At 48.5% G+C, this 286,926-nt stretch overlaps 8 protein-coding genes and 1 long non-coding RNA gene across 10 annotated transcripts; 8 read left to right on the plus strand and 1 right to left on the minus strand.

Moving 5' to 3' along the window:
• The first annotated feature begins 5,339 nt into the window (after positions 1-5,339).
• Positions 5,340-8,240, plus strand: LOC147099719 (ferritin heavy chain, oocyte isoform-like). Its single transcript, XM_085969124.1, has 4 exons — positions 5,340-5,582; positions 6,909-7,055; positions 7,439-7,564; positions 7,911-8,240. Exons 1-4 carry the CDS (start codon positions 5,481-5,483, stop codon positions 8,061-8,063), a joined length of 528 nt encoding a protein of 175 aa, XP_085825250.1. The 5' UTR covers positions 5,340-5,480; the 3' UTR covers positions 8,064-8,240.
• Positions 8,241-28,508: 20,268 nt separating this feature from the next.
• Positions 28,509-209,387, plus strand: LOC147099720 (ferritin heavy chain-like). The gene is made up of 2 exons (XM_085969121.1): positions 28,509-28,617; positions 208,937-209,387. The coding sequence occupies exons 1-2, from the start codon at positions 28,517-28,519 to the stop codon at positions 209,079-209,081; spliced, it is 246 nt and encodes an 81-aa protein (XP_085825247.1). The 5' UTR covers positions 28,509-28,516; the 3' UTR covers positions 209,082-209,387.
• On the plus strand, positions 33,800-35,162 carry LOC147099721 (ferritin heavy chain B-like). The gene is made up of 3 exons (XM_085969148.1): positions 33,800-33,856; positions 34,618-34,764; positions 35,008-35,162. The coding sequence occupies exons 1-3, from the start codon at positions 33,800-33,802 to the stop codon at positions 35,143-35,145; spliced, it is 342 nt and encodes a 113-aa protein (XP_085825274.1). The 3' UTR covers positions 35,146-35,162.
• LOC147099722 (ferritin heavy chain, oocyte isoform-like) lies at positions 198,974-202,684 on the plus strand. Its single transcript, XM_085969149.1, has 4 exons — positions 198,974-198,982; positions 200,511-200,657; positions 201,478-201,603; positions 202,393-202,684. Exons 1-4 carry the CDS (start codon positions 198,974-198,976, stop codon positions 202,537-202,539), a joined length of 429 nt encoding a protein of 142 aa, XP_085825275.1. The 3' UTR covers positions 202,540-202,684.
• An 8,103-nt stretch (positions 209,388-217,490) lies between the features above and the next one.
• On the plus strand, positions 217,491-222,949 carry LOC147099723 (ferritin heavy chain, oocyte isoform-like). Of its 2 annotated transcripts, XM_085969119.1 has the most exons (5): positions 217,491-217,673; positions 218,800-218,946; positions 219,791-219,916; positions 220,674-220,744; positions 222,263-222,345. In XM_085969119.1, the coding sequence occupies exons 1-4, from the start codon at positions 217,572-217,574 to the stop codon at positions 220,698-220,700; spliced, it is 402 nt and encodes a 133-aa protein (XP_085825245.1). In that variant the 5' UTR covers positions 217,491-217,571; the 3' UTR covers positions 220,701-220,744; positions 222,263-222,345. The 2 variants fall into 2 exon arrangements, with proteins under 2 accessions (XP_085825245.1, XP_085825243.1); XM_085969117.1 differs by lacking the exon at positions 220,674-220,744 and having other exon boundaries at positions 217,499-217,673; positions 222,263-222,949.
• An 18,236-nt stretch (positions 222,950-241,185) lies between these two features.
• LOC147099724 (ferritin heavy chain B-like) lies at positions 241,186-244,591 on the plus strand. Its single transcript, XM_085969353.1, has 4 exons — positions 241,186-241,331; positions 242,063-242,209; positions 243,173-243,298; positions 243,625-244,591. Exons 1-4 carry the CDS (start codon positions 241,230-241,232, stop codon positions 243,775-243,777), a joined length of 528 nt encoding a protein of 175 aa, XP_085825479.1. The 5' UTR covers positions 241,186-241,229; the 3' UTR covers positions 243,778-244,591.
• Positions 244,592-252,329: 7,738 nt separating this feature from the next.
• LOC147099725 (ferritin heavy chain B-like) lies at positions 252,330-255,001 on the plus strand. Its single transcript, XM_085969224.1, has 4 exons — positions 252,330-252,341; positions 253,329-253,475; positions 254,198-254,323; positions 254,618-255,001. The coding sequence occupies exons 1-4, from the start codon at positions 252,330-252,332 to the stop codon at positions 254,768-254,770; spliced, it is 438 nt and encodes a 145-aa protein (XP_085825350.1). The 3' UTR covers positions 254,771-255,001.
• Positions 255,002-257,420: 2,419 nt separating this feature from the next.
• Positions 257,421-269,343, plus strand: LOC147099726 (uncharacterized). Its single transcript, XR_015073903.1, has 3 exons — positions 257,421-257,666; positions 265,942-266,039; positions 269,216-269,343. It is a non-coding gene; the product is annotated as an uncharacterized LOC147099726 (long non-coding RNA).
• Positions 269,344-272,664: 3,321 nt separating this feature from the next.
• Positions 272,665-283,819, minus strand: LOC147099727 (charged multivesicular body protein 2a). Its single transcript, XM_085969106.1, has 4 exons — positions 283,618-283,819; positions 281,565-281,695; positions 278,840-278,901; positions 272,665-275,657 (listed from the first exon to the last, which is right to left on the minus strand). Exons 1-4 carry the CDS (start codon positions 283,780-283,782, stop codon positions 275,539-275,541), a joined length of 477 nt encoding a protein of 158 aa, XP_085825232.1. The 5' UTR covers positions 283,783-283,819; the 3' UTR covers positions 272,665-275,538.
• Between the last annotated feature and the right edge of the window lie 3,107 nt (positions 283,820-286,926).

Here is a 286,926-nt window from a genome sequence, read left to right on the forward strand (position 1 = left end):
GAACTGCCATGTGTTTGGAACTACGTCGCTTCCAGGCGGAGCTCTCCCCCGTCAGGAGCGGCGGCTCTCCTTCGGGAGCCGTTGCTCAGGAATCTGCACCTCCGCGACCGTGGGTTGGGGTGGCTGGCGGAGCGCAGGGCTGTGCCTGGCAAGGTGACCAGAGTCGGGGATCTGCTTGATGGCGGAGGAGCGGGCTGGATGGCGCCTGTCCTGGGCCAATGTCCGGCTCGCGGTCAAAGCCATCGAGTCGGTGAAAATGGCACTGGGCCCCAGGTCCACTAGGTGTAGCGAGGCGGCTTAAACACGTGGGGCGATCCCGTCCGAGCTTACCCCCGTTCAGATGGAGTTCCGAATCGGCGCCAGGCCCCGAAACTCCCCTCGTGAACCGGCTCCTCACAACTTGCGCCGTCTCACGGAAAGGCCCTCCATGCCTTTTCATTCCGCGCGGAGGAGTTTCCTGTACGGGCTGCTCCTGCGCACACTCCACTTTGCCGTCTGTGTCTGCCGTCCGGTCACGCCTTGGCGTGGTGTCTTGCTGACCGGCGGTGGCGGAGGTCCCCAATGGAGGGCTCTCGACGCGGGAGTCCTCCCTTGTTCCATCGGGGACTTAGCCTGGAGGTTGTTGCACGGAGTGGTCCCGTGCAATATGGTTTTAAATAGTTTCACGGACTCCCAGGCCGCCTGCATTTTTTGCGGCCTGGAGGAGTCCGTGTTTCACGTTTACATAGAATGTGAGAGGTTGCAGCTCCTCTTTCATTACGCGAAGGGGCTGCTCTTTTTGGTTGCACTTCAGTCCCACGCTCCTGATCTACGGTCACCCGGTGCGGAGGGGAGCGGGCAGGTTGGAGGACCTCCTTGTTGGCCTGGGTCTGGCTAAAAAAGCCATCAATTGGTCCGGGGGGTCGTTCAGGCGGATTGCCTGCCTCTCTTCCGCGGCCATGTTCGCGCCCAGGTGGCCCTGGAGATGGAGCACGCGGTGTCCGCCGGCACGCTTGAGTATTTCCGCGACCGGTGGGCGCCGCGGGGACTGGAGTGCATCGTCAACCCGGAAAACCAAATTTTAATTTGATTTGTTAAGTTTTAGTTGAACTTTTGTTAATTTACAGTCAAATTTGTTGTTGGTCCAAACTAAGAGTACACTGGGCTGTGTTTACACAGAATGTGAGGTGGCAGTTCTCCTTTCATTATGTGAAAGGAGCTGCTCAATTTTTTGGGTTGTATTTCAGCCCCACGCTCCTGATCTTCGGACACCCAGTGTGGAGGGAGCAGGCAGATGAGAGGACCTTCTCATAGGACTACTCCTGGGCCTTCCCAAAAAGGCCATTAACTGGTCCAAGCAGCGGGCGGTTGAGTGTTGTTCGGCCCGATTGCCTGCCTGTCTTCCGTGGCCATGTTTGCGCCTGGTTCTCCCTGGAGATGGAGCACGCGGTGTCGGCCAGCATGCTCGAGCCCTTCTGTGACGGGTAGGCTCCGCAGCGACTGGAATGCATCATCGACCCCAGCAACCAAATTTTAAGTTTCATTTGATGTTTTAAGTTGCAGACAATTTGTTTAAACACCCAATCTAGTCTAGTAGAATTGTCCTAATTCAAATCTGGGAGTTCCAACTGGCCTTTATGGGATTCTTTTCTTGGTGAAGATCATTTCTGTTGGGGAGGGGGTGAAGAACAATACTCTCTTCATGGAGTCCCATTGGCTTAGAACCACACTGCACTAGGTTCCTACGGCTAAAGCTGCCACTTCTAAGCCTAATGGAGAGTTGGAGAATAGAGCAAGGTAACTATAGGATAAACAATTAGAGACGTGGTCACAGTGTTAGAGCTTTATCTGAGTTTTGACCTTGGGTGAAAATCTGAGGTTATTCTCAACATACCTGTATCACATGAACACGTGTGTCAGTCCACTAGTCCCCCTTTTCCTTACTTCATCTTTCATTCAATAGTGTTAGACCTTTGATGTGCTTTCTTAGCCTGTTCCTTCCTGTTGATCCCACAGTGTTGTGGTCCAAACAGGAACACAAGGTATCCATGGAACCCCAGCACCGTCCTTCCCTGACCAGATTGAGGGAAACCTCAGTAACTCTCATCTCAGAATGATTTACTGGACTTCCTGTTCCACCAGAGAAGATTCACCAGTCTCCTCGCCTCTTTCCATTTGTACTTTCCTTCTCGACAGTCAAACATCAAGAGAGATTAATCACTAAAACAAGTCTATAACAGATAGTCTCTTCACATCAGTGGGACAAAGTCTACACAACCAACACTACACACAGTGATTGCCAGCAACTGGGTCCAGGCAGCAGAGGGTCGTTCGGCCGACTGACTGCCGCTCTTCCGTGGCCACGTTCGTGCCCGGGTGTCCTTGGAGATGGAGCACGCGGTGAACCCGGCACGCTCGAGGCCTCCTGCGACCGGTGGGCCCCGTGGGGACTGGAGTGATTCATCACCCAGCAACCAAATTTCAACTTAATTTGTTAAGTTTCACTTAATGTTTTGAGTTTAGTTAGTCTCTTTGTTTATGGGTTGCTCAAAAAGAGTACACACAGTGATTGCCTCTCTCTTCCTGCAATCCCCCCAATCCCGTCAGCTTAACTCAAACATCCTTTCCCCGGCGGATAGACCAGACTTACCCCAGTACATGTCAAATACATGGAATGTACTCGTGCAAAAGGTAATATTTAAAACATTACAAAAACACACATACACAGTTAACCATCATTTAAAGCTGGCATGAATCTAATAATGGGGGTGAGGCGGACCTACAAAAAGAAAGGGATTGGGATAGGTGGGTGGAAAATGGCATTTAATGTGGGAAAATACAAAAGAATGAGATTAGGGAAAAGAAAGACTTGCATTTCTATAGCGCCTTTTACGACCACCGGACGTCTCAAAGCACTTTACAGCCAATGAAGTACTTTTTGAAGTGTAGTCACTGTGGTAATGTAGGAAACATAGCAGCCAATTTGCACACAGCAAGCTCCCACAAACAACAATGTGATAATGACCGGATCATCTGTTTTTGTTATGTTGGTTGAGGGATTAATATTTAAAAGAAAGCACAATTTACACTTCATCTAGAGCCATCCTTTGTTTCTTAACCTGTCCCATTACCATCTCCCTTTGCCTTGAATATCTCTCAATGTCTCTTAATCTCTCCTGCCGTCCATCCTATCACAGACCGTCCCTTTTGTTCTTTCCTCCCCTCCCCCCTTTCCCAACCTCTTCACTTGCTTAAGAATCTGTTCCATTTCCGGCTTTTTTCCAGTTCTGACGAAAGGTCATCGACCTGAAACGCTGACTCTGTTTCTCTCTTCACAGACGCTGCCTGACCTGCCGAGTGTCTCCGGCATTTTCTGTTTTTATTTGAGGGATAAATAGGACAACCCAGCCTATCCAATCTTTCCTCATAGCTAAAATTCCCCAGCCCAGGCAACATCCTCGTAAATCTCCTCTGTACCCTCTCCAGTGCAATCACATCCTTCCTGTAATGTGGTGACCAGGACTGCACGCAGTACTCTAGCTGCGGCCTAACCAGTGTTTTATACATTTCAAGCATAACCTCCCTGCTCTTACATTCTATGCCTCAGCTAATAAAGGCAAGTATCCCGTGTGCCTTCTTAACCACCTTATCTACCTGTCCAGCTAACTTCAGAGATCTGTGGACATGCACTCCAAGGTCCCTCTGATCTTCTGCACTTCTCAGTGTCCTACCATTTAACCCTTGCCTTGTTAGCCCTCCACAAATGCATGACCTCACACTTCTCCAGATTGAATTCCTTTTGCCACTGTTCTGCCCACCTGACCAGTCCATTGATATCTTCCTGCAGTCTTCAGCTTTCTTCATTATCAACCACACAGCCAATTTTTGTATCATCTGCAAACTTCTTAATCATACTTCCTACATTCAAGTCTAAATCATTGATATATACCACAAAAAGCAAAGGACCCATTACTGAGCCCTGCGGAACCCCACTGGAAACAGCCTTCCAGTCACAAAAACACCCTTCGACCATTACCCTTTGTTTCCTGCCTCTGAGCCAATTCTGGATCCAACTTGCCCCTTTGCCTTGGATCCCATGGGCTTTAACTTTCGTGACCAGTCTGCCTTGCAGGACATTATCAAAAACCTTGCTAAAATCCATTTACATTGCATCAAATGCACTACCCTCATTCACCCTCCTGGTTACCTCCTCAAAAAATTCAATCAAGTTAGTCAGACACGACCTTCCCTTAACAAATCCATGCTGACTGTCACTGATTAATCCGTGTCTTTCTAAATGAAGATTTATCCTGTCGCTCAGAAATGTTTCCAATAATTTTCCCACCACTGAGGTTAGGCTGACTGGCCTGTAATTATTCGGCCTATCCCTTTCTCCCTTTTTAAACAACGGTACCACATTAGCAGTCCTCCAGTCCTCTGGCACCACACCTGAAGCCAGAGAAGATTGGAAAATGATGGTCAGAGCCTCTGCTATTTCCTCTCTTACTTCTGAGCACTTGTGTTTGTCACATTCATCACACGCACTTTCCATTCTCCTGACCCGCTTTGCAGACTCACTGATCAGTTTGGATGTTCCCTCAAACCCGCAGATACCTGAAAATGACCAACCCACTGAACCACGCAGAACTATTCAAAAGACACTGACTCGCAAACAACGGAGGATTCAATTAACCTGGGCAAGGTGGCCCTCAACTGGTCCAGGCCGAGCGCGGTCAATGCGGGGGGGGTGTTCGCTCCGGCTGCCCACCTCTCTTCCGTGGCTACAACCAATGCCTGGGTGTCCCTGAAGAGGGAGCACGCAGTGTCTGACGGTTCCCTTTGAGGATTTCCCTAACCGGTGGGCACCAGAGGGACTGGAGTGCGGAGTGGATCCAGGGAACTCAATTATAATTTTTAAAGTTTTTATGTCAGTTTTGTCATAATTTGGAACTTATTGTTTGTGCCCCTTTAAAAAGGGGGGCACTTATGGTTTAAATGTTTCTGATTGATGATTTAATCGTCCCAATTGATTAGCCTAAAGATAAGCCTGTGATTCCAGATATTCGAACTGTGTTTGAGGAAAGTCAGGGCGATTGGGATCCTTATTTTTTTTTCTATAAATTTAAATTCCCCAACAGCCGTGGATGGATTTGAACTCAGATCATCAGTCAAATCCTCCGGATTAATTAGTTCACTAAATTTACCACTACGCTAGTGTCCCCTTCCTTTGGGATCCTTATTGCCTTGTCAGCCAATGACACTCATTTTTCAAAGTCATGATTGGCTCTGGGTGTCATCTCCCCCTCCTCCCTTTACTTGATTGGTGCTCTGAGAGAGAGGCTGCCACTTCTGATTGGGTATTGAGGAATGTCACTCATCACCTAGGCGGTCACGCCCTGGATTATCCAGCAGTATAAATACTAGGAGTTTGGGGGGTTGGTTAAATCCCAGCTTCTTACTTCAACAAAGTTTAGATTTAGCAATAAATAATAACAATTAGGATGGCTTCTCAAGTGCGTCAGAACTACCACAAGGACTGTGAGGATGCTGTCAACAAGCAGATCAACATGGAGCTCTATTCCTCCTATGTTTATCTCTCCATGGTGAGTCTTGTATTTCTGACCACTTCATAGTGGAGTCTATGTAATGTTACTTTACTAAATTCTGTGCTGTATCTAGCCCACCCCTCAATCTATGCACAGTAAATTCATTTTTAGAGCTAAAATTGCATTATATTAATTAATCATCTTGTGCATTAATTAAAAAACTGCCTCTCTGGTCCTTGCAGTAACTGAACCACATTCTGAGTATGTTAATGATTCTCTTTCCTGGGCTCTTGTGAGTGCGGTGTTGAAGTTTATATTTGGAATACACTCTGCATTCAAAGTGTGTAAATCAGAATTGTTATCCTCACTTCTAAATCACTCCATGGCCTTTCCCTACTTTTGCTTTTGCAATGAGGGGATGTAATCTTAAAATTTAGAAGTAGCCCATTTAGGAGGGAAGTCAGGAGGTACTTTTTCACAAGGGTGGTGGAAATCTGGAACACTTTCTTTACCTGCTTTCTCCTCCCGCCCCCTAGCTGTGGATGCTGGGACAATTGGAGCTTTCAAGACAGATGGTTTTGTTGGGTAAGGGTCTCGAGGGGGATGGAGTAAAGCTACAGGTCAGCTATGATCAAATTGAATGGTGGAGCTGGCTTGAGTGGCTGAATGGCCAACTCCTGTTCCTAATATTCTTAATCTCCTAGTTTTAAGTATCCGTTTGTGCCCTTCTGTCTTTTCTCTAACTCCCTTTGCTTTAATGGTGGTAAAGCCTTCAGCCACTTTGACCCTACTCGGGAACTCTCCCTTAACTCCTCTGCTTTCCTACTTCTTGACCTTGACCAAGCACTTCAAATTCTGAAGGTTTATGAACCTTTATTCCTTGGTATCTGGTTCTCCTCTGAAATACCTTGATTAGTGTTGAAGGTGCCAAATTAATGCTGCTTGTGGTAATTTTAGTTCCATGGGATGAATGTAGCCAGTAAGACTCAGACCAGTGTCTCCTCTTTGATGTACTACATGAACTGTGCACTGTGACTAGACTTTAATGGGTTTGCTTCTAATGCCCCTTGGCAATAGCTCTGGGCCAATAATTGTAAGTTACTATTTAATCTGCTCCCACCACCCTTTCAGGCAGTTCATGCACTTGAGTTTGCTCATGTTGCCTCTTTTTTTTGCCATTTCCATTGGCCAGTTTCCCTATTGCTAGGGGTCAGACTGTCCACTCTACCAGGTTAGTGAAGTAAGTAGGCCTGTGCTAATGTACAACAAGTTCAGTGAGACTTGAACCCTTTGAAAGAAAGCGAAATCCAGGTTGGCTTTATGTACAATACCCATGATGGGTCTGCTATGAGATCCACAACGACTTTTCTGATCTCTCCATAGTCCTATTACTTTGACCGGGATGATGTTGCCCTGCGTCACTTTGCCGAGTTCTTCAAGGAGCAGTCACGCGAGGAACGGGAGCACGCGGAGAAACTGATGAAATTCCAGAATCGGCGTGGAGGCCGAATCATCTTGGCGGACATCAAGGTTTGGCTCAATAAACGAGTGACCTTCTGTCTGGAACCCCTTAGACTGATTGTTTCAAATACTTTCCAAAGCAATTGGTTCCAATTTATAACACGGGCCAAGTGGGTCCATGACAGAGTTTATACTCCACGAACCAGTTCCCACCGTGTGTCATCTAACCCTATCTGCATATTCTTTTATACACCTCTCCCTAGTACATATCTAGCTTCCCCTTCAATACATCTGTTATTTGACTCCGGGAGTTGTGTTGGCTTAATGCAGTAGTTCTATTTTCTGTTAACACATTGATTCATGGTAACAGTAGACGTTTGCACCCCTAATTTCCTTCAATACTTGTTTGTTTAATCCATTGTACAGTGAACTGTCTGTATTTCCCTTTCCAGAAACCAGAGCAGGATGAGTGGAGCAATGGTCTGGAGGCGCTGCAGAGAGCTCTGCAGCTGGAGAAGAATGTCAACCAGAGTCTGCTGGATCTGCACAAAATCTCCACTGAGAGGACTGACCCTCATGTAAGTTCTTGATGCTGTAATGTGGGCATTTTGTTAAGTTGGAGGTGGTGGAACCTTGAGCCTATTCAAAAGATCTCTATGCCCAATAGCTTTGTGTTAGTGCTTTTTAGGTTTTTGATTGGTGGGAGCTTGGCCTACTGTGGACATTGACGAGTAAATGTGTCCCAGTGATTCTAGGATCTATGCCCCTATTGTGCAGGAAGTTTAATCTAATGATGCAGTAATTCCATTAATCTCAATTGCACCACTAGACTATCCTGCAGTCCAAGAGGATTAAACTCTCTGGGAAGCTAGGATGTTCCTTGAAATCTGCTGCTGGACATAACTAGTTTCCCTCTTTTTCCAGTTGTGTGACTTCCTGGAGACCCACTACTTGGATGAGCAAGTGAAGATGATCAAGAAGCTTGGCGATCACATCACCAACTTGAAGAGACTGGGAGCCCCTGAGAATGGCATGGGAGAGTACCTGTTTGATAAGCACACCCTAGGGGAAGAGTGACCTGAAGTGACTGCAGGGATGAAGCCTATTGTGTTTAGTACTTGTATTTATAATTGTGTGTGAGACTCCTGTCCTGTAGGGAATGATGGCTTGTGACTTTGTACAAGAGCTGAGAGACCTGGGCTCTTAATGTGAAATGTCACTAACTGTAAATAAACTGTTCAATATTGGACTGGATTTTGACTCTTTGTAAATTTTAGTAGTTTTTGTTCCAGTTAGCATAACTTGGTGACATTTCCCGTATTACACTAGGCTGTGCAGCAGTGTTGTCATGGGATTCGGTCATAGAATGGTTATAGCACAGGAGGCCATTCGGCCCGTCGAGCCCGTACCGGCTCTCTGCAGGGGCATTTCAGCTCATCCCACTCCCCCACCATTTCTTCCTGTAGTCCTGCAATTTTTTTATTTCTGGTATTTTCTAGTTCCCTTTTGAAAGCCACGATTGAATCAGCCTCCACCACCTGCGGGTAGTGCATTCTAGATCCTAACCACTCCCTGCATAAAAATGTTTTTCCTCAGGTTGCCTTTGGGCCTCCTGCCAATCACCTTCAATTGGTGGCCTCTGGTTCTTGAACCTTCTGCCAATGGGAACAGTCATATGAATTTTTTTTTTGCTGCTGTAATTTTACAATATTTAACTTGGATATTCAGACACCGGTTGAAAGATCTCCATTCAATTGTATGTATTTCTTGCAAATACTTCAATCTTGTGTTGCAGACGAAGGGCAATGATTCAGCATCCACAGTGCTCTGGGGTAGAGAATTCCAAAGATATCTTACTAGGAAAGTGTGAATACCCTATTGGGCTTTGTTCTGGGACCCCTCTCCTCCCTCTCCCGATACCATGAGTGTTGACCAGCCTGCCAACATTCATGGTCTTGGGTAAGGTATTGAAGGATGAGGAATCCATGTGGAACTGTATTCCCACAAAATATAATCCTTCTGGAAGGAGTAAATGTATTTCATTAAATGAACAAAGTACAACCCCCCAAGTTAAATAGATACTTCTCCTGAAACTCTTTTCCCCCCTCCCTGCCTGTTCCATCAATGTATAAACCCACTACCAGCAGCTCCTACATAAATGTATTGATTGGTATTCAGGCCCATTGTGCAGTTCGCACCAAATAGCAATCATCCTTTCCAAATCCTACTGCATCTCCATTTGTGTCCTTCACCCCCAGGAATGGATTCAACCGTTGATGCTGAAGCTGCAACACGCCAGTGTTTACACGCTAATTTAGGAACTTAGCTGAGAACTGCAGCGGGTGCAATGAAATTGCCATCTTCAGCCATTCCACGTTGATGTCTTTGCATCTCTCGGAGGCATTTCTGGGGTATCTGAGTCCCCACATTTCACACGACGATGAGCCGCAATTCTACGAGTCGGGATGGGTTTGCGTGCTGACGGGTTTGATGGCTTCATGTTTCAGACAAAACAAAGTCTTCAGCTCACTCGTTGTGAAAAACTTTACAGGCGCCCGTGTTTTAAGAATTACATCAAATTTACAGCACAGAAACTGGCCATTCGGCCCGACTGCTCCGTGCCAGGGTTTATACTCCACACGAGCCTCCTCCCGCCCTTCTTCATCTAATCCGATCAGCATATTCTTCTATTCCTTTCTTACCAAACTTCACCTTAAATGCATCTCTGCTCTTCGCCTCAACTACTCCTATGTGGTAGCGAGTTCCACATTCTCACCACTGAAGAAGTTGCTCCTGAATCCTCTGTTAGATTTATTAGTGACTATCTTATACTTATGGCCCTGAGTTCTGGACTCCCCCACAAGCGAAAGCATTGCCTGCCTCCGTTCCGCGGCTATGTTCGCGCCCGGGTGGCCCTGGAGATGGAGCACGCGGTGTCCGCCGGCACGCTCGAGGCCTTCCGAGACCGGTGGGCGCCGCGGGGACTGGAGTGCATCGTCACCCCGGCCGGTGTCATTCTAATCTAAGTTGATAAGCCTTATTCGACGTTTTCCTTAAATTTGCAGATAAATTGTACAACCAAAAGGAGGGATAACTGATCCCTGGCTGATGTTACTTTAATTTATGTTGATAAACTTTATTTGACATTTTCTTAAGCTGCAGATAAATTGTGCAACCACAAAAGACCACAAGTGAAAGCATTTTCTCTCCATCTACCTTATCAAAACACCTTCATCATTTTAAAGACCTCTATTAGGTCACCCTTCAGCCTTCTTATTTCTAGAGAAAAGAGCCCCAGCCTGTTCAGTCATTCCTGATCGATATAACCTCTCAGTTCTGCTGTCATTCTTGTAAATCAAATTTCCACCTCCTCCAGTGCCTCTATATCCTTTTTGTAATATTCTCCTTAGAGCAGAGAAGGCTAAGGGGAGATTTGATACAGGTGTTTAAAATCATGAAGGGTTTCGATAGAGTAAATAAAGAGAAACTGTTTCCAATGGCTGAAGGGTCGCTAACCAGAGGACACAGATTTAAGATGATTCGCAAAAGAACCAGAGGCGACAGGAGGAAAAAGGTTGTTACACAAGGAGTGGTTAGGATTGGGAATGAGCTGCTTGATGGGGCGGTGGATACAGATTCAACAGTGGCCTTCAAAAGGGAATTGGATAAATACTTGAAGTAGAAAAAATTCCAGGTTCCTGGGGAAAGAGCGGGGGAGTGGGACTAACTGGATTGCTCTTTGAACGAGCCGGGACAGACTCGATGGGCCGAATGGCCTCCTTCTGTGCTGCACTATTCTATGAATCTATGGAGACCAGAACCGTGCACCGTACTCCAAGTGTAGTCTAACCGAGGTTCTATACCAATTTAACATGTTGAACTCGGGTGCGGTTCGGCTGCAAGCACTCCCCGCACTGAGGTCAGAACGGCACTAATGGTAACTGTTTGCATCTCACAAAATCTATGAGGTCGATGTTCACCCCGCTCCGTGCCGATACATTTCCTTCAGTCTGACGACAAAGAAGTACAGCCCTGGTAGCAGCTCCCCGAGTGACGGGCTAGAAAATACACCCCTGTTTTTCTGTGAGAAATTCCTGTCTTTACATCCGAAGGGATTGTGTGATGGGGAGAAATATTTAATGGAAAGTCAAGCCTCATGGGTCCCGGTTCTACAGAATCTGAAAATGTGAATGAATAATACTCTGGTGTAGGTTCCATAACACACAAAGGTGTTTCCAATCAATTTATTCCATTTTTTGAATATTAATTCATGGGATGTGGGCGTCGCTGTCAACGGCCAGAATTTCTTGCCCGGCGCGAGTCTCCCTGGAGAAGGTGGTGGTGAGCCGCCTTCTTGAACCGCTGCAGTCCGAGCGGTGAAGGTACTCCCACAATGCTGTTAGGGAGGGAGTTCCAGGATTTTGACCCAGCGACGACGAAGGAACAATTGTAGGAAAATACATCGATAGCGAAGGATGATTCTCAGCACCTTGAGCTTTTCGAAAGCAGCAAATTGTCATTTAATTCAAATGAGAGCATCAAACAACGAGAGACTTTCCGATTTGAAGAAGGTCAAGGACCCCAAAAGCAGTGACATCACCGAGACTGATCTCCCAAACCTGCCGGTTTTCCATAGCTCTGATTGGCCCTGGGTCTCACCCTCCTCCCCCACACCCCCTCTCCTTTGTTAATTGGTGCCTGGATTCAGGAACGATTCCTGATTGGCTCTCAGCGATTGTCAATCATCATTGGTGATGTCATTCCTTGTTTGAATGCAGGCTGCCCCACTAGTATAAATACAAGAGCTTGGGTTAAAAAGAGTCAGTTCTTGAATTGTCTAGGTGATAGTGAGCAGTAATAGTATAACAGATAATAGTGAAGATGGCCTCCCAAGTGTGTCAGAACTACCACAAGGACTGTGAGGATGCTGTCAACAAGCAGATCAACATGGAGCTCTATTCCTCCTATGTTTATCTCTCCATGGTGGGTCTTGTATGCCTTGTTGCTGTATTGTGAAAAGTTGGAAATTCTGCAGTTCCATGAACTGGTTTTAAACTATATTTCTCTTGACTTCCTTACCTGGGGAAGCAATCTTTGAGCAGTGAGTACTTCAGGGTGAGCTTGTTGTGTTGATGGCTTGCTCCTTGTAGCAGCTGCACTCTGTTGACCAGGTTTAATATATGGAACTAGCTCAGCTGCTGCCTGAGTTTGTAACAGAAGAACACAAACCTAGTCAAGTGACTGTTGGTGCTTGTTGATATGAAACAAAGTTCAGTTTCAGTGGGGTGACTGTAGTGAGTGACATGTTGGCAGGTCCTCACTAGCTTTCTCTTTAACTGGAAGTGAAGTCCTGGGAATCCTGGTGTTGACGCCTTGTTCACTGAGCCTAGATCTTTTGCACTACATTGTAGTGTAAAACTACTGGAATTGAGGAAGTTTCTCCTTCCATGCCCAATGTTAGTTTAGATTTGGAAAAATAAGCATTTATATAGTGCCTTTTGACTACCTCCCAAAGTGCTTTGTAGCCACCTGTTATGTGGGAAATGGAGCAGCCAATTTGTGCACAGTAAGCTCCCACAAACAATGAGAATGATCAGATCATCTGTTTTAGTGGTGTTGGTTGAGGGATAAATATTGTCCTGGGAAACTGGAGAGAACTCCCCTGTTCTCTGAAGTAGTGCCTTGAGATCTTTCACATCCACCTGAGGACAGACAGGGCCTCTGTTTAACATCTCATCTGAATGACAGGAAGTAGAGGAGGTGCTACTTACCCAGCAGTAGAGTTTAGTTTGACTGGACATGAAATATAATCCTCAACATTAGTTTATAGTTTTGTGTTTTTTGCTAGTTGAATCTTTCATCCTGATTTTTTTATTGGGAGGAGAAGCTGTCCAACATGTTCAGATTAGTGAAGTGAATTGTATTTTGCTAGTTAACCAATGGCATCTTGAGGCTTAAGGGATATGGGGAGAAAGCAGGGACAGGGTACTGAATTTGGATGATCAGCCATGATCTCATTAAATGGCGGAACATGCTTGAGGGGCCGAATGGCCTACTACTGCTCCTATCTTTTTTTATATCTCTTTTTGCAAGATTAAGAACTCTCTAACTAGATAAGCATAATAATCTTGCATTGTATTTGAAGATCTAGGTCTGATGAAGCTGTTTAAAATTCTCTCCACAGTCCTATTACTTTGACCGGGATGATGTTGCCCTGCGTCACTTTGCCGAGTTCCTCAAGGAGCAGTCACATGAGAAACACGAGGATGCTGAGAAATTGATGAAATTCCAGAATCGGCGTGGAGGCCGAATCATCTTGGAGGACATCAAGGTTGGATTCAATAAATGAGTGGCCTTCTGTTGGGATCCCCTTGTTTCTAAAGCAATTGGTTCCAATTTGATTCCATGGTTCTGGTGGCTTAATGCAGTAATTCTATATTCCTGTGACACATTGGTTCATGGTAACATGGAATTCTGGCTGCATTTCACCCCTGTTTTCCTTGTGCTGTCTTGTGTATTTTTGTTTAATTCATTGTAAGTGAACTGTGACTTTCCCCTTCAGAAACCAGAGCAGGATGAGTGGAGCAATGGTCTGGAGGCGATGCAGAGAGCTCTACAGATGGAGAAGAATGTCAACCAGAGTCTGCTGGATCTGCACAAACTCTCCACTGGGCACACCGACCCTCATGTAAGTTCTTAATGTGGGTTGTTGGGTGTGTTGGAGGTGGTGGAACCTTGCTGTCCTTGAGCCTATTCAATATTCCCCATGCCCAATCGTTTTGTGTTGGTGTCTCTCCTGGGTCCTTAAGTGGGTTGGGGAGTGGACTGGACAGTTGGCCTAATGTGGACATTGAGAATAAAGCTGTTGGTGTTCTTAGCATCTATTGTACAGGAATTACTGGTTCATTGGAGCAAATTTACATCATCTCAATTACACCACTTGACTATCCTCCAGTCCAAGAGGATTAAAATCCCAACTCTAGGGTGGGGGGAGTGGTTGGGGGGGAGATCATGTTCCTTGATATCTGCTACTGGCCATAACTAGTTTCACCTTTTTTGTTTCTTTTCTTTCAGTTGTGTGACTTCCTGGAGACCCACTACTTGGATGAGCAAGTGAAGATGATCAAGAAGCTTGGAGATCACATCACCAACTTGAAGAGACTGGGAGCCCCTGAGAATGGCATGGGAGAGTACCTGTTTGACAAGCACAGCCTGGGGGAGAGTGACTGAAGCTTATTGTGTTCAGTACTTGTGTTTATATAATTGTGGGGGAGACCCTGTCCTTCAGGGATGGGTTGTGTGACTTTGTACAAAGAGCTGTGAGACTGTCACTAACTATAAATAAACTGTTCAACATTGGACTGGATTTTGTGTCCTTGTAAATTTGAGTGGTTGCTTATTTTCTGATTAACATTTGGTTGTCTTCAGACAAGAGCTACACTGGGCTGTGTTTACACAGAATGCGAGAGGTTGCAGCCCCTCTTTCATTATTTGAAGGGGCTGCTCAATTTTTGGCTGCACTTCAGTCCCACGCTCTTGATCTTCGGTCACCTGGTGCGGAGGGAGCAGGCAGATTGGAGCACCTCCTCGTAGGACTGTTCCTGGGCCTTCCCAAAAAGGCCATTAACTGGTCCAAGCAGCGGGCGGTCGAGGGAGTTCTTCGGCTCACCTGCCTTCCTCTCTTCTGTGGCCATGTTTGTGCCCGGTTCTCCCTGGAGATGGAGCACGCGGTGTCTGCCAGCGCGCTCGAGCCCTTCCATGACCAGTAGGGACTGGAGTGCATCATCACGCCCAACAACCAAATTTTAATTAAGTTTCATTTGATGTTTTAAGTTGCAGACAATTTGTTTAAACACCCAATCTAGTCTAGCGGCATTGTCCTAATTCAAATCGGAGTTCCAACTGGCCTTTATGCGATTCCTTTCTTGAAGAAAATTTGTGGGGGTGGCGGGGGGAGATGAATACTCTCTCTTCATGGAGTCCCATTGGCCTAGAACCACACTGGACTATGTTCCAACTGCCAAAGCTGCCACTTCTAAGCCTAATGGAGAGTTGGAGAATAGAGCAAGGTAACTACAGGATAACCAATTAGAGACTTGGTCACAGTGTTAGAGCTTTGAGTTTTGACCTACCTTGGGTGAAAATCCAAGGTTATTCTCAACATGCCTGTATCACATGAACACGTGTCAGTCCACTAGTCCCACTTTTCCTTACTTCATCTTTAATTCAATAGTATTCCACCTTTGATGCACTTTCTTAGCCTGTTCTTTGCTGTTGATCCCACAGTGTTTTGATCCTAGCGGGAGCACGAGGTATCCACGGAATCCCAGCACTGTCCTTCCCTCGCCAGATTTAGGGAAACGCCAGTAACTCTCATCTCAATGATTTACTGGACTTCCTGTTCCACCAGAGAAGATTCAACAGTCTCCTCGCCTCTTTGCATTTGTACTTTCCTCCTGGACAGTCAAACATCGAGAGATTAATCACTGAAACAAGTCTATACCAGATAGTCTCTTCTCACAAGTGGGACAATATCTACACAACCAGCACTACACACAGTGATTGCCAGCAACTGGGTCCAGACAGCAGGGGGTCGTTCGGCCCGACTGCCTGTCTCTTGTTCGTGCCCGGGTGGCCCTGGAGATGGAGCACGTAGTGTCCCCGGCACGCTTGAGGCCTCCCGCAACCAGTGGGCGCCGCGGGGACTGGAGTGCATCGTCACCCCCCGGCAACCAAATTTCAATTTAATTTGTTAAGTTTCACTTATTGTTTTGAGTTTAGTTACAGTCTGTTTGTTTATGGGTTGCTCAAAAAGAGTACACCCAGTGATTGCCTCTCTCTTCCTGCAATCCCCCCAATCCCGTCAGATTAACTCAAACATCCTTTCCCTGGCGGATAGACCAGACTTACCCCAGTACATGTCAAATACATGGAATGTACTCGTGCAAAAGGTAATATTTAAAACATTACAAAAACACACATACGCAGTTAACCATCATTTAAAGCTGGCATGAATCTAATAATGGGGGTGAGGCGGACCTACAAATACAAAGGGATCGGGATAGGTGGGTGGAAAATGGCATATAATGTGGGAAAATACAAAAGAATGAGACTCGGGGAAAAGAAAGACTTGCATTTCTATAGCGCCTTTTACGACCACCGGATGTCTCAAAGCACTTTACAGCCCATGAAGTACTTTTTGAAGTGTAGTCACTGTTGTAATGTAGGAAGCATAGCAGCCAAATTGCACACAGCAAGCTCCCACAAACAACAATGTGATAATGACCAGATCATCTGTTTTTGTTATTGTGGTAAACCACTGTCATACCTGTCTGTGTCTGTATGTGTATTCCACTAGGTACAGGTCTGGACATGCCTCGGCTGACTCCTCCCACTATTCCAGGTATATAAGTGACTACCTCCCAGTCCCTTAGTATTCTGGACGGGTCGACCACTCGAGACAAGACCTTCATTCTTTAGTTAATAAAAGCCTGATTGTTACTCGCTCAACTTCAGTCTTTTGAGTAATTGATGGCGCATCAGTTATGTTGGTTGAGGGATTAATATTAAAAGAAAGCACAATTTACACTTCATCTAGAGCCATCCTTTGTTTCTTAACCTGTCCCATTACCATCTCCCTTTGCCTTGAATATCTCTCAATGTCTCTTAATCTCTCCTGCCGTCCATCCTATCACAGACCGTCCCTTTTGTTCTTTCCTCCCCTCCCCCCATTCCCAGCCTCTTCACTTGCTTAAGAATCTGTTCCATTTCCGGCTTTTTTCCAGTTCTGACGAAAGGTCATCGACCTGAAACGTTGACTCTGTTTCTCTCTTCACAGACGCTGCCTGACCTGCCGAGTGTCTCCGGCATTTTCTGTTTTTATTTGAGGGATAAATAGGACAACCCAGCCTATCCAATCTTTCCTCATAGCTAAAATTCTTCAGCCCAGGCAACATCCTCGTAAATCTCCTCTGTACCCTCTCCAGTGCAATCACATCCTTCCTGTAATGTGGTGACCAGGACTGCACGCAGTACTCTAGCTGCGGCCTAACCAGTGTTTTATACATTTCAAGCATAACCTCCCTGCTCTTATATTCTATGCCTCGGCTAATAAAACAAGTATCCCGTATGCCTTCTTAACCACCACGAACCGAGGATGACTTGCTTCCACATTAAAAACGAGTTCTCAGGTGACTGATGAGTCCAATGCGGGACCTACAGTCTCTGTCACAGGTGGGGCAGACGGTGGTCGAAGGGGCGGGTGGGTGGGGTGCTTGGGTTGACGTGCGCTCCTTGCGCTGCCTGCGCTTGGCTTCCACTTGTTCCCGGCGAAGAGACTCGATGTGTTCGGCGCCTTCCCGGATTCTTCGACTCCACTTTGTGCGGTCTTGGGCCAGGGATTCCCAGGTGTCGGTGGGGATGTGACACTTTTTCGAGGAGGCTTTGAGGGTGTCCTTGAAGCCTTTCCTCTGCCCACCTGGGGCTCTCTTGCCGTGCCGGAGCTTCGAGTAGAGCGCTTGTTTTGGGAGTCTCGTATCGGGCATGCGGACAATGTGACCAGTCCATCGGAGCTCATCGAGCGTGGTCAAAGCTTCGATGCTGGGGATGTTGGCCTGAGCGAGATCATTGACGTTGGTGCGCCTCTCCTGCCAATGGATTTGCAGGATCTTGCAGAGGCAGCGTTGGTGGTACCTCTCCCGTGCTTTGAGGTGACTGCTGTACATGGTCCCTTTTCAAACATCGGTACCACGTTAGCAGTCCTCCAGTCCTCTGCCAGAGAAAATTGGAAAATGATGGTCAGAGCCTCTGCTATTTCCTCTCTTACTTCTGAGCGCTTGTGTTTGTCACATTCATCACACGCTCTTTCAATTCTCCTGACCCGCTTTGCAGACTCACTGATCTGGTTGGATGTTGCCTCAAACCCGCAGATACCTGAAAATGACCAACCCACTGAACCACGCAGAACTATTAAAAAGACACTGACTCGCAAACAACGGAGGATTCAATTAACCCGGGCAAGGTGGCCCTCAACTGGTCCAGGCAGAGTGCGGTCGATGGGGGGGGTGTTCGCTCCAGCTGCCCGCCTCCCTTCCGCGGCTACAACCAATGCCTGGGTGTCCCTGAAGAGGGAGCACGCGGTGTCTGACGGTTCCCTTTGAGGCTTTCCATAACCGGTGGGCACCAGAGGGACTGGAGTGCAGAGTGGATCCAGGGAACTCAATTATAATTTTAAAGGTTTTTATGTTGGTTTTGTCATAATTTGGAACTTAATGTTTGTGCCCCTTTAAAAAGGGGCCACTTATGGTTTAAGTGTTTCTGATTGATGATTTAATCGTCCCAATCGATTAGCCTAAAGATAAGCCTGTGATTCCAGATATTCAAACTGTGTTTGAGAAAAGTCAGGGCGATTGGGATCCTTCTTTTTTTTCTATAAATTTAAATTCCCCAGCTGCTGTGGGAATTTAAACCCAGGTCTTGCAGATCATTAGTTCAAGGCCTCTGGATGACTAGTTCAGTAACTTAACCACTAGGCTACCATCCCCTGCCCTTGGGGTCCTTATTGCCTTGTCAGCCAATGACACTCATTTTTTCAAAGTTCTGATCCTCTTTTTTTTTGAACCCATAAATTTAGACAATAAAAACTGTAAATAAACTATAAAACTGTAAATAAACCAATAAAAACTCCAAATAAACCTTAATAATCAAATTAAAATTTGGTTCTCCAGCCCAATTATGCACTCCAGTCCCCGCGGCGCCCACCGGTCACGAAAGTGATCGAGCGTGCCGGCGGACACCGCGTGCTCCAGCTCCAGGGCCACCCGGGCGCGAACATGGCCACGGAAGAGAGGGAGGCAATCCGGCCGGACGACCCCCTCGACCGACCGCTGCCTGGACCAATTAATGCCTTTCTTGGCCAGGCCCAGGAGCAGACCCACGAGGAGGTCCTCCAGCCTGCCCGCTCCCCTCCGCACCGGGTGACCGAAGACCAAGAGCGTGGGACTGAAGTGCAACCAAATCTTGAGGAGCAGCCCCTTCAAATAATGGAAGAGGGGCTGCAACCTCTCACATTCGACATAAATATGAAAAACGGACTCCTCCAGACCGCAGAACAAACATGCGGTCTGGGAGTCCGTGAACCTACTTAAGTACCTATTGCACGGGACCGCCCTGTGCAACACCCTCCAGGCCAAGTCCCCAATAGAACAAGGGAGGACTCCCGCATAGAGAGCCCCCCATTGGGGACCTCCGCCCCCGTCGGAAGGTAAAACGGCACGCCACGGCGTGTCCGAACGGCAGGCGAAGATGGCAAAGTGGAAGGTGTGCTGGAGCAGCCCGTACAGGAAACCCCTCCGTGCGGAATGAAAAGGCACGGAGGGCATTTCCTCGAGACGGCTCAAGTTGTGAGGCGCCGGCTCCCGAGGGGGGGGTCGGGGCTGGGCGCCGACAAGGAATTCCGTCCGAACGGGGGAAAGCTCAGACGGGATCGCCCCACACGCCTGAGCCGCCTCGATACACCTAGTGGTGCCGGGGCGCACTTTCGCCTTTATCGACTCGATGGCATCGGCCGCGGGCTGGACGTTGACCCAGGACATGCGCCTCGCCAACTCCTCCGGCGCCATCCAGCCCGCTCCTCCGCCATCGAGCAGGTCCCCGACTCGAGTCACCTTGCCAGCCACAGCTCTGCGCTCCGCCAGCCACCCGAAACTGCGGACGTGGAGGTGCGGATTCCTGAACAGTGGCTCCCGAAGGACAGCCACCATTCCTGTCGGGGGAGAGCTGCGCCTGGAAGCGACCTGGTTCCAAACCCATAGCAGTTCCTGGTAAAAGACAGGCAGCTCTCGCAGGCTGGCACGCGTGCCACCCACTTTCACAAACAGGAGCTGCGTGTCATAATTGAGGCCGCGCAGCTGGCGGTAAAAATACATCGCCAGCGCACACCATCTTGGAGGATTCTCAACGTACAGGTATCTCTGCAGCGTCTGAAGATGGAAAGTCGCAGCCTGGGTGCGAAGGCACACCAGCGCCTGACCGCCCTCCCTAAGCGGGAGACACAGAACCGCGGCAGCGACCCAGTGCATCCTGTTGTTCCAGAAGAAATCGACGAGCTTCTTCTGTATCTTGGCGACAAACGCAGGGGGAGGGATCAGAGTAACCAACCGGTACCACAACATGGCGGCCACCAGTTGGTTTATGACCAACGCCCGGCCCCTGTAGGACAACACTCGGAGCAATCCTGTCCAGCGTCCTAAGCGAGTGACGAATTTGGCCTCCAACTCGTGCCAGTTCGCCGGCCAGGCGTCCTTGGCCGGGCAGAGGTAGACTCCCAAGTAGAGGAGGTGCGTAGTGCTCCAGGCGAAGGGCCTGAACTCCTCCGGCAGGGAGTCCACCTGCCACTGACCCACCAGGAGTCCAGAACATTTCCCCCAGTTGATCCTGGCGGAGGATGCGTCCGAGTAAATCTGCTGGCATTCCCGCATCCTCCGCAAGTCAACGGGATCCGTGACCATAAGGAGCACGTCATCGGCGTAAGCTGAGAGGACCACCTCCATGCCCGGCCCTTGCAGAGCCAGTCCCGTCAACCTCTTCCGCAAGAGGCGCAGGAAAGGCTCCACGCAAATGGCATATAATTGGCCGGACATGGGGCATCCCTGACGCACCCCCCTCCCGAAGCGAAGGGGCGCCGTCAAGGACCCGTTAACTTTAATCAGACACTCCGCGGCAGCGTACAGAAGTCGGATCCGGGCGACAAAATGCGTCCCGAACCCGAATGCGCGCAGAGTCCCGAAAAGATACTCGTGATCCACCCTGTCGAACGCCTTCTCCTGATCCAGGGAAAGGAAGGCGACCGACAGACCAGCCCTCTGGGAATGGTGGACCAGGTCCCGGACCAGATGGATGTTATCATGGATAGATCGGCCCGGGACCATGTAGGACTGGTCGGGGTGGATCATGTGGGCAAGCACGGCGCCAAGGCGAGCAGACATGGCCCTGGCAAAAATTTTATAATCCGTGCTGAGGAGGGAGACCGGGCGCCAGTTCTTAAGAAGGCGGAGATCACCCCTCTTAGGCAGCAGGACAATCACCGCCCTGCGCCAAGAGAGGGGCATCTCGCCGGTCGCCAAACTTTCCCCCAGGACCCGCGCGTAGTCGCCCCCCAGGACGTCCCAGAACGCCCTGTGGAACTCCACGGTCAGCCCGTCCAGCCCCGGGGACTTCCCCCTACAGAGCTGGCGGAGGGCGCCGGTCAGCTCCTCCAGACACAGAGGAGCATCCAATTTTTCGGCGCCCTCCAGGCCGACCTTCGGCAGGTCCACCCACAAAACTCTGCGCGCATCCTCGCTGGACGGATCGGGAGAGAACAGAGCCCCGTAATAGGCGCGGGTCTCCGCGCGGATTCCCTCCGGATCCGAGACCAGAGATCCGTCGTCGGCCAGCAGCTCCAGGAGCTGCTTACGGACCCCCCGTCTTTTTTCCAGCGAGTAGAAGAAGGGGGAGCCGCGGTCCAGGTCCCGCAGGAACTGGATCCGCGACCTCACGAATGCGCCTCGGGACCCGGCGAGCTGCAGGTCCTTCAGCGCGCCCTTCTTCTCTTCGTACACCAACCGCAGGGCCGGGTCCTCGACGACTTGACCGAGACGGGACTCCAGGTCGAGCACCTCCTTCTCCAACCGCCCGACCCTGGCTTCCCGCCTCTTGTTCGACCCCCTCGCATGCTCCTGACAGAAGAGATGGACGTGAGCCTTGCCCACGTCCCACCATAGCCTCAAGGAGGGGAAGCCCCCCTGCTTCCTTCTCCAGCCGGCCCAGAACCGACGAAATGAATCCTGGAACCACGCGTCCTCCAGCAGCAGGTTGTTAAAGTGCCAGTACGCGGACCCCCCCCGCGCGCGCAGCGGAACGAGCTCCGCCCACACCAGGTGGTGGTCCGCGCACGGCACCGGCCGCATGGAAGCCGCCGGAACGCAGGAAACGTATGCCCGGGAAATGTAGAGGCGGTCGATTCTGGACGCTCCTCTCCCAGGCCTCACGCAAGTGAAAGCGCTGGAGTCGGGATGGAGATTTCGCCAGACGTCCACCAAGTTGAGGGACCCGACCAGGTCCCTCAACTTCTCCATCGCCGCCGGGCTTCGCAGGCGGCCGGTGCGGTCCCTTGCCTCGAGGGTGCAGTTAAAATCCCCCCCGAGGACGACACACTCGCCCGCGTCGATGGAGCCCAGAAGAGTGGAAACTTCTTCAAAGAAGCGCGCTTGCTGCGCACGGGCCCCAGGGGCGTACACGTTCACTTAATGGAGCGGCACGCCCCCCAGGCGAACAGTGACCTGGAGCAAGCGGCCCGGCACGAGCTCCTTGACCCCCAAGATCTCCGGCTGAAAATGCGGGGCCAGCAAAATAGCCACCCCACTGGAAACACTGGAGAGGTGACTCATGCTGACCCCTCCTTGCCACTCCAGGAGCCACGTGGCCTCGTCTCCCGGAACGGTGTGGGTTTCTTGCAGGAAGCACACCGCATACTTCCCGTCCCGAAGGACCGAAAAGTTATTAAATCTGCGGCTAGCTTCCCTGCCGCCGTTGATGTTGAGGCTGGCTATGGTTATCTTCATTTCAGAAGCATAATCCAACCCCTACTTATCACTAACGGGGGAAGGGAGGGCGGCCGCTAGTCGACCGCCACTCCCTTTGCAGCCCAGTGAGGAAGGACCGGAACTGACGCAGCTCGGGCGGGTCCATGCCCGCGTCCGCAACCATGGTCTTGAAGGCGATGCGGGCCGACCCGACGAGCAGCGCCAGCCCCGACCATCTATCGAGGGCCAGCCGGGTCTTTTGACAACCCTGGCACGTGGCCACAAAGTCACGGAGATCCTCAATGGGAATGAGGGGGGTCCCGGCGAGGGGCGCGAGGTCCTCCATCTCCTCATCAGCGATGGAGTCGCATTCCTCCGCCGCCCCCACCACCGAGTCCCCGTCCTCCTCCGGGGGGTCGCCACCGGCGGCCGACCCGTCCGCCACGCGGCGCGCAGCGAGCGGCTCGGCCGTGACGGCCGGCCCCGCCTCCGCCCGGATCCCACCCCCAGGATCGGTAGCGGAGGATTCCTCCCTGGGCTCCTCTAGGGGCGCCGGGCCAGAAGACGGCGACGGTTCAGAGCCCCCCTCCGCCCCAGGTGCCAGAACGACCGGAGAGATCGGAGAGTACGTAAAGACGAACTCCTCCATGTCGCCCGGCGCCGGAGACAGAGACAGAGGGCCCTCCTCTTCCGCGCCACCGGCCTCCGACCCAGCGGATGGGGTAATTTCAGTTAACCTCTCGACGAGGTCGAGCAGCACCTGGGAGACGACCGGGTCACTTTGGCCGAGCTCATTATCCGAGGACTCGCCCGACCCGGACCCCAGGCCGCCCGACCCGTCGAGGGGTAACGGTACTGATAAGGGGTCAACTTCTGCCGCGGGTTGCTCCTCGACCCCCCCCACGGGCAGGGTCTCGTCCCCATCCCTGGGAGGCACGAGCTGGGCAGACACCTCTGCCTCAGCCCCCCTAGGGACAGGCGACCCCTGCCGTTCGCCCGTGATGATATTAGCGGTGGGGTGGGGCGCAGTACCCGCGGCGGGCGACGACTCCCCCTGACCGGAGGGACCTTCCTCCTCCCGGTCCTCCTCCTCATCCAGGGGGTCGCGCCTTCTTTTAAGTGCGGAGGGGTAGAGGGAGACCTCCATTTCCGCAGAGGCCTCCCCTGCTCCCTCCGGTGGAGCGAGTTCTTCGGGTCCCCTGGGCCCGAGCCGAGCCGCAGGTTCCGGCGCTACCGCCTCGGCGGTCGTGGCCACAGGCTCGGGCACGAGGGCCCCCACCCCTCCGCACTCCGCGATTAACGCGGCGACGCTCTCTGGCGTCAGGGGCTCCATATTATGGGGCACGCCCTCCTCGGGGGGACTTGCCCTCCGGTATTTACTTTTCCCCCGCGCCTTCTTCCCGACCGGACAACCCTCCTCCCCCCCGCCGGAGGCCAGGATGGCATCGACCTCCGACGACGACCGCACCCCGGTGGTATTTGTTTGAGGGGGGGCACGGCTAGACCCGGGGGGAGGAGCGGCGGCGGCGCCAGCTACGGCCACGCCAGACGATCTGGCGGCCTTGGAGGCGGGGCAGTTCTTACAGATATGCCCCACCTCCTTGCAGGCGTGGCACCGCACGCCGTCCGTCATATAGAAGACGCAGTACGGGGTCCCCTCATGGAGGACGGAAAAGGCCCCGTCCGTCTCCCCCTCCCGCGCCAGCTGGATAAAGGCCTGGCGCCGGAAGGAGAAGACATGGCGAAGGCTGGGTTCCCGGAATCCGAGCGGGATCGGCGTAATCCCCGACCTCACCTCCCCAAGTTGGTGCAAGTGGGGGAGGAGGAGCTCACCGGAGATGAAGGGCGGGACATTAGACAACACGACCCTCTGCGCGGTGGCCTCAAGAGGGTCCACCGGCAGGAAGGTCCCGCCCACGGTGAGCCCCTGGGCGATGGCCAGGGCCACCGCCCGCTCGGACTCCAGGAAGAACACAGCCTTCCCATACATCCTCGAGGCAGCGAGGATGGCTGAAGGGCCGACAACCCCAGCCATCGCCTTCACACATTCCTCGATAGTCATGTTGGGGTGAGTGTAGCTCTTCACCCCGAGCTTCTTCGTAATAAGTCGGAACGGTGACAGGGCAGCGGAAGGAGCGGGAGCAGCCGCGGCTTTGGCCGTCACCGCCGCATACGTTCTCGCTGGCCCCGTCACCGCCGAAGACGTCGAAGCCATACTGGGGTGGTTTTTTGGGAGCCACACACACCCCAAGTCACAGGCCCTGTGGTGTTGAGTGGCCTCAGGAAAAAAGTAAGGTCTGCCACCGAGCAGAGGGAGTTTAAAGCCAATGGCCCGCCTCTCCCCTTGATGGAATGATTGGGAGAGGGGCCTCCTCCTCTCTGCTCAAAGTGACTCTTAGTGATTTTAAGGGAGGTGCCCTTTGAGAGAGACAAAAGAGAGGGATAAAGAGAGAGAGAGAGGGGGTGGGTGGGAAGGAGGGGGGGGGCCGCAAAGACAGGGTCACCACTCAAGGTGGTTATTGGTGGGTGGGTGTCAGCAGGGGTGCACTCCCCGATGGAAACAAAAGTCTATGAAGATGATCTTCAGGCAGGGGGAGAAGATGTCTTCGCCTGGGTAGGCTGGAAAAAGCCCAGGCTCAGCCCCACACCAGGTCTTCTCGATGTAGGTAAGTGAGTAAGAGGCTTCACCTGGGCAGCTCCAGCCGACCCAGGCCAGGCTTTCCGGCCCGTCTTCTTTCCTCCCCCCGCCTAGAATACACAGTCTTTTGGGGAATGCACAAAAAGACACCGACCTGCAGATGTTTGATGTAACGATGCAGCTCCTCCCCTCCTTCCAAGTAGAAGTTGGCTGGTGTTCCTCTCCCCTCTCACCCTCTCCTGAGATGGAGGCCTTTCCTCTCCTCCTCTCCCTCCAGGCACCTCAGTTGTAGATGGTCTGGCTGGTGGTGGTCCGGTGCTTCTCCTTCTTGCCAGGTCAGGAGGCCACCACGCTCTTCTTTCCTCCTGCAGCTCAGAGCAAGCCAGAGACAACCAGCAGCACTCAGAGCAAGGCAGAGACAACCTGCAGCACTCAGAGCAAGCCAGAGAATGATTCCAGTCCTCTGGATTACTAGTTCAGTAAATTTACCACTAGGCTACTGTCCCCTTCCCTTGGGGTCCTTATTGCCTTGTCAGCCAATAACACTCATTTTTCAAAGTTCTGATTGGCTCTGGGAGTCATCTCCCCTCCTCCCTTTGCTTGATTGGTGCTCAGAGAGGCTGCTACTTCTGATCCTCTTTTTGTGAACCCATAAATTTAGACAAATAAAAACTGTAAATAAACTATAAAACTATAAATAAACCAATAAAACTCCAAATAAACCTTAATAATCAAATTAAAATTTGGTTCTCCAGCCCAATTATGCACTCCAGTCCCCGCGGCGCCCACCGGTCACGAAAGTGATCGAGCGCGCCGGCGGACACCGCGTGCTCCAGCTCCAGGGCCACCCGGGCGCGAACATGGCCACGGAAGAGAGGGAGGCAATCCGGCCGGACGGCCCCCTCGACCGCCCGCTGCCTGGACCAATTAATGGCTTTCTTGACCAGGCCCAGGAGCAGACCCACGAGGAGGTCCTCCAGCCCGCCCGCTCCCCTCCGCACCGGGTGACCGTAGATCAAGAGCGTGGGACTGAAGTGCAAACAAAACTTGAGGAGCAGCCCCTTCAAATAATGGAAGAGGGGCTGCAACCTCTCACATTCGATATAAATATGAAATACGGACTCCTCCAGACCGCAGAACAAACATGCGGTCTGGGAGTCCGTGACTGCCACTTCTGATCGGGTATTGAGGAATGTCACTCATCATCTAGGTGGCCACACCCTGGATTATCCAGCAGTATAAATACTAGGAGTTTGGGAGGTTGGTTAAATCCCAGCTTCTTACTTCAACAAAGTTTAGATTTAGCGAAAAATAATAATTAGGATGGCGTCTCAAGTGCGTCAGAACTACCACAAGGACTGTGAGGATGCTGTCAACAAGCAGATCAACATGGAGCTCTATTCCTCCTATGTTTATCTTTCCATGGTGAGTCTTGTATTTCTGACCACTTCGCAATGGAGACTATGTAATGTTACTTTACTAAATTCTGTGCTGTATCTAACCCACCCCTCAATCTATGCACAGTAAATTCATTTTTTAAAGCGATAATATAATGCAATTTATCATCTTGTGTGTCCATTAACAAACTGCCTCTCTGGTCCTTGCAGTAACTGAACCATATTCTGAGTATCTTAATGACTCTCTTTCCTGGGCTCTTGAGTGTGTTGTTGAAGTTTATATTTGGAATACAGTCTGCATTCAATGTGTGGAAATCAGAATTCTTATCCTCACTTCTAAATCACTCCATGGCCTTTCCCTACTTTTGCTTTTGCAGTAAGGGGATGTAATCTTTAAAATTAGAAATAGCCCATTTAGGAGGGAAGTCAGGAGGCACTTTTTAACAAGGGTGGTGGAAATCTGGAACAGTTTCTTTACCTGCTTTCCCACTCCCCTCCCCTCTTAGCTGTGGATGCTGAGACAATTGGAGCTCTCAAAACAGATGTTTTTTTTGGGTAAGGGTCTCCCAGGGGGATGGAGTAAAGCTACAGGTCAGCCATGATCAAATTGAATGGTGGAGCAAGCTTGAGTGGCTGAATGGCCTACTCCTGTTCCTAATATTCTTAACCTCCTAGTTTTAAGTACCAGTTTGTGCCCTTCTGTCTTTTCTCTAACTCCCTTTGCTTTAATGGTGGTAAAGCCTTCAGCCACTTTGACCCTACTCGGGAACTCTCCCTTAACTCCTCTGCTTTCCTACTTCTTGACCTTGACCAAGCACTTCAAAATTGTAAAGGTTTATGAACCTTTATTCCTTGGTATCTGGTTCTCCTCTGAAATGCCTTGATTAGTGTTGAAGGTGCCAAATTAATGCTGCTTGTGGTAATTTTAGTTCCATGGGAGGAATGTAGCCAGTAAGACTCAGACCAGTTTCTCCTCTTTGATGTACCACATGAATTGTGCACTGTGACTAGACTCTACTTTAATGGGTTTGTTTCTAGTGCCCCTTGGCAATAGATCTGGGCCAATCATTGCAAGTTACTATTTAATCTGCTCCCACCACCCTTTCAGGCAGTGCATGCACTTGAGTTTCCTCCTGTTGCCTCTTTTTTTGCCATTTCCATTGGCCAGTTTCCCTATTGCTAGGGGTCAGATTGTCTACTTGCTACCAGGTTAGTGCAGTAAGTAGGCCTGTGCTAGTTTCCACGTACAACAAGTTCAGTGAGATGTCAAACCTTTGAAAGAAAGCAAAATCCAGGTTGGCTTTATGTACAATACCCATGATAAATCTGCCATGGGATACACAATGACTTTTCTGATCTCTCCACAGTCCTTCTACTTTGACCGGGATGATGTTGCCCTGCGTCACTTTGCTGAGTTCTTCAAGGAGCAGTCACGTGAGGAACGGGAGCACGCGGAGAAACTGATGAAATTCCAGAATCGGCGTGGAGGCCAAATCATCTTGGCGGACATCAAGGTTTGGCTCAATAAACAAGTGACCTTTGGTCTGGGTCCCCGTAGACTGATTGTTTCAAATACTTTCTAAAGCAATTTGTTCCAATTTATAACAAACAGGCCATTTGGCCAAGTGGGTCCATGACGGAGTGTATCCTGCACGAACCACCTCCCACCGTGCTTCATCTAACCCTATCTGCATATCCTTCTATACACCTCTCCCTAGTACTTATCTAGCTTCCCCTTCAATACATCTGTTATTTGACTCCAGTAGTTGTGTTGGCTTAATGCCGTAGCTCTCTTTTCTTCTAACACATTGGTTCATGGTAACATTAGATATTTGCACGCCTAATTTCCTTCAATACTTGTTTGTTTATTCCATTGTACAGTGAACTGTCTGAATTTCCCTTTCCAGAAACCAGAGCAGGATGAGTGGCGCAATGGTCTGGAGGCGATGCAGAGAGCTCTGCAGCTGGAGAAGAATGTCAACCAGAGTCTGCTGGATCTGCACAAACTCTCCACTGAGAGGACCGACCCTCATGTAAGTTCTTGATGCTGTAATGTGGGCATATGTTAAGTTGGAGGTGGTGGAACCTTGAGCCTAATCAAAAGATCTTCACACCCAATAGCTGTGTTGGTGCCTTTTTTAGGTTTTTAAGTGGTGGGAGGTTGGCCTACTGTGGACATTGACTAGTAAATGTGTCCCAGTGATTCTAGGATCTATGCCCCTATTGTGCAGGAAGTTTAATCTAATGATGCAGTAATTCCATTAATCTCAATGGCACCACTAGAACATCCTGCAGTCCAAGTGGATTAAACTCTCTAGGGGGAAGCTAGGATGTTCCTTGAAATCTGCTGCTGGACATAACTAGTTTCCCTCTTTCCAGTTGTGTGACTTCCTGGAGACCCACTACTTGGATGAGCAAGTGAAGATGATCAAGAAGCTTGGAGATCACATCGCCAACCTGAAGAGGCTGGGAGCCCCTGAGAATGGCATGGGAGAGTACCTGTTTGACAAGCGCACCCTGGGGGAAGAGTGACTGCAGGGATGAAGCCTATTGTGTTTAGTACTTGTATTTATAATTGTGTGCGAGACTCCTGTCCTGTAGGGAATGATGGCTTGTGACTTTGTGCAAGAGCTGAGACCTGGGCTCTTAATGTGAAATGTCACTAACTGTAAATAAACTGTTCTATATTGGACTGGATTTTGTCTGCTTGTAAATTTTAGTGGTTTTTGTTCCAGTTAGCATAACTTGGTTACATTTTCCAGTATTACACTGGGCTGTGCAGCAGTGTTGTCATGGGATTTGGTCATAGAATGGTTACAGCACAGGAGGCCATTCGGCCCGTTGAGCCCATGCCGGCTCTCTGCAGGAGCACTTCGGCTAGTACCACACCCTGCCCTTTCTGTGGAGCCTTGCCATTTTTTCCTTCAGGTACTTGTCTAGTTCCCTTTTGGAAACAGATTGAGCCTACCTCCACCACCCTCTCAGGCAGTGCATTCCAGATCCTAACCACTCGCTGCGTTCAGTTTTTCCTCCTGCCGCCTTTGGGCCTCCTGCCAATCACCTTAAATCTGTGTCCTCTGGTTCTCGACCCTTCCACCAATGGCAACAGTTCTATGATTTTTTTTTTTGCCGGGGTAATTTTAATTTTTTTAACTTGGATATTCTATGTATTTCTTGGAACTGTAATACAACAGCTAAATGTACAAAGGTGTGTTCAGCCAAATGAGCTAATGGGACCAGGGACCCCTGAAGCTTTGTCAGAAGTAGGTTTTTAGAGTCTTACAGGAGGAAGAGGTGTTTAGGGAGGGAATTCCAGAGCTTTGGGTCTAGGCAGTTAAATAGAAGTATTTGTTGCCATGCCGATGAATATTCCCTCTGCCCTTGAGAGCTTGAAGAGTTATTATTTAGTCACTACAATGAAATACAAGTTATAATAAACACAAGGAAGTTTTCCTGTGACTGTGTTCTGTCATTTCAGTCCAATGAAGAGAAAGCTCTGGTTTAGCATTCTCTAAGAATTATATTTTCCCTGGGGAAGAGCAGTTCGTATTCAGTAAACTGCTACAGATCCCCATCAGTCATTAGTGGGGGTAACTCCGTTAACAAACTCACCACTGCCGCTATAGCTTTTCTGATCAGCTTTGTGGGCAGAGAAACAAATAACTGCTGCGCAGACCAGCAATGTTGGAGCTCACTGAACTCATAAGGGGACTACAATTGGTGAGGTGGTGGTGGAGGAGAATCAACAATTGCCATATCAGCTTGCATGCGCATAACATAATTAGAAGTAGGCCATAGGGCCCCTTGAGCCTGCTCTGCCATTCAATAAAATCATAGCTGATCTTCAATCTCCCTTCCACTTCCTAGCCTGATCTCCATATCCCTTGATCCCACTAGAATCCAAAAATCTATTTTATCCTGAATATAGGTAATGATTCAGCATCCACAGCCCTTTGGGGTAGAGAATTCCAAAGATGACTTACTGGGAAAGTGTGAATACCCCATTGGGCTTTGTTCTGGGACCCCTCTCCTCCCCCCTCCCCCACCATGGTTGACTAACCTGCCAATACTCATGGTCTTGGGTAAGGTATTGAAGGATGAGGAATCCGTGTGGAACTGTATTCCCACAAAATATAATCCTTCTGGACGGAGTAAATGTATTTCATTAAATGCACAAAGTAAAACCCCCAAGGTAAATAGATATTTCTCTTGAAACTCTTTCCCCCTCCCTGCCTGTTCAATCAATGTATAAACCCAGCAGCTCCTCCATAAATGTATTGATTGGTATTCAGGCCCATTGTGCAGTTCATACCAAATAGCAATCATCCTTTCCAAATCCTACTGCATCTCCATTTGTGTCCTTCACCCCCAGGAATAGATTCATCCGTTGATGATGCTGCAGCTGCAACACGCCAGTGTTTACACGCTAATTTAGGAACTTAGCTGAGAACTGCAGCGGGTGCAATGAAATTGCCATCTTCAGCCATTCCACGTTGATGTCTTTGCATCTCTCAGAGGCATTTCTGGGGTATCTGAGTCCCCACATTTCACACGACGATGAGCCGCAATTCTACGAGTCGGGATGGGTTTGCGTGCTGACGGGTTGGATGGCTTCATGTTTCAGACAAAACAAAGTCTTCAGCTCACTCGATGTGAAAAACTTTACAGGCGCCCAAGTTTTAAGAATTACATCGAATTTACAGCACACAAACAGGCCACTCGGCCCGACTGCTCCGTGCCAGGGTTTATGCTCCACACGAGCCTCGGCCCGCCCTTCTTCATCTAATCCAATCAGCATATCCTTCTATTCCTTTCTTACCAAACTTCCCCTTAAATTCATCTCTGCTCTTCGCCTCAACTACTCCATGTGGTAGCGAGTTCCACATTCTCACCACTGAAGAAGTTGCTCCTGAATCCCCTGTTAGATTTATTAGTGACTATCTTATATTTATGGCCCTGAGTTCGGGACTCCCCCACAAGTGAAAGCATTGCCTGCCTCTGTTCCGCGGCTATGTTTGTGCCCGGGTGGACCTGGAGATGGAGCACGAGGTGTCCGCTGGCACGCTCGAGGCCTTCCAAGACTGTTGGGCGCCGCGGGGACTGGAGTGCATCATCACCCCGGCCGATGTTACTTTAATTTAAGTTGATAAACTTTATTTGACATTTTCTTAAGTTGCAGATAAATTGTGCAACCACAAAAGACCACAAGTGAAAGCATTTTCTTTCCATCTACCTTATCAAAACACCTTCATCATTTTAAAGACCTCTATTAGGTCACCCTTCAGCCTTCTTATTTCTAGAGAAAAGCGCCCCAGCCTGTTCAGTCATTCCTGATCGATATAACCTCTCAGTTCTGCTATCATCCTTGTAAATCAAATGTGCACCTTCTCCAGTGCCTCTATATCCTTTTTGTAATATTCTCCTTAGAGCAGGGAAGGCTAAGAGAAGATTTGATAGAGGTGTTTAAAATCATGAAGGGTTTCGATAGAGTAAATAAAGTGAAACTGTTTCCAATGGCTGAAGGGTCGATAACCAGAGGACGCAGATTTAAGATGATTAGCAAAAGAACCAGAGGCGACAGGAGGAAAAACGTTGTTACACAAGGAGTGGTTAGGATTGGGAATGAGCTGCTTGATGGGGCGGCGGATACAGATTCAACAGTGGCCTTCAAAAGGCAATTGGATAAATACTTGAAGTAGAAAAAATTCCAGGTTCCTGGGGAAAGAGCGGGGGAGTGGGACTAACTGGATTGCTCTTTGAACGAGCCGGGACAGACTCGATGGGCCGAATGGCCTCCTTCTGTGCTGCACTATTCTATGATTCTATGGAGACCAGAACCGTGCACCGTACTCCAAGTGTAGTCTAACCGAGGTTCTATAACAATTTAACACGTTGAACTCGGGTGCGGTTCGGCTGCAAGCACTCCCCGCACTGAGGTCAGAACGGCACTAATGGTAACTGTTTGCATCTCACAAAATCTATGAGGTCGACGTTCACCCCGCTCCGTGCCGATACATTTCCTACAGTCTGACTACAAAGAAGCACAGCCCTGGTAGCAGCTCCCCGAGTGACGGGCTAGAAAATACACCCCTGTTTTTTCTGGAAGAGAAATTTCTGTCTTTACATCTGAAGGGATTGTGTGGTGGGGAGAAATATTTAATGGAAAGTCAAGCCTCATGGGTCCCGGTTCTACAGAATCTGAAAATGGGAATGAATAATACTCTGGTGTCGGTTCCATGACACACAAAGATGTTTCCAATCAATTTATTCCATTTTTTCGAACATTAATTCATGGGATGTGCGCGTCGCTGTCAACGGCCAGAATTTATTGCCCATCCCGAGTCACCCTGGAGAAGGTGGTGGTGAGCCGCCTTCTTGAACCGCTGCAGTCCATGTGGTGAAGGTACTCCCACAATGCTGTTAGGGAGGGAGTGCCAGGATTTTGACCCAGCGACGATGAAGGAACAATTGTAGGAAAATTCATCGATAGCGAAGGATGATTCTCAGCACTTTGAGCTTTTCGAAAGCAGCAAATTGTCATTTAATTCAAATGAGAGCATCAAACAACGAGAGACTTTCCGATTTGAAGAAGGCCAAGGAACCCAAAAGCAGTGACATCACCGAGACTGATCTCCCAAACCTGCTGGTTTTCCATAGCTCTGATTGGCTCTGGGTCTCCCCCCCTCCTCCCCCACACCCCCTCTCCTTTGTTAATTGGTGCCTGGATTCAGGAAAGATTCCTGATTGGCTCTCAGGGATTGTCAATCATCGTTGTTCATGTCATTCCTTGTTTCAATGCAGGCTGTCCCAGTAGTATAAATACAAGAGCTTGGGGGGGGGGGGGGGTTAGAAAGGATTAGTTCTTGAACTTTCTAGGTGATAGTGAGCAGTAATAGTAGAACAGAAAATAGTGAAGATGGCCTCCCAAGTGTGTCAGAACTACCACAAGGACTGTGAGGATGCTGTCAACAAGCAGATCAACATGGAGCTCTATTCCTCCTATGTTTATCTCTCCATGGTGAGTCTTGTATGCCTTGTTGCTGTATTCTGAAAAGTTGGAAATTCTGCAGTTCCATGAACTGGTTTTAAACTATATTTCTCTTGACTTCCTTACCTGGGGAAGCAATCTTTGGGCAGTGAGTACTTCAGGGTGATCTTGTTGTGTTGATGGCCTGCTCCTTGTAACAGCTGCATTCTGTTGACCAGGTTTAATATATGGAACGAGCTCAGCTGCTGCCTGAGTTTGTAACAGAAGAGCACAAACCTGGTCAAGTGACTGTTGGTGCTTGTTGACATGAGACAAAGTTCAGTTTCAGTGGGGTGACTGTAGTGAGTGACATGTTGGCAGGTCCTCACTGGCTTTCTCTATAACTGGAAGTGAAGTCCTGGGAATCCTGGTGTTGAAGCCTTGTTCACTGAGCCTAGATCTCTTGCACTACATTGTGGTGTAAAACTACTGGAATTGAGGAATTTTCTCATTCCATGCCCAACTTCATTTTAGAATGGACAGAATAAGCATTTATATAGTTCCTTTGACTACCTCCCAAAGTACTTTGTAGCCAATGAATTCACATGTTATGTGGGAAATGCAGCAGCCAATTTGTGCACAGTAAGCTCCCACAAACAATGAGAATGATCAGATCATCTGTTTTAGTGGTGTTGGTTGAGGGATAAATATTGTCCTGGGAAACTGGAGAGAACTCCCCTGTTCTCTGAAGTAGTGCCTTGAGATCTTTCACATCCACCTGAGGACAGACAGGGCCTCTGTTTAACATCTCATCTGAATGACGGGAGGTAGAGGAGGTGCTACTTACCCAGCAGTAGAGTTTAGTTTGACTGGACATGAAATATAATCCTTAACATTAGTGTTTTTTTGCTGGTTGAGTCTTTCATCCTGGTTTTTTTTCTTGGGAGGAGAAGCTGGTCAACATGTTGATTAGTCAAGTGAATTATATTTTGCTTGTTTAACCAAAGGTATCTATTTTTGCAAGATTAATAACTCACTCTGAAGCTGTTTAAAATTCTCTCCACAGTCCTATTACTTTGACCGGGATGATGTTGCCCTGCGTCACTTTGCCGAGTTCCTCAAGGAGCAGTCACATGAGAAACACGAGGATGCGGAGAAACTGATGAAATTCCAGAATCGGCGTGGAGGCCGGATCATCTTGGAGGACATCAAGGTTGGATTCAATAAATGAGTGGCTCTCTGTTGGGATCCCATTGTTTCCAATACTTTCTAAAGCAATTAGTTCCAATTTGATTCCATGGTTCTGGTGGCTTAATGCAGTAATTCTATATTCCTGTGACACATTGGTTCATGGTAACATGGACTTCTGGCTGCCTTTCACCCCTGTTTTCCTTGTCCTGTGTCGTGTATTTTTTTGTGTAATTCATTGTAAGTGAACTGTGACTTTCCCCTTCAGAAACCAGAGCAGGATGAGTGGAGCAATGGTCTGGAGGTGATGCAGAGAGCTCTGCAGCTGGAGAAGAATGTCAACCAGAGTCTGCTGGATCTGCACAAACTCTCCACTGGCAGCACCGACCCTCATGTAGGTTCCTAATGTGGGCTTTTTGGGTATGTTGGAGGTGGTGGACCCTTGCTGTCCTTGAGCCGATCAAATATCTCCAAGCCCAATTGCATTGTGTTGGGGTGTCTCCTGGGTCCTTCAGGGGGTTGGGGAGAACATGGGGGGTTGGCCAAATGTAGACATTGAGAATAAATGTCAGTGTATCCAAGATCTAAGCATCTATTATACATGAATTACTGGATCATTTGAGCAAATTTACATCATCTCGATTGCACCACTTGACTATCCTCCAGTCCAAGAGGATTTAAAATCCCAACTCTAGATGGAGGTGAGGGGGAGCTCCAGATGTTCCTTGATATCTGCTACGAGCCATAACTAGTTTTGCTTTTTGGTTTCAGTTGTGTGACTTCCTGGAGACCCACTACTTGGATGAGCAAGTGAAGATGATCAAGAAGCTTGGAGATCACATCACCAACTTGAAGAGACTGGGAGCCCCTGAGAATGGCATGGGAGAGTACCTGTTTGACAAGCACAGCCTGAGTTGAATGGGATTCTTGAACCATTAGTTCTATACAGGTTGCAAATGAAGTGTGACCAACTTCTGGTGGTGAATACTTTGGTTGTCATTATTTCCCAGTTTTCTCATCTAACTGTCACAGTACATGGAAATAAAGGTTATTCATCATTGAACTGGTTTGTCTTTGTTTAATTAAGTAGCTGATCTGGTTAAGATCCCACTGCACAATACACAGCTGTGTAATATGATCCAAGTTAAAAATACAGAAGTCACTCCCAGGATGGCTGTGCCCACATCTTCAAATCATCACTGGAGAGGATTCTAATGGTTTTCGGAGCTCTCGGTAACAGTTCCTGCTGAAAAGGGTTTTTTATAACATCTGCCAGCAAACAGTCATTAAGCTGTGGTGGTTTAAAACAAAGAAATGGGGAAGGGTGAAGGGGGTTGAATTAGTGCTGACAGTAGTGACTCTTCAGTCAGGAGAAGGGAGAGTACATGCCTGGTGTCTTGCTTCAGACTTTTACCTGTAAAGGTGGGGGAATGATCTGCTATTGAGCTGTCTTTACATTTGACTGATGGCACAAGTCACGCACTAGATTGCCAAAGCTGTGTGACATGTGTACACAGTACAGCGTTGGCCATCTTAGAAACTTCCATTTGGGCAGGATCATTTCTGTTTATCATTCTCTTTCTTTCCCAGGTTACTTTCTTTTTCTAGCCCCACCGACGGCAATACTTGATGTCTGGGATTAAGTAAAGCACTAGTCTGAATCGAGCAGTAGTGTGTCCTACGGGGAGTTTGTTGGTGTTGGGTAAAGTGAAGCTAAATCAGTAATCATGTAGGAGTCACTGGAAATAGAGTGCGAGACTTTCATAGCAGCAAAGAAAAACACGTGTTAGCTTTAACTCTCCGCATGGACTGAGGGACTCGGCCTCGTCGCAGGGCTATGACATCGACACACAATCGACGACTCTTAAAGGGACCCTGCTCCGATAACCCAACCAAGTTCCGTACATAACGTGGAGCGATAACATTGCCTATACATAGTGAATTGTGTTACTGTCCCTATGTGGTCTCTGCCACAATCATATCAATCCTATTCAAGCCAATGATTTTTCTACCAAAAACTAACTTACTTTCTATTGCAGCAGCATTGTTGTAGGTGTAACATTTGCATACTGAATTATCATTGGCCCGCAGGCATCGAAGCAATACCTATTGTATTCACGTGATCACATGTTGCGTTGTCATTGGCCTGCAGGCATCTGTAAGGACTGCTATTGTTTAGAAGACCCAGGAGTCCGAACTCCATCTTGTCCACACGGTGCTGTACTGATTGAGAAAGCTTACAGACTTGATGCTTCATTAAAAGAGTTTAAATTGTAATAATCCGTTGTCCTGCAATTTATTATTTTTGTACAAAGTGTGCAAAACAAGACAGTAGGGATCCACTAGCTAATTCTGATCAAATAGTAGCTAGATTATTTTCGCTAATTCATTCGGTATATCGCTAATGGCCACAACTGTTCCAAAAGACTGCCCTTAACCCACAAAGTGTGCGGGGATTTCTGAGTGTTCCTGAAGAATCCACAAATTAAACATCCATTAAAGCTGTTCAAAAATAGTTCATCTAAAGGGAATGAATGAACTCCATTTGAAAATACCAAGCCACAAGGGCCCTTTAAATATTCTCTCCAGCACTGAGCGAGTATACATGGATAGACTGATTCATAATAAAATGTTGGCTGGACTGTTTTTAGGAGTTAAACTGGAAAATACATTGGTTTTCCACACCACAAGGGAAATGAAAGCTCTTTGGACATTTGTAATGGCTCAGCCGATTGATGCGTCACGTGTCTTGCACACCCATGATTGTTCTGACACTCTGGGGAGACCACCTTCACTTTTACTGCTGGTGGGAGCCAAGTTCAAACACCACTGTAGTTACAACTGAACCTCTCTCCAATGATGTACCTAAACGAGATTAGATGCCATGGTATAGGAACAGGGCAGCCACATGGGATTAGGACCACTGCTTGTGTAGAGAATAAACATGAGCTGGATAGGAACAGGAGGCGGCCATTGAGCCCCTCGAACATGTTCCTCCATTCATTGAGATCATGGCTGATCTGTGACCTCACTCCATATACCCGCCTTTGCCCCATATCCCTTAATACCTTTGGTTAACAAAAATCTATTAATCTCAGATTTAAAATTAACACTTGACCGAGCATCAACTGCTGTTTGCGGAAGAGAGTTGGGCCAAACATCCTATTTCTGTGTTGTATGGTTTATGTAATTCACTCTTCTCTGTTCTGGAGGTTTTTGTAATGATCAGTAACCTGTCATTCTGGAATGGTACTCTAGGTGGTGCTGTCTGTATATAAGAGTGGGCAACCCACGATGCACTAGGCTATCCACAAGGCAGCAGTCAAGATGGAGGCCTCTACAGATACTGTACCTAGTCTACATGTGCTCAATAAAGTGTCTAGCAAAAGCTAGCTGTTCTTAATAAAAACGACTAGTTATTAATGAACATAACATGGTACCAGGATTGGTAAGATCTGCTGAATATTGTGCAACACGACATGGGGAACTTGAAGCCACCAGAGCGTTTGAAACTCACAGGAAATGTCGACTACAATTGGCAGACTTTTAAACAACAATTCGAAATCTACATTGCTGCCATCGGGTACGGTACGAAGCCAGGCACAAGGAAAATAGCGTTGCTGCTCACGGTTGCAGGCCCACAGGCAATAGATGTATTTAATACATTTGTATTTAATCCAGAGTTGAAAAGAGAAAAATTAGACGAAGTGCTAAATAAGTTTGATACACATTGTTCTCCCAAAAAGAATGAAACCTACGAGAGGTACATCTTCCGTTCTCGGACACAGCAGCAAAATGAGACTTTTGATAGCTTTTTGACTGATCTGAAACTGAAAGCACAGACATGTAATTTCTCTGAGCTGAAAGCATCCATGATTCGTGACCAGATTGTGTTTGGTATTCATGATAAAAAAAAGTCAGGGAACGTCTGTTGAGAGAAACCAAACTGACATTGGAAATTGCTGTGAAAATATGCCAAGCTAGCGAGCTAGCTCAAAAGCATGCCAAGACTTTCAGTGAAATCAATGATGATGCGATTGCAGTAAGTGCTGCTGTCGGTGCTGTGTCCTACAAGGGGGAGAAACATGGGCAGAACAGAAGTGAAAAGCAATCGGAGGAAGGAATTTTTAATTGTAAACGCTGTGGTTACAAACACCAGTTAAAACAATGTGCAGCGTTTGGGAAAATGTGCACAAAATGTCATGGAAAGAATCACTTTGCCAAACAATGCTTTTCAAAAGTAAAAACAAAGAAAGGGCAACAAGTCCGAGTTAATGTGATTGAGGACACTGATTTAAGTGAGACATTTTTTGTAGGAATGGTGTCATGTGACAATATAGAAGAGGATACAGAAAATGTGCAGCCCTCAGGAATAAACAATGCTGAACATAACGTCAATGCAGTAAAAGAGGACAAATGGAAGATCCCACTGCAGGTAAATGGAGCATTAGTTACATTGAAACTAGACACTGGGGCAAAAGCAAACTTAATCAGTATGAGTGACATTAACATTAACAAAGATAAGCCCAAAATACAGAAAAAGTCAGTACTACTGAAGGACTATAATGGACAGAAAATAGATAGCTTAGGTGTATGCAGACTTAAAGTGACAGTCAAAGACAAAGTGCATCATCTCATGTTTTCGGTTGTGGCTGAAGGACTTGATTCACTACTGGGTGACAAAGCTTGTGAGGACTTAGAACTGGTCAAGAGAGTCTACCGTATAAACTGTGCCATAAGCAGACCAGATGACTCGGTGGATTCTGTAGTGAATAATTTCCAGGATGTGTTTAAAGGATTTGGAGTTCTACCATTCACTTACAAGATCCAGCTAAAGGAGGATGCTCAGCCAGTGGTACATGCTCCACGAAGAGTTCCAGCACCCCTGCATGACCGGCTCAAGAATGAACTGGACAGAATGACCACACTAGGAGCCATGAGGAAAGTCGAAGAGCCAACAGACTGGGTTAACTCCATGGCATGTGTCAAGAAAAAGAACAATGATCTAAGAATATGCATGGATCCAAAGGACTTAAATGCAAACATAAAACGTGAACACTACCAGATTCCCAAGCGAGAAGAAATCACCAGTGAAATGTCAGGTGCCAGATACTTTACAAAGCTCGATGCCTCACAAGGATTTTGGCAACTAAAACTGGATGAAGAGAGCACCAAATACTGTACCTTCAACGCACCATTTGGCAGGTATTGTTTCCTCAGAATGCCTTTCGGGATAATATCTGCATCTGAAATCTTTCATAGAGCGATGGAACACATAATTGAAGGTCTGGAAGGAGTTCGGGTCTATGTTGATGACATCATCATCTGGGGCTCCACACTGAAAGAACACAATGAGAGACTGACTAAAGTGCTACAGAGCATATGCCGGAATGGACTGAAGCTCAACAAAGCCAAGTGTCAGTTTGGCGTCCAGGAAGTCACTTTCCTAGGAGATAATCTATCTGGTAAAGGAATAGAGCCAGATATGGAAAAAGTAAACGCCGTACTCAAAATGCACTGACCCACTGACAAAAAAGGAGTGCTACGCATCATGGGGATGATAAACTTCATTGGAAAGTTCATTCCTAACTTGTCAGCCAAGACAGCCTGTCTGCGAGACCTGCTACGTAAAACAAATGAGTTCGCATGGACAGAAAGACATGAACAAGAGTGGATCAACCTCAGAACAGTGCTGACAACCACACCTGTACTCACCTTCTTTGACCCAACAAAAAGAATCAAAGTGTCAACAGATGCATCAAAAGATGGCCTAGGTGCGGTCTTGCTACAAGCAGAGGGTGAAGATTGGAAGCCTGTTGCCTTTGCCTCCAGGTCTATGACTGATACTGAGTGTCGATACGCCCAGATTGAAAAGGAATGTCTAGGCTTGCTAGTTGGACTAGAAAAGTTTCATGGCTACATATATGGACTTCCCACCTTCACAGTTGAGACAGACCACAGCCCACTGGTTGCCGTCATGAAAAAGAACCTGAATGAGATGTCTCCAAGGATTCAACGACTCATGATGAAGCTGCAAAGATATGACTTTGAACTGATCTGCACACCAGGCAAATACATAGTGTTAGCAGATGCACTATCCCGAGCACCCACAATGAGTCATGTGAGCTCTACTGAAGAAGACGTGGATGTTCATGTGAGTATGGTCACTGCTGCGCTGCCCGTGTCAGACACAAAATCAAAGCAAATAGCAGAAGAAACAGTAAAAGATACAGTATTACAAACAGTAATAGAGAACATTCATTATGGTTGGCCAAAAGGTTCCTGTCCAAAATATTTTCACATAAGGTCAGAATTGAGTGTCGCAAGTGGACTATTACTAAAACAGAACAGAATAGTCATTCCACAGGCTCTACGTCAAGACGTGCTCAAAAGGATTCATGAGGGACACCTCGGAATTGAAAAATGCAAAAGGAGAGCAAGAGACACTGTTTATTGGCCTGGTATAAATAAGGACATTGAGAACATGATAGGCAAATGTGAGACATGTCAGAAACACCAAAACAAACAAGCAAAGGAACCAATGATAGTAGCTGACATACCAACAGCACCATGGCAAAAGGTTGGTATGGACCTTTTTCATTTAAATGGTAAAGACTATCTAATAGTGATTGACTACTATTCTAACTATCCTGAGATGGCGCTGCTCTCAAGCACCACAGCAAGCAGTGTCATAATGCATGTGAAATCCATCTTCGCCAGACATGGAATTCCCAGGATTGCCATTAGCGACAATGGTCCGTGCTTCAACTGTAAGGAGTGGCAACAGTTTGCAGCACATTATGACTTTCAACACATCACATCCAGTCCTTTGTACGCTCAGTCGAATGGTAAGGCAGAGAAAGGTGTTCAAGTTCTCGAGCAGCTACTGAAGAAAGCGACAGAAAGCAAGTCTGATCCTTATCTCGCCCTGCTGAGCTACCGAGCCTCGCCTTTAGACTCTGGTTCTTCGCCTGCTGAACTCCTAATGGGTCGCAAGTTGCGTACCACGCTACCCTGCTGTGCAAAAGAAAAGCAGAGTAAGAAACTGAGACAGAGACTTCAACTGTTAAAGCTGAAACAGAAATCATACTATGACAAGTCATCCAAAACTCTGAAACCATTGACAAGGGATGATGTTGTCAGGATTGAGGATCCAGATGCATGGAACAGGAAAGCTACAGTTCTTGAGGAAGTAGGACCAAGGTCATACACTGTTAGAACTGAGGAAGGACACATTCTCAGGAGGAACCGCCGTTCCCTCCTAAAAACACAAGAGACTATCGAAGAGCAAATCGATGACAATGCCGCAACTGAATCTTGTCACTCACCACCAGAACAATCTAACACAAATACACATACAGGCTCTCATGAAAAAACATCAGACTTACCTGTGCTGAGAAGATCCACACGTGAAGTGAAAAAGCCTGATAGACTTAATCTTTGAGTACAAAGAAAACTACATTGAAAATGTATTGACTGTTGAAGATGTTTATGTTGTTATTGATTGATATTGATTGATACTGATTTTGTTTAACCTCAAAGAAAGGGGGATGTAATGATCAGTAACCTGTCATTCTGGAATGATACACTAGGTGGTGCTGTATGCATATAAGAGTGGGCTACCCACAATGCACTAGGCCACCCACAAGGCAGCAGTCAAGATGGAGGCCTCTACAGATACTGTACCTAGTCCACATGTGCTCAATAAAGTGTCTAGCAAAAGCTACCTGTTCTTAATACAAACGACTAGTTATTATGAACATAACAGTGTTGTGGTCCTATTAAATGCCTGGTAGTTGGACCAGAGTTACAACAGGATAGGAACACAAACCGAAATACTGCAGATACTGAGGCATACCAAAGCAACAGCAGAGGAGAGAGGTAAAAAGTAATCAGAGTGTGACGTCACCAGGGAGCAGGTAAGTGATTGGTTGGTGAGTATTTCTTTTCAATACAAGCTTGACTTCTGTGGTGTTAAATTTCTAGGGTCTCTGGTGTAGTGGGGACAGTTGGTAAATAAAGCGCCCTAGAGTATACCTGTAACTGGGGTATTGAATAATTTTTTAGATTAATTAAAGGAGTAAGTCTTGGCAGGAGAGTTCAGACCGGTGTTCTGCTCCTCTTGCTCCATGTGGGAAATCAGGGACGCTGCCAGTGTCCCTGACGACCATGTGTGCGGGAAATGCATCCAGCTGCAGCTACTTGTAGACCGCATTGCGGCGCTCGAGCTGCGGGTGGATGAATTTTGGAGCATGCGTGATGCTGAGAGGGTCATGGATAGCACAATTAGCGAGTTGTTCACGCCTCAGGGTAGGGCTGCACAGCGGGTGACCATCAGGCGGAGCAACAGAGGCAGGCAAGAAGTGCAGGGAACCCCTGCGGACATCCCCCTTTCAAACAAGTATACCAAGTTGGACACTGTTGAGGGGGTGACTCACCAGGGGAAGGCAGCAGCAGCCAGCTTCCTGGCACCAGGGACGCTTCTGCTGCTCAGAAAGGGAGGAAAAAGAGTGGGAGAGCAATAGTGGTAGGGGATTCTATCGTTAGGGGAACAGATAGGCATTTCTGTGGCCGCAAACGTGACTCCAGGATGGTTTGTTGCCTCCCTGGGGCCAGGGTCTGGGATGTCACTGAGCGGCTACAGGGCATTCTTAAGGGGGAGGGTGAGCAGGCAGAGGTCGTGGTCCACATTGGGACCAACGACATAGGAAGGAAGGGGGAGGAGGTCCTGCATCAAGAATTTAGGGAGCTAGGTAACAGATTAAAGAGCAGGACCTCGAAGGTTGTAATCTCTGGATTACTCCCAGTGCCACGTGCTAGTAAGTATAGGAATGGGAGGGTAGAGCAGATGAATGCGTGGCTAAAGAGTTGGTGTAGGGGCGAGGGTTTTACTTTCCTGGATCACTGGGCCTGCTTCTGGGAAAGGTGGGACTTGTACAAGTCGGACGGGTTGCACCTGAACCGCAGCGGGACAAATATCCTTGCGGGGAGGTTTGCTAGCACTGTTGGGGGGGGTTTAAACTAACTTGGCAGTGAGATGGGATACAGAGGGGAGCTGAAATAGGGGGTGATGTGCTGCCAATTATAGAGAAAAAAACAAGTCAGCTTGGTAGACAGGGCAAATATATGAGGGCAAGGCTGGATGGCATCTATTTTAATGCAAGGAGTCTTGCAAATAAGGTGGATGAACTGAAGGTGTTGATAAACACATGGGAGTATGATATTGTTGCTATCACGGAGACATGGTTGAGGGAGGGGCAAGACTGGCAGCTCAATATTCCGGGGTACAGAATCTTCAGGCGAGACAGAGGGGGAGGTATAAGAGGAGGGGGTGTCGCAATATTAATTAAGGAGTCAATTACTGCAGTAAAGAGGGATGATATATTAGCAGGTTCCTCTAATGAGGCCATATGGGTGGAGCTTAAAAACAAAAAGGGGGCAAGCACTTTGCTGGGAGTGTACTATAGGCCTCCAAACAGTCAGGGGGAGATAGAGGAACAGATATGTAGGCAAATCTCAGAGAAATGTGCAAATAATAGGGTAATAATAATGGGGGATTTCAACTTCCCCATTATTAACTGGGATAGTCAGAATGTGAAAGGCTCAGAGGGTGTAGAATTCTTAAAGTGCATCCAGGAGAGCTTTTTGAGCCAGCATGTAGAAAGTCCTACAAGAGAGGGCGCGGTACTGGATCTAATTCTAGGGAATGTGGCCGGCCAAGTGGAAAACGTGCTAGTAGGTGAGCACTTTGGTGATAGTGACCATAATATGGTAAGATTTAAGGTGGTCATGGAAAAGGACAGGGATGGGCCGGAAATAAAGGTTCTAAATTGGGGGAAGGCCGATTTTAATAGGATAAGGCAGGATCTGGCCAAAATGGACTGGGATCAGCTACTTGTAGGAAAATCCGCATCGGAGCAATGGGAGGCTTTCAGAAGGGAGATTGAGATCATACAATGGCAACATGTTCCCGTAAAGGTCAAGAGTGGTTCCAAAAACCACAGGGAACCTTGGATGTCCGGGGATATACGAGAATGGATTAGGAAAAAAAGGAGGGCTTTTGGTAGATACAAAAGGCTAAAGACGGAGGAAGCCCAAGAGGAGTGCAAAAAGTGCAGGGGGATACTTAAAAAAGAAATTAGGAGATCAAGGAGGGGCCATGAAATAACACTGGCGAGCAAAATAAAGGAAAATCCTAAGATGTTTTATAAGTATATTAAGGGTAAGAGGATAACTAGGGAAAAAATAGGGCCCATTAGGGACAAAAGTGGCAATCTGTGTGTGGAGCCGGAAGATGTAGGAGGGGTTCTAAATGAATTTTTGCATCTGTTTTCACGATGGAGAAGGACGATGTAGACATAGAAATAGGGCGGGGGGACTGTGATATGCTCGAACATATTAACATCGAGAGGGAGGAGGTATTGGCGGTTTTAGCTGGCCTAAAAATGGATAAATCCCCAGGCCCGAATGAAATGTATCCCAGGCTGCTGGGTGAGGCAAAGGAAGAGATTGCGGGGGCTCTAACACATATATTCAGGACCTCTCTGGCCACAGGGGATGTGCCAGAGGACTGGAGAACCGCTAATGTAGTACCATTATTCAAGAAGGGTAGTAGGGAAAAACCGGGGAACTACAGGCCAGTGAGCCTAACATCAGTGGTAGGAAAATTATTGGAAAAAATTCTGAGGGACAAAATTTGTCTCCACTTGGAGAGGCAAGGATTAATCAGGGATAGTCAACATGGCTTTGTCAAGGGAAGATCATGTCTGACTAATTTGATTGAATTTTTTGAGGAGGTGACTAGGTGTGTGGATGAGGGTAACGCAGTGGATGTGGTATAGATGGATTTCAGTAAGGCCTTCGATAAAGTCCCGCACAGGAGACTGGTCAAGAAGGTAAGAGCCCATGGAATCCAGGGTGCCTTGGCACATTGGATACAAAACTGGCTTAGTGGCAGAAGGCAGAGGGTGATGGTCGAAGGTTGTTTTTGTGACTGGAAGCCTGTGGCCAGTGGGGTACCACAGGGATCGGTGCTGGGTCCCTTGCTGTTTGTGGTCTACATTAATGACTTGGATATGAATGTAAAGGGTATGATCAGTAAGTTCGCGGATGATACAAAAATTGGTAGGGTGGTAAATAGCGAGGAGGGTAGCCTCGGTCTGCAGGACGATATAGATGGGTTGGTCAGATGGGCGGAACAGTGGCAAATGGAATTTAACCCGGAAAAGTGCGAGGTGATGCACTTTGCGGGGACTAACAAGGCAAGGGAATACACAATGAATGGAAAGACCCTAGGCAAGACGGAGGGTCAGAGGGATCTGGGTGTGCAAGTACACAGATCCCTGAAGGCGGCGGAACAGGTGGATAAGGTGGTAAAAAAGGCATATGGGATACTTGCCTTCATTAGCCGAGGCATTGAATATAAGAGCAAGGAGGTTATGATGGAGCTGTATAAAACACTGGTTAGGCCACAGCTGGAATACTGTGTGCAGTTCTGGTCGCCACACTACAGGAAGGATGTGATCGCGTTAGAGAGGGTGCAGAGGAGGTTCACCAGGATGTTACCAGGGCTGGAGCGCTTCAGCTATGAAGAGAGACTGGGCAGATTGGGTTTGTTTTCCTTGGAGCAGAGGAGGCTGAGGGGGGACATGATTGAGGTGTACAAAATGATGAGGGGCATAGATAGGATGGATGCTGAGGAGCTTTTTCCCTTAGTAGAGGGGTCAATAACTAGGGGGCATAGATTCAAGGTAAAGGGCGGGAGGTTTAGAGGGGATTTGAGAAAGAACTTTTTCACCCAGAGGGTGGTTGGAGTCTGGAACTCACTGCCTGAAAGGGTTGTGGAGGCAGAAACCCTCACAACATTTAAGAAGCATTTGGATGAGCACTTGAAATGCCATAGCATACAAGGCTACGGAACAAATGCTGGAATATGGGATTAGATTAGACAGGGCTTGATGGCCGGCGCGGACACGATGGGCCGAGGGCCTCTATCCGTGCTGTATTACTCTATGACTCTATGATACTGGAAATCTCAAAGAAAAACAGAAAACGCTGGAGACACTCAGCAGGTCAGGCAGCATCGGTCGAGAAAACACGAGACACTTGACCTTTCTGGTATAAAACCATTCCTCAAAACAGACCCGGGGTTTGCAGGAGATGAGGAAACAGTGCAAACTAACCACAGGACTTTACAGCTCTTAAATTTCATGGGGATAAAAGTCCACATCGCACTTTACAGTGACGGAGCAACAGATTCTGTCTGAAGCTCCCCACTGATCCACTTTCCATTTCCCCAACTCGTTGTGGGCTGCTTTGCAGATCCACTGCAGACTGACTGGTGTAGGTCAGTCTCTTTCAATCTATTGTGGTCAACATTGTGAACCTTGGTATCACGGACTCATTCTGGAGCCACCGAGATGCCCATCAATTCTCCGAGAGACGGGTTAACTTAGAGCCGGCTGTGCTCGACACCATCTGTAGGGTGGAATTTCATCGAGCTCTTTGAGATATGTTGTGAAACTCTGATTCTGAGAACAGAGACGCTTTCAAATTCAGTTTGAGGAAAGTCAAAGAAACCAACAGCAATGACATCACAGAATAATCATCCAAACCTCTGTATTCCAAAGCTCTGATTGGCTCTGGGTATCACACACCGCCCCCTCTCCTTTGTTAATTGGTGCCTGGATTGATGGAAGATCCTGACTGGCTCACAGGGATTGTCAATCATCATTGATCATGCCAGACCCTGTTGAAATGCAGGAGCTTGTGAGGGTAGAGGTTAGGTTGTTACTACAGTGGAGTTTGAGCTCAGTGCTTTGCAACAGGAAGAGTTAAGATGGCCTCCCAAGTGCGTCAGAACTATCACAAGGACTGTGAGGATGCTGTCAACAAGCAGATCAACATGGAGCTCTATTCCTCCTATGTTTATCTCTCCATGGTGAGTTTTGTATTTTTGGGGTCCTATTTCAAAATTAAGGCTGTTATTTTATTCTAAGCAGGTAGAATTTCTCTAGGTCAATGAATGGGCTTTAGAGGGTCTCTCTATAGCCCTCCCCAGTCTTAATCCAGTGAATGCTCTTAAGACAGTGATCTTGCAGAAGGACTCTTTCCTGCTCTGTCCTATTCTGATGTGTTTATATTTGAAACTAACTCCAGGGTTTCATCAAGTTTGTAATGGAGGGTTCATCTTGAAGATTCACTAAAACTAGTCAACTTCCAACTTGGATGGCAACAATTAGATTGAATTGGGTGACTAGTTAGTGAAACATTGGCTGGTTCTGGCCAGTTTTTATCCCCCTCTAATTGAGTGAATCCTGTTAGTCTTTCTCACCTGAGGATGGTGTTAAACTATTTAATTTTAAAGATTTGGCTCTTTTCCTTCTCTGCTTTTAGACTTTCATCTGGGAACAAAAGAAGATACCACAGATATTTTGACCAAGTGTAGTTGAGAGCTTTATTCCAAAAAGCATTAAAGCTCGCTAATATTTTCTAGTAACATAACCTCCTATTCTGTTGAGCTACTTCAATGAGGAGCTTCCAACATATTCAAAAAGGATTTGGAAAGTATTGGTGTTGCTACCATTTGAGTTGGCCATGGATCAGATCTAGATTTCAATTGTCTCTTTTCCATTTTTCTCTCTACCTGCAGTCGTATTACTTTGACCGGGATGATGTTGCCCTGCGTCACTTTGCCGAGTTCTTCAAGGAGCAGTCGCATGAGGAACGTGAGCATGCTGAGAAACTGCTGAAATTCCAGAATATGCGTGGGGGGCGTGTTGTCCTGGAGGATGTCAAGGTTAGATTCAGCAAACTTTGAAGAATTGCCATGGTTTTGTGAAAAGTAGGCTAGTTACCTCATACTAGATTATCTGAGTCATGGAAGTTGTTCCAAGAGGAGGCTCAATGATTGTTGTATGCATGGATTTTCAGAAGGCAGGAGATTGCTGGCAGAAATTGGAAGTGCATTATGTTAAGTCTGTGGGTGGTATTATAAATAATCACAGACTCCACTGTTAACAAAATAAAACACGTCTTTACTATTCAGAGGCTCGGGCGATTCTGCCCTAGTTAACGTATCACAACCCTTATATACTGGTGTGGTCACTATCGGTATTACAGTATACATGAGCCAATAGATAGTGCCACCCTAAAGTAGTGCTCTTAAAGGCGAACGGTTACATTCTGTAGTTCCCTTAAAGGTAAACGGTTACATACACAACACTCCTCCCTTCCTAGCTTATTACTTACAGAATCCTGTTAAACATACAATCTTCAACTTTATATAAACAGTTTGCAGATATACTCTCGATGGAGTCAACGTCATATAACAATTTACAGATATACTCTCAATGGAGTCAACGTCATATAACAGTTTACAAACATACTCTCAGTGGAATCAGTTTACAGGTTCAGTCTCTGTGGGAACAGTTCATAAATTCAGTCTCTGGTATTAATTCGTTCCAGACAGCATCCTCCATAGCCTTTGTTTTTAACAGCTTGTACTTTCGTCCTGTTGAACCAGCAGTGCGGACTTATACAACCCACTGGCTGTCTTGATAATGTCCCTGGATTTTTTTTACAAATTTAGCACATTTCGTAGTGTTCGGACGGAGGTAGTAGAAGTAATAATATTTTAAACAGTTATTATTTTCTGCTTCTTCTTTTTCTTTTCTGCCTTTTTGAAACTCTGAGCTCTTTTCCCGGCTGCCATCTGTAGCGCCACCAACTCTCTATGTTCCTTAGACCTTAAGTGCTTCCTCAGGATTTCAGCACTTTGGGAGTTCCCATCACAATTTGGGCAGACCACATCCTCATAACATTCGGTGTCACTCAACAGGTCAAAACCCTTCTTCAAGCAATCATATTCATCCTGCTCTTCCTCAGATGTCTGCCCTTCCTTCCCTCCTGGCCTCATTTGTGCGTTCAATCCTTTCCCTTCCTTCAGGGATTTCGTTATCAGGCTATTTAATCCTTCTACTGAAGTAGCTGTTTCCCCATTCTCCTGTTCCCCTGGACGTAATTCAGCGTACTCCTCCATTTCATCCATCATTTTCTCCAATGCTTTCATCTTCTCTTCCTCTTGTACTTTGGCTTCCAGTGCTTGGAGAAGTTGCGCCTCGATGCTCTCTAGCTCATGTTCAGGGCCCATTCCCAGTTGAAACTGTTCTTCAAGTCGGTCAACCTCGGTAATTGCCGCCTCATATTTGTCTTGGGCTTCCTTCCATATTTTTATGAGTTCTGCCATGTCTTTCACCTCTACATCCTCATCTATGTATGGAACTTCTACCGATGAGTCTGTCTTGGCCCTGAGCTCCTCAAGAATTTCCTGCAGCCTTTGGACTTCTTGCTCATGTTCAACCTTTAGTTGCTCATATACTTCCAACGAAACTAGCTTTTCGGAGGTTGCTGAGTTAACCCCCTCCAGAATTGTAGTCTGGGCCTGTTCATACTGTTTTTTCAACTTCTCGCACTCTGCTTGTAAGGAGTCGTAGAGAAGAACTGGAATAAAATCCTGGCTTCCTGAAGATTCCTCTTCATTTGTTTCTTTCGCAATTTCCTGTTGGAGTTCAGCCAAGGCTGCTATGCTATCTGCCTCTCGAAGTCTCACTGCCATCAACTCTTCTTTATTCTTGCAGTCCATCTCAGCCATTTCCCGTTTACTTTCATTTAACTGAGTGAGTAGTCCCTTATTTTGGGCTGAGAGATATTGCACCTTCTCATGTAGACCCTTGCACTCCTTCTCTGCTTGACATAGCTGATTACCGCTGATTTGGTTCTGCGTTTCAAGTTCCAACATCCTTTGCTTAGCTTCTTTCAGTTTCGCCCCTATAAGCTCCTCTTGCAACATGGCCACATTATTCTCATCAGGTAAAGAAGCGTTTCTCTTTTCCATGTCCAAGATTTGTTTCTGCATCTCCTTAAGAGCACCCTGTGATTCAACTTCTCTTAACTTTGCCTGCACTAGCTCCGTCTCTAATTGCAGAACAAAATCCTCAGTGCAGCGTGATTTGCCCTTCTGCTGTATCTCTAGATCATGCAAATATTCTAACCCCTGAACATCATCAGGGAGATGTGATCGGTAATTGGTCACGATGGCTCTATGGTCGCTCTCTGCTTGAGCCAGTAGGTTCTGTTGTCTTTCCAGACTCTCCCATTCGGTGTCATAGAACTTTTTCATTGTTTTCATCTCTTGTACGAGGCGGTAACTTAATTGTTCTAATTGTTGTTGTACTTTGAAATAGCGTTGAGTTCGAGCCCGGTGTTCCTCCGTAATGCATATGTCTGTAGCTTGAACAGACTCAGAATTCTCTGTCTTTATGCACGCCATCGATTTTCCAACCTTAGTCTGTGAGTTAATGTTAACCTTGTTTTTCATACATAAGCTGGACTTATCGTCTTCCGGCTCAGAGTCTGAGCTGCTTGTCTGCACCGAGTCCTCACTCGTCATTGCTTGTCGGTAGTGCCATTCCATGTCTATTTTCTTGATCCACTCCCGTCCTAGAAGTGGTGGTCCTCCCTCAGGTAGTACGTACAAATTCATTCTTGGGTGTACTTTACCTCTATCTCTCACCTTGACTCTTATTTTCCCCATGGGGTATACGCGATGCCCCGTGTATGTCTGTAATACGAACTTGGTATTTCTTAAGGGTATGTGAGAGAATAGTCGGTGGTAGTCCTTTTGGTTGATGACTGATACAGCTGATCCCGTGTCCAGCTCCATTCGTACTTGGACTCCAGCTATTTTTAGTGTGACCCAGATCGTCTGTAGATCAGTTACTTTACCCACATTGTGGATTCTCAGACTATCCAACTCCTGGCTGTTTGGGTCTGAGTCTGAATTTTGTTTGTCTGAACTCTTTTCAGCCACCTGATGCACCTTGTTGTACTTTTCTTGTGGTGGTGGCTTCCTTTGTTTGTTGGTCTTCTTTCTGGACCTGCATACCTTCGCGATGTGACCCAGTTTGCCACATTTCCTGCACTCTTGATTCTTAAACCAGCACTGATTCTGGTCGTGCGTTGTCTTTCCACAACGGTAGCATTTGGAAATGCTTGCAGTAATTTGATCCTTCAGCACTGCTACGATCTCTTCGAAGGTCTGGTCCACTGGTTCAACTGGTGCTATTAGATGTTTCAAGAGCCCGTATGTTTTTGCTCCCATCGAATTTAACAAAGTTATTGCCTTGGCGTATATGGCTACGCAATATATTCCTATGCGTTCCCCATACGTGGCCCTGTCTTCTATTTCAGCATTAAAATCATTAATATTTCCTCGCTAAGGCATCTTCTTCTCTTTCCGAGGACAGCAAAGTATTTCTTTACTTATTATTAATTTTCTTCTCTTCTTGAGAACACCACAAGTATTGCTTTACTTATTTCTTGTTTCTGAAAATTCTAATTAATTTTCTTCTCCTTGAGAACACCACAAGTATTGCTGTACTTATACTTATTTTCCCTCTTCTTGAGAACACACCAGCCTTTCTGAAAAATCTTATTACTTTCCTGAAATTCTTAATAATTTCCAAGATGGCGGTTTCCCGCTTCTTCCTTCTTCTCCAGCGGTTTCCCTGCGAAAAATGGCGGCTTTCCCGCGCTTCTCGCTCTCCCCGCCCACTTCGATGGCGGTTTTCCCGCGCTTCTCGGCGCTCTCCGCCCACTTCAATGGCGGTTATCACCCGTTCCCCGACGCTGACTTTCAGGCCGAGTGCGGGCCTTATCAGCGGATGCGATCGATGGCCCGGCTGCGCCTCGCACTTGAAAGCGGCCCCCGGCCTCTGGCTCACCCGCTCGCGCGGCTCTTGCTCGCTCCCTCCCGGGCTCTGGCTTACCCGCTCGCGCGTTTCACCGCGGCTCTTATCAGGGATTGCGATCGCCCTGTCTTTGCAGCCAACGCTGCGGCTTACCCACGAGGTTATGGAGGCTTCAGGGTCCTAATGCCTGTCGCTTCCAGCCTGTCGGTTCCAGACTGGTGAGGATTGAAACCTCTCTTCAACGTCCTGTCTTCGGACGAAGCCGCCGTGGAACAACTGCCGCAGGGTTCGAATCCTGACTCGTCGCCAATGTTAAGTCTGTGGGTTGTATTATAAATAATCACAGACTCCACTGTTAACAAAATAAAACACGTCTTTACTATTCAGAGGCTCGGGCGATTCTGCCCTAGTTAACGTATCACAACCCTTATATACTGGTGTGGTCACTATCGGTATTACAGTATACATGAGCCAATAGATAGTGCCACCCTAAAGTAGTGCTCTTAAAGGCGAACGGTTACATTCTATAGTTCCCTTAAAGGTAAACGGTTACATACACAACACATTAGAAGCAACCTTGTGACCCCAATAAAACTGGGTGGAGTAGGAGGCAGTTGGTATAAAATAGACCACTGGATGGTGACTAGTGCATATGATCTAAATGTGCAAATAGTGATCTGCTGAGCTAGGGTCTATAGTGAGCTCCAGGGCAAAATTGGAGACTGGCTAGGGGGTTGACTGGAAGGAAGTGGTTGATGTTCACATCAGATGTAAGAGTGTAGGGATTTGGGGTGTGTCCCAGTACAGATGTCATTTAGAAGCTAGCTTGCAGAGACAAAAGGCTGATTGAAAGGTGGGCTTCATGTTCTGGCATAGAATAGAAAGCAAGGAAGTGTTACTGCAATTACTGCTAGATAGACCTCATTTGGAATATTGTGCTCCATTTTAGGTGATCTCACTTTAGAGCCTATATTGCTGTGATTTCAAGTCAAATAACTCATTCCAAAGAGAATTCTTGATGAACTGTCTGGTTAAAATCCTGGCTTAGAATATCAAGAATGACATTGAGTTGTGATCTGACTAACTCCTGAAATGTTCAAGTCTGTTAACTAATTTCTTCCAATGTTACTCTATACCCCACCCCTACAAACTCTCAGAAACCAGAGCAGGATGAGTGGAGCAATGGCCTAGTGGTGATGCAGAGAGCTCTGCAGCTGGAGAAGGATGTCAACCAGAGTCTGTTGGATCTACACCAACTCTCCACTGGGAACACTGACCCTCATGTAAGTTCCTAATGTCTCATTTAAAGAAAGATTTGCATATCTACAGTGCCTTCCTTGTCGTCGGTGTCCAAAAACACTACAGCCAATTCAGTACTTCTTGAAGTGTCATTATTGTAATGTTTGCAACATGGCAGTCAATCTGCACACCAAGATCCTGCTGCAGAAATGAGAGAAATCACCAGATAGTCTGTTTTATTAAGTTGGTTAGTGATAAATATTGGCCAGGACACTGACATTCCAGTTTGTTTTCTTTGAAATAGTACCATGTGGGCAGACAAGACCTTGTGTACTGTTTTATCCAAAAGACAATACCTCTGACATTGCAGCTCTCCCTCAGTACTGCAGTGAAGTGTTGGTTTTCACTCAATTCTCTGAAATGGGACAACCGAGGGCCTTCTGACTGGCAGTGGTACCAGTAAGCCATGGCTGACACTTGCCATGTTTTGGGTGAGTTGAAGGCTATCTGGGGAGCTTAATCTGATCACTGATCTTTAGCAATATCTCCATGCCCAATAGGTTTCTGATGATCTTTCACAAAAGACTTCAACATCAGGATCTCACTGAGATGAGGCCAGTGCATAAAGCAGATTGAAATTGGGACACCAAAGGAGAAGTTGTAACTGAAGGGGGTTCTGCTTTCCAATTTTAAATTGGTAAATGCATTACTCCTGGAGTAAATCTAATCTGACGTCCAATCCACCTATTTCTCTGCAGCACTTGTACCAGTTACCCCATCCAGTAGAAGATAAAGGACCATCTCCATGGGCGGTGAAGCTCAGAAGGCCTTTGATGATGTCTCCTCTGAGCTAATTGTGCTTTGTTTTTCACTTTCAGTTGTGTGACTTCCTGGAGACCCACTACTTGGATGAGCAAGTGAAGATGATCAAGAAGCTTGGAGATCACATCACCAACTTGAAGAGACTGGGAGCCCCTGAGAATGGCATGGGAGAGTACCTGTTTGACAAGCACAGCCTGAGTTGAATGGGATTCTTGAACCATTAGTTCTATACAGGTTGGAAATGAAGTGTGACCAACTTCTGGTGGTGAATACTTTGGTTGTCATTATTTCCCAGTTTTCTCATCTAACTGTCACAGTACATGGAAATAAAGGTTATTCATCATTGAACTGGTTTGTCTTTGTTTAATTAAATAGCTGATCTGGTTAAGATCCCACTGCACAATACACAGCTGTGTAATATGATCCAAGTTCAAAATACAGAAGTCACTCCCAGGATGGCTGTGCCCACATCTTCAAATCATCACTGGAGAGGATTCTAATGGTTTTCTGAGCTCTCGGTAACAGTTCCTGCTGAAAAGGGTTTTTTATAACATCTGCCAGCAAACAGTCATTAAGCTGTGGTGGTTTAAAACAAAGAAATGGGGAAGGGTGAAGGGGGTTGAATTAGTGCTGACAGTAGTGACTCTTCAGTCAGGAGAAGGGAGAGTACATGCCTGGTGTCTTGCTTCAGACTTTTACCTGTAAAGGTGGGGGAATGATCTGCTATTGAGCTGTCTTTACATTTGACTGATGGCACAAGTCACGCACTAGATTGCCAAAGCTGTGTGACATGTGTACACAGTACAGCGTTGGCCATCTTAGAAACTTTCATTTGGGCAGGATCATTTCTGGTTATCATTCTCTTTCTTTCCCAGGTTACTTTCTTTTTCTAGCCCCACCGACGGCAATACTTGATGTCTGGGATTAAGTAAAGCACTAGTCTGAATCGAGCAGTAGTGTGTCCTACGGGGAGTTTGTTGGTGTTGGGTAAAGTGAAGCTAAATCAGTAATCATGTAGGAGTCACTGGAAATAGAGTGCGAGACTTTCATAGCAGCAAAGAAAAACACGTGTTAGCTTTAACTCTCCGCATGGACTGAGGGACTCGGCCTCGTCGCAGGGCTATGACATCGACACACAATCGACGACTCTTAAAGGGACCCTGCTCCGATAACCCAACCAAGTTCCGTACATAACGTGGAGCGATAACATTGCCTATACATAGTGAATTGTGTTACTGTCCTTATGTGCTCTCTGCCACAATCATTTCAATCCTATTCAAGCCAATGATTTTTCTACCAAAAACTAACTTACTTTCTAATATACCTATCAATTCGTCCAATGAAAAGCGACGAGTTAGGAAAGTAACTATAGGTTTTTATTGACTAAATAACAGAGCCCACCCTCATGGGTGATCGGATCCAACAAGGAGGAATACCAGCCAGTCGACTACCTTTATACCTGGGCAGGTAGGTGGAGCCATGGGCGGAGTCAGTGATGGTCAGCCCAGGTATAACAGCGTGACAAGAGGCGACCTCGTATAGTGATACAACAGTGATAACAGTGATAACTATAGTGTAACGATAGTGAACGATAAAAGTGGTTTACCACATTCACTCCTTCTTTAGATTTGAGTCCGGCGGGGTGAAGTGTACTACCAGTTCTGGTATGTCAGTCTGTCCGGAGGCCTCGTAAGCCTCTCCGATCGTCGCAGCGGCGGTGTTGCATTATCCGGTGTTAATGCTGGTGTCTGCGTGGTCGGCGAAGGCTCGTGGGGTTCCGGCATGCCGTCTGCCTGGGCTGGGATTGGGGGGGGGTAAAGGTGGTGCCTCCGGAGTGCCCGAGGGTGCGAGGTCTCGTAAGGAGACAGTATCCTCCCGCCCGTCTGGGTAGGCCACGTAGGCGTACTGGGGGTTGGCGTGCAGGAGGTTCACCCTCTCTACCAGGGGGTCCGTTTTATGGGCCCTCACGTGCTTTCGCAGCAAGACGGGCGCCGGAGAGGTCAGCCAGGTTGGTAGAGTGGTTCCCGTAGTCGACTTCCTGGGGAAAACAAACATTCGTTCATGGGGGGTGGCGTTAACGGCAGTGCAAAGTAGTGACCGGATGGAATGCAGCGCTGTCGGGAGGACTTCCTGCCAGCGGGAGGTTGGGAGGCCCTTAGACTTTAGGGCTAAGAGGACGGCCTTCCATACCGTCGCGTTCTCTCTTTCCACCTGGCCGTTCCCTCGGGGGTTGTAGCTGGTGGTCCTGCTTGCAGCAATACCTCTCGCTAGTAGGAACTGATGGAGTTCCTCGCTCATGAAGGAGGAGCCCCGGTCACTATGTATATAGTTTGGGAACCCGAACAAGGCGAAGAGGTCGTTCAGGCATTTAATGACCGTGGTGCTGGTCATGTCTGGGCAGGGGAAGGCAAAGGGGAAACGGGTGTACTCATCAACGATGTTGAGGAAGTACACATTACGGTCAGAGGACGGGAGGGGCCCCTTAAAGTCGATGTTCAGGCGCTCGAAGGGGCGGGTGGCCTTGATCAGGCTTGCTCTGTCCGGCCTAAAGAAGTGCGGTTTGCACTCGGCACAGGTCTGGCAGTTCCTGGTCATGGTCCTGACCTCCTCGATGGAGTATGGCAGGTTGCGGGCCTTAATGAAGTGGTAAAGTCTGGTGACCCCGGGGTGGCAGAGGTCGTTGTGGAGGGTCTGAAGTCTATCACTTTGCGCGCTGGCGCGTGTAATTCGTGACAGAGCATCAGGGGGATCGTTCAGCTTACCCGGCCGGTACAAGATCTCATAATCATAGGTGGATAGTTCGATTCTCCACCTCAATATCTTGTCATTCTTGATTTTGCCCCTCAGCTTGTTATTAAACATAAAAGCGACCGAACGCTGGTCGGTGAGGAGGGTAAATCGTTTGCCTGCCAGGTAATGCCTCCAGCGTCGTACCGCCTCCACAATCGCTTGGGCCTCCTTCTCGACCGACGAGTGTCGGATCTCAGGGCCCTGTAGGGTCCTTGAGAAGAAGGCCACTGGTCTCCCCTCCTGGTTAAGGGTAGCGGCTAGGGCGAAGTCGGATGCATCGCTCTCCACTTGGAAGGGGATGGACTCGTCCACTGCGTGCATTGTGGCCTTGGCGATGTCTCCCTTAATGAGGGAGAAGGCTGCGCACGCTTCCTCCGTAAGGGGGAAGGATGTGGACTTCATGAGGGGTCTGGCTTTGTCTGCATAATTGGGCACCCATTGGGCATAGTAGGCGAAGAGCCCCAGGGTTCTCTTCAGAGCCTTTGGACAGTGGGGGAGGGGTAGCTCCATGAGGGGACGCATTCTTTCGGGGTCGGGGCCGATGACTCCGTTCTCTACTACACAGCCGAGGATGGCAAGGCGCGAGGTGTTAAACACACATTTCTCCTTATTGTAGGTGAGGTTCAGCCGTTGGGCCGTACGGAGGAATCTCTCCAGATTAACGTCATGGTCCTGCCGGTCGCGGCCGCAGATGGTGACGTTATCTAGGTAGGGGAACGTGGCATGCAGCCCGTTCTGGTCAACCATCCGGTCCATCTCCCTTTGGAAGACCGAAACCCCGTTGGTGACGCCGAAGGGAACCCTAAGGAAGTGGTAGAGGCGGCCGTTCACCTCGAAGGCTGTATACTGGCGGTCCTCAGGGCGGATAGGGAGTTGGTGGTAGGCCGACTTAAGGTCGATGGTCGAGAATACTCGGTATTGTGCAATCTGATTGACCATGTCAGATATGCGGGGGAGGGGGTATGCGTCCAGCTGGGTGTACCTGTTTATGGTCTGGCTGTAGTCGATGACCAGGCGATTTTTATCGCCGGTCTTAACGACCATGACCTGGGCACGCCAGGGGCTGCTGCTCCCCTAGATAATGCCCTCTTTCAGGAGGCGCTGCACCTCATAGCTAATGAAGGCTCTGTCCCCGGCGCTGTACCGCCTGCTCTTGGTAGCGACGGGTTTGCAGTCGGGGGTTAGGTTAGCGAACAGGGAAGGTGGCGGGACCTTGAGGGTGGATAGGCTGCAGGTGTTACGTGGTGGGCGTTTTAACATTCGCTCGTTGTCGACTGTGAGTGGGGGGAGGGGTCCACCGTATGCTAGGGTGACACTTTGGAGGTGGGATTGGAAGTCCAGCCCTAGTAGGACGGCAGCGCAGAGCTGGGGGAGGACGAGGAGTTTAAAGTTTTTATACTCCGTACCCTTAACCGACAGGGTCACAGCACAGTAGCCGCTGATGTCCGTGGCGTGGGACCTCGATGCCATCGAGATTCGGTTGCGCATTGGCAGGACAGGGAGGGAGTAGTGGCTCACCGTGTCTGGGTGGATGAAGCTCTCCGTGCTTCCGCTGTCGAACAGGCAGGTCGTGGCGTGGTCGTTTACTTTGATGTCCATCATCGACTTGGACAGGTGATGCGGGCGGGCTTGATCCAGAGTGACGGAGGCTAGTGTGTAGTTGAGCGAGTCGTTGTCGTCTGCGGGTGAGGCGGTCGTCGGGTCCGGAGGCACGGTGGCAGTCGAGCGTGGTGGGTAAAATGGCGTCTCCCACGAGGTTGGACAAAATGGCTGCCCCCATAACTCACATGAGGCACTATTGGTGTCGGTTGCCTTGATCAAAGATGGCCGCCCCCATGACTCACGTGTGGGGATGCTGGCCTCTGTTGCCTTGAGGGAAGATGGCCGCCCCCACAGTTCGCATGAGGCACTGCTGGCCTCTGAAGATCCACTCCTGCAGGCCTTAGCAAAATGGCCTTTCTTCCTGCAGGTTGAGCAGGTGGAGTTCCTAGCTGGGCAGCGCGGCCTCGGGTGTTTCTCCTGGCCGCAGAAAAAGCAGCCGCGGGGGTCCGATGTCGGAGCCGGTACCGGGGGTGGCGGTCCCGATCGGTTCCGGGACGCCGACGCTGAGGTAGGTCCCGGGGGCGGCGCGGTGAAGGGTATTGTGGTAGGGGTCGGGCCCGAGTCCCAGGGTCGCGAACAGTACCTGGAAAACGCCTCCTGGTCCCGATGGGCCACCTCCAGGGAGAGAGCGAGGGCTGCAGCTTTGTCCAGGTCGAGGTCCCTTGCTTCCAGTAATCGCTGCCGTGAGTAGTCGGACCGTAGGCCTTTCACGAAGGCATCGCGGACGTTGTCTTCCGTATTTTCTGCCGCCGTTACTGCTTTAAAGTTACAGTCTCTGCCGAGTGCTTGTAGCACCCGTAAAAATTCCTCCACCGGCTCCCCTGGCAGTTGCGGGCGGGACCTTAGGAGGTGCCTGGTATACATGGGGTTTACCGGGGTTTGGTACTGTCTTTTCAGCCGGTTGATGGCGTCCTCGTATGTTTTAAGGTCCCGGATGAGCGCGAATACTTTAGGGCTCAGTTGGGCGTTCAGGACTCTTAGCTTGGATCTCTGAGGCACGCTGGACTCTTCCAGGTAGGCTTCAAAGCAGCCCAGCCAGTGATCGAAGTCGAGGGCTGAGTTCACTGCCCGTGGATTTAGATCCAGGTACGGTGGCCTGAGGGCTCGCAGCCAAGCCGGCTGCTGTGACTGTCGTGGCTCGGCGTCTGAAGGCTGCTGTGGCTGTTGTGGCTGGGCGTCTGGCTGGTCAAACATCTTAAAATTTAGTCAATAAAATTGATATACCTATCAATTCGTCCAATGAAAAGCGACGAGTTAGGAAAGTAACTATAGGTTTTTATTGACTAAATAACAGAGCCCACCCTCATGGGTGATCGGATCCAACAAGGAGGAATACCAGCCAGTCGACTACCTTTATACCTGGGCAGGTAGGTGGAGCCATGGGCGGAGTCAGTGATGGTCAGCCCAGGTATAACAGCGTGACAAGAGGCGACCTCGTATAGTGATACAACAGTGAGAACAGTGAGAACAATATAACAGTGATAACTATAGTGTAACGATAGTGAACGATAAAAGTGGTTTACCACACTTTCTATTGCAGCAGCATTGTTGTAGGTGTAACATTTGCATACTGAATTATCATTGGCCCGCAGGCATCGAAGCAATACCTATTGTATTCACGTGATCACATGTTGCGTTGTCATTGGCCTGCAGGCATCTGGAAGGACTGCTATTGTTCAGAAGACCCAGGGGTCCTAACTCCATCTTGTCCACACGGTGCTGTATTGATTGAGAAAGCTTACAGACTTGATGCTTCATTAAAAGAGTTTAAATTGTAATAATCCGTTGTCCTGCAATTTATTATTTTTGTACAAAGTGTGCAAAACAAGACAGTAGGGATCCACTAGCTAATTCTGATCAAATAGTAGCTAGATCATTTTCGCTAATTCATTCGGTATATTGCTAATGGCCACAACGGTTCCAAAAGACTGCCCTTAACCCACAAAGTGTGCGGTGATTTCTGAGTGTTCCTGAAGAATCCACGGCCTAGAAAGTCAGTCGCGCCACTTCTGGGGCGGTAAAGTCGGGCGGGCGCTAAAGTTAGCGCCCGCCGGAAAGTGTACGCCACTTCGCCGAAATTCAGTAGATTTGGCCAAGGAGTTTGGGCGAGCGCTGAAACTGGCGTTGCACTCCTATCTTTAGGCGCTAAGCCGGCGGTGCGGACTGATAACGCCAAGGCCGGGCGCAGCGCAGGTGCGGTCATGTTTTGATTGACAGCAGACACCCTGACGCCGGCCAGCTCTTAAAGGGGGAAGGGTCGACTTTGTCTGCTGCCACGCCCTGGATAGTGGAGCCCTGCAGCTAGGCCTGAACACTGCTGGTGGACCCAAATAGCGCCTGAAGCCATGCAGAAGGCCCGTGAACGAGCGCAGCGCTTCTCAGAGCATGCTTTGAGGGTGCTGCTTAAGGCTTTTGAAAAGAGAAGAGAGATCTTGTGCCCGGACAGTGGCAAGAAGGCTCCCAGGAGGCAGTACAGGAGAGCCTGGAGGGAAATCGCCCACAGGGTGTCATCCACCAGCGATGTCCCCAGGAGTGCGGACCAATGCCGCAAGAAGTACAACGACCTCACTCGGATAGTCAGGGTGAGTACCGTTTCCAGTGTCCTCCTCATCCTTGCATGTGCACCTCACATTATGGGCAAAGGGACCTCAAAGGCCTAATGGCCATCCCTCCTCCCGCAGCTATGGCACTGGCATGATCATCAATAGCACTTTTTGCACTTTACACACTGGCCGAGCTATTCGACCTTGGGAGGCAGTGCACACAACAACAGGGCACCACACTGGCCATGCTATTCGATCATGGGAGGCAGTGCACACAACAACAGGGCACCACACTGGCCATGCTATTCGACCATGGGAGGCAGTGCACACAACAACAGGGCACCACACTGGCCATGCTATTCGACCATGGGAGGCAGTGCAGACAACAACAGGGCAACACACTGTACTTAGAGGCCGTCCTTTCTCTTGCAGGCCAAGCTGGCCAAGAATATGAAGAGCCGGAATGTCACCGGGGGAGGCCGTGGCCAGTTCCAGGAGCTCAGTGACCTGGAGGAGCGCGTGGCTCGACTCATGCGTGGCCGAGTTGTTGGCCCCGTTGCTATTGGAGATGCCGACCCTGTGCTGGGCCCCAATGGTAAGGACATGACCGTTTGGACCTCTCTCGTTCCCCTTGCGCTTCAGATCTACATCCTTTGCCACTGTCCGACCAATGCGCATAATGCCACCACTCATGCCTCCCTCGCTGATGCCCTGTCCTCACTCTAAAGCTACTCTTGTGCCTTCCTGCTTTCAGCTGGTGAGGAGGAGGTCCATGAAACTGAGAGTGCCAGTCCCTCGGAAGAGGAGGACGACGAGGACAAAGAGGAAGGCGGCACATCGGGGGAACCCTCATCCGCGCCAGGGGATGGCAATGGAGGGGACACGTCTTGCCTGGAGGAGAGCCAGGGGGAAGTGTTGCAGGGGGGTGCAGCTCCTGGGCCCAGTGGCGTCCAGGCAGGCGAGAAGGGTCGGGCAGCACGGCTGCCTTCTCCCCAGAGGGGGGAAGTGTTGCAGGGGGGTGTAGCTCCTGGGCCCAGTGGCGTCCAGGCACGCGGGAAGGGTCGGGCAGCACGGCTGCCTTCTCCCCAGAGGGGGGAAGTGTTGCAGGGGAGGGCAGTTGCTGGGCCCAGTGGCGTCCAGGCACGTGGGAGGGGTCGGGCAGCTCGGCGGCCTTCTCCCCAGATGGAGAGTCCGCCCTCCAGTCCGGAGACGGTCCTCGCCCAGGAGGTGCGCCTCCTTGATGAAATGTCCGTGGCCTCCGAGCGGTGCCACAACGAGTTCATGGGGGTTGTGGGACAGTTGCCTCAGGCCATTGAGTCCCTGGCTCATAGTGTGGCCGCTTTCGGGGACTCACAGGCCAGGGGTGTCGACCAACTCGCGGCAGCACAGGCCAGGGGTGTCGACCTACTCGCGGCAGCACAGGACGCGAGTCGCGAGTTCATGAGTGGTGCCGTGCAGACACTGGCTGATCTGATGCGGGCACAGAACAGGGCAGTTCGGGCACTCACTTCTGCCACACTCGCTGTGTCACGGAAGCATCGACAGGACACCTGCCGCCCTGCTGCAGCACAGCGGTCTGGCCTCCACCAGATTGCTGCGCTTGCTGCAGTGCCAGCCCGGCCGAGTGCCAGTGTCTCTGGCGACCAGCGAGCGCCTGGCATCAGCCAGCTTGCCCCCATTGCTGCAGCCGCCACTGCCACTCCCCCAGCCAAGGTGCGATGAGCTGCTGCAGAGACTGATGCTGCCCAGCCACAGCTGCAGCAGTCAGCAGCCGGACCATCCAGGGCCGGACCTCGTCTAGGCCGACCCCCAAGGGCATCTGCCGTTACGCATTGTGGCCCTCAGGAGCCTTCCCCCAGCCTTCCAACACCCACAGGGCCCAGGTTGAGGCGGAGCAACAGGTCGGGCAGGGGCCGGAGAATCCTGCACAAGGACTCGCCCTCTCGGCACACCAAGTAGAGGGTGTCGGCAACTGTTTTTCTTATATGGGGGTGTTTGTGTTCTGGAGCGGGGGGGCTTATTTTGGAAAGGCCGAAGATGAAGGCCAATTGGATTGACAAGTTTTGTTATTCCTCCCCAGGTTGTGGGAGTGAGATATGTTTTTCACTGTTTTTTGGGGGTCTTGTCTGTTTTTCTGTTTCATGTGGGAAGGGCCCTAAGTTTGTTAAATAAAGCTTTTTATTTATTCAGCTTGTCCAGGTGTCATGTTTCAAGTGGTTGTTGCGTTAACCGGCTGAGGGCTTGCGGAGCGGCTGCATTCAGGTGCGTTCATTGCCACAAGCCATTCCCTGACAGGGGGCCTAGAAGTGTCGTTCAATAAGCCGCCGGCGGACGGCCCTTGGACCTTGTGGCTCCCTTCTGGGCTGGTACTCCTCCTCCTCCTCCTCCTCCTCATGGTCCTCCTGCTCGTCCTCCTGAGGTGGTGGCCCAACGTGAGGTGGCAGTGCCTGAGTCCTGCGGATAGCCAGGTTGTGCAGCATGCAGCAAACGACGACGAACTGGGAGATTCTATCCGGCGAATACTGTAGAGATCCGCCGGATCGATCCAGGCAGCGGAACCGTTGCTTCAGGACGCCAATCGTTTGCTCTATGATGTTCCTTGTGGCTTGATGGCTTTCGTTGTATGCCTCCTCCGCAGGGGTCCTGGGCGTGCGGAGGGGTCATGAGCCATGTGCACAAAGGGTAGCCCTTGTCCCCAATAAGCCATCCCCTTGGTGGAGGCTGTGCCTCGAACATGTCAGCCACAGTAGTCTGGCGCAGGATAAATGCATCGTGGCTGCTTCCTGGAAAGCGGGCATTGACAGCTAGGATGCGCTGCCTGTGGTCACACACCAGCTGTACATTGAGGGAATGGTAGCCCTTCCGGTTGCGGTAATCCTCGGCATTGTCGATAAGTGCCCGCATAGCCACATGCATGCAGTCAATGGCGCCCTGCACCATGGGAAAGTCGGCGATCCTGGCAAATCCGACTGCACGCTGCTCCTGCCTCTCTAGGGTCATGGGGAAGGAGATGAATTGGTGTCTCCTTGCGAAAAGGGCATCGGTGACCTGCCGGATGCAGCGATGCACGGCGAACTGGGAGATGTTCGCTATGTCCCCAGCAGTGGCTTGGAAGGAGCCGCTTGCATAAAAGTTCAGAGCCACCGTGACCTTCACTTCCACCGACAGAGACGTCCTGCACATCAGCTGTGGACGCAGATCTCTGTGAAGCAGCTGGCAGATCTCTGCAACCACCTCCCTTCTGAAGCGCAGCCTCTTAACACAATGCGCGGCAGTCATGGTGAGATAGGACACCTGCTGCCGGTATTCCCTGAGTGGGTAAGGCCTACGTTGCCGACACCTGATGGCCCATCTGCGTCTAGGCATGGCTGGCCCTCTCACACAGCGTCTGCGAGCCCTTCGCACATAATGCTGGAACTGACGGTTGGAACCCCATGCAGCCCCCATAATAAACTTGCAAACAGTGAAATCACAAAGAGTCAAATTTCCAAGCTCTGGCCAGAAGCCAAAAATACCTCTCCTATGTTGTCCCAAATCAGTAAGGTCTGTTCCTTGGTCTCTGTCCAGAAACCCAAAGCACTAAAGTCATTGCAGCAAAATGGCTGGCCTTTATAGTTCAGTGTAAGTGCCCTTTAATTAGTGCTCCCCGAGACCCGCAGGGCCTCTGCTGCGTTCCACTTCACAGTTCTTAACAGTGCCACGCCCACATTGGGCGGGCGCCACTGAATTTCCGGTTTGGGGCGCACAAACAGCGTTGCACGACGAAATGACGTCATAAGCTGCGCACGCAGCTGAGCGGGCACAAACACTTTGCGCCGGCGCTAAATGTCAACTGAAGTTGGGCGTTGGCGCAGACCGGCCTGCGCCCGGGCGCTAAGTGCCTCGCGCTGGAAATCTACCCCTCATATGGCGTTAACGGCTGGTGAACGCAACTGAATTTCTAGGCCCACAAATTAAACATCCATTAAAGCTGTTCAAAAATAGTTCATCTAAAGGGAATGAATGAACTCCATTTGAAAATACCAAGCCACAAGGGCCCTTTAAATATTCTCTCCAGCACTGAGCGAGTATACATGGATAGACTGATTCATAATAAAATGTTGGCTGGACTGTTTCTAGGAGTTAAACTGGAAAATACATTGGTTTTCCACACCACAAGGGAAATGAAAGCTCTTTGGACATTTGTAATGGCTCAGCCGATTGATGCGTCACGTGTCTTGCACACCCATGATTGTTCTGACACTCTGGGGAGACCACCTTCACTTTTACTGCTGGTGGGAACCAAGTTCAAACACCACTGTAGTTACAGCTGAACCTCTCTCCAATGATGTACCTAAACGAGATTAGATGCCATGGTATAGGAACAGGGCAGCCACATGGGATTAGGACCACTGCTTGTGTAGAGAATAAACATGAGCTGGATAGGAACAGGAGGCGGCCATTGAGCCCCTCGAACATGTTCCTCCATTCATTGAGATCATGGCTGATCTGTGACCTCACTCCATATACCCGCCTTTGCCCCATATCCCTTAATACCTTTGGTTAACAAAAATCTATTAATCTCAGATTTAAAATTAACACTTGACCGAGCATCAACTGCTGTTTGCGGAAGAGAGTTGGGCCAAACGTCCTAATTCTGTGTTGTATGGTTTATGTAATTCACTTTTCTCTGTTCTGGAGGTTTTTGTAATGATCAGTAACCTGTCATTCTGGAATGGTACTCGAAGTGGTGCTGTCTGAAATCTTTCATAGAGCGATGGAACACATAATTGAAGGTCTGGAAGGAGTTCGGGTCTATGTTGATGACATCATCATCTGGGGCTCCACACTGAAAGAACACAATGAGAGACTGACTAAAGTGCTACAGAGCATATGCCAGAATGGACTGAAGCTCAACAAAGCCAAGTGTCAGTTTGTCTTCCAGGAAGTCACTTTCCTAGGAGATAATCTATCTGGTAAAGGAATAGAGCCAGATATGGAAAAAGTAAACGCCATACTCAAAATGCACTGACCCACTGACAAAAAAGGAGTGCTACGCATCATGGGGATGATAAACTCCATTGGAAAGTTCATTCCTAACTTGTCAGCCAAGACAGCCTGTCTGCGAGACCTGCTACGTAAAACAAATGAGTTCGCATGGACAGAAAGATATGAACAAGAGTGGATCAACCTCAGAACAGTGCTGACAACCACACCTGTACTCACCTTCTTTGACCCAACAAAAAGAATCAAAGTGTCAACAGATGCATCAAAAGATGGCCTAGGTGCGGTCTTGCTACAAGCAGATTGTGAATATTGGAAGCCTGTTGCCTATGCCTCCAGGTCTATGACTGATACTGAGTGTCGATACGCCCAGATTGAAAAGGAATGTCTAGGCTTGGTAGTTGAACTAGAAAAGTTTCATGGCTACATATATGGACTTCCCACCTTCACAGTTGAGACAGACCACAGCCCACTGGTTGCCGTCATGAAAAAGAACCTGAATGAGATGTCTCCAAGGATTCAACGACTCATGATGAAGCTGCAAAGATATGACTTTGAACTGATCTGCACACCAGGCAAATACATAGTGTTAGCAGATGCACTATCCTGAGCACCCACAATGAGTCATGTGAGCTCTACTGAAGAAGACGTGGATGTTCATGTGAGTATGGTCACTGCTGCGCTGCCCGTGTCAGACACAAAATCAAAGCAAATAGCAGAAGAAACAGTAAAAGATACAGTATTACAAACAGTAATAGAGAACATTCATCATGGTTGGCCAAAAGGTTCCTGTCCAAAATATTTTCACATACGGTCAGAATTGAGTGTCGCAAGTGGACTATTACTAAAACAGAACAGAATAGTCATTCCACAGGCTCTACGTCAAGACGTGCTCAAAAGGATTCATGAGGCACAGCTCGGAATTGAAAAATGGAACAGGAGAGCAAGAGACACTGTTTATTGGCCTGGTATAAATAAGGACATTGAGAACATGATAGGCAAATGTGAGACATGTCAGAAACACCAAAACAAACAAGCAAAGGAACCAATGATAGTAGCTGACATACCAACAGCACCATGGCAAAAGGTTGGTATGGACCTTTTTCATTTAAATGGTAAAGACTATCTAATAGTGATTGACTACTATTCTAACTATCCTGAGATGGCGCTGCTCTCAAGCACCACAGCAAGCAGTGTCATAATGCATGTGAAATCCATCTTCGCCAGACACGGAATTCCCAGGATTGCCGTTAGCGACAATGGTCCGTGCTTCAACTGTAAGGAGTGGCAACAGTTTGCAGCACATTATGACTTTCAACACATCACATCCAGTCCTTTGTACGCTCAGTCGAATGGTAAGGCAGAGAAAGGTGTTCAAGTTCTCGAGCAGCTACTGAAGAAAGCGACAGAAAGCAAGTCTGATCCTTATCTCGCCCTGCTGAGCTACCGAGCCTCGCCTTTAGACTCTCGTTCTTCACCTGCTGAACTCCTAATGGGTCGCAAGTTGCGTACCACGCTACCCTGCTGTGCAAAAGAAAAGCAGAGTAAGGAACTGAGACAGAGACTTCAACTGTTAAAGCTGAAACAGAAATCATACTATGACAAGTCATCCAAAACTCTGAAACCATTGACAAGGGATGATGTTGTCAGGATTGAGGATCCAGATGCATGGAACAGGAAAGCTACAGTTCTTGAGGAAGTAGGACCAAGGTCATACACTGTTAGAACTGAGGAAGGACATATTCTCAGGAGGAACCGCCGTTCCCTCCTAAAAACACAAGAGACTATCGAAGAGCAAATCGATGACAATGCCGCAACTGAATCTTGTCACTCACCACCAGAACAATCTAACACAAATACACATACAGGCTCTCATGAAAAAACATCAGACTTACCTGTGCTGAGAAGATCCACACCTGAAGTGAAAAAGCCTGATAGACTTAATCTTTGAGTACAAAGAAAACGACATTGAAAATGTATTGACTGTTGAAGATGTTTATGTTGTTATTGATTGATATTGATTGATACTGATTTTGTTTAACCTCAAAGAAAGGGGGATGTAATGATCAGTAACCTGTCATTCTGGAATGATACACTAGGTGGTGCTGTATGTTTATAAGAGTGGGCTACAAACAATGCACTAGGCCACCAACAAGGCAGCAGTCAAGATGGAGGCCTCTACAGATACTGTACCTAGTCCACATGTGCTCAATAAAGTGTCTAGCAAAAGCTAGCTGTTCTTAATACAAACGGCTAGTTATTAATGAACATAACAGTCTTGTGGTCCTATTAAATGCCTGGTAGTTGGACCAGAGTTACAACAGGATAGGAACACAAACCGAAATACTGCAGATACTGAGGCATACCAAAGCAACAGCAGAGGAGAGAGGTAAAAAGTAATCAGAGTGTGACGTCACCAGGGAGCAGGTAAGCGATTGGTTGGTGAGTATTTCTTTTCAATACAAGCTTGACTTCTGTGGTGTTAAATTTCTAGGGTCTCTGGTGTAGTGGGGACAGTTGGTAAATAAAGCGCCCCAGAGTATACCTGTAACTGGGGTATTGAATAATTTTTTAGATTAATTAAAGGAGTAAGTCATGGCAGGAGAGTTCAGACCCGTGTTCTGCTCCTCTTGCTCCATGTGGGAAATCAGGGACGCTGCCAGTGTCCCTGACGACCATGTGTGCGGGAAATGCATCCAGCTGCAGCTACTTGTAGACCGCATTGCGGCGCTCGAGCTGCGGGTGGATGAATTTTGGAGCATGCGCGATGCTGAGAGGGTCGTGGATAGCACATTTAGCGAGTTGTTCACGCCTCAGGGTAGGGCTGCACAGCGGGTGACCATCAGGCGGAGCAACAGAGGCAGGCAGGAAGTGCAGGGAACCACTGCGGACATCCCCCTTTCAAACAAGTATACCAAGTTGGACACTGTTGAGAGGGATGACTCACCAGGGGAAGGCAGCAGCAGCCAGCTTCCTGGCACCAGGGACGCTTCTGCTGCTCAGAAAGGGAGGAAAAAGAGTGGGAGAGCAATAGTGGTAGGGGATTCTATCGTAAGGGGGACAGATAGGCATTTCTGTGGCCGCAAACGTGACTCCAGGATGGTTTGTTGCCTCCCTGGGGCCAGGGTCTGGGATGTCACTGAGCGGCTACAGGGCATTCTTAAGGGGGAGGGTGAGCAGGCAGAGGTCGTGGTCCACATTGGGACCAACGACATAGGAAGGAAGGGGGAGGAGGTCCTGCATCAAGAATTTAGGGAGCTAGGTAACAGATTAAAGAGCAGGGCCTCGAAGGTTGTAATCTCTGGATTACTCCCAGTGCCACGTGCTAGTAAGTATAGGAATGGGAGGATAGAGCAGATGAATGCGTGGCTAAAGAGTTGGTGTAGGGGGGAGGGCTTTACTTTCCTGGATCACTGGGCCTGCTTCTGGGAAAGGTGGGACTTGTACAAGTCGGACGGGTTGCACCTGAACCAGAGCGGGACAAATATCCTTGCGGGGAGGTTTGCTAGCACTGTTGGGGGGGGTTTAAACTAACTTGGCAGGGGGATGGGATACAGAGGGGAGCTGAAATAGGGGGTGATGTGCTGCCAATTATAGAGAAAAAAACAAGTCAGCTTGGTAGACAGGGCAAATATATGAGGGCAAGGCTGGATGGCATCTATTTTAATGCAAGGAGTCTTGCAAATAAGGTGGATGAACTGAAGGTGTTGATAAACACATGGGAGTATGATATCGTTGCTATCACGGAGACATGGTTGAGGGAGGGGCAAGACTGGCAGCTCAATATTCCGGGGTACAGAATCTTCAGGCGAGACAGAGGGGGAGGTATAAGAGGAGGGGGTGTCGCAATATTAATTAAGGCGTCAATTACTGCAGTAAGGAGGGATGATATATTAGCAGGTTCCTCTAATGAGGCCATATGGGTGGAGCTTAAAAACAAAAAGGGGGCAAGCACTTTGCTGGGAGTGTACTATAGGCCTCCAAACAGTCAGGGGGAGATAGAGGAACAGATATGTAGGCAAATCTCAGAGAAATGTGCAAATAATAGGGTAATAATACTGGGGGATTTCAACTTCCCCAATATTAACTGGGATAGTCAGAGTGTGAAAGGCTCAGAGGGTGTAGAATTCTTAAAGTGCATCCAAGAGAGCTTTTTGAGCCAGCATGTAGAAAGTCCTACAAGAGAGGGGGCGGTACTGGACCTAATTCTAGGGAATGTGGCCGGCCAAGTGGAAAAAGTGCTAGTAGGTGAGCACTTTGGTGATAGTGACCATAATATGGTAAGATTTAAGGTGGTCATGGAAAAGGACAGGGATGGGCCGGAAATAAAGGTTCTAAATTGGGGGAAGGCCGATTTTAATAGGATAAGGCAGGATCTGGCCAAAATGGACTGGGATCAGCTACTTGTAGGAAAATCCGCATCGGAGCAATGGGAGGCTTTCAGAAGGGAGATTGAGATCATACAATGGCAACATGTTCCCGTAAAGGTCAAGAGTGGTTCCAAAAACCACAGGGAACCTTGGATGTCCGGGGATATACGAGAATGGATTAGGAAAAAAAGGAGGGCTTTTGGTAGATACAAAAGGCTAAAGACGGAGGAAGCCGTAGAGGAGTGCAAAAAGTGCAGGGGGATACTTAAAAAAGAAATTAGGAGATCAAGGAGGGGCCATGAAATAACACTGGCGAGCAAAATAAAGGAAAATCCTAAGATGTTTTATAAGTATATTAAGGGTAAGAGGATAACTAGGGAAAAAATAGGGCCCATTAGGGACAAAAGTGGCAATCTGTGTGTGGAGCCGGAAGATGTAGGAGGGGTTCTAAATGAATTTTTTGCATCTGTTTTCACGATGGAGAAGGACGATGTAGACATAGAAATAGGGCGGGGGGACTGTGATATGCTCGAACATATTAACATCGAGAGGGAGGAGGTATTGGCGGTTTTAGCTGGCCTAAAAATGGATAAATCCCCAGGCCCGAATGAAATGTATCCCAGGCTGCTGGGTGAGGCAAAGGAAGAGATTGCGGGGGCTCTAACACATATATTCAGGACCTCTCTGGCCACAGGGGATGTGCCAGAGGACTGGAGAACCGCTAATGTAGTACCATTATTCAAGAAGGGTAGTAGGGAAAAACCGGAGAACTACAGGCCAGTGAGCCTAACATCAGTGGTAGGAAAATTATTGGAAAAAATTCTGAGGGACAAAATTTGTCTCCACTTGGAGAGGCAAGGATTAATCAGGGATAGTCAACATGGCTTTGTCAAGGGAAGATCATGTCTGACTAATTTGATTGAATTTTTTGAGGGGGTCACTAGGTGTGTGGATGAGGGTAACGCAGTGGATGTGGTATAGATGGATTTCAGTAAGGCCTTCGATAAAGTCCCGCACAGGAGACTGGTCAAGAAGGTAAGAGCCCATGGAATCCAGGGTGCCTTGGCACATTGGATACAAAACTGGCTTAGTGGCAGAAGGCAGAGGGTGATGGTCGAAGGTTGTTTTTGTGACTGGAAGCCTGTGGCCAGTGGGGTACCACAGGGATCGGTGCTGGGTCCCTTGCTGTTTGTGGTCTACATTAATGACTTGGATATGAATGTAAAGGGTATGATCGGTAAGTTCGCGGATGATACAAAAATTGGTAGGGTGGTAAATAGCGAGGAGGGTAGCCTCAGTCTGCAGGACGATATAGATGGGTTGGTCAGATGGGCGGAACAGTGGCAAATGGAATTTAACCCGGAAAAGTGCGAGGTGATGCACTTTGGGGGGACTAACAAGGCAAGGGAATACACAATGAATGGAAAGACCCTCGGCAAGACGGAGGGTCAGAGGGATCTGGGTGTGCAAGTACACAGATCCCTGAAGGCGGCGGAACAGGTGGATAAGGTGGTAAAAAAGGCATATGGGATACTTGCCTTCATTAGCCGAGGCATTGAATATAAGAGCAAGGAGGTTATGATGGAGCTGTATAAAACACTGGTTAGGCCACAGCTGGAATAGTGTGTGCAGTTCTGGTCGCCACACTACAGGAAGGATGTGATCGCGTTAGAGAGGGTGCAGAGGAGGTTCACCAGGATGTTACCAGGGCTGGAGCGCTTCAGCTATGAAGAGAGACTGGGCAGATTGGGTTTGTTTTCCTTGGAGCAGAGGAGGCTGAGGGGGGACATGATTGAGGTGTACAAAATGATAAGGGGCATAGACAGGATGGATGCTGAGGAGCTTTTTCCCTTAGTAGAGGGGTCAATAACTAGGGGGCATAGATTCAAGGTAAAGGGCGGGAGGTTTAGAGGGGATTTGAGAAAGAACTTTTTCACCCAGAGGGTGGTTGGAGTCTGGAACTCACTGCCTGAAAGGGTTGTGGAGGCAGAAACCCTCACAACATTTAAGAAGCATTTGGATGAGCACTTGAAATGCCATAGCATACAAGGCTACGGAACAAATGCTGGAATATGGGATTAGATTAGACAGGGCTTGATGGCCGGCGCGGACACGATGGGCCGAGGGCCTCTATCCGTGCTGTATTACTCTATGACTCTATGATACTGGAAATCTCAAAGAAAAACAGAAAACGCTGGAGACACTCAGCAGGTCAGGCAGCATCGGTCGAGAAAACACGAGACACTTGACCTTTCTGGTATAAAACCATTCCTCAAAACAGACCCGGGGTTTGCAGGAGATGAGGAAACAGTGCAAACTAACCACAGGACTTTACAGCTCTTAAATTTCATGGGGATAAAAGTCCACATCGCACTTTACAGTGACGGAGCAACAGATTCTGTCTGAAGCTCCCCACTGATCCACTTTCCATTTCCCCAACTCGTTGTGGGCTGCTTTGCAGATCCACTGCAGACTGACTGGTGTAGGTCAGTCTCTTTCAATCTATTGTGGTCAACATTGTGAACCTTGGTATCACGGACTCATTCTGGAGCCACCGAGATGCCCATCAATTCTCCGAGAGACGGGTTAACTTAGAGCCGGCTGTGCTCGACACCATCTGTAGGGTGGAATTTCATCGAGCTCTTTGAGATATGTTGTGAAACTCTGATTCTGAGAACAGAGACGCTTTCAAATTCAGTTTGAGGAAAGTCAAAGAAACCAACAGCAATGACATCACAGAATAATCATCCAAACCTCTGTATTGAGGCGGGAAGCCAGGGTCGGGCGGTTGGAGAAGGAGGTGCTCGACCTGGAGTCCCGTCTCGGTCAAGTCGTCGAGGACCCGGCCCTGCGGTTGGTGTACGAAGAGAAGAAGGGCGCGCTGAAGGACCTGCAGCTCGTCAGGTCCCGAGGCGCGTTCGTGAGGTCGCGGATTCAGTTCCTGCGGGACCTGGACCGCGGCTCCCCCTTCTTCTACTCGCTGGAAAAAAGACGGGGGGTCCGTAAGCAGCTCCTGGAGCTGCTGGCCGACGACGGATCTCCGGTCTCGGATCCGGAGGGAATCCGCGCGGAGACCCGCGCCTATTACGGGGCTCTGTTCTCTCCGGATCCGTCCAGCGAGGACGCGCGCAGAGTTTTGTGGGAGGACCTGCCGAAGGTCGGCCTGGAGGGCGCCGAAAAATTGGATGCTCCTCTGTGTCTGGAGGAGCTGACCGGCGCCCTCCGCCAGCTCTCTAGGGGGAAGTACCCGGGGCTGGACGGGCTGACCGTGGAGTTCCACAGGGCGTTCTGGGACGTCCTGGGGGGCGACTACGCGCGGGTCCTGGGGGAAAGTTTGGCGACCGGGGAGATGCCCCTCTCGTGGCGCGGGGCAGTGATTGTCCTGCTGCCTAAGAAGGGCGATCTCCGGCTTCTTAAGAACTGGCGCCCGGTCTCCCTCCTCAGCACGGATTATAAAATTTTTGCCAGGGCCATGTCTGCTCGCCTTGGCGCCGTGCTGGCCCACATGATCCACCCCGACCAGTCCTACACGGTCCCGGGCCGGTCTATTCATGATAACATCCATCTGGTCCGGGACCTGCTCCACCATTCCCAGAGGGCTGGTCTGTCGGTCGCCTTCCTTTCCCTAGATCAGGAGAAGGCGTTCGACAGGGTGGATCACGAGTATCTTTTCGGGACTCTGCGCGCATTCGGGTTCGGGACGCATTTTGTCGCCCGGATCCGACTTCTGTACGCTGCCGCGGAGTGTCTGATTAAAGTTAACGGGTCCTTGACGGCGCCCCTTCGCTTCGGGAGGGGGGTGCGTCAGGGATGCCCCATGTCCGGCCAGTTATATGCCATTTGCGTGGAGCCTTTCCTGCGCCTCTTGCGGAAGAGGTTGACGGGACTGGCTCTGCAAGGGCCGGGCGTGGAGGTGGTCCTCTCGGCTTACGCCGATGACGTGCTCCTCATGGTCACGGATCCCGTTGACTTGCGGAGGATGCGGGAATGCCAGCAGATTTACTCGGACGCATCCTCCGCCAGGATCAACTGGGGGAAATGTTCTGGACTCCTGGTGGGTCAGTGGCAGGTGGACTCCCTGCCGGAGGAGTTCAGGCCCTTCGCCTGGAGCACTACGCACCTCCTCTACTTGGGAGTCTACCTCAGCCCGGCCGAGGACGCCTGGCCGGCGAACTGGCACGAGTTGGAGGCCAAAGTCGCCACTCGCTTAGGTCGCTGGACGGGATTGCTCCGAGTGTTGTCCTACAGGGGTCGGGCGTTGGTCATAAACCAACTGGTGGCCGCCATGTTGTGGTACCGGTTGGTTACTCTGATCCCTCCCCCTGCGTTTGTCGCCAAGATACAGAAGAAGCTCGTCGACTTCTTCTGGAACAACAGGATGCACTGGGTCTCTGCCGCGGTTCTGAGTCTCCCGCTTAGGGAGGGCGGTCAGGCGCTGGTGTGCCTTCGCACCCAGGCTGCGACTTTCCGTCTTCAGACGCTGCAGAGATACCTGTACGTTGAGATTCCTCCAAGATGGTGCGCGCTGGCGACGTATTTTTTCCGCCAGCTGCGTGGCCTCAATTATGACACGCAGCTCCTGTTTGTGGAAGTGGGTGGCACGCGTGCCAGCCTGCGGGGGCTGCCTGTCTTCTACCAGGAACTGCTATGGGTTTGGAACCGGGTCGCTTCCAGGCGCAGCTCTCCCCCGACAGGAATGGTGGCTGTCCTTCGGGAGCCACTGTTCAGGAATCCGCACCTCCACGTCCGCAGGTTCGGGTGGCTGGCGGAGCACAGAGCTGTGGCTGGCAAGGTGACTCGAGTCGGGGACCTGCTCGATGGCGGAGGAGTGGGCTGGATGGCGCCGGAGGAGTTGGCGAGGCGCATGTCTTGGGTAAACGTCCGGCTCGCGGCCGATGCCATCGAGTCGATAAAGGCGAAAGTACGCCCCGGCACCACTAGGTGTATCGAGGCGGCTCAGGCGTGTGGGGCGATCCCGTCTGAGCTTTCCCCCGTTCGGACGGAATTCCTTGTCGGCGCCCAGCCCCGACCCCCCCCTCGGGAGCCGGCGCCTCACAACTTGAGCCGTCTCGAGGAAATACCCTCCGTGCCTTTTCATTCCGCACGGAGGGGTTTCCTGTACGGGCTGCTCCTGCACACCTTCCACTTTGCCATCTTCGCCTGCCGTCCGGACACGCCGTGGCGTGCCGTTTTACCTTCCGACGGAGGCGGAGGTCCCCAATGGGGGGCTCTCTATGCGGGAGTCCTCCCTTGTTCTATTGGGGACTTGGCCTGGAGGGTGTTGCACAGGGCAGTCCCGTGCAATAGGTATTTAAGTAGGTTCACGGACTCCCAGACCGCATGTTTGTTCTGCGGTCTGGAGGAGTCCGTGTTTCATATTTATATCGAGTGTGAGAGGTTGCAGCCCCTCTTTCATTATTTGAAGGGGCTGCTCCTCAAGTTTTGGTTGCACTTCAGTCCCACGCTCTTGATCTACGGCCACCCGGTGCGGAGGGGAGCGGGCAGGTCGGAGGACCTCCTCGTGGGTCTGCTCCTGGGCCTGGCGAAGAAGGCCATTAATTGGTCCAGGCAGCGGGCGGTCGAGGGGGTCGTCCGGCCGGATTGCCTCCCTCTCTTCCGTGGCCATGTTCGCGCCCGGGTGGCCCTAGAGCTGGAGCACGCGGTGTCCGCCGGCGCGCTAGATCACTTTCGTGACCGGTGGGCGCCGCGGGGACTGGAGTGCATGATTGGGCTGGAGAACCAAATTTTAATTTGATTATTAAGGTTTATTTGAAGTTTTATTGGTTTATTACAGTTTTATTGGTTTATTTACAGTTTTAATGGTTTATTTACAGTTTTTATCTGTCTAAATTTATGGTTTTACCAAAAGAGGAACCTCTGTATTCCAAAGCTCTGATTGGCTCTGGGTATCACACACCGCCCCCTCTCCTTTGTTAATTGGTGCCTGGATTGATGGAAGATCCTGACTGGCTCACAGGGATTGTCAATCATCATTGATCATGCCAGACCCTGTTGAAATGCAGGAGCTTGTGAGGGTAGAGGTTAGGTTGTTACTACAGTGGAGTTTGAGCTCAGTGCTTTGCAACAGGAAGAGTTAAGATGGCCTCCCAAGTGCGTCAGAACTATCACAAGGACTGTGAGGATGCTGTCAACAAGCAGATCAACATGGAGCTCTATTCCTCCTATGTTTATCTCTCCATGGTGAGTTTTGTATTTTTGGGGTCCTATTTCAAAATTAAGGCTGTTATTTTATTCTAAGCAGGTAGAATTTCTCTAGGTCAATGAATGGGCTTTAGAGGGTCTCTCTATAGCCCTCCCCAGTCTTAATCCAGTGAATGCTCTTAAGACAGTGATCTTGCAGAAGGACTCTTTCCTGCTCTGTCCTATTCTGATGTGTTTATATTTGAAACTAACTCCAGGGTTTCATCAAGTTTGTAATGGAGGGTTCATCTTGAAGATTCACTAAAACTAGTCAACTTCCAACTTGGATGGCAACAATTAGATTGAATTGGGTGACTAGTTAGTGAAACATTGGCTGGTTCTGGCCAGTTTTTATCCCCCTCTAATTGAGTGAATCCTGTTAGTCTTTCTCACCTGAGGATGGTGTTAAACTATTTAATTTTAAAGATTTGGCTCTTTTCCTTCTCTGCTTTTAGACTTTCATCTGGGAACAAAAGAAGATACCACAGATATTTTGACCAAGTGTAGTTGAGAGCTTTATTCCAAAAAGCATTAAAGCTCGCTAATATTTTCTAGTAACATAACCTCCTATTCTGTTGAGCTACTTCAATGAGGAGCTTCCAACATATTCAAAAAGGATTTGGAAAGTATTGGTGTTGCTACCATTTGAGTTGGCCATGGATCAGATCTAGATTTCAATTGTCTCTTTTCCATTTTTCTCTCTACCTGCAGTCGTATTACTTTGACCGGGATGATGTTGCCCTGCGTCACTTTGCCGAGTTCTTCAAGGAGCAGTCGCATGAGGAACGTGAGCATGCTGAGAAACTGCTGAAATTCCAGAATATGCGTGGGGGGCGTGTTGTCCTGGAGGATGTCAAGGTTAGATTCAGCAAACTTTGAAGAATTGCCATGGTTTTGTGAAAAGTAGGCTAGTTACCTCATACTAGATTATCTGAGTCATGGAAGTTGTTCCAAGAGGAGGCTCAATGATTGTTGTATGCATGGATTTTCAGAAGGCAGGAGATTGCTGGCAGAAATTGGAAGTGCATTAGAAGCAACCTTGTGACCCCAATAAAACTGGGTGGAGTAGGAGGCAGTTGGTATAAAATAGACCACTGGATGGTGACTAGTGCATATGATCTAAATGTGCAAATAGTGATCTGCTGAGCTAGGGTCTATAGTGAGCTCCAGGGCAAAATTGGAGACTGGCTAGGGGGTTGACTGGAAGGAAGTGGTTGATGTTCACATCAGATGTAAGAGTGTAGGGATTTGGGGTGTGTCCCAGTACAGATGTCATTTAGAAGCTAGCTTGCAGAGACAAAAGGCTGATTGAAAGGTGGGCTTCATGTTCTGGCATAGAATAGAAAGCAAGGAAGTGTTACTGCAATTACTGCTAGATAGACCTCATTTGGAATATTGTGCTCCATTTTAGGTGATCTCACTTTAGAGCCTATAGTGCTGTGATTTCAAGTCAAATAACTCATTCCAAAGAGAATTCTTGATGAACTGTCTGGTTAAAATCCTGGCTTAGAATATCAAGAATGACATTGAGTTGTGATCTGACTAACTCCTGAAATGTTCAAGTCTGTTAACTAATTTCTTCCAATGTTACTCTATACCCCACCCCTACAAACTCTCAGAAACCAGAGCAGGATGAGTGGAGCAATGGCCTAGTGGTGATGCAGAGAGCTCTGCAGCTGGAGAAGGATGTCAACCAGAGTCTGTTGGATCTACACCAACTCTCCACTGGGAACACTGACCCTCATGTAAGTTCCTAATGTCTCATTTAAAGAAAGATTTGCATATCTACAGTGCCTTCCTTGTCGTCGGTGTCCAAAAACACTACAGCCAATTCAGTACTTCTTGAAGTGTCATTATTGTAATGTTTGCAACATGGCAGTCAATCTGCACACCAAGATCCTGCTGCAGAAATGAGAGAAATCACCAGATAGTCTGTTTTATTAAGTTGGTTATTGATCAATATTGGCCAGGACACTGACATTCCAGTTTGTTTTCTTTGAAATAGTACCATGTGGGCAGACAAGACCTTGTGTACTGTTTTATCCAAAAGACAATACCTCTGACATTGCAGCTCTCCCTCAGTACTGCAGTGAAGTGTTGGTTTTCACTCAATTCTCTGAAATGGGACAACCCAGGGCCTTCTGACTGGCAGTGGTACCAGTAAGCCATGGCTGACACTTGCCATGTTTTGGGTGAGTTGAAGGCTATCTGGGGAGCTTAATCTGATCACTGATCTTTAGCAATATCTCCATGCCCAATAGGTTTCTGATGATCTTTCACAAAAGACTTCAACATCAGGATCTCACTGAGATGAGGCCAGTGCATAAAGCAGATTGAAATTGGGACACCAAAGGATAAGTTGTAACTGAAGGGGGTTCTGCTTTCCAATTTTAAATTGGTAAATGCATTACTCCTGGAGTAAATCTAATCTGACGTCCAATCCACCTATTTCTCTGCAGCACTTGTACCAGTTACCCCATCCAGTAGAAGATAAAGGACCATCTCCATGGGCGGTGAAGCTCAGAAGGCCTTTGATGATGTCTCCTCTGAGCTAATTGTGCTTTGTTTTTCACTTTCAGTTGTGTGACTTCCTGGAGACCCACTACTTGGATGAGCAAGTGAAGATGATCAAGAAGCTTGGAGATCACATCACCAACTTGAAGAGACTGGGAGCCCCTGAGAATGGCATGGGAGAGTACCTGTTTGACAAGCACAGCCTGAGTTGAATGGGATTCTTGAACCATTAGTTCTATACAGGTTGGAAATGAAGTGTGACCAACTTCTGGTGGTGAATACTTTTGGTTGTCATTATTTCCCAGTTTTCTCATCTAACTGTCACAGTACATGGAAATAAAGGTTATTCATCATTGAACTAGTTTGTCTTTGTTTAATTAAATAGCTGATCTGGATAAGATCCCACTGCACAATACACAGCTGTGTAATATGATCCAAGTTAAAAATACAGAAGTCAATCCCAGGATGGCTGTGCCCACATCTTCAAATCATCACTGGAGAGGATTCTAATGGTTTTCTGAGCTCTCGGTAACAGTTCCTGCTGAAAAGGGTTTTTTATAACATCTGCCAGCAAACAGTCATTAAGCTGTGGTGGTTTAAAACAAAGAAATGGGGAAGGGTGCAGGGGGTTGAATTAGTGCTGACAGTAGTGACTCTTCAGTCAGGAGAAGGGAGAGTACATGCCTGGTGTCTTGCTTCAGACTTTTACCTGTAAAGGTGGGGGAATGATCTGCTATTGAGCTGTCTTTACATTTGACTGATGGCACAAGTCACGCACTAGATTGCCAAAGCTGTGTGACATGTGTACACAGTACAGTGTTGGCCATCTTAGAAACTTCCATTTGGGCAGGATCATTTCTGTTTATCATTCTCTTTCTTTCCCAGGTTACTTTCTTTTACTAGCCCCACCGACGGCAATACTTGATGTCTGGGATTAAGTAAAGCACTAGTCTGAATCGAGCAGTAGTGTGTCCTACGGGGAGTTTGTTGGTGTTGGGTAAAGTGAAGCTAAATCAGTAATCATGTAGAAGTCACTGGAAATAGAGTGCGAGACTTTCATAGCAGCAAAGAAAAACACGCGTTAGCTTTATTAACTCTCCGCATGGACTGAGGGACTCGGCCTCGTCGCAGGGCTATGACATCGACACACAATCGACGACTCTTAAAGGGACCCTGCTCCGATAACCCAACCAAGTTCCGTACATAACGTGGAGTGATAACATTGCCTATACATAGTGAATTGTGTTACTGTCCCTATGTGGTCTCTGCCACAATCATATAAATCCTATTCAAGCCAATGATTTTTCTACCAAAAACTAACTTACTTTCTATTGCAGCAGCATTGTTGTAGGTGTAACATTTGCATACTGAATTATCATTGGCCCGCAGGCATCGAAGCAATACCTATTGTATTCACGTGATCACATGTTGCGTTGTCATTGGCCTGCAGGCATCTGTAAGGACTGCTATTGTTTAGCAGACCCGGGGTCCGAACTCCATCTTGTCCACACGGTGCTGTATTGATTGGGAAAGCTTACAGACTTGATGCTTCATTAAAAGAGTTTAAATTGTAATAATCCGTTGTCCTGCAATTTATTATTTTTGTACAAAGTGTGCAAAACAAGACAGTAGGGATCCACTAGCTAATTCTGATCAAATAGTAGCTAGATTATTTTCGCTAATTCATTCGGTATATTGCTAATGGCCACAACTGTTCCAAAAGACTGCCCTTAACCCACAAAGTGTGCGGTGATTTCTGAGTGTTCCTGAAGAATCCACAAATTAAACATCCATTAAAGCTGTTCAAAAATAGTTCATCTAAAGGGAATGAATGAACTCCATTTGAAAATACCAAGCCACGAGGGCCCTTTAAATATTCTCTCCAGCACTGAGCGAGTATACATGGATAGACTGATTCATAATAAAATGTTGGCTGGACTGTTTCTAGGAGTTAAACTGGAAAATACATTGGTTTTCCACACCACAAGGGAAATGAAAGCTCTTTGGACATTTGTAATGGCTCAGCCGATTGATGCGTCACGTGTCTTGCACACCCATGATTGTTCTGACACTGGGGAGACCACCTTCACTTTTACTGCTGGTGGGAGCCAAGTTCAAACACCACTGTAGTTACAACTGAACCTCTCTCCAATGATGTACCTAAACGAGATTCGATGCCATGCTGTAGGAACAGGGCAGCCACATGGGATTAGGACCACTGCTTGTGTAGAGAATAAACATGAGCTGGATAGGAACAGGAGGCGGCCATTGAGCCCCTCGAACATGTTCCTCCATTCATTGAGATCATGGCTGATCTGTGACCTCACTCCATATACCCGCCTTTGCCCCATATCCCTTAATACCTTTGGTTAACAAAAATCTATTAATCTCAGATTTAAAATTAACACTTGACCGAGCATCAACTGCTGTTTGCGGAAGAGAGTTGGGCCAAACATCCTATTTCTGTGTTGTATGGTTTATGTAATTCGCTCTTCTCTGTTCTGGAGGTTTTTGTAATGATCAGTAACCTGTCATTCTGGAATGGTACTCAAGGTGGTGCTGTCTGTATATAAGAGTGGGCAACCCACGATGCACTAGGCTACCCACAAGGCAGCAGTCAAGATGGAGGCCTCTACTGTACCTAGTCCACACGTGCTCAATAAAGTGTCTAGCAAAAGCTAGCTGTTCTTAATAAAAACGACTAGTTATTAATGAACATAACATGGTACCAGGATTGGTAAGATCTGCTGAATATTGTGCAACGCGACATGGAGAATTTGAAGCCACCAGAGCGTTTGAAACTCACAGGAAATGTCGACTACAATTGGCAGACTTTTAAACAACAATTCGAACTCTACATTGCTGCCATCGGGTACGCTACGTGTGGTGTATGTGCCTTTAAGAGCAATTGTGGTGTATGTGCCTTTAAGAGCCCCAGGTGTGCGTAATGCCGGTAATTGCCACTTGGGCTATATAAGCCTGTGTATTGTGTATATCCTTTAGAATCCCCCCCCCAGACTTGCTTAGTAAATACCTATGAACCAACTCCTGTCTTCAGTGTCTTTATCTACACACGGACACCACAGTGGCGACGAAGTGGAAACGGACCTACCTGCAATTCGGCAGCACCTCAAGGACTTCAATTCCTCCAGCGTCCAGAAGACTCAAGGAAGAGAAACTGTGATTTCACCAGCTGGCCAAGCTGGTGACAGGTACTGCGCTAATCCTTCCTGGGCGTCAGGCTGGAGCTCCAGCGGCGGGCTCTACAGCTGAGACAGGCAGCGAAATCGGAGGCAAGCAATAACGGACTGGGAGGGTGCACTCGAGAGACGGCCGGCGCGGCAAGCAGGTCAGCGTTTAGACCTCCGTCGGGAACGAGTCTCCAACAGTGAATAAACGGAAACCACAGTAAAACAGCGTTGTTATCGGTAGCAGCGGCGGGAAAGCGCGGGAAGTGCCATATCGTTGCTACAGACAGAAAAAAAAAAGCGTGGGAAGCGCCATATCTTTTCTGAAATGCCTAAATCTGGTAATATTGAGGCTTTTGATGGCGAAATAGAAGATTGGACCACATACGTGGAAAGAGTAGAGATTTATTGCACTGCAAATGGAATAACAGATGAAAAAAAAGCTTCAGTACTTCTGAACTTAATGGGCGCGAAGACATACGGGCTGTTACGAAATTTAATCACTCCAGCCAAACCAAAGGACAAGACTTTTAAAGAAATTGTTGATACCCTGCAGGAGCATTTAAACCCAACACCGCTGCTGATAGCGGAACGATTCAAGTTCTTCAAGAGAAATCAACACAAGAATGAAAGTAACGCTGATTACCTAACCGAATTAAGAAAGCTATCAAAGTACTGCCAATTCGGAGCAGGACTATCGGATTATCTTCGAGACAAATTTGTTTGCGGTCTCTTAAGTGAAGGAACACAAAAAAGACTGCTTTCTGAAAAAGATTTAACATTGGACAAAGCTTTCAGTATGGCTGTATCATACGAAGCAGCAGCAAAAGGAGCTGCAGAGATACAACAAGAGACACAGGACTTCGGCACCCATAAAATGACACAGGAGTTCGGAAGATGTTATCGCTGCGGCAGATCCACCCATAACCAGAGGGACTGCTGGTTCAAGGGCAAAGCATGCAGGCAATGTGGTAAGATTGGACACATTGCACGGATATGCCAATCTGGACAAAATAAATCCACTGACAGAAAACAAAAAATCAATAAAGAAAAGTACAGGAAGGTACAAATGATGACGGACAATAGCTCCGAAGACCAGAATAGCGATAGCGACTCCGGAAACAAGAGACTAAGCTGTCTCAAATTACATAATGTACTTGCCAAAGAGGACTACCAAACCATTTGGGATACCCTCACAATAGCAGGGTCCCCAGTTAAAATGGAGCTAGATACAGGATCAGCTCTAACCGTAATAAATCGACGAGATTACGAGGGGCTATTTTCGCATATACCTCTAAAAGACACATCCATTATCTTAAAAACATATACGGGGCAGAAAGTCTACCCCAAAGGAAAAATAAGGGTGCCTGTGGTATACAACGGCAAAGAAATACAAAAGTTGTATTTATACATTCTACAAGATGGTGGTCCACCGTTGTTGGGACGTGAATGGATAAGGAAGATACGTTTAGACTGGCACTCCATTCAGGCACTGACGGTGACCAGTAAGGAAAAAAACAATGATGACATCATACCTGAACGATTAAAAGACATCTTGGCCAACGCCAAAGAAGTGTTTCAAGAGAAACTAGGAACCTTGAAAGGCATCACCGCCTCAATAAAAGTGGAAGATACAGCAATTCCAAAAAATTTTTAGGCAAGACCGGTGCCATACGCAATACGTCCGGCAGTCGAGGCAGAGCTGAAGAATTTGGAAAAGGCAGGCGTATTATCCAAAATAGATTGGAGCGAATGGGCAACACCCATCGTTCCAGTCATGAAAAAAACATTGAAAAATAACTCTGAGGAACAGAAAAAAATTTGCATCTGTGGGGACTTTAAGGTGACTGTAAACCCGGTCCTTCACACGGTACAGTATCCTCTTCCGAGGATAGAAGATATTTTCGCCTCACTATCCGGAGGGAAACGTTTCACAAAAATTGACTTGGCACAGGCATATCTACAGATGGAGGTTGAGGAGACCTCTAAAAAGTATCTCACAATAAACACACACAAAGGCCTGTACCAGTACAATCGACTGGTTTTTGGAATAGCATCAGCCCCAGCTATCTGGCAAAGAGCTATGGAGCAAGTCCTGCAAGGGATTCCGGGGACTCAATGCTACCTAGACGACATCCTTATAACAGGAGAAAACGACAACGAGCACCTTGCCAATTTGGAGCAGGTGCTCACTAGGCTGAAAGAACGGGGCCTACGAGCAAATCGCCCCAAGTGCGAATTTTTCCAAAATCAGATATCATATTGTGGCCACATAATTAATAAGGAAGGGTTGCATAAGTCACCTGAGAAAATTGAAGCAGTTAGAAAAGCCCCAGCACCTGAAAATGTTTCACAATTAAGGTCATTCCTGGGATTAATAAATTACTATCATAAATTTTTACCGAACTTATCAACTATTCTACACCCTCTTAATGATCTTCTACAGACAGGAGTGATTTGGAAATGGAACGAAGACTGTAAACGTGCCTTCCATAAATGTAAAGACTTAATCACATCCGAGAAAATTTTGGCTCATTACAACCCATCACTACCAATCAGACTGGCGTGCGATGCATCCCCTTATGGCATAGGAGCGGTATTGTCCCATAGATTCCCTGATGGCTCGGAACGGCCGATAGCTTTTGCGTCACGCTCGTTGAACTCAGCTGAGCGTAACTATGCCCAGATAGACAGGGAAGCACTCAGCCTGGTATGGGGAGTGAAGAAATTCAACCATTACCTACACGGACAAAAATTTACCTTGCTAACTGACCATCAACCCCTCATCTCCATATTCAACCCTAAAAAAGGTGTCCCCATTATGACGGCACAAAGACTACAGAGGTGGTCCCTTTTTCTAGGGGCACACCAATACAACATTGAATACAAAGGGTCAAAACAGCATGGGAATGCTGACGGTTTATCACGCCTACCGTTGCCAACGATAGAAGAGGCACCTACAGTAGACCCAGTAGAGATATTCCACTCTACCATAGCGAACTGTCTACCGGTGACAAATTCTGCCATTGAAAGGGAGACAAGAAATGACCCTACTCTCTCACGGGTCTACGATTTAACAGTGAAGGGATGGCCAGCACATGGCGAACCACTGTTGCCAGCATTCTCGCAAAGAAGAGAACAGCTGTCAGTGTGCCGAGGAACCTTGATGTGTGGATCCAGAGTGGTGATTCCACCCAAACTCCAGGATAAAGTGCTAAAGGAGCTTCACGAGGGGCATCTGGGTGGAGTGAAAATGAAGAACCTAGCTAGGGCGTTTGTATGGTGGCCAGGTATCGATGGAGACATCGAAGACATGACCAAGAGCTGCCTAGGATGCCAGAAGGTCCAAAATGCTCCACCACAGGCCCCTCTACATCCATGGGAGTGGCCCTCATCTCCCTGGCAAAGGGTGCACATCGACTCTGCTGGTCCATTTATGGACTCAATGTTCTTAATCGCAGTTGATGCACACTCCAAGTGGCCGGAGGTAATAAAGATGTCCTCCACCACCACGGAAAAAACCATCACAGTATTAAGGACCATATTTGCCAGGAATGGGCTGCCGGAGCAGATATGTTCTGATAATGGACCGCAATTTGTGTCCGAAGAATTCAGAAAGTTCTTAAAGAACAATGGGGTAAAGCACTACACGTCCGCCCCATACCATCCCACCACCAATGGATTGGCTGAAAGGTTTGTCCAGACCTTCAAGAAGGCCATCAAGGCCATGGGTAATGAAGACATAAAACTTCAGCACAAGGTGGATAACTTCTTATTTGCATATAGGAATGCAACGCATATGGTTACTAACCAAACTCCCGCCATGATGTTCTACAATAGAAACCTAAGATGCCGGCTGGATTTGGTCAAGCCCAACATCCGAAGGGACGTGGAGAACCGGCAGTTTCAGGGCATGAATGAAAGGCCAACTAGGGCCTTCCAGATAGGCCAACCGGTTTTGGCCCGGGACTACCGTACCGAGAAATGGCAGCCTGGAACTATCTGCACACGATTAGGACCACTGATGTATACCGTGGACATCGGAGACAGCATAATAAGGCGCCATGCTGACCAAATCATCAAGTCATCCGAAAAGGGACAACCTACACCACCACTCTATACATCTAACGATGAAGTAGAGATACCCATATCTACCTCCGATCCGGTGATACTGGAGCCCGATGAACCCGACACTGGCCTTCAAGCAAAATCAGCCTTGCCAGAAGAACCTACTACACCACCAGAAACTACTACACCCCCGAGGCGTTATCCGGACCGAGTCAGGAAGCCTCCTGAGAGATTAACTTATAATTAATTAATACAGCAATGTATATTATTTTGCATATAACATGTAATTAATAATTACTTAAAATATGATGTACTAGTTAGCTAGAAGGGGAGGAATTGTGGTGTATGTGCCTTTAAGAGTCCCAGGTGTGCGTAATGCCGGTAATTGCCACTTGGGCTATGTAAGCCTGTGTATTGTGTATATCCTTTAGAAACCCCCCCCAGACTTGCTTAGTAAATACCTATGAACCAACTCCTGTCTTCAGTGTCTTTATCTACACACGGACACTACAGTACGAAGCCAGGCACAAGGAAAATAGCGTTGCTGCTCACGGTTGCAGGCCCACAGGCGATAGAGGTATTTAATACATTTGTATTTAATCCAGAGGAAAACAGAGAAAAATTAGACGATGCGCTAAAGAAGTTTGATACACATTGTTCTCCCAAAAAGAATGAAACCTACGAGAGGAACATCTTCCATTCTCGGACACAGCAGCAAAATGACACTTTTGATAGCTTTTTGACTGATCTGAAACTGAAAGCACAGACATGTAATTTCTCTGAGCTGAAAGCATCCATGATTCGCGACCAGATTGTGTTTGGTATTCATGATAAAAAAAAGTCAGGGAACGTCTGTTGAGAGAAACCGAACTGACATTGGAAATTGCTGTGAAAATATGCCAAGCGAGCGAGCTAGCTCAAAAGCATGCCAAGACTTTCAGTGAAATCAATGATGATGCAATTGCAGTAAGTGCTGCTGTCGGTGCTGTGTCCTACAAGGGGAAGAAACATGGGCAGAACAGAAGTGAAAAGCAATCGGAGGAAGGAATTTTTAATTGTAAACGCTGTGGTTACAAACACCAGTTAAAACAATGTGCAGCGTTTGGGAAAATGTGCACAAAATGCCATGGAAAGAATCACTTTGCCAAACAATGCTTTTCAAAAGTAAAAACAAAGAAAGGGCAACAAGTCCGAGTTAATGTGATTGAGGACACTGATTTAAGTGAGACATTTGTTGTAGGAATGGTGTCATGTGACAATATAGAAAAGGATACAGAAAATGTGCAGCCCTCAGGAATAAACAATGCTGAACATAACGTCAATGCAGTAAAAGAGGACAAATGGATGATCCCTCTGCAGGTAAATGGAGCATTAGTTACATTGAAAATAGACACTGGGGCAAAAGCAAACTTAATCAGTATGAGTGACATTAACAATATGAAAGAAAAGCCCAAAATACAGAAAAAGTCAGTACTACTGAAGGACTATAATGGACAGAAAATAGATAGCTTAGGTGTATGCAGACTTAAAGTGACAGTCAAAGACAAAGTGCATCATCTCATGTTTTCTGTTGTGGCTGAAGGACTTGATTCACTACTGGGTGACAAAGCTTGTGAGGACTTAGAACTGGTCAAGAGAGTCTACCGTATAAACTGTGCCATAAGCAGACCAGATGACTCGATGGATTCTGTAGTGAATAATTTCCAGGATGTGTTTAAAGGATTTGGAGTTCTACCATTCACTTACAAGATCCAGCTAAAGGAGGATGCTCAGCCAGTGGTACATGCTCCACGAAGAGTTCCAGCACCCCTGCATGACCGGCTCAAGAATGAACTGGACAGAATGACCACACTAGGTGTCATCAGGAAAGTCGAAGAGCCAACAGACTGGGTTAACTCCATGGTATGTGTCAAGAAAAAGAACAATGATCTAAGAATATGCATGGATCCAAAGGACTTAAATGCAAACATAAAACGTGAACACGACCAGATTCCCAAGAGAGAAGAAATCACCAGTGAAATGTCAGGTGCCAGATACTTTACAAAGCTCGATGCCTCACAAGGATTTTGGCAACTAAAACTGGATGAAGAGAGCACCAAATACTGTACCTTCAACGCACCATTTGGCAGGTATTGTTTCCTCAGAATGCCTTTCGGGATAATATCTGCATCTGAAATCTTTCATAGAGCGATGGAACACAGAATTGAAGGTCTGGAAGGAGTTCGGGTCTATGTTGATGACATCATCATCTGGGGCTCCACACTGAAAGAACACAATGAGAGACTGACTAAAGTGCGACAGAGCATATGCCGGAATGGACTGAAGCTCAACAAAGCCAAGTGTCAGTTTGTCGTCCAGGAAGTCACTTTCCTAGGAGATAATCTATCTGGTAAAGGAATAGAGCCAGATATGGAAAAAGTAAACACCGTACTCAAAATGCACTGACCCACTGACAAAAAAGGAGTGCTACGCATCATGGGGATGATAAACTTCATTGGAAAGTTCATTCCTAACTTGTCAGCCAAGACAGCCTGTCTGCGAGACCTGCTACGTAAAACAAATGAGTTCGCATGGACAGAAAGACATGAACAAGAGTGGATCAACCTCAGAACAGTGCTGACAACCACACCTGTACTCACCTTCTTTGACCCAACAAAAAGAATCAAAGTGTCAACAGATGCATCAAAAGATGGCCTAGGTGCGGTCTTGCTACAAGCAGAGGGTGAAGATTGGAAGCCTGTTGCCTATGCCTCCAGGTCTATGACTGATACTGAGTGTCGATACACCCAGATTGAAAAGGAATGTCTAGGCTTGGTAGTTGGACTAGAAAAGTTTCATGGCTACATATATGGACTTCCCACCTTCACAGTTGAGACAGACCACAGCCCACTGGTTGCCGTCATGAAAAAGAACCTGAATGAGATGTCTCCAAGGATTCAACAACTCATGATGAAGCTGCAAAGATATGACTTTGAACTGATCTGCACGCCAGGCAAATGCATAGTGTTAGCAGATGCACTATCCCGAGCACCCACAATGAGTCATGTGAGCTCTACTGAAGAAGACGTGGATGTTCATGTGAGTATGGTCACTGCTGCGCTGCCCGTGTCAGACACAAAATCAAAGCAAATAGCAGAAGAAACAGTAAAAGATACAGTATTACAAACAGTAATAGAGAACATTCATCATGGTTGGCCAAAAGGTTCCTGTCCAAAATATTTTCACATAAGGTCAGAATTGAGTGTCGCAAGTGGACTATTACTAAAACAGAACAGAATAGTCATTCCACAGGCTCTACGTCAAGACGTGCTCAAAAGGATTCATGAAGGACACCTCGGAATTGAAAAATGCAAAAGGAGAGCAAGAGACACTGTTTATTGGCCTGGTATAAATAAGGACATTGAGAACATGATAGGCAAATGTGAGACATGTCAGAAACACCAAAACAAACAAGCAAAGGAACCAATGATAGTAGCTGACATACCAACAGCACCATGGCAAAATGGTAAAGACTATCTAATAGTGATTGACTACTATTCTAACTATCCTGAGATGGCGCTGCCCTCAAGCACCACAGCAAGCAGTGTCATAATGCATGTGAAATCCATCTTCGCGAGACATGGAATTCCCAGGATTGCCGCTAGCGACAATGGTCCGTGCTTCAACTGTAAGGAGTGGCAACAGTTTGCAGCACATTATGACTTTCAACACATCACATCCAGTCCTTTGTACGCTCAGTCGAATGGTAAGGCAGAGAAAGGAGTTCAAGTTCTCGAGCAGCTACTGAAGAAAGCGACAGAAAGCAAGTCTGATCCTTATCTCGCCCTGCTGAGCTACCGAGCCTCACCTTTAGACTCTCGTTCTTCACCTGCTGAACTCCTAATGGGTCGCAAGTTGCGTACCACGCTACCCTGCTGTGCAAAAGAAAAGCAGAGTAAGGAACTGAGACAGAGACTTCAACTGTTAAAGCTGAAACAGAAATCATACTATGACAAGTCATCCAAAACTCTGAAACCATTGACAAGGGATGATGTTGTCAGGATTGAGGATCCAGATGCATGGAACAGGAAAGCTACAGTTCTTGAGGAAGTAGGACCAAGGTCATACACTGTTAGAACTGAGGAAGGACATATTCTCAGGAGGAACCGCCGTTCCCTCCTAAAAACACAAGAGACTATCGAAGAGCAAATCGATGACAATGCCGCAACTGAATCTTGTCACTCACCACCAGAACAATCTAACACAAATACACATACAGGCTCTCATGAAAAAACATCAGACTTACCTGTGCTGAGAAGATCCACACCTGAAGTGAAAAAGCCTGATAGACTTAATCTTTGAGTACAAAGAAAACGACATTGAAAATGTATTGACTGTTGAAGATGTTTATGTTGTTATTGATTGATATTGATTGATACTGATTTTGTTTAACCTCAAAGAAAGGGGGATGTAATGATCAGTAACCTGTCATTCTGGAATGATACACTAGGTGGTGCTGTATGTTTATAAGAGTGGGCTACAAACAATGCACTAGGCCACCCACAAGGCAGCAGTCAAGATGGAGGCCTCTACAGATACTGTACCTAGTCCACATGTGCTCAATAAAGTGTCTAGCAAAAGCTAGCTGTTCTTAATACAAACGGCTAGTTATTAATGAACATAACAGTCTTGTGGTCCTATTAAATGCCTGGTAGTTGGACCAGAGTTACAACAGGATAGGAACACAAACCGAAATACTGCAGATACTGAGGCATACCAAAGCAACAGCAGAGGAGAGAGGTAAAAAGTAATCAGAGTGTGACGTCACCAGGGAGCAGGTAAGCGATTGGTTGGTGAGTATTTCTTTTCAATACAAGCTTGACTTCTGTGGTGTTAAATTTCTAGGGTCTCTGGTGTAGTGGGGACAGTTGGTAAATAAAGCGCCCCAGAGTATACCTGTAACTGGGGTATTGAAAAAAATTTTAGATTAATTAAACGAGTAAGTCATGGCAGGAGAGTTCAGACCCGTGTTCTGCTCCTCTTGCTCCATGTGGGAAATCAGGGACGCTGCCAGTGTCCCTGACGACCATGTGTGCGGGAAATGCATCCAGCTGCAGCTACTTGTAGACCGCATTGCGGCGCTCGAGCTGCGGGTGGATGAATTTTGGAGCATGCGCGATGCTGAGAGGGTTGTGGATAGCACATTTAGCGAGTTGTTCACGCCTCAGGGTAGGGCTGCACAGCGGGTGACCATCAGGCGGAGCAACAGAGGCAGGCAGGAAGTGCAGGGAACCACTGCGGACATCCCCCTTTCAAACAAGTATACCAAGTTGGACACTGTTGAGAGGGATGACTCACCAGGGGAAGGCAGCAGCAGCCAGCTTCCTGGCACCAGGGACGCTTCTGCTGCGCAGAAAGGGAGGAAAAAGAGTGGGAGAGCAATAGTGGTAGGGGATTCTATCGTAAGGGGGACAGATAGGCATTTCTGTGGCCGCAAACGTGACTCCAGGATGGTTTGTTGCCTCCCTGGGGCCAGGGTCTGGGATGTCACTGAGCGGCTACAGGGCATTCTTAAGGGGGAGGGTGAGCAGGCAGAGGTCGTGGTCCACATTGGGACCAATGACATAGGAAGGAAGGGGGAGGAGGTCCTGCATCAAGAATTTAGGGAGCTAGGTAACAGATTAAAGAGCAGGGCCTCGAAGGTTGTAATCTCTGGATTACTCCCAGTGCCACGTGCTAGTAAGTATAGGAATGGGAGGATAGAGCAGATGAATGCGTGGCTAAAGGGTTGGTGTAGGGGGGAGGGTTTTACTTTCCTGGATCACTGGGCCTGCTTCTGGGAAAGGTGGGACTTGTACAAGTCGGACGGGTTGCACCTGAACCAGAGCGGGACAAATATCCTTGCGGGGAGGTTTGCTAGCACTGTTGGGGGGGGTTTAAACTAACTTGGCAGGGGGATGGGATACAGAGGGGAGCTGAAATAGGGGGTGATGTGCTGCCAATTATAGAGAAAAAAACAAGTCAGCTTGGTAGACAGGGCAAATATGTGAGGGCAAGGCTGGATGGCATCTATTTTAATGCAAGGAGTCTTGCAAATAAGGTGGATGAACTGAAGGTGTTGATAAACACATGGGAGTATGATATCGTTGCTATCACGGAGACATGGTTGAGGGAGGGGCAAGACTGGCAGCTCAATATTCCGGGGTACAGAATCTTCAGGCGAGACAGAGGGGGAGGTATAAGAGGAGGGGGTGTCGCAATATTAATTAAGGCGTCAATTACTGCAGTAAGGAGGGATGATATATTAGCAGGTTCCTCTAATGAGGCCATATGGGTGGAGCTTAAAAACAAAAAGGGGGCAAGCACTTTGCTGGGAGTGTACTATAGGCCTCCAAACAGTCAGGGAGAGATAGAGGAACAGATATGTAGGCAAATCTCAGAGAAATGTGCAAATAATAGGGTAATAATACTGGGGGATTTCAACTTCCCCAATATTAACTGGGATAGTCAGAGTGTGAAAGGCTCAGAGGGTGTAGAATTCTTAAAGTGCATCCAGGAGAGCTTTTTGAGCCAGCATGTAGAAAGTCCTACAAGAGAGGGGGCGGTACTGGACCTAATTCTAGGGAATGTGGCCGGCCAAGTGGAAAAAGTGCTAGTAGGTGAGCACTTTGGTGATAGTGACCATAATATGGTAAGATTTAAGGTGGTCATGGAAAAGGACAGGGATGGGCCGGAAATAAAGGTTCTAAATTGGGGGAAGGCCGATTTTAATAGGATAAGGCAGGATCTGGCCAAAATGGACTGGGATCAGCTACTTGTAGGAAAATCCGCATCGGAGCAATGGGAGGCTTTCAGAAGGGAGATTGAGATCATACAATGGCAACATGTTCCCGTAAAGGTCAAGAGTGGTTCCAAAAACCACAGGGAACCTTGGATGTCAGGGGATATACGAGAATGGATTAGGAAAAAAAGGAGGGCTTTTGGTAGATACAAAAGGCTAAAGACGGAGGAAGCCCTAGAGGAGTGCAAAAAGTGCAGGGGGATACTTAAAAAAGAAATTAGGAGATCAAGGAGGGGCCATGAAATAACACTGGCGAGCAAAATAAAGGAAAATCCTAAGATGTTTTATAAGTATATTAAGGGTAAGAGGATAACTAGGGAAAAAATAGGGCCCATTAGGGACAAAAGTGGCAATCTGTGTGTGGAGCCGGAAGATGTAGGAGGGGTTCTAAATGAATTTTTTGCATCTGTTTTCACGATGGAGAAGGACGATGTAGACATAGAAATAGGGCGGGGGGACTGTGATATGCTCGAACATATTAACATCGAGAGGGAGGAGGTATTGGCGGTTTTAGCTGGCCTAAAAATGGATAAATCCCCAGGCCCGAATGAAATGTATCCCAGGCTGCTGGGTGAGGCAAAGGAAGAGATTGCGGGGGCTCTAACACATATATTCAGGACCTCTCTGGCCACAGGGGATGTGCCAGAGGACTGGAGAACCGCTAATGTAGTACCATTATTCAAGAAGGGTAGTAGGGAAAAACCGGGGAACTACAGGCCGGTGAGCCTAACATCAGTGGTAGGAAAATTATTGGAAAAAATTCTGAGGGACAAAATTTGTCTCCACTTGGAGAGGCAAGGATTAATCAGGGATAGTCAACATGGCTTTGTCAAGGGAAGATCATGTCTGACTAATTTGATTGAACTTTTTGAGGGGGTGACTAGGTGTGTGGATGAGGGTAACGCAGTGGATGTGGTATAGATGGATTTCAGTAAGGCCTTCGATAAAGTCCCGCACAGGAGACTGGTCAAGAAGGTAAGAGCCCATGGAATCCAGGGTGCCTTGGCACATTGGATACAAAACTGGCTTAGTGGCAGAAGGCAGAGGGTGATGGTCGAAGGTTGTTTTTGTGACTGGAAGCCTGTGGCCAGTGGGGTACCACAGGGATCGGTGCTGGGTCCCTTGCTGTTTGTGGTCTACATTAATGACTTGGATATGAATGTAAAGGGTATGATCAGTAAGTTCGCGGATGATACAAAAATTGGTAGGGTGGTAAATAGCGAGGAGGGTAGCCTCGGTCTGCAGGACGATATAGATGGGTTGGTCAGATGGGCGGAACAGTGGCAAATGGAATTTAACCCGGAAAAGTGCGAGGTGATGCACTTTGGGGGGACTAACGAGGCAAGGGAATACACAATGAATGGAAAGACCCTAGGCAAGACGGAGGGTCAGAGGGATCTGGGTGTGCAAGTACACAGATCCCTGAAGGCGGCGGAACAGGTGGATAAGGTGGTAAAAAAGGCATATGGGATACTTGCCTTCATTAGCCGAGGCATTGAATATAAGAGTGATGCGCTATCAATTACTCATAAAAGACTGAGAGTTAGAAGAGTAACTAAAGGCTTTTATTAACAACAGAATGGAGGTCTGCCTCGCGTGGTCGACCGGTCCATGATACTAAGGGCTGGGGAGCAGTCACCTTTATACTAGGACCTGTGGGAGGAGTCAGCCGAGGCATGTCCAGGCATTTACACAGTGGAATACAAACAGGACAAACAGGAATACAAACAGTGGTTTACCACATTCACCCCTTGTTTAAAATTGAGTCCGGCGGGGTGAAGTGTATTAAAAGTTAGTGTATTGGAGTCTCTCCGGAGGTCTTGTCTGCCGCTGTGATCTGCGTGGCGACGGCAGGGGTAGTGAAGTTTCCGGCGTCGAGTCCAGCGTAGGCTGTGGCACAGGCGTGTCGTCCTCGTAGATGTCGAGCGGGTCGCGGGGCCCAGGCCTGCCGTCTGCTGGGGCTGGATATTGGATCGTGGGGGGGGGTGGTAGTGGGTAGTGGGTTACTGCGGCCCCCGAGGGTGCAAGGTCTCTTATGGAGACTGTGTCCTCCCGCCCGTCCGGGTATGCGATGTAAGCATACTGGGGGTTGGCGTGGAGGAGGTCGACCCTCTCGACCAGGGGGTCCATTTTATGGGTCCTCACGTGTCTTCTCAGTAGGACCGGCCCTGGGGACGTCAGCCATGGCGGTAGCGATGTCCCCGATGTGGACTTCCTTGGGAAGACAAACATTTTCTCATGAGGGGTGGCGTTAGTGGCAGTGCAGAGCAGTGACCGAATAGAGTGGAGCGCATCGGGGAGCACATCCTGCCAGCGGGAGGTTGGAAGGCCCCTAGACTTTAAGGCTAGCAGGACGGCCTTCCAAACTGTCGCATTTTCTCTTTCCACCTGTCCGTTCCCCCGGGGGTTGTAACTGGTGGTCCTGCTTGTGGCAATACCCCTAGTTAGCAGGTACTGACGGAGTTCGTCGCTCATAAACGATGAGCCCCGGTCGCTATGGATATAGCTGGGGAAGCCGAACAGGGTGAAGAGGTTGTTCAGACATTTAATGACCGTGGCACTGGTCATGTCCGGGCAGGGGAAGGCGAACGGGAAACGGGAGTACTCATCAATAATATTGAGGAAGTACACATTGCGGTCGGAGGAGGGGAGAGGCCCTTTAAAATCGACGCTCAGGCGCTCGAAGGGGCGAGTGGCTTTTATCAGGTGGGCCCTGTCTGGTCTATAAAAGTGCGGTTTGCACTCAGCGCAGACTTGGCAGTTCCTGGTCATGGTCCTGACCTCCTCAATAGAGTAAGGCAGGTTGCGGGCCTTGATGAAGTGGAAGAACCTGGTGACCCCCGGGTGGCAGAGGTCATTGTGGAGGGCCCGCAGTCTATCGATCTGCGCGCTGGCGCAGGTGCCACGCGATAGCGCATCCGGGGGTTCATTTAGCTTCCCGGGCCGGTACAAGATCTCGTAGTTGTAGGTGGAAAGTTCGATTCTCCACCTCAAGATCTTGTCATTTTTGATTTTGCCCCTCTGCTTGTTGTTAAACATAAAAGCAACTGAACGCTGGTCAGTGAGCAGGGTAAATCATTTTCCGGCCAGGTAGTGCCTCCAATGACGCACAGCCTCCACAATCGCCTGGGCCTCCTTCTCAACAGCGGAGTGTCTGGTCTCCGGGCCTTGGAGGGTTCGTGAAAAGAAGGCCACGGGTCTCCCCGCCTGATTGAGGGTAGCGGCCAGGGCAAAGTCAGACGCGTCGCTTTCCACCTGGAAGGGGATGGATTCGTCCACTGCGTGCATGGTGGCTTTGGCAATGTCCTCCTTGATACGGTGGAAGGCTAAGCGGGCCTCTGCCGTCAAGGGAAAAGAGGTGGACTTGATCAGCGGACGGGCCTTGTCCGCATAGTAGGGGACCCACTGGGCGTAATAGGAGAAAAACCCTAGGCACCTCTTCAGGGCCTTGAGGCAGTGGGGCAGTGGAAGTTCCATAAGGGGACGCATCCGGTCGGGGTCGGGGCCGATGACTCCGTGTTCCACAACACAGCCAAGGATGGCGAGGCGGTTTGTGCGGAATATGCACTTCTCCTTGTTATATGTCAGGTTTAGGAGTTGGGCGGTGCGGAGGAATTTTTCGAGGTTTGCGTCATGGTCCTGCAAGTCACGGCCGCAGATGGTCACATTGTCCAGATATGGGAAAGTGGCCTGCAACGCATTTTGATCTACCATCCGGTCCATCTCCCTTTGGAAGACGGAGACCCTGTTGGTGACGCCAAAGGGAACCCTAAGGAAGTGATAGAGGCGGCCGTTTGCCTCAAAGGCAGTGTACTGGCGGTCCTCAGGGCGGATGGGGAGCTGGTGGTACGCTGATTTCAGGTCAATGGTCGAGAAGACGCGGTACTGCGCGATCTGGTTGACCATATCAGCTATACGGGGGAGTGGGTAGGCGTCCAGCAGGGTGTAGCGATTTATTGTCTGGCTGTAGTCGATGACCAGGCGCTGCTTCTCGCCGGTCTTAACGACCACAACCTGGGCTCGCCAGGGGCTGGTGCTGCCCTCAATAATCCCTTCTTTCAGGAGCCGCTCCACTTCGGTTTTAATGAAAACCCTGTCCCCGGCACTGTATCGCCTGCTCTTTGTGGCGATGGGCTTACAGTCGGGGGTGAGGTTAGCAAACAGTTGGGGGGGGGTGACTCTGAGTGTGGAGAGGTTGCACCTGGTGCGCGGCGGGCAGTTTGGAAGCTGCTGGCTGTGGACTGTGAGTGGGGGTAGGGGTCCACCGTACGCCATCGTAACACTTTTAAGGTGGCACTGAAAATCTAACCCCAGCAGGACGGCAGCGCAGAGGTCAGGCAGGACCAGAAGTTTAAAATGATCGTACACGGTCCCGTCTACTACGAGTGTCACCACGCAGTAGCCGCCGATGTCCGCCGACTGGGACTCGGAGGCCATAGAAATCCGCTGTTGCGCAGGCAGGACTGGGAGAGAGCAACGCCGCACCGTGTCGGGGTGGATGAAGCTCTCCGTGCTCCCAGAGTCAAAAAGGCAGATTGTATCGTGACCATTTACCTTAATGTCCATTGTGGAACTGGCCAGTTGGTGCGGTCTCGCTTGGTCCAGTGTAACAGATGCCAGCGTAGGGGTCGGTGTGTCGCTGCGGGTATCAGATGAGGCGGTGTCGGGGGCCTGCTGCGTCCCGGCTGTCGTCCAAGATGGCGGCGTCCATGATCCCCATGTGGCTGGAGGCGTCCAAAATGGCTGCTGTACCGGTGATTCGCACATGGCCGGGGAGGTCCAAGATGGCGGCCCGCATGGCCCACACGCGGCGCTGCTGGGGTTCGGGGTGGCTTTGGCCCTGCAGACGCTAGCGTAGTGTCCCTTCATCCCGCAGCCCGAGCAGATCGCGTTTTTCGCCGGGCAGCGCGCTCTGGGGTGTTTTGCCTGGCCACAGAAGTAGCATTTCTGGCCTTGGGGCACTGCTGTCTGGCCTTGGGACACTGCTGCGGTAGTTGGGCCGTTGTTGGGGTGTGGCTGGGGTGGCACGGCGCTATGAGGCGGTCCTACCGTGTCCCAGGCTGTCATTCCCCGCGGCGTCCACGGTGCAGAGGAGTAGGCATCCATGCCCTGGTAGGCTGCATCCAACGATAGTGCGAGTTCAGAGGCCTTGTTGAGGTCGAGGTTACTCTGCTCCAACAGTCGCTGTCGGGTGTAATTGGATCTGTGGCCCGCTACAAAAGCGTCCCGGATAAGTTCCTCTGTGTACACGGCGGCCTTTACATCCTTACAACCACAGGCCCGGCCAAGCACAGACAGTGCCTGAAGGTATTCCACGGTCGATTCCCCAGGTTGTTGTTTACGACTCCCCAGGAGGTGCCTGGCGTACACTTCGTTCACTGGGCGCGTGTACTGGTCCTTGAGGAGCTTGATAGCGTCCGCGTACGAGGTCGCGTCTTGGATGACCGAGTACACTCGGTGGTTCACTTTGGAGGTCAGGACATCCAGTTTGCCCTCGTCTGATTTGATTGCTTCGGAGGCGGTCAGGAATTTTTCGAAACACTTAAGCCAGTGAGTAAACTTGGTGGATGAGTCCGCCTCCCGATGATCTAAGTCCAGGCATGCTGGTGTGAGGATCTTCTCCATTATAAAAATGTTGTTAATAAAATTGATGCGCTATCAATTACTCATAAAAGACTGAGAGTTAGAAGAGTAACTAAAGGCTTTTATTAACAACAGAATGGAGGTCTGCCTCGCGTGGTCGACCGGTCCATGATACTAAGGGCTGGGGAGCAGTCACCTTTATACTAGGACCTGTGGGAGGAGTCAGCCGAGGCATGTCCAGGCATGTACACAGTGGAATACAAACAGGACAAACAGGAATACAAACAGTGGTTTACCACAAAGAGCAAGGAGGTTATGATGGAGCTGTATAAAACACTGGTTAGGCCACAGCTGGAATACTGTGTGCAGTTCTGGTCGCCACACTACAAGAAGGATGTGATCGCATTAGAGAGGGTGCAGAGGAGGTTCACCAGGATGTTACCAGGGCTGGAGCGCTTCAGCTATGAAGAGAGACTGGGCAGATTGGGTTTGTTTTCCTTGGAGCAGAGGAGGCTGAGGGGGGACATGATTGAGGTGTACAAAATGATGAGGGGCATAGATAGGATGGATGCTGAGGAGCTTTTTCCCTTAGTAGAGGGGTCAATAACTAGGGGGCATAGATTCAAGGTAAAGGGCGGGAGGTTTAGAGGGGATTTGAGAAAGAACTTTTTCACCCAGAGGGTGGTTGGAGTCTGGAACTCACTGCCTGAAAGGGTTGTGGAGGCAGAAACCCTCACAACATTTAAGAAGCATTTGGATGAGCACTTGAAATGCCATAGCATACAAGGCTACGGAACAAATGCTGGAATATGGGATTAGATTAGACAGGGCTTGATGGCCGGCGCGGACACGATGGGCCGAGGGCCTCTATCCGTGCTGTATTACTCTATGACTCTATGATACTGGAAATCTCAAAGAAAAACAGAAAACGCTGGAGACACTCAGCAGGTCAGGCAGCATCGGTCGAGAAAACACGAGACACTTGACCTTTCTGGTATAAAACCATTCCTCAAAACAGACCCGGGGTTTGCAGGAGATGAGGAAACAGTGCAAACTAACCACAGGACTTTACAGCTCTTAAATTTCATGGGGATAAAAGTCCACATCGCACTTTACAGTGACGGAGCAACAGATTCTGTCTGAAGCTCCCCACTGATCCACTTTCCATTTCCCCAACTCGTTGTGGGCTGCTTTGCAGATCCACTGCAGACTGACTGGTGTAGGTCAGTCTCTTTCAATCTATTGTGGTCAACATTGTGAACCTTGGTATCACGGACTCATTCTGGAGCCACCGAGATGCCCATCAATTCTCCGAGAGACGGGTTAACTTAGAGCCGGCTGTGCTCGACACCATCTGTAGGGTGGAATTTCATCGAGCTCTTTGAGATATGTTGTGAAACTCTGATTCTGAGAACAGAGACGCTTTCAAATTCAGTTTGAGGAAAGTCAAAGAAACCAACAGCAATGACATCACAGAATAATCATCCAAACCTCTGTATTCCAAAGCTCTGATTGGCTCTGGGTATCACACACCGCCCCCTCTCCTTTGTTAATTGGTGCCTGGATTGATGGAAGATCCTGACTGGCTCACAGGGATTGTCAATCATCATTGATCATGCCAGACCCTGTTGAAATGCAGGAGCTTGTGAGGGTAGAGGTTAGGTTGTTACTACAGTGGAGTTTGAGCTCAGTGCTTTGCAACAGGAAGAGTTAAGATGGCCTCCCAAGTGCGTCAGAACTATCACAAGGACTGTGAGGATGCTGTCAACAAGCAGATCAACATGGAGCTCTATTCCTCCTATGTTTATCTCTCCATGGTGAGTTTTGTATTTTTGGGGTCCTATTTCAAAATTAAGGCTGTTATTTTATTCTAAGCAGGTAGAATTTCTCTAGGTCAATGAATGGGCTTTAGAGGGTCTCTCTATAGCCCTCCCCAGTCTTAATCCAGTGAATGCTCTTAAGACAGTGATCTTGCAGAAGGACTCTTTCCTGCTCTGTAATAGCTCTGTCCTATTCTGATGTGTTTATATTTGAAACTAACTCCAGGGTTTCATCAAGTTTGTAATGGAGGGTTCATCTTGAAGATTCACTAAAACTAGTCAACTTCCAACTTGGATGGCAACAATTAGATTGAATTGGGTGACTAGTTAGTGAAACATTGGCTGGTTCTGGCCAGTTTTTATCCCCCTCTAATTGAGTGAATCCTGTTAGTCTTTCTCACCTGAGGATGGTGTTAAACTATTTAATTTTAAAGATTTGGCTCTTTTCCTTCTCTGCTTTTAGACTTTCATCTGGGAACAAAAGAAGATACCACAGATATTTTGACCAAGTGTAGTTGAGAGCTTTATTCCAAAAAGCATTAAAGCTCGCTAATATTTTCTAGTAACATAACCTCCTATTCTGTTGAGCTACTTCAATGAGGAGCTTCCAACATATTCAAAAAGGATTTGGAAAGTATTGGTGTTGCTACCATTTGAGTTGGCCATGGATCAGATCTAGATTTCAATTGTCTCTTTTCCATTTTTCTCTCTACCTGCAGTCGTATTACTTTGACCGGGATGATGTTGCCCTGCGTCACTTTGCCGAGTTCTTCAAGGAGCAGTCACATGAGGAACGTGAGCATGCTGAGAAACTGCTGAAATTCCAGAATATGCGTGGGGGGCGTGTTGTCCTGGAGGATGTCAAGGTTAGATTCAGCAAACTTTGAAGAATTGCCATGGTTTTGTGAAAAGTAGGCTAGTTACCTCATACTAGATTATCTGAGTCATGGAAGTTGTTCCAAGAGGAGGCTCAATGATTGTTGTATGCATGGATTTTCAGAAGGCAGGAGATTGCTGGCAGAAATTGGAAGTGCATTAGAAGCAACCTTGTGACCCCAATAAAACTGGGTGGAGTAGGAGGCAGTTGGTATAAAATAGACCACTGGATGGTGACTAGTGCATATGATCTAAATGTGCAAATAGTGATCTGCTGAGCTAGGGTCTATAGTGAGCTCCAGGGCAAAATTGGAGACTGGCTAGGGGGTTGACTGGAAGGAAGTGGTTGATGTTCACATCAGATGTAAGAGTGTAGGGATTTGGGGTGTGTCCCAGTACAGATGTCATTTAGAAGCTAGCTTGCAGAGACAAAAGGCTGATTGAAAGGTGGGCTTCATGTTCTGGCATAGAATAGAAAGCAAGGAAGTGTTACTGCAATTACTGCTAGATAGACCTCATTTGGAATATTGTGCTCCATTTTAGGTGATCTCACTTTAGAGCCTATAGTGCTGTGATTTCAAGTCAAATAACTCATTCCAAAGAGAATTCTTGATGAACTGTCTGGTTAAAATCCTGGCTTAGAATATCAAGAATGACATTGAGTTGTGATCTGACTAACTCCTGAAATGTTCAAGTCTGTTAACTAATTTCTTCCAATGTTACTCTATACCCCACCCCTACAAACTCTCAGAAACCAGAGCAGGATGAGTGGAGCAATGGCCTAGTGGTGATGCAGAGAGCTCTGCAGCTGGAGAAGGATGTCAACCAGAGTCTGTTGGATCTACACCAACTCTCCACTGGGAACACTGACCCTCATGTAAGTTCCTAATGTCTCATTTAAAGAAAGATTTGCATATCTACAGTGCCTTCCTTGTCGTCGGTGTCCAAAAACACTACAGCCAATTCAGTACTTCTTGAAGTGTCATTATTGTAATGTTTGCAACATGGCAGTCAATCTGCACACCAAGATCCTGCTGCAGAAATGAGAGAAATCACCAGATAGTCTGTTTTATTAAGTTGGTTAGTGATCAATATTGGCCAGGACACTGACATTCCAGTTTTTTTTCTTTGAAATAGTACCATGTGGGCAGACAAGACCTTGTGTACTGTTTTATCCAAAAGACAATACCTCTGACATTGCAGCTCTCCCTCAGTACTGCAGTGAAGTGTTGGTTTTCACTCAATTCTCTGAAATGGGACAACCCAGGGCCTTCTGACTGGCAGTGGTACCAGTAAGCCATGGCTGACACTTGCCATGTTTTGGGTGAGTTGAAGGCTATCTGGGGAGCTTAATCTGATCACTGATCTTTAGCAATATCTCCATGCCCAATAGGTTTCTGATGATCTTTCACAAAAGACTTCAACATCAGGATCTCACTGAGATGAGGCCAGTGCATAAAGCAGATTGAAATTGGGACAGCAAAGGAGAAGTTGTAACTGAAGGGGGTTCTGCTTTCCAATTTTAAATTGGTAAATGCATTACTCCTGGAGTAAATCTAATCTGACGTCCAATCCACCTATTTCTCTGCAGCACTTGTACCAGTTACCCCATCCAGTAGAAGATAAAGGACCATCTCCATGGGCGGTGAAGCTCAGAAGGCCTTTGATGATGTCTCCTCTGAGCTAATTGTGCTTTGTTTTTCACTTTCAGTTGTGTGACTTCCTGGAGACCCACTACTTGGATGAGCAAGTGAAGATGATCAAGAAGCTTGGAGATCACATCACCAACTTGAAGAGACTGGGAGCCCCTGAGAATGGCATGGGAGAGTACCTGTTTGACAAGCACAGCCTGAGTTGAATGGGATTCTTGAACCATTAGTTCTATACAGGTTGGAAATGAAGTGTGACCAACTTCTGGTGGTGAATACTTTGGTTGTCATTATTTCCCAGTTTTCTCATCTAACTGTCACAGTACATGGAAATAAAGGTTATTCATCATTGAACTGGTTTGTCTTTGTTTAATTAAATAGCTGATCTGGTTAAGATCCCACTGCACAATACACAGCTGTGTAATATGATCCAAGTTAAAAATACAGAAGTCACTCCCAGGATGGCTGTGCCCACATCTTCAAATCATCACTGGAGAGGATTCTAATGGTTTTCTGAGCTCTCGGTAACAGTTCCTGCTGAAAAGGGTTTTTTATAACATCTGCCAGCAAACAGTCATTAAGCTGTGGTGGTTTAAAACAAAGAAATGGGCAAGGGTGAAGGGGGTTGAATTAGTGCTGACAGTAGTGACTCTTCAGTCAGGAGAAGGGAGAGTACATGCCTGGTGTCTTGCTTCAGACTTTTACCTGTAAAGGTGGGGGAATGATCTGCTATTGAGCTGTCTTTACATTTGACTGATGGCACAAGTCACGCACTAGATTGCCAAAGCTGTGTGACATGTGTACACAGTACAGCGTTGGCCATCTTAGAAACTTCCATTTGGGCAGGATCATTTCTGTTTATCATTCTCTTTCTTTCCCAGGTTACTTTCTTTTTCTAGCCCCACCCACGGCAATACTTGATGTCTGGGATTAAGTAAAGCACTAGTCTGAATCGAGCAGTAGTGTGTCCTACGGGGAGTTTGTTGGTGTTGGGTGAAGTGAAGCTAAATCAGTAATCATGTAGGAGTCACTGGAAATAGAGTGCGAGACTTTCATAGCAGCAAAGAAAAACACGTGTTAGCTTTATTAACTCTCCGTATGGACTGAGGGACTCGGCCTCGTCGCAGGGCTATGACATCGACACACAATCGACGACTCTTAAAGGGACCCTGCTCCGATAACCCAACCAAGTTCCGTACATAACGTGGAGCGATAACATTGCCTATACATAGTGAATTGTGTTACTGTCCCTATGTGGTCTCTGCCACAATCATATCAATCCTATTCAAGCCAATGATTTTTCTACCAAAAACTAACTTACTTTCTATTGCAGCAGCATTGTTGTAGGTGTAACATTTGCATACTGAATTATCATTGGCCCGCAGGCATCGAAGCAATACCTATTGTATTCACGTGATCACATGTTGCGTTGTCATTGGCCTGCAGGCATCTGTAAGGACTGCTATTGTTTAGAAGACCCAGGGGTCCGAACTCCATCTTGTCCACACGGTGCTGTATTGATTGAGACAGCTTACAGACTTGATGCTTCATTAAAAGAGTTTAAATTGTAATAATCCGTTGTCCTGCAATTTATTATTTTTGTACAAAGTGTGCAAAACAAGACAGTAGGGATCCACTAGCTAATTCTGATCAAATAGTAGCTAGATTATTTTCGCTAATTCATTCGGTATATCGCTAATGGCCACAACTGTTCCAAAAGACTGCCCTTAACCCACAAAGTGTGCGGTGATTTCTGAGTGTTCCTGAAGAATCCACAAATTAAACATCCATTAAAGCTGTTCAAAAATAGTTCATCTAAAGGGAATGAATGAACTCCATTTGAAAATACCAAGCCACAAGGGCCCTTTAAATATTCTCTCCAGGACTGAGCGAGTATACATGGATAGACTGATTCATAATAAAATGTTGGCTGGACTGTTTCTTGGAGTTAAACTGGAAAATACATTGGTTTTCCACACCACAAGGGAAATGAAAGCTCTTTGGACATTTGTAATGGCTCAGCCGATTGATGCGTCACGTGTCTTGCACACCCATGATTGTTCTGACACTCTGGGGAGACCACCTTCACTTTTACTGCTGGTGGGAGCCAAGTTCAAACACCACTGTAGTTACAACTGAACCTCTCTCCAATGATGTACCGAAACGAGATTAGATGCCATGGTATAGGAACAGGGCAGCCACATGGGATTAGGACCACTGCTTGTGTAGAGAATAAACAACATGAGCTGGATAGGAACAGGAGTCGGCCATTGAGCCCCTCGAACATGTTCCTCCATTCATTGAGATCATGGCTGATCTGTGACCTCACTCCATATACCCGCCTTTGCCCCATATCCCTTAATACCTTTGGTTAACAAAAATCTATTAATCTCAGATTTAAAATTAACACTTGACCGAGCATCAACTGCTGTTTGCGGAAGAGAGTTGGGCCAAACATCCTATTTCTGTGTTGTATGGTTTATGTAATTCACTCTTCTCTGTTCTGGAGGTTTTTGTAATGATCAGTAACCTGTCATTCTGGAATGGTACTCTAGGTGGTGCTGTCTGTATATAAGAGTGGGCAACCCATGATGCACTAGGTTACCCACAAGGCAGCAGTCAAGATGGAGGCCTCTACAGATACTGTACCTAGTCCACATGTGCTCAATAAAGTGTCTAGCAAAAGCTAGCTGTTCTTAATAAAAACGACCAATTATTAATGAACATAACATGGTACCAGGATTGGTAAGATCTGCTGAATATTGTGCAATGCGACATGGAGAATTTGAAGCCACCAGAGCGTTTGAAACTCACAGGAAATGTCGACTACAATTGGCAGACTTTTAAACAACAATTCGAACTCTACATTGCTGCCATCGGGTACGCTACGTGTGGTGTTTGTGCCTTTAAGAGCAATTGTGGTGTATGTGCCTTTAAGAGCCCCAGGTGTGCGTAATGCCGGTAATTGCCACTTGGGCTATATAAGCCTGTGTATTGTGTATATCCTTTAGAACCCCCCCCACCAAGACTTGCTTAGTAAATACCTATGAACCAACTCCTGTCTTCAGTGTCTTTATCTACACACGGACACTACAGTGGCGACGAAGTGGAAACGGACTTACCTGCAATTCGGCAGCACCTCAAGGACTTCGATTCCTCCAGCATCCAGAAGACTCAAGGAAGAGAAACTGTGATTTCACCAGCTGGCCAAGCTGGTGACAGGTACTGCGCTAATCCTTCCTGGGCATCAGGCTGGAGCTCCAGCGGCGGGCTCTACAGCTGAGACAGGCAGCGAAATCGGAGGCAAGCAATAACGGACTGGGAGGGTGCACTCGAGAGACGGCCGGCGCGGCAAGCAGGTCAGCGCTTAGACCTCCATCGGGAACGAGTCTCCAACAGTGAATAAACGGAAACCACAGTAAAACAGCGTTGTTATCGGTAGCAGCGGCGGGAAAGCGCGGGAAGTGCCATATCGTTGCTACAGACAGAAAAAAAAAAGCGTGGGAAGCGCCATATCTTTTCTGAAATGCCTAAATCTGGTAATATTGAGGCTTTTAATGCGAAATAGAAGATTGGACCACATACGTGGAAAGAGTAGAGGTTTATTGCACTGCAAATGGAATAACAGATGAAAAAAAAGCTTCAGTACTTCTGAACTTAATGGGCGCGAAGAGATACGGGCTGTTACGAAATTTAATCACTCCAGCCAAACCAAAGGACAAGACTTTTAAAGAAATTGTTGATACCCTGCAGGAGCATTTAAACCCAACACCGCTGCTGATAGCGGAACGATTCAAGTTCTTCAAGAGAAATCAACACAAGAATGAAAGTAACGCTGATTACCTAACCGAATTAAGAAAGCTATCAAAGTACTGCCAATTCAGAGCAGGACTATCGGATTATCTTCGAGACAAATTTGTTTGCGGTCTCTTAAGTGAAGGAACACAAAAAAGACTGCTTTCTGAAAAAGATTTAACATTGGACAAAGCTTTCAGTATGGCTGTATCATACGAAGCAGCAGCAAAAGGAGCTGCAGAGATACAACAAGAGACACAGGACTTCGGCACCCATAAAATGACACAGGAGTTCGGAAGATGTTATCGCTGCGGCAGATCCACCCATAACCAGAGGGACTGCTGGTTCAAGGGCAAAGCATGCAGGCAATGTGGTAAGATTGGACACATTGCACGGGTATGCCAATCTGGACAAAATAAATCCACTGACAGAAAACAAAAAATCAATAAAGAAAAGTACAGGAAGGTACAAATGATGAGGGACAATAGCTCCGAAGACCAGAATAGCGATAGCGACTCCGGAAACAAGAGACTAAGCTGTCTCAAATTACATAATGTACTTGCCAAAGAGGATTACCAAACCATTTGGGTTACCCTCACAATAGCAGGGTCCCCAGTTAAAATGGAGCTAGATACAGGATCAGCTCTAACCGTAATAAATCGACGAGATTACGAGAGGCTATTTTCGCATATACCTCTAAAAGACATCCATTATCTTAAAAACATATACGGGGCAGAAAGTCTACCCCAAAGGAAAAATAAGGGTGCCTATGGTATACAACGGCAAAGAAATACAAAAGTTGTATTTATACATTCTACAAGATGGTGGTCCACCGTTGTTGGGACGTGAATGGATAAGGAAGATACGTTTAGACTGGCACTCCATTCAGGCACTGACGGTGACCAGTAAGGAAAAAAACAATGATGACATCATACCTGAACGATTAAAAGACATCTTGGCCAACGCCAAAGAAGTGTTTCAAGAGAGACTAGGAACCTTGAAAGGCATCACCGCCTCAATAAAAGTGGAAGATACAGCAATTCCAAAATTTTTTAAGGCAAGACCGGTGCCATACGCAATACGTCCAGCAGTCGAGGCAGAGCTGAAGAATTTGGAAAAGGCAGGCGTATTATCCAAAATAGATTGGAGCGAATGGGCAACACCCATCGTTCCAGTCATGAAAAAAACATTGAAAAATAACTCTGAGGAACAGAAAAAAATTTGCATCTGTGGGGACTTTAAGGTGACTGTAAACCCGGTCCTTCACACGGTGCAGTATCCTCTTCCGAGGATAGAAGATATTTTCGCCTCACTATCCGGAGGGAAACGTTTCACAAAAATTGACTTGGCACAGGCATATCTACAGATGGAGGTTGAGGAGACCTCTAAAAGTGTCTCACAATAAACACACACAAAGGCCTGTACCAGTACAATCGACTGGTTTTTGGAATAGCATCAGCCCCAGCTATCTGGCAAAGAGCTATGGAGCAAGTCCTGCAAGGGATTCCGGGGACTCAATGCTACCTAGACGACATCCTTATAACAGGAGAAAACGACAACGAGCACCTTGCCAATTTGGAGCAGGTGCTCACTAGGCTGAAAGAACGGGGCCTACGAGTAAATCGCCCCAAGTGCGAATTTTTCCAAAATCAGATATCATATTGTGGCCACATAATTAATAAGGAAGGGTTGCATAAGTCACCTGAGAAAATTGAAGCAGTTATAAAAGCCCCAGCACCTGAAAATGTTTCACAATTAAGGTCATTCCTGGGATTAATAAATTACTATCATAAATTTTTACCGAACTTATCAACTATTCTACACCCTCTTAATGATCTTCTACAGACAGGAGTGATTTGGAAATGGAACAAAGACTGTAAACGTGCCTTCCATAAATGTAAAGACTTAATCACATCCGAGAAAATTTTGGCTCATTACAACCCATCACTACCAATCAGACTGGCGTGCGATGCATCCCCTTACGGCATAGGAGCGGTATTGTCCCATAGATTCCCTGATGGCTCGGAACGGCTGATAGCTTTTGCGTCACGCTCGTTGAACTCAGCTGAGCGTAACTATGCCCAGATAGACAGGGAAGCACTCAGCCTGGTATGGGGAGTGAAGAAATTCAACCATTACCTACACGGACAAAAATTTACCTTGCTGACTGACCATCAACCCCTCATCTCCATATTCAACCCTAAAAAAGGTGTCCCCATTATGACGGCACAAAGACTACAGAGGTGGTCCCTTTTTCTAGGGGCACGCCAATACAACATTGAATACAAAGGGTCAAAACAGCATGGGAATGCTGACGGTTTATCACGCCTACCGTTGCCAACGATAGAAGAGGCACCTACAGTAGACCCAGTAGAGATATTCCACTCTACCATAGTGGAATGTCTACCGGTGACAAATTCTGCCATTGAAAGGGAGACAAGAAATGACCCTACTCTCTCACGGGTCTACGATTTAACAGTGAAGGGATGGCCAGCACATGGCGAACCACTGTTGCCAGCATTCTCGCAAAGAAGAGAACAGCTGTAAGTGTGCCGAGGAACCTTGATGTGTGGATCCAGAGTGGTGATTCCACCCAAACTCCAGGATAAAGTGCTAAAGGAGCTTCACGAGGGGCATCTGGGTGGAGTGAAAATGAAGAACCTAGCTAGGGCGTTTGTATGGTGGCCAGGTATCGATGGAGACATCGAAGACATGACCAAGAGCTGCCTAGGATGCCAGAAGGTCCAAAATGCTCCGCCACAGGCCCCTCTACATCCATGGGAGTGGCCCTCATCTCCCTGGCAAAGGGTGCACATCGACTTTGCTGGTCTATTTATGGACTCAATGTTCTTAATCGCAGTTGATGCACACTCCAAGTGGCCGGAGGTAATAAAGATGTCCTCCACCACCACGGAAAAAACCATCACAGTATTAAGGACCATATTTGCCAGGAATGGGCTGCCGGAGCAGATATGTTCTGATAATGGACCGCAATTTGTGTCCGAAGAATTCAGAAAGCTCTTAAAGAACAATGGGGTAAAGCACTACACGTCCGCCCCATACCATCCCGCCACCAATGGATTGGCTGAAAGGCTTGTCCAGACCTTCAAGAAGGCCATCAAGGCCATGGGTAATGAAGACATAAAACTTCAGCACAAGGTGGATAACTTCTTATTTGCATATAGGAATGCAACGCATATGGTTACTAACCAAACTCCCGCCATGATGTTCTACAATAGAAACCTAAGATGCCGGCTGGATTTGGTCAAGCCCAACATCCGAAGGGACGTGGAGAACCGGCAGTTTCAGGGCATGAATGAAAGGCCAACTAGGGCCTTCCAGATAGGCCAACCGGTTTTGGCCCGGGACTACCGTACCGAGAAATGACAGCCTGGAACTATCTGCACACGATTAGGACCACTGATGTATACCGTGGACATCGGAGACAGCATAATAAGGCGCCATGCTGACCAAATCATCAAGTCATCCGAAAAGGGACAACCAACACCACCACTCTATACATCTAACGATGAAGTAGAGATACCCATATCTACCTCCGATCCGGTGATACTGGAGCCCGATGAACCCGACACTGGCCTTCAAGCCGAATCAGCCTTGCCAGAAGAACCTACTACACCACCAGAAACTACTACACCCCCGAGGCGTTATCCGGACCGAGTCAGGAAGCCTCCTGAGAGACTAACTTATAATTAATTAATACAGCAATGTATATTATTTTGCATATAACATGTAATTAATAATTACTTAAAATATGATGTACTAGTTAGCTAGAAGGGGAGGAATTGTGGTGTATGTGCCTTTAAGAGCCCCAGGTGTGCGTAATGCCGGTAATTGCCACTTGGGCTATATAAGCCTGTTTATTGTGTATATCCTTTAGAAACCCCCCCCCAGACTTGCTTAGTAAATACCTATGAACCAACTCCTGTCTTCAGTGTCTTTATCTACACACGGACACTACAGTATGAAGCCAGGCACAAGGAAAATAGCGTTGCTGCTCACGGTTGCAGGCCCACAGGCGATAGAGGTATTTAATACATTTGTATTTAATCCAGAGGAGAACAGAGAAAAATTAGACGATGCGCTAAAGAAGTTTGATACACATTGTTCTCCCAAAAAGAATGAAACCTACGAGAGGTACATCTTCCGTTCTCGGACACAGCAGCAAAATGAGACTTTTGATAGCTTTTTGACTGATCTGAAACTGAAAGCTCAGACATGTAATTTCTCTGAGCTGAAAGCACCCATGATTCGTGACCAGATTGTGTTTGGTATTCATGATAAAAAAAAGTCAGGGAACGCCTGTTGAGAGAAACCGAACTGACATTGGAAATTGCTGTGAAAATATGCCAAGCTAGCGAGCTAGCTCAAAAGCATGCTAAGACTTTCAGTGAAATCAATGATGATGCGATTGCAGTAAGTGCTGCTGTCGGTGCTGTGTCCTACAAGGGGAAGAAACATGGGCAGAACAGAAGTGAAAAGCAATCGGAGGAAGGAATTTTTAATTGTAAATGCTGTGGTTACAAACACCAGTTAAAACAATGTGCAGCGTTTGGGAAAATGTGCACAAAATGTCATGAAAAGAATCACTTTGCCAAACAATGCTTTTCAAAAGTAAAAACAAAGAAAGGGCAACAAGTCCGAGTTAATGTGATTGAGGACAGTGATTTAAGTGAGACATTTTTTGTAGGAATGGTGTCATGTGACAATATAGAAAAGGATACAGAAAATGTGCAGCCCTCAGGAATAAACAATGCTGAACATAACGTCAATGCAGTAAAAGTGGACAAATGGATGATCCCACTGCAGGTAAATGGAGCATTAGTTACATTGAAACTAGACACTGGGGCAAAAGCAAACTTAATCAGTATGAGTGACATTAACAATATGAAAGAAAAGCCCAAAATACAGAAAAAGTCAGTACTACTGAAGGACTATAATGGACAGAAAATAGATAGCTTAGGTGTATGCAGACTTAAAGTGACAGTCAAAGACAAAGTGCATCATCTCATGTTTTCTGTTGTGGCTAAAGGACTTGATTCACTACTGGGTGACAAAGCTTGTGAGGAGTTAGAACTGGTCAAGAGAGTCTACCGTATAAACTGTGCCATAAGCAGACCAGATGATTCGGTGGATTCTGTAGTGAATAATTTCCAGGATGTGATTAAAGGATTTGGAGTTCTACCATTCACTTACAAGATCCAGCTAAAGGAGGATGCTCAGCCAGTGGTACATGCTCCACGAAGAGTTCCAGCACCCCTGCATGACCGGCTCAAGAATGAACTGGACAGAATGACCACACTAGGAGTCATCAGGAAAGTTGAAGAGCCAACAGACTGGGTTAACTCCATGGTATGCGTCAAGAAAAAGAACAATGATCTAAGAATATGCATGGATCCAAAGGACTTAAATGCAAACATAAAACGTGAACACTACCAGATTCCCAAGCGAGAAGAAATCACCAGTGAAATGTCAGGTGCCAGATACTTTACAAAGCTCGATGCCTCACAAGGATTTTGGCAACTAAAACTGGATGAAGAGAGCACCAAATACTGTACCTTCAACGCACCATTTGGCAGGTATTGTTTCCTCAGAATGCCTTTCGGGATAATATCTGCAACTGAAATCTTTCATAGAGCGATGGAACACATAATTGAAGGTCTGGAAGGAGTTCGGGTCTATGTTGATGACATCATCATCTGGGGCTCCACACTGAAAGAACACAATGAGAGACTGACTAAAGTGCTACAGAGCATATGCCGGAATGGACTGAAGCTCAACAAAGCCAAGTGTCAGTTTGGCATCCAGGAAGTCACTTTCCTAGGAGATAATCTATCTGGTAAAGGAATAGAGCCAGATATGGAAAAAGTAAACGCCGTACTCAAAATGCACTGACCCACTGACAAAAAAGGAGTGCTACGCATCATGGGGATGATAAACTTCATTGGAAAGTTCATTCCTAACTTGTCAGCCAAGACAGCCTGTCTGCGAGACCTGCTACGTAAAACAAATGAGTTCGCATGGACAGAAAGACATGAACAAGAGTGGATCAACCTCAGAACAGTGCTGACAACCACACCTGTACTCACCTTCTTTGACCCAACAAAAAGAATCAAAGTGTCAACAGATGCATCAAAAGATGGCCTAGGTGCGGTCTTGCTACAAGCAGAGGGTGAAGATTGGAAGCCTGTTGCCTATGCCTCCAGGTCTATGACTGATACTGAGTGTCGATACGCCCAGATTGAAAAGGAATGTCTAGGCTTGGTAGTTGGACTAGAAAAGTTTCATGGCTACATATATGGACTTCCCACCTTCACAGTTGAGACAGATCACAGCCCACTGGTTGCCGTCATGAAAAAGAACCTGAATGAGATGTCTCCAAGGATTCAACGACTCATGATGAAGCTGCAAAGATATGACTTTGAACTGATCTGCACACCAGGCAAATACATAGTGTTAGCAGATGCACTATCCCGAGCACCCACAATGAGTCATGTGAGCTCTACTGAAGAAGACGTGGATGTTCATGTGAGTATGGTCACTGCTGCGCTGCCCGTGTCAGACACAAAATCAAAGCAAATAGCAGAAGAAACAGTAAAAGATACAGTATTACAAACAGTAATAGAGAACATTCATCATGGTTGGCCAAAAGGTTCCTGTCCAAAATATTTTCACGTACGGTCAGAATTGAGTGTCGCAATTGGACTATTACTAAAACAGAACAGAATAGTCATTCCACAGGCTCTACGTCAAGACATGCTCAAAAGGATTCATGAGGGACACCTCGGAATTGAAAAATGCAAAAGGAGAGCAAGAGACACTGTTTATTGGCCTGGTATAAATAAGGACATTGAGAACATGATAGGCAAATGTGAGACATGTCAGAAACACCAAAACAAACAAGCAAAGGAACCAATGATAGTAGCTGACATACCAACAGCACCATGGCAAAAGGTTGGTATGGACCTTTTTCATTTAAATGGTAAAGACTATCTAATAGTGATTGACTACTATTCTAACTATCCTGAGATGGCGCTGCCCTCAAGCACCACAGCAAGCAGTGTCATAATGCATGTGAAATCCATCTTCGCCAGACATGGAATTCCCAGGAATGCCGTTAGCGACAATGGTCCGTGCTTCAACTGTAAGGAGTGGCAACAGTTTGCAGCACATTATGACTTTCAACACATCACATCCAGTCCTTTGTACGCTCAGTCGAATGGTAAGGCAGAGAAAGGTGTTCAAGTTCTCGAGCAGCTACTGAAGAAAGCGACAGAAAGCAAGTCTGATCCTTATCTCGCCCTGCTGAGCTACCGAGCCTCGCCTTTAGACTCTGGTTCTTCACCTGCTGAACTCCTAATGGGTCGCAAGTTGCGTACCACGCTACCCTGCTGTGCAAAAGAAAAGCAGAGTAAGGAGCTGAGACAGAGACTTCAACTGTTAACGCTGAAACAGAAATCATACTATGACAAGTCATCCAAAACTCTGAAACTATTGACAAGGGATGTTGTTGTCAGGATTGAGGATCCAGATGCATGGAACAGGAAAGCTACAGTTCTTGAGGAAGTAGGACATACACTGTTAGAACTGAGGAAGGACATATTCTCAGGAGGAACCGCCGTTCCCTCTTAAAAACACAAGAGACTATCGAAGAGCAAATCGATGACAATGCCGCAACTGAATCTTGTCACTCACCACCAGAACAATCTAACACAAATACACATACAGGCTCTCATGAAAAAACATCAGACTTACCTGTGCTGAGAAGATCCACACGTGAAGTGAAAAAGCCTGATAGACTTAATCTTTGAGTACAAAGAAAACTACATTGAAAATGTATTGACTGTTGAAGATGTTTATGTTGTTATTGATTGATATTGATTGATACTGATTTTGTTTAACCTCAAAGAAAGGGGGATGTAATGATCAGTAACCTGTCATTCTGGAATGATACACTAGGTGGTGGTGTATGTATATAAGAGTGGGCTACCCACAATGCACTAGGCCACCCACAAGGCAGCAGTCAAGATGGAGGCCTCTACAGATACTGTACCTAGTCCACATGTGCTCAATAAAGTGTCTAGCAAAAGCTAGCTGTTCTTAATACAAACGACTAGTTATTAATGAACATAACAGTTTTGTGGTCCTATTAAATGCCTGGTAGTTGGACCAGAGTTACAACAGGATAGGAACACAAACCGAAATACTGCAGATACTGAGGCATACCAAAGCAACAGCAGAGGAGAGAGGTAAAAAGTAATCAGAGTGTGACGTTACCAGGGAGCAGGTAAGTGATTGGTTGGTGAGTATTTCTTTTCAATACAAGCTTGACTTCTGTGGTGTTAAATTTCTAGGGTCTCTGGTGTAGTGGGGAAAGTTGGTAAATAAAGCGCCCTAGAGTATACCTGTAACTGGGGTATTGAATAATTTTTTAGATTAATTAAAGGAGTAAGTCATGGCAGGAGAGTTCAGACCCGTGTTCTGCTCCTCCTGCTCCATGTGGGAAATCAGGGACGCTGCCAGTGTCCCTGACGACCATGTGTGCGGGAAATGCATCCAGCTGCAGCTACTTGTAGACCGCATTGTGGCGCTCGAGCTGCGGGTGGATGAATTTTGGAGCATGCGCGATGCTGAGAGGTTCATGGATAGCACATTTAGCGAGTTGTTCACGCCTCAGGGTAGGGCTGCACAGCGGGTGACCATCAGGCGGAGCAACAGAGGCAGGCAGGAAGTGCAGGGAACCCCTGCGGACATCCCCCTTTCAAACAAGTATACCAAGTTGGATACTGTTGAGGGGGATGACTCACCAGGCGAAGGCAGCAGCAGCCAGCTTCCTGGCACCAGGGACGCTTCTGCTGCTCAGAAAGGGAGGAAAAAGAGTGGGAGAGCAATAGTGGTAGGGGATTCTATCGTAAGGGGAACAGATAGGCATTTCTGTGGCCGCAAACGTGACTCCAGGATGGTTTGTTGCCTCCCTGGGGCCAGGGTCTGGGATGTCACTGAGCGGCTACAGGGCATTCTTAAGGGGGAGGGTGAGCAGGCAGAGGTCGTGGTCCACATTGGGACCAACGACATAGGAAGGAAGGGGGAGGAGGTCCTGCATCAAGAATTTAGGGAGCTAGGTAACAGATTAAAGAGCAGGACCTCGAAGGTTGTAATCTCTGGATTACTCCCAGTGCCACGTGCTAGTAAGTATAGGAATGGGAGGATAGAGCAGATGAATGCGTGGCTAAAGAGTTGGTGTACGGGGGAGGGTTTTACTTTCCTGGATCACTGGGCCTGCTTCTGGGAAAGGTGGGACTTGTACAAGTCGGACGGGTTGCACCTGAACCAGAGCGGGACAAATATCCTTGCGGGGAGGTTTGCTAGCACTGTTGGGGGGGGTTTAAACTAACTTGGCAGGGGGATGGGATACAGAGGGGAGCTGAAATAGGGGGTGATGTGCTGCCAATTATAGAGAAAAAAACAAGTCAGCTTGGTAGACAGGGCAAATATATGAGGGCAAGGCTGGATGGCATCTATTTTAATGCAAGGAGTCTTGCAAATAAGGTGGATGAACTGAAGGTGTTGATAAACACATGGGAGTATGATATTGTTGCTATCACGGAGACATGGTTGAGGGAGGGGCAAGACTGGCAGCTCAATATTCCGGGGTACAGAATCTTCAGGCGAGACAGAGGGGGAGGTATAAGAGGAGGGGGTGTCACAATATTAATTAAGGAGTCAATTACTGCACTAAGGAGGGATGATATATTAGCAGGTTCCTCTAATGAGGCCATATGGGTGGAGCTTAAAAACAAAAAGGGGGCAAGCACTTTGCTGGGAGTGTACTATAGGCCTCCAAACAGTCAGGGGGAGATAGAGGAACAGATATGTAGGCAAATCTCAGAGAAATGTGCAAATAATAGGGTAATAATAATGGGGGATTTCAACTTCCCCAATATTAACTGGGATAGTCAGAGTGTGAAAGGCTCAGAGGGTGTAGAATTCTTAAAGTGCATCCAGGAGAGCTTTTTGAGCCAGCATGTAGAAAGTCCTACAAGAGAGGGGGCGGTACTGGACCTAATTCTAGGGAATGTGGCCGGCCAAGTGGAAAAAGTGCTAGTAGGTGAGCACTTTGGTGATAGTGACCATAATATGGTAAGATTTAAGGTGGTCATGGAAAAGGACAGGGATGGGCCGGAAATAAAGGTTCTAAATTGGGGGAAGGCCGATTTTTATAGGATAAGGCAGGATCTGGCCAAAATGGACTGGGATCAGCTACTTGTAGGAAAATCCGCATCGGAGCAATGGGAGGCTTTCAGAAGGGAGATTGAGATCATACAATGGCAACATGTTCCCGTAAAGGTCAAGAGTGGTTCCAAAAACCACAGGGAACCTTGGATGTCAGGGGATATACGAGAATGGATTAGGAAAAAAAGGAGGGCTTTTGGTAGATACAAAAGGCTAAAGATGGAGGAAGCCCTAGAGGAGTGCAAAAAGTGCAGGGGGATACTTAAAAAAGAAATTAGGAGATCAAGGAGGGGCCATGAAATAACACTGGCGAGCAAAATAAAGGAAAATCCTAAGATGTTTTATAAGTATATTAAGGGTAAGAGGATAACTAGGGAAAAAGTAGGGCCCATTAGGGATAAAAGTGGCAATCTGTGTGTGGAGCCGGAAGATGTAGGAGGGGTTCTAAATGAATTTTTTGCATCTGTTTTCACGATGGAGAAGGACGATGTAGACATAGAAATAGGGCGGGGGGACTGTGATATGCTCGAACATATTAACATCGAGAGGGAGGAGGTATTGGCGGTTTTAGCTGGCCTAAAAATGGATAAATCCCCAGGCCCGAATTAAATGTATCCCAGGCTGCTGGGTGAGGCAAAGGAAGAGATTGCGGGGGCTCTAACACATATATTCAGGACCTCTCTGGCCACAGGGGATGTGCCAGAGGACTGGAGAACCGCTAATGTAGTACCATTATTCAAGAAGGGTAGTAGGGAAAAACCGGGGAACTACAGGCCAGTGAGCCTAACATCAGTGGTAGGAAAATTATTGGAAAAAATTCTGAGGGACAAAATTTGTCTCCACTTGGAGAGGCAAGGATTAATCAGGGATAGTCAACATGGCTTTGTCAAGGGAAGATCATGTCTGACTAATTTGATTGAATTTTTTGAGGGGGTGACTAGGTGTGTGGATGAGGGTAACGCAGTGGATGTGGTATAGATGGATTTCAGTAAGGCCTTCGATAAAGTCCCGCACAGGAGACTGGTCAAGAAGGTAAGAGCCCATGGAATCCAGGGTGCCTTGGCACATTGGATACAAAACTGGCTTAGTGGCAGAAGGCAGAGGGTGATGGTCGAAGGTTGTTTTTGTGACTGGAAGCCTGTGGCCAGTGGGGTACCACAGGGATCGGTGCTGGGTCCCTTGCTGTTTGTGGTCTACATTAATGACTTGGATATGAATGTAAAGGGTATGATCAGTAAGTTCGCGGATGATACAAAAATTGGTAGGGTGGTAAATAGCGAGGAGGGTAGCCTCGGTCTGCAGGACGATATAGATGGGTTGGTCAGATGGGCGGAACAGTGGCAAATGGAAAAGTGCGAGGTGATGCACTTTGGGGGGACTAACAAGGCAAGGGAATACACAATGAATGGAAAGACCCTAGGCAAGACGGAGGGTCAGGGGGATCTGGGTGTTCGAGTACACAGATCCCTGAAGGCGGCGGAACAGGTGGATAAGGTGGCAAAAAAGGCATATGGGATACTTGCCTTCATTAGCCGAGGCATTGAATATAAGAGCAAGGAGGTTATGATGGAGCTGTATAAAACACTGGTTAGGCCACAGCTGGAATACTGTGTGCAGTTCTGGTCGCCACACTACAGGAAGGATGAGATCGCGTTAGAGAGGGTGCAGAGGAGGTTCACCAGGATGTTACCAGGGCTGGAGCGCTTCAGCTATGAAGAGAGACTGGGCAGATTGGGTTTGTTTTCCTTGGAGCAGAGGAGGCTGAGGGGGGACATGATTGAGGTGTACAAAATGATGAGGGGCATAGATAGGATGGATGCTGAGGAGCTTTTTCCCTTAGTAGAGGGGTCAATAACTAGGGGGCATAGATTCAAGGTAAAGGGCGGGAGGTTTAGAGGGGATTTGAGAAAGAACTTTTTCACCCAGAGGGTGGTTGGAGTCTGGAACTCACTGCCTGAAAGGGTTGTGGAGGCAGAAACCCTCACAACATTTAAGAAGCATTTGGATGAGCACTTGAAATGCCATAGCATACAAGGCTACGGAACAAATGCTGGAATATGGGATTAGATTAGACAGGGCTTGATGGCCGGCGCGGACACGATGGGCCGAGGGCCTCTATCCGTGCTGTATTACTCTATGACTCTATGATACTGGAAATCTCAAAGAAAAACAGAAAACGCTGGAGACACTCAGCAGGTCAGGCAGCATCGGTCGAGAAAACACGAGACACTTGACCTTTCTGATATAAAACCATTCCTCAAAACAGACCCGGGGTTTGCAGGAGATGAGGAAACAGTGCAAACTAACCACAGGACTTTACAGCTCTTAAATTTCATGGGGATAAAAGTCCACATCGCACTTTACAGTGACGGAGCAACAGATTCTGTCTGAAGCTCCCCACTGATCCACTTTCCATTTCCCCAACTCGTTGTGGGCTGCTTTGCAGATCCACTGCAGACTGACTGGTGCAGGTCAGTCTCTTTCAATCTATTGTGGTCAACATTGTGAACCTTGGTATCACGGACTCATTCTGGAGCCACCGAGATGCCCATCAATTCTCCGAGAGACGGGTTAACTTAGAGCCGGCTGTGCTCGACACCATCTGTAGGGTGGAATTTCATCGAGCTCTTTGAGATATGTTGTGAAACTCTGATTCTGAGAACAGAGACGCTTTCAAATTCAGTTTGAGGAAAGTCAAAGAAACCAACAGCAATGACATCACAGAATAATCATCCAAACCTCTGTATTCCAAAGCTCTGATTGGCTCTGGGTATCACACACCGCCCCCTCTCCTTTGTTAATTGGTGCCTGGATTGATGGAAGATCCTGACTGGCTCACAGGGATTGTCAATCATCATTGATCATGCCAGACCCTGTTGAAATGCAGGAGCTTGTGAGGGTAGAGGTTAGGTTGTTACTACAGTGGAGTTTGAGCTCAGTGCTTTGCAACAGGAAGAGTTAAGATGGCCTCCCAAGTGCGTCAGAACTATCACAAGGACTGTGAGGATGCTGTCAACAAGCAGATCAACATGGAGCTCTATTCCTCCTATGTTTATCTCTCCATGGTGAGTTTTGTATTTTTGGGGTCCTATTTCAAAATTAAGGCTGTTATTTTATTCTAAGCAGGTAGAATTTCTCTAGGTCAATGAATGGGCTTTAGAGGGTCTCTCTATAGCCCTCCCCAGTCTTAATCCAGTGAATGCTCTTAAGACAGTGATCTTGCAGAAGGACTCTTTCCTGCTCTGTAATAGCTCTGTCCTATTCTGATGTGTTTATATTTGAAACTAACTCCAGGGTTTCATCAAGTTTGTAATGGAGGGTTCATCTTGAAGATTCACTAAAACTAGTCAACTTCCAACTTGGATGGCAACAATTAGATTGAATTGGGTGACTAGTTAGTGAAACATTGGCTGGTTCTGGCCAGTTTTTATCCCCCTCTAATTGAGTGAATCCTGTTAGTCTTTCTCACCTGAGGATGGTGTTAAACTATTTAATTTTAAAGATTTGGCTCTTTTCCTTCTCTGCTTTTAGACTTTCATCTGGGAACAAAAGAAGATACCACAGATATTTTGACCAAGTGTAGTTGAGAGCTTTATTCCAAAAAGCATTAAAGCTCGCTAATATTTTCTAGTAACATAACCTCCTATTCTGTTGAGCTACTTCAATGAGGAGCTTCCAACATATTCAAAAAGGATTTGGAAAGTATTGGTGTTGCTACCATTTGAGTTGGCCATGGATCAGATCTAGATTTCAATTGTCTCTTTTCCATTTTTCTCTCTACCTGCAGTCGTATTACTTTGACCGGGATGATGTTGCCCTGCGTCACTTTGCCGAGTTCTTCAAGGAGCAGTCACATGAGGAACGTGAGCATGCTGAGAAACTGCTGAAATTCCAGAATATGCGTGGGGGGCGTGTTGTCCTGGAGGATGTCAAGGTTAGATTCAGCAAACTTTGAAGAATTGCCATGGTTTTGTGAAAAGTAGGCTAGTTACCTCATACTAGATTATCTGAGTCATGGAAGTTGTTCCAAGAGGAGGCTCAATGATTGTTGTATGCATGGATTTTCAGAAGGCAGGAGATTGCTGGCAGAAATTGGAAGTGCATTAGAAGCAACCTTGTGACCCCAATAAAACTGGGTGGAGTAGGAGGCAGTTGGTATAAAATAGACCACTGGATGGTGACTAGTGCATATGATCTAAATGTGCAAATAGTGATCTGCTGAGCTAGGGTCTATAGTGAGCTCCAGGGCAAAATTGGAGACTGGCTAGGGGGTTGACTGGAAGGAAGTGGTTGATGTTCACATCAGATGTAAGAGTGTAGGGATTTGGGGTGTGTCCCAGTACAGATGTCATTTAGAAGCTAGCTTGCAGAGACAAAAGGCTGATTGAAAGGTGGGCTTCATGTTCTGGCATAGAATAGAAAGCAAGGAAGTGTTACTGCAATTACTGCTAGATAGACCTCATTTGGAATATTGTGCTCCATTTTAGGTGATCTCACTTTAGAGCCTATAGTGCTGTGATTTCAAGTCAAATAACTCATTCCAAAGAGAATTCTTGATGAACTGTCTGGTTAAAATCCTGGCTTAGAATATCAAGAATGACATTGAGTTGTGATCTGACTAACTCCTGAAATGTTCAAGTCTGTTAACTAATTTCTTCCAATGTTACTCTATACCCCACCCCTACAAACTCTCAGAAACCAGAGCAGGATGAGTGGAGCAATGGCCTAGTGGTGATGCAGAGAGCTCTGCAGCTGGAGAAGGATGTCAACCAGAGTCTGTTGGATCTACACCAACTCTCCACTGGGAACACTGACCCTCATGTAAGTTCCTAATGTCTCATTTAAAGAAAGATTTGCATATCTACAGTGCCTTCCTTGTCGTCGGTGTCCAAAAACACTACAGCCAATTCAGTACTTCTTGAAGTGTCATTATTGTAATGTTTGCAACATGGCAGTCAATCTGCACACCAAGATCCTGCTGCAGAAATGAGAGAAATCACCAGATAGTCTGTTTTATTAAGTTGGTTAGTGATCAATATTGGCCAGGACACTGACATTCCAGTTTTTTTTCTTTGAAATAGTACCATGTGGGCAGACAAGACCTTGTGTACTGTTTTATCCAAAAGACAATACCTCTGACATTGCAGCTCTCCCTCAGTACTGCAGTGAAGTGTTGGTTTTCACTCCATTCTCTGAAATGGGACAACCCAGGGCCTTCTGACTGGCAGTGGTACCAGTAAGCCATGGCTGACACTTGCCATGTTTTGGGTGAGTTGAAGGCTATCTGGGGAGCTTAATCTGATCACTGATCTTTAGCAATATCTCCATGCCCAATAGGTTTCTGATGCTCTTTCACAAAAGACTTCAACATCAGGATCTCACTGAGATGAGGCCAGTGCATAAAGCAGATTGAAATTGGGACACCAAAGGATAAGTTGTAACTGAAGGGGGTTCTGCTTTCCAATTTTAAATTGGTAAATGCATTACTCCTGGAGTAAATCTAATCTGACGTCCAATCCACCTATTTCTCTGCAGCACTTGTACCAGTTACCCCATCCAGTAGAAGATAAAGGACCATCTCCATGGGTGGTGAAGCTCAGAAGGCCTTTGATGATGTCTCCTCTGAGCTAATTGTGCTTTGTTTTTCACTTTCAGTTGTGTGACTTCCTGGAGACCCACTACTTGGATGAGCAAGTGAAGATGATCAAGAAGCTTGGAGATCACATCACCAACTTGAAGAGACTGGGAGCCCCTGAGAATGGCATGGGAGAGTACCTGTTTGACCAGCACAGCCTGAGTTGAATGGGATTCTTGAACCATTAGTTCTATACAGGTTGGAAATGAAGTGTGACCAACTTCTGGTGGTGAATACTTTGGTTGTCATTATTTCCCAGTTTTCTCATCTAACTGTCACAGTACATGGAAATAAAGGTTATTCATCATTGAACTGGTTTGTCTTTGTTTAATTAAATAGCTGATCTGGTTAAGATCCCACTGCACAATACACAGCTGTGTAATATGATCCAAGTTAAAAATACAGAAGTCACTCCCAGGATGGCGCTGCCCACATCTTCAAATCATCACTGGAGAGGATTCTAATGGTTTTCTGAGCTCTCGGTAACAGTTCCTGCTGAAAAGGGTTTTTTATAACATCTGCCAGCAAACAGTCATTAAGCTGTGGTGGTTTAAAACAAAGAAATGGGCAAGGGTGAAGGGGGTTGAATTAGTGCTGACAGTAGTGACTCTTCAGTCAGGAGAAGGGAGAGTACATGCCTGGTGTCTTGCTTCAGACTTTTACCTGTAAAGGTGGGGGAATGATCTGCTATTGAGCTGTCTTTACATTTGACTGATGGCACAAGTCACGCACTAGATTGCCAAAGCTGTGTGACATGTGTACACAGTACAGCGTTGGCCATCTTAGAAACTTCCATTTGGGCAGGATCATTTCTGTTTATCATTCTCTTTCTTTCCCAGGTTACTTTCTTTTTCTAGCCCCACCGACGGCAATACTTGATGTCTGGGATTAAGTAAAGCACTAGTCTGAATCGAGCAGTAGTGTGTCCTACGGGGAGTTTGTTGGTGTTGGGTAAAGTGAAGCTAAATCAGTAATCATGTAGGAGTCACTGGAAATAGAGTGCGAGACTTTCATAGCAGCAAAGAAAAACACGTGTTAGCTTTATTAACTCTCCGCATGGACTGAGGGACTCGGCCTCGTCGCAGGGCTATGACATCGACACACAATCGACGACTCTTAAAGGGACCCTGCTCCGATAACCCAACCAAGTTCCGTACATAACGTGGAGCGATAACATTGCCTATACATAGTGAATTGTGTTACTGTCCCTATGTGGTCTCTGCCACAATCATATCAATCCTATTGAGGCCAATTATTTTTCGACCAAAAACTAACTTACTTTCTATTGCAGCAGCATTGTTGTAGGTGTAACATTTGCATACTGAATTATCATTGGCCCGCAGGCATCGAAGCAATACCTATTGTATTCACGTGATCACATGTTGCGTTGTCATTGGCCTGCAGGCATCTGTAAGGACTGCTATTGTTCCGAAGACCCAGGGGTCCGAACTCTATCTTGTCCACACGGTGCTGTATTGATTGAGAAAGCTTACAGACTTGATGCTTCATTAAAAGAGTTTAAATTGTAATAATCCGTTGTCCTGCAATTTATTATTTTTGTACAAAGTGTGCAAAACAAGACAGTAGGGATCCACTTGCTAATTCTGATCAAATAGTAGCTAGATTATTTTCGCTAATTCATTCGGTATATCGCTAATGGCCACAACTGTTCCAAAAGACTGCCCTTAACCCACAAAGTGTGCGGTGATTTCTGAGTGTTCCTGAAGAATCCACAAATTAAACATCCATTAAAGCTGTTCAAAAATAGTTCATCCAAAGGGAATGAATGAACTCCATTTGAAAATACCAAGCCACAAGGGCCCTTTAAATATTCTCTCCAGCACTGAGCGAGTATACATGGATAGACTGATTCATAATAAAATGTTGGCTGGACTGTTTCTAGGAGTTAAACTGGAAAATACATTGGTTTTCCACACCACAAGGGAAATGAAAGCTCTTTGGACATTTGTAATTTCTCAGCCGATTGATGCGTCACGTGTCTTGCACACCCATGATTGTTCTGACACTCTGGGGAGACCACCTTCACTTTTACTGCTGGTGGGAGCCAAGTTCAAACACCACTGTAGTTACAACTGAACCTCTCTCCAATGATGTACCTAAACGAGATTAGATGCCATGGTATAGGAACAGGGCAGCCACATGGGATTAGGACCACTGCTTGTGTAGAGAATAAACAACATGAGCTGGATAGGAACAGGAGGCGGCCATTGAGCCCCTCGAACATGTTCCTCCATTCATTGAGATCATGGCTGATATGTGACCTCACTCCATATACCCGCCTTTGCCCCATATCCCTTAATACCTTTGGTTAACAAAAATCTATTAATCTCAGATTTAAAATTAACACTTGACCGAGCATCAGCTGCTGTTTGCGGAAGAGAGTTGGGCCAAACATCCTATTTCTGTGTTGTATGGTTTATGTAATTCACTCTTCTCTGTTCTGGAGGTTTTTGTAATGATCAGTAACCTGTCATTCTGGAATGGTACTCTAGGTGGTGCTGTCTGTATATAAGAGTGGGGAACCCACGATGCACTAGGCTACCCACAAGGCAGCAGTCAAGATGGAGACCTCTACAGATACTGTACCTAGTCCACATGTGCTCAATAAAGTGTCTAGCAAAAGCTAGCTGTTCTTAATAAAAACGACTAGTTATTAATGAACATAACATGGTACCAGGATTGGTAAGATCTGCTGAATATTGTGCAATGCGACATGGAGAATTTGAAGCCACCAGAGCGTTTGAAACTCACAGGAAATGTCGACTACAATTGGCAGACTTTTAAACAACAATTCAAACTCTACATTGCTGCCATCGGGTACGGTACGAAGCCAGGCACAAGGAAAATAGCGTTGCTGCTCACGGTTGCAGGCCCACAGGCGATAGAGGTATTTAATACATTTGTATTTAATCCAGAGGAGAACAGAGAAAAATTAGACGATGTGCTAAAGAAGTTTGATACACATTGTTCTCCCTAAAAGAATGAAACCTACGAGAGGTACATCTTCCGTTCTCGGACACAGCAGCAAAATGAGACTTTTGATAGCTTTTTGACTGATCTGAAACTGAAAGCACAGATGTAAAGTCTGTGGGTTGTATAGCGAAGTAATACACAGACTGCAAGAGTAACTTAAACAGGACTTTACTATTCGAAGGTCAGGGCGAATCTGCCCAATAAGTTCTGCCACAGCACTTATATACCGGTGTGGTCACCGTCGGTATTACAGTATACAGCAGCCAAGATAAAGTAGTGCCACACCTAAAATAGTTCTCTTAAAGGTAAACGGTTACATACAATAGTTCTCTTAAAGGTAGAACAGTTACATACACTACAATCCTCCCTTTTTAGCTTACAACATACTTATTTCCCATTAACCATATCATTAGAACATATATACAAATTATGTAAAACAGTTCACAGATTCAGTCTCTCTGGAGGTCTCCTGACTCTGTCCGGATAACGCCTCGGTGGCGTAGTAGTTTTCGGTGGGGTAGTAGGTTCTTCCGGCAAGGCCGATTCAGCTTGAAGGACAGTGTCCGGATCATCTGATTCCAGTATTACCAGATCGGAGGTAGGGGCTCTGGGTATCTCTGTTTCGACATTAGCCGTGTAAGGTTGTGGAGTAGGTTGGCTCTTTGTGGATGACCCTATGATCTGGTCAACATGACGCCTTATGATGCTGTCACCAATGTCCACTGTATACAGCAGCGGCCCTAGCCTTTTTACAATAGTTCCAGGCTGCCATTTCTCGGTACGGTAGTCCCGGGCCAAAACTTGTTGACCTGTCTGAAAAGATCTAGTTGGCCTTTCATTCATGCCCTGGAATTGCCGGTTCTCTACGTCCCTTCTGACGTTTGGCTTAATCAAATCCAGCCGGCATCTTAGCCTTCTATTGAAAAACATCATGGCGGGAGTTTGATTTGTGACCGCATGTGTTGCATTCCTGTACGCCAACAAGAAGTTATCTACCTTATGTTGTAAGTTGATGTTCTCATTACCCATGGCCTTTATGGCCTTCTTGAAGGTCTGGACAAACCTTTCAGCTGAGCCATTGGTGGCGGGATGGTATGGGGCTGACGTGTAGTGCTTGACCCCATTGCTTTTTAAGAATTTCCTGAATTCTTCGGACACAAATTGTGGTCCATTATCAGAACAGACCTGTTCCGGCAGCCCATTCCTGGCAAACATGGTCCTTAATACTGTGATGGTTTTTTCCGTGGTGGTGGAGGACATCTTTATTACCTCCAGCCACTTGGAGTGTGCATCCACCGCTATTAGAAACATTGAGTCCGTAAATGGACCAGCAAAGTCGATGTGTACCCTTTGCCAAGGAGATGAGGGCCACTCCCATGGATGCAGAGGAGCTTGTGGTGGCGCGTTTTGGACCTTCTGGCATCCTAGACAACTCTTGGTTATTTCCTCGATGTCTCCATCAATACCTGGCCACCACACAAACGCTCTTGCTAGGTTCTTCATTTTCACTCCACCCAGATGCCCCTCGTGAAGTTCCTTTAGCACCTTATGCTGAAGTTTGGGTGGAATCACCACTCTCGATCCACACATCAAGGTTCCTCGGCACACTGACAGCTGCTCTTTCCGTTGCAAAAATGCTGGCAGTGTTGGTTCGCCATGTGCTGGCCATCCCTCCACTGTTAGATCGTAGACCCGTGAGAGAGTCGGGTCATTTCTTGTTTCATTCTCGATCATCGAATTGGTTACTGGTAGACATTCTACTATGGATGAGTGGAACATCTCTACCGGGTCCATTGTAGCCGCCTCTTCTACTACCGGCAATGGTAGGCGCGATAACCCATCAGCATTTCCATGCTGTTTGGAGCTTTTGTATTCAATGTCATATTGGTGTGCCCCAAGTAACACGGACCACCTCTGTAACCTTTGCGCTGTCATAGTGGAAACGGCCTTGTTAGGGTTGAATATGGACACCAACGGCTGGTGGTCTGTCAGTAATGTGAACTTCTTGCCCTGCAGGTAATGATTGAATTTCTTTACTCCCCACACAAGGCTGAGGGCCTCCCTGTCTATCTGAGCGTAATTTCGCTCCGCGGAGGTCAACGATCGGGACGCAAATGCGACTGGCCTTTCCGAGCCATTTGGTAACTTGTGTGAAAGTACTGCTCCAATTCCATAAGGAGAAGCATCACAAGCTAGACGAAGAGGTAACGTTGGGTTGAAATGAGCCAACACTTCCTCAGAGGTAATCAACGCCTTGCTTCTGCGAAAGGCCTTTTTACAGTCCTCGCTCCACTTCCATGGCACTTCTTTCCGTAACAGAGCATTCAGCGGATGTAGCACAGTGGATAAATTTGGCAGAAACTTGTGATAATAATTAATCAACCCCAGAAACGATCTCAACTGTGAAACGTTTTCCGGAGCGGGGGCCTTCACGACAGCTTCTATCTTGTCAGGCGACTTGTGCAGCCCCTCTTGGTCAATGACATGACCGCAGTACGAGATCCGTTTCTGGAAGAACTCACATTTCTGGCGATTAACTCGAAGGCCATATTCCTTCAACCTGGTGAGCACCAGTTTCAAATTTGTGAGGTGTTCCTCCTCGTCTTCTCCCGTAATCAGGATATCGTCCAAGTAACACTGTGTGCTTGGAACACCTTGTAAGACCTGCTCCATTGCCCTCTGCCAAATTGCTGGAGCCGAAGCTACTCCAAAAACCAGTCTATTATAACGATACAAGCCTCTGTGCGTGTTGATTGTGAGATACTGGCGCGACTCTTCCTCGACTTCCATTTGTAAGTATGCCTGTGCCAGGTCTATCTTGGTGAAGTGTTGCCCGCCAGACAATGAAGCAAAGATATCCTCAATCCACGGAAGCGGGTATTGTACCGTGTGAAGCACCGGATTAACTGTGATCTTGAAATCTCCGCAGATGCAGACCTTCCCCAGTCCCCCTGGCTTGTTACTTGATGAAGACTTCATGACGGGAACAATGGGCGTGGCCCACTCACTCCAGTCCACCTTAGACAGTACCCCTGAATGTTCAAGCTCTTCCAGTTCTGCCTCCACAGCAGGTCGTATCGCGTAAGGTACCGATCTGGCTTTGAAAAATTTTGGGCTTGCATGTTCTGCAATCTTGATTTTTGCTTTAATTCCTCTCAGTGTTCCCAGTCCTTGCTGGAGTACCTCTTTAGCTTCGTCCAATATTCTGGACAACCGTTCAGGTTTGACCTCTTCCTTCCCAGAATCTACCGTCATTGTGTTTAGTGAATGCCAGTCTATCTTTATTTTCCTGATCCACTCCCGTCCCAGAAGTGGTGGACCTCCCTCGGGCAGCACATACAAGTCCATCCTTCGGTGATCTTTGTCTTTGTATCTCACCTTGACTTCTATCTTCCCGATGGGGCATACTTTGTGCCCCGTGTATGTCTGCAATGCTATCTCCGTATCCCGTAGGGGAATATGTTTGAATAACTTTTTGTAATCATGCTTATTCATGACCGTCAACGCCGATCCGGTGTCCACTTCCATCTTCACTTGGACTTTTGCAATCTGTAGTGTGATCCAGATAGTTTGTCGGTCAGCTTCTTTACTCACATTATGAATCCTCAGACTACCCAGTGCCTTGCTGTTGGAGTCTGAGTCTGAATTCTGTTCCTCTGGACTCTTCCCAGTCACCTCATGTACCTTTCTGTACCTCTTGTGCGGTGACTTATTATTGTTGTTCTTCTTTCCTGACCGGCATACCTTAGCTATGTGGCCAAGCTTGCCACATTTCCTACAGTCCTGGTTTTTAACCCAGCATTGGTTCTGGTCGTGTGTTGCCTTCCCACAAAGAGAACATTTCGTTGTACCCGAAGTCATTTGATCCACACTGAGTACCGCTGTCTTCCGCTGCATTTCCGCCGTGCCTCTCGCTGCGGCTTCATGCGATGCTGCAATACGGACAGCCTTATCAAGTGTAAGATCGTTCTCTTCGAGTAGTCGTTTTTGCGTTCCTTCCTTCGACAATCCACACACGAACTTGTCTCGCAATGCCTCTGTCAGATTTCCTCTAAACTGGCAGTATTTCGCTAGTCTACGCAGCTCGACCAAGTACTCCGCGTTGCTTTCCTCTTTTCGTTGTGTTCTCCCGTAAAATTTAGATCGTTCCGCTAACATCAGCGGTGCGGGGTTAAAATGATCCTTCAGGACAGCAACAATATTCTTGAAAGACTGATCCGCCGGTTTAGCTGGTGATAGAAGATGCTTCAATAATCCGTATGTCCTCGTACCCATTGAATTTAATAAGGTTAGAGCTTTTTCATAATTTGCTATCTTATTAGCCGTACAATATATCTCGATGCGTTCTACATACGTGGGCCAGTCTTCCACCTCGGCATTGAAACCGTTGCTGTTACTATGCTTAGGCATCTTCACACTCTTCCTGAGAAACAACAACAATATTCTTTAACTTTTTTTTTTCAGATGGCGGTTTCCCGCGCTTATCTTCTTTCCACGCCCACTTTAAAATGGCGGTTCCCACTTCTGTCTTCTTCCCCGCCTACTGGCGGCTTCCCGCGTTTCTTCCCCTGGCCGGAGGGGTAAGCTTCCCTCGGGCGACGGCCGCTGGCTTTCGGGTTTGCAGCCTGTGCGTCGGCTTCAGCGCGTTCCCTTCTCTCGGCAGGGCAGCCGGTGCTGGGTACAACCCGTTGGCGGCGAACAGTTTCAGCCGCTGGGCTGGCTCTCGCTCAGCCTTCCTCGCTCGGGCTCTGTCTCTCCCGCTCGCTCTGCTCCCAGTCGCGCCTCCAGCCCTCTCGCAGTCCGGTGCTTCCCTCCCCGGCTGCGGCTACGTTCTCCGCAGGTTATTTATTTTATATCTTCCCGCGCCTTACGATCCCGGTCGCAGCGCCTCGTGGTCGCGGTAGTTGTCCGGCCTTTTTCGCCGTCGTGGTCTAGCTGTCTCACGACGCGCCCTCGCCCGCTTGTACCGTGGCTTCTGCTCCACACTGCCCCAGTCTCAGCGCCTCTGGGCCCGACTTCTGTCCGACTCCTTTCCCCCTCGACCGTGGTCGAGTGCACTGCCCTTATCCTCCGTTTAATTGTTTCTATTTTCCCTTTACTCACAGTCACCGTGGCCAACTTGCTTCTCGTGTTGATCGGCTCACTCACCACCATGGCAGAAGGGACAATCCGTGCCTGTTGCTGATGGAAGACTTCGTGTTTGAAATCTTCCTCCTTTCTTGGTCTGCAGACTCGAGTTTTCTCTCAGCAAAACGACGAGGGCGGGTGCCTCTTCTCGACACTCGTTTATTTCTTCAGAAGTATTGATGCCGCAGGGTAAGATCGAACTCGTCGCCACTGTAAAGTCTGTGGGTTGTATAGCGAAGTAATACACAGACTACAAGAGTAACTTAAACAGGACTTTACTATTCGAAGGTCAGGGCGAATCTGCCCAATAAGTTCTGCCACAGCACTTATATACCGGTGTGGTCACTGTCGGTATTACAGTATACAGCAGCCAAGATAAAGTAGTGCCACACCTAAAATAGTTCTCTTAAAGGTAAACGGTTACATACAATAGTTCTCTTAAAGGTAGAACAGTTACATACACTACAACAGACATGTAAATTCTCTGAGCTGAAAGCATCCATGATTCGTGACCAGATTGTGTTTGGTATTCATGATAAAAAAAAGTCAGGGAACGTCTGTTGAGAGAAACCGAACTGACATTGGAAATTGCTGTGAAAATATGCCAAGCTAGCGAGCTAGCTCAAAAGCATGCCAAGACTTTCAGTGAAATCAATGATGATGCAATTGCAGTAAGTGCTGCTGTCGGTGCTGTGTCCTACAAGGGGAAGAAACATGGGCAGAACAGAAGTGAAAAGCAATCGGAGGAAGGAATTTTTAATTGTAAACGCTGTGGTTACAAACACCAGTTAAAACAATGTGCAGTGTTTGGGAAAATGTGCACAAAATGTCATGGAAAGAATCACTTTGCCAAACAATGCTTTTCAAAAGTAAAAACAAAGAAAGGGCAACAAGTCCGAGTTAATGTGATTGAGGACACTAATTTAAGTGAGACATTTTTTGTAGGAATGGTGTCATGTGACAATATAGAAAAGGATACAGAAAATGTGCAGCCCTCAGGAATAAACAATGCTGAACATAACGTCAATGCAGTAAAAGAGGACAAATGGATGATCCCACTGCAGGTAAATGGAGCATTAGTTACATTGAAACTAGACACTGGGGCAAAAGCAAACTTAATCAGTATGAGTGACATTAACAATATGAAAGAAAAGCCCAAAATACAGAAAAAGTCAGTACTACTGAAGGACTATAATGGACAGAAAATAGATAGCTTAGGTGTATGCAGACTTAAAGTGACAGTCAAAGACAAAGTGCATCATCTCATGTTTTCTGTTGTGGCTGAAGGACTTGATTCACTACTGGGTGACAAAGCTTGTGAGGACTTAGAACTGGTCAAGAGAGTCTACCGTATAAACTGTGCCATAAGCAGACCAGATGACTCGATGGATTCTGTAGTGAATAATTTCCAGGATGTGTTTAAAGGATTTGGAGTTCTACCATTCACTTACAAGATCCAGCTAAAGGAGGATGCTCAGCCAGTGGTACATGCTCCACGAAGAGTTCCAGCACCCCTGCATGACCGGCTCAAGAATGAACTGGACAGAATGACCACACAAGGAGTCATCAGGAAAGTCGAAGAGCCAACAGACTGGGTTAACTCCATGGTATGTGTCAAGAAAAAGAACAATGATCTAAGAATATGCATGGATCCAAAGGACTTAAATGCAAACATAAAACGTGAACACTACCAGATTCCCAAGCGAGAAGAAATCACCAGTGAAATGTCAGGTGCCAGATACTTTACAAAGCTCGATGCCTCACAAGGATTTTGGCAACTAAAACTGGATGAAGAGAGCACCAAATACTGTACCTTCAACGCACCATTTGGCAGGTATTGTTTCCTCAGAATGCCTTTCGGGATAATATCTGCATCTGAAATCTTTCATAGAGCGATGGAACACATAATTGAAGATCTGGAAGGAGTTCGGGTCTATGTTGATGACATCATCATCTGGGGCTCCACACTGAAAGAACACAATGAGAGACTGACTAAAGTGCTACAGAGCATATGCCGGAATGGACTGAAGCTCAACAAAGCCAAGTGTCAGTTTGGCGTCCAGGAAGTCACTTTCCTAGGAGATAATCTATCTGGCAAAGGAATAGAGCCAGATATGGAAAAAGTAAACGCCGTACTCAAAATGCACTGACCCACTGACAAAAAAGGAGTGCTACGCATCATGGGGATGATAAACTTCATTGGAAAGTTCATTCCTAACTTGTCAGCCAAGACAGCCTGACTGCGAGACCTGCTACGTAAAACAAATGAGTTCGCATGGACAGAAAGACATGAACAAGAGTGGATCAACCTCAGAACAGTGCTGACAACCACACCTGTACTCACCTTCTTTGACCCAACAAAAAGAATCAAAGTGTCAACAGATGCATCAAAAGATGGCCTAGGTGCGGTCTTGCTACAAGCAGATGGTTAAGATTGGAAGCCTGTTGCCTATGCCTCCAGGTCTATGACTGATACTGAGTGTCGATACGCCCAGATTGAAAAGGAATGTCTAGGCTTGGTAGTTGGACTAGAAAAGTTTCATGGCTACATATATGGACTTCCCACCTTCACAGTTGAGACAGACCACAGCCCACTGGTTGCCGTCATGAAAAAGAACCTGAATGAGATGTCTCCAAGGATTCAACGACTCATGATGAAGCTGCAAAGATATGACTTTGAACTGATCTGCACACCAGGCAAATACATAGTGTTAGCAGATGCACTATCCCGAGCACCCACAATGAGTCATGTGAGCTCTACTGAAGAAGACGTGGATGTTCATGTGAGTATGGTCACTGCTGCGCTGCCCGTGTCAGACACAAAATCAAAGCAAATAGCAGAAGAAACAGTAAAAGATACAGGGGGAGAAATTCAGTGGGTTGCGCCAGCCGCTAACGCCATAAAAGGGCTATATTTCCGGCGCTAGACACTTAGTGCCTGAACGCAGTCCGATCTGCGCCGACGCCCAAATTCAGTTGACATTTAGCGCCGGCGCAAAGTGTTTGCGCCCGCTCAGGTGCGCGCGCAGCTTATGACGTCATAGCGTCGCGCAACGCTGTTTGTGCGCCCCAAACCGGAAATTCAGTGGCGCCCGCCCAATGTGGGCGTGGCGCTGCTAAGAACTGTGAGGTGGAACGCAAAAGAGGCCCTGTGGGCCTCGGGGAGCGCTAATTAAAGGGCACTTACACTGACCTATAAAGCCCAGCCAATTTGCTGCAATGATTTTACTGCTTTGGATTTCTGGACAGAGACCAAGGGACAGAGGTTACTGATTTGGGACAACATAGGAGAGGTATTTTTGGCTTCTGGCCAGTGCTTTGACATTGTGATTTATCTGTTCTCAACTTTATTATGGGGGCTGTATGGGGGGCCAACCCTCAGTTGCAGCATTATGTGCGAAGGGCTCGCAGACGCTGTGAGAGAGGGCCAGCCATGCCTAGACGCAGAGGGGCCATCAGGCATCGGCAACGTATGCCTTACCCACTCAGGCAATACCGGCAGCAGGTGTCCTATCTTACCATGACTGCGGAGCATTGTGTGAAGAGGCTGCGCTTCAGAAGGGAGGTGGTAGCATAGATCTGCCAGCTGCTTCACACAGATCTGCGTCCACAGCTGATGTGCAGGACGTCTCTCTCGGTGGAAGTGAAGGTCACGGTGGCTCTGAACTTTTATGCAAGCGGCTCCTTCCAAGCCGCTGCTGCGGACATAGCGAACATCTCCCAGTTCGCCGCGCATCGCTGCATCCGGCAGGTCACCAATGCACTTTACGCGAGGAGACACCAATTCATCACCTTCCCCATGACCCGACAAAGGCAGGAGCAGCGTGCAGTCGGATTTGGCAGGATCGCGGGCTTCCCCATGGTGCAGGGTGCCATTGACTGCACGCATGTGGCTATGCGGGCACCCATCCACAATGCCGAGGATTACCGCAACCGGAAGGGCTACCATTCCCTAAATGTACAGCTGGTGTGTGACCACAGGCAGCGCATCCTAGCTGTCAATGCCCGCTTCCCAGGAAGCAGCCACGATGCATTTATCCTGCGCCAGACTACTGTGGCTGACATGTTCGAGGCACAGCCTCCACCAAGGGGATGGCTTATCGGGGACAAGGGCTACCCTTTGTGTACATGGCTCATGACCCCGCTCCGCGCGCCCAGGACCCCAGCGGAGGAGGCATACAATGAAAGCCATCAAGCCACAAGGAACATCATCAAGCAAACAATAGGCGTCCTCAAGCAACGGTTCTGCTGCCTGGATCATTCCGGAGGATCTCTCCAGTATTCGCCGGATAGAGTCTCCCAGTTCGTCGTCGTGTGCTGCATGCTGCACAACCTGGCTATCCGCAGGACTCAGGCACTGCCACCTGGCATTGCACCACCACCTCAGGAGGACGAGCAGGAGGAGGAGGAGGAGGAGGAGGAGGAGGACCAGCCCAGGAGGGAGCGACAAGGGCCAAGGGCCATCCGCCGGGGGCTTATTGATCGACACTTCTAGGCCCCCTGTCAGGGAATGGCCTGTGGCAATGAACGCACCTGAGGCAGCCGCTCCGCAAGCCCTCAGCCGGTTAACGCAACAACCACTTCAAACATGACACCTGGACATGCTGAATAAATCAAAAGCTTTATTTCACAAACTCAGGGCCCTTCCCACATGAAACAGAAAAACAGACAAGACCCCCAAAAAACAGTCAAAAACATCTGTCACTCCCAAAACCTGGGGAGGACTAACAAAACCTGCCGATCCAAAAGGCCTTCAACAGCGGCCTTACAAAAATAAGCCCCCCCCACCACAACAGAGACACCCCCGTGAAAACAAAAAATGCCTTGATCCTCGGCCTTAACAAAATAATGCCCCCCACAACACAAGCCCCCCAATATAAAAGAAACCGCTCTCACCACACTCTAATGGGTGTGCCGAGAGGGCGAGTCCTTAGACAGGCTTCTCCGGCCCCTGGCCGACCTGCTGCTCCGCCTCAACCTGGGCCCTGTGGGTGTGGCGAGGCTGGGGGAAGGCTCATGAGGGCCACAAAGCGTGTCGGCAGATGCCCTTGGGGGTCGGCCTAGACGAGGCCTGGCCCGGGAGGGGCCGCCTGCTGACTGCTGCAGCTGTGGCTGGGCAGCATCAGTCTTAGCAGCAGCTCGTCGCACCTTGGCTGGGGGAGTGGCAGTGTCGGCAGCACCATTGGGGGCAAGCTGGCTGATGGCAGGTGCGCGCTGCTCACCAGAGACACTGGCACACGGCCGGGCTGGCACTGTAGCAAGCACTGCAATCTGGGGGAGGCCAGACCGCTGTGCTGCAGCAGGGCGGCGGCTGCCATGGCGATGCCTCCGTGCCACAGCGAGTGTGGCAGAAGTGAGTGCCCGAACTGCCCTGGTATGTGCCCGCATCAGCTCTGCCAGTGTCTGGACGGCACCACTCATCTGGCGAGTTGCGTCCTGCGCTGCCGCCAGTTGCTGCACACCCGCGTCCTGCACTGCCGCGAGTTGCTGCACACCCCTGTCCTGCGCTGCCGCGAGTTGCTGCACACCCCTGTCCTGCGCTGCCGCCAGTTGCTCCACACCCCTGTCGTGCGCTGCCGCCAGCTGCTGGACACCCCTGTCGTGCGCTGCCGTGAGTTGTTCGAACCCCCTGGCCTGTGATTCCCCGAAAGCCACCACACTCTGAGCCAGGGACTCAATGGCGTGAGGCATCTGTTCGACCACCCCCATGAACTCTTGGTGGCGCCGCTCAGATGCCGCCAACATCTCATCGAGGACGCGCACCTCCTGGGCGAGGACCGTGTCCGGACTGGAGGGCGGACTCTCCCTCCGGGGAGAAGGCCGCCGTGATGGCCGACCCTTCCCGTGTGCGTCGACCCCACTTGGGCCAGGTTCTGCCCTCCCCTCCAACACCTCTACCCTCTGGGGAGAAGGCCGGCGTGCTGCCGGACCCTTCCCGCGTGCGTCCACCCTACTGGGACCAGCTTCGGCCCTCCCCTCCAACACCTCCCCCTGGCTCTCCTGCAGGCCAGACGTCTCCCCTCCATTGCCATCCCCTGGCGCGGAGGAGGGTTCCCCGATGTGCCGCCTTCCTCCTGGTCCTCGACGTCCTCCTCCTCCAAGGGCCTGGCTCTCTGCGCTTCAGGGACCACCTCCTCCTCACCAGCTGAAAGCAGGAAGGCACAAAAGTAGCTTTAGAGTGAGGACAGGCCGTCAGCGAGGGAGGCCTGAGTGGTGCATTATGCGCATTTGTCGGTCAGTGGGAAAGGATGTAGATCTGAAGCGCGAGGGCAACGAGAGAGGTGCAACCGGTCATGTCCTTACCAGTGGGTACCAGTACAGGGTCCGCCTCGCCGATCGCGACAGGGCCAGTCACCCGGCCACGCATGAGTCGTGCCACGCTCTCCTCCAGATCAGTGAGCGCCTGGTACTCGGGACGGCCTCCACCAGTGACAGCCTGGCTCCTTACATTGCTCGCCAGCTTGGCCTGCAAGAGAAAGGACGGCCTCTAAGTACAGTGTGGTGCCCTGTCGCTGTGTGCACTGCCTCCCATGGTGGAATAGCTTGGCCAGTGTGGTGCCCTGTTGCTGGGTGCACTGCCTCCCTTGGTCGAATAGCTTGGCCAGTGTGGTGCCCTGTTGCTGGGTGCACTGCCTCCCATGGTGGAATAGCTTGGCCAGTGTGGTGCCCTGTTGCTGGGTGCACTGCCTCCCATGGTCGAATAGCTTGGCCAGTGTGTTAAGTGCAGAAAGTGCTATTGATGAACATGCAAGTGCCATTGCTGCGGGAGGAGGGCTGCCCATTAGGCCTTTGAGGTCCCTTTGCCTATAATGTGAGGTGCACATGCAAGGATGAGGGGGACACTGGAAAGGGTACTCACCTTCACCATCCGAGTGAGGTCGTTGAACTTCTTGCGGCATTGGTCCGCACTCCTGGGGACATCACAGGTGGATGACACCCTGCGGGCGATTTTGCCCCAGGCTCTCCTGTACTGGCTCCTGGGAGCCTTCCTGCCACTGTCCGGGCACAGGATCTCTCTTCTCTTCGCCACACCATGAATGAGCACACTCAGAGCATGCTCTGAGAAGCGCTGCGCTCGCTCACGGGCCGTCTCCATTGCTCCAGGCGCTATTTTGGCACACCAGTAGTGCTGAGGCCTAGCTGCAGGGCTCCAGTATGCAGGGCGTGGCAGCAGTCAAAGTTGACCCTTCCCCCTTTAAGAGCTGGCCGGCGTCAGGGTGTCTGCTGTCAATCAAAACATGACCGCACCTGCGTTGCGCCCGGCTTCGGCGTTATTAGGCCGCATCGCCGGCTTAGCGCCGGAACACAGCATTTCAACGCCAGTTTCAGCGCTCGGCCAAACTTAGGGCCAACTCTACTGAATTTCGGCGATGTGGCCTACACTTTCCGGCGGGCGCTAACTTTAGCGAGCGCCCGACTTTAGCGCCCCAAAAGTGTCCAGGCTGAATTTCTAGGCCACAGTATTACAAACAGTAATAGAGAACATTCATCATGGTTGGCCAAAAGGTTCCTGTTCAAAATATTTTCACATAAGGTCAGAATTGAGTGTCGCAAGTGGACTATTACTAAAACAGAACAGAATAGTCATTCCACAGGCTCTACGTCAAGACATGCTCAAAAGGATTCATGAGGGACACCTCGGAATTGAAAAATGCAAAAGGAGAGCAAGAGACACTGTTTATTGGCCTGGTATAAATAAGGACATTGAGAACATGATAGGCAAATGTGAGACATGTCAAAAACACCAAAACAAACAAGCAAAGGAACCAATGATAGTAGCTGACATATCAACAGCACCATGGCAAAAGGTTGGTATGGACCTTTTTCATTTAAATGGTAAAGACTATCTAATAGTGATTGACTACTATTCTAACTATCCTGAGATGGCGCTGCTCTCAAGCACCACAGCAAGCAGTGTCATAATGCATGTGAAATCCATCTTCGCCAGACATGGAATTCCCAGGATTGCCGTTAGCGACAATGGTCCGTGCTTCAACTGTAAGGAGTGGCAACAGTGTGCAGCACATTATGACTTTCAACACATCACATCCAGTCCTTTGTACGCTCAGTCGAATGGTAAGGCAGAGAAAGGTGTTCAAGTTCTCGAGCAGCTACTGAAGAAAGCGACAGAAAGCAAGTCTGATCCTTATCTCGCCCTGCTGAGCTACCGAGCCTCGCCTTTAGACTCTGGTTCTTCACCTGCTGAACTCCTAATGGGTCGCAAGTTGCGTACCACGCTACCCTGCTGTGCAAAAGAAAAGCAGAGTAAGGAACTGAGAAAGAGACTTCAACTGTTAAAGCTGAAACAGAAATCATACTATGACAAGTCATCCAAAACTCTGAAACCATTGACAAGGGATGATGTTGTCAGGATTGAGGATCCAGATGCATGGAACAGGAAAGCTACAGTTCTTGAGGAAGTAGGACCAAGGTCATACACTGTTAGAACTGAGGAAGGACATATTCTCAGGAGGAACCGCCGTTCCCTCCTAAAAACACAAGAGACTATCGAAGAGCAAATCGATGACAATGCCGCAACTGAATCTTGTCACTCACCACCAGAACAATCTAACACAAATACACATACAGGCTCTCATGAAAAAACATCAGACTTACCTGTGCTGAGAAGATCCACACCTGAAGTGAAAAAGCCTGATAGACTTAATCTTTGAGTACAAAGAAAACGACATTGAAAATGTATTGACTGTTGAAGATGTTTATGTTGTTATTGATTGATATTGATTGATACTGATTTTGTTTAACCTCAAAGAAAGGGGGATGTAATGATCAGTAACCTGTCATTCTGGAATGATACACTAGGTGGTGCTGTATGTTTATAAGAGTGGGCTACAAACAATGCACTAGGCCACCAACAAGGCAGCAGTCAAGATGGAGGCCTCTACAGATACTGTACCTAGTCCACATGTGCTCAATAAAGTGTCTAGCAAAAGCTAGCTGTTCTTAATACAAACGGCTAGTTATTAATGAACATAACAGTCTTGTGGTCCTATTAAATGCCTGGTAGTTGGACCAGAGTTACAACAGGATAGGAACACAAACCGAAATACTGCAGATACTGAGGCATACCAAAGCAACAGCAGAGGAGAGAGGTAAAAAGTAATCAGAGTGTGACATCACCAGGGAGCAGGTAAGCGATTGGTTGGTGAGTATTTCTTTTCAATACAAGCTTGACTTCTGTGGTGTTAAATTTCTAGGGTCTCTGGTGTAGTGGGGACAGTTGGTAAATAAAGCGCCCCAGAGTATACCTGTAACTGGGGTATTGAATAATTTTTTAGATTAATTAAAGGAGTAAGTCATGGCAGGAGAGTTCAGACCCGTGTTCTGCTCCTCTTGCTCCATGTGGGAAATCAGGGACGCTGCCAGTGTCCCTGACGACCATGTGTGCGGGAAATGCATCCAGCTGCAGCTACTTGTAGACCGCATTGCGGCGCTCGAGCTGCGGGTGGATGAATTTTGGAGCATGCGCGATGCTGAGAGGGTCGTGGATAGCACATTTAGCGAGTTGTTCACGCCTCAGGGTAGGGCTGCACAGCGGGTGACCATCAGGCGGAGCAACAGAGGCAGGCAGGAAGTGCAGGGAACCACTGCGGACATCCCCCTTTCAAACAAGTATACCAAGTTGGACACTGTTGAGAGGGATGACTCACCAGGGGAAGGCAGCAGCAGCCAGCTTCCTGGCACCAGGGACGCTTCTGCTGCTCAGAAAGGGAGGAAAAAGAGTGGGAGAGCAATAGTGGTAGGGGATTCTATCGTAAGGGGGACAGATAGGCATTTCTGTGGCCGCAAACGTGACTCCAGGATGGTTTGTTGCCTCCCTGGGGCCAGGGTCTGGGATGTCACTGAGCGGCTACAGGGCATTCTTAAGGGGGAGGGTGAGCAGGCAGAGGTCGTGGTCCACATTGGGACCAACGACATAGGAAGGAAGGGGGAGGAGGTCCTGCATCAAGAATTTAGGGAGCTAGGTAACAGATTAAAGAGCAGGGCCTCGAAGGTTGTAATCTCTGGATTACTCCCAGTGCCACGTGCTAGTAAGTATAGGAATGGGAGGATAGAGCAGATGAATGCGTGGCTAAAGAGTTGGTGTAGGGGGGAGGGCTTTACTTTCCTGGATCACTGGGCCTGCTTCTGGGAAAGGTGGGACTTGTACAAGTCGGACGGGTTGCACCTGAACCAGAGCGGGACAAATATCCTTGCGGGGAGGTTTGCTAGCACTGTTGGGGGGGGTTTAAACTAACTTGGCAGGGGGATGGGATACAGAGGGGAGCTGAAATAGGGGGTGATGTGCTGCCAATTATAGAGAAAAAAACAAGTCAGCTTGGTAGACAGGGCAAATATATGAGGGCAAGGCTGGATGGCATCTATTTTAATGCAAGGAGTCTTGCAAATAAGGTGGATGAACTGAAGGTGTTGATAAACACATGGGAGTATGATATCGTTGCTATCACGGAGACATGGTTGAGGGAGGGGCAAGACTGGCAGCTCAATATTCCGGGGTACAGAATCTTCAGGCGAGACAGAGGGGGAGGTATAAGAGGAGGGGGTGTCGCAATATTAATTAAGGCGTCAATTACTGCAGTAAGGAGGGATGATATATTAGCAGGTTCCTCTAATGAGGCCATATGGGTGGAGCTTAAAAACAAAAAGGGGGCAAGCACTTTGCTGGGAGTGTACTATAGGCCTCCAAACAGTCAGGGGGAGATAGAGGAACAGATATGTAGGCAAATCTCAGAGAAATGTGCAAATAATAGGGTAATAATACTGGGGGATTTCAACTTCCCCAATATTAACTGGGATAGTCAGAGTGTGAAAGGCTCAGAGGGTGTAGAATTCTTAAAGTGCATCCAGGAGAGCTTTTTGAGCCAGCATGTAGAAAGTCCTACAAGAGAGGGGGCGGTACTGGACCTAATTCTAGGGAATGTGGCCGGCCAAGTGGAAAAAGTGCTAGTAGGTGAGCACTTTGGTGATAGTGACCATAATATGGTAAGATTTAAGGTGGTCATGGAAAAGGACAGGGATGGGCCGGAAATAAAGGTTCTAAATTGGGGGAAGGCCGATTTTAATAGGATAAGGCAGGATCTGGCCAAAATGGACTGGGATCAGCTACTTGTAGGAAAATCCGCATCGGAGCAATGGGAGGCTTTCAGAAGGGAGATTGAGATCATACAATGGCAACATGTTCCCGTAAAGGTCAAGAGTGGTTCCAAAAACCACAGGGAACCTTGGATGTCCGGGGATATACGAGAATGGATTAGGAAAAAAAGGAGGGCTTTTGGTAGATACAAAAGGCTAAAGACGGAGGAAGCCGTAGAGGAGTGCAAAAAGTGCAGGGGGATACTTAAAAAAGAAATTAGGAGATCAAGGAGGGGCCATGAAATAACACTGGCGAGCAAAATAAAGGAAAATCCTAAGATGTTTTATAAGTATATTAAGGGTAAGAGGATAACTAGGGAAAAAATAGGGCCCATTAGGGACAAAAGTGGCAATCTGTGTGTGGAGCCGGAAGATGTAGGAGGGGTTCTAAATGAATTTTTTGCATCTGTTTTCACGATGGAGAAGGACGATGTAGACATAGAAATAGGGCGGGGGGACTGTGATATGCTCGAACATATTAACATCGAGAGGGAGGAGGTATTGGCGGTTTTAGCTGGCCTAAAAATGGATAAATCCCCAGGCCCGAATGAAATGTATCCCAGGCTGCTGGGTGAGGCAAAGGAAGAGATTGCGGGGGCTCTAACACATATATTCAGGACCTCTCTGGCCACAGGGGATGTGCCAGAGGACTGGAGAACCGCTAATGTAGTACCATTATTCAAGAAGGGTAGTAGGGAAAAACCGGAGAACTACAGGCCAGTGAGCCTAACATCAGTGGTAGGAAAATTATTGGAAAAAATTCTGAGGGACAAAATTTGTCTCCACTTGGAGAGGCAAGGATTAATCAGGGATAGTCAACATGGCTTTGTCAAGGGAAGATCATGTCTGACTAATTTGATTGAATTTTTTGAGGGGGTCACTAGGTGTGTGGATGAGGGTAACGCAGTGGATGTGGTATAGATGGATATCAGTAAGGCCTTCGATAAAGTCCCGCACAGGAGACTGGTCAAGAAGGTAAGAGCCCATGGAATCCAGGGTGCCTTGGCACATTGGATACAAAACTGGCTTAGTGGCAGAAGGCAGAGGGTGATGGTCGAAGGTTGTTTTTGTGACTGGAAGCCTGTGGCCAGTGGGGTACCACAGGGATCGGTGCTGGGTCCCTTGCTGTTTGTGGTCTACATTAATGACTTGGATATGAATGTAAAGGGTATGATCGGTAAGTTCGCGGATGATACAAAAATTGGTAGGGTGGTAAATAGCGAGGAGGGTAGCCTCAGTCTGCAGGACGATATAGATGGGTTGGTCAGATGGGCGGAACAGTGGCAAATGGAATTTAACCCGGAAAAGTGCGAGGTGATGCACTTTGGGGGGACTAACAAGGCAAGGGAATACACAATGAATGGAAAGACCCTCGGCAAGACGGAGGGTCAGAGGGATCTGGGTGTGCAAGTACACAGATCCCTGAAGGCGGCGGAACAGGTGGATAAGGTGGTAAAAAAGGCATATGGGATACTTGCCTTCATTAGCCGAGGCATTGAATATAAGAGCAAGGAGGTTATGATGGAGCTGTATAAAACACTGGTTAGGCCACAGCTGGAATACTGTGTGCAGTTCTGGTCGCCACACTACAGGAAGGATGTGATCGCGTTAGAGAGGGTGCAGAGGAGGGTCACCAGGATGTTACCAGGGCTGGAGCGCTTCAGCTATGAAGAGAGACTGGGCAGATTGGGTTTGTTTTCCTTGGAGCAGAGGAGGCTGAGGGGGGACATGATTGAGGTGTACAAAATGATGAGGGGCATAGATAGGATGGATGCTGAGGAGCTTTTTCCCTTAGTAGAGGGGTCAATAACTAGGGGGCATAGATTCAAGGTAAAGGGCGGGAGGTTTAGAGGGGATTTGAGAAAGAACTTTTTCACCCAGAGGGTGGTTGGAGTCTGGAACTCACTGCCTGAAAGGGTTGTGGAGGCAGAAACCCTCACAACATTTAAGAAGCATTTGGATGAGCACTTGAAATGCCATAGCATACAAGGCTACGGAACAAATGCTGGAATATGGGATTAGATTAGACAGGGCTTGATGGCCGGCGCGGACACGATGGGCCGAGGGCCTCTATCCGTGCTGTATTACTCTATGACTCTATGATACTGGAAATCTCAAAGAAAAACAGAAAACGCTGGAGACACTCAGCAGGTCAGGCAGCATCGGTCGAGAAAACACGAGACACTTGACCTTTCTGGTATAAAACCATTCCTCAAAACAGACCCGGGGTTTGCAGGAGATGAGGAAACAGTGCAAACTAACCACAGGACTTTACAGCTCTTAAATTTCATGGGGATAAAAGTCCACATCGCACTTTACAGTGACGGAGCAACAGATTCTGTCTGAAGCTCCCCACTGATCCACTTTCCATTTCCCCAACTCGTTGTGGGCTGCTTTGCAGATCCACTGCAGACTGACTGGTGTAGGTCAGTCTCTTTCAATCTATTGTGGTCAACATTGTGAACCTTGGTATCACGGACTCATTCTGGAGCCACCGAGATGCCCATCAATTCTCCGAGAGACGGGTTAACTTAGAGCCGGCTGTGCTCGACACCATCTGTAGGGTGGAATTTCATCGAGCTCTTTGAGATATGTTGTGAAACTCTGATTCTGAGAACAGAGACGCTTTCAAATTCAGTTTGAGGAAAGTCAAAGAAACCAACAGCAATGACATCACAGAATAATCATCCAAACCTCTGTATTGAGGCGGGAAGCCAGGGTCGGGCGGTTGGAGAAGGAGGTGCTCGACCTGGAGTCCCGTCTCGGTCAAGTCGTCGAGGACCCGGCCCTGCGGTTGGTGTACGAAGAGAAGAAGGGCGCGCTGAAGGACCTGCAGCTCGTCAGGTCCCGAGGCGCGTTCGTGAGGTCGCGGATTCAGTTCCTGCGGGACCTGGACCGCGGCTCCCCCTTCTTCTACTCGCTGGAAAAAAGACGGGGGGTCCGTAAGCAGCTCTTGGGGCTGCTGGCCGATGACGGATCTCCGGTCTCGGATCCGGAGGGAATCCGCGCGGAGACCCGCGCCTATTACGGGGCTCTGTTCTCTCCGGATCCGTCCAGCGAGGACGCGCGCAGAGTTTTGTGGGAGGACCTGCCGAAGGTCGGCCTGGAGTGCGCCGAAAAATTGGATGCTCCTCTGTGTCTGGAGGAGCTGACCGGCGCCCTCCGCCAGCTCTCTAGGGGGAAGTCCCCGGGGCTGGACGGGCTGACCGTGGAGTTCCACAGGGCGTTCTGGGACGTCCTGGGGGGCGACTACGCGCGGGTCCTGGGGGAAAGTTTGGCGACCGGGGAGATGCCCCTCTCGTGGCGCAGGGCAGTGATTGTCCTGCTGCCTAAGAAGGGCGATCTCCGGCTTCTTAAGAACTGGCGCCCGGTCTCCCTCCTCAGCATGGATTATAAAATTTTTGCCAGGGCCATGTCTGCTCGCCTTGGCGCCGTGCTGGCCCACATGATCCACCCCGACCAGTCCTACACGGTCCCGGGCCGGTCTATTCATGATAACATCCATCTGGTCCGGGACCTGCTCCACCATTCCCAGAGGGCTGGTCTGTCGGTCGCCTTCCTTTCCCTAGATCAGGAGAAGGCGTTCGACAGGGTGGATCACGAGTATCTTTTCGGGACTCTGCGCGCATTCGGGTTCGGGACGCATTTTGTCGCCCGGATCCGACTTCTGTACGCTGCCGCGGAGTGTCTGATTAAAGTTAACGGGTCCTTGACGGCGCCCCTTCGCTTCGGGAGGGGGGTGCGTCAGGGATGCCCCATGTCCGGCCAGTTATATGCCATTTGCGTGGAGCCTTTCCTGCGCCTCTTGCGGAAGAGGTTGACGGGACTGGCTCTGCAAGGGCCGGGCATGGAGGTGGTCCTCTCGGCTTACGCCGATGACGTGCTCCTCATGGTCACGGATCCCGTTGACTTGCGGAGGATGCGGGAATGCCAGCAGATTTACTCGGACGCATCCTCCGCCAGGATCAACTGGGGGAAATGTTCTGGACTCCTGGTGGGTCAGTGGCAGGTGGACTCCCTGCCGGAGGAGTTCAGGCCCTTCGCCTGGAGCACTACGCACCTCCTCTACTTGGGAGTCTACCTCAGCCCGGCCGAGGACGCCTGGCCGGCGAACTGGCACGAGTTGGAGGCCAAAGTCGCCACTCGCTTAGGTCGCTGGACGGGATTGCTCCGAGTGTTGTCCTACAGGGGTCGGGCGTTGGTCATAAACCAACTGGTGGCCGCCATGTTGTGGTACCGGTTGGTTACTCTGATCCCTCCCCCTGCGTTTGTCGCCAAGATACAGAAGAAGCTCGTCGACTTCTTCTGGAACAACAGGATGCACTGGGTCTCTGCCGCGGTTCTGAGTCTCCCGCTTAGGGAGGGCGGTCAGGCGCTGGTGTGCCTTCGCACCCAGGCTGCGACTTTCCGTCTTCAGACGCTGCAGAGATACCTGTACGTTGAGATTCCTCCAAGATGGTGCGCGCTGGCGACGTATTTTTTCCGCCAGCTGCGTGGCCTCAATTATGACACGCAGCTCCTGTTTGTGGAAGTGGGTGGCACACGTGCCAGCCTGCGGGGGCTGCCTGTCTTCTACCAGGAACTGCTATGGGTTTGGAACCGGGTCGCTTCCAGGCGCAGCTCTCCCCCGACAGGAATGGTGGCTGTCCTTCGGGAGCCACTGTTCAGGAATCCGCACCTCCACGTCCGCAGGTTCGGGTGGCTGGCGGAGCACAGAGCTGTGGCTGGCAAGGTGACTCGAGTCGGGGACCTGCTCGATGGCGGAGGAGTGGGCTGGATGGCGCCGGAGGAGTTGGCGAGGCGCATGTCTTGGGTAAACGTCCGGCTCGCGGCCGATGCCATCGAGTCGATAAAGGCGAAAGTACGCCCCGGCACCACTAGGTGTATCGAGGCGGCTCAGGCGTGTGGGGCGATCCCGTCTGAGCTTTCCCCCGTTCGGACGGAATTCCTTGTCGGCGCCCAGCCCCGACCCCCCCCTCGGGAGCCGGCGCCTCACAACTTGAGCCGTCTCGAGGAAATACCCTCCGTGCCTTTTCATTCCGCACGGAGGGGTTTCCTGTACGGGCTGCTCCTGCACACCTTCCACTTTGCCATCTTCGCCTGCCGTCCGGACACGCCGTGGCGTGCCGTTTTACCTTCCGACGGAGGCGGAGGTCCCCAATGGGGGGCTCTCTATGCGGGAGTCCTCCCTTGTTCTATTGGGGACTTGGCCTGGAGGGTGTTGCACAGGGCAGTCCCGTGCAATAGGTATTTAAGTAGGTTCACGGACTCCCAGACCGCATGTTTGTTCTGCGGTCTGGAGGAGTCCGTGTTTCATATTTATATCGAGTGTGAGAGGTTGCAGCCCCTCTTTCATTATTTGAAGGGGCTGCTCCTCAAGTTTTGGTTGCACTTCAGTCCCACGCTCTTGATCTACGGCCACCCGGTGCGGAGGGGATCGGGCAGGTCGGAGGACCTCCTCGTGGGTCTGCTCCTGGGCCTGGCGAAGAAGGCCATTAATTGGTCCAGGCAGCGGGCGGTCGAGGGGGTCGTCCGGCCGGATTGCCTCCCTCTCTTCCGTGGCCATGTTCGCGCCCGGGTGGCCCTAGAGCTGGAGCACGCGGTGTCCGCCGGCGCGCTAGTTCACTTTCGTGACCGGTGGGCGCCGCGGGGACTGGAGTGCATGATTGGGCTGGAGAACCAAATTTTAATTTGATTATTAAGGTTTATTTGAAGTTTTATTGGTTTATTACAGTTTTATTGGTTTATTTACAGTTTTAATGGTTTATTTACAGTTTTTATCTGTCTAAATTTATGGTTTTACCAAAAGAGGAACCTCTGTATTCCAAAGCTCTGATTGGCTCTGGGTATCACACACCGCCCCCTCTCCTTTGTTAATTGGTGCCTGGATTGATGGAAGATCCTGACTGGCTCACAGGGATTGTCAATCATCATTGATCATGCCAGACCCTGTTGAAATGCAGGAGCTTGTGAGGGTAGAGGTTAGGTTGTTACTACAGTGGAGTTTGAGCTCAGTGCTTTGCAACAGGAAGAGTTAAGATGGCCTCCCAAGTGCGTCAGAACTATCACAAGGACTGTGAGGATGCTGTCAACAAGCAGATCAACATGGAGCTCTATTCCTCCTATGTTTATCTCTCCATGGTGAGTTTTGTATTTTTGGGGTCCTATTTCAAAATTAAGGCTGTTATTTTATTCTAAGCAGGTAGAATTTCTCTAGGTCAATGAATGGGCTTTAGAGGGTCTCTCTATAGCCCTCCCCAGTCTTAATCCAGTGAATGCTCTTAAGACAGTGATCTTGCAGAAGGACTCTTTCCTGCTCTGTAATAGCTCTGTCCTATTCTGATGTGTTTATATTTGAAACTAACTCCAGGGTTTCATCAAGTTTGTAATGGAGGGTTCATCTTGAAGATTCACTAAAACTAGTCAACTTCCAACTTGGATGGCAACAATTAGATTGAATTGGGTGACTAGTTAGTGAAACATTGGCTGGTTCTGGCCAGTTTTTATCCCCCTCTAATTGAGTGAATCCTGTTAGTCTTTCTCACCTGAGGATGGTGTTAAACTATTTAATTTTAAAGATTTGGCTCTTTTCCTTTGCTTTTAGACTTTCATCTGGGAACAAAAGAAGATACCACAGATATTTTGACCAAGTGTAGTTGAGAGCTTTATTCCAAAAAGCATTAAAGCTCGCTAATATTTTCTAGTAACATAACCTCCTATTCTGTTGAGCTACTTCAATGAGGAGCTTCCAACATATTCAAAAAGGATTTGGAAAGTATTGGTGTTGCTACCATTTGAGTTGGCCATGGATCAGATCTAGATTTCAATTGTCTCTTCCATTTTTCTCTCTACCTGCAGTCGTATTACTTTGACCGGGATGATGTTGCCCTGCGTCACTTTGCCGAGTTCTTCAAGGAGCAGTCACATGAGGAACGTGAGCATGCTGAGAAACTGCTGAAATTCCAGAATATGCGTGGGGGGCGTGTTGTCCTGGAGGATGTCAAGGTTAGATTCAGCAAACTTTGAAGAATTGCCATGGTTTTGTGAAAAGTAGGCTAGTTACCTCATACTAGATTATCTGAGTCATGGAAGTTGTTCCAAGAGGAGGCTCAATGATTGTTGTATGCATGGATTTTCAGAAGGCAGGAGATTGCTGGCAGAAATTGGAAGTGCATTAGAAGCAACCTTGTGACCCCAATAAAACTGGGTGGAGTAGGAGGCAGTTGGTATAAAATAGACCACTGGATGGTGACTAGTGCATATGATCTAAATGTGCAAATAGTGATCTGCTGAGCTAGGGTCTATAGTGAGCTCCAGGGCAAAATTGGAGACTGGCTAGGGGGTTGACTGGAAGGAAGTGGTTGATGTTCACATCAGATGTAAGAGTGTAGGGATTTGGGGTGTGTCCCAGTACAGATGTCATTTAGAAGCTAGCTTGCAGAGACAAAAGGCTGATTGAAAGGTGGGCTTCATGTTCTGGCATAGAATAGAAAGCAAGGAAGTGTTACTGCAATTACTGCTAGATAGACCTCATTTGGAATATTGTGCTCCATTTTAGGTGATCTCACTTTAGAGCCTATAGTGCTGTGATTTCAAGTCAAATAACTCATTCCAAAGAGAATTCTTGATGAACTGTCTGGTTAAAATCCTGGCTTAGAATATCAAGAATGACATTGAGTTGTGATCTGACTAACTCCTGAAATGTTCAAGTCTGTTAACTAATTTCTTCCAATGTTACTCTATACCCCACCCCTACAAACTCTCAGAAACCAGAGCAGGATGAGTGGAGCAATGGCCTAGTGGTGATGCAGAGAGCTCTGCAGCTGGAGAAGGATGTCAACCAGAGTCTGTTGGATCTACACCAACTCTCCACTGGGAACACTGACCCTCATGTAAGTTCCTAATGTCTCATTTAAAGAAAGATTTGCATATCTACAGTGCCTTCCTTGTCGTCGGTGTCCAAAAACACTACAGCCAATTCAGTACTTCTTGAAGTGTCATTATTGTAATGTTTGCAACATGGCAGTCAATCTGCACACCAAGATCCTGCTGCAGAAATGAGAGAAATCACCAGATAGTCTGTTTTATTAAGTTGGTTAGTGATCAATATTGGCCAGGACACTGACATTCCAGTTTGTTTTCTTTGAACTAGTACCATGTGGGCAGACAAGACCTTGTGTACTGTTTTATCCAAAAGACAATACCTCTGACATTGCAGCTCTCCCTCAGTACTGCAGTGAAGTGTTGGTTTTCACTCAATTCTCTGAAATGGGACAACCCAGGGCCTTCTGACTGGCAGTGGTACCAGTAAGCCATGGCTGACACTTGCCATGTTTTGGGTGAGTTGAAGGCTATCTGGGGAGCTTAATCTGATCACTGATCTTTAGCAATATCTCCATGCCCAATAGGTTTCTGATGATCTTTCACAAAAGACTTCAACATCAGGATCTCACTGAGATGAGGCCAGTGCATAAAGCAGATTGAAATTGGGACACCAAAGGATAAGTTGTAACTGAAGGGGGTTCTGCTTTCCAATTTTAAATTGGTAAATGCATTACTCCTGGAGTAAATCTAATCTGACGTCCAATCCACCTATTTCTCTGCAGCACTTGTACCAGTTACCCCATCCAGTAGAAGATAAAGGACCATCTCCATGGGCGGTGAAGCTCAGAAGGCCTTTGATGATGTCTCCTCTGAGCTAATTGTGCTTTGTTTTTCACTTTCAGTTGTGTGACTTCCTGGAGACCCACTACTTGGATGAGCAAGTGAAGATGATCAAGAAGCTTGGAGATCACATCACCAACTTGACGAGACTGGGAGCCCCTGAGAATGGCATGGGAGAGTACCTGTTTGACAAGCACAGCCTGAGTTGAATGGGATTCTTGAACCATTAGTTCTATACAGGTTGGAAATGAAGTGTGACCAACTTCTGCTGGTGAATACTTTGGTTGTCATTATTTCCCAGTTTTCTCATCTAACTGTCACAGTACATGGAAATAAAGGTTATTCATCATTGAACTGGTTTGTCTTTGTTTAATTAAATAGCTGATCTGGTTAAGATCCCACTGCACAATACACAGCTGTGTAATATGATCCAAGTTCAAAATACAGAAGTCACTCCCAGGAGGGCTGTGCCTACATCTTCAAATCATCACGGGAGAGGATTCTAATGGTTTTCTGAGCTCTCGGTAACAGTTCCTGCTGAAAAGGGTTTTTTATAACATCTGCCAGCAAACAGTCATTAAGCTGTGGTGGTTTAAAACAAAGAAATGGGCAAGGGTGAAGGGGGTTGAATTAGTGCTGACAGTAGTGACTCTTCAGTCAGGAGAAGGGAGAGTACATGCCTGGTGTCTTGCTTCAGACTTTTACCTGTAAAGGTGGGGGAATGATCTGCTATTGAGCTGTCTTTACATTTGACTGATGGCACAAGTCACGCACTAGATTGCCAAAGCTGTGTGACATGTGTACAGCGTTGGCCATCTTAGAAACTTCCATTTGGGCAGGATCATTTCTGGTTATCATTCTCTTTCTTTCCCAGGTTACTTTCTTTTTCTAGCCCCACCCACGGCAATACTTGATGTCTGGGATTAAGTAAAGCACTAGTCTGAAGCGAGCAGTAGTGTGTCCTACGGGGAGTGTGTTGGGTAAAGTGAAGCTAAATCAGTAATCATGTAGGAGTCACTGGAAATAGAGTGCGAGACTTTCATAGCAGCAAAGAAAAACACGTGTTAGCTTTATTAACTCTCGGCATGGACTGAGGGACTCGGCCTCGTCGCAGGGCTATGACATCGACACACAATCGACGACTCTTAAAGGGACCCTGCTCCGATAACCCAACCAAGTTCCGTACATAACGTGGAGCGATAACATTGCCTATACATAGTGAATTGTGTTACTGTCCCTATGGGGTCTCTGCCACAATCATATCAATCCTATTCAAGCCAATGATTTTTCTACCAAAAACTAACTTACTTTCTATTGCAGCAGCATTGTTGTAGGTGTAACATTTGCATACTGAATTATCATTGGCCCGCAGGCATCGAAGCAATACCTATTGTATTCACGTGATCACATGTTGCGTTGTCATTGGCCTGCAGGCATCTGTAAGGACTGCTATTGTTCCGAAGACCCAGAGGTCCGAACTCCATCTTGTCCACACGGTGCTGTATTGATTGAGAAAGCTTACAGACTTGATGCTTCATTAAAAGAGTTTAAATTGTAATAATCCGTTGTCCTGCAATTTATTATTTTTGTACAAAGTGTGCAAAACAAGACAGTAGGGATCCACTCGCTAATTCGGATCAAATAGTAGCTAGATTATTTTCGATAATTCATTCGGTATATTGCTAATGGCCACAACTGTTCCAAAAGACTGCCCTTAACCCACAAAGTGTGCGGTGGTTTCTGAGTGTTCCTGAAGAATCCACAAATTAAACATCCATTAAAGCTGTTCAAAAATAGTTCATCTAAAGGGAATGAATGAACTCCATTTGAAAATACCAAGCCACAAGGGCCCTTTAAATATTCTCTCCAGCACTGAGCGAGTATACATGGATAGACTGATTCATAATAAAATGTTGGCTGGACTGTTTCTAGGAGTTAAACTGGAAAATACATTGGTTTTCCACACCACAAGGGAAATGAAAGCTCTTTGGACATTTGTAATGGCTCAGCCGATTGATGCGTCACGTGTCTTGCACACCCATGATTGTTCTGACACTCTGGGGAGACCACCTTCACTTTTACTGCTGGTGGGAGCCAAGTTCAAACACCACTGTAGTTACAACTGAACCTCTCTCCAATGATGTACCTAAACGAGATTAGATGCCATGGTATAGGAACAGGGCAGCCACATGGGATTAGGACCACTGCTGGTGTAGAGAATAAACAACATGATCTGGATAGGAACAGGAGGCGGCCATTGAGCCCCTCGAACATGTTCCTCCATTCATTGAGATCATGGCTGATATGTGACCTCACTCCATATAACCGCCTTTGCCCCATATCCCTTAATACCTTTGGTTAACAAAAATCTACGAATCTCAGATTTAAAATTAACACTTGACCGAGCATCAACTGCTGTTTGTGGAAGAGAGTTGGGCCAAACATCCTATTTCTGTGTTGTATGGTTTATGTAATTCACTCTTCTCTGTTCTGGAGGTTTTTGTAATGATCAGTAACCTGTCCTTCTGGAATGGTACTTTAGGTGGTGCTGTCTGTATATAAGAGTGGGCAACCCATGATGCACTAGGCTACCCACAAGGCAGCAGTCAAGATGGAGGCCTCTACAGATACTGTACCTAGTCCACATGTGCTCAATAAAGTGTCTAGCAAAAGCTAGCTGTTCTTAATAAAAACGACTAGTTATTAATGAACATAACATGGTACCAGGATTGGTAAGATCTGCTGAATATTGTGCAACGCGACATGGAGAATTTGAAGCCACCAGAGCATTTGAAACTCACAGGAAATGTCGACTACAATTGGCAGACTTTTAAACAACAATTCGAACTCTACATTGCTGCCATCGGGTACGGTACGAAGCCAGGCACAAGGAAAATAGCGTTGCTGCTCACGGTTGCAGGCCCACAGGCGATAGAGGTATTTAATACATTTGTATTTAATCCAGAGGAGAACAGAGAAAAATTAGACGATGCGCTAAAGAAGTTTGATACACATTGTTCTCCCAAAAAGAATGAAACCTACGAGAGGTACATCTTCCGTTCTCGGACACAGCAGCAAAATGAGACTTTTGATAGCTTTTTGACTGATCTGAAACTGAAAGCACAGATGTAAAGTCTGTGGGTTGTATTGCGAAGTAATACACAGACTACAAGAGTAACTTAAACAGGACTTTACTATTCGAAGGTCAGGGCGAATCTGCCCAATAAGTTCTGCCACAGCACTTATATACCGGTGTGGTCACCGTCGGTATTACAGTATACAGCAGCCAAGATAAAGTAGTGCCACACCTAAAATAGTTCTCTTAAAGGTAAACGATTACATACAATAGTTCTCTTATATGTAGAACAGTTACATACACTACAATCCTCCCTTTTTAGCTTACAACATACTTATTTCCCATTAACCATATCATTAGAACATATATACAAATTATGTAAAACAGTTCACAGATTCAGTCTCTCTGGAGGTCTCCTGACTCTGTCCGGATAACGCCTCGGTGGCGTAGTAGTTTTCGGTGGGGTAGTAGGTTCTTCCGGCAAGGCCGATTCAGCTTGAAGGACAGTGTCCGGATCATCTGATTCCAGTATTACCAGATCGGAGGTAGGGGCTCTGGGTATCTCTGTTTCGACATTAGCCGTGTAAGGTTGTGGAGTAGGTTGGCTCTTTGTGGATGACCCTATGATCTGGTCAACATGACGCCTTATGATGCTGTCACCAATGTCCACTGTATACAGCAGCGGCCCTAGCCTTTTTACAATAGTTCCAGGCTGCCATTTCTCGGTACGGTAGTCCCGGGCCAAAACTTGTTGACCTGTCTGAAAAGATCTAGTTGGCCTTTCATTCAGGCCCTGGAATTGCCGGTTCTCTACGTCCCTTCTGACGTTTGGCTTAATCAAATCCAGCCGGCGTCTTAGCCTTCTATTGAAAAACATCATGGCGGGAGTTTGATTTGTGACCGCATGTGTTGCATTCCTGTACGCCAACAAGAAGTTATCTACCTTATGTTGTAAGTTGATGTTCTCATTACCCATGGCCTTTATGGCCTTCTTGAAGGTGTGGACAAACCTTTCAGCTAAGCCATTGGTGGTGGGATGGTATAGGGCTGACGTGTAGTGCTTGACCCCATTGCTTTTTAAGAATTTCCTGAATTCTTCGGACACAAATTGTGGTCCATTATCAGAACAGACCTGTTCCGGCAGCCCATTCCTGGCAAACATGGTCCTTAATACTGTGATGGTTTTTTCCGTGGTGGTGGAGGACATCTTTATTACCTCCGGCCACTTGGAGTGTGCATCCACCGCTATTAGAAACATTGAGTCCGTAAATGGACCAGCAAAGTCGATGTGTACCCTTTGCCAAGGAGATGAGGGCCACTCCCATGGATGCAGAGGAGCTTGTGGTGGCGCGTTTTGGACCTTCTGGCATTCTAGACAACTCTTGGTTATTTCCTCGATGTCTCCATCAATACCTGGCCACCACACAAACGCTCTTGCTAGGTTCTTCATTTTCACTCCACCCAGATGCCCCTCGTGAAGTTCCTTTAGCACCTTATGCTGAAGTTTGGGTGGAATCACCACTCTCGATCCACACATCAAGGTTCCTCGGCACACTGAGAGCCGTTCTTTCCGTTGCGAAAATGCTGGCAGTGTTGGTTCGCCATGTGCTGGCCATCCCTCCACTGTTAGATCGTAGACCCGTGAGAGAGTCGGGTCATTTCTTGTTTCATTCTCGATCATCGAATTGGTTACTGGTAGACATTCTACTATGGATGAGTGGAACATCTCTACCGGGTCCATTGTAGCCGCCTCTTCTACTACCGGCAACGGTAGGCGCGATAACCCATCAGCATTTCCATGCTGTTTGGAGCTTTTGTATTCAATGTCATATTGGTGTGCCCCAAGTAACACGGACCACCTCTGTAACCTTTGCGCTGTCATAGTGGAAACGGCCTTGTTAGGGTTGAATATGGACACCAACGGCTGGTGGTCTGTCAGTAATGTGAACTTCTTGCCCTGCAGGTAATGATTGAATTTCTTTACTCCCCACACAAGGCTGAGGGCCTCCCTGTCTATCTGAGCGTAATTTCGCTCCGCGGAGGTCAACGATCGGGACGCAAATGCGACTGGCCTTTCCGAGCCATTTGGTAACTTGTGTGAAAGTACTGCTCCAATTCCATAAGGAGAAGCATCACAAGCTAGACGAAGAGGTAACGTTGGGTTGAAATGAGCCAACACTTCCTCAGAGGTAATCAACGCCTTGCTTCTGCGAAAGGCCTTTTTACAGTCCTCGCTCCACTTCCATGGCACTTCTTTCCGTAACAGAGCATTCAGCGGATGTAGCACAGTGGATAAATTTGGCAGAAACTTGTGATAATAATTAATCAACCCCAGAAACGATCTCAACTGTGAAACGTTTTCCGGAGCGGGGGCCTTCACGACAGCTTCTATCTTGTCAGGCGACTTGTGCAGCCCCTCTTGGTCAATGACATGACCGCAGTACGAGATCCGTTTCTGGAAGAACTCACATTTCTGGCGATTAACTCGAAGGCCATAGTCCTTCAACCTGGTGAGCACCAGTTTCAAATTTGTGAGGTGTTCCTCCTCGTCTTCTCCCGTAATCAGGATATCGTCCAAGTAACACTGTGTGCTTGGAACACCTTGTAAGACCTGCTCCATTGCCCTCTGCCAAATTGCTGGAGCCGAAGCTACTCCAAAAACCAGTCTATTATAACGATACAAGCCTCTGTGCGTGTTGATTGTGAGATACTGGCGCGACTCTTCCTCGACTTCCATTTGTAAGTATGCCTGTGCCAGGTCTATCTTGGTGAAGTGTTGCCCGCCAGACAATGAAGCAAAGATATCCTCAATCCGCGGAAGCGGGTATTGTACCGTGTGAAGCACCGGATTAACTGTGATCTTGAAATCTCCGCAGATGCGGACCTTCCCCAGTCCCCCTGGCTTGTTACTTGATGAAGACTTCATGACGGGAACAATGGGCGTGGCCCACTCACTCCAGTCCACCTTAGACAGTACCCCTGAACGTTCAAGCTCTTCCAGTTCTGCCTCCACAGCAGGTCGTATCGCGTAAGGTACCGATCTGGCTTTGAAAAATTTTGGGCTTGCATGTTCTGCAATCTTGATTTTTGCTTTAATTCCTCTCAGTGTTCCCAGTCCTTGCTGGAATACCTCTTTAGCTTCGTCCAATATTCTGGACAACCGTTCAGGTTTGACCTCTTCCTTCCCGGCATCTACCATCATTGTGTTTAGTGAATGCCAGTCTATCTTTATTTTCCTGATCCACTCCCGTCCCAGAAGTGGTGGACCTCCCTCGGGCAGCACATACAAGACCATCCTTCGGTGATCTTTGTCTTTGTATCTCACCTTGACTTCTATCTTCCCGATGGGGTATACTTTGTGCCCCGTGTATGTCTGCAATACTATCTCCGTATCCCGTAGGGGAATATGTTTGAATAACTTTTTGTAATCATGCTTATTCATGACCGTCAACGCCAATCCAGTGTCCACTTCCATCTTCACTTGGACTTTTGCAATCTGTAGTGTGATCCAGATAGTTTGTCGGTCAGCTTCTTTACTCACATTATGAATCCTCAGACTACCCAGTGCCTTGCTGTTGGAGTCTGAGTCCGAATTCTGTTCCTCTGGACTCTTCCCAGTCACCTCATGTACCTTTCTGTACTTCTTGTGCGGTGACTTATTATTGTTCTTCTTCTTTCCTGACCGGCATACCTTAGCTATGTGGCCAAGCTTGCCACATTTCCTACAGTCCTGGTTTTTAACCCAGCATTGGTTCTGGTCGTGTGTTGTCTTCCCACAAAGAGAACATTTCGTTGTACCCGAAGTCATTTGATCCACAATGAGTACCGTTGTCTTCCGCTGCATTTCCGCCGTGCCTCTCGCTGCGGCTACGTGCGATGCTGCAATACGGACAGCCTTATCAAGTGTAAGATCGTTCTCTTCGAGTAGTCGTTTTTGCGTTCCTTCCTTCGACAATCCACACACGAACTTGTCTCGCAATGCCTCTGTCAGATTTCCTCTAAACTGGCAGTATTTCGCTAGTCTACGCAGCTCGACCAAGTACTCCGCGTTGCTTTCCTCTTTTCGTTGTGTTCTCCCATAAAATTTAGATCGTTCCGCTAACATCAGCGGTGCGGGGTTAAAATGATCCTTCAGGACAGCAACAATATTCTCGAAAGACTGATCCGCCGGTTTAGCTGGTGATAGAAGATGCTTCAATAACCTGTATGTCCTCGCACCCATTGAATTTAATAAGGTTAGAGCTTTTTCATAATTTGCTATCTTATTAGCTGTACAATATATCTCGATGCGTTCTACATACGTGGGCCAGTCTTCCACCTCGGCATTGAAACCGTTGCTGTTACTATGCTTAGGCATCTTCACACTTCCTGAGAAACAACAACAATATTCTTTAACTTTTTTTTTCAGATGGCGGTTTCCCGCGCTTATCTTCTTTCCCCGCCCACTTTAAAATGGCGGTTCCCGCTTCTGTCTTCTTCCCCGCCTACTGGCGGCTTCCCGCGTTTCTTCCCCTGGCCGGAGGGGTAAGCTTCCCTCGGGCGACGGCCGCTGGCTTTCGGGTTTGCAGCCTGCGCGTCGGCTTCAGCGCGTTCCCTTCTCTCGGCAGGGCAGCCGGTGCTGGTTACAACCCGTTGGCGGCGAACAGTTTCAGCCGCTGGGCTGGCTCTCGCTCAGCCTTCCTCGCTCGGGCTCTGTCTCTCCCGCTCGCTCGGCTCCCAATCGCGCCTCCAGCCCTCTCGCAGTCCGGTGCTTCCCTCCCTGGCTGCGGCTACGTTCTCCGCGGTTTATTTATTTTATATCATCCCGCGCCTTACGATCCGGTCGCAGCGCTTCGTGGCCTCAATCACTATCTGGCCTTTTTCACCCCAATCGCGCCTCCCAGCTTCTCGCAGTCCGGTGCTTTCCTCCCCGGCTGCGGCTGAGTTCTCCGTGGCTTATTTATTTTTATATCTTCCCGCGCATTACGATCCCGGTCGCAGTGCCTCGTGGTCGCGGTAGTTGTCCGGCCTTTTTCGCCGTCGCGGTCTAGCCGTCTCACGACGCGCCCTCGCCCGCTTGTACCACGGCTTCTGCTCCACGCTGCCCCAGTCTCAGTGCCTCTGGGCCCGACTTCTGTCCGGCTCCTTTCCCCCTCGACCGTGGTCGAGTGCACCGCCCTTATCCTCCGTTTATTTGTTTCTATTTTCCCTTTACTCACAGTCATCGTGGCCGACTTGCTTCTCGTGTTGATTGGCTCACTCACCACCGTGGCAGAAGGGACAATCCGTGCCTGTTGCTGATGGAAGACTTCGTGTTTGAAATCTTCCGCCTTTCTTGGTCTGCAGACTCGAGTTTTCTCTCAGCAAAACGACGAGGGCGGGTGCCTCTTCTCGACGCTCATTTACTTCTTCAGAAGTATTGTTGCCGCAGGGTAAGATCGAACTCGTCGCCACTGTAAAGTCTGTGGGTTGTATAGCGAAGTAATACACAGACTACAAGAGTAACTTAAACAGGACTTTACTATTCGAAGGTCAAGGCGAATCTGCCCAATAAATTCTGCCACAGCACTTATATACCGGTGTGGTCACCGTCGGTATTACAGTATACAGCAGCCAGGATAAAGTAGTGCCACACCTAAAATAGTTCTCTTAAAGGTGGATGGTTGCATACAATAGTTCTCTTAAAGGTAGAACAGTTACATACACTACAGTTTCCAATAATTTTCCCAACACCGAGGTTAGGCTGACTGACCTGTAATTATTCAGTCTATCCCATTCTCCATTTTTAAACTTCTTCTTCTTCTTCTTCGGCAGTCCCTCCGAACCGAGGATGACTTGCTTCCACATTAAAAACGAGTTCTCAGGTGACTGATGAGTCCAATGCGGGACCTACAGTCTCTGTCACAGGTGGGGCAGACGGTGGTCGAAGGGGCGGGTGGGTGGGGTGCTTGGGTTGATGTGCGCTCCTTGCGCTGCCTGCGCTTGGCTTCCACTTGCTCCCGGCGAAGAGACTCGAGGTGTTCGGCGCCTTCCCGGATTCTTCGACTCCACTTTGTGCGGTCTTGGGCCAGGGATTCCCAGGTGTCGGTGGGGATGTGACACTTTTTCGAGGAGGCTTTGAGGGTGTCCTTGAAGCCTTTCCTCTGCCCACCTGGGGCTCTCTTGCTGTGCCAGAGCTCCGAGTAGAGCGCTTGTTTTGGGAGTCTCGTATCGGGCATGCGGACAATGTGACCCGTCCATCGGAGCTCATCGAGCGTGGTCAAAGCTTCGATGCTGGGGATGTTGGCCTGAGCGAGATCATTGACGTTGGTGCGCCTCTCCTGCCAATGGATTTGCAGGATCTTGCAGAGGCAGCGTTGGTGGTACCTCTCCCGTGCTTTGAGGTGACTGCTGTACATGGTCCCTTTTCAAACATCGGTACCACGTTAGCAGTCCTCCAGTCCTCTGCCAGAGAAAATTGGAAAATGATGGTCAGAGCCTCTGCTATTTCCTCTCTTACTTCTGAGCGCTTGTGTTTGTCACATTCATCACACGCTCTTTCAATTCTCCTGACCCGCTTTGCAGACTCACTGATCTGTTTGGATGTTGCCTCAAACCCGCAGATACCTGAAAATGACCAACCTACTGAACCACGCAGAACTATTAAAAAGACACTGACTCGCAAACAACGGAGGATTCAATTAACCTGGGCAAGGTGGCCCTCAACTGGTCCAGGCAGAGTGCGGTCGATGGGGGGGGTGTTCGCTCCAGCTGCCCGCCTCCCTTCCGCGGCTACAACCAATGCCTGGGTGTCCCTGAAGAGGGAGCACGCGGTGTCTGACGGTTCCCTTTGAGGCTTTCCATAACCGGTGGGCACCAGAGGGACTGGAGTGCAGAGTGGATCCAGGGAACTCAATTATAATTTTAAAGGTTTTTATGTTGGTTTTGTCATAATTTGGAACTTATTGTTTTTTTTTTTACAAGTTAACAAATAAACTATAACTAAAATCCAATACCCCTTTAAATAAACCTTAACCCCTCAAATTAAAATTTGGTTGTCTAAACTAATTATGCACTCCAGTCCCCGCGGCGCCCACCGGTCACGAAAAAGCTCGAGCGCGCCGGCGGACACCGCGTGCTCCATCTCTAGGGCCACCCGGGCGCGAACATGGCCACGGAAGAGGGGGAGGCAATCCGGTTGGACGACCCCCTCGACCGCCCGTTGCCTGGACCAATTAATGGCTTTCTTGGCCAGGCCCAGGAGCAGGCCCACGAGGAGGTCCTCCAACCTGCCCGCTCCCCTCCGCACGGGGTGAACGTAGATCAGGAGCGTGGGACTGAAGTGCAACCAAAATTTGAGGAGCAGCCCCCTCAAAAAATGGAAGAGGGGCTGCAACCTCTCACACCCCATATATACGTGAAATACGGACTCCTCCAGACCGCAAAACAAACAGGCGGTCTGGGAGTCCGTAAACCTATTTAAAAATCTATTGCACGGAACTGCTCTGTGCAACACCCTCCAGGCCAAGTCCCCAATAGAACAAGGGAGGACTCCTGCATAGAGAGCCCCCCATTGGGGACCACCGTCTCCGTCCGGAGGTAAAACGGCACGCCACGGCGTGTCCGGACGGCAGGCGAAGATGGCAAAGTGGAAGGTGTGCAAGAGCAGCCCGTACAGGAAACCCCTCCGCGCAGAATGAAAAAGCACGGAGGGTATTTCCTCGAGACGGCTGAAGTTGTGAGGCACCGATCCCCGAGGGAAGTCTCGGGGCAAGGCGCCGATAAGGAATTCCGTCCGAACGGGAGTAAGCTCGGACGGGATCTCCCCACGTGCCCGAGCCGCCTCGACACACCTCGTGGCGCCGGGGGGTAACATCGCTTTCACCGCCCCGATGGCATTGACCGCGAGCCGGACGTTGTCCCATGACATGCGTCGCGCCAGCTCCTCTGGCGCCATCCAGCCCGCTCCTCCACCATCGAGTAGGTCCCCGACTCTAGTCACCCTGCCAGGCACAGCCCTGCGCTCCGCCAGCCACCCGAACTTTGGTGATAGTGACCATAATATGGTAAGATTTAAGGTGGTCATGGAAAAGGACAGGGATGGGCCGGAAATAAAGGTTCTAAATTGGGGGAAGGCCGATTTTAATAGGATAAGGCAGGATCTGGCCAAAATGGACTGGGATCAGCTACTTGTAGGAAAATCCGCATCGGAGCAATGGGAGGCTTTCAGAAGGGAGATTGAGATCATACAATGGCAACATGTTCCCGTAAAGGTCAAGAGTGGTTCCAAAAACCACAGGGAACCTTGGATGTCCGGGGATATACGAGAATGGATTAGGAAAAAAAGGAGGGCTTTTGGTAGATACAAAAGGCTAAAGACGGAGGAAGCCCTAGAGGAGTGCAAAAAGTGCAGGGGGATACTTAAAAAAGAAATTAGGAGATCAAGGAGGGGCCATGAAATAACACTGGCGAGCAAAATAAAGGAAAATCCTAAGATGTTTTATAAGTATATTAAGGGTAAGAGGATAACTAGGGAAAAAATAGGGCCCATTAGGGACAAAAGTGGCAATCTGTGTGTGGAGCCGGAAGATGTAGGAGGGGTTCTAAATGAATTTTTTGCATCTGTTTTCACGATGGAGAAGGACGATGTAGACATAGAAATAGGGCGGGGGGACTGTGATATGCTCGAACATATTAACATCGAGAGGGAGGAGGTATTGGCGGTTTTAGCTGGCCTAAAAATGGATAAATCCCCAGGCCCGAATGAAATGTATCCCAGGCTGCTGGGTGAGGCAAAGGAAGAGATTGCGGGGGCTCTAACACATATATTCAGGACCTCTCTGGCCACAGGGGATGTGCCAGAGGACTGGAGAACCGCTAATGTAGTACCATTATTCAAGAAGGGTAGTAGGGAAAAACCGGGGAACTACAGGCCAGTGAGCCTAACATCAGTGGTAGGAAAATTATTGGAAAAAATTCTGAGGGACAAAATTTGTCTCCACTTGGAGAGGCAAGGATTAATCAGGGATAGTCAACATGGCTTTGTCAAGGGAAGATCATGTCTGACTAATTTGATTGAATTTTTTGAGGGGGTGACTAGGTGTGTGGATGAGGGTAACGCAGTGGATGTGGTATAGATGGATTTCAGTAAGGCCTTCGATAAAGTCCCGCACAGGAGACTGGTCAAGAAGGTAAGAGCCCATGGAATCCAGGGTGCCTTGGCACATTGGATACAAAACTGGCTTAGTGGCAGAAGGCAGAGGGTGATGGTCGAAGGTTGTTTTTGTGACTGGAAGCCTGTGGCCAGTGGGGTACCACAGGGATCGGTGCTGGGTCCCTTGCTGTTTGTGGTCTACATTAATGACATGGATATGAATGTAAAGGGTATGATCGGTAAGTTCGCGGATGATACAAAAATTGGTAGGGTGATAAATAGCGAGGAGGGTAGCCTCAGTCTGCAGGACGATATAGATGGGTTGGTCAGATGGGCGGAACAGTGGCAAATGGAATTTAACCCGGAAAAGTGCGAGGTGATGCACTTTGGGGGGACTAACAAGGCAAGGGAATACACAATGAATGGAAAGACCCTAGGCAAGACGGAGGGTCAGAGGGATCTGGGTGTGCAAGTACACAGATCCCTGAAGGCGGCGGAACAGGTGGATAAGGTGGTAAAAAAGGCATATGGGAGACTTGCCTTCATTAGCCGAGGCATTGAATATAAGAGCAAGGAGGTTATGATGGAGCTGTATAAAACACTGGTTAGGCCACAGCTGGAATACTGTGTGCAGTTCTGGTCGCCACACTACAGGAAGGATGTGATCGCGTTAGAGAGGGTGCAGAGGAGGGTCACCAGGATGTTACCAGGGCTGGAGCGCTTCAGCTATGAAGAGAGACTGGGCAGATTGGGTTTGTTTTCCTTGGAGCAGAGGAGGCTGAGGGGGGACATGATTGAGGTGTACAAAATGATGAGGGGCATAGATAGGATGGATGCTGAGGAGCTTTTTCCCTTAGTAGAGGGGTCAATAACTAGGGGGCATAGATTCAAGGTAAAGGGCGGGAGGTTTAGAGGGGATTTGAGAAAGAACTTTTTCACCCAGAGGGTGGTTGGAGTCTGGAACTCACTGCCTGAAAGGGTTGTGGAGGCAGAAACCCTCACAACATTTAAGAAGCATTTGGATGAGCACTTGAAATGCCATAGCATACAAGGCTACGGAACAAATGCTGGAATATGGGATTAGATTAGACAGGGCTTGATGGCCGGCGCGGACACGATGGGCCGAGGGCCTCTATCCGTGCTGTATTACTCTATGACTCTATGATACTGGAAATCTCAAAGAAAAACAGAAAACGCTGGAGACACTCAGCAGGTCAGGCAGCATCGGTCGAGAAAACACGAGACACTTGACCTTTCTGGTATAAAACCATTCCTCAAAACAGACCCGGGGTTTGCAGGAGATGAGGAAACAGTGCAAACTAACCACAGGACTTTACAGCTCTTAAATTTCATGGGGATAAAAGTCCACATCGCACTTTACAGTGACGGAGCAACAGATTCTGTCTGAAGCTCCCCACTGATCCACTTTCCATTTCCCCAACTCGTTGTGGGCTGCTTTGCAGATCCACTGCAGACTGACTGGTGTAGGTCAGTCTCTTTCAATCTATTGTGGTCAACATTGTGAACCTTGGTATCACGGACTCATTCTGGAGCCACCGAGATGCCCATCAATTCTCCGAGAGACGGGTTAACTTAGAGCCGGCTGTGCTCGACACCATCTGTAGGGTGGAATTTCATCGAGCTCTTTGAGATATGTTGTGAAACTCTGATTCTGAGAACAGAGACGCTTTCAAATTCAGTTTGAGGAAAGTCAAAGAAACCAACAGCAATGACATCACAGAATAATCATCCAAACCTCTGTATTCCAAAGCTCTGATTGGCTCTGGGTATCACACACCGCCCCCTCTCCTTTGTTAATTGGTGCCTGGATTGATGGAAGATCCTGACTGGCTCACAGGGATTGTCAATCATCATTGATCATGCCAGACCCTGTTGAAATGCAGGAGCTTGTGAGGGTAGAGGTTAGGTTGTTACTACAGTGGAGTTTGAGCTCAGTGCTTTGCAACAGGAAGAGTTAAGATGGCCTCCCAAGTGCGTCAGAACTATCACAAGGACTGTGAGGATGCTGTCAACAAGCAGATCAACATGGAGCTCTATTCCTCCTATGTTTATCTCTCCATGGTGAGTTTTGTATTTTTGGGGTCCTATTTCAAAATTAAGGCTGTTATTTTATTCTAAGCAGGTAGAATTTCTCTAGGTCAATGAATGGGCTTTAGAGGGTCTCTCTATAGCCCTCCCCAGTCTTAATCCAGTGAATGCTCTTAAGACAGTGATCTTGCAGAAGGACTCTTTCCTGCTCTGTAATAGCTCTGTCCTATTCTGATGTGTTTATATTTGAAACTAACTCCAGGGTTTCATCAAGTTTGTAATGGAGGGTTCATCTTGAAGATTCACTAAAACTAGTCAACTTCCAACTTGGATGGCAACAATTAGATTGAATTGGGTGACTAGTTAGTGAAACATTGGCTGGTTCTGGCCAGTTTTTATCCCCCTCTAATTGAGTGAATCCTGTTAGTCTTTCTCACCTGAGGATGGTGTTAAACTATTTAATTTTAAAGATTTGGCTCTTTTCCTTCTCTGCTTTTAGACTTTCATCTGGGAACAAAAGAAGATACCACAGATATTTTGACCAAGTGTAGTTGAGAGCTTTATTCCAAAAAGCATTAAAGCTCGCTAATATTTTCTAGTAACATAACCTCCTATTCTGTTGAGCTACTTCAATGAGGAGCTTCCAACATATTCAAAAAGGATTTGGAAAGTATTGGTGTTGCTACCATTTGAGTTGGCCATGGATCAGATCTAGATTTCAATTGTCTCTTCCATTTTTCTCTCTACCTGCAGTCGTATTACTTTGACCGGGATGATGTTGCCCTGCGTCACTTTGCCGAGTTCTTCAAGGAGCAGTCACATGAGGAACGTGAGCATGCTGAGAAACTGCTGAAATTCCAGAATATGCGTGGGGGGCGTGTTGTCCTGGAGGATGTCAAGGTTAGATTCAGCAAACTTTGAAGAATTGCCATGGTTTTGTGAAAAGTAGGCTAGTTACCTCATACTAGATTATCTGAGTCATGGAAGTTGTTCCAAGAGGAGGCTCAATGATTGTTGTATGCATGGATTTTCAGAAGGCAGGAGATTGCTGGCAGAAATTGGAAGTGCATTAGAAGCAACCTTGTGACCCCAATAAAACTGGGTGGAGTAGGAGGCAGTTGGTATAAAATAGACCACTGGATGGTGACTAGTGCATATGATCTAAATGTGCAAATAGTGATCTGCTGAGCTAGGGTCTATAGTGAGCTCCAGGGCAAAATTGGAGACTGGCTAGGGGGTTGACTGGAAGGAAGTGGTTGATGTTCACATCAGATGTAAGAGTGTAGGGATTTGGGGTGTGTCCCAGTACAGATGTCATTTAGAAGCTAGCTTGCAGAGACAAAAGGCTGATTGAAAGGTGGGCTTCATGTTCTGGCATAGAATAGAAAGCAAGGAAGTGTTACTGCAATTACTGCTAGATAGACCTCATTTGGAATATTGTGCTCCATTTTAGGTGATCTCACTTTAGAGCCTATAGTGCTGTGATTTCAAGTCAAATAACTCATTCCAAAGAGAATTCTTGATGAACTGTCTGGTTAAAATCCTGGCTTAGAATATCAAGAATGACATTGAGTTGTGATCTGACTAACTCCTGAAATGTTCAAGTCTGTTAACTAATTTCTTCCAATGTTACTCTATACCCCACCCCTACAAACTCTCAGAAACCAGAGCAGGATGAGTGGAGCAATGGCCTAGTGGTGATGCAGAGAGCTCTGCAGCTGGAGAAGGATGTCAACCAGAGTCTGTTGGATCTACACCAACTCTCCACTGGGAACACTGACCCTCATGTAAGTTCCTAATGTCTCATTTAAAGAAAGATTTGCATATCTACAGTGCCTTCCTTGTCGTCGGTGTCCAAAAACACTACAGCCAATTCAGTACTTCTTGAAGTGTCATTATTGTAATGTTTGCAACATGGCAGTCAATCTGCACACCAAGATCCTGCTGCAGAAATGAGAGAAATCACCAGATAGTCTGTTTTATTAAGTTGGTTAGTGATCAATATTGGCCAGGACACTGACATTCCAGTTTGTTTTCTTTGAACTAGTACCATGTGGGCAGACAAGACCTTGTGTACTGTTTTATCCAAAAGACAATACCTCTGACATTGCAGCTCTCCCTCAGTACTGCAGTGAAGTGTTGGTTTTCACTCAATTCTCTGAAATGGGACAACCCAGGGCCTTCTGACTGGCAGTGGTACCAGTAAGCCATGGCTGACACTTGCCATGTTTTGGGTGAGTTGAAGGCTATCTGGGGAGCTTAATCTGATCACTGATCTTTAGCAATATCTCCATGCCCAATAGGTTTCTGATGATCTTTCACAAAAGACTTCAATATCAGGATCTCACTGAGATGAGGCCAGTGCATAAAGCAGATTGAAATTGGGACACCAAAGGATAAGTTGTAACTGAAGGGGGTTCTGCTTTCCAATTTTAAATTGGTAAATGCATTACTCCTGGAGTAAATCTAATCTGACGTCCAATCCACCTATTTCTCTGCAGCACTTGTACCAGTTACCCCATCCAGTAGAAGATAAAGGACCATCTCCATGGGCGGTGAAGCTCAGAAGACCTTTGATGATGTCTCCTCTGAGCTAATTGTGCTTTGTTTTTCACTTTTTCAGTTGTGTGACTTCCTGGAGACCCACTACTTGGATGAGCAAGTGAAGATGATCAAGAAGCTTGGAGATCACATCACCAACTTGAAGAGACTGGGAGCCCCTGAGAATGGCATGGGAGAGTACCTGTTTGACAAGCACAGCCTGAGTTGAATGGGATTCTTGAACCATTAGTTCTATACAGGTTGGAAATGAAGTGTGACCAACTTCTGGTGGTGAATACTTTGGTTGTCATTATTTCCCAGTTTTCTCATCTAACTGTCACAGTACATGGAAATAAAGGTTATTCATCATTGAACTGGTTTGTCTTTGTTTAATTAAATAGCTGATCTGGTTAAGATCCCACTGCACAATACACAGCTGTGTAATATGATCCAAGTTCAAAATACAGAAGTCACTCCCAGGATGGCTGTGCCTACATCTTCAAATCATCACTGGAGAGGATTCTAATGGTTTTCTGAGCTCTCGGTAACAGTTCCTGCTGAAAAGGGTTTTTTATAACATCTGCCAGCAAACAGTCATTAAGCTGTGGTGGTTTAAAACAAAGAAATGGGCAAGGGTGAAGGGGGTTGAATTAGTGCTGACAGTAGTGACTCTTCAGTCAGGAGAAGGGAGAGTACATGCCTGGTGTCTTGCTTCAGACTTTTACCTGTAAAGGTGGGGGAATGATCTGCTATTGAGCTGTCTTTACATTTGACTGATGGCACAAGTCACGCACTAGATTGCCAAAGCTGTGTGACATGTGTACACAGTACAGCGTTGGCCATCTTAGAAACTTCCATTTGGGCAGGATCATTTCTGTTTATCATTTTCTTTCCCAGGTTACTTTCTTTTTCTAGCCCCACCGACGGCAATACTTGATGTCTGGGATTAAGTAAAGCACTAGTCTGAATCGAGCAGTAGTGTGTCCTACGGGGAGTTTGTTGGTGTTGGGTAAAGTGAAGCTAAATCAGTAATCATGTAGGAGTCACTGGAAATAGAGTGCGAGACTTTCATAGCAGCAAAGAAAAACACGTGTTAGCTTTATTAACTCTCGGCATGGACTGAGGGACTCGGCCTCGTCGCAGGGCTATGACATCGACACACAATCGACGACTCTTAAAGGGACCCTGCTCCGATAACCCAACCAAGTTCCGTACATAACGTGGAGCGATAACATTGCCTATACATAGTGAATTGTGTTACTGTCCCTATGTGGTCTCTGCCACAATCATATCAATCCTATTCAAGCCAATGATTTTTCTACCAAAAACTAACTTACTTTCTATTGCAGCAGCATTGTTGCAGGTGTAACATTTGCATACTGAATTATCATTAGCCCGCAGGCATCGAAGCAATACCTATTGTATTCACGTGATCACATGTTGCGTTGTCATTGGCCTGCAGGCATCTGTAAGGACTGCTATTGTTCAGAAGACCCAGGGCTCCGAACTCCATCTTGTCCACACGGTGCTGTATTGATTGAGAAAGCTTACAGACTTGATGCTTCATTAAAAGAGTTTAAATTGTAATAATCCGTTGTCCTGCAATTTATTATTTTTGTACAAAGTGTGCAAAACAAGACAGTAGGGATCCACTAGCTAATTCTGATCAAATAGTAGCTAGATTATTTTCGCTAATTCATTCGGTATATCGCTAATGGCCACAACTGTTCCAAAAGACTGCCCTTAACCCACAAAGTGTGCGGTGATTTCTGAATGTTCCTGAAGAATCCACAAATTAAACATCCATTAAAGCTGTTCAAAAATAGTTCATCTAAAGGGAATGAATGAACTCCATTTGAAAATACCAAGCCACAAGGGCCCTTTAAATATTCTCTCCAGCACTGAGCAAGTATACATGGATAGACTGATTCATAATAAAATGTTGGCTGGACTGTTTCTAGGAGTTAAACTGGAAAATACATTGGTTTTCTACACCACAAGGGAAATGAAAGCTCTTTGGACATTTGTAATGGCTCAGCCGATTGATGCGTCACGTGTCTTGCACACCCATGATTGTTCTGACACTCTGGGGAGACCACCTTCACTTTTACTGCTGGTGGGAACCAAGTTCAAACACCACTGTAGTTACAACTGAACCTCTCTCCAATGATGTACCTAAACGAGATTAGATGCCATGGTATAGGAACAGGGCAGACACATGGGATTAGGACCACTGCTTGTGTAGAGAATAAACATGAGCTGGATAGGAACAGGAGGCGGCCATTGAGCCCCTCGAACATGTTCCTCCATTCATTGAGATCATGGCTGATCTGTGACCTCACTCCATATACCCGCCTTTGCCCCATATCCCTTAATACCTTTGGTTAACAAAAATCTATTAATCTCAGATTTAAAATTAACACTTGACCGAGCATCAACTGCTGTTTGCGGAAGAGAGTTGGGCCAAACGTCCTATTTCTGTGTTGTATGGTTTATGTAATTCACTCTTCTCTGTTCTGGAGGTTTTTGTAATGATCAGTAACCTGTCATTCTGGAATGGTACTCTAGGTGGTGCTGTCTGTATATAAGAGTGGGCAACCCACGATGCACTAGGCTACCCACAAGGCAGCAGTCAAGATGGAGGCCTCTACAGATACTGTACCTAGTCCACATGTGCTCAATAAAGTGTCTAGCAAAAGCTAGCTGTTCTTAATAAAAACGACTAGTTATTAATGAACATAACATGGTACCAGGATTGGTAAGATCTGCTGAATATTGTGCAACGCGACATGGAGAATTTGAAGCCACCAGAGCGTTTGAAACTCACAGGAAATGTCGACTACAATTGGCAGACTTTTAAACAACAATTCGAACTCTACATTGCTGCCATCGGGTACGGTACGAAGCCAGGCACAAGGAAAATAGCGTTGCTGCTCACGGTTGCAGGCCCACAGGCGATAGAGGTATTTAATACATTTGTATTTAATCCAGAGGAGAACAGAGAAAAATTAGACGATGCGCTAAAGAAGTTTGATACACATTGTTCTCCCAAAAGGAATGAAACCTACGAGAGGAACATCTTCCGTTCTCGGACACAGCAGCAAAATGAGACTTTTGATAGCTTTTTGACTGATCTGAAACTGAAAGCACAGACATGTAATTTCTCTGAGCTGAAAGCATCCATGATTCGTGACCAGATTGTGTTTGGTATTCATGATAAAAAAAAGTCAGGGAACGTCTGTTGAGAGAAACCGAACTGACATTGGAAATTGCTGTGAAAATATGCCAAGCTAGCGAGCTAGCTCAAAAGCATGCCAAGACTTTCAGTGAAATCAATGATGATGCGATTGCAGTAAGTGCTGCTGTCGGTGCTGTGTCCTACAAGGGGAAGAAACATGGGCAGAACAGAAGTGAAAAGCAATCGGAGGAAGGAATTTTTAATCGGTATATCGCTAATGGCCACAACTGTTCCAAAAGACTGCCCTTAACCCACAAAGTGTGCGGTGATTTCTGAGTGTTCCTGAAGAATCCACGGCCTAGAAAGTCAGTCGCGCCACTTCTGGGGCGGTAAAGTCGGGCGGGCGCTAAAGTTAGCGCCCGCCGGAAAGTGTAGGGCACTTCGCTGAAATTCAGTAGATTTGGCCAAGGAGTTTGGGTGAGCGCTGAAACTGGCGTTGCACTCCTATCTTTAGGCGCTAAGCCGGCGGTGCGGACTGATAACGCCGAGGCCGGGCGCAGCGCAGGTGCGGTCATGTTTTGATTGACAGCAGACACCCTGACGCCGGCCAGCTCTTAAAGGGGGAAGGGTCGACTTTGTCTGCTGCCACGCCCTGGATAGTGGAGCCCTGCAGCTAGGCCTGAACACTGCTGGTGGACCCAAATAGCGCCTGAAGCCATGCAGAAGGCCCGTGAACGAGCGCAGCGCTTCTCAGAGCATGCTTTGAGGGTGCTGCTTAAGGCTTTTGAAAAGAGAAGAGAGATCTTGTGCCCGGACAGTGGCAAGAAGGCTCCCAGGAGGCAGTACAGGAGAGCCTGGAGGGAAATCGCCCACAGGGTGTCATCCACCAGCGATGTCCCCAGGAGTGCGGACCAATGCCGCAAGAAGTACAACGACCTCACTCGGATAGTCAGGGTGAGTACCCTTTCCAGTGTCCTCCTCATCCTTGCATGTGCACCTCACATTATGGGCAAAGGGACCTCAAAGGCCTAATGGCCATCCCTCCTCCCGCAGCTATGGCACTGGCATGATCATCAATAGCACTTTCTGCACTTTACACACTGGCCAAGCTATTCGACCATGGGAGGCAGTGCACACAACAACAGGGCACTTCACTGGCCATGCTATTCGATCATGGGAGGCAGTGCACACAACAACAGGGCACCACACTGGCCATGCTATTCGACCATGGGAGGCAGTGCACACAACAACAGGGCACCACACTGGCCATGCTATTCGACCATGGGAGGCAGTGCAGACAACAACAGGGCAACACACTGTACTTAGAGGCCGTCATTTCTCTTGCAGGCCAAGCTGGCCAAGAATATGAAGAGCCGGAATGTCACCGGGGGAGGCCGTGGCCAGTTCCAGGAGCTCAGTGACCTGGAGGAGCGCGTGGCTCGACTCATGCGTGGCCGGGTGGTTGGCCCCATTGCTATTGGAGATGCCGACCCTGTGCTGGGCCCCAATGGTAAGGACATGACCGTTTGGACCTCTCTCGTTCCCCTTGCGCTTCAGATCTACATCCTTTGCCACTGTCCGACCAATGCGCATAATGCCACCACTCATGCCTCCCTCGCTGATGCCCTGTCCTCACTCTAAAGCTACTCTTGTGCCTTCCTGCTTTCAGCTGGTGAGGAGGAGGTCCATGAAGCTGAGAGTGCCAGTCCCTCGGAAGAGGAGGACGACGAGGACAAAGAGGAAGGCGGCACATCGGGGGAACCCTCATCCGCGCAATGGAGGGGACACGCCTTGCCTGGAGGAGAGCCAGGGGGAAGTGTTGCAGGGGGGTGCAGCTCCTGGGCCCAGTGGCGTCCAGGCAGGCGGGAAGGGTTGGGCAGCACGGCTGCCTTCTCCCCAGAGGGGGGAAGTGTTGCAGGGGGGTGTAGCTCCTGGGCCCAGTGGCGTCCAGGCACGCGGGAAGGGTCGGGCAGCACGGCTGCCTTCTCCCCAGAGGGGGGAAGTGTTGCAGGGGGGTGTAGCTCCTGGGCCCAGTGGCGTCCAGGCACGCGGGAAGGGTCGGGCAGCACGGCTGCCTTCTCCCCAGAGGGGGGAAGTGTTGCAGGGGAGGGCAGTTGCTGGGCCCAGTGGCGTCCAGGCACGCGGGAGGGGTCGGGCAGCTCGGCGGCCTTCTCCCCAGATGGAGAGTCTGCCCTCCAGTCCGGAGACGGTCCTCGCCCAGGAGGTGCGCCTCCTTGATGAAATGTCCATGGCCTCCGAGCGGTGCCACAACGAGTTCATGGGGGTTGTGGGACAGTTGCCTCAGGCCATTGAGTCCCTGGCTCATAGTGTGGCCGCTTTCGGGGACTCACAGGCCAGGGGTGTCGACCAACTCGCGGCAGCACAGGCCAGGGGTGTCGACCAACTCGCGGCAGCACAGGACGCGAGTCGCGAGTTCATGAGTGGTGCCGTGCAGACACTGATGCGGGCACAGAACAGGGCAGTTCGGGCACTCACTTCTGCCACACTCGCTGTGTCACGGAAGCATCGACAGGACACCCGCCGCCCTGCTGCAGTACAGCGGTCTGGCCTCCACCAGATTGCTGCGCTTGCTGCAGTGCCAGCCCGGCCGAGTGCCAGTGTCTCTGGTGACCAGCGAGCGCCTGGCATCAGCCAGCTTGCCCCCATTGCTGCAGCCGCCACTGCCACTCCCCCAGCCAAGGTGCGACGAGCTGCTGCAGAGACTGATGCTGCCCAGCCACAGCTGCAGCAGTCAGCAGCCGGACCCTCCAGGGCCGGACCTCGTCTAGGCCGACCCCCAAGGGCATCTGCCGTTACGCATTGTGGCCCTCAGGAGCCTTCCCCCAGCCTTCCAACACCCACAGGGCCCAGGTTGAGGCGGAGCAACAGGTCGGCCAGGGGCCGGAGAAGCCTGCACAAGGACTCGCCCTCTCGGCACACCAAGTAGAGGGTGTCGGCAACTGTTTTTTTTATATGGGGGTTTTTGTGTTCTGGAGGGGGGGGGCTTATTTTGGAAAGGCCGAAGATGAAGGCCAATTGGATTGACAAGTTTTGTTATTCCTCCCCAGGTTGTGGGAGTGAGATATGTTTTTCACTGTTTTTTGGGGGTCTTGTCTGTTTTTCTGTTTCATGTGGGAAGGGCCCTGAATTTGTTAAATAAAGCTTTTTATTTATTCAGCTTGTCCAGGTGTCATGTTTCAAGTGGTTGTTGCGTTAACCGGCTGAGGGCTTGCGGAGCGGCTGCATTCAGGTGCGTTCATTGCCACAAGCCATTCCCTGACAGGGGGCCTAGAAGTGTCATTCAATAAGCCGCCGGCGGACGGCCCTTGGACCTTATGGCTCCCTTCTGGGCTGGTACTCCTCCTCCTCCTCCTCCTCCTCCTCATGGTCCTCCTGCTCGTCCTCCTGAGGTGGTGGCCCAACGTGAGGTGGCAGTGCCTGAGTCCTGCGGATAGCCAGGTTGTGCAGCATGCAGCAAACGACGACGAACTGGGAGACTCTATCCGGCGAATACTGTAGAGATCCGCCGGATCGATCCAGGCAGCGGAACCGTTGCTTCAGGACGCCAATCGTTTGCTCTATGATGTTCCTTGTGGCTTGATGGCTTTCGTTGTATGACTCCTCCGCAGGGGTCCTGGGCGCGCGGAGGGGTCATGAGCCATGTGCACAAAGGGTAGCCCTTGTCCCCAATAAGCCATCCCCTTGGTGGAGGCTGTGCCTCGAACATGTCAGTCACAGTAGTCTGGCGCAGGATAAATGCATCGTGGCTGCTTCCTGGAAAGCGGGCATTGACAGCTAGGATGCGCTGCCTGTGGTCACACACCAGCTGTACATTGAGGGAATGGTAGCCCTTCTGGTTGTGGTAATCCTCGGCATTGTCGATAGGTGCCTGCATAGCCACATGCGTGCAATCAATGGCGCCCTGCACCATGGGGAAGTCGGCGATCCTGGCAAATCCGACTGCACGCTGCTCCTGCCTCTCTAGGGTCATGGGGAAGGAGATGAATTGGTGTCTTCTTGCGAAAAGGGCATCGGTGACCTGCCGGATGCAGCGATGCACGGCGAACTGGAAGATGTTCGCTATGTCCCCAGCAGTGGCTTGGAAGGAGCCGCTTGCATAAAAGTTCAGAGCCACCGTGACCTTCACTTCCACCGACAGAGACGTCCTGCACATCAGCTGTGGACGCAGATCTCTGTGAAGCAGCTGGCAGATCTCTGCAACCACCTCCCTTCTGAAGCGCAGCCTCTTAACACAATGCGCGGCAGTCATGGTGAGATAGGACACCTGCTGCCGGTATTCCCTGAGTGGGTAAGGCCTACGTTGCCAACACCTGATGGCCCCTCTGCGTCTAGGCATGGCTGGCCCTCTCACACAGCGTCTGCGAGCCCTTCGCACATAATGCTGGAACTGACGGTTGGAACCCCATGCAGCCCCCATAATAAACTTGCAAACAGTGAAATCACAAAGAGTCAAATTTCCAAGCTCTGGCCAGAAGCCAAAAATACCTCTCCTATGTTGTCCCAAATCAGTAAGGTCTGTTCCTTGCTCTCTGTCCAGAAATCCAGAGCACAAAAGTCATTGCAGCAAAATGGCTGGCCTTTATAGTTCAGTGTAAGTGCCCTTTAATTAGTGCTCCCCGAGGCCCGCAGGGCCTCTGCTGCGTTCCACTTCACAGTTCTTAACAGTGCCACGCCCACATTGGGCGGGCGCCACTGAATTTCCGGTTTGGGGCGCACAAACAGCGTTGCACGACGAAATGACGTCATGAGCTGCGCGCGCAGCTGAGCGGGCACAAACACTTTGCGCCGGCGCTAAATGTCAACTGAAGTTGGGCGTTGGCGCAGACCGGCCTGCGCCCGGGCGCTAAGTGCCTAGCGCTGGAAATCTACCCCTCATATGGCGTTAACGGCTGGCGAACGCAACTGAATTTCTAGGCCCACAAATTAAACATCCATTAAAGCTGTTCAAAAATAGTTCATCTAAAGGGAATGAATGAACTCCATTTGAAAATACCAAGCCACAAGGGCCCTTTAAATATTCTCTCCAGCACTGAGCGAGTATACATGGATAGACTGATTCATAATAAAATGTTGGCTGGACTGTTTCTAGGAGTTAAACTGGAAAATACATTGGTTTTCCACACCACAAGGGAAATGAAAGCTCTTTGGACATTTGTAATGGCTCAGCCGATTGATGCGTCACGTGTCTTGCACACCCATGATTGTTCTGACACTCTGGGGAGACCACCTTCACTTTTACTGCTGGTGGGAGCCAAGTTCAAACACCACTGTAGTTACAACTGAACCTCTCTCCAATGATGTACCTAAACGAGATTAGATGCCATGGTATAGGAACAGGGCAGCCACATGGGATTAGGACCACTGCTTGTGTAGAGAATAAACAACATGAGCTGGATAGGAACAGGAGGCGGCCATTGAGCCCCTCGAACATGTTCCTCCATTCATTGAGATCATGGCTGATCTGTGACCTCACTCCATATACCCGCCTTTGCCCCATATCCCTTAATACCTTTGGTTAACAAAAATCTATTAATCTCAGTTTAAAATTAACACTTGACCGAGCATCAACTGCTGTTTGCGGAAGAGAGTTGGGCCAAACGTCCTAATTCTGTGTTGTATGGTTTATGTAATTCACTCTTCTCTGTTCTGGAGGTTTTTGTAATGATCAGTAACCTGTCATTCTGGAATGGTACTCTAAGTGGTGCTGTCTGAAATCTTTCATAGAGCGATGGAACACATAATTGAAGGTCTGGAAGGAGTTCGGGTCTATGTTGATGACATCATCATCTGGGGCTCCACACTGAAAGAACACAATGAGAGACTGACTAAAGTGCTACAGAGCATATGCCGGAATGGACTGAAGCTCAACAAAGCCAAGTGTCAGTTTGGCGTCCAGGAAGTCACTTTCCTAGGAGATAATCTATCTGGTAAAGGAATAGAGCCAGATATGGAAAAAGTAAACGCCGTACTCAAAATGCACTGACCCACTGACAAAAAAGGAGTGCTACGCATCATGGGGATGATAAACTCCATTGGAAAGTTCATTCCTAACTTGTCAGCCAAGACAGCCTGTCTGCGAGACCTGCTACGTAAAACAAATGAGTTCGCATGGACAGAAAGACATGAACAAGAGTGGATCAACCTCAGAACAGTGCTGACAACCACACCTGTACTCACCTTCTTTGACCCAACAAAAAGAATCAAAGTGTCAACAGATGCATCAAAAGATGGCCTAGGTGCGGTCTTGCTACAAGCAGATTGTGAATATTGGAAGCCTGTTGCCTATGCCTCCAGGTCTATGACTGATACTGAGTGTCGATACGCCCAGATTGAAAAGGAATGTCTAGGCTTGGTAGTTGGACTAGAAAAGTTTCATGGCTACATATATGGACTTCCCACCTTCACAGTTGAGACAGACCACAGCCCACTGGTTGCCGTCATGAAAAAGAACCTGAATGAGATGTCTCCAAGGATTCAACGACTCATGATGAAGCTGCAAAGATATGACTTTGAACTGATCTGCACACCAGGCAAATACATAGTGTTAGCAGATGCACTATCCTGAGCACCCACAATGAGTCATGTGAGCTCTACTGAAGAAGACGTGGATGTTCATGTGAGTATGGTCACTGCTGCGCTGCCCGTGTCAGACACAAAATCAAAGCAAATAGCAGAAGAAACAGTAAAAGATACAGTATTACAAACAGTAATAGAGAACATTCATCATGGTTGGCCAAAAGGTTCCTGTCCAAAATATTTTCACATACGGTCAGAATTGAGTGTCGCAAGTGGACTATTACTAAAACAGAACAGAATAGTCATTCCACAGGCTCTACGTCAAGACGTGCTCAAAAGGATTCATGAGGGACACCTCGGAATTGAAAAATGCAAAAGGAGAGCAAGAGACACTGTTTATTGGCCTGGTATAAATAAGGACATTGAGAACATGATAGGCAAATGTGAGACATGTCAGAAACACCAAAACAAACAAGCAAAGGAACCAATGATAGTAGCTGACATACCAACAGCACCATGGCAAAAGGTTGGTATGGACCTTTTTCATTTAAATGGTAAAGACTATCTAATAGTGATTGACTACTATTCTAACTATCCTGAGATGGCGCTGCTCTCAACCACCACAGCAAGCAGTGTCATAATGCATGTGAAATCCATCTTCGCCAGACATGGAATTCCCAGGATTGCCGTTAGCGACAATGGTCCGTGCTTCAACTGTAAGGAGTGGCAACAGTTTGCAGCACATTATGACTTTCAACACATCACATCCAGTCCTTTGTACGCTCAGTCGAATGGTAAGGCAGAGAAAGGTGTTCAAGTTCTCGAGCAGCTACTGAAGAAAGCGACAGAAAGCAAGTCTGATCCTTATCTCGCCCTGCTGAGCTACCGAGCCTCGCCTTTAGACTCTGGTTCTTCACCTGCTGAACTCCTAATGGGTCGCAAGTTGCGTACCACGCTACCCTGCTGTGCAAAAGAAAAGCAGAGTAAGGAACTGAGACAGAGACTTCAACTGTTAAAGCTGAAACAGAAATCATACTATGACAAGTCATCCAAAACTCTGAAACCATTGACAAGGGATGATGTTGTCAGGATTGAGGTTCCAGATGCATGGAACAGGAAAATGTATTGACTGTTGAAGATGTTTATGTTGTTATTGATTGATATTGATTGATACTGATTTTGTTTAACCTCAAAGAAAGGGGGATGTAATGATCAGTAACCTGTCATTCTGGAATGATACACTAGGTGGTGCTGTATGTATATAAGAGTGGGCTACCCACAATGCACTAGGCCACCAACAAGGCAGCAGTCAAGATGGAGGCCTCTACAGATATTGTACCTAGACCACATGTGCTCAATAAAGTGTCTAGCAAAAGCTAGCTGTTCTTAATACAAACGACTAGTTATTAATGAACATAACAGTTTTGTGGTCCTATTAAATGCCTGGTAGTTGGACCAGAGTTACAACAGGATAGGAACACAAACCGAAATACTGCAGATACTGAGGCATACCAAAGCAACAGCAGAGGAGAGAGGTAAAAAGTAATCAGAGTGTGACGTCACCAGGGAGCAGGTAAGTGATTGGTTGGTGAGCATTTCTTTTCAATACAAGCTTGACTTCTGTGGTGTTAAATTTCTAGGGTCTCTGGTGTAGTGGGGACAGTTGGTAAATAAAGTGACCGAGAGTATACCTGTAACTGGGGTATTGAATAATTTTTTAGATTAATTAAAGGAGTAAGTCACGGCAGGAGAGTTCAGACCCGTGTTCTGCTCCTCTTGCTCCATGTGGGAAATCAGGGACGCTGCCAGTGTCCCTGATGACCATGTGTGCGGGAAATGCATCCAGCTGCAGCTACTTGTAGACCGCATTGCGGCGCTCGAGCTGCGGGTGGATGAATTTTGGAGCATGCGCGATGCTGAGAGGGTCATGGATAGCACATTTAGCGAGTTGTTCACGCCTCAGGGTAGGGCTGCACAGCGGGTGACCATCAGGCGGAGCAACAGAGGCAGGCAGGAAGTGCAGGGAACCCCTGCGGACATCCCCCTTTCAAACAAGTATACCAAGTTGGACACTGTTGAGGGGGATGACTCACCAGGGGAAGGCAGCAGCAGCCAGCTTCCTGGCACCAGGGACGCTTCTGCTGCTCAGAAAGGGAGGAAAAAGAGTGGGAGAGCAATAGTGGTAGGGGATTCTATCGTAAGGGGAACAGATAGGCATTTCTGTGGCCGCAAACGTGACTCCAGGATGGTTTGTTGCCTCCCTGGGGCCAGGGTCTGGGATGTCACTGAGCGGCTACAGGACATTCTTAAGGGGGAGGGTGAGCAGGCAGAGGTCGTGGTCCACATTGGGACCAACGACATAGGAAGGAAGGGGGAGGAGGTCCTGCATCAAGAATTTAGGGAGCTAGGTAACAGATTAAAGAGCAGGACCTCGAAGGTTGTAATCTCTGGATTACTCCCAGTGCCACGTGCTAGTAAGTATAGGAATGGGAGGATAGAGCAGATGAATGCGTGGCTAAAGAGTTGGTGTAGGGGGGAGGGTTTTACTTTCCTGGATCACTGGGCCTGCTTCTGGGAAAGGTGGGACTTGTACAAGTCGGACGGGTTGCACCTGAACCAGAGCGGGACAAATATCCTTGCGGGGAGGTTTGCTAGCACTGTTGGGGGGGGTTTAAACTAACTTGGCAGGGGGATGGGATACAGAGGGGAGCTGAAATAGGGGGTGATGTGCTGCCAATTATAGAGAAAAAAACAAGTCAGCTTGGTAGACAGGGCAAATATATGAGGGCAAGGCTGGATGGCATCTATTTTAATGCAAGGAGTCTTGCAAATAAGGTGGATGAACTGAAGGTGTTGATAAACACATGGGAGTATGATATTGTTGCTATCACGGAGACATGGTTGAGGGAGGGGCAAGACTGGCAGCTCAATATTCCGGGGTACAGAATCTTCAGGCGAGACAGAGGGGGAGGTATAAGAGGAGGGGGTGTCGCAATATTAATTAAGGAGTCAATTACTGCAGTAAGGAGGGATGATATATTAGCAGGTTCCTCTAATGAGGCCATATGGGTGGTGCTTAAAAACAAAAAGGGGGCAAGCACTTTGCTGGGAGTGTACTATAGGCCTCCAAACAGTCAGGGAGAGATAGAGGAACAGATATGTAGGCAAATCTCAGAGAAATGTGCAAATAATAGGGTAATAATAATGGGGGATTTCAACTTCCCCAATATTAACTGGGATAGTCAGAGTGTGAAAGGCTCAGAGGGTGTAGAATTCTTAAAGTGCATCCAGGAGAGCTTTTTGAGCCAGCATGTAGAAAGTCCTACAAGAGATGGGGCGGTTCTGGATCTAATTCTAGGGAATGTGGCCGGCCAAGTGGAAAAAGTGCTAGTAGGTGAGCACTTTGGTGATAGTGACCATAATATGGTAAGATTTAAGGTGGTCATGGAAAAGGACAGGGATGGGCCAGAAATAAAGGTTCTAAATTGGGGGAAGGCCGATTTTAATAGGATAAGGCAGGATCTGGCCAAAATGGACTGGGATCAGCTACTTGTAGGAAAATCCGCATCGGAGCAATGGGAGGCTTTCAGAAGGGAGATTGAGATCATGCAATGGCAACATGTTCCCGTAAAGGTCAAGAGTGGTTCCAAAAACCACAGGGAACCTTGGATGTCCGGGGATATACGAGAATGGATTAGGAAAAAAAGGAGGGCTTTTGGTAGATACAAAAGGCTAAAGACGGAGGAAGCCCTAGAGGAGTGCAAAAAGTGCAGGGGGATACTTAAAAAAGAAATTAGGAGATCAAGGAGGGGCCATGAAATAACACTGGCGAGCAAAATAAAGGAAAATCCTAAGATGTTTTATAAGTATATTAAGGGTAAGAGGATAACTAGGGAAAAAATAGGGCCCATTAGGGACAAAAGTGGCAATCTGTGTGTGGAGCCGGAAGATGTAGGAGGGGTTCTAAATGAATTTTTTGCATCTGTTTTCACGATGGAGAAGGACGATGTAGACATAGAAATAGGGCGGGGGGACTGTGATATGCTCGAACATATTAACATCGAGAGGGAGGAGGTATTGGCGGTTTTAGCTGGCCTAAAAATGGATAAATCCCCAGGCCCGAATGAAATGTATCCCAGGCTGCTGGGTGAGGCAAAGGAAGAGATTGCGGGGGCTCTAACACATATATTCAGGACCTCTCTGGCCACAGGGGATGTGCCAGAGGACTGGAGAACCGCTAATGTAGTACCATTATTCAAGAAGGGTAGTAGGGAAAAACCGGGGAACTACAGGCCAGTGAGCCTAACATCAGTGGTAGGAAAATTCTTGGAAAAAATTCTGAGGGACAAAATTTGTCTCCACTTGGAGAGGCAAGGATTAATCAGGGATAGTCAACATGGCTTTGTCAAGGGAAGATCATGTCTAACTAATTTGATTGAATTTTTTGAGGGGGTGACTAGGTGTGTGGATGAGGGTAACGCAGTGGATGTGGTATAGATGGATTTCAGTAAGGCCTTCGATAAAGTCCCGCACAGGAGACTGGTCAAGAAGGTAAGAGCCCATGGAATCCAGGGTGCCTTGGCACATTGGATACAAAACTGGCTTAGTGGCAGAAGGCAGAGGGTGATGGTCGAAGGTTGTTTTTGTGACTGGAAGCCTGTGGCCAGTGGGGTACCACAGGGATCGGTGCTGGGTCCCTTGCTGTTTGTGGTCTACATTAATGACTTGGATATGAATGTAAAGGGTATGATCAGTAAGTTCGCGGTGATATGCCTATCAATTAGTCCAATAAAAGGCGACGAGTTAAGAACGTAACTGAAGGTTTTTATTGGCTAAATAACAGAGCCCACCCTCGTGGGTGATCCGATCCAACAGGGAGGAATACTAGCCAGTCAGCTACCTTTATACCTGGGCAGGTAATGGGCGGAGTCGGAGGTGGTCAGCCCAGGTATAACAGTGCGACAAGAGGCGACCTCGTGTAGTGATGTGACAGTGAGAACAGTGAGAACAATATACAGTGATAACTATAACAGTGGTTTACCACATTCACCCCTTGTTTAGATTAGAGTCCGGCGGGGTGAAGTGTATTACCAGCTCTGGTATGTCAGTCTGTCCGGAGGCTTCGTTAGCCTCTCCGATCGTCGCAGCGGCGGTGTTACATTATCCGGTGTTAAAGCTGGTGTCTGCGTAGTCGGCAAAGGCTCGTGGGGTTCCGGCATGCCGTCTACCTCGGCTGGACTCGGGGGGTTACATAGAAACATAGAAGATAGGAGCAGGAGTAGGCCATTCGGCCCTTCGAGCCTGCTCCGCCATTCAACGAGATCATGGCTGATCATCCAAACCCTAGCACCCGGTCCCTACACCGACAGCCATCCCACCCAAGCCCTATCCCCATAACCCCTTAACCCCATGTATTTAATCCCCCCTAACACTAAGGGTCAATTTTTATCATGGCCAATCAACCTAACCCGCACATCTTTGGACTGTGGGAGGAAACCGGAGCACCCGGAGAAAACCCACGCAAACACGGGGAGAATGTGCAAACTCCACACAGACAATCACCCAAGGCCGGATTTGAACCCGGGTCCCTGGTGCTGTGAGGCAACAGTGCTAACCACTATGCCACAGTTGGGAGGGGGGGGTGAGGGTGCGAGGTCTCGTAAGGAGACAGTGTCCTCCCGTCCGTCTGGGTAAGCCACATAGGCGTACTGGGGGTTGGCGTGCAGGAGGTTCACCTTCTCGACCAGGGGGTCCGTTTTATGGGCCCTCACGTGCTTTCGCAGCAAGATGGGTCCCGGAGAGGTCAGCCAGGTTGGTAGGGTGGTTCCCGTAGTCGACTTCCTGGGGAAGACAAACATTCGAGCATGGGGGGTGGTGTTAATGGCAGTGCAAAGTAGTGACCGGATGGAGTGCAGCGCAATCGGGAGGACCTCTTGCCAGCGGGAGGTTGGGAGGCCCTTAGACTTTAAGGCTAAGAGGGTGGCCTTCCATACCGTCACGTTCTCTCTTTCCACCTGGCCGTTCCCTCGGGGGTTGTAGCTGGTGGTCCTGCTTGCTGCAATACCCCTCTCCAATAGGAACTGACGGAGTTCCTCGCTCATGAAGGAGGCGCCCCGGTCACTATGTATATAGTTCGGGAACCCGAACAAGGCGAAGAGTTTGTTCAGGCATTTAATGACCGTGTTACTGGTCATGTCTGGGCAGGGGAAGGCAAAGGGGAAATGGGAGTACTCATCAACGATGTTGAGGAAGTACACATTACGGTCGGATGACGGTAGGGGCCCCTTGAAGTCGATGCTCAGACGCTCGAAGGGGCGGGTGGCCTTGATCAGGCTTGCTCTGTCCGGCTTATAGAAGTGCGGTTTGCACTCAGCACAGATCTGGCAGTTCCTGGTCATGGTCCTGACCTCCTCGATGGAGTATGGCAGGTTGCGGGCCTTAATGAAATGGTAGAGTCTGGTGACTCCGGGGTGGCAGAGGTCATTGTGGAGGGTCTGAAGTCTATCACTTTGCGCGCTGGCGCATGTAATGCGTGAAAGAGCATCAGGGGGGTCGTTCAGTTTACCGGGCCGGTACAAGATCTCATAATCATAGGTGGAAAGCTCGATTCTCCACCTCAAGATTTTGTCGTTCTTGATCTTGCCCCTCAGCTTGTTATTAAACATGAAGGCAACCGAGCGTTGGTCGGTGAGGAGGGTAAATCGTTTGCCTGCCAAGTAGTGCCTCCAGCGCCGTACTGCCTCCACAATTGCCTGGGCTTCCTTCTCGACCGACGAGTGTCGGGTCTCGGGGCCCTGTAGGGTCCTTGAGAAGAAGGCTACCGGCCTACCCTCCTGGTTAAGGGTAGCGGCTAGGGCGAAGTCGGATGCATCGCTCTCCACTTGGAAGGGGATTGACTCATCCACTGCGTGCATTGTGGCCTTGGCTATGTCTCCCTTAATGAGGGAGAAGGCCGCGCACGCCTCTTCCGTGAGGGGGAAGGATGTGGTTTTCAGGAGGGGTCTGGCTTTGTCCGCATAATTGGGTACCCATTGGGCATAGTAGGCGAAAAGCCCCAGGGTTCTCCTAAGTGCTTTTGGACAGTGGGGGAGGGGTAGCTCCATGAGGGGGCGCATTCTTTCGGGGTCGGGGCCGATGACTCCGTTCTCTACTACACAGCCAAGGATGGCAAGGCGCGCTGTGTTAAACACGCATTTCTCCTTATTGTAGGTGAGGTTCAGCCGTTGGGCCGTACGGAGGAATTTCTCCAGATTCACGTCATGGTCCTGCCGGTTGCGGCCGCAGATGGTGACGTTATCGAGATAGGGGAAAGTGGCCTGTAGTCCGTTCTGGTCAACCATCCGGTCCATCTCCCGTTGGAAAACCGAGACCCCGTTGGTGACACCAAAGGGGACCCTAAGGAATTGGTAGAGGCGGCCATTCGCCTCGAAGGCGGTGTACTGGCTGTCCTCCGGGCTGATGGGGAGTTGGTGGTAGGCCGACTTGAGGTCGATGGTCGAGAATACGCGGTATTGTGCAATCTCATTGACCATGTCCGATATGCGGGGGAGGGGGTATGCGTCCAGCTGGGTGTATCTGTTTATGGTCTGGCTGTAGTCGATAACCAGGCGATTTTTGTCGCCGGTCTTGACTACCACCACCTGGGCACGCCAGGGGCTGCTGCTCCCCTCAATAATGCCCTCTTTCAGGAGTCGCTGCACCTCAGAGCTAATGAAGGCTCTGTCCCCAGCGCTGTACCGCCTGCTCTTAGTAGCGACAGGTTTGCAGTCGGGGGTGAGGTTAGCGAACAGGGAAGGTGGCGGTACCTTGAGGGTGGATAGGCTGCAGGTGTTACGCGGTGGGCGGTTTAACTTTCGCTGGTTGTCGACTGTGAGTGGGGGGAGGGGTCCACCGTATGCTAGGGTTACACTTTGGAGGTGGGATTGGAAGTCCAGCCCTAGTATGACGGCAGCGCACAGCTGGGGGAGTACGAGGAGTTTAAAATTTTTATACTCTGTCCCTTTAACCGACAATGTCACGACACAGTAGCCGCTGATGTCTGTGGCGTGCGACCTCGATGCCATCGAGATGCGGCTGCGCGTTGGCAGGACGGGGAGGGAGTAGTGGCTCACCGTGTCTGGGTGGATGAAGCTCTCCGTGCTTCCGCTGTCGAACAGGCAGGTCGTGGCGTGGCCGTTGACTTTGATGTCCATCATTGAGCTGGCCAGGTGGTGCGGGCGGGCTTGATCCAGGGTCACGGAAGCTAGGGTGTAGATGAGCGCGTCGTTGTCATGACAAGATGGCGGCGAAGATGGCGGCCCCCGTAGTTCACATGAGGCTCTGTTTAAATCGTTTGCCCCGCACAAAGATGGCCGCCCCTGCTGTTCCCATGAGGCTCTGCAGGCTTCGGCTGCCCCGCACAAAGATGGCCGCCCCTGGTTTTCCCATGAGGCTCTGCAGGCTTCGGCTGCCCCGCACAAAGATGGCCGCCCCTGGTTTTCCCATGAGGCTCTGCAGGCTTCGGCTGCCCCGCACAAAGATGGCCGCCCCCAGGGTTCGCATGAGGCACTGCTGGCTTCTGAGGATTTGCTTCTGCAGGCCTTGGAGAAGTGGCCTTTCTTGAGGCAGGTTTTGCAGGTCGAGTTTTTGGCTGGGCAGCGCGACCTCGGATGCTTCTCCTGGCCGCAAAAGAAGCAGCCAGCGGCCCGATCGGGGTTGCCTGATGTCGGGGCCGGTACCGGGGCTAGCGGGCCCGGTCGGATCCGTGATGCAGACGCTGAGGTAGGTCCCGGGGGCAGCGCTGTGAAGGGTGGTGGGGTGGGGGTCGGGCCCGAGTCCCAGGGTCGCGAATAGTACCTGGCAAACGCTTCCTGGTCTTGCTGGGTGGCCTCTAGGGTGAGGGCGAGGGCTTCGGCCTTGTCCAGGTCTATGTCCTTAGCTTCAAGCAGTCTTTGCCGTGTGTAGTCGGAACGTAGGCCTCTCACCAAGGCGTCGCGGACATTGTCTTCCATGTTCGCAGTAGCCGTCACCGCTTTAAAGTCACAGTTCCTGCCGAGTTGTCTCAGCGCTCGTGAAAATTCAGCTATCGATTCTCCTGGCTGTTGCTGGCGAGATCTTAAGAGATGCCTAGTGTACATGTAGTTTACCGGGCTCCGGTACTGCTGTTTCAGTAGGTTGATGGCGTCGTCGTACGTAGTCATGTCCTGGATGAGTGTATATACTCTCGGGCTCGCTTGGGCTTTCAGGACTCTTAGTTTGGATCTCTGAGGGACGACGGCTTCCTCCAGGTACGATTCGAAGCAGTCCAGCCAGTGTTTGAAGTCGTTGGCTGAGTTTGGTGCCTGTGGGTTTAGATCCAGGTATGGTGGTTTCAAGGCTTGCAGCCAAGCCGGCTGGTGTGGCCCGTTGTCTGGAGGCTGCTGTTGCTGTGCTGCTGGGTGAGCTCCTTGCTGTTGCTGTTCATTATCAGACATCTTTAAAATTTAGCCAATAAAATTGATATGCCTATCAATTAGTCCAATAAAAGGCGACGAGTTAAGAACGTAACTGAAGGTTTTTATTGGCTAAATAACAGAGCCCACCCTCGTGGGTGATCCGATCCAACAGGGAGGAATACTAGCCAGTCAGCTACCTTTATACCTGGGCAGGTAATGGGCGGAGTCGGAGGTGGTCAGCCCAGGTATAACAGTGCGACAAGAGGCGACCTCGTGTAGTGATGTGACAGTGAGAAAAGTGAGAACAATATACAGTGATAACTATAACAGTGGTTTACCACACGCGGATGATACAAAAATTGGTAGGGTGGTAAATAGCGAGGAGGGTAGCCTCGGTCTGCAGGACGATATAGATGGGTTGGTCAGGTGGGCGGAACAGTGGCAAATGGAAAAGTGCGAGGTGATGCACTTTGGGGGGACTAACAAGGCAAGGGAATACACAATGAATGGAAAGACCCTAGGCAAGACGGAGGGTCAGAGGGATCTGGGTGTGCAAGTACACAGATCCCTGAAGGCGGCGGAACAGGTGGATAAGCTGGTAAAAAAGGCATATGGGATACTTGCCTTCATTAGCCGAGGCATTGAATATAAGAGCAAGGAGGTTATGATGGAGCTGTATAAAACACTGGTTAGGCCACAGCTGGAATACTGTGTGCAGTTCTGGTCGCCACACTACAGGAAGGATGTGATCGCGTTAGAGAGGGTGCAGAGGAGGTTCACCAGGATGTTACCAGGGCTGGAGCGCTTCAGCTATGAAGAGAGACTGGGCAGATTGGGTTTGTTTTCCTTGGAGCAGAGGAGGCTGAGGGGGGACATGATTGAGGTGTACAAAATGATGAGGGGCATAGATAGGATGGATGCTGAGGAGCTTTTTCCCTTAGTAGAGGGGTCAATAACTAGGGGGCATAGATTCAAGGTAAAGGGCGGGAGGTTTAGAGGGGATTTGAGAAAGAACTTTTTCACCCAGAGGGTGGTTGGAGTCTGGAACTCACTGCCTGAAAGGGTTGTGGAGGCAGAAACCCTCACAACATTTAAGAAGCATTTGGATGAGCACTTGAAATGCCATAGCATACAAGGCTACGGAACAAATGCTGGAATATGGGATTAGATTAGACAGGGCTTGATGGCCGGCGCGGACACGATGGGCCGAGGGCCTCTATCCGTGCTGTATTACTCTATGACTCTATGATACTGGAAATCTCAAAGAAAAACAGAAAACGCTGGAGACACTCAGCAGGTCAGGCAGCATCGGTCGAGAAAACACGAGACACTTGACCTTTCTGGTATAAAACCATTCCTCAAAACAGACCCGGGGTTTGCAGGAGATGAGGAAACAGTGCAAACTAACCACAGGACTTTACAGCTCTTAAATTTCATGGGGATTGTTGTGTATGTAATATGTGTGCTACTTTGAACCTATGGACAGGACTGCACTACTTGTTGGGCGTAGTGATACGCAGTACCACTCCTGGCCATAGGGGTATAAATAGTACTGTGGGTACTGATCTCCCCTCAGTTCCCGCCTGTGGGCATGAAGTAAAGACCTACGTATAGTCCCTACCTCCAACCAGTAAAGACCTGTTTTATTGTTACTGATTAAGTCTGAGTATTAATTACTTGAACAACTCACAGATTTAACACTGGCGACGAGTCTGATTCGGACCCTGCGGCAGTCACTCCACGGCAGCTTCGTCCACAGCCAGGACGTTGCAGAGAGGTTCCCACCCTCTCCACCCCACTGGAAGACATCCTGACCTCGGAGCCTCCATCGGTGACCGTCAGCTTCTTCTCCAGCTTGGTGGTGGGTAAGCCGTTGTCTGAGCCGGGCAGCGACGCGACAGGCAGTCGACCGCGTTGGCCGCACGAACGGGGCTGGGGGAGCTGGAGCAATAGGGCGCGAGAGCCGCTTCGAGCGGGAGGCGTTTCAACAGAGCGACCGCATCTCCTGATAAGAGCCGAGAGCCGCTTCGCGATCCAGCGATCGCATCCGCTGATAAGGGCCGCACTCGGGCGATCACGGCGAAGATAAGGGCCGCACTCGGGGGCTGAAGGGAGACGGCGTTGGGGGACGGGTGAAGACCGCCAAGCGCGGGAAAACCGCCATTTTGTGGGCGGAGGACGACGGCAAGAGCGGGAAGCCGCCATCTTGGATAGCAGTAAAAAAAAAAAAAATCTGAGAAACTGCAAATCTACAATGCCTAAACACGGGAATATTAGCACCTTTGATAGTGACCTCGAAGATTGGGCCATATATGTTGAAAGAGTAAAAACTTATTGTAAGGCCAATAAAATTCGTGACCAAGATAAAGCTCTAACATTATTAAATTTAATGGGTGCGAAGACATACGGGCAATTGAAACACCTGTTATCACCGGATGAACCGGCGGATAAGACGTTCGATGAGATTGTTACTGTCCTGAAAGATCATCTAAACCCCACGCCGCTGATGCTAGCGGAACGATTTAAATTTTACGACAGAAGGCAGCTACAGCATGAAAGCAATGCTGATTATTTGCTGGAATTGCGTAAATTAGCGAAATATTGCCAGTTTGGAACGGGACTGACAGAGGCACTTCGAGACAAATTTGTGTGTGGTTTATTTAAACAGGATACACAAAAGCGACTGCTCGAGGAGAATGAGCTGACGCTTGAGAAGGCGGTCACTATGGCAGCAGCACACGAAGCCGCAGCGAGAGGCACGGCAGTAATGCAGCTACGGTCACCGGAGCTCAGTGCACACAAATTGGGTGTGAGTTCTGGCAAATGTTATCGTTGTGGAAAGACAACGCATGATCAGAACCAGTGTTGGTTTAAAAACCAAGAATGTAGAACTTGTGGTAGGCTTGGACATATAGCTAGAGTATGCAGGTCAGCGAAGAAGACCAGCAACAAGAAGTCACCACAAGGAAAATACGCAAAGGTACACAAGGTGACCGAACAGGAGTCCGATTCAGACGCTAGCAGTAATGAACTGGCTAGCTTAAGAGTACTCAACGCTGGTAAGGGTGCAGACCTCCAGACAATTTGGGTCACTCTTCAGATAGAAGGAGTCCAAGTAAAACTGGAATTGGACACTGGATCGGCATTGACGGTCATAAATAAGAAAGATTACGGAAAGTTATTCCAACATATTCCCCTACAGGATACGGGGATTATATTGGAAACATACACGGGGCAAACAGTGTACCCCATCGGGAAAATAGAGGTTGCAGTGGTCCACAAGGGCGAAGACAGTCAAATAATGGACTTATATGTGATATCTGAAGGAGGTCCTCCACTACTAGGACGGGAGTGGATTAGGAAAATGAATATGGACTGGCATTTCCTACAAACAATAACGAGTGAGAACTCGGTGAAGATAGTCGGCCCAGACTCTGGAACGGATGATGGTAAGCCCAACTCAGGTGCAAAAGACAAAGTTTCAGCACAGAATTCCACTGAGCAACAACAACATAGTTTAACTGTGGATTCTGAGTCTGGCAAGTCTACTGATGTGCCCATTTCTGAGGGACACCGGGCTCGAACTCAACTCCATTTCAAACTACAACAGCAATTAGAACAAATGCTTCGCCGTTGTGAGCAAGAGTTGAATGCAACGAAAGAGTTCTTTGATATAGAGTTGGAGAATCTGGAAAGACAACAGAAGCAGCTGATGGAGAAAATGGAACAGGAGCACACAAAACGTCTGATGTCAGAGGAGTTAACGGTCAGCCAACTCCTGCATATGCTGAAGGACAGGACTCTGAAATGGGAAAAACTTGAACACGAACTTCAATATTCAAACGAAAGGGGTTCGGAGCTCTCAAAGGTTATTGGAAGAGCTGAGGTGGCAACACAGACTGAGATGACTGCAACAGAGCAGCCCTTGGATGCCAAAAGTACGCTGACTCACGTCAACGTAGAACAACAGACCGCTGAAACAGCTGCTCCGGTAGAGGGATTGCATAGTCCGATCAATCAATCTCCAAAGGAAGTTGAAGTATTAAAATCACAAATGAGGTCACTAGTAAACGACTTGCTGAAAGCCCAGAAAAAGCTGGATGCAGAGGTACACATGAAGAAGTCTCTTCAGGAAAGATGTCTGGATTTGGAACAAGAGCTGGCTAACGTCCAGCTGGGTATGGAGGAAATAGACGACCCTCTCACTGGTCTAGCTCAGGACGACACCGAATATTACTATGACCTGGTGGACGACACCGAATATTACGATGTCCTGTCCTGCCCAGCTTGTAACTTCGACTCCCAAAGTGCAGAAATCATGGAGGAGCACCAAAAGTCTACGGAACATCGGGAGAAGCTGGCTCTATGACGGAAACAGGAGGAAGAGAAGGAGGAACTGCGCATGCAGCTGGCAGCTGTGGCAGCTGACAATGGAGCCCAGAGAGTCTCCAAGAAGCAGAAAAGGAAAAGTAAAAACAGAAGATGACCCATCTGAACCATTATCACCTCTACCAGATCACACACGTGGTCCCTCCGAACGGAGCCAATTCAGTTCGGAAGTTCAAACTGTTAAATCCATGGAAGGACTATTGAATGAGTCACTCCAGCAACGTGAACCGACTCCACCACAGAGATTGAATCTGTGAACTGTTTTCCGCAGAGACTGAATCTGTGATCTGTTTTGACATGAAGTTATCTATGTATCTATGTTATTCTGTTATGTAAACCTGAAGTTATATATGTATATATGTTATTACGTTATGTTAAATGGGGAGATGACTGTAAAGCTAGGAAGGGAGGAATGTTGTGTATGTAATATGTGTGCTACTTTGAACCTATGGACAGGACTACACTCCTTGTTGGGCGTAGTGATACGCAGTACCACTCCTGGCCATAGGGGTATAAATAGTACTGTGGGTACTGATCTCCCCTCAGTTCCCGCCTGTGGGCATGAAGTAAAGACCTACGTATAGTCCCTACCTCCAACCAGTAAAGACCTGTTTTATTGTTACTGATTAAGTCTGAGTATTAATTACTTGAACAACTCACAGATTTAACAGGGATAAAACTCCACATCGCACTTTACAGTGACGGAGCAACAGATTCTGTCTGAAGCTCCCCACTGATCCACTTTCCATTTCCCCAACTCGTTGTGGGCTGCTTTGCAGATCCACTGCAGACTGACTGGTGTAGGTCAGTCTCTTTCAATCTATTGTGGTCAACATTGTGAACCTTGGTATCACGGACTCATTCTGGAGCCACCGAGATGCCCATCAATTCTCCGAGAGACGGGTTAACTTAGAGCCGGCTGTGCTCGACACCATCTGTAGGGTGGAATTTCATCGAGCTCTTTGAGATATGTTGTGAAACTCTGATTCTGAGAACAGAGACGCTTTCAAATTCAGTTTGAGGAAAGTCAAAGAAACCAACAGCAATGACATCACAGAATAATCATCCAAACCTCTGTATTCCAAAGCTCTGATTGGCTCTGGGTATCACACACCGCCCCCTCTCCTTTGTTAATTGGTGCCTGGATTGATGGAAGATCCTGACTGGCTCACAGGGATTGTCAATCATCATTGATCATGCCAGACCCTGTTGAAATGCAGGAGCTTGTGAGGGTAGAGGTTAGGTTGTTACTACAGTGGAGTTTGAGCTCAGTGCTTTGCAACAGGAAGAGTTAAGATGGCCTCCCAAGTGCGTCAGAACTATCACAAGGACTGTGAGGATGCTGTCAACAAGCAGATCAACATGGAGCTCTATTCCTCCTATGTTTATCTCTCCATGGTGAGTTTTGTATTTTTGGGGTCCTATTTCAAAATTAAGGCTGTTATTTTATTCTAAGCAGGTAGAATTTCTCTAGGTCAATGAATGGGCTTTAGAGGGTCTCTCTATAGCCCTCCCCAGTCTTAATCCAGTGAATGCTCTTAAGACAGTGATCTTGCAGAAGGACTCTTTCCTGCTCTGTAATAGCTCTGTCCTATTCTGATGTGTTTATATTTGAAACTAACTCCAGGGTTTCATCAAGTTTGTAATGGAGGGTTCATCTTGAAGATTCACTAAAACTAGTCAACTTCCAACTTGGATGGCAACAATTAGATTGAATTGGGTGACTAGTTAGTGAAACATTGGCTGGTTCTGGCCAGTTTTTATCCCCCTCTAATTGAGTGAATCCTGTTAGTCTTTCTCACCTGAGGATGGTGTTAAACTATTTAATTTTAAAGATTTGGCTCTTTTCCTTCTCTGCTTTTAGACTTTCATCTGGGAACAAAAGAAGATACCACAGATATTTTGACCAAGTGTAGTTGAGAGCTTTATTCCAAAAAGCATTAAAGCTCGCTAATATTTTCTAGTAACATAACCTCCTATTCTGTTGAGCTACTTCAATGAGGAGCTTCCAACATATTCAAAAAGGATTTGGAAAGTATTGGTGTTGCTACCATTTGAGTTGGCCATGGATCAGATCTAGATTTCAATTGTCTCTTTTCCATTTTTCTCTCTACCTGCAGTCGTATTACTTTGACCGGGATGATGTTGCCCTGCGTCACTTTGCCGAGTTCTTCAAGGAGCAGTCACATGAGGAACGTGAGCATGCTGAGAAACTGCTGAAATTCCAGAATATGCGTGGGGGGCGTGTTGTCCTGGAGGATGTCAAGGTTAGATTCAGCAAACTTTGAAGAATTGCCATGGTTTTGTGAAAAGTAGGCTAGTTACCTCATACTAGATTATCTGAGTCATGGAAGTTGTTCCAAGAGGAGGCTCAATGATTGTTGTATGCATGGATTTTCAGAAGGCAGGAGATTGCTGGCAGAAATTGGAAGTGCATTAGAAGCAACCTTGTGACCCCAATAAAACTGGGTGGAGTAGGAGGCAGTTGGTATAAAATAGACCACTGGATGGTGACTAGTGCATATGATCTAAATGTGCAAATAGTGATCTGCTGAGCTAGGGTCTATAGTGAGCTCCAGGGCAAAATTGGAGACTGGCTAGGGGGTTGACTGGAAGGAAGTGGTTGATGTTCACATCAGATGTAAGAGTGTAGGGATTTGGGGTGTGTCCCAGTACAGATGTCATTTAGAAGCTAGCTTGCAGAGACAAAAGGCTGATTGAAAGGTGGGCTTCATGTTCTGGCATAGAATAGAAAGCAAGGAAGTGTTACTGCAATTACTGCTAGATAGACCTCATTTGGAATATTGTGCTCCATTTTAGGTGATCTCACTTTAGAGCCTATATTGCTGTGATTTCAAGTCAAAACTCATTCCAAAGAGAATTCTTGATGAACTGTCTGGTTAAAATCCTGGCTTAGAATATCAAGAATGACATTGAGTTGTGATCTGACTAACTCCTGAAATGTTCAAGTCTGTTAACTAATTTCTTCCAATGTTACTCTATACCCCACCCCTACAAACTCTCAGAAACCAGAGCAGGATGAGTGGAGCAATGGCCTAGTGGTGATGCAGAGAGCTCTGCAGCTGGAGAAGGATGTCAACCAGAGTCTGTTGGATCTACACCAACTCTCCACTGGGAACACTGACCCTCATGTAAGTTCCTAATGTCTCATTTAAAGAAAGATTTGCATATCTACAGTGCCTTCCTTGTCGTCGGTGTCCAAAAACACTACAGCCAATTCAGTACTTCTTGAAGTGTCATTATTGTAATGTTTGCAACATGGCAGTCAATCTGCACACCAAGATCCTGCTGCAGAAATGAGAGAAATCACCAGATAGTCTGTTTTATTAAGTTGGTTAGTGATAAATATTGGCCAGGACACTGACATTCCAGTTTTTTTTCTTTGAAATAGTACCATGTGGGCAGACAAGACCTTGTGTACTGTTTTATCCAAAAGACAATACCTCTGACATTGCAGCTCTCCCTCAGTACTGCAGTGAAGTGTTGGTTTTCACTCCATTCTCTGAAATGGGACAACCCAGGGCCTTCTGACTGGCAGTGGTACCAGTAAGCCATGGCTGACACTTGCCATGTTTTGGGTGAGTTGAAGGCTATCTGGGGAGCTTAATCTGATCACTGATCTTTAGCAATATCTCCATGCCCAATAGGTTTCTGATGATCTTTCACAAAAGACTTCAACATCAGGATCTCACTGAGATGAGGCCAGTGCATAAAGCAGATTGAAATTGGGACACCAAAGGATAAGTTGTAACTGAAGGGGGTTCTGCTTTCCAATTTTAAATTGGTAAATGCATTACTCCTGGAGTAAATCTAATCTGACGTCCAATCCACCTATTTCTCTGCAGCACTTGTACCAGTTACCCCATCCAGTAGAAGATAAAGGACCATCTCCATGGGTGGTGAAGCTCAGAAGGCCTTTGATGATGTCTCCTCTGAGCTAATTGTGCTTTGTTTTTCACTTTCAGTTGTGTGACTTCCTGGAGACCCACTACTTGGATGAGCAAGTGAAGATGATCAAGAAGCTTGGAGATCACATCACCAACTTGAAGAGACTGGGAGCCCCTGAGAATGGCATGGGAGAGTACCTGTTTGACAAGCACAGCCTGAGTTGAATGGGATTCTTGAACCATTAGTTCTATACAGGTTGGAAATGAAGTGTGACCAACTTCTGGTGGTGAATACTTTGGTTGTCATTATTTCCCAGTTTTCTCATCTAACTGTCACAGTACATGGAAATAAAGGTTATTCATCATTGAACTGGTTTGTCTTTGTTGTATAATTAAGTAGCTGATCTGATTACTGAGACCACTAAGATGGCACTGCCCAATACACGCTGTGTAATATGAGCCAAGTTAAATATAGAAGTCCCTCCCAGTGCCCAGGATGGCTGTGGCCACATCTGCACATCACTGGAGAGGCTTCTAATGGTTTTCTGAACTCTTGGTAACAGTTCCTGCTGAAAAGGGTTTTTTGTAATATCTGCTGGCAAAATGTCGAAGGTCTAAAACAAAGAAATGAGGAAGGAAGGAGGGGATTGAATTAATGCTGACTGTAATGACTCTTCAGCAAGGAGACAGGAGTACCTGCCTGGTCTCCTGCTTCAAACTCTTACCTCCCAGGGCAAGGGTGGGGGATGACCTGCTTATTGTGTTGCCTTTACATTAGACTGATGCCACAAGTCACTCACTGGATTGTCATAGCTTTGTGACATGTGTACACAGTACAGTGTTGGCCATCTTAGAAACTTCCTTTTTGGGTAGGTTGTCTTCTGTTTAACATTTTTTTTTCTACCCTGCCCAAAAAAAAAACCAGGCCTATTGATGTCTGGGACTGAATAAACCACCAGTCTGTATAAACCTGTACATCAAGCAGCAGGATGTCCTTTTTGGAGTTTCTTGGTGTTGGGTAAAATGACAATCAATCATTAGCCATTTAAACCCTGTTAAAGGAAATAATTCTTCTCCCAAAAACCTAAACTCGCTTCCTCTTCTATTGCAGCATCATTGTTCTAGGGATCCACTGGTTAGTTGTAATGAAATAATTGTAATTATTTCCAATAATTCACTTGGTATCTTGCTAATGGCTGAAACTTGTTCAAAAAACTGCCTTAACTCAGTGTGGTGGTTTCTGACTTCCTGGAGATGCCACAAATTAAACATCTATTATCTAAAAATAGTTCACTAAAAGGAATGAATGAACTCCATTTGAAAATACCGAGGTACAAGAGCCCATTAAATATTCTCAAGGACTGAGCGAGCAGATGTGGTGAGCTGCTATAAATCATTAGCCTGATTACTAATAAAATATTGACTTGACTGTTGGTGGGAAGTAAATTGAAAAATACATTGGTTCTCCACACAAGGCAAATGAAAGCTCGTTGGCCATTCTGTAATGGTACAGCTGATTGATGCACCATGTGTCTTGCACATGTATGGTCGTTCTGACACTTGGGAGACCATCTTCAGTTTTACTGTTGGGAGCGAAGTTCAAACACCACTATAACCGAACCTCTCCAGAGATGTACCTAAACGAGATTAGATGCCATGGTATAGGAACAGCGCAGCCTCATGGGATTAGGACTACTGCTTGTGTAGAGAATAAACATGAGCTACATAGGAACAGGAGGAGGCCATTTAGCCCCTCGAGCCTGTTCCTCCATTCAATGAGATCATGGCTGGTCTGTGACCTAACTCCATATACCCGCCTTTGCCCCACATCCCTTAACAGCTTTGCGTAACAAAAATTTATCAGCCTCAGATTTAAAATTAGCAATTGACTGAGAAACAACTGCTGTTTGCTGAAGTTGGGCCAAAAACACTATTTCTGTGTTGTACGGTTTATGTAATTCACTCTTCTCTGTTCTGGAGGTTTTGCGGTCCTTATGTTAAATGCCTGGTAATTGGACCAGAGTTACAAGAGGATAGGGACACAAACCGAAATACTGCAGATACTGGAAATCTCAAACAAAAACAGAAAATGCTGGAGACACTCAGCAGGTCAGGGAGCATCGGTCGAGGAGACACGAGACACTTGACCTTTCAGGTATAAAATCGCTCCTCACAACAGACCTGGGGTTTGCAGGAAATGAGGAAACAGTGCAAACTAAACACAGGACATTACAGCTCTTAAATTTCATGGGGATAAAACTCCACATCGCACTTTACAGTGACGGAGCAACAGATTCTGTCCGAAGCTCCCCACTGATCCACTTTCCATTTCCCCAACTCATTGTGGGCTGGTTTGCAGATTCACTGCAGACTGTCTGGTGTAGGTCAGTCTCTTTCAATCTATTGTGGTCAACATTGTGAACCTTGGTATCACGGACTCATTCTGGACCCACCGAGATGCCAATCAATTCTCCGAGAGACGGGTTAACTTGGAGCCGGTTGTGCTCGACACCATCTACTGGGTGGAATTTCCATTTGGAAACTCATCGAACGCTTTGAGATATGTTGTGAAGCTCTGATTCTGAGAACAGAGACAATTTCAAATTCAGTTTGAGGAAAGTCAAAGAAACCAACAGCAATGACATCATTGATATGGGTCCAAACATATTAGGAAAAATGGAAGCACATGGCATTGGAGGCAACCTTTTGGCGTGGGAAGGGAATTGGTTAGGAGGTAGGAGACAGAGTAGGGATACTGGGTATGTCCTCCAATTGGCAGGATGTGACTAGTGGTGTACTGGGCCTCAGCTTTTCACTCTATTTATAAATGACATAGATTAAGAAACGGAGAGCCGTATATCCAAGTTTGCTGCTGACACTAAGTTAGGTGGCTCAGTAAGTCGTGTAGATGGGAGCAGGAGGTTGCAAAGGGACATTGATAGACTAAGTGAAGTGGGCAAAACTGGCAGATGGAATTCAATATGAGGAAGTGGGAGGTCAACCACTTTGAACCAAGAAAGAAAAATCAGAATATTTTCTAAATGGTGAGGAGCTTGGAACTGTGGAGGAGCAGAGAGATTTAGGGGACCGTGTACAGAAATGAGTAAAAACTAGTGGATAGGTACGAAAATAATTGCGAAGTCTAATAGACTGTTAGTCTTCATCTCCAGGGGGCTGGAATACAAGGGGTGGAGGTTATGCTACAGTTGTATACAGCTCTGGTTAGACCACATCTGGAGCACTGCGTTCAGCTCTGGGCTCCTCACCTCAGGGAGGATATATTGGCCTTGGAGGAGGTGCAGGGCAGATTCACCAGAATGATACCGGGGTTAAAAGGGTTAAATTATGAGGAGAGTTTACGTAGACTAGGCTTCTATTAACTCGAGTATAGAAGATTAAGGGGTGATTATTATTGAGGAGTTTAAGATGATTGAAGGATTTGATAGAGTAGAGAGAGAGAAAGTATTTCCTCTGGTGGGGGGAGTCCAGAACAAGGGGGCATAACCTTAAAATTAGAGCCAGGCCGTTAAGGGGTGACGTCAGGAAGCACTTCTTCACACAAAGGGCAGTGGAAATCTGGAACTCTCTCCCCCAAAATGGCGACGGTATATTGAACATTTCAAAACTAAGACTGTTAGATTTTTGTTGGGAAGTGTTTGAAGGGTTACGGAACCGAGGCGGGTGGATGGAGTTAAGATACAGACCAGCCGTGATCTAATTCAATGATAGAACACATTCAAGGGGCTGAATGGCCTCCTCCTGTTCCTCTGGTCCGAGCACAGAATAATTATCCAAACTGGCCTGTATTCCAAAGCTCTAATTGGCTCTGGGTATCTGAAACCCCACCCCCTCTCCTTAATTGGTGCCTGGATTCATGGAAGGTTCCTGACTGGCTCTCAGTGATTGTCAATCATAATTGATGATGCCCTACCCTGTGTAAATGCAGGATGTCCCACTAGTATAAATACAGGAGCTTGTGAGGGACAAAGTTAAGATGTTGTTTGAGCTCAGTGCTTATCATCAGTAAGAGTTAGGATGGCTTCTCAAGTGTGTCAGAACTACCACAAGGGCTGTGAGGATGCTGTCAACAAGCAGATCAACATGGAGCTCTATTCCTCCTATGTTTATCTCTCCATGGTGAGTTTTGTATTTTTAGGGTCCTATTTCAAAATTAAGGCTGAGGCATCATTGTATTCTAAGCAGGTAGAATTTCTCCAAGTCAGTGAAAGGGGTGTCTCTCTATAGCCCTCCTTAGTATTAATCCAGTGAATATTCTTAACAGTGTTCTTGCAGAAGGCCTCAAACAGACTGCTCTGTAATAGCTGTGTTTATATCTGAAATTAACTCCAAGTTCCATGATTTGTAATAAAGGATTCATCTTGAAGATGCATAAACCTGGTCAACTTATGAGCCTTGGATGGAGACAATTAAATTTAATTGGGTGATTAGTGAAGCATTGGCTGGCTCTAGCCAGTTTCCTCCCCTTTTCTAATTGAAGTACTGAGAATCACGTTTTGAAGTCTTCCTCCGGGTCTGAATCCTTCCACTTAACAAACTACGTTAAACTGCTGAGTTTGAAGATTTTGCTCTTTTCCTTCTGATATTAGACTTTCATCTGGGTATAAAAGGAAGTGCCACAGAAATTGACCAGTGCAAGTTGAGTGCTAAAATGAAACTCTTAATCCAAATAACATGACTGCTCAATGTTTTCTACTAATACAACCTTGTGCATTAATCAGCTATTTCACAGGGAGGGACTTTCAACATATATTCAGGGGGGAAAAAATCAACTAAGCAAATTGAGTTTGAATTGTTTGCCTTAGAAACTGTGAGCCCCTGACTTGAAAGCAAGATGTTGATGTAGAGACTGGATAACTTATTGACTAATGTAAGAAGTCACACAACACCAGGTTATAGTCCAACAGCTTTATTTGAAATCACAAGCTTTTGGAGCGCTGCTCCTTCAGGTGAAGTGGAGAAATGCATAAAGACACAGCTTATATAGTCAGAGAATCATGTCAGATGTTTACAGGTAACTTATTGACTGACTATGATGCTACCATTTCTGAGTTGGCCATGGATATGATCTAGATCTGACCTGTCTGTCTCCCATTTTTGTTTGTCTCTCTGCAGTCCTATTACTTTGACCGGGATGATGTTGCCCTGCGTCACTTTGCAGAGTTCTTCAAGGAGCAGTCGCATGAGGAGCGTGAGCATGCGGAGAAACTGATGAAATTCCAGAATCGGCGTGGGGGGCGCATTGTCCTGGAGGACATCAAGGTTAGGATCAGTGAACTTTGAAGAATTGCCTTGGATTTGTGAAAAGTAGGCTAGTTACCGAATAGTCATGAAAGTTGTTCCCGGAGGAGGATTAATGATTGTTGTATGTGTGGATTTCAGAAGGCAGGAGATTGCTGGCAGAAATTGGAAGTGCATTAGAAGCAACCTTGTGACACCAATAAAACTGGGTGGAGCAGGAGGCAGTTTGTATAAAATAGACCACTGGATGGTGACCAGTGCATATGATCTAAATGTGCAGTGATCTGCTGAGCTAGGGTCTATAGTGAGCTCCAGAGCAAAAATTGGAGAATGGGTAGGGGGTTGAATGGAAGGAAGTGGTTGATGTCCACATCAGAAGTAAAAACTGGAGTATGAGTGAAGGGATTTGGGGTGTGTCCCAGTACAGATGTCATTAGAAGCTAGCTTGCAGGTAAAAAAGGCTGTTTGTAAGGTGGGCTTCATATTAAGGCATAGAATCTAAAAGCAAGGAAGTATTACTGCTAGATAGACCTCATTTGGCATATTGTGTGCCATTTTAGGTTCTCCTATATTAGAGCCTACAGTGCTGTGATTCAAGTCCAAAAACTCATTACCAAGATAATTCTTGGATGAACTGCCTGGTTAAAATCTGGAGAGGGAGTCTCCTGGCTTAGAATATCAAGAATTACATTGAGTTGTGATCTGACTAACTCCTGAAATGCTCAAGCCTGTTAACTAATTTCTTCCAATGTTACTCTATTTGCTGACTAGATAACTAACTTTTTTTTTCCCCTCTCTCTCCTGACCACCCCCCTGCCACCGCCCCTACAAACACACACAGAAACCAGAGCAGGATGAGTGGAGCAATGGTCTGGAGGCGATGCTGAGAGCTCTGCAGATGGAGAAGAATGTCAACCAGAGTCTGTTGGATCTACACAAACTCTCCACTGGGAGCACTGACCCTCATGTAAGGTTCTAATGATGACACATTTTAAAGAAAGACTTTCATTTCTATAGAGCTTTCCTTGTCCTTGGAGTCCAAAAACACTTTACAGCCAATTCAGTACTTCTTGAAGTGTCATTATTGTAATGTAGGCAACATGGCAGTAAATCTGCACACCAAGATCCCAAATGCAGATGAGAAATCACCAGATACTGTTTTATTAAGCTGGTTAAGGATAAATATTGGCCAGGACACTGACATTCCAGTTTTTTTTCTTTGTAATAGTACCATGTGGGCAGACAAGACCTTGTGTACTGTTTTATCCAAAAGACAATACATCTAACCTTGCAGCTCTCCCTCAGTACTGCAGTGAAGTGTTGGCCTTCATGCAATTCTCTGAAATGGGACAACCCAGGGCCTTCTGACTGGCAGTGGGGCCAGTGAGCCACGGCTGACACTTGTTTTGTGTGAGCTGAAGGTTAGGGGAAGCTTTATCTTCAGAAATATCTCCATGCCCAATAGGTTTCTGCTGATCTTTCACAAGACCTCAACAGGATCTCACTGAGATGAGGCCAGCGCGTAAAGCAGATTGAAGTTGGGGCACCAAAGGATTAAGATGTAACTGAAGGGGGTTCTGCTTTCCAATTCTAAATTGGTAAATGCATTACTCCTGGAGTAAATCTAAGCTGACGTCCAATCCAACTATCTCTGCAGCACTTGTACCAGTTACCCCATCCAGTAGAAGATGAAGGACAATCCCTACAGGTGAAGTTCAGAAGGCTCCTGAACTAATTGTAGTTTTTTCTCTTCCAGTTGTGTGACTTCCTGAAGACTCACTACTTGGATGAGCAAGTGAAGATGATCAAGAAGCTTGGAGATCACATCACCAACTTGAAGAGACTGGGAGCCCCTGAGAATGGCATGGGAGAGTACCTGTTTGACAAGCACAGCCTGAGTTGAATGGGATTCTTGAACCATTAGTTCTATACAGGTTGGAAATGAAGTGTGACCAACTTCTGGTGGTGAATACTTTGGTTGTCATTATTTCCCAGTTTTCTCATCTAACTGTCACAGTACATGGAAATAAAAGTTATTCATCATTGGGCTAGTTTGTCTTTTGTTGTATAATTAAATAGCTGATCTAGTTAAGATCCCACTGCACAATACACAGCTGTGTAATATATGATCAAAGTTGAAAATACAGAAATGTCTTCCTGTGCCCACATCTTCAAATCATCATGAGGCTTCTAATGGTTTTCTGAAATTTTGGTAACCATTCCTGCTGAAGAATTTTTATAATCTGCCAACTAAATGTCATGCTGCCGTGGAGGTTTAAAACAAAGAAATGGGGATGGGAGGAGGGGGTTTGAATTAATGTCTTTGGTATTGACACTTCAGTCAGGAGAAGGGAGAGTGCCTGCCTGGTGTCCTGCTTCAGACTCTTACTTGTCATGGAGGTGGGTATGACCTGCTACTGAGATGTCTTTACATTAGCACAAGTCACTCACTGTATTGCTAAAGTGCTGTGAGCTGTATACATGGTACTGCATTGACCACCTTAAACTTCCTTTTTGGGCAGGCTGCTCTTTGGTGTAACATTCTCTTTCTTGCCCACATTACTTTGTTTACTACCCCCCACCAAGGGCAATACTTGATGTCTGGGTTTGAATAAACCACCAGTTTGTGTAAACCTATACATCAAGCTGCTGTATCTCCTATTTGGAGTTTGTTGGTGTTGGGTAAAGTGGAGATAAATCCAACCTGATCTACATGCTATTAAAGCAAATGGTTTATCTCTCAAACTTAAACTCACTTCCTTTCTATTGCAGTGTCATTGTGCTAGAGATCCACTGGCTAATTCTGGTCAAATAGTAGCTGTATATTTTCCATAATTCTCTTGATATATTGCTAATGGCTACAACTTGTTCAAAGACTGCCCTTAATCTGCAGATGTTTGGTGATTTCTGAGTGTTCCTGAAGATGCCACAAATTAACTTGATTAATGTTCAAAAATAGTTCACCTAAAGGGCATTAATTAGCTCTATTTGAAAATACTGAGGCACAAGAGCCCATTAAATATTCTCTCCAGGCCTGACCGAGCAGACATGGTGAGCTGCTATACACGGTTAGACAGGCTACAAATAAAATATTGGTTGGACTGTTGGTGGGAACTAAACTGGAAAATACAGTGGTTCTCCACACAAGGGAAATGAAAGCTTGTTGGATATTTTGTAATGGCTCAGTTTATTGAGGCATTGTGTTTTGTACACACATGGTATTTCTGCCACACTTGGGAGGCTATCTTCAGTTTTACTGTTGGTGGGAGCTAATTTCAAACACCACCATAGTTACAACCTAACCGCTCCAGGGATGGACCTAAATGAGGTTAGATGCCATGGTGTAGGAACAGAGCAGGTACATGGAATTAGGACTGTTGCTTGAGTAGAAAATAAACATGAGCTTGTTAGGAACATAGGAACAGGAGGTCATTTAGCCCCTCAAGCCTGTTCCTTCATTCAATGAGATCATGGCTGATCTGCGACCTAACTCCTTATACCCACCTTTGTCCCATATCCCTTAATACCTTTGGTTAACAAAAATCTATCAATCTCGGATTTAAAATTAACAATTGACCGAGAATCAACTGCTGTTTGCGGAAGAGAGTTGGGCGAAACATCCTATTTCTGTGTTGGATGGTTTATGTAATTCACTTTTCTCTGTTCTGGAGGTTTTTTAGTCCTTCTGTTAAATGCCTGATAGTTGGACCAGAGTTACAACAGGGTTGGAACACAAACCGAAATACTGCAGATACTGGAAATCTCAAACAAAAACAGAAAACTCTGGAGACACTCAGCAGGTCAGGGAGCATCGGTCGAGAAAACACGAGACACTTGACCTTTCAGATATAAAACCGCTCCTCACAACAGACCTGGGGTTTGCAGGAGATGAGGAAACATTGCAAACTAACCACAGGATTTTATAGCTCTTAAATTTCATGGGGATAAAAGTCCACATCGCACTTTACAGTGACGGAGCAACAGATTCTGTCTGAAGCTCCCCACTGATCCACTTTCCATTTCCCCAACTCGTTGTGGGCTGCTTTGCAGATCCACTGCAGACTGACTGGTGTAGGTCAGTCTCTTTCAATCTATTGTGGTCAACATTGTGAACCTTGGTATCACGGACTCATTCTGGACCCACCAAGGTGCCCATCAATTCTCCAAGGGACGGGTTAACTTAGAGCCGATTGTGCTTGACACCATTTACACGGTTGAATTTCATCGAACTCTTTGAGATATGTTGTGAAGCTCTGATTCTGAAAACAGAGACGCTTTCAAATTCAGTTTGAGGAAAGTCAAAGAAACCAACAGCAATGACATCACAGAATAATCATCCAAACCTCTGTATTCCAAAGCTCTGATTGGCTCTGGGTATCACACACCGCCCCCTCTCCTTTGTTAATTGGTGCCTGGATTGATGGAAGATCCTGACTGGCTCACAGGGATTGTCAATCATCATTGATCATGCCAGACCCTGTTGAAATGCAGGAGCTTGTGAGGGTAGAGGTTAGGTTGTTACTACAGTGGAGTTTGAGCTCAGTGCTTTGCAACAGGAAGAGTTAAGATGGCCTCCCAAGTGCGTCAGAACTATCACAAGGACTGTGAGGATGCTGTCAACAAGCAGATCAACATGGAGCTCTATTCCTCCTATGTTTATCTCTCCATTGGAGTCTCTTTCAACCCAAATTATTGGTGCGTATGTGCGAGCTCAGCTCAGCTCGGCTCGGTGCTGGATGGACGGACTGCTCCACACCTCGGCTGCCCGGGGGGAACGCCAGTGCGGAAGGCGGCGGGGGGCTTAGGGTGGAGCGGCTGGCCGCCAGGGGCGGAGTCGGATGATGCTGTGGGTGAGCATGTTGTACGGTTACTAAGGTCGAAGAACGGACTCTGGCCCGAATGAGTTCCAGCTGCCCCGCCTGTGCTCCATCTGGTGGCAGCTGTGAGGCTTTGTTTCGGTGATGGGATCGGGTTTGTGCCGCCATTTTGCTGGAGGAAAGACAGACTGTTCCCATCTATAGTATCGTGTTTGAACAGCCGATGATGGGAGAAGAGAATGGATTAAAAGTGAACAAGGAAAATAAAAGGAAGATAAAAGGCAAAATAAGTATTGGCAAGGGATAACGAATGTCTTGATGGTTGGGTCCTGTGAGTGATAACAGCAAGAAGAAGGAAATTTTTTGTATTTGTTTTCCTCTTTTACGGGATTTGAGAAAGTGGACGGCTTCTTTTTCTGTGGAAAGGTTGAAGACTGTGGATAAGGATTATGACATTATATGGTTGGATAACATCAAGTGAAGACGAGGAGTTATAAGAGAGCCAATAGGACTGGCGTTGGACTGGTATTACTTGTTTGTTGAAGAAGTTTTTGGGGTTTTGGTTAAAAATAGTTTATTTGAAGTGATTTTTGATATGGTTGTGGGACTGTATATGTTGTGGTGGTATTTAATGTTATAACCTTCCTTAATCGAACGAACGAACGAATGCTCTAGTGAACGCACCCATGCGGATACAAATATATGCACGCACGCACACATACATAATGGAACTTACGTTCGACCGAATGAAGGGCCCGCTCCCCGGGTTGGGGGAAACTTGGTGAGCGTGAGGCCTGCCGGATGGATAAACGAACGCACACATGCATACAGGTAGATAAATGATACGCACGTATATACATTGGAACTTACGTTCGACCGAATGAAGGACCCTCGCTCCCAAGGTGAATCGAGTGCCGCCTGGTGAGCGTGAGGTCTGCCGGACAGATGAACGAACACATATAGGCATGCACGCAGATAGAAACGGCACACATGCACATGGAACTTACGCTTGAGCGAACGAATGGACGAATGGAGGAATGAATGATTGAACAATGCCAGTTGGACTGGCGTGTACGGATTCTTGGTTTATTGAATAGTTGCAGTTTGTACTGTTAAATATTATTGATAAACCTGTAAAATTTATTGTTGTATTTATATTGTTGACTATAATTGGTGAATGAATGTAATGGATTTACTATGTAACTGTTGAGTTGTATAAGTGCTGTTGTACTTGAATGTTAAAATTTAAAAAGACAACAGGTTATACTAAGCAAAAATGAGGAGTTACTAGATTGTCAGTAGGACCGGTATGTATTGTTTTTTTTATGGGTAATTGTATTGTTGACATTGTATTTGTCTGAAAAAATGTATTATTTTATTTGTACTGTTAATCTTAAAGCTGATTTTTGTTAAGGTTAGCCTTATTGTGGTTAATGAATGTAATGGATTTATTATGAAGTTGATGTATTGTAATAAGTATTACCAGATTTAAATAAAAGATTAAGACACACTGGGCAATTAGTAATCATCTCTTTAACTACCGTGTAGTGCAGCTGTGGACTGCACCTTTAAACTGTATGTAGTTTCTTTCATTTCCGCGTGATGTCATGACGCCGATCACGTGACCCCCGTTGGCGCGGAGAATGTGATGACGTCAGCTTCCAGTACTTAGTAGCAGTCTTAGAGAGGCTGTGACTCGGCACAGACCTGTTCACATCTGCTCCTGTAGTTTTACCAGTTAAGCTGTTTGTTTATTAAACTTTGTTATTTTGTTTCACTGTGTCGAACTTCATTATTCGGATAGGAACTTCCGTTCCTGCAGTTGTATGTATGGATTTTCAGAAGGTGGGAGATTGATGGCTAAATTTGGAATGTGTGGAATTAGAAGCAACCTTGTGACTCCAGTAAAACTGGGTGGAGTAGGAGGCCGTTGGGATCAAATAGACCACTGGATGGTGACCACTAGTGCATATGATCTAGTTTTGCAAATAGTGCTATGCTGAGCTAGGGGCCATAGTGAGCTCGGCATGAATTGGGGGCAGGGTAGGGGGTTGAATGGAGTGAAGTGGGTGAGTCTGGTGGCAGATGTAGCTCCATGAGGTGGTCCACAGCAGATGTAAGAATCTGAGTATGAGCGAAGGGATTGGGTGTCAAGTACAGATATCATTAGAAGCTAGCTTGCAGATACAAAAAAGCTAATTGGATGGTGGGCTTCATCCTAAGGCAAAATATAAGAGCAAGAAGTGTTACAGCGATTAGTGCTAGATTAGTCCTCATTTGGAATATTGTTCCTTTGGGATACCCCACCTTAAAGAATATAGTGCTGTGAATGAAGTCCAATAAGTCCTTACCAAGGTATTTCTTGGAATGAACAGTCTGGTAAAATCTGGGGACAGAGTCTCCTGGATGAGGATATGAAGAAGTAGCATTGACTTGTGACCCTACTCTCTCCTGACAGTCAACGATAACTAATTGAGCCTTGTTAACTAATTTCATCCACTGTTACTCCATTTGCTGATGAGCTACCTCTTCCTTTCTCGACTCCAGAAACCAGAGCAGGATGAGTGGAGCAATGGTTTGGAGGTGATGCAGAGAGTGCTGCAGATGGAGAAGAATGTCAACCAGAGTCTGCTAGATCTGCACAAACTCTCCACTGGGAACACTGACCCTCATGTAAGGTTCTAATGACTTCTTTAAAGAAAGACTTGCATAACCGTAGAGCCTTCCTTGTCCTTGGTGTCCAAACACACTTTACAGCCAATTCAGTGCTTCTTTAAGTGTCATTATTGTAATGTAGGCAACATGGCAGTCAATCTGCACACCAAGATCCCACATGCACATGAGAGAAATTGCCAGATAATCTGTTTTACTAAGTTGGCTAAGGATAAATATTGGCCAGGACACTTGACATTCCAGTTTTTTCTTTGAAATAGTACCATGTGTGCAGACAAGACCTTGTGTACTGTTTTATCCCAAAGACAATACCTCTGACATTGCAGCTCTCCCTCAGTACTGCTGTAAAGTGTTGGCCTTCACTCAATTTCTGAAATCGGACAACCCAGGGCCTTCTGACTCTGGCAGTGGTACTGGTGAGCCACGGCTGACACTTGTTTTGTGTGAGTTGAAGTCTATGGGGGAAACAATCTTTTTAGAAATATCTCCATGCCCAATAGGTTTCTGCTGATCTTTCACAACAGACTTTAACATCATCTCGCTGAGATGAGGCAGTGCGTAAAGCAGCTTGAAATTGGGGTACCAAAGGATTAAGATGTAACTGAAGGGGGTTCTGCTTTCCAATTCTAAATTGGTAAATGCATTACTCCTGGAGTAAATCTAATGTCCAATCCACCAATCTCTCTGCAGCACTTGTACCAGTTACCCCATCCAGTAGAGGATAAAGGACAATCCCCATGCGCAGTGAAGCTCAGAAGATCCTGGCTGTTGTCTCCTCTGAGCTAATTGTGCTTTGTTTTTCACTTTCAGTTGTGACTTCCTGGAGACCCACTACTTGGATGAGCAAGTGAAGATGATCAAGAAACTTGGAGATCACATCACCAACTTGAAGAGACTGGGAGCCCCTGAGAATGGCATGGGAGAGTACCTGTTTGACAAGCACAGCCTGAGTTGAATGGGATTCTAGAACCATTAGTTCTATACATGTTGGAAATGAAGTGTGACCAACTTCTGGTGAATGCTTTGTGCTTAAGTCCCAGTTTTCTCATCGAACTGTCACTGTACATGGGAATAAAAGCTATTCATCATTGAACTGGTTTGTCTTTGTTGTATAATTAAGTAGCTGATCTGATTATTGAGACAACTAAGATGCCACTGCCCAATACACGCTGTGTAATATGAGCCAAGTTAAATATAGAAGGCCCCCACCCAGTGCCCAGGATGGCTGTGGCCACATCTGCACATCACCAGAGAGGCTTCTAATGGTTTTCTGAACTCTTGGTAACAGTTCCTGCTGAAAAGGGTTTTTTGTAATATCTGCTGGCAAAATGTCAAAGGTTTAAAACAAAGAAATGAGGAGGGGATTGAATTAATGCTGACCGTAGTGACTTCAGCCAGGAGACAGAGTACCTGCCTGGTCTCCTGCTTCATACTCTTACCTCAGGGCGAGGGTGGGGGATGACCTGCTTATTGTGTTGTCTTTACATTAGACTGATGCCACAAGTCACTCACTGGATTGTCATAGCTTTGTGACATGTGTACACAATACAGTGTTGGCCATCTTAGAAACTTCCTTTTTGGGTAGGATGTCTTCTGTTTAACATTTTCTAACCTGCCCCAAAAAAAACCAGGGCTATTGATGTCTGGGACTGAGTAAACCACCAGTCTGTATAAACCTGTACATCAAGCAGCAGGATGTCCTTTTGGAGTTTCTTGGTGTTGGGTAAAATGACAATCAATCAGTACCCATTGAAACCCTATTAAAGGAAATGATTCTTCTCCCAAAAACCTAAACTCACTTCCTCTTCTATTGCAGCATCACTGTTTTAGGGCTCCACTGGTTAATTGTAATCAAATAATTGCTGTAATTATTTCCAATAATTCACTTGGTATACTGCTAATGGCTGAAACTTGTTCAAAAAACTACCCTTAACCCAGAGTGTGGTGATTTCTGACTTCCTGGAGATGCCACAAATTAAACATCTATTATCTAAAAATAGTTCACTAAAATGAAGGAATGAACTTCATTTGAAAATACCGAGGCACAAGAGCCCATTAAATATTCTCTCAAGGACTGAGCGAGCAGACGTGGTGAGCTGCTATAAATCATTAGCCTGATTACTAATAAAATATTGACTTGACTGTTGGTGGGAAGTAAATTGAAAAATACATTGGTTCTCCACACCACAATGGAAATGAAAGCTCTTTGGACATTCTGTAATGGCACAGCCAACTGATGCACCATATGTCTTGCACACGTATGGTCGTTCTGACACTTGGGAGACCATCTTCAGTTTTACTGTTGGTGGGAGCTAAGTTCAAACACCACTATTTATAACCAAACCTCTCCAGAGATGTACCTAAATGCGATTAGATGCTACGGTGTAGGAACAGCGCAGCCTCATAGGATTAAGTCTACTGCTTGTGTAGAGAATAAACATGAGCTGGTTAGGAACAGGAAGAGGTCATTTAGCCTCTCGAGCCTGTTCCTTCATTCAATGAGATCATGCCTGATCTGTGACCTAACTCCATATACCCGCCTTTGCTCCACATCCCTTAACAGCTTTGGGTAACAAAAATCTATCAATCACAGATTTAAAATTAACAATTGACCGAGAAACAACTGTTTGCTGAAGAGAGTTGGGCCAAACATCCTATTTCTGTGTTGTACGGTTTATGTAATTTACTCATCTCTGTTTTGGAGGTTTTTGTGGTCCTTCTGTTAAATGCCTGGTAGTTGGACCAGAGTTACAACAGGATAGATGGTAGAAAGTCAGAAATAGATGGTAGAAAGGTGAGAAGCAATAAGCAAAGGAGAGAAACACAAAGGGCCAAACTAATTCATAATGAGAGTGTGAAAAAAGCAAGCCTGAAGGCTTTGTATCTTAATGCTAGAAGCATTAGGAACAAGGTGGATGAATTAGTTGTGGAAATAGAGGTAAACAAGTATGATTTGATTGGGATTACAGAAACGTGGCTGCAGGGTGGGCAAGGCTGGGAACTTAACATCCAGGGATATACAATATTTAGGAAGGATCGGCAAAAAGGTAGGGGAGGTGGGGTAGCATTGCTGGTAAAGGAGGGGATTAATGCAATGGAAAGGAAGGATATTAACTCGGATGAAACGGAATCTGTATGGGTAGAAATGAGAAATAGCAAGGGGAGGAAAACGTTAGTGGGTGTGATATATAGGCCTCCAAATAGTAATATGGAGGTGAGGGAAAGCATAAAAAGGGAAATTAGAGAAGCGTGCGATAAGAGCACAGCTGTCATCATGGGTGACTTTAATTTACATATTGATTGGACTACCCAAATTAGTAAAAATTCTGAGGAGGAGGAATTCCTGGAATGTTTTCGGGACGGTTATCTGGACCAATATGTCGAGGAGCCGACTCGAGATCAGGCCATTTTAGACTGGGTATTGTGCAATGAGAAGGGACTTATCAGCAATCTTCTTGTACGAGGCCCCTTGGGTCAGAGCGATCATAATATGATCGAGCTCTCAGTCGAGATGGAGAGTGAGGAAATTGAATCAGAGACTAAGGTCCAGAACTTAAATAAAGGGAATTACGAGGGTCTGAGACGGGAATTGGGTAAGATTGATTGGGTGGTGTTTCTGGGGGGATTGACAGTAGAGAGACAATGGCAAGCATTCAAAGATAGAATGGAAGAATTCCAGAACATGTTTATACCGGTTTGGCATAAAAATAAACCTAAAAAGGTGACTCAACCGTGGATAACGAGGGAAATTAGGGACAGCATAAAATCAAAAAAAAGGGCATATCAACTGGCAAAAAAAAGCACCAGACCGGAAGATTGGGGGCAGTACAGGATACAGCAAAAGAGGACAAAGGGATTAATCAGGAAGGGGAAAATAGAATACGAAAGTAAACTTGCAGCAAACATAAAGACAGACTGCAAAAGCTTTTATCGGTATATCAGGAGGAAAAGACTGGTAAAATCCCAAGTCGGTCCCTTGCAGTCCGATTCGGGAGAATATATAATGGAGAATAAGGAAATGGCAGACCAATTAAACTCATACTTTGGTTCTGTATTCACAAAGGAGGACACAAATAACCTCCCAGGAATATCGGCAAACATGGGGACTAATGAGAGGGAGGAGCTGACAGAAATTAGTATCTCTAGGGATATGGTGTTGGGTAAGTTGAGGGGACTGAAGGCCGACAAATCCCCGGGGCCTGATAAACTACATCCTAGGGTACTTAAGGAGGTGGCCCTGGAGATAGCAGATGCTCTAAGGATCATCTTCCGGAACTCCATTGACTCGGGAACAGTACCCGTGGATTGGAGGGTAGCTAATGTTACCCCAATATTTAAAAAGGGGGGTAGAGAGAAAGCAGGGAATTATAGACCAGTAAGCCTTACATCGGTTGTGGGCAAAATGCTAGAGTCCATTATTAAGGATAAAATAGCGGAGCACTTGACAAATGGGGAAAGGATCGGACAGAGTCAACATGGATTTACAAAGGGTAAATCGTGTTTGACTAATCTGCTGGAATTTTTTGAGGAAGTAACTGGTAAAATAGATGGGGGAGAGCCAGTGGATGTGGTGTACCTTGACTTCCAGAAAGCCTTCGATAAGGTTCCACACAAAAGATTATCATGCAAAATTAAGGCTCATGGGATTGGGGGCAAAGTATTAACGTGGATAGAGAACTGGCTGGCGGATAGAAAACAGAGAGTTGGAATAAACGGCTCGTTTTCGGAGTGGCAGGCAGTGACCAGCGGGGTGCCGCAAGGATCTGTCCTGGGACCCCAGCTGTTCACAATATATATAAATGATCTGGATCAGGGAATTGGATGCAATATTTCCAAATTCGCTGACGACACTAAACTAGGAGGAGGGGTGGGCTCTGATGAGGATGTCAGGAGGCTACAGTGCGATTTGGACAGGTTGGGGGAATGGGCGGATACGTGGCAGATGCACTATAATGTGGATAAATGCGAGGTTATCCACTTTGGGGGTAAAAACAGGAGGGTAGATTATTATCTAAATGGCAATAGATTGGGAGATGGGGAAGTGCAGAGGGACCTGGGTGTTCTTGTGCACCAGTCACTGAAGGAGAGCATGCAGGTGCAACAGGCGATTAAGAAGGCAAATGGTATGTTGGCCTTCATATCAAGGGGGTTCGAGTATAGGAATAGGGATACCTTACTACAGCTGTACAAGGTGCTGGTGAGACCGCATCTGGAGTATTGTGTACAGTTTTGGTCGCCCCATCTGCGGAAGGATGTTCTTGCCATGGAAAGAGTGCAACGGCGATTCACCAGGCTGATACCTGGAATGGCGGGAATGACCTACGAAGAGAGATTAAATAGTTTGGGCTTGTACTCACTGGAGTTTAGAAGATTGAGAGGGGATCTCATCGAAACATATAAAATTATGGCAGGCCTGGACAGGCTGAATTCAGAGAGAATGGTTGAGGGAGGGTCAGGACTGGCAGCTCAATATTCCGGGGTATAGAATCTTCAGGCGAGACAGAGGGGGGTGTAAAAGGGGAGGGGGTGTTGCAATATTAATTAAGGAGTCAATTACTGCTGTAAGGAGGGATGATATATTAGCGGGTTCCTCTAATGAGGCCATATGGGTAGAACTTAAAAACAAAAAGGGGGCAAGCACTTTGCTGGGAGTGTACTATAGGCCCCCAAACAGTCAGGGGGAGATAGAGGAACAGATATGTAGGCAAATCTCAGAAAAGTGCGAAAATAATAGGGTAATAATAGTGGGGGATTTCAACTTCCCCAATATAAATTGGGATAGTCAGAGTGTGAAAGGCTTAGAGGGTGCAGAATTCTTAAAGTGCATCCAGGAGAGCTTTTTGAGCCAACATGTAGAAAGTCCTACAAGAGAGGGGGCGGTACTGGACCTAATTCTGGGGAATGTAGCCGGGCAAGTGGTGGAAGTGTCAGTAGGAGAGCATTTTGGCGACAGTGACCACAATTCGGTGAGATTTAAGGTGGTCATGGAAAAAGACAAAGACGGCCCGGAAATAAGGGTTCTAAATTGGGGGAAGGCCGATTTTAATATGATAAGGCAGGATCTGGCCAAATTGGACTGGGAGCAGCTACTTATAGGAAAATCCGCATCAAAACAGTGGGAGACTTTCAGAAGGGAAATAGAGAGAGTACAACGCCAACATGTTCCTGTAAAGGTCAAGGGTGGGACCAACAAGCAAAGGGAACCTTGGATGACAAGGGATATACAAAAATGCATTAGAAATAAAAGGGGGGCTTTTGGCAGTTACAAAAGACTAAAGACGGAAGAAGCCCTAGAGGAGTATAAAAAATGCAGGGGCATACTTAAAAAAGAAATTAGGAGGGCAAGGAGGGGCCATGAAATAACACTGGCGAGCAAAATAAAGGAAAATCCTAAGATGTTTTATAAGTATATTAAGGGCAAGAGGATAACCAGGGAAAGGGTAGGGCCCATTAGGGACCAAAGTGGCAATCTGTGTGTAGAGCCAGATGATGTAGGCGGGGTTTTAAATGAATTTTTTGCATCTGTGTTCACTATGGAGAAAGACGATGCAGACATAGAAATCGGGCAAGGGGGCTGTGACATACTTGAACATATTAGCATCGAGAGGGAGGAGGTGCTAGCGGTTTTAGCAGGCCAAAAAGTGGATAAATCCCCAGGCCCAGACGAGATGTATCCCAGGCTGCTGTGGGAGGCAAAGGAGGAGATTGCAGGGGCTCTGACACAAATTTTCAGAACCTCTCTGGCCACAGGGGATGTACCAGAGGACTGGAGAACAGCTAACGTAGTACCATTATTCAAGAAGGGTAGCAGGGATAAACCAGGGAATTACAGGCCAGTGAGCCTAACATCTGTGGTAGGGAAATTATTGGAAAAAATTCTGAGGGACAAAATTAGTCTCCACTTGGAGAGGCAAGGATTAATCGGGGATCGTCAGCATGGCTTTGTCAAGGGTAAATCATGTCTGACAAATCTGATTGAATTTTTCGAGGGGGTGACTAGGGGGGTGGATGAGGGAAATGCTGTGGATGTGGTTTACATGGACTTCAGTAAAGCTTTTGACAAAGTCCCGCATAGGAGACTGGTCAAGAAGGTAAGAGCCCATGGGATCCAGGGTGCCTTGGCGCGTTGGATCCTAAACTGGCTGAGTGGCAGGAGGCAGAGGGTGATGGTCGAAGGTTGCTTTTGTGACTGGAAGCCTGTGTCCAGTGGGGTACCTCAGGGATCGGTGCTGGGTCCCTTGTTGTTTGTGATCTACATAAATGATTTGGATGAGAATGTAAAAGGTATGATCAGTAAGTTCGCAGATGACACGAAAATTGGTGGGGTGGTAAATTGTGAGGAAGAAAGCCTCAGGCTACAGGACGATATAAACGGGTTGGTCAGATGGGCGGAAAAGTGGCAAATGGAATTTAACCCTGAAAAGTGCGAGGTGATGCATTTTGGACGGACAAATAAGGCAAGGGAATACACAATGAGTGGTAGGACCCTAGGAAGTACAGAGGGTCAGAGGGACCTTGGTGTACATGTACATAGATCCCTGAAGGCAGCGGAATAGGTAGATAAGGTGGTTAAAAAGGCATATGGGATACTTGCCTTCATTAGCCGAGGCATAGAATATAAGAGCAGGGAGGTTATGATGGAACTGTACAAAACGCTGGTGAGGCCACAGCTGGAGTACTGTGTGCAGTTCTGGTCGCCTCACTATAGGAAGGATGTGATTGCTTTGGAGAGGGTGCAGAGAAGATTCACCAGGATGTTACCTGGGATGGAGCGCCTCAGCTATGAAGAGAGGCTGGACAGGCTGGGGTTGTTTTCCTTGGAGCAAAGAAGGCTGAGGGGGGACCTGATTGAGGTGTACAAAATGATGAGGGGCATAGATAGGGTAGACAAAGAGGAACTTTTCCCCTTAGTAGGGGGGTCAATAACAAGGGGGCATAGATTCAGGGTAAGGGGCAGGAGATTTAGAGGGGATTTGAGGAGGAACTTTTTCACCCAGAGGGTGGTTGGAATGTGGAACTCAATGCCTGAAAGGGTGGTAGAGGCAGGAACCCTCACAACATTCAAGAAGCATTTGGATGAGCACTTGAAATGCCATTGCATACAAGGCTATGGACCAAATGCTGGAAAATGGGATTAGACTGGACAGGGATGGATGGGCGGCGCAGACACGATGGGCCGAAGGGCCTCTTTCTGTGCTGTAAAACTCTATGACTCTATGACTCTATGAGAATGTTTCCAATGGCCGGGGAGCACAGAACCAGGGGCCACAGTCTAAAAATAGCGGGCAAATCATTTAAAACAGAGATGAGGAAGAATTTCTTCACTCAAAGAGTGGTGAGCCTGTGGAATTCCCTGCCACAGAGGGCTGTGAAGGCTAATTCAATAAATATTTTCAAGAGAGAATTGGATATATTTTTGAAGGCTAAGGGGATTAAGGGTTACGGAGAAAAGGCGGGGACGGGGTACTGAACTGGTAAGATCAGCCATGATCTCATTGAATGGCGGAGCAGGCTCGAAGGGCCGAATGGCCTACTCCTGTTCCTATCTCTATGTATCTATGTATCTATGATAGGAACACAAACCGAAATACTGCAGATACTGGAAATCTCAAACAGAAAATGCTGGAGACACTCAGCACGTTAGACAGCATCGGTCGAGAAAACACGAGACACTTGACCTTTCAGGTAAAAAATCACTCCCCACATCAGACCCAGGGTTTGCAGGAGATTAGGAAACAGTGCAAACTAAACACAGGACTTTACAGCTCTTAAATTTTGGAGGGATAAAACTCCACATCGCACTTTACAGTGACGGAGCAACAGATTCTGTCTGAAGCTCCCCACTGATCCACTTTCCATTTCCCCAACTCGTTGTGGGCTGGTTTGCAGATTCACTGCAGACTGACTGGTGTAGGTCAGTCTCTTTCAATCTATTGTGGTCAACATTGTGAACCTTGGTATCACGGACTCATTCTGGACCCACCAAGATGCCCATTAATTCTCCAAGAGACGGGTTAACTTAGAGCCGGTTGTGCTTGACACCATCTGCATGGTGGAATTTCTATTTGCAAACTCATCGAACGCTTTGAGTTATGTTGTGTAGCTCTGATTCTGAGAACAGAGACGCTTTCAGATTCAGTTTGAGGAAAGTCAAAGAAACCAACAGCAATGACATCACAGAATAATCATCCAAACCTCTGTATTCCAAAGCTCTGATTGGCTCTGGGTATCTCAAACCCCACCCCCTCTCCTTTGTTAATTGGTGCCTGAATGCATGGAAGATCCTGACTGGCTCTCAGGGATTGTCAACCATCATTGGTCATGCCCGACCCTGTTGAAATGCAGGCTGTCCCACTAGTATAAATACAAGAGCTTGTGAGAGCAAAGGTTCGGTTGATACAACAGTGGAGTTTGAACTTTGCTCTTTTCAACAGGAAGAGTTAAGATGGCCTCCCAAGTGCGTCAGAACTACCACAAGGACTGTGAGGATGCTGTCAACAAGCAGATCAACATGGAGCTCTATTCCTCCTATGTTTATCTTTCCATGGTGAGTTTTGTATTTTTGGGCTCCTATTTCAAAATTAAGGCTGTGGCATCATTGTATTCTAAGCAGGTAGAATTTCTCTAGGTCAATGAATGGGCTTTCGGTCAATGAGTGGGCTTTAGAGTGTCTCTCTCTAGCCCTTCCCAGTCTTAATCCAGTGATCTTTCAAAAGGCCTCATTCCCTGCTCTGTAATACCTCTGTTCTATTCTGATGTTTATATCTGAAACTAACTGCAGGGTTTCATCAAGTTTGTAATGGAGGATTCAGCTTGAAGATTCATAAAATTGGTCAGCTTTTCCAACTTGGATGGAAACAATTAGATTTAAGTGGGTGACTAGTTAGTGAAACATTGGCTGGTTCTGGCCAGTTTTTTCCCTCTGAGTGAATCCTGTTCACAGAATCACAGAATCACAGAAACCCCACAGTGCAGATAGAGGCCATTTCGGCCCATCGAGCCTGCACCGACACATATCCCACCCGATCCCCGTAACCCCTACACCAACACATATCCCACCCTATCCCCACGTATTTAATCCCCCTAACACTAAGGGTCAATTTATCATAGCCAATCATCCTAACCCGCACATCTTTGGACTGTGGGAGGAAACCGGAGCACCCGGAGGAAACCCACGCAAACACGGGGAGAATGTGCAAACTCCACACAGACAGTCACCCGAGGCCGGATTCGAACCCGGGTCCCTGGTGCTGTGAGGCAACAGTGCTAACCACTATGCCACCGTGCTACCCAAACGCACTGTTCCCTGACCGGGAATCGAACCCGGGCCGCGGTGGTGAAAGCGCCGAATCTGAACCACTAGACCACCAGGTGCACTCTCCTGAGGCTGGTGTTAAACTACTGAATTTTAGATTTTGTTTTTTTTCCTTTACTAATTTTAGACTTCCAACTGGGTACAAAAGGAGATACCACAGATAATTTGAGTGTAGTTTGAGTGCTTTATTTCAAGAAGCATTAATGCTCACTAACATTTTCTACTAACATGATCTCTTATTCTGTTGAGGGACTTTAAACCTATTCACAAAGGATTGGGGAAGTATTGGAGTGTGTTGCTACCATGGATGAGATCCATGTCTGACCTGTCTCCCTTTCCATTTTGTCTCCACCCGCAGTCCTATTATTTTGACCGGGATGATGTTGCCCTGCGTCACTTTGCCGAGTTCTTCAAGGAGCAGTCACATGAGGAACGTGAGCACGCTGAGAAACTGCTGAAATTCCAGAATCAGCGTGGGGGGCGTGTGGTCCTGGAGGACATCAAGGTTAGATTCAGCAAACTTTGAAGAATTTCCCTGAGTTTGTGAAAAGTAGGCTAGTTACCTAATATTAGATTATGCCTGACCTCACAGATTTACTGTAGAGTCATGGAAGTTGTGCCTAGAGGAGGATTAATGATGAATTTTCAGAAGGTGGGAGATTGCTGGCTAAAATTGGAATGCATGGAATTAGAAGCAACCTTGTGACCCCAGTAAAACTAGGTGGAGCAGGAGGCAGTCGGGATAAAATCGACCACTGGATGGTGAAAACTAGTGTATTATGATCTAGATTTGCAAATGGTGTTGTATGCTAAGCTAGGGTCTATAGTGAGCTCCAGAGCAAAAATTAGTGGGTAGGGGTTCGACTGGAAGGATGTGGTTGCAGTAGTCCACTTCAGATGTAAAAATAGGAGTATGAGTGAGGGGATTTGGGGTGTGTCCCAGTACAGATGTCACTAGAAGCTAGCTTGCAGGTACAATGGGTTAACTGAATGGTGGGTGTTCTGCTCAGGCAAGGAAGAGTTGCTGCAATTAATGCTAGATAGACCTCATTTGGAATATTGTGTTCCTTATTAGGATACCCCACCTTAAAGCATTTAGTGCTGTGACTAAAGTCCCAGTAACTCATTACCAAGATAATTCTTGGGATGAACTGTCTGGTTAAAATCTAGAGAGGAGGAGTCTCCTGGATTAGAGTATCAAGAATTACATTGAGCTGTGATCTGACTAACTCCTGAAATACCCAAGTCTGTGTTAACTAATTTCATCCACTAACTCAATTAGCTCACTAGGTATTTTTTTTTCCCCTCAATTCTGCCCCCCTCCCCCAACCAACCCCCCAAACTCTCAGAAACCAGAGCAGGATGAGTGGAGCAATGGTCTGGAGGCGATGCGGAGAGCTCTGCAGCTGGAGAAGGATGTCAACCTGAGCCTGCTGGATCTGCACAAACTCTCCACTGGGAACACTGACCCTCATGTAAGTTCCTAACGTCTCATTTAAAGGAAGGATCTACAGATGTGCAAGGCTTCCGTGTCCTTGGTGTCCCAAAACACTTTACAGCCAGTTCAGTATTTCTTGAAGTGTCATTATTGTAATGTAGGAAACATGGCTGTTAATCTGCACACCAAGATCCCGCATGCAGAAATGAGAAATCTCCAGAATCTGTTTTTATTAAGTTTGTTTTATGATAAATATTAGCCAGGACGCTGGGTGAAATTCCCCAGTTCTTTGAAATAGTTGTAAGATGTTTCGGGATGTCAGTTTTAAGATTCTGCCCCGAGAATTCTAAGTGAGTGATTGAGACAAATGTGGATTCTGACTTCACTCCACTTTATTGAGATCAAAAAGTTACAATACAGTGTCCAAACTAAACTTGTTGCAATACATTGCCTGTCACCACTAACCTATACTGTGGATGGGATATACCTATGATCACCCACAGATGGTCAGTTCATGTTGATTGTAGGTTCTTTGGGCCAACCGACCAAGTCCCACCCCTCTTCCGACAGCAGCCCTATCCTGGTAGGTGAGATGACGACTGGTCACACCACCTCCTTCTGACTGCACTGAAGATATATTTTTTGGTCGTTGTCTTTTATTCTTCTCCATAAATCAGTCTGGGTGCTGCAAAGGGGCATTCCCTTCTTTCCCTGGTGTGAGTAGAGTTGGCATTCTTCCATTGTCCAGAGTCCATTGGCTATTGTCAGTTATTAATGTCTTTATCTCTTATCAGATTCTAGGCCACTTGAACAATGTCTGAGGGTTTGCAGAGGTGATCAGCAACACAATATGCATTGTGCAAAGGTTGTTTATTTGTGTTCTGTCTTGCAAGCCTCCTTTCAGCATGTCTTGATTGTAGCTTTGTAACACCTCATTGTCTACTTCCTTATCTGTAAATAGCTTCTAGCTGCAAAAGTTCAATTGATTATGGAATTTGCCCAGCAGCATGGCCTTCGGTCAAGCATAATGACAGGCAATTTTAATCAGCAAATGATTCTTTGCTACTGAGTACCATGTCGTCATCATCTTCTTCTTAGGCAGTCCCTCGGAACCGAGGATGACTTGCTTCCACATTAAAAATGAGTTTGTAGGTGACTGAGTCCAATGCAAGACCTACAGTCTCTGTCACAGGTGGGGCAGATGGTGGTTAAAGGGGCGGGTGGGTGGGGTGCTTAGGTTGACGTGCACTCCTTACGTTGCCTGCGCTTGGCTTCCGCTTGCTCCCGGCAAAGAGACTCGAGGTGTTCGGCGCCTTCCCGGATGCTTCTCCTCCACTTTGTGCAGTCTTGGGCCAGGGATTCCCAGGTGTCGGTGAGGGTGTTACACTTTTTCAAGGAGGCTTTGAGGGTGTCCTTGAAGCGTTTCCTCTGCCCACCTGGGGCTCTCTTGCCATGCCGGAGCTCCGAATAGAGCGCTTGTTTTGGGAATCTTGTATCGGGCATGCGGACAATGTAACCCGTCCATCGGAGCTGATTGAGCGTGGTCAAATCTTTGATGCTGGGGATGTTGGCCTGAGCAAGAACACTGACGGTGCGCCTATCCTGCCAATGGATTTGCAGGATCTTGCGGAGGCAGCGTTGGTGGTACCTCTCCAGTGCTTTGAGGTGCCTGCTGTACATGGTCCATGTCTCTGAGGCATACAGCAGGGCAGGTATCACTGCTGCCCTGTAGACCATGAGCTTAGTGCCGAGTTTGAGGTCCTGGTCTTCAAACACTCTTTCTCAGGTGACCGAAGGCTGCACTAGCACACTGAAGGCGGTGTACCATATGGGCAGAAGACCTCATGTAATGTGTTATCCCAAGACAATACCTCTGACATTGCAGCTCTCCCTCAGTACTGCAGTGAAGTGTTGACGACCTTCACTCCATTCTCTGAAATGGGACAACTGAGGGCTTTCTGACTCTGGCAGTGGTACCAGTGAGCCACAGCTGACATGTGATGGTTTTTGGGTGAGTTGAAGGTTATGGTGGGAAGTTAACCTGTTTAATGATCTTTAGAAATATCTCTCTGCCCAGTAGGTTTGTGCTGATCTTTCATGAGACATTAACATCAGCATCTCAATGGGATGGGGCCGTGCATAAAACAGATTGAAATTGGGGCACCAAAGGATTAAGATTTAACTAAAGGGGGTTCTGCTTTCTAATTCTAAATTGGTAAAATGCATTACTCCTGGAGTAAACCTGATCTGAGAAAATCCACCAATCTTTCTGCAGCACTTGTAGCAGTTACACCGACCATTAGAGGATAAACAACAATCCCCATGGGAGGTGAAGCTCAAAATCCTTGATGTCTCCTGAGCTAATTGTACTTTTCTCTTTCAGTTGTGTGACTTCCTGGAGACCCACTACTTGGATGAACAAGTGAAGATGATCAAGAAGCTGGGAGATCACATCACCAACTTGAAGAGACTGGGAGCCCCTGAGAATGGCATGGGAGAGTACCTGTTTGACAAGCACAGCCTGAGTTGATGGGGATTCTAGAACTATTAGTTCTATACATTGTGGAAATGAAGTGTGACCAACTTCTAGTGGTTGTGGTTAATTCCCAGTTTTATCATCTAACTGTCACAGTACATGGAAATAAAATTTATTCCTTGAACTGGTTTCTCTTAATTGTATAATTAAATAGCTGATCTAGTTGATCACTGATCCCACTGCATGATGCACACCTGTGTAATGAGCTAAGTTTAAAATATAGAAGTTCCTCCCAGTGTCCAGGATGGCTGTGCCCACATCTTCAAATCATCACTTGAGAGGCTTCTAATGGTTTCTGAAATCTCATTAACCATTCCTGCTGAATGATTTTTATAACACCTGTTGGCAAAATGTCAAGAAGCTGTGGAGGTTTAAACAAATAAATGGGGAAGGGAGGAGGAGCTGAATTAGTGCCTTCAGTCAGGAGAAGGGAGAGTACGTGCCTGGTGTCCTGCGTCAGACTCTTCCCGGTCAGGGCAAGTGTGGGGGAATGACCTGCTACTGAGCTGTCTTAACATTTGACTAATGCCACAAGTCACTCACTGGCTTGCCAAAGCTTTGACATTTATACACCGTACATCTTAGAAACTTCCATTTTGGTAGGATGTCTCTGTTTAACATTCCCTTTCTTCCCCACTGATGTATGAAAACTACTAGGCACTTGGTCTAAATGTTAAACAAAGCTTTAATCAACTGTTTTACAACATGGAGGTCTAGTTGTGTCCTTCACTAGTTCCTGTGCATTCTGGGCACGTGCTTGAGTATTTATACTCTCCCTGGACAGTGCCACCTGTAGGCTGCTCAGTATTATTTCCTAAGTTTTTCTTTCATGAATGACTGATTCAGATCACCCACATTACTTTCTTTTTTTACCCCCAGGGCACTACTTGATGTCCAGGATTGAATAAACCACCAGCCTGTATAAACCTATACATCAAGCTGCAGTATGTCCTATTGGGTTTTGTTGGTGCTGGGTAAAGTGGAGATCAATCAGTAATCACATAAATCCTATTAAAGCAAATAGTCCTTCTCCCAAAATCTTAAACTCCCTTCCTTTCTATTGCAGCCTCACTGTTGTCAGGATCCACTAGTTAATTGTATTCAGATAGTTGCTGTACATTATTTTCCATAACTCACTTGGTATATTGCAAATGGCCTCAACTTGTTCAAAAAGATTGCCCTTAACCAAAAAGTGTGTGGTGATTTCCAAGTGTTCTGGAAAATGCCACAAATTAAGTATCAATTAATATTGTTCAAAAATCATTTACCTAAAGGGAATGAATGAACTCCATTTGAAAATACTGAGACACCAGAGCCCATTAAATATTCTCTCCAGGACTGAGCTAGCAGACATGGTGAGACTTACTACAAATAAAATGTTGACTTGAATGTTGGTGGGAGCTCAACTGGAAAATACATTGGTTCTCCACACCACAAGGAAAATGAAAACTCTTTGGATATTTTGTAATGGCTCAGCCGATTGATGCATCACGCTTCTTGCACATCCTTGATAGTTCTGACACACTTCGGAGACCAGCTTCAGTTTTACTGCTGGTTGAAGCTAATTCAAACACCACTGTAGTTACAACCGCACCTCTTTCCAATGATGTACCTAATCGAGATTAGATGCCATGGAATAGGAACCGGGCAGCCACATGGGATTAGGACTACTGCTTGTGCAGAGAATAAACAACATGAGCTGGATAGGAACAGGAGGAGGTCATTTAGCCCCTCGAGCCCCTTCCTCCATTCAATGAGATCATGGCTGATCTGTGACCTAACTCCATGTACCTGCCTTTGTTCCATATTCCTTAATACCTTAGATTTTTATTAACCAATCAATCTCAGATTTAAAATGAACAATTGACCGAGCATCAACTGCAGTTTGCTGAAGAAAGTTGGGCAAAACATCCTATTTCTGTGTTGGACGGTTTATATAATTCACTCTTCTCTGTTCTGGAGGTTTTGTGGTCCTATTAAATGCCTGGTAGTTGGACCAGAGTTACAACAGGATAGGAACACAAACCGAAATACTGCAGATACTGGAAATCTCAAACAGAAAATGCTGGAGACACTCAGCAGGTCGTGAATACACGAGACACTTGACCTTTCAGGTATAAAACCGTTCCTCACAACGGACCCGGGGTTTGCATGAGATGAGGAAACAGTGCAAACTAAACACAGGACTTTACAACTCTTAAATTTCATGGGGATAAAACTCCACATCGCACTTTACAGTGACGGAACAACAGATTCTGTCTGAAGCTCCCCACTGATCCGCTTTCCATTTCCCCAACTCATTGTGGGCTGGTTTGCAGATTCACTGCGGACTGTCTGGTGCAGGTCAGTCTCTTTCAATCTATTGCGGTCAACCTTGTGAACCTTGGTATCACGGACTCGTTCTGGACCCACCGAGATGCCCATCAATTCTCCAAGAGATGGGTTAACTTAGAGCCGGTTGTACTCGACACCATCTACAGGATGGAATTTCATCGAACTCTTTCAGATATATTGTGAAGCTCTGATTCTGAGAACAGAGAAGCTTTCAGATTCAGTTTGAGGACAGTCAAAGAATCCAACAGCAATGACATCACAGAATAATCATCCAAACCTCTGTATTCCACAGCTCTGATTGGCTCTGGGTATCTCAAACTCCACCCCCTCTTTGTTACTTGGTGCCTGGATTCATCCTCTTTTTGGGAAAACAAATAAGTTAGACAAATAAAAAAACTGCAAATAAACCATTAAAACTTCAAATAAACCTTAAGAATCAAATTAAAATTTGGTTTTCCAGCCCAATTATGCACTCCAGTCCCCGCGGCGCCCACCGGTCACGGAAGTGATCGAGCGCGCCGGCGGACACCGCGTGCTCCATCTCCAGGGCCACCCGGGCGCGAACATAGCCGCGGAAGAGAGGGAGGCAATCCGGCCGGACGACCCCCTCGATCGCCCGCTGCCTGGACTGATTAATGACTTTCTTGGCCAGGCCCAGGAGCAGACCCACAAGGAGGTCCTCCAACCTGCCTGCTCCCCTCCGCACCGGGTGACCGTAGATCAAGAGCGTGGGACTGAAGTGCAACCAAAACTTGAGGAGCAGCCCCTTCAAATAATGGAAGAGGGGCTGCAACCTCTCACAATTGACATATACATGGAACACGGACTCCTCCAGACCGCAGAACAAACAGGCGGTCTGGGAGTCTGTGAACCAATTTAAGAACCTATTGCACGGGACTGCCCTGTGCAACACCCTCCAGGCCAAGTCCCCAATATAACAAGGGAGGACTCCCGCATAGAGAGCCCCCCATTGGGGACCTCCGCCTCCGTCGGAAGGCAAAACGGCACCCCACGGCGTGTCCGGACGGCAGGCGAAGATGACAAAATGGAAGGTGTGCAGGAGCAGCCCGTACAGGAAGCCCCTCCGTGCGGAATGAAAAGGCACGGAGGGCATTTCCTCGAGACGGCTCAAGTTGTGAGGCGCCGGTTCCCAAGGGGGGGTTCGGGGCTGGGCGCCGACAAGGAATTCCGTCCGAACGGGGGAAAGCTCGGACGGGATCGCCCCACATGCTTGAGCCGCCTCGATACACCTTGCAGTGCCGGGGCGCACTTTCGCCTTTATCGACTCGATGGCATCAGCCGCGAACTGGACGTTGGCCCAAGACATGCGCCTCGCCAACTCCTCCGGCGCCATCCAGCCCGCTCCTCCGCCATCGAGCAGGTCCCCGACTCGAGTCACCTTGCCAGACACAGCTCTGCGCTCCGCCAGCCACCCGAACCTGCGGACGTGGCGGTGCGGATTCCTGAACAGTGGCTCCCGAAGGACAGCCACCATTCCTGTCAGGGGAGAGCTCCGCCTGGAAGCGACTTGGTTCCAAACCCATAGCAGTTCCTGGTAGAAGACAGGCAGCCCCCGCAGGCTGGCACACGTGCCACCCACTTTCACAAACAGGAGCTGCATGTCGTAATTGAGGCCGCGCAGCTGGCGGAAAAAATACGTCGCCAGCGCACACCATCTTGGAGGATTCTCAATGTACAGGTATCTCTGCAGCGTCTGAAGGCGGAAAGTCGCAGCCTGGGTGCGAAGGCACACCAGCGCCTGACCGCCCTCCCTAAGCGGGAGACTCAGAACCGCGGCAGCGACCCAGTGCATCCTGTTGTCCCAGAAGAAGTCGACGAGCTTCTTCTGTATCTTGGCGACAAACGCAGGGGGAGGGATCAGAGTAGCCAACCGGTACCACAACATGGCGGCCACCAGTTGGTTTATGACCAACGCCCGACCCCTGTAGGACAACACTCGGAGCAATCCTGTCCAGCGTCCTAAGCGAGCGATGACTTTGGCCTCCAACTCGTGCCAGTTCGCCGGCCAGGTGTCTTCGGCAGGGCTGAGGTAGACTCCCAAGTAGAGGAGGTGCGTGGTGCTCCAGGCGAAGGGCCTGAACTCCTCCGGCAGGGAGTCCACCCGCCACTGACCCACCAGGAGTCCGGAACATTTCTCCCAGTTGATCCTGGCGGAGGATACGTCCGAGTAAATCTGCTGGCATTCCCGCATCCTCCGCAAGTCAACGGGGTCCGTGACCATGAGGAGCACGTCATCGGCGTAAGCCGAGAGGACCACCTCCACGCCCGGCCCTTGCAGAGCCAGTCCCGTCCACTTCTTCCGCAAGAGGCGCAGGAAAGGCTCCACGCAAATGGCATATAACTGGCCGGACATGGGGCATCCCTGACGCACCCCCCTCCCGAAGCGAAGGGGCGCAGTCAAGGACCCGTTAACTTTAATCAGACACTCCGCGGCAGCGTACAGAAGTCGGATCCGGGCGACAAAATGCGTCCCGAACCCGAATGCGCGCAGAGTCCCGAAAAGATACTCGTGATCCACCCTGTCGAACGCCTTCTCCTGATCCAGGGAAAGGAAGGCGACCGACAGACCAGCCCTCTGGGAATGGTGGACCAGGTCCCGGACCAGATGGATGTTATCATGGATAGACCGGCCCGGGACCGTGTAGGACTGGTCGGGGTGGATCATGTGGGCCAGCACGGCGCCAAGGCGAGCAGACATGGCCCTGGCAAAAATTTTATAATCCGTGCTGAGGAGGGAGACCGGGCGCCAGTTCTTAAGAAGGCGGAGATCGCCCCTCTTAGGCAGCAGGACAATCACCGCCCTGCACCAAGAGAGGGGCATCTCCCCGGTCGCCAAACTTTCCCCCAGGACCTGCGCGTAGTCGCCCCCCAGGACGTCCCAGAACGCCCTGTGGAACTCCACGGTCAGCCCGTCCAGCCCTGGGGACTTCCCCCTAGAGAGCTGGCGGAGGACGCCGGTCAGCTCCTCCAGACACAGAGGAGCGTCCAATTTTTCGGCGCCCTCCAGGCCGACCTTCGGCAGGTCCTCCCACAAAACTCTGCGTGCATCCTCGCTGGACGGATCCGGAGAGAACAGAGCCCTGTAATAGGCGCGGGTCTCCACGCGGATTCCCTCCGGATCCGAGACCAGAGATCCGTCATCGGCCAGCAGCTCCAAGAGCTGCTTACGGACCCCCCGTCTTTTTTCCAGCGAGTAGAAGAAGGGGGAGCCGCGGTCCAGGTCCCGCAGGAACTGGACCCGCGACCTCACGAACGCGCCTCGGGACCCAACGAGCTGCAGGTCCTTCAGCGCGCCCTTCTTCTCTTCGTACACCAACCGCAGGGCCGGGTCCTCGACGACTTGACCGAGACGGGACTCCAGGTCGAGCACCTCCTTCTCCAACCGCCCGACCCTGGCTTCCCGCCTCTTGGTCGACCCCCTCGCATACTCCTGACAGAAGAGACGGACGTGAGCCTTGCCCACGTCCCACCATAGCCTCAAGGAGGGGAAGCCCCCCTGCTTCCTTCTCCAGCCGGCCCAGAACCGACGAAACGAATCCCGGAACCGCGCGTCCTCCAGCAGCAGGTTGTTAAAGTGCCAGTACGTGGACCCCTGCCCCGCGCGCGCAGCGGAACGAGCTCCGCCCACACCAGGTGGTGGTCCGCGCACGGCACCGGCCGCATGGAAGCCGCTGGAACGCAGGAAACGTATGCCCAGGAAATGTAGAGGCGGTCGATCCTGGACGCTCCTCTCCCAGGCCTCACGCAAGTGAAAGCGCTGGAGTCGGGATGGAGATTTCGCCAGACGTCCACCAAGTCGAGGGACCCGACCAGGTCCCTCAACTTCTCCATCGCCGCCGGGCTTCGCAGGCGGCCGGTGCGGTCCCTTGCCTCGAGGGTGCAGTTAAAATCCCCCCCGAGGATGACGCACTCGCCCGCGTCGATGGAGCCCAGAAGAGTGGACACTTCTTCAAAGAAGCGCGCTTGCTGCGCACGGGCCCCAGGGGCGTACACGTTCACTAAATGGAGCGGCACGCCCCCCAGGCGAACAGTGACCTGGAGCAAGCGGCCCGGCACGAGCTCCTTGACCCCCAAGATCTCCGGCTGAAAATGCGGGGCCAGCAAGATAGCCACCCCACTGGAAACACTGGAGAGGTGACTCATGCTGACCCCTCCTTGCCACTCCGGGAGCCACGTGGCCTCGTCTCCCGGAACAGTGTGGGTTTCTTGCAGGAAGCACACCGCATACTTCCCGTCCCGAAGGACCGAAAAGTTATTAAATCTGCGGCTAGCTTCCCTGCTGCCGTTGATGTTGAGGCTGGCTATGGTTATCTTCATTTCAGAAGCATAAACCAACCCCTACTTATGACTAACGGGGGAAGGGAGGGCGGCCGCTAGTTGACCGCCACTCCCTTAGCAGCCCAGTGAGGAAGGACCGGAACTGACGCAGCTCGAGCGGGTTCACGCCCGCGTCCGCGTCCATGGTCTTGAAGGCGACGCGGGCCGACCCGACGAGCAGCGCCAGCCCCGACCATCTATCGAGGGCCAGCCGGGTCTTTTGACGACCCTGGCACGTGGCCACAAAGTCCCGGAGATCCTTAATGGGAATGAGGGGGGTCCCGGCGAGGGGCGTGAGGTCCTCCATCTCCTCATCAGCGATGGAGTCGCATTCCTCCTCCGCCCCCACCACCGAGTCCCCGTCCTCCTCCGGGGGGTCGCCACCGGCGGCCGACCCGTCCGCCACGCGGTGCGCAGCGAGCGGTTCGGCCGCGACGGCCGGCCCCGCCTCCGCCCAGATCCCACCCCCAGGATCGGTAGCGGAGGATTCCTCCCTGGGCTCCTCTAGGGGCGCCGGGCCAGAAGACGGCGGCGGTTCGGAGTCCCCCCCTGCCCCGGGCGCCGGAACGACCGGAGAGATCGGAGAGTACGTAAAAACGAACTTCTCCAAGTCGCCCGGCGCCGGAGAGACAGACAGAGGGCCTTCCTCTTCCGCACCACTGGCCTCCGACCCAGCAGATGGGGTAATTTCAGTTAAACCCTCGACGAGGTCGAGCAGCACTTGGAAACGACCGGGTCGCTTTGGGCGAGCTCATCTTCCGAAGGCTCGCCCGACCCGGACCCCAGGCCGCCCAACCCATCGAGGGGCAACGGTACTGAAAACGGATCAATTTCGGCCGCGGGTTGTTCCGCGACCCCCCCCACGGGCAGGGTCTCGTCCCCATCCCCGGGAGGCACGAGCTGGGCAGACACCTCTGCCTCAGCCCCCCTAGGGACAGGCGACCCCTGCCGTTCGCCCGTGATGGTATTAGCGGTGGGGTGGGGCGCAGTACCCGCGGCGGGCGACGACTCCCCCCGACCGGAGGGACATTCCTCCTCCCGGTCCTCCTCCTGATCCAGGGGGTCGCGCCTTCTTTTAATTGCGGAGGGGTAGAGGGAGACCTCCATTTCTGCAGAGGCCTCCCCCGCTCCCTCCGGTGGAGCGGGTTCTTCGGGTCCCTCGGGCCCAACCCCGGCCGCAGGTTCTGGCGCTACCGCCTCAGCGGTCATGGCCACAGGCTCGGGCACGAGGTCCCCCCCGCCGCCGCACTCCGCGATTAACGCGGCGACGCTCTCGGGCGTCAGGGGCTCCATATTATGGGGCACGCCCTCCACGGGGGGACCTGCCCTACGGTTTTTGGTTTTCAACCGCGCCTTCTTCCCGACCGGACGCCCCTCCTCCCCCCCGCCGGAGGCCTGGATGGCGTTGACCTCCGACGACGACCGTACCCCGGTAGCATTTGTTTGGGGGGGGGGCACGGCTAGACCCGGGGGGAGGAGCGGCGGCGGCGCCAGCCTCGGCCACGCCAGTCGCCCTGGCGGCCTTGGAGGCGGGGCAGTTTTTCCGTACGTGCCCCACCTCCTTACAGGCGTGGCACCGCACGCCGTCCGTCATCCAGAAGACGCGGTATGGGGTCCCCTCGTGGAGGACTGTAAAGGCCCCGTCCATCTCCCCCTCCCGCGCCAGCTGGACAAAAGCCTGGCACCAGAAGGAGAAGACATGGCGAAGGCTGGCCTTCCGGAATCCGAGCGGGATCGGCGAAATCCCCGACCTCACCTCCCCAAGTTGGAGCAAGTGGGGGAGGAGGAGCTCACCGGAGATAAAGGGCAGGACGTTTGATAGTACAACCCTCTGCGCGGTGGCCTCAAGAGGGTCCACCGGCAGGAAGGTCCCGCCCACGGTGAGCCCCTGGGCGATGGCCAGGGCCACCGCCCGCTCGGACTCCAGGAAGAACACAGCCTTCCCATACATTTTCGAGGCGGCGACTATGGCCGGAGGGCCGACAACCCCAGCCATAGCCTTAACGCACGCCTCGATGGTCATGTTGGGGTGGGTGTAGCTCTTCACCCCAAGCTTCTTCGTGATAAGTCGGAACGGTGAGAGGGCAGCAGAAGGAGCGGGAGCAGCCGCGGCTTTGGCCGTCACCGCCGCATATGTTCTCGCTGGCCCCGTCAGCGCCGAAGATGTTGAAGCCATACTGGGGTGATTTTTTGGGAGCCACACACACCCCAAGTCACAGGCCCTGTGGTGTTAAGTGGCCTCGGTAAAAGTTTAAGGTCTGCCACCGAGCAGAGGGAGTTTAAAGCCAATGGCCCGCCTCTCCCCTTGATGGAATGATTGGGAGAGGGGCCTCCTCCTCTCTGCTCAAAGTGGCAAATAATCGTTTTTAAAAGGGAGGTGCCTTTGAGAGAGACAAAAGAGAGGGATAAAGAGAGAGAGAGAGGGGGTGGGTGGGAAGGAGGGTGGCCGCAAAGGCAGGGTCACCACTCTAGGTGGTATTTGGTGGGTGGGTGTCAGCAGGGGTGCACTCCCCGATGGAAACAAAAGTCTATGAAGATGATCTTCGGGCAGGGGGAGAAGATGTCTTCGCCTGGGTAGGTTGGAGAAAGCCCAGGCTCAGCCCCACACCAGGTCTTCTCGATGTAGATAAGTAAGAGGCTTCACCTGGGCAGCTCCAGCCGACCCAGGCCAGGCTTTCTGGCCCGTCTTCTTTCCTCCCCCCGCCTAGAATACACAGTCTTTTGGGGAATGCACAAAAAAGACACCCACCTGCAGATGTTCAAAGTGACGATGCAGCTCCTCCCCTCCTTCCAAGTAGAAGTTGGATGGTGTTCCTCTCCCCTCTCTCCCTCTCCTGAGATGGAGGCCTTTCCTCTCCTCCTCTCCCTCCAGGCACCTCGGTTATGGCTGGTCTGGTTGGTGGTAGTCTGGTGTCTTTCCTTCTCCTTCTCCTTCTCCTCCCTGCCTGGTCAGGAGGCCACCACGCTCCACTTTCCTCCTGCAGCTCACAGAGCAAGGCAGAGACAACCTGCAGCACTCCCTCTTTGTGTGTAAACCAATAAACATTAAACAAATAAACCGTAACTAAAAGTCTAATAACCCTTTAAATAAAACTTGACAAATCAAATTAAAATTTGGTCACTTAAATCAATTATGCACTCCAGTCCCCGCGGCGCCCACCGGTCAAGAAAGAGCTCGAGCTCGCCGGCGGACACCGCGTGCTCCATCTCCAGGGCCACCCGGCCGCGAACATGGCCGCGGAAGAGAGGGAGGCAATCCGGCCGGACGACCCCCTCGACCGCCCGCTGCCTGGACCAATTAATGGCTTTCTTGGCCAGGCCCAGGAGCAGGCCCACGAGGAGGTCCTCCAACCTGCCCGCTCCCCTCCGCACCGGGTGACCGTAGATCAAGAGCGTGGGACTGAAGTGCAACCAAAATTTGAGGAGCAGCCCCTTCAAATAATGGAAGAGGGGCTGCAACCTCCCACACCCAACAGAAACATGGAACACGGACTCCTCCAGACCGCAGAACAAACAGGCAGCCTGGGAGTCCGTGAACCTACTTAAAAGCCTATTGCACGGGACTGCTCTGTGCAACACCCTCCAGGCCAAGTCCCCAATAGAACAAGGGAGGACTCCCGCATAGAGAGCCCCCCATTGGGGACCTCCGCCTCCGCCGGAAGGTAAAACGGCACGCCACGGCGTGTCCGGACGGCAGGCGAAGATGACAAAGTGGAAGGTGTGCAGGAGCAGCCCGTACAGGAAACCCCTCCGTGCAGAATGAAAAGGCACGGAGGGCATCTCCTCAAGACGGCTCAAGTTGTGAGGCACCAATCACCGAGGGGAGCTTTGGGGCAGGGCGCCGATAAGGAATTCCGTCCGAACGGGGGAAAGCTCGGACGGGATCGCCCCACGCGCCTGAGCCGCCTCGATACACCTTGTGGCGCCGGGGTGCAACCTCGCTTTCACCACCCCGATGGCATCGACCGCGAGCCGGACGTTGTCCCAAGACATGCGCCGCGCCAACTCCTCCGGCGCCATCCAGCCCGCTCCTCCGCCATCGAGTAGGTCCCCGACTCTAGTCACCCTGCCAGGCACAGCCCTCCGTTCCGCCAGCCACCCGAACTCGCGGACGCGGAGGTGCGGATTCCTGAACAGCGGCTCTCGAAGGACAGCCGCCATTCCTGACGGGGGAGAGCTCCGCCTGGAGGCGACGGAGTTCCAAACCCATAGCAGTTCCTGGTAGAAGACAGGCAGCTCCTGCAGGCTGGCACGCCTGCTGCCCACTTCCAAAAACACGAGCTGCATGTCGTAATTGAGGCCGTGCAGCTGGCGGAAGAAATACGTCGCCAGCGCACACCATCTCGGAGGATTCTCAACGTACAGGTATCTCTGCAGCGTCTGAAGACGGAAAGTCGCAGCCTGGGTGCGAAGGCACACCAGCGCCTGACCGCCCTCCCTAAGCGGGAGACTCAGAACCGCGGCGGGGACCCAGTGCATCCTGTTGTTCCAGAAGAAGTCGACGAGCTTCTTCTGTATCTTGGCAACAAACGCAGGGGGGGGGGGATCAGAGTAACCAACCGGTACCACAACATGGCGGCCACCAGCTGGTTTATGACCAACGCCCGACCCCTGTAGGACAACACTCGGAGCAATCCTGTCCAGCGTCCTAAGCGAGCGGTGACTTTGGCCTCCAACTCGTGCCAGTTCGCCGGCCAGGCGTCCTCGGCCGGGCTGAGGTAGACTCCCAGGTAGAGGAGGTGCATAGTGCTCCAGGCAAAGGGCCTGAACTCCTCCGGCAGGGAGTCCACCCGCCACTGACCCACCAGGAGTCCAGAACATTTCCCCCAGTTGATCCTGGCGGAGGATGCGTCCGAGTAAATCTGCTGGCATTCCCGCATCCTCCGCAAGTCAACGGGGTCCGTGACCATGAGGAGCACGTCATCGGCGTAAGCCGAGAGGACCACCTCCACGCTCGGCCCTTGCAGAGCCAGTCCCGCCAACCTCTTCCGCAAGAGGCGCAGGAAAGGCTCTACGCAAATGGTATATAACTGGCCGGACATGGGGCATCCCTGACGCACCTCCCTCCCGAAGCGAAGGGGCGCCGTCAAGGACCCGTTAACTTTAATCAGACACTCCGCGGCAGCGTACAGAAGTCGGATCCGGGCGACAAAATGCGTCCCGAACCCGAATGCGCGCAGAGTCCCGAAAAGATACTCGTGATCCACCCTGTCGAACGCCTTCTCCTGATCCAAGGAAAGGAAGGCGACCGACAGACCAGCCCTCTGGGAATGGTGGACCAGGTCCCGGACCAGATGGATGTTATCATGGATGGTCCGGCCCGGGACCGTGTAGGACTGGTCGGGGTGGATCATGTGGGCCAGCACGGCGCCAAGGCGAACAGACATGGCCCTGGCAAAGATTTTGTAATCCGTGCTGAGGAGGGAGACCGGGCGCCAGTTCTTAAGGAGGCGGAGATCACCCCTCTTAGGCAGCAGGACAATCACCGCCCTGCGCCAAGAGAGGGGCATCTCCCCGGTCGCCAAACATTCCCCCAGGACCCGCGCGTAGTCACCCCCCAGGACGCCCCAGAACGCCCTGTGGAACTCCACGGTCAGCCCGTCCAGCCCCGGGGACTTCCCCCTGTTGAGCTGGCGGAGGGCGCCGGACAGCTCCTCCAAGCTCAGAGGAGCGTCCAATTTTTCGGCGCCCTCCAGGCCGACCTTCGGCAGGTCCTCCCACAAAACTCTGCGCGCGTCCTCGCTGGACGGATCCGGAGAGAACAGAGCCCCGTAATAGGCGCGGGTCTCCGCGCGAATTCCCTCCGGATCCGAGACCAGAGATCCGTCGTCGGCTAGCAGCTCCAAGAGCTGCTTACGGACCCCCCGTCTTTTTTCCAGCGAGTAGAAGAAGGGGGAGCCGCGGTCCTGGTCCCGCAGGAACTGGATCCGCGACCTCACGTACGCGCCTCGGGACCCGACGAGCTGCAGGTCCTTCAGCGCGCCCTTCTTCTCTTCGTACACCAGCCACAGGGCCGGGTCCTCGACGACTTGACCGAGACGGGACTCCAGGTCGAGCACCTCCTTCTCCAACTGCCCGACCCGGGCCTCCCGCCTCTTGGTCGACCCCTTCGCGTACTCCTGGCAGAAGAGACGGATGTGAGCCTTGCCCACATCCCACCATAGCCTCAAGGAGGGGAAGCCCCCCTGCTTCCTTCTCCAGCCGGCCCAGAACCGACCGAATGAATCCCGGAACCGCGCGTCCTCCAGCAGCAGGTTGTTAAAGTGCCAATACACAGACCCCCCCCCGTGCGCGCAGCGGAACGAGCTCCGCCCACACCAGGTGGTGGTCCGTGCACGGCACCGGCCGCATGGAAGCCGCCGGAACGCAGGAGACGTATGCCCGAGAAATGTAGAGGCAGTCGATCCTGGACGCTCCTCTCCCAGACCTCACGCAAGTGAAGGCGCTGGAGTCGGGATGGAGATTTCGCCAGACGTCCACCAAGTCGAGGGACCCGACCAGGTCCCTCAACTTCTCCGTCGCCGCCGGGCAAGGCAGGGCGCCCGTGCGGTCCCTCGCCTCGAGGGTACAATTAAAATCCCCCCCGAGGATAACGCACTCGCCCGCGTCGATGGAGCCCAAAAGAGTGGACACTTCTTCAAAGAAGCGCGCCTGCTGCGCACCGGCCTGAGGGGCATACACGTTCACTAGATGGAGCGGCACGCCCCCCAGGCGAACAGTGACCTGGAGCAAGCGGCCCGGCATGAGCTCCTTGACCCCCAAGATCTCCGGCTGAAAATGCGGGGCCAACAAGATAGCCACCCCACTGGAAACACTGGAGAGGTGACTCATGTTGACCCCTCCTTGCCACTCCAGGAGCCACGTGGCCTCGTCTCCCGGAACAGTATGGGTTTCTTGCAGGAAGCACACCGCATACTTCCCGTCCCGAAGGACCGAAAAGTTATTAAATCTGCGGCTAGCTTCCCTGCTGCCGTTGATGTTGAGGCTGGCTATGGTTATCTTCATTTCAGAAGCATAAGCCAACCCCTACTTATCACTAACGGGGGAAGGAAGGGCGGCCGCTAGTCGACCGCCACTTCCTTAGCAGCCCAGTGAGAAACAACCGGAACTGACGCAGCCCGAGCGGGTTCACGCCCGCGTCCTCGCCCATGGTCTTGTAGGCGACGCGGGCCGACCCGATGAGCAGCGCCAGTTCCGACCATCTGTCGAGGGCCCGCCGGGTGCTGTGGCGACCCTGGCACGTGGCCACAAATTCCCGGAGCTCCCTGATGGGAATAAGAACGAGGGGGGTCCCGGCGAGGGGCGCGAGGTCATCCATCGCCTCGTCGGCGATGGATTCTAAGTCTTCCTCCGCCCCCACCACCGAGTCCCCGTCCTCCTCCGGGGGGTCGCCACTGGCGGCCGAACCGTCCGCCACGCAGTGCGCATCGGGCGGCTCGGCCGCGACAGCCAGCCGCGCCTCCGCCCGGATCCCACCCCCAGGATCGGTAGCGGAGGATTCCTCCCTGGGCTCCTCTAGGGGGGCCGGGCCAGAAGACGGCGGCGGTTCAGAGACCCCCTCCACCCCAGGCGCCGGAACGACCGGAGAAACCGGAGAGACGGGAGAGTACGTAGACCCGATCTCCTCCAAGTCGCCCGGCGCCGGAGACACAGACAGAGGGCCCTCCTCTGCTACGCCACCGGCCTCCGACCCAGCAGATGGGGTAAATTTTTTACAAACCTCGACGAAGTCGAGCAGCACCTGGGAAAAGTCCGGGCCGCTCTGGGCGAGCTCATCTTCCGCGAGCCCGCCCGACCCAGACCCCAAGCCGCCCGACTCGTCAAGGGGCAAAGCCACCGTTAAGGGGTCAATCCCCACCGCGGGTTGTTCTGCGACCCCCCCCACGGGCAGGGTCTCGTCCCCATCCCCGGGAGGCACAAACTGGGCAGACGCCTCTGCCTCAGCCTCCCCAGGGACAGGCGACCCCTGCCGTTCGCCCGCGATGGTGTTAGCGGTGGGGTGGGGCGCAGTATCCGCGGCGGGCAACGACTCCCCCCGACTGGAGGGACCTTCCTCCTCCCGGTCCTCCTCCTCATCCAGGGGGTCGCGCCTTCTTTTGAGTGCGGAGGGGTAGAGGGAGACCTCCATTTCTGCAGAGGCCTCCCCCGCTCCCTCCGGTGGAGCGGGTTCTTCGGGTCCCTCGGGCCCAACCCCGGCCGCAGGTTCTGGCGCTACCGCCTCAGCGGTCGCGGCCACAGGCTCGGGCACGAGGTCCCCCCCGCCGCCGCACTCCGCGATTAACGCGGCGACGCTCTCGGGCGTCAGGGGCTCCATATTATGGGGCACGCCCTCCACGGGGGGACCTGCCCTACGGTTTTTGGTTTTCAACCGCGCCTTCTTCCCGACCGGACGCCCCTCCTCCCCCCCGCCGGAGGCCTGGATGGCGTTGACCTCCGACGACGACCGTACCCCGGTAGCATTTGTTTGGGGGGGGGGCACGTCTAGACCCGGGGGGAGGAGCGGCGGCGGCGCCAGCCTCGGCCATGCCAGTCGCCCTGGCGGCCTTGGAGGCGGGGCAGTTTTTCCGTACGTGCCCCACCTCCTTACAGGCGTGGCACCGCACGCCGTCCGCCGTCCAGAAGACGCAGTATGGGGTCCCCTCGTGGAGGACTGTAAAGGCCCCGTCCGTCTCCCCCTCCCGCGCCAGCTGGACAAAAGCCTGGCGCCAGAAGGAGAAGACATGGCGAAGGCTGGCCTCCCGGAATCCGAGCGGGATCGGCGAAATCCCCGACCTCACCTCCCCAAGTTGGAGCAAGTGGGGGAGGAGGAGCTCACCGGAGATAAAGGGCGGGACGTTTGATAGTACAACCCTCTGCGCGGTGGCCTCAAGAGGGTCCACCGGCAGGAAGGTCCCGCCCACGGTGAGCCCCTGGGCGATGGCCAGGGCCACCGCCCGCTCAGACTCCAGGAAGAACACAGCCTTCCCATACATTTTCGAGGCGGCGACTATGGCCGGAGGGCCGACAACCCCAGCCATAGCCTTAACGCACGCCTCGATGGTCATGTTGGGGTGGGTGTAGCTCTTCACCCCAAGCTTCTTCGTGATAAGTCGGAACGGTGACAGGGCAGCAGAAGGAGCGGGAGCAGCCGCGGCTTTGGCCGTCACCGCCGCATATGTTCTCGCTGGCCCCGTCACCGCCGAAGATGTTGAAGCCATACTGGGGTGATTTTTTGGGAGCCACACACACCCCAAGTCACAGGCCCTGTGGTGTTAAGTGGCCTCGGTAAAAGTTTAAGGTCTGCCACCGAGCAGAGGGAGTTTAAAGCCAATGGCCCGCCTCTCCCCTTGATGGAATGATTGGGAGAGGGGCCTCCTCCTCTCTGCTCAAAGTGGCAAATAATCGTTTTTAAAAGGGAGGTGCCTTTGAGAGAGACAAAAGAGAGGGATAAAGAGAGAGAGAGAGGGGGTGGCCACAAAGGCAGGGTCACCACTCTAGGTGGTATTTGGTGGGTGGGTGTCAGCAGGGGTGCACTCCCCGATGGAAACAAAGTCTATGGAGATGATCTTCGGGCAGGGGGAGAAGATGTCTTCGCCTGGGTAGGCTGGAGAAAGCCCAGGCTCAGCCCCACACCAGGTCTTCTCGATGTAGGTAAGTGAGTAAGAGGCTTCACCTGGGCAGCTCCAGCCGACCCAGGCCAGGCTTTCCGGCCCGTCTTCTTTCCTCCCCCCGCCTAGAATACACAGTCTTTTGGGGAATGCACAAAAAAGACACCCACCTGCAGATGTTCAAAGTGACGATGCAGCTCCTTCCCTCCTTCCAAGTAGAAGTTGGCTGGTGTTCCTCTCCCCTCTCTCCCTCTCCTGAGATGGAGGCCTTTCCTCTCCTCCTCTCCCTCCAGGCACCTCAGTTGTGTAGGTTCTGGCTGGTCTGGTTGGTGGTGGTCTGGTGTCTCTCCTTCTCCTCCCTGCCTGGTCAGGAGGCCACCACGCTCCACTTTCCTCCTGCAGCTCACAGAGCAAGGCAGAGACAACCAGCAGCTCACAAAGCAAGGCAGGGAATGAGTCAACGAGTGCTCTCTCCTTTGCCAATTGGTGTCTGGATTCAGGAAGATTCCTGACTGGTTATCAGGGATTGTCAATCATCATTGGTCATCCCAGACCCTGTTGAAATGCAGGCTGTTCCACTAGTATAAATACAAGAGCTTGCAAGGGAAGAAGTTAGGTTGTTGCTACAGTGGTGTTTGAACTTAGTGCTTATCAACAGAAGTTAAGATGGCCTCCCAAGTGCGTCAGAACTATCACAAGGACTGTGAGGATGCTGTCAACAAGCAGATCAACATGGAGCTCTATTCCTCCTATGTTTATCTCTCCATTGGAGCCTCTTTCAACCCAAATTATTGGTGCGTATGTGCGAGCTCAGCTCAGCTCGGCTCGGTGCTGGATGGACGGACTGCTCCACACCTCGGCTGCCCGGGGGGGAACGCCAGTGCGGAAGGCGGCGGGGGGCTTAGGGTGGAGCGGCTGGCCGCCAGGAGCGGAGTCGGATGATGCTGTGGGTGAGCATGTTGTACGGTTACTAAGGTCGAAGAACGGTCTCTGGCCCGAATGAGTTCCAGCTGCCCCGCCTGTGCTCCATCTGGTGGCAGCTGTGAGGCTTTGTTTCGGTGGTGGAATCGGGTTTGTGCCGCCATTTTGGTGGAGGAAAGACAGACTGTTTCCATCTATAGTATGGTGTTTGAACAGCCAATGATGGGAGAAGAGAATGGATTAAAAGTGAAAAAGGAAAATAAAAGGAAGATAAAAGGCAAAATAAGTATTGGCAAGGGATAACGAATGTCTTGATGGTTGGGTCCTGTGAGTGATAACAAGCAAGAAGAAGGAAATTTTTTGTATTTGTTTTCCTCTTTTACGGGATTTGAGAAAGTGGACGGCTTCTTTTTCTGTGGAAAGGTTGAAGACTGTGGATAAGGATTATGACATTATATGGTTGGATAACATCAAGTGAAGACGAGGAGTTATGAGAGAGCCAATAGGACTGGCATTGGACTGGTATTACTTTGTTGAAGAAGTTTTTGGGGTTTTGGTTAAAGATAGTTTATTTGAAGTGATTTTTGATATGGGTGTGGGATTGTATATGTTGTGGTGGTATCTAATGTTATAACCTTCCTTAATCGAACGAACGAACGCTCTAGTGAACGCACCCATGCGGATACAAATATATGCACGCACGCACACATACATAATGGAACTTACGTTCGACCGAATGAAGGGCCCGCTCCCCGGGATGCGGGAAACTTGGTGAGCGTGAGGCCTGCCGGATGGATAAACGAACGCACACATGCATACAGGTAGATAAATGATACGCACGTATATACATTGGAACTTACGTTCGACCGAATGAAGGACCCTCGCTCCCAGGTGTTGAATCGTTATCGACTGCCACCTGGTGAGCGTGAAGCCTGCCGGACAGATGAACGAACGCACAGGCACGCACGCAGATAGAAACGGCATACAATGTATGCAGTCATGCACTTGGAATTTACGCTTGAGCGAACGAATGGACGAATGGAGGAATGAATGATTAAACAAATGCCAGTTGGACTGGCGTGTACGGATTCTTGGTTTATTGAATGTTTGCAGTTTGTACTGTAAATATTATTGATTTACCTGTAAAATTTATTGTTGTATTATATTGTTGACCATAACTGGTCAATGAATGTAATGGATTTACTATGTAATTGTTGAGTTGTATAAATGTTGTTGTATTTGAATGTTAAAATTTAAAAAAAAAGGGAAAAAAAGAGGATAACAGGTTTTACCAAGTAAAAATGAGGTGTTACTAGATTGCTAGTAGGACTGATATGTATTGTTTTTTACTATGGGTACTTGTATTGTTGACATTGTATTTGTCTGGAAAAAAATGTATTATTCTATCTTGTATTAATTTTAAAGCTGATTTTTGTTAAGGTTAGCTTTATTGTGGTTAATGAATGTAATGGATTTATTATGAAGTTGATGTATTGTAATATGTATTACCAGATTTAAATAAAAGATTTAAATGCAGGCTGTCCCACTAGTATAAATACAAGAGCTTGCAAGGGAAGAGGTTAGGTTGTTGCTACAGTGGTGTTTGAACTTAGTGCTTATCAACAGAAGTTAAGATGGTCTCCCAAGTGCGTCAGAACTATCACAAGGACTGTGAGGATGCTGTTAACAAGCAGATCAACATGGAGCTCTATTCCTCCTATGTTTATCTTTCCATGGTGAGTTTTGTATTTTTGGGGTCCTATTTCAAAATTAAGGCTGTGACATCATTGTATTCTAAGCAGGTAGAATTTCTCCAGGTCAGTGAATGGGCTTTAGAGTGTCTCTCTATAGTCCTCCCCAATCATAATCCAGTGAATAATCTTAATGCAGTGACCTTGCAAAAGGCCTCATTAACACTGTTCCCTGCTTTGTAATAGCTGTCCTATTCTGAAGTGTTTATATCTGAAACTAACTCCAGGGTTCCATGAAGTTTGTAATAGAGGATTCATCTTGATGAATCAACTTTTGCAACATGGATAGAAACAATTAGATTTAATTGGGTGACTAGTTAGTGGAACATTGGCTGGTTCTGGCCAGTTTCTCCCCCCCCCCCCCCCTCATATCATGTTTTGTAGTTTTTCCTCACTTGAGGCTGGTGTTAAAACTACTGAATTTTTAAGAATTTGCTCTTTTTTTTTTTTCCTTCAGTGATTTTAGCATTTCATCTGGGAACAAAGATTCCAAAGGTAACTTGTGTAGTTTGAGTGCTTTAATCCGAAAAGCATCAATACTCACTAATGGTTTCTTCTGACATGACCTCTTATTCTGTTGAGCTACTTCAGTGAGGGACTTTCAACATATTCACAAAGGATTGGAGAACTGAGTTTTTTGCTACCATTTTGAGTTGGCCATGGATGAGATCTAGGTCTGACCTGTCTCTCCTTTTCCATTTTGTCTCTACCTGCAGTCCTTCTACTTTGACCGGGATGATGTTGCCCTGCGTCACTTTGCCGAGTTCTTCAAGGAGCAGTCACACGAGGAACGGGAGCACGCGGAGAAACTGATGAAATTCCAGAATCGGCGTGGAGGGTGTATTGTCCTGGAGGACATCAAGGTTAGATTCAGCAAACTTTGAAGAATTGTCTTGGGTTTTGTGAGAAGTAGGCTAGTTAGGCCTGAACTAAGATTTTCTGTTGAGCCATGGAAGTTGCACAGAGGAGGATTAATAATGTATGAAGGGATTGCTAGTTAAAATTGAAGTTGCATGATCTTCTAAGCCACATTGTGACACCAATAAAACTGGGTGGCAAAGGGGTAAAATAGATTGTAATAACCAGTGCAGAAGATCTAGATTTGCAAATGGCATTGAATGCTCGGTTAGGGTCCATAGTGAGCTTCGAAGAGAACAGGTTGGGTGGGGGTAAATGGGTTAATCTGATGGTAGAGATGCAAGGATGTATATGAGCAAAGGGATTGGGGTACCCTAATTACACTCATTAGAAGCTAGCTTACTGCTCCAGAAAAAGACTAATTGGTAGGAAGGTTTCACCTGAAGACATTGCATATAGAGGCAAGGAAGTGTTACTGCAATTAATTAGTCATTATTTGGCATATTCTCTTTTTTAAAGCATAAGTTCCAACAACTCTCAACCGGGATATTTCCTGGTATGGATAGACTTGGTGGATTTGTTTATCAAGGTAATTTAATTGGTGTTGGAAATCAGATATTAAGAAATTAAGACAAGGTAACAAACCATTCCATCCTCAAATTTTAAATACATCTGGACCCCAGAAGACCAAAAGTAAACTCTTTAAAATTATTTGTGAAGCAAGGTAGATGAAGAGGCACTGCCTTCTGGTCCTACATTCTCCAGTAGTATCTGTCTTGGAGCCACAATGGCCCCAATTCCATCACAGTGATTGTATAATGATTCCTCATCTAGAGATGCTTGGACACACATTGACTTGTGATCCTACTAACTGCTGTTGTGCTCAAGGACAACTCATTTTAAATTTCATCCACTAACTAGATTTGCTGACCAAGATTTTTTTTTTTTTTTTCTTCCACAATCCTCAGAAACCAGAGCAGGATGAGTGGAGCAATAGTCTGGAGGCGATGCAGAGAGCTCTGCAGATGGAGAAGAATGTCAACCAGAGTCTGCTGGATCTGCACAAACTCTCCACTGGGACTATGGACCCTCATGTAAGGTTCTAATGTCTCATTGGGTATGATGGAAAATTAATCTGTTTAGTGATATTTAGACTGTCTCCATACCAATGTATTTCAAGAGACTTTCAACATCAGGATCATCTTGATTGGGTGGTGTATAAAGGATTCGGGCACTCTGGTCTTAATGCTTTAAAAACTAAAGTTCTGCCTTCCAATTCTAAACTTACTCCAGGAGTAAGTCTATCTGAAAACTCCCCATTTAAATTTGTATCAACCCAGTAGAGGATCAATAATAATCCCCATGGGAGGTGACACTCAAGACTGTTGCCTTCTCTAAGCTAATGTGCTTATTCTTTCAGTTGTGTGACTTCCTGGAGACCCACTACTTGGATGAACAAGTGAAGATGATCAAGAAGCTTGGAGATCACATCACCAACTTGAAGAGACTGGGAGCCCCTGAGAATGGCATGGGAGAGTACCTGTTTGACAAGCACAGCCTGGGGGAAGAGTGACTGAATTTACTGCAGGACTATAGAATATTGTGTTGTGATCACTGATGTCAATGAGTAGTTTCCAGTAGTGTGATTTGGCAAGTTAGACACTGACCTGATTATTTCAAGTCTAATAACTTGTAATGGTTTGCAGTTTGAAATAATGTTTAGCACTGACCTAGTTTGTCTACTTTACTTAGTTACTGGTCATATTTCTTCCACCTGCTTTCAATTCTATTAGCAGCCTCCAAATAAATTGTAGTTGGGGAGGGGGGGATGTGAAGGGGGAAACTTGGCTTTATTCTGATCTACAGGTTAAAACACAAGGACCTACCACCTCACTAATTGCTATTTAGGTTCTGTGGTGTATGTAACCTGTTCCACCTTAAGAGATGTACTACTTTCTCTTGGCTGCTGTATACTGTAATACCGGTGGTGACCACACCAGTATATGTGTTGTGTAGGGATTTGCTGGGCAGTTCAGCCCTGACCTCCGAATAGTAAAGACCTGTTAAAAGTTATTCTTGTTGTCTGTGTCCAGTGATTGATCCTAAGCATAACTGGGACACACAGACTCAACAGTGGCGACGAGTCCGATCTTACCCTGCAGCAGTTTTACATCCAAGGCAGCTTCGTCCTCAGAACGGGCGTCGAGAAGAGGCATCCGCCCTCATCATCCTGCTGAGCACCATCGCACGGGAGGCATCGAGAACCCGGGTTAAAAAGAAAAATTCTGACCACGAAGCCCTCCATCAGCGACAGGCAGTGATCATCCCTTCTACCACGGTGGTGGGTAAGCCGATCAGCAACACGAGCAGAAAGTCGGCCGCGTTGGCTGTGGGGGAGGGCAAACGGAGGAATAAGGGCGGAGAACTCGACCACGGCCGGTAAAAAGGGCCGGGCTGCAATCGAGGCCGAGAGGCGCAGCGACTGGGGCAGCTTAAGGCACGAGAGCCGCGGAGAACTCGAACGCAGCCGGTGTAAAGGACCGGGCTGCAAGCGGGGCTGCGAGGCAAAGCAGCGTCGGGGAATTGAGAACCGCTGGGGAGGCGAGAACGGCAGCAGCACGGCAATCGCCATTGCAGCCAGTGGGGGAAGAAGGCAAACGCGGGAATCTGCCATTGTAGTCGGCGGGGGAAGAGGACGAGTGCGGGAAAGACCGCCAAGCACGGGAAGCCGCCATTTTAGTAGGCGGGGGAAGAAGACCAGCGCGGGAAGCCGCCATTTTGAGAAAAAGAAAAATTTAAAAACTTGCAAGGATGCCTAAACATGGGAACATTAATACCTTTGATAGCGATATCGAAGATTGGACCACGTATGTAGAACGCATGGAAGTTTATTGTAAAGCAAATAAGGTACCAGATGATGAGAAAGCACTAACCTTCTTAAGCTCAATGGGTGCAAAGACATATGGGCTACTGAAGCACCTTCTATCACCAAATAAACCGGCGGATCAGACTTTCGCAAATATTGTTACTGTCATGAAAAATCATTTAAACCCCACACCGCTGATGATAGCGGAACGATTTAAATTTTACAGAAGAACGCAGCTGAAAGACGAAAGCAACACTGAATTTTTAATAGTACTTCGATAGCTTCTGCAGTTCAGTCAGTTTGGAACAGGACTAGCAGATGCGCTGAGAGAGAAATTTGTGTGTGGATTGTTAAAAGAAGGAACACAAAAGCGACTGCTTGAGGAGAATGATCTTACGCTTGATAAAGCTGTCACTATTGCAGCATCGCAAGAAGCCGCAGCGAGAGGCACGGTGGAAATGCAGCTACGGTCACCGGAACTCGGCACCAATCAAATGGTCTTGGGTACAGTAAAATGTTTATCGTTGTGGAAAGACCACGCACGATCAGAACCAGTGCTGGTTCAAAAATCGGGAATGCAGAAAATGTGGCAGGCTTGGTCACATAGCTAAAGTATGCCGGTCAGGAAAGAAGACCAGCAACAAAAAGTCACCGCAGGAAAAGTACAGAAAGGTACACACGGTGACAGTGAACAGTTCGAATGAACAGAAGTCCGATTCAGACTCCAGCAGTAATGAACTGGGTAGTCTAAGAGTACACAATGTTGGTAAGGAAGCAGACCTCCAAACAATTTGGGTCACACTTCAGATAGCAGGAGTCCAAGTGAAGATGGAATTGGACACTGGATCGGCATTGACGGTCATGAATAAGCAAGATTACAAAAGGTTATTCCCACATATTCCCCTACGGGATACGGAGATTGTATTGAAAACATACACGGGGCAAAGAGTATACCCCATCGGGAAGATAAAGGTAAAGGTGGTCCACAAGGGCAAAGAAAGCCGAGGAATGGACACTTATGTGCTACCTGAGGGAGGTCCACCACTACTGGGACGGGAGTGGATTAGGAAAATAAATATGGACTGGCATTCCTTAAAAGCACTAACGGTAGATTCCGGTAAAAAAGATGTCAAACCTAAACGATTGTCCAGAATATTGGACGATGCTAAAGAGGTGTTCCAACAGGGACTGGGAACACTGAGCGGAATTACGGCAAACATCAAGGTTGAAGAACATGCAAACCCGAAATTTTTCAAAGCCAGACCGGTACCTTATGCGATACGACCTGCTGTGGAAGCTGAGCTGGAAGGGCTAGAACGTTCAGGAGTACTGTCTAAGGTAGACTGGAGTGAGTGGGCTACGCCCATTGTTCCTGTCATGAAGCGTTCATCGAGCAACAAGCCGGGGGAACCGGGGAAGGTTCGCATCTGTGGAGATTTCAAGATCACTGTTAATCCGGTGCTTCACACGGTGCAGTATCCGCTTCCGCGGATTGAGGATATCGTCGCTTCGTTGTCTGGCGGGAAACACTTCACCAAGATAGACCTGGCGCAGGCGTATTTACAGATGGAAGTTGAGGAAGAGTCACGCCAGTATCTCACGATCAACACGCATAGAGGCTTGTACCGGTATAATAGACTGGTTTTTGGAGTGGCATCGGCTCCAGCAATTTGGCAGAGGGCCATGGAGCAGGTATTGCAGGGAATTCCAGGCACACAATGTTACCTGGACGATATTCTGATTACAGGAGATGATGACGAGGAACACCTTGCAAATTTGGAACTGGTGCTCACCAGATTGGAAGAATATGGACTTCGAGTTAATCGCCAGAAATGTGAGTTCTTTCAGAAGTGGATCTCGTACTGTGGTCATGTCATTGACCAGGAGGGGCTTCATAAGTCTCCTGACAAGATCAAAGCTGTTGTGAAGGCTCCCGCTCCAGATAATGTATCCCAGTTGAGGTCGTTCCTAGGGTTGATTAACTATTACCATAAGTTTCTGCCAAATTTATCCACGGTGCTGCACCCACTGAACGCTCTTTTGCAGAAGGGAGTACCATGGAAGTGGAGTGCGGACTGTAAGAGGGCCTTTCGCAAAAGCAAGGCATTGATCACCTCAGGAAGTGTTGGCTCACTTCAACCCAACGCTGCCTATTCGTTTGGCTTGTGATGCTTCTCCATATGGTATTGGGGCAGTACACTCCCACAAGTTGCCAAATGGCCTGGAGAGGCCAGTCGCGTTCGCATCCAGATCATTGACCTCTGCTGAGCGCAACTATGCTCAGATAGATAGGGAGGCTCTCAGCCTTGTGTGGGGAGTAAAGAAGTTTAATCATTACCTGCAAGGCCAAAAGTTTACGCTTCTGACAGACCACCAGCCGTTGGTATCCATTTTTAACCTTAAGGGTGTTTCGGTGATGACAGCACAGAGACTCCAGAGATGGTCCCTTTTCCTAGGGGCACATCAATATCAGATTGAATTCAAAGGAACGAAGCAGCATGGTAATGCTGATGGGCTGTCGCGCCTGCCACCTCCTACAGAGGAGGAGGTACCGACAGTTGACCCTGTTGAGTTATTTCACTCGACCATCGAATGTTTACCAGTCACCAATGCAAGTATTGAAAGAGAAACCAGGAACGACCCGACACTGTCCCGGGTCTATGAAGTGACAGTGAAGGGATGGCCAGCACATGGTGATCCACTGTTACCGGCATTCTCAGCAAGACGAGAACAGCTGTCCGTCTGTCAAGGAACATTGATGTATGGAACAAGGGTGATTATTCCTCCTAAGTTAAGAGAGAGAGTTCTAAAGGAACTGCATGAAGGTCATCTGGGGGGAGTCAAGATGAAAAGCCTTGCTAGGGCTTATGTGTGGTGGCCGGGTATCGACCAACAGATAGAGGATCTGACGAAAAGCTGCTCAGGGTGCCAAAAAGTGCAAAATGCACCTCCGATTGCACTGCTGCATCCATGGGAATGGCCTTCAACCCCATGGCAATGTGTACATATTGACTTTGCTGGTCCATTCATGGACTCCATGTTTTTAATTGCGGTGGACGCACATTCTAAATGGCCAGAAGTGATTAAGATGACTACCACTACCTCGGAAAAGACGATCGCGGTGCTAAGAACGATATTTGCAAGAAATGGATTGCCAGAACAAATGTTCAGACAACGGACCGCAGTTCGTGTCAGAAGAATTCCAGAAATTCATGAAGAATGGGGTGAAACATTATACCTCTGCCCCATATCATCCGGCTACAAACGTTCAAAAAAGCAATAAAGGCCATGAGCGAAGATCAGATTCCACTACAACACAAGGTGGACAAATTCCTACTGGCATATCGAAACGCCACTCATGCAGTGACAAACCAAAGTCCTGCCATGATGTTCTATAACAGGAGGTTGCGGTCCAGGTTGGACTTATTAAAACCAAATGTGCGGAGGGACGTTGAAAACAAACAGTTCCAGCATATAAATAACAAGACCACTCGGAGTTTCGAAATAGGACAACCGGTGTTAGCCCGGGACTATAAAAACGAGAAATGACAATCTGGAACAATTCGGGCCAGACAAGGACCCCTGATGTACACGGTAGATATTGGTGAAAATGTAATACGGCGTCATGCTGACCAACTGGTAGAATCGAGAACAAGGGTCGAACCCAGGGTTACGGCAGAGACAACCGTGGAAGAAGTTAGTGAACCTGAAGCATCTACCTCCAGAAGTGAATGTACCTGATGAGGTCCAATCCATAAGAGACCAACTAGATGAGTCACCCCGGCAACGAGAATCAGAGACCCCTGAAAGGCGTTATCCAACTCGAATCAGGAGACCTCCTCAGAGACTGAATCTTTGAACTGTTTTGCATGAAGGTATGTATGTATGTGTGTGTGTATATATATATATAGTGTGTGTGTTAAATGGGGATATAACTGTTAAGCTAAAAAGGGAGGATTGTGGTGTATGTAACCTCTTCCACCTTAAGAGAACTACCTTAAGAGATGTACTACTTTCTCTTGGCTGCTGTATACTGTAATACCGGTGGTGACCACACCGGTATAAAGTGTTGTGTAGGGATTTGCTGGGCAGTTCAGCCCTGACCTCCGAATAGTAAAGACCTGTTAAAAGTTATTCTTGTTGTCTGTGTCCAGTGATTGATCCTAAGCATAACTGGGACACACAGACTCAACAGGTTCCTTTATCAGAAATGACATCGCAGCAATGCTGATATGTGGTTGGAGGGCCTCCTCTGTTCAAATTCTGTCCTAATGACCAGTGTGAGACTGGGTCAAAACATCCTGAGAATTCCACTGAGCAATGAGACTGGTGTGAAATACACGTGTTCATGTGATTGGTGAGAATGACTCTTGAATTTGAGGATGTACTAAAGCCAGATGATGCTCGGACAAATCTCCATTAATTCCTCCCATACTTACCTTGTTGCTGTCTTGCTCTTTTTCATGTTGATCCTCAGGGCATCCCAAAACACTTCCTGACCAGAATTTAGGGAAACACCAATACATTTAATTTGCATAATCATTTCTTGGGCCCCCCTGTTCCATTCGCTTCTTTCCTCTTGACTAGCCAAAGAGCAAGAGATCAGTCACTGAAACTAGGTTATTAAACATAGGATGTATCACATAGTCCGTTCACCCCACAGGGACAATAACTGCACAACTCGCACTACTGTTTGTGACTCTCGTGCAAGGTTATCCAGCCTTTGAAGTTTTTTGTGTGTGGGATTCTAATGGGGGAATATAAAAACCAAATGTGGCAAGAGCGGGATAGGTTGGGCTGAAGTGGCAAAATGGCATTTAATGTGGGACATTAAGGAAGAGGAATAAATACAAGAATGGCTTGCATTTATATGATGCCTTTCATGAGCTTAGGATGTCCCAAAGTGCTTTATAGCCAATGAAGCATTTTGAAGTGTAATCAGAGTTGTAAGCAAGATATAAGAAATAGAAGCTGGTCATTCAGCCCTTTGAACCTGCTCTGTTATTCAATAAGATCATGGCTGATCTACCTTAACTCCACTATCCCCATATCTCAATTCCCTTTGTTCTCAAAAATCTAATGATCTCAGTCTTGAATGTACTCAATGACTCAGCCTCCACACCTCTCTGGGGTAGAGGATTCACAAGTGAAGAAATTTCTCCCCTCTGTCCTAAAGTATTTAAATTAAAGTATTCAAGATCCCTGAGGGAACAGATGAATTGATCCCCAATAATATGTTGTCACACATTCCAGGGCACTGGTTCAAGCTTAGCAGTGAAAATCTGCAAAGGCAGTTTAACTGCTTTCCACTGAAGATGGTCAACATCTGCTATAGACTGCCCAGGGAGGCAGTGGAAGCTGTGTAGGAAAATTTAAGGGAGAGCTGGATCGATGTTTGAGGCACTGGGGATTAGTTTGTGGGACCGGCTAGATGGACTGTGGAGTCTCTTCCAGACAAGTTCGTTCCTAATAATCAGACTCGCTTTCCATTCACCTGGCTCACTGTTGATTGGTTTGAAGACTCACTACAGACTCTCTAATAAGTTGGGATGCAAGCCTTTGCTAGACTTGACTATTCCAACGCACTCCTGGCTGGCCTCCCACATTTACCCTCTGTAACCTTGAGGTCATCGAAAACTCTGCTGCCCGTGTCCTAACTCGCACCAAGTCCCGTTCACCCATCACCCCTGTGCTCGCTGACCTACATTGGCTCCCGGTTAAGCAACGCCTCGATTTTAAAATTCTCATTCTGGTTTTCAAATCCCTCCATGGCCTCATCCCTCCCTAACTCTGTAACCTCCTCCAGCCCCACGACCCTCCGAGATATCTGCGCTCCTCTAATTCTGGCCTCTTGAGCATCCCCGATTTCAATCGCTCCACCATTGGCGGTCGTGCCTTCAGCCGCCTGGGCCCTAAGCTCTGGAATTCCCTCCCTAAACCGCACTGCCTCGCCGCCTCTCTCGTCCTTTAAGACGTTCCTTAAAACCCACCTCTTTGGCCAAGCTTTTGCTCACCTGCCTTAATTTATCCTTATGTGGCTCGATGTCAAATTTTGTCTGATAACGCTCGTATGAAACACCTTGAGACATTTTACTACGTTAAAGGCGCTATATACATACAAGTTGTTGTTGCATCAAACCTACAGCCAACTGCAAATAACCAACTGATTGATCCTTCCAGAATTATGAGCAACCAGTAAATTGCTGCAGCAGTCCTGTGCAATAAGCTTTTAAGCAGGTTCACGGACTCCCAGGCCGCCTGCCTTTTCTGCGGCCTAGAGGAGTCCGTTTTCCGCGTTTACGTTGAATGTGAGAGGTTGCAGCCCCTCTTTCACTAATTTGAAGGGTCTGCGCCTCGATTTTTGGCCGCACTTCAGTCCCACGTTCCTGATCTGCGGCCACCCGGTGCGGAGGGGAGCGGGCGGGTCGGAGGACCTGCACCCGGGGACTGCTCCTGGGCCTGGCCAAAGTGGCCATGAACAGGTCCAGGCAGCGGGCGGTCGAGGGGGGTCGCTCGGCCTGATTGCCTGCCTCTCTTCCACGGCTATGTTCGCGCCTGGGTGGCCCTGGAGATGGAGCACGCGGTGTCTGCCGGCACGCTCGAGGCCTTCCGCGATCGGTGGACGCCACGGGGACTGGAGTGCATCATCACCCCGGCCAATGTAATTTTAATTTAATTTGTTAAGGTGCCTTTAAAGTTTTATTAATTTACAGTCAATTTTGTTTAATCACCCCAATAAAAAAAGAGTACACTCGTATGAAGCACCTTGGGACATTTTACTACGTTAAAGGTGCTATATAAATACAAGTTGTTGTTGTTGCATCAAACCTACAGTCAACTGCAAATAACCAACTGATTGAACCTTCCAGAATTATGAGCAACCAGTAAATTGCAAATTTCTGTGATTCAGGATATTTTAACCCTTACTGACATAGTTGAAGAAAAGTCATTCAGCAGTAATGGCATCGTCAGTCAATGGTCATCCAATGGTGGCCACCCTTCAACATTTTGATTGGCTCTGGGTGGCATCTCCAATCCTCTCTTTTTGATTGGCGCTCTGAGTGAGGAAAAGATCTGATTGGTTACTGGGAACTGTCACTCATCAACTGGGCAGCTACTTCCTGTATTAAAGGGCAAGGTGTGGGGGGTGGAGGGAGATGGTACTGTTCCCCAACAGTATAAATACAGCAGCTGGGGACAGAGGGTTTGACTCAGGATTTTGCTGTTTGATTGCTTTGCTGTGTAACATAATAATCAAGATGGCCTCCCAAGTGCGTCAGAACTATCACAAGGACTGTGAGGATGCTGTCAACAAGCAGATCAACATGGAGCTCTATTCCTCCTATGTTTATCTCTCCATGGTGAGTTTCAGATTTTTCTTTCTCAATACAGTGACTTCTGAGTTCAAAGCTATTAATGGAGCCAATAACTTGGAAACAGTTCTCTCTAAGTTGGTGTTGCCTTGGGTTGAAGGCAACAATGATGCAAGATGCTGGGCTTTCTCCTAATCCTTGCAGGAGCCACTTCCAGTCAAAGGGCTCTGGACTTCAAACAAAAGTCTTATTTTAATTCCCTGTACATTGAATGCACAAGTTACTAAAAACTGTGTGTACTCGAATGTCACGTGCCTAATAAAATACCCGAAAGGGAGGGGGGGGGGGGGAAATGATTATTGCAGTGAAGGGATAATTGAGTACATTTGACTAACTGGCCCGAAGTGGTTGGTAAGAAGTGCCTGAAATAGTTCTTCAGATTATGGTGTTTGTTCACTGTTAAACCCAACCTCCTGTACTAATGAAGCAGGGGGAATCCAGAACCTGGAGTACTGTGTTATAGTTTCTTGTTATACTGGGTAGGGAGGGAGGACAAAAGTTTGGCTTGCTAATTAAACTAAACCTAATTCAACTTGTGACCACTTCAATGTGCACCAGTCATCTGAGCAAATAAAGTTGAGTTAATAACTGAAGCCGTCTATTCTCCTCCAGTTTATACCTGAAGATAACGTGTTTTGTACAAATTGAGCAAACTAAGCCCCTCCTCCACCAGCTCCCCACAAAGAGGATCATAAAACGAACCAGGACAAAATCTGTCCTGTGATGTCAGCTTGTTTCCCAACATGAGATGGGTTACCGGGAGCTGTGTCCATTTACTGATTGAACTAATCTGGTTCTTGATGGCCCACGGCCATTCAAGACCAACTGAGTTGGCTTTAGATCTGGTGTGACTCCCGTTGCCAATGGTGACTTTTCTTCCTACAGTCCTTCTATTTCGACCGGGATGACGTTGCTCTCTATCATTTCTCCGGCTTCTTCAAGAAATGGTCGCAGGAGGGACGTGAGCACGCGGAGGGACTGATGAAATTCCAGAATCAGCGCGGGGCTCGTGTTGTCCTGAAGGACATCAAGGTTGGAGAATCGAGTGTCTGCTTATTTTCTCTTCACCCGGGATATTTTTTGATTAATTTGAGAAAATGACTTAGTTCCCACTCTTGCAGTGGATATGAGTCCCTGGTAGTTGACTCTGTGCATAATTAGCGGGTGTGGAAGGAAAGTGCTCGCTTATACACTAGAGTTTGACCTGGCAACGTAGAAGAGGGCATGTTCAGGTATAGATATCACATAAGGAACTTTTAGGACAGATGGCCAAAAGCTTGGGCAAAGAGGTAGGTATTGAGGAATGTCTTAAAAGAGGAGAGTGGTTTGGGAGGGAATTCCAGAGCTTAGGGTCTCGGCAGCTGAAGGCATGGCCGCCAATGGCGGAGCGATTTTTAAAATCGGGGATGCACACGAGGCCAGAATTGGAGGAGTGCAGAGATCTCAAAGGCTTGTAGGGCTGGAGGAGGAGGCTACAGAGATAGGGAGGGGGCGAGCCATGGAGGGATTTGAAAGCAAGGATGAGAATTTTAAAAGCGAGGTGTTGCCGGATTGGGAGCTAATGTAGCTCAGCGAGCACGGGGGGTGGGGGTGGTGATGGGCGAATGGGACTTGTTGCGAGTCTTGGGACTTGCACTCGCTTAATTCTGTGCACACCTGCACTGGGCTTTCCTCCATATTAAGACAGTGAGGGAAATGTAATAGTAAATTGAAGTGCTTATCAAACAACATTAAGACCAAAAATTCCTTTCCAGAAACCAGAGCAGGATGAGTGGAGCAATGGTCTGGAGGCGATGCAGAGAGCTCTGCAGATGGAGAAGGATGTCAACCAGAGTCTGCTGGATCTGCACAAACTCGCCACTGAGAGCACTGACCCTCATGTAAGTTTTTGATTCTCTGTTGGAGGGAGGAGGGCAATTGGTTAAACTTTCCTCTCAACTTTCACGAGTGCAGTCCTTCCACTAACCTGCTCTGTGCAATTGGGCTTTCTGCTCTGCTACACAGTGATGACTTGAACATCCTGCCTGCAAGGTTGAACCAGAAGGTTGTTGCGATTATTTTTGAGCCATCACTATGAAATCTGTTGTACTGTGTGTTCACTGTGAAACAGTGAGATGTACCCAAGGACTTGGATATTCTGGCCTCACCTCTCTGGCTCTTTTTTTTTTATCCAGTTGTGTGACTTCCTGAAGACCCACTACTTGGATGAGCAAGTGAAGATGATCAAGAAGCTTGGAGATCACATCACCAACTTGAAGAGGCTGGGAGCCCCTGAGAATGGCATGGGAGAGTACCTGTTCGACAAGCACACCTTGGAGAGGAGCTAATGCCAAATTCTGCCACTTGACTTGTCCCAAAGTTGAACCTCTACTGGGTTAATGAGACTAGTATGTCTGACATAACTGGCAATATATTGGTTTAATGCTCTATGACGTGATGGACTGAATTTGTGGTCTATTAAATAACTATTTGATTATGACATTCTGGCTGTTACCTTTTTTTTTAAAAAAAACTACAATCCAAGTAAATCTAAAATTGGGCCATTATATTTCACCTGACAGCAGCCTTGTCCCATAGAATTACATTTCCATACAGGGAACAATTAGTGAGGAAAAAATTTGGGCCTATGAGAGGCCCAGCTTTCCAGTGACCTCTTCCAATGTATTAATTTGGGCGGTAGAGTGGAGTATTGGAAAACCCTGTTGGTTAAAGTTATGGCTCTCTGGAAAATCAACATCTAGAACTATACCACTGCTGGGAAAGTTCTCCTTGTGTAGAATTAATATTTGTTTACTGACTAGAAACCATTGCCATGTTATGGGACAAGAGGTTGGTGCCTGTGTGCCTGCCTGCCTGTGTGTGCGCATCTCTGCATATGTGTGTGTGTGTGTGTCTCTCTGTCCATGTTAGCTAAAATCTCCTTAAACTAATCTTGGCTCCTTCCTCCTTTCCCTCTGTGCAACAGCAGTGGGTGCCTCATCTAAAACCTATTGCTTCTCCAGTTAGTAGCCAGGGCAAGACTCCGTTTGCAAGACCTTGACTATAATTTTGTAGAAAGTAAAATATTCGAAACAAAATCCACTTCGTAGCAAGATGGTGTGTGCCAAATACATATCTGCTAAACCAATGGCAAACTGGTCAGCATGCCAACTGTTCCGGCAAACACACATTTCAAAACTCCTCCTGTAAGACCAGAAATTCTCTAATAAAATCCTATGAATAAAAATAATAAATAAAATCCTATGTACCATCATGCATGGCTTGTTGCTTCAATAGCTAGTATTGAAACTCTTTTCTAAACAAGTAGTTTTAAAAACATTTCCAATGTAATGGTAGCTTGTGACTGCACATTTAACAGCCCATGTACTGTGTTCACTGGCACCTTGACATGGGGGACACCTGACCGCAGTAACTTGTTTTGAAGCTCCCAGTTCTGAAACTGCTCCACTGCTAACTGTATGGACCAAAAGGTCACTGGTTTGATTTCTGGCCTGGGCTAAGCTTTATTAGATGTATGATGATCCCAGAATTCAGCGGTTATAACTATCAGGAAAGACTGAACAGGCTGGGGCTCCTTTATGTAGAATTTTCTTGACATGCGAAGGCTGGGGGGTGGCCTGATAGAGGACTTTAGGCTTATGAAAAGGTTTGATAGGGTAGACGTAGAGAAGATGTTTCCACTGGTGGGGAGAGACCAGAACGAGTGGCCATAAATACAAGATAGTCACTAATAAATCCACTGGGGAATCCAGGAGAACCTTCTTTACCCACAGAGTGGTGAGAACGTGGAACAACATGGAGTTGGAACTCGTTATCGTGGCGTGGTGGCGGCGAGTAGCATTGATACATTTAAGGGGAAGCTACATAAATGCATGGAGGAGAAAGGAATAGAAGGATATGCTGATGGGGTGAGATGAGGAGGGGTGGGAGGAGGCTGGTGTGGAGCATAAACACCGGCACGGACTAGTTGGGCCGAATGGCCTGTTTCTGTGCTGTAAATTCTATGTAATTCAAACACATGTAATTGGTTGTAGTGTCTTTGGGCCAGGGAAGGGACAATCGCTCAGGCTTCCTGCGCCAGATTACTCTCCACTGCCCCCTGCTGTAAAGTATCTGTGTGGGTACAGGGCGGGGTGTGGTTGCATTGCCCCTCCTGCGTGCACGCGCCCACCCCGCTATCAGATAGCCTGCCTCCAACTCTCCATCTAGCTGCACGCGTGAAGAATCATTTCTTGTGTGAGGTCCCAGAGGTTGACTAGTCCTCCTGCAACTGTACCTCAACAAGAGGGAGTGTCTTGGAGGGGAAGGGGGGGAAACATTTAAACTGACTGGCTTGCTGCCCATGAATAGAAAAGGGCTTCCATTTCTATAGCGCCTTTCACCACCTGAGGATGTCCCAAAGCGCTTTACAGCCAATGAAGTACTTTTGAAGTGTAGTCACTGTTGTAATGTAGGAAACGCAGCAGTCAATTTGCGCACAGCAAGCTCCCACAAACAGCAATGAGATAAATGACCAGATAATCTGTTTTTAGTGACATTGGTTGAGGAATAAATATTGGCCAGGACACCGGGGAGAACTCCCCTGCTCTTCTTTGTTCAGTTCACCTGAGAGGGCAGTCAGGGCCTCGGTTTAACATCTCATCTGAAAGACGGCACCTCCAACAGTGCAGCACTCCCTCAGCACTGTGTTGGCCTGGATTTTTGTGCTCAACTCTCATGGAATGGGGACTTGAAACTCACAACCTTCTGACTCTAGAGGTAAGAGAGAGTGCTGCCCACTGAGCCACGGCTGACACTAAAGCAAGAACTCCAGCCTAGCAATAAACTTCAAAAGGGTAACTGCTTGTAGCTTAGCCCAGTCCTCAGATGGTTAAAGAGGACGCATGCCACGGCCGGCCCTCACTGGACATCTGCAGCAAGTTAAATAAGCTTCACGTTAGCCCTGCCCGAGCCTGTCACGTTATCTCTCCTGCCCGACGGGTGACCTCCGCCCTTGCTGCCGTCATTTGACAAAAAAATTATCTTCCACTCCTCAGCTTCAAGGGAAGTGGAGAGAGAGAGGGAGAGAGAGAGGGAGAGAGAGAGAGAGTCGGCCATTCAGAGGATCATCGCTATGTCAGACAGTAAAGACCAGGAGAGCGTGCGCGCAGCGGAGAAAGACAAGGCCGCGGCTGCACCAGCTGAGGCCGCCTGCGCAGAGCTGAAAACCGCCATGGTGAAATGGTGAGCTGGTCGATTAGCATTAAGACAAATTCCTGTCTGATTTTAATGTTACGAGGCAGCTGCTATCTCTAGAAACTTTACGGTAAATGTATGGGGTTATTTTTTTTTAAATCACCGAATGCGTCACAGATCTGAGGTTTTGAACCTATGCATTGCAGAATTGTTTCACGGTTAAATACATTGTCCAATTCTCGCAGCAGAAACGATCCTGCGTCGTCGGCCTGTCAGCTTGTATCTAATCGACTCCGAATTAACCATTTGCGTGGAATTCCGGCTCCGCCATCCCGTTATTCCAATTAGGGTTATTGTCACTTCCCACCTCTCCCCAACACAGGAGGAGGGGAGTCTCTTCCAACACTGACAAATATTGCAGAACCCGAGGTAGGAAGCACACAGTGTCCACAGTGAGAGTCAGCACAAAACCAACATCGCCCCTGGTTATCCTCGATCCTGGGAATGAAACCTGGCGAACAGGCCTCGAGATCTGCAAGAAAGAAGCACCAGGACTTGTAATCATGGGGCTTGTTGGCGGCCGTGCCTTCAGCTGCCTGGGCCCCAAGTTCTGGAATTCCCTCCCTAAACCTCTCCGCCTCTCTCTCTCCTCCTTTAAGACGCTCCTTACAACCTACCTCTTTGACCAAGCTTTTGGTCACCTGTCCTAATATCTCCTTATGTGGCTCGGTGTCAATTTTTGTCTGATGACGCTCCTGTGAAGTGCCGCGGGATGTTTTACTACATTGAAGGTACTATATAAATACAAGTTGTTGTTGGTGTATTGGATGAGGAATTAGGAAAGTCCCCAAGACACACCATGGCCAATCTCTGCTCCACTCACTCCTCATCAGCTAGGCCCACAGCTTACTTTGATACATTTATTAGCTATAGATTGAAGAGCACTTCTCTAAAGTAAGTTACTTTTTAAATTCAAGTACAAGTCACTTAAACAGGACCCAGGTGAAGCAGGGCATCCATTTTAGGTCAGTCCAGAGAAGATTCGCGAGGCTAAGCATTGAGTTAGGAGGAGAGCGTTGGAAAATTCAGCCTTGAAAGAAGGATGAACGAGCGAGGACCTCGTAGAGGTATGGATGATATTAAGTGATATAGAGAAGGCAATTACAATGGGCAAGAGAAGGGGACAAACTAGTAATAAGGGAAGTGCAGGACTGATGGCAGGAGACACAATCTCAATTAATACCTAGAATCATAGAATGGTTACAGCACAGAAGGAGGCCATTCAGCCCGTCGAGCCCATGCCAGCTCTCTGCAAGAGCACTTCAGCTAGTCCCACTCCCCCGCCCCTTCCCCGGAGCCCTGCAAATTTGTTTCCTTCAGGTACTTATCCAATTCCCTTTTGAAAGCCACGATTGAATCTGCCCCCACCACCCTTTCAGGCAGCGCATTCCAGATCCTCACCACTCGCTGCGTAAAAAGTTTTTCCTCATGTCGCCTTTGGTTCTTCTGCCAATCACCTTAAATCTGTGTCCTCTGGTTCTCGACCCTTCCGCCAATGGGAACAGTTTCTCTCTCTCTACTCTGTCTAGACCCCTCATGATTGTGAATACCTCGATCAAATCTCCTCTCAACCTTCTCTGCTGTAAGGAGAACAACCCCAGCTTCTCCAGTCTATCCACGTAACTGAAGTCCCTCATCCCTGGAACCATTCTCGTAAATCTTTTCTGCACCCTCTCTAAGGCCTTCACATCCTTCCTAAAGTGCGGTGCCCAGAATTGGACACAATACTCCAGTTGAGGTTGGACTGGAGTTTCTTAAAATTGAGTCATTTTTCAATAAGTAAGGGAAAATATTGATCAATCAGGCGGTAGTTAAATGGGGGGCGGTGGGCGGGGGGGCACGGGGGGCGGGGGGGCGGGTGGCGGGGGGGGCGGGGGGGCGGGGGGGGCGGGGGGGTTAAAGAAGTATGAGCTAGATGGGCTGAATGGCCTTTCTCGTCTGTACTTATCTTGGGTAATAAAGAACTGATTTCCTTTGATGTATTTCTATGAACCAATCGGCTGCTTTAATGAGTCGCTAGATTAGGCGGGACTAACAACCCCCTTGGCCGTTAGCTAGGTGCTTTGTCAGCAAACTCCCTTCATTAACCCCTCCGACAGAGTGAGGAAGCCACTTGGTGCAGACAATGTTCTTTAACAAGTGCTTAATTGTTCCCATTAAGGTAGGACGTGAAGAGTTTAAACTCATTAGTAGGTGGAGGTCCTGTTGGAAGCCTGTGCAGAGAGAGCAAGAGAGAAGGAATTTGCATTTATATAGCCCCTTTCACGTCCTCAGGATGGTCAAAAATAGTCGACAGCCAATTACTTTTGAAGTGTAGTAATCGCTGTTGTTTTGTAGGGATACGCGGCAGCCAATTTGCGCACAGCAAGCTGACACACACACACACACACACACACACACACACACACACACACACACAGCAGTGAGATGCACGACCAGTTAAATATGTCTTTGGTGGTGTTTGTTATGGATGGAAAGTTAGCCGGGACGCCGCGCCTGTTCGTCTTCAAATAGGGGTCACAATGGGGTCTGGTACGTCCACCTAAGAAGGCAGGCAGGACCGTCAGCTTGACGTCTCGTCTGGATGACAGCACCTCCGACAATGCAGCGTTCCCTCGGTACCGCATCGGATTCGGTAGGTCCTCGAGCCCTGGGCGTAAACCCACAACCTCCTGAATCGGAAGCATAGACATAGAAAACATAGAAGATAGGAGCAGGAGTAGACCATTCGGCCCCTCGAGCCTGCTCCACCATTTAATGAGATCATGGCTGATCATCCAAATTCAGTACCCTGTCCCTGCTTTCTCCCCATATCCCTTGATTCCTTTAGCCTTAAGAAATATATCTAACTCCTTCTTGAATATATTTAATGAATTGGCCTCAACTGCCTTCTGTGGTAGAGAATTCCACAGGTTCGCCACTCTCTATGTGAAGAAATTCCTCCTCATCTCTGTCCTAAATGGCTTACCCCTTATCTTTAGACTGTGACCCCTGGTTCTGGACTCCCCGACCATCGGGAACATCCTTCCTGCATCTAGTCTGTCTAGTCCTGTCTAGGAGGCAGGAGTGCTACCAACTGTGTTGCAGATGCCTTACCTTTCCAATCATCAAGTAGGCCATACAGACCAGAAGGTCCCAGGTTTGATTCCCAAACTATACTGGAGCTAGCTGCTCTTAGGGAGATAGCAAAATACTGCGGATGCTGGAAATCCGAAATAACAACAGAAAATGCTGGAAAAACTCAGCAGGCCAGGCAACATCCGCGGAGAGAGAAACAGAGTTAACGTTTCAGGTCGAATTAGCTGGGATTCCCCACTGGCTCCTGCCAAAACTGTTGCGTGCATTGGATTTATTTTTAATGGTCTTCCTTGGCGGTGGTGCCTTCCACAGCCAAATAGTCTACGGACACTCGCTGCCTAAGCTCATGTGGAACTGGGCATTTGAGGCGAGGTAGTGGATGGCTACCAGCGTGGCACCTCCAGTCTGGAGATTTTGAGGGGGGGTGGGGGGGTGAAGATACTGAAAAAAAAATGATTCCAGCATCTAAGCAGAGATCCTGCGCTCAGGATTAACGAGTGTCAAGAAAACCAACCTCCCCTGCACCGGTGCTGCTGGCGTGCGAGTCTTCTGACTGCCTGGTATTGTTTTAACCTCAAGCTCTGTTCCATCTAATTCGAGCTGACGGTGACTTTGCCTGTTTATCTGACGAGACCAACCCCAGGGCAAGGTTTGAGGGCCGACGTCACGGCGATGGGTAATTTAAACTGTCGGGCGACCAGCATCAAACTCGCTGACTCAGCGCCTGTCAGCTCATGAAACCAGGGAAGAATTTCCGGGCATTTCACGGCTGGGTGCCACTGTGTTTCCCATTGTCCTCGTGTAATGAAGTCTGACTGATCATTAGTGCTGGGTTTCTGGGTACGACCCACCCAGATAAATCCACAAAACACTTTTGGACACGTTCCCTGTGTGTGTGAGATTCGCGAGGGCTTCTTCATTCTTGCGCGCAAGTGTCAGCCATGTCTCAGTGGGTAGCACTCTTATCACCTCTGAGTCAGAAGGTTGTGGGTTCAAGTCCCACTCCAGCGACTTGAGCACAAAATCTAGGCTGACACTCGCAGTGCAGTGTTGAGGGAATGCTGCACTGTCGGAGGTGCCGTCTTTCAGATGAGGCATTAAACTGAGGCCCCGTCTGCCCTCTCAGGCAGACGTAAAAGATCCCATGTCACTATTTCGAAGAAGAGCAGGGGAGTTATCCCCGGCGTCCTGGGGCCAATATTTATCCCTCAACCAACATAACAAAAACAGATGATCCGGTCATTATCACATTGCTGTTTGTGGGAGCTTGCTGTGCGCAAATTGACTGCTGCGTTTCCCACATTACAACAGAGACTACACTTCAAAAAGTACTTCATTGGCTGTAAAGCGCTTTGAGATGTCGAGTGGTCGGGAAAGGCGCTATGTAAATGCAAGTCTTTCTTTTTAAGTGTTTAACAACAACAACAACTTGTATTTATATAGCACCTTTAACGTAATAAAACATCCCAAGGCGCTTCACAGGAGTATTTTAAGACAAAAAATCTGACACTGAGCCGCCCAAGGATAAATTAGGGCAGGTGACCAAAAGCTTGGTCAAAGGGGTCGGTTTTAAGGAGCGTCTTAAAGGGGGAAAGGGAGGTAGCGAGGTGGAGAGGTTTAGGCAGGGAATTCCAGAGCGTAGGGCCCAGGCAACAGAAGGCACGGCCACCAATGGTGACTGGGAACAGCACAGCTTCTCATTTTGGAACAAATTCTGTGTCTATCAAGATGAGGACCATTAATGCTGGGGAATCGAATGCTTTCTGTTTGAGGTGCCTGGTCTAGCAAGGTTTAGATTCAGAGTATAGCTCCCTCTGCACTAGAGTTGTCCAATAGAAATTGCTGACTAGCCACAGCTGTGACCCATTTTAACCACGCGCTCCAATTTTAGTAGAAGACGCCTCCCACACACACTCACATAATACCTCCTCGTAGGGACTGCTCCTGGGCCTGGCCAAAGTGGCCATTAATAGGTCCAGGCAGCGGGCGGTCGAGGGGGGGGGGTCGTCCGGCCCGACTGCCGGCCTCTCTTCCGCGGCTATGTTCGCGCCCGGGTGGCCCTGGAGATGGAGCACGCGGTGTCCGCCGGCAAGCTCGAGGCCTCCCGCGACCAGTGGGTGCCGTGGGGACTGGAGTGCATCGTCACCCCGGCCAACACAATTTTAATTTGATTTGTTGGGCTTTATTTAAAGTTTTACTGATTTACAGTCAATTTGTTTAATCAAAAAGGTAAAAAAAAAGCTGATTTGTGCAATCAAAAGAAGCACACTCACATAATAGGGGGAAATGCACTTCACCTGTGTATAGTCACTGAACAAACATCTACCGCCATTCAGTAACCAAGGACGTAAAGCAACACACAGCGATCAAAGCACACTCGCACACTTTGCTTTTCATCACTTTACCAATAGAAAGGGCACAACGTCGGAACGGCAGGAGACCATTCAGCCCCTCGAGCCTCTTCCACCATTTAATGAGAGCAAGGCTGATCTGCGACCTCAACTCCATTTTCCCCCCTTTGCTCCGTATCCCCTTGATACCCTCACCCGACAAAAATCTGTCGATCTCAGTCTTGAAAATTTCAATTGACCCCCGGCATCCACAGCCTTTTCAGGGGGGTGGTTGCGGCGGGGGGAGAGTTCCCGATTTCCACCACCCTTTGTGTGAAGAAGTGCTTCCCGACATCACCCCTGAACGGCCTGGCTCTGATTTTAAGATCGTGCCCCCTTGCTCTGGACTCCCCCCCACCACCAGAGGAAATGTTCAACGACAGTGTCTATTGCTCAGGTTTTATTTACTAATTAGAAATTAGTCTGGATTACCAATTGGCCACTTGTGGCTAGTCGTTCATGTCTTGGACAACACTGCTCCACACTGCCCCAACAAATGCCCTCCGTGCCTCTGCACTCTGCACGGAGGGGTTTCCTGTACGGGCTGCTCTTGCACACTTTCCACTTTGCCATCTTCATCTGCTGTCCAGACACGCCTTGGCGTGCCATCGTGCCGTCCCGAGGAGGCGGAGATCCCCAATGGGGGGCTCTCTACGCAGAAGTCCTCCCTTTGTCTATTGGGGACTTCAGGTTATAGTCCAACAGCTTTATTTGAAATCACAGCTGTGATTATCTCTCTGCCGAGGTGTGATAAATGGCAGTTGGAAAGATTACCTGTAAACATCTGACATGATTCTCTGACTATATAAGCTGTGTCTTTATGCATTTCTCCACTTCACCTGACGAAGGAGCAGCGCTCCGAAAGCTTGTGATTTCAAATAAAGCTGTTGGACTATAACCTGGTGTTGTGTGACTTCTTACATTTGTCCACCCCAGTCCAACTCCGGCATCTCCACACTATTGGGGACTTGGCCTGGAGGGTGTTGCACGGGGCAGTCCCGTGCAATGTGGTTTTAAGTCGGTTCACGGACTCCCAGGCCGCCTGTCTTTTTTGCGGCCTGGAGGAGTCCGTGTTCCATGTGTATATAGAATGTGAGAGGTTGCAGCCCCTGTTCCACTATCTGAAAGGGCTGCTCCTCGATTTTTGGCTGCACTTCAGTCCCACGCTCCTGATCTTCGGTCACCCGGTGCGGAGGGGAGCGGGCAGGTCGGAGGACCTCCTCGTAGGGACTGCTCCTGGGCCTGGCCAAAGTGGCCATCAACTGGGTCCAGGCAGCGGGCGGTCGAGGGGGGCCGTTCGGCCCGACTGCCTGCCTCTCTTCCGCGGCCACGTTCACACCCGGGCGGCCCTGGAGTCGGAGCATGCAGTGTCCGCCGGCATGCTCGAGGCCTTCCGCGACCGGTGGGCGCCGCGGGGACTGGAGTGCATCATCACCCCCGACAACCAAATTTCAATTTAATTTATTAAGATTCCTTTAATGTTTTTGTTAAGTTACAGTTTATTGTTTGCATAAAGGAGTACACCGCCCTAACAGTGTCCTTCAGCCCTAACCTCAGCAGTGCACTCCCACCCCAGCTGCACTAATAATGTAGCATTTCCCGTACCAACCCTCCTGATTACAAGTGTCTTTTTGGGTCAGTTTTGTGCCACGATGTCTAGAACTGCTCGAGCTAAATTTCGTGTAGCACCCTTACAGATGGTAGACGATCACCCCATCGGATTGGCTGCACCAGGACCCAGGCCCCAGAAGTAAGAGGTCACCTACTTCCCCCAGAGTATATAACATTTTCTTTTAATAATTACGGAAATGATTGACCCTCTATATTTCCTTACTCCCATCTCACTTTTTCATCCCCTCAACCCCCTTATCTCCTACCTTTCTACCCAGCTCTCTTGTAGTTGTGCATCTTGTCCCCACTGGGACTGTGGAGGCAGAGAAAGAAAGACTTGCATTTCTATAGCGTCTTTCACAACCTCAGGCTGTCCCAAAACGCTTTACAGCCAATGAAGTACTTTTTGAAGTGTAGTCACTGTTGTAATGTAGGAAACGCAGCAGCCAATTTGCGCACAGCAAGCTCCCACAAACAGCAATGTGATAATGACAGATAATCTGTTTTTTTAGTGATGTTGATTGAGGGATAAATATTGACACCGGGGAGAACTCCCCTGCTCTTCATCAAAATAGTGCCATGGGATCTTTTACATCCACCTGAAAGGGCAGACGGGGCCTCTGTTTAACGTCTCATCCAAAAGATGGCACCTCCGATAGTGCAGCACTCCCTCAGTACTGCCCCTCCGACAGTGCGGCACTCCCTCAGTACTGTCCCTCCGACAGTGCGGCGCTTCCTCAGTACTGCCCCTCCGACAGTGCGGCGCTCCCTCAGTACTGCTCCTCCGACAGTGCGGCGCTCCCTCAGTACTGCCCCTCCGACAGTGCGGCGCTCCCTCAGTACTGCCCCTCCGACAGTGTGGCGCTCCCTCAGTACTGCCCCTCCGACAGTGCAGCGCTCCCTCAGTACTGCCCCTCCATCAGTGCGGCGCTCCCTCAAAACTGCTCCTCCGACAGTGCAGCACCCTCAGTACTGCACTGGGAGTGCCAGCCTATATTTTTGCGCTCAAATCTCTGGAGTGGGACTTGAACCCATAACCTTCTGACTCAGAGCGAAAGCGCTGCCCACTGAGCCACTGGCCGACACTCCAGTGCAGGACTGAGGGTGTTTGGGGTTTAGACGTATTTCCCGTACATTGTCGATCTGCCTTTAACTTCGGTGATTTATTTTCAAATCATTTCCAGTATCGCAGATAAAGGTGAAGAAAACTGCAAAGAAGCAACTCAAGCCTACAAGAGCTGCATGAAAACCTTAGGATTTAATGTTTAACAACAGCTGACTGGTGAGCGTCTGTTATATGATCAGTTTGGTGTCGCTGTTTTTGTGGTACTTATCCATTGGGCCACATGAACCGCCTTCGTGGCTTTTCTGCTTCAGTGCTCCCTCAGCCAGCAAGGAGAGGGCACCAGTCTGGGAGCTGGATTTTCCCATTCGCCCCATTGTGGTGACGTAAATCCCAGGGAGCAGATGACACATGTCGTGTCTGCTTTGTGCACGGTCTAGTCTCCCAACTGGGGTTGATGGACATGAATTAAGATGCCACCTGTGTGTATCGAACTCTTGATCCTTCCTGCTCCTGTGCTCACCAGGGCCATCAACACTGGGCAAATCCTTGGGCCAAGTCTCAAGCCAGTCAATAAATTAAAAAATCTTGCGGCCCATGGCGGAACAGGCTCGAGGGGCCAAATGGCCTACTGCTCATCCTAAGTTCCTAACAGGTGTCCATTTCCAGTCCCCAACCCTTACTTTCCAGTTATCAGGATTGTCAAGGAATGGGTTAACATTTCCCACTCAATTTTGCTATGTCAACTTTCGGGATGCAGTTGCAGGGTTTGGCCAGTAAGGGGCAGGGTTGCCAACTCTGATTGGACAAATTCCTGGAGGTTTTATCACATGACCTCCGGCCTTCAACAGCCTCACCCAGTAGAACAGCCTTCCCCCTCCCCCGATCTCCAATATTTTTAGAATGAATAAATGAAAGTGTTCAAAGGAATTGAAAAAAATAATTAATGCCTCTATGATTTTTCTCCTGGGTTGCCGTGTCCGTGAGATTAATCTTCAATTCCTGGCCACGCCGGGGCAACCAATGCTCCCTTTAAGCTGTGCAACTGCGCAGCGCTCGGCACCTCCCGCGCAGCCAGCTCACCGACTATTAAATAGGAAAAACCATACATGCAGCCCCTTAAAAGGACCGCGCACCCAAAAAAAGAATTAAAGGGAACATTGTTAGCAACCTGAATTCTTGATCGGTGCTGAGTTTGCTGGTCTGCATCACGCTGATTACCCAGAACACTCTGACTGTGGTTTAATCCAATTTTGCTGCCACATTATTGCTGACGGTAGTGCTTTGAGTCACTGATTGCCCCTTCTCCCCTCCTCCACGTTATCACTGGGGCAATTGACTCCTGGTCGCCACAGCAAGAAATGCTTTGTAGCCAATCTTCCTACCCCTCTCTCTCACTGGGCCAGGATACAGGAGAAAGCTTGACCAGGCTCCTTCGGCAGCACCTCCCAAACCCGCCACCTCTTCCACCTAGAAGGACAAGGGGCAGCAGGCGCATGGGAACACCACCACCTCCAAGTTCCCCTCCAAGTCACACACCATCCTGACTTGGAAATATATCGCCCGATCCTTCATCGTCGCTGGGTCAAAATCCTGGAACTCCCTCCCTAACAGCACTGTGGGAGCACCTTCACCACACGGACTGCAGCGGTTCAAGAGGGCGGCTCACCACCACCTTCTCAAGGGGCGACTAGGGATGGGCAATAAATGCCGGCCTTGCCAGCGACACCCACATTCTAGGAACGAACAAAAAAAACTAATAAGTATTCCTTCTCCCACCTCTAGCCTCCAAACTCTCTCACTTTCCCATTAAATTTTTTGTCTCTCTCTCTTATATAACCTGTACTATTCTGACCAATGCTTCTGTGCATTTCCCTTTCCCACCCCAACCTGAAAAGTGCACCCTCTAGTGTATCAGAGCGGCATTTTTCCATTTCCGACACCAACCCTTCCCAAATCTGTCCGAGTGACATTGTCAATTATCACAGAATGACGCCGCACAGAGGGAGGCCATTCGGCCCATCGTGCCTGTGCCGCCGGCTTTTTGAAAAAGAGCTATCCAATTCATCCCACTCTCCCTGATCCTGTCCGGCTGCATCACTACCTGGTATGGCAACTGCACCGCCACAGACCGCAAGGCTCTACAGATGGTGGTGAAAGCTGCACAACATACTATAGGAATTAAACTACCTGCTGTGCAGGATATCTACCCCGAGAGGTGCCGGGGGAAGGCCCTGAGAATCATCAAAGATGCGAGCCACCCCAGCCACAACCTCTTCACCCTGCTCCCGTCCGGTAAGAGATACCGAAGTATACGGTCTCGTACCAGCAGGTTTCGAAACAGCTTCTGCCCCCAGGCCATAAAACTCATGAATGAATAATTGATTATTATTTATTACTGTTGTCTTATTTATTATTACTGTATTTCTATTAGTATTTTTATCATTGCTATGCCATATTTATTCCAATGTTGGGAGGACTCGTAAAAATCAACATTTCATTGTGCAGTACACATGTCTGCTGCATATATGACAAATAAAAATTGAATTGAATTGAATTTATCTTTGCCCCCCATAACCCTGCAATTCCCCCCCCCCACCTTCAGGTCTATATTCAATTCCCTTTTGAAAGTTAATACTGAATCTGCTTCCACCGCACACTCAGTTTATGCCACATTGAGAGCAATTTTGTTCTGTAGGCTATGCCCACCAAAAAAAATAATGGATCGTGACTGTTCAAACTCAGTTCACATCGGCCCCTTAGAGCCAACAGAGAAAACTTTCACCCCTTTGACTGGATTTGAACTTGGGTACTCGAGCTGGACGGCTAGTATCTGTCCCATTGCCTCAACCAGTTTCCCTCCTCTTATGTCTAAGTGGGATACGCACTGTTCAATTAGCCTGGGATGGCAGGACTGTCGTATGAGGAGAAATTGGGTTGACTAGGTCTGTATTCACTAGAGCTTAGAAGAATGAGAGGGGGTCTCATTGAAACGTATAAAATCCTGACAGGGCTAGACAGACTGGATGCAGGGAGGATGTTTCCCCTGGCTGGGGGGGGTCTAGAACAAGGGGTCACAGTCTCAGGATACGGGGTAGGACATTTAGGACTGAGATGAGGAGAAATTTCTTCGCCCAGAGGGTGGTGAACCTGTGGAATTCTCTACCACAGAAGGCTGTGGAGGCCAAGTCATTGAATATATTTAAAAAGGAGATAGATAGATTTCTAGACACAAAAGGCATCAAGGGGTATGGGGAGAGAGCGGGAATATGGTATTGAGATAGAGGATCAGCCATGATCATATTGAATGGCGGAGCAGGTTCGAAGGGCCGACTCCTGCTCCTATTTTTCTATGTTTCTATGTTGCTATGTAACACGTCTCTCTCTTTTTGCAGGTAACCATCTCTGGGATGCCCATTTCCTCACCGCTCCTTCTTCCAGAACTCCTCATTTCCTTTCCATACCTCCCCCTCCCTAACAAACCTTCTGCCCGGTGAATAAACCGCAGCGGAATAGTCGCATCGAGATGTCTCGTTCTGATTTTTTTGTGGCGGCACGTGTTGTATAAAGGACCGTGGGATATCCAGCTTATCTCACGCCCGTGAAGGATCGATCCCATCTCACACTTGTGACTTACAGCAGCCTTTCATCGGAGGGACACTAGGACCAGGCATGCAATGTTCCATTATATGATGCACTTCCAAAACAAGGCACACGATGTTGACCCTTGACAATAGTGCAAGCAGAGTTTTAAAAACTTTCACCACGGTTAGTGATAGATTTATATAGAGCCATGTCACATCTCTTAAATGTTCCCATTAATTACTTTACAGTAGTTATTTAGGCAAACAGTTAAGCACTGAAATAATCAACCAGTTAATCTGTTTGTGGTTGTGTTAGTTGGAAATACTGGTCGAGTAACCTGGTCGTCTTCCATTAGTGCCACGGGATTTTTACATCCACCTAAACTTGGTTTGGGGTCTCCTCCCTCAGTGGCATGTTTGCTCAGTTTGTGTACTCGAGTCAGAGCCGAGAGGGCTACCGCCTCCGCCAAGCTCACACCCAGGCAGTGACAATTCTCACCGCTATTTATTGGAAATTTCCCTCCACAGTTCTTCGCTGCGGGAGATGAAGCCAATTCCTGTTCTGTGAGAAGCCTATTTTTGGCAATTTCTAAAATGTTCAGAATGAATTACTTTTAGGTGCAGTGACTGTAGCACCCTCATCTGCATCAACCTCCATTATATCCCCACCTCCAACCCAATGCTTACTGCCCTCCACTCTTCCGACCCCACCTCCCTAGGTATTTCCCACTCCACTTTTAGTGGCAGAGCCTTGAGGTATCTCAACCCCACACGCTGGAACATTTATCTTCCCTCCAAAGGCCTCCTACTTCTTCAACCACACTTTTGGTCACCCCCTCCTCCTCTTACATACGAATTAGGAACAGGAGTCGGCCAGTCGGTCCCTCGAGCCTGCTCCGCCATTCAATAAGATCATGGCTGATCATCGACCTCAACTCCGCTTTCCCGCCCGATCTCCATATCCCTTGATTCCCCTAGAGTCCAAAAATCTATCGATCTCAGCCTTGAATATACTCAACGACTGAGCATTCACAGCCCTCTGTAGCAGAGAATTCCAAAGATTCACAACCCTCTGAGTGAAGAAATTCCTCATCTCAGTCCTAAATGGCCGACCCCTTATCCTGAGACTATGCCCCCTAGTTCTAGACTCTCCAGCCAGGGGAAACAACCTCTCAGCATCTACCCTGTCAATCCCCTTCAGAATCTTGTGTGTTTCAATGCGATCACCTCTCATTCTTCTAAACTCCAGAGAGTATCGGCCCAATGTACTCAATCTCTCCTCATAGGACAACCCTCTCATCCCAGGAATCAATCTAGTGAACTTTCGTTGCACTGCCTCTTCTATCGTTTGTTGTCCATTCTTACCTCAAAGAAGCTTGGTAAATTTTACTACATTAAAGGCGCTACATAAATCCAAGTTACCATACCTCCTTCAGGTGTTGTGCTCCGAGAGGCAATACAACTACGTAAAGGCAAGAGTTTCTTTGTCCCAGTCCCAACTCAAAATTTCAGTCATGGTCGCTGTTCACTGAAGACTCACTTGTGATAAAATTCGATTCACTTTTAAAGAAATAGGACACCGCAACATTCACACTTGCGATGCGATTTTCGTTTCGAAGCAGGAGTCGGGAGCTCATGAGCAGCAGTTGCGGCTCGCCTGCACGTTGCTCTACACAAGGTGGGACGTAACAGGCCCCCGCCCTGATCCACGCAGCTCTCTGTTGCTCTTGAAAGAACCTTTCCACGTCGGGTCACCAAGTGCGGTATTGAGGAGGCTACGAATTCTATAAACCATTGAAGATAAAATGTCACCGTGTGGTGGAACTGACTCTTTAACATGAAGCATTGCTGTGCCCTGGGTGAGCAAGTTTCACCAGGTCACGGTCACCTTGGGTATCAGACCTCCATCGAGATCGCTATGCCCAACACTGCATCCCTAATGGGGGAAGCAGTGGAGGGGGATATAGAAAGGAGAAAAAGGTTTTAAGAAAATGAAATCAGAATATGAAAATGTTTGCCCACCAATGTTCCCTCCCCCCCCTAAAACAGGCCAGACATCACAGCAACAACAGAGGACAGTAAACACCTGAATCAGGAGAGCAGCCATCCATGCCCACCAGCCCAGCCACCAGGCATCTGACCCCCGCTGACATTTGCCACGCATCAATGTTTCGGATCTCCTCCTGCTCCTTGACCTCCCGCCTCCTCGCCAGTACGCACAAGTGGGCCGACCATCGCCACTGAAGGTTCGGCCAATCTGCAACGGGGAGATCTACTGAGGGGACTGACCAATCGCCCGTCTTCGGTGAACCTCTGATGAAGTCACAGCCAATCAGTATCAGCTCTGGCCCGGGGTTGAACGACCTGGTGCCAATCTCCAGTTTTGTTTTGAACCAACGTTGCTTGGATAAATATTTTTTAATATAATAAAAATATTAAAATGCTGTGACAATTCAAGTACTGTTTAATTCTGGAATGGGCCCCGTTACATCAAGGATTTCTCAGATAGAACAAAACAAGTATTATTAGGGCCAGGGAAGGGCCAAGAAAGCTTGCCCACTTTTCCAGATTGACTCCACCGACTCACCACCTCCCTCACCCCCACCGACCAGGCTTCTCGCCACATCCCCCAACCGGTTACCCACCTTTTCACTATCACTCAAACCTATTACCCACCTTCGCACCATATCACTATCTTTGGAGTGGAAGGGGGAGAGAGGCGGCGGGGTGGAAGAGGGGGGAGAGAGAGGGGCGGCAGGGGGGAGGAGGGAGGGGGCGGCGGGGGGAGAAAGAGGGGCAGCAGGGGGGAGGAGGGAGAATAGCAGCATTTCCTCCCTCGGCCAACTGCACTGCAGCAACTCACCAAGGCTTCTCCGGCAGCACCTCCCAAACCCGCGACCTCTGCCGCCTAGAAGGACAAGGGGCAGCAGACACATGGGAACACCACCACCTCCAAGTTCCCCTCCAAGTCACACACCATCCCGACTTGGAAATATATCGGCCAATCCTTCATCGTCGCTGGGTCAAAATCCTGGAACTCCCTCCCTAACAGCACTGTGGGAGCACCTTCACCACACGGACTGCAGCGGTTCAAGGCGGCGGCTCACCACCACCTTCTCAAGGGGCAACTAGGGATGGGCAATAAATGCCAGCCTTGCTAGCACGGCCCACATCCCATAAACGAATTTTAAAAAACTCCACTTCCTGTAACAGAGACCGAAAGGAACAGGTAACATCCAAAGTGAGACTCGGGACTCCAGTAAAATTTCAAAAATAACCAAACGGTATATAATTTATTGTGACAGAAAAGTATGATCATGCACAGACAGACAAAAAAAACAGCCTTCCCCAATATAAAAGCATCTGCAAAAAAAATAATGTAGTGCAGGCTGCCCCAAATCCCAGCTCCTGAGGACAGCTGATTAAACACAACACACAGGCTTGTCGGCCCTCTCTGCAATAGGAGACGGAGAGTTTCACAAAACGTGCAGCACGACAGCGGCTTGCGCAGAAGGCATTTTGCAAAGTTTCATTTTTAGTTTACACAAAGAAATGCAGGGTTATGCTGGGGGCTGTTGTGTTTGCATGCATTGCGGTGAGCTCTGTAAATGCACGTCGGCACGTTCGCAAGCGTCCTCTTCGCGTGTAGCCGAGACCTCGCGGCAAGGGACCGGCAATAGATTTCACACTCGCCACCTGCTCGCGACAGGCACAGCACCACCTGCTCGCGACAGGCACGGCGCCACCTGCTCGCGACAGGCACGGCGCCACCTGCTCGCGACAGGCACGGCGCCACCTGCTCGCGACAGGCATGGCGCCACCTGCTCGCGACAGGCATGGCGCCACCTGCTCGCGACAGGCACAGCGCCACCTGCTCGCGACGGGCACAGCGCCACCTGTCTGGGTTATCGCCGAGGCTGGCGAGGTGAAACACTCTGCTGTACAGATCTCACAGGAGAGCGCGGCACCGTACCGCTGCCCCTCAATCGGCCATTAATACTTTACAAGCTCTTAAAACACAATTATTATTCGTTCTGCGGGCAGGTTGGGTTCCATTGCTTTACGAGCCTGGCATCTGGGATACAATAAGCAACTGTCCCCAAATCTGTTCATGTTAATGTCATGGTCGTGAGAGTAAAGCGAAAGATAAATCGTACATTTCACACCCAGGGGTAAGCGGTCCGTCGACACAGTCGTGCGCCCCAACTCTGAAAACCCCCTATTCGTGCCGTCTGCTTTGACGGTGATTTGGGGTATCAGGGAGCTAGCCGGAGCCCCGGGAACAAATTGAACGCCCCCCACGGTGTCGCCGGGTGACTCGCAGGAGGCGTGTCCGGGAGATCAGAGGAGCAGCTGGCAAAAGCGGCCTTCAAGCCTGCAGAGCTGGTGCGGGCCCCACTGCTCCTCCTGCGCACCTTCTGTTAATACTAAAGGCGCTGCTGCAGCCCCTGATCCCGGGTCAGAGTCCTTTGGGCTGCTGAGCATCGGGGAGCCCGGGTTTACAGCGAGCACCCTCGAGATGGTGTCGTGTCTGAAGCAAGTCTTAAAAACAATGGGGGGGGGCCATGCCTGGCCACAAATGACAACTTGGCATTTCATGAAGAGGCAACACTGACGCTCAGACCTAACCGTACAGCCCAGGATTCATTCTTCCTCTTCCTTTTGTGTGACGTGTCAGTCATTCTTCTACTTAACACACGGGGGAGTCACGACCAAGTGGGTGAAGTGGGGTTAGAGGGTGGGGGAATAATTACAGCAGGATACAGAGACCTAATTCAGGCCACATTTAAAGTTATATATTCTATCCTTATATAGTCATTAATAATTCCTATATCCACTTTTATAATGGAAATCCATGTAAACTTGTCACGCTGTAATTACACCATCCCACCAATGGTGCTGCTGTGGTGGGAGGGTGTGATTATGCCGTGACAAATTTACACAGGAAGTTCCATTATAATGGAATAAGCTGACAGGAAGTGCACATGGCACCAAGGTAAGATTTTTAATTATATATAGAATGTCAATTTCAGTCAGCCCACAGTAACAAGTTTGTTGCACAGCAATGGAAGGACCAGCACCAGACTGGAATCATGCCTCATTTTGGGCTTAGTGCTCCCTCCCTTAGATACAGATCTATTGAGAAATAAATGGATCTGTAAAATTGGCAGGGGGGACACGACAGCCGGCCTCGGCGGGAGGGAGGGAGAGAAATCAAAGCTCCGGCTCCTGACCGCTATTCAGTGACTTGATGGGGCGTGCGCACAGGATCAGGGTGGGCTGCCATACCCGCCCGAGTTGAATAGCTGGCAGAGGCTCAATTCCCGGGCTCACCCTCTGCTGTATATGCCGACAGGTATCGCCACCTTCAGGAGGGGAGGCGCCCTCGTGTGTCGGGCGACAGCTGCTGCACAGGGCGACACACACGACACACCTCCCAATCCTATACCAGCGACTGCAAAGGTTCGTCAGCGCGATGTAAAGTCGCACACGTCAGTCTGGGCGGGTTTTAATGCAGCCCCAGGTGCAGTAGCTTGAACATTTCTGCAAGGGCAGTATCTCCAAAGGGCATCACAGGAGCCGCGTTTCCCCTTCTGGCAGTCAACTGGTGCCCTGCAGTAGAACAACTTCACCGCAACTTGCACACACACCATGCTTTAAACAGTCTTAAAAAATATCCCTGCCTCCCGATTCATCCAGCATCGCTTTTAATACCTTCCTTACAGCGAGGGTTTGTGCGGATTTGGTGTCCTGTACTTTGTGCTCTCTCACTTTGGTAGGTATTAATACACTGGTGGTAAAGGGTGGGTAGGGAAAGTAACGATGGAGGACAAAACCTGCCCGCAAACAAGATTCTAACTCTCTTTGCCCGCAGGCTGCCTGGCTCCCGGCAAAAGGAGCCACTCTCGGTTTTGCCCGTTTGTTTTTTTGTTTTTTTTAAAAGTGGTGCGCGGTGTCAGGCACAGAGCAGGTCCTGCGGAGTCTCGCTCCTGTGCCAGCCGGATAGTTCGGCAATCATTCCATGAAACAATAGAAGAAAAAAAAAATAACTAAATCACTATCTCTCCGTACAGTCTGTATTATTCCCACTTAATTTAAAATTTCAACAAAAAAAAGAAGAAAAATCGACTCCCTCAGTCTTTACGAAGATTTTTCAGCCGTTTTTCCAAGTCGGCATCTGCGTCTTCCAGGACCACCGGCTCCGCCTTTTTCCCGGCAGCAACGCTGAGCGACGCCCCGGTGCTTGGGAGGTCTGTGAATAAAGAAGGAGCGGTGAGAAATCTGCCTGGGACCAGGGGGGACTGTTCACATTACAGGAAACTTTGTGCTATCCGGCACCGACGGGACCGAGCTGTTGCCGTCCCATCAAAACTGCCGGACAAACCAGCGCTAATGTTGAAACATACGGAGATTTTGAGCTCCGTATCTGGCAACAAACCCTGTTGCTTAGCAACAGCTTCTAAACAGTCAGCCGTACCTTGCAAACGTCTCTGTAGCTTAGCAACAGCTTCAGCAAGACCTGGCAGAGCCTGACTGGTGAAAAAAAAGCAACGAAAAGAAAAAAAAAACTAACGAAACGACTCCTGATTTTTGCCGGTGGCTCGAGCATTCTGGACAGTTAACCTCCGGATAAACCAAAGTTTCCTGTATCTGAATCTGCTCGAGACCGCCGGCGGCACTGACTGCAGAGCAACCTTGCAATGCCTGGACCCGGCCGTGGCTCAGTGGGCAGCACTCTCGCTTCAGAGGTCAGGAGGTCGCGGGGTGCGAGTCCCCACGCCCAAGGGACTCGAGCACATAATCCAGGCCGATATTCCCAGTGCGGTGCAGTGCTGAGGGAGCGCTGCGCTGTCAGAGGTGCCGTCCTTCGGATGGGACGTTAAACCCAGGCCCCCGTCTGCTCTCTCAGGTGGACGTAAAAGATCCCGCGGCCACTATTTCGAAGAAGAGCAGGGGAGTTATCCCCGGTGTCCCGGGCCCAATGTTTATCCCTCACCCAACATCATGAAAAAGAAAACAGATTATCTGGTCATTATCACAGTACTAGAAACATAGAAGATAGGAGCAGGAGTAGGCCATTCGGCCCCTCGAGCCTGCTCCACCATTCAATGAGATCATGGCTGATCATCCAAATTCAGTACTCTGTCCCTGCTTTCTCCCCATATCCCTTGATCCCTTTAGCCTTAAGAAATATATCTAACTCCTTCTTGAATATATTTAATGAATTGGCCTCTACTGCCTTCTGTGGTAGAGAATTCCACAGGTTCACCACTCTCTGGGTGAAGAAATTCCTCCTCATTTCTGTCCTAAATGGCCTACCCTTTATCCTTAGACTGTGACCCCTGGTTCTGGACTCCCTGACCATCGGGAACATCCTTCCTGCATCTAGTCTGTCTAGTCCTGTCAGAATTTTATAAGTTTCAATGAGATCCCCTCTCATTCTTCTAAACTCCAGCGAGTACAAGCCCAATCGGCCCAATCGCTCCTCAAACATCATTCCTGCCATCCCAGGTATCAGGCTGGTGAATTTTCGCTGCACTCCCTCCATGGCAAGAACATCCTTCCACTGTTTGTGGGAGCTTGCTGTGCGCACACTGGCTGCCGCGTTTCCTACAGTACTACAGTTCAATAATACTTAATCGGCTGTAAAGGGCTTTGGGAGGTCCGGAGGTTGTGAAAGGCGCTGTATCAATGAAAGTCTTTCCTTCTGTTGAGGTCCCACTTATGCATTAGATGCCCCTGGTGACTATGAATCAGTGCTTCATCGAATTCAGTGCTACTGTTAAGACACCAACAGGCAGTATTTAGCAGGGTCTCAAAAGAAGGCTACTGCGGGAACCATGAACACACGAAGACAGGCAAACACAGCCAGTCTGCCGGAAATAGCTCGCTAGTTAGACAATAGCAAAATACTGCGGATGCTGGAAATCTGAAATAACAGAAAATGCTGGAAACACTCAGCAGGCCAGGCAGCATCATCGGCGGAGAGAGAAACAAGAGTTAACGTTTCAGGTCTGGGACCCTTCATCAGAACTGGAGAAGGCTAGAGATGTAACAGATATTAAGCAGGCGCAGAGGGAGGGGGAGGCGGGGCGGGGAGGATCTGAAGGGACATTCTCTGCTAGGGTAGGAGGTCTGAGAGATAAAATGTTGCAAATGGGGATGGCAAAATCATCAACAGCCTGAAATATGGGGGCAGGGGCTATAGTCTGAAATTGTTGAACTCAATGTTGAGTCCAGAAGGTTGTAAAGTGGCTAATCGAAACTACAGGAAACTCTCGATTTACCGGCACCTAAATAACCGGAAATCTCTGTTAACCGGCAAAATTCAGGAGTAGGTTCAGGTAAGTTTTACTTCATATTAGTGGCCGTTCCTGGATCTGTGGCCGTGTAACCGGGGTTCCTGCACCTGTTGCTATGCAACAGGGACGCCTGGATCTGTGGCCGTGTGCGGGGCTCTCGTACCTTTTACTATACCTCTCTGTAATCCGGACTTTTTGATAAACCGGCACCACGCTGGTCCCGTCGGTGCCGGATAAAAAAAAGTGTTTCCTGTAGTTAGACACAATGGCCCAGATATTCCGATCGCAGGCCTCCCGCGAGCAGGGGACTGCGATCTGGAAAAATCTGCGCCCGAGGGCTCCCGGGAGGCGCAGAGTTCCGCTGCTGGGCCTCTCCAAACTGCCGGTGCGCAGGGCCCACGTATCCCAGAGGCGCCAGTAGTTCGCAGCGTCCCTGAGATCACGTGGGCCATGGGGAGCCAATCAAAGAAGGGAATCTCCCTTCATACACTTGACAGGAAGACCTGTCAAATATATGAATGGAGATCACCCCCAAAAACATAGTAAAACTTTAAATACATTTTTTTTTAAATCACATCTTTAAAATGATTTGAAAGTACAAATAAATTAACTATTTCAAACAAAACTTAAAATTTTTGAAAAAAATAATTGAAGTTTTTTTACAGGGCTAAAAATAAACTTACCTTTTTTAAAAGTATTTTTAAATGATAAATCAGTGGGAATTTTTTTTTTTTTACTTTTTCCAACTCTTATCCTGGTAAATGCAGGCCTTATGCCTGCTTTTACCAGGTGCAAGAATTGTAAGGGTTTTCTGCGGGCGGAGGGTCTCCAGAAAGCGGAACTATCCCCCCGCAGACGCCCTTCTCCAGGATAGCCGGAGGATCTGTCAAGACCATTCTTGACAGATCGGAAATGCCAGTTTCCAGCGCATGCGCAGTGCACACCTGAAACCGGCATTTTCGATGTCCCTACGGGTGGGTGCACAGCGCATACTCGCCCGTAGGGAATCGGAATATCCGCCACGGACAACACTACACCAGCAGGTTACCTAGAGACCTGCGAAAGACTTAAAATTACATTCCGACATGTCGTACAGGTACACGGGGTGCTGCCGATCGGCCGAGATACTTACTGGACAGCTCGTCAGTCAGGTTCAGACCAAGTTCATCCAGTACCTGAGACACGATAGCATCGCTGCAAAGACAAAAAGACAAAGAGTCAGCACCGCGTCCGACAGGAGCTGCTTAATTCTCTTCATATTAACCGCGGAGAGGCCAGTGGGTCAGGGGCCCTGAAGGAGACGAGGCCGGGGTCGGGATATCCCTTTCTGGGGGACTTGAGGACAGAGGATGGAAAAAAAAAAACAACCATCAGAAGCCCTAACCCAGGGGTGTTCACCTGCGATGTGTAGACCACGTGCAACCATGAATGTCCTGAAACAAATTTACAATCTCCCGCCTCCCCACAAGACTCATGAACTTCCAGTTCAGCCACAGTCGCTCAGTCATCTGCCTTCCCCCCCACTCCTGATGTTCGACCTCCATCTCTCCTGAAACACAGACTCTCGTTGGGGGTTTGGTCTCGTGGCCACCCACGGCCCCTCACGTACCTCGCCCAATTTCAGGTGCATGCACCAGAGTCCCTACAGCAGAGCCCACCTTCCACATGCATCATCTTCCATCAGTGCCCGCAGTTCTTAAATTGGGGAAACAATAATCTCACTGGACGGCGAATCGGTAACTCGAGGACACAAGTTGAAGATCGAAAACATCCAAAAAAGCAAAAGGGAGGGACTATGGGAATATATTTATTTTTTATATTCGTTCCTGGGATGTGGGCGTCGCTGGCAAGGCCGGCGTTTATTGCCCATCCCTAATTGGCCTTCAGAAGGTGGTGGTGAGCCGCCTTCTTGAACCGCTGCAGCCCGTGTGGTTTGGTACAACTGAATGGCTCGCTAGGCCATTTCAGAGGGCAGTTAAGAGCCAATCACATTGCTGTGGGTCTGGAGTCACATATCGGCCAGACCGGGTAAGGGCGGCAGATTTCCTTCCCTAAGGGACATCAGTGAACCAGATGGGAAGTCAATCCGGTAGTTTCATGCTCACCATTACTAACACTAGATTTTTATTCCAGATTTATTTAATTAACTAAATTTAAATTCCCTGGCTGCCGTGGTGGGATTTGGAACTCATGTCTCCGGATCATGAGCCCAGTAACATAACCACTATGCTACCGTATTTCCTCTCATTATTATGCAGATGTTTGTTCGGACATAGAATGCTCGACCAGAAAGGGGTGGAAGCATCTATAATAGCTTTTAAAAGGAAAGTGGATAGATATTTGAAAAAAAGAAACATTTTAAAAGGGTATGGGGAAAAAGGAATGTAACTGGCTGACTCTCTCACAGCACCAATACAGGCGTGATGGGCCGAATGGCCTGTTTTTTGCGCTGTGGAAAATTTCTATTCTACAATCTTTAGAAGCTACAAGCAAGCAGCAGGTGGCAGAGCACACTGTGGCCCAAGGTGCTGCTCTGCGGGAGTGGAGTGGCGTGCCTGGCACCAGCAATGCGCGACACCGTAAGCTCCCTGATCCCAGGCAACCCGGAGAGTGACTCGCTCTCACCGACGTTCCCGGTGAGCTGCGCGGTGCTCGGCGCGGCCCGCTTCTTGTAATGCGCGGTCGCTTTAAATTTCTGCGCACGGGCGGCCGTGTTCCCTTCAAGCTGTGCGGCCACGCGGCGAACTGCAGGTCCCGGGCAGTCGGCTCGATGGCGGGCTCGTGGCAAAAATCGCGCAGGCGCGGTAATTTGAATGGAGCGCGCACCCCCCACCACCACCCACCCCCCCACCAAAAGAGAGCGCGGGAACATTAATGAACGTTATTTACAATGTAAAATCTGGCAAGTGGCCTGCGCAGGACCTTGCGGAGGACTGCACGGCCGCGCACCTTAGCCGGAACATTGACCCTCACACCTGGGAGCTGGTCGGAGCAGACCCAGGAGTCTGCATAAGAAACAGGAGCAGGAATAGGCCACTTGGCCCCTCGAGCCTGCTCCGCCATTCAATAAGATCACGGCTGATCTTGGGCTCAAAGCCACTTCCCTGCCCGCTCCCCATAACCCTTCACTCCCTTATCTTGCAAAAATCTGTCTATCTCCACCTTAAATGTACTTAATGACCCAGCCTCCACAGCTCTCTGGGGCAGAGAATTCCACAGATTTACGACCCTCAGAGACGAAATTCTTCCTCATCTCAGTTCTAAAAGGGCGACCCTTTATTCTGAGACTGTGCCCCCGAGTTCTAGATCTCCCCACGAGGGGAAACATCCTCTCTGCATCTACCTTGTCGAGCCCCCTCAGTATCTTATATGTTTCAATAAGATCACCTCTTATTCTTCTAAACTCCAATGAGTATAGGCCCAGCCTGCTCAACCTTTCCTCATAAGTCAACCCCCTCATCTCTGGAATTAACCGAGTGAATCGTCTCTGAACTGCCTCCAATGTGAGTCTGGCACAACCTGGGGCCCGAGACTTGAGCGTGCCAGGACGCAGGATAAAGATGTGATCAGCTATGTTCCCTGTAATTTTTTTTTTGGCCCTGCGCAGTCCCTTTAAGGGCGCCAATCAAAATGCCGCGCATGTGCGTTTTTTTTTACATTGAAGTGCCGGCCAGCCAGCTGCGCGGAGTTCCCTGGGGCCGCGCACCTTACAGGGAACACCGGTGATCAGCCACGATCCAATTGAATGGCGGAATAGGCTCGAGGGGCTGAACGGCCTGCTCCTGTGTTCTTCACGGTCAAAAAAGGGGATTGTATTGTTGCGGATCCCGTTCCCCGCCACCCCGCTCTTCGCTGACCTCTCTTCCTCGTCATCTTCATCGCCCATGGCATCATCGATGGCGTCGTTCATCATCTCCTCCTTCATGTCCATAATCTCCGACTGCTTCTCAAACTCCATCATGATCTTCTGAATCTGAGGCAGCTTAAGCTGCAATGCAGGACAGAGAGTCAGGGGCTTGGGGGAAGAGATCAGGAGGGTCTCCGTATGACAGAACGCCCGGGTATCGCAACGTACCGATCACATGCCGCATCTAAACTTTCACCAATATTTCTCTGCGTGGTTGAAACCTCACACTATCCCTACAAGCCCTCCCCTCCCTACCCACCCCCCCACCCCCCACCCCAAAAAAGTGACCTTGAGCTCAGGTCACCACAAGCGCATCTTAAGCACAAAGTAGCCTGATCGCTCTCGGATACATTGCTGCCCACACTGCATATCGCCCCATCTCACAATGCCACCGCTAGCAAAAAGGATTCCAGACACTGATCCCATAGCCATTAAATATAAAAAGGAAAAACTGCTGGATACTGAAATGGAAGGACTTGCGCCCAGAATAAATCCTGGTTACTGGGCTAAACACAATTAAAAATGCTGCAAATTCACATCAGGGCCTTCGGCATCTGTAGAGAGAATAATTTGGGTGGGATCTGTCAGTTCCGATGTGGAGTCCACATTCAACTAGTTACCCATCTTTCCCCATCACAGATGCTGGTGAATAAGTATCTCCAGCATTGTCCGTCTCCATCCCTGTAACCAGGACTCATTCCAGACAGGTATTTAAAATCTCTCCGGATCTGTGTAACCTCCTCCAGTCCTACAGCTCCATCTCCGAACTTCCCGCTGCTATACAGTAACTCGTTGTGCATTGCCCCTCCTATTTTTGCCCCATCACTGCTGGCCAACCTTACAGCCACCTAGGTCCCGCTCTCTGGACTCTTTCCCTAAATCATTCTAGCTCCCTCTCTCCATTTTAAGACGCTCCTTACAACCCGCCTAAACGTTTTTACAATAGCAAAATACTGCAGATGCTGGAAATCTGAAATAGCAACAGAAAATGCTGGAAACACTCAGCAGGCCATGCAGCGTCGAGGAGAGAGAAACAGTCAACGTTTCGAGTCGAGGACCCTTCGTCGGGACTAGAAAAGGTTAGAGAGGAAAGGTTTTTTAAGCAGGGGCAGGGAGGAGGGGAGGAAAGAACAAAGGGAAGGTCTGTGACAGGATGGAAGGCAGGAGAGATTAAACGACAAAAGAGGATGATGGTGCGAGGCAAAGAGAGGTAGTGGGACAAGTTAAGAAACAAAAGATGACTCTAGAGGAGGTGTAAATGGCGATGGCAGAACCATCAACAGTTACCATGTGAGAAAACAAGTGGAAAAAAGCCTGTGCTTTTAGTCACCCACCTAATTTCTCCAACATCCATGTTCCTCACATCTCTGCGAAGCCCCTTAGGATGTTTGTCTACGTTAAAAGGAACTGCGTATAAAGTTGTTGAGACATTGCCATAAGAACATAAGAAATAGGAGCAGGAGTCGGCCATTCAGCCCCTCGACCTGCTCCGCCATTCAATGAGATCATGGCTGATCTTCGACCTCAACTCCACTTTCCCACCCGATCCCCATATCCCTTGATCACTTAATATCCAAAAATCTATCGATCTCTGTCTTGAATGACTGAGCCTCCACAGCCCTCTGGGGTAGAGAATTCCAAAGATTCACCACCCTCTGAGTGAAGAAATTCCTCCTCATCTCCGTCCTCAACAGCCAACCCCTTATCCTGAGACTGTGACCCCTGGTTCGAGACTCCCCAGCCAGGGGAAACATCCTCCCTGCAGCTACCCTGTCAAGCCCTGGAAGAATTTTATATGCATCAATAAGATCACCTCTCATTCTTCTAAACTCTAGGGAACAAATAATTTCAAAATAGCGAAACATTCAACAGAGAAAACGGTGCGTCCGCTTTCACTGATCTTGCACTCGGACTTGCCACGACGGTACTGTACTAAACAAACACCCGACACTGCGCACTCCAGCAGCACAAGGCACAGGTACAGGTACAGGTAGCCACCTCACCTGCTGGTTCATGGTGGCCATGGCTTTGGTGACTCCCTTCATGGCCTGAGCCATGGTGTTGTTGGACTTCAGTGTCTGGATCTTCAGAGACACGGCCTGGATGTTGGCCTTCATCATGATGAACTTCTTCACGTAGCGCCGTGTCCGCACCAAGTCTTTCGCCATTATTTTAACCGCGTCCTAAGGTTTGGCAAAAGAGACCCATTCAGCAGAGTCGAGATAGTCACTCCCTCCCTCCCTCGGGAAACGAGTCACTCCCTCCCCCCCCCTCGGGAAACGAGTCACTCCCTCCCCCCCCCTCGGGAAACGAGTCACTCCCTCCCCCCCCCCCTTGGGAAACGAGTCACTCCCTCCCTCCATCGGGAAACGAGTCACTCCCTTCCCCCCTCGGGAAACGAGTCACTCCCTCTCTCCATCGGGAAACGAGTCACTCCCTCCCCCCCCTCGGGAAACGAGTCACTCCCTCCCCCCCCCCTTGGGAAACGAGTCACTCCCTCCCTCCATCGGGAAACGAGTCACTCCCTCCCCCCCTCGGGAAACGAGTCACGCCCTCCCCCCCCTCGGGAAACGAGTCACTCCCTCCCCCCCCCTTGGGAAACGAGTCACTCCCTCCCTCCATCGGGAAACGAGTCACTCCCTCCCTCCATCGGGAAACGAGTCACGCCCTCCCCCCCCTCGGGAAACGAGTCACTCCCTCCCTCCATCGGGAAACGAGTCACTCCCTCCCCCCATCGGGAAACGAGTCACTCCCTCCCTCCATCGGGAAACGAGTCACTCACTCCCCCCCTCGGGAAACGAGTCACTCACTCCCTCCCCCCCTCGGGAAACGAGTCACTCACTCCCTCCCCCCCTCGGGAAACGAGTCACTCCCTCCCCCCCTCGGGAAACGAGTCACTCACTCCCTCCCCCCCTCGGGAAACGAGTCACTCACTCCCTCCCCCCCTCGGGAAACGAGTCACTCCCTCCCCCCCTCGGGAAACGAGTCACTCACTCCCTCCCCCCCTCGGGAAACGAGTCACTCCCTCCCCCCCTCGGGAAACGAGTCACTCCCTCCCTCCATCGGGAAATGAGTCACTCCTCCCTCGGGAAACGATTCACGCACCCCTCCCTCGGGAAACGATTCACTCCCTCCCTCCCTCGGGAAACGAGTCACTCCCTCCCTCCCTCGGGAAACGAGTCACTCCCTCCCTCCCTCGGGAAACGAGTCACTCCCTCCCTCCCTCGGGAAACGAGTCACTCCCTCCCTCCCTCGGGAAACGAGTCACTCCCTCCCTCCCTCGGGAAACGAGTCACTCCCTCCCTCCCTCGGGAAACGAGTCACTCCCTCCCTCCCTCGGGAAACGAGTCACTCCCTCCCTCCCTCGGGAAACGAGTCACTCCCTCCCTCCCTCGGGAAACGAGTCACTCCCTCCCTCCCTCGGGAAACGAGTCACTCCCTCCCTCCCTCGGGAAACGAGTCACTCCCTCCCTCCCTCGGGAAACGAGTCACTCCCTCCCTCCCTCGGGAAACGAGTCACTCCCTCCCTCCCTCGGGAAACGAGTCACTCCCTCCCTCCCTCGGGAAACGAGTCACTCCCTCCCTCCCTCGGGAAACGAGTCACTCCCTCCCTCCCTCGGGAAACGAGTCACTCCCTCCCTCCCTCGGGAAACGAGTCACTCCCTCCCTCCCTCGGGAAACGAGTCACTCCCTCCCTCCCTCGGGAAACGAGTCACTCCCTCCCTCCCTCGGGAAACGAGTCACTCCCTCCCTCCCTCGGGAAACGAGTCACTCCCTCCCTCCCTCGGGAAACGAGTCACTCCCTCCCTCCCTCGGGAAACGAGTCACTCCCTCCCTCCCTCGGGAAACGAGTCACTCCCTCCCTCCCTCGGGAAACGAGTCACTCCCTCCCTCCCTCGGGAAACGAGTCACTCCCCTCCCTCCCTCGGGAAACGAGTCACTCCCTCCCTCCCTCGGGAAACGAGTCACTCCCTCCCTCCCTCGGGAAACGAGTCACTCCCTCCCTCCCTCGGGAAACGAGTCACTCCCTCCCTCCCTCGGGAAGCGAGTCACTCCCTCCCTCCCTCGGGAAGCGAGTCACTCCCTCCCTCCCTCGGGAAGCGAGTCACTCCCTCCCTCCCTCGGGAAACGAGTCACTCCCTCCCTCCCTCGGGAAACGAGTCACTCCCTCCCTCCCTCGGGAAACGAGTCACTCCCTCCCTCCCTCGGGAAACGAGTCACTCCCTCCCTCCCTCGGGAAACGAGTCACTCCCTCCCTCCCTCGGGAAACGAGTCACTCCCTCCCTCCCTCGGGAAACGAGTCACTCCCTCCCTCCCTCGGGAAACGAGTCACTCCCTCCCTCCCTCGGGAAACGAGTCACTCCCTCCCTCCCTCGGGAAACGAGTCACTCCCTCCCTCCCTCGGGAAACGAGTCACTCCCTCCCTCCCTCGGGAAACGAGTCACTCCCTCCCTCACTCGGGAAACGAGTCACTCCCTCCCTCACTCGGGAAACGAGTCACTCCCTCCCTCCCTCGGGAAACGAGTCACTCCCTCCCTCCCTCGGGAAACGAGTCACTCCCTCCCATCGCCTCCCTCGGGAAACGAGTCACTCCCTCCTCGCTCCCTCGGGAAACGAGTCACTCCCTCCCTCGGGAAACGAGTCACTCCCTCCCTCGGGAAACGAGTCACTCCCTCCCTCGGGAAACGAGTCACTCCCTCCCTCGGGAAACGAGTCACTCCCTCCCTCGGGAAACGAGTCACTCCCTCCCTCGGGAAACGAGTCACTCCCTCCCTCGGGAACGAGTCACTCCCCTCCCTCGGGAAACGAGTCACTCCTCCTCGGGAAACGAGTCACTCCCTCCCTCCCACACTCGGGAAACGAGTCACTCCCTCCCTCCCTCCCTCGGGAAACGAGTCACTCCCTCCCTCCCTCCCTCGGGAAACGAGTCACTCCCTCCCTCCCTCCCTCGGGAAACGAGTCACTCCCTCCCTCCCTCGGGAAACGAGTCACTCCCTCCCTCCCTCGGGAAACGAAATCGCTCCCTCCCTCCCCCTCGGGAAACGAAATCGCTCCCTCCCTCCCTCGGAAACGAGTCACTCCCTCGGGAAACGAGTCACTCCCTCCCTCCCTCGGGAAACGAGTCACTCCTCCCCCCCTCGGGAAACGAGTCACTCCCCCCCCCCACCCCCCCTCGGAAACGAGTCACTCCTCCTCCCCCCCCCCCCTCGGAAACAAGTCACTTCCTCCCCCCCTCCCTCGGGAAACGAGTCACTCCCTCCTCCCCTCCCTCGGGAAACGAGTCACTCCCTCCCTCCCTCGGGAAACGAGTC

Source organism: Somniosus microcephalus, chromosome 28 (assembly GCF_052327205.1).
Source record: "Somniosus microcephalus isolate GS21.2 chromosome 28, FLI_Smic_1.0, whole genome shotgun sequence".
Lineage (NCBI taxonomy): Eukaryota > Metazoa > Chordata > Chondrichthyes > Squaliformes > Somniosidae > Somniosus > Somniosus microcephalus.

Coding starts and splice junctions, on each gene's coding strand:
- LOC147099723 (XM_085969117.1), top strand. CDS start 217,572: ATGGCCTCCCAAGTGCGTCAGAACTACCACAAGGACTGTGAGGATGCT. Junction 217,674..218,799: donor CCTATGTTTATCTTTCCATG/GTGAGTTTTGTA, acceptor CTCCACCCGCAG/TCCTATTATTTTGACCGGGA. Junction 219,917..222,262: donor CTGGGAACACTGACCCTCAT/GTAAGTTCCTAA, acceptor TTTCTCTTTCAG/TTGTGTGACTTCCTGGAGAC.
- LOC147099724 (XM_085969353.1), top strand. CDS start 241,230: ATGGTCTCCCAAGTGCGTCAGAACTATCACAAGGACTGTGAGGATGCT. Junction 241,332..242,062: donor CCTATGTTTATCTTTCCATG/GTGAGTTTTGTA, acceptor CTCTACCTGCAG/TCCTTCTACTTTGACCGGGA. Junction 243,299..243,624: donor CTGGGACTATGGACCCTCAT/GTAAGGTTCTAA, acceptor TTATTCTTTCAG/TTGTGTGACTTCCTGGAGAC.
- LOC147099727 (XM_085969106.1), bottom strand. CDS start 283,782: ATGGCGAAAGACTTGGTGCGGACACGGCGCTACGTGAAGAAGTTCATC. Junction 281,696..283,617: donor TGGCCACCATGAACCAGCAG/GTGAGGTGGCTA, acceptor CCTGCATTGCAG/CTTAAGCTGCCTCAGATTCA. Junction 278,902..281,564: donor GAAGATGACGAGGAAGAGAG/GTCAGCGAAGAG, acceptor TTGTCTTTGCAG/CGATGCTATCGTGTCTCAGG.
- LOC147099720 (XM_085969121.1), top strand. CDS start 28,517: ATGGTCTGGAGGCGATGCAGAGAGCTCTGCAGCTGGAGAAGAATGTCA. Junction 28,618..208,936: donor CTGAGAGGACCGACCCTCAT/GTAAGTTCTTGA, acceptor TTTCACTTTCAG/TTGTGACTTCCTGGAGACCC.
- LOC147099721 (XM_085969148.1), top strand. CDS start 33,800: ATGGAACGAGCTCAGCTGCTGCCTGAGTTTGTAACAGAAGAGCACAAA. Junction 33,857..34,617: donor AAGAGCACAAACCTGGTCAA/GTGACTGTTGGT, acceptor TTCTCTCCACAG/TCCTATTACTTTGACCGGGA. Junction 34,765..35,007: donor TCATCTTGGAGGACATCAAG/GTTGGATTCAAT, acceptor TTTCCCCTTCAG/AAACCAGAGCAGGATGAGTG.
- LOC147099725 (XM_085969224.1), top strand. Junction 253,476..254,197: donor TTGTCCTGAAGGACATCAAG/GTTGGAGAATCG, acceptor ATTCCTTTCCAG/AAACCAGAGCAGGATGAGTG. Junction 254,324..254,617: donor CTGAGAGCACTGACCCTCAT/GTAAGTTTTTGA, acceptor TTTTTTATCCAG/TTGTGTGACTTCCTGAAGAC.
- LOC147099719 (XM_085969124.1), top strand. CDS start 5,481: ATGGCTTCTCAAGTGCGTCAGAACTACCACAAGGACTGTGAGGATGCT. Junction 5,583..6,908: donor CCTATGTTTATCTCTCCATG/GTGAGTCTTGTA, acceptor ATCTCTCCATAG/TCCTATTACTTTGACCGGGA. Junction 7,565..7,910: donor CTGAGAGGACTGACCCTCAT/GTAAGTTCTTGA, acceptor CTCTTTTTCCAG/TTGTGTGACTTCCTGGAGAC.
- LOC147099722 (XM_085969149.1), top strand. Junction 200,658..201,477: donor TTGTCCTGGAGGACATCAAG/GTTAGGATCAGT, acceptor AAACACACACAG/AAACCAGAGCAGGATGAGTG. Junction 201,604..202,392: donor CTGGGAGCACTGACCCTCAT/GTAAGGTTCTAA, acceptor TTTCTCTTCCAG/TTGTGTGACTTCCTGAAGAC.